This window comes from Dryobates pubescens, chromosome Z, assembly GCF_014839835.1.
Source record: "Dryobates pubescens isolate bDryPub1 chromosome Z, bDryPub1.pri, whole genome shotgun sequence".
NCBI lineage: Eukaryota > Metazoa > Chordata > Aves > Piciformes > Picidae > Dryobates > Dryobates pubescens.
The window spans coordinates 24,038,350-24,326,707 of record NC_071657.1 but is presented as its reverse complement, the minus strand read 5'-3'; the positions used below and the strand labels follow the sequence as shown (position 1 = coordinate 24,326,707).

Below are 288,358 nucleotides of genomic sequence, written 5' to 3'. Positions count from 1 at the left end.
CTTCTTTTTAGCGTTGATATATTTGTAAAATTGCTTTTTATTATCTTTCACAGAGGTGGCCAGTTTCAGTTCCAACTGGGCCTTTGCCTCTCTAATTTTATTCCTACATAGTCTAACCACTTCCTTAAACATACCTCGAGAAGCCTTCCCCTCCTTCCAAAGGTGATACAGCCTCTTTTTTTCCCTTAAATCCTTCAGGAGCTGCTTGTCCATCCAGGCCGGTCGCCTTCCCCACCGGCTCATCTTTCGGCACATGGGGACCGCCAGTTCCTGTGCCTTCAAGAGCTCCTGTTTGAAGTAGGTCCAACCCTCCTGGACCCCTCGGTTCATGAGGGTTGGTACCCAGGGAACTTTACAAATAAGTTTCTTAAAGAGGCTGAAGTTTGCCCTCCGGAAGTCCAAGGTGAAGGTTCTGTTGGTAATGTTTACTGATGAGCTGGATGAGGGGATTGAGTCAATCATCAGTAAATTTGCAGACGACACCAAGCTGGGAGTAGGTGTTAGGGCTGTTAGAGGGTAGGAGAGCTCTGCAGAGGGATCTTGACAGACTGGACAAATGGGCAGAGTCCAACATGATGGCATTCAACAAGTCCAAGTGCCTATTGTTGCACTTTGGTCACAACAACCCCATGCAGTGCTACCGGCTGGGCTCAGGGTGGCTGGAGAGCTGCCAAACAGAAAGGAATCTGGGGGTACTGGTTGACAGCCGCGTAGACATGAGCCAGCAGTGTGCCCAAGTGGCCAAGGAGGCCAATGGCATCCTGGCCTGCATCAGAATTAGTGTGGCCAGCAGGAGCAGGGAAGTCATTGTGCCCCTGTATTCAGCACGGGTTAGTCCACACCTTGAGTCCTGTGTCCAGTTCTGGGTCCCTTAATTTAAGGAGGATATTGAGACTCTTGAATATGTCCAGAGAAGGGCAACGAGGCTGGTGAGAGGTCTTGAGTGCAAGCCCTCTGAGGAGAGGCTGAGGGAGATGGGGTTGTATAGCCTGGAGAAGAGGAGGCTTAGGGGAGACCTTATTGCTCTCTGCAACTACCTGATGGGAGGCTGTAGACAGGTGGGAGCTGGTCTCATCTCCCAGGCTACCAGCACCAGAACAAGAGGACACAGTCTCAAGCTGTGCCAGGCAAGCTTAGACTAGAGGTGAGGAGAAAGTTCTTCACAGAAAGAGTAATTGGCCATTGGAATGTGTTGCTCAGGGAGGTGGTTGAGTCACCATCCCTGGAGGTGTTCAAGAGGTGATTGGATGTGGCACTTGAAGCCATGGTTTAGTTAGTCATGAGATGTTGGGTGATAGGTTGGACTTGATGATCTCTGAGGTCTTTTCCAACCGTATTGATTCTATGAGTCTATGAATTTTATGTAAGACTGTGATGATTAAGCTGATTTGCAGTAGTCCACCTGCTAAGAACAGATTGGTAATGTAGAAGGCTTCACTAGGAGGCACTTTAATATTGAGAGAAAAGTCACTTAATCTGTATGTCCTTTTCTTTTGCAGTTCAGAACAAATAGTCCAGTCATAGCTAGGCATGGACTTAACACATACTCTGCAAAGCATTATGTTGCAGAGGAAGATACTACATCTTTTGTGCAGCCCAACCCAAACATTATTTTGCTGTCCATTGCTAGAAAATAACATTGATGACAATAAAGGTACCTCCTGGGAAAGGAGTACTGATAAGCTACAAGGAGTCTGGATGGAGTGAGAGTCCTCTGCCTAAATACCAGAGCTGAAAGAGGGTAGTTGAAAAGATTTTCGGTTTTATGATACAGCTTTAAGTAGGTTGTTCCCATGTGTTAGGTGTTCAGAATTAGATCCTAGGATCTTCTCTGTCTCTATAAGGAGTTTTGTGAATTCACATTGGTGACAATTTCACTAATTTTCAGATAATTTACTTACACCTGGTGTTCTGCTGCCAGTACTGTGGGTGCAATAAAGATTTCTATTATACTCCATGGTTTTCATGCTCTAAAGTTCAACTAAGAATGTATCTCTTCAGTCAGATGATCATGTCCAGCTCAGTCTATTTCCTTGCGTATGTGTCCTGCAGACCATGGACACTTGAGTATGTGGCAAAATTTCAACCTGTATGAATATTTTTTTAAAAAATGTAAAGCATTTGCAAGCAGAAATAAACTGCACTTAAATGAAGAAGATATTTGTCTGTGCTTTTATAAGCTTAGCCTGACAAGGGCAAAAATATTGCTGACTTTCCTTATGGCATGCTTCTGAAGTCATGAATATGAAGGTGAAGGCTGTGTAGAGAGCAATGAATAACATTTTAACTACTGCATTACAAAATGTGCTCAATTTCTTACTTACACGTAAATAAACAGGCAGCAGGATGTCTTGCAATTGATTTTACAAATTTTACAAATAACTGCACAAATAATTAATAGTGTTAATCCATCTGGTTTCCATCTCATCATGCCCTCTACTTCACAGTTTGGTTTTACGCTCTGAAATCCACAAGGACAGCTAAGTGTTTGAATAGAAAAGAAAAAAAAAAAAAAGGGTTAAACTAAAGTGATGTCAGCATACAAGAGGGATGTGCAACACACCACAAAATCATTTTAATTGTAAATGCAGAGTATTGCAAGCATCTTACAGAACAAAATATGCACTTTTTGAAAGCAATGAGAATGATTTATTGGAACTTGTTTCCAAGTTCTTAATCATAACAGATTATAGAAACTGACTGCCAAAAAGAATGCAACTGTTTTCATCATCATTCACAATACTCCAAAAAATAAGACCACAGCCTAATAAGTCTTACAATTAATTATATTTCTCCATTCCTTTATCTACATGTTAGGTGAAAAGTTACTGCTTCTTTATTATTAAGCAATATTCAACAACTTTGCTTTTATGTTTCTAATGTAACAATTTGGCTTACGTTAGTTTCGAGATATTTAGTTTTTCCTTTTATGTGAGTGGGAACATCTCTTTTTTACATCTTCTGTGATGACAGTTTTTCAGTCTCCTGAGGATATGATATAGAATTTTTATTCATATACTTCCTCTTTTGAAAGAATACACCTGTTTTTATGTTTCTTATCTGTAAGCACTCTGTAAACTATTCCTAATAGACTAGGCTCAGTGTCATGTGTAACAATAGTCCATTATAATGTTCTTGTCCTCATCCACTGGTGCCCTTTTAAAATCACAAATAAAATTTAACTAATCAACGAACAATGTGCTGTTCTGTCCTCCACAGCATTTTTTAAAGGTTTTAATTTAGCACTTTGACTGATACATTCATACATTCTACTTGTTTAGCTGTCCATTTGTATTTGAGCAATTAAGAAACATTATCTTATGGATTGTACCCTGTATACACATTCAAGTGATACTCTTAACTCTGGAGGACAGTAGGAATCCATTGCCTCCTACCAATGTTTGGATGTTTTGGGGGGTAAGTGGGAAAATCAAACCCTGTCAAAAAAATCCCAAATCACTATGTTGGAAATTATGCCACAACTTCCATGCTAGGAAAATGTTAAACCAATGGTCTGGACATTTGTGCTCCTCTGTAATTTTACCAAGTGAAGCTCTTAGAAAGACTGAAATGTATCTAAACATATCCATAGTTACTTCATTATCTGAAAGTGTTTGAAAGTACCATAAATGATGCAATGTTCTCTTTTAGCATGGCTTCTATTTCATTTAACAAAATAAAAAGTGTCTAATTGTGTTATTAGGTCTTGTAGTAGCTTGGCACTACAATTTCTTTTATAGGTACAGAGATGGGATATTACATAATTGCAATGACAGGAAACAAATCCATATTTTATTTGCAAGAAAAAGCTTGATATATCACCTCATCATACAACCAAATCATTACTCCAGTTGACAGGCTTGTCCCAGATTCTCATTCTTTGGTGAACAATTCAAATAAAGTAAACAGGGAGGGAAGTTTGGTTGATATATACCCTCAGCAACACATTTAAGCAAAATCCAGGCAAAACGTCCTTTATATTTAATAAGGGTACATTTTCACATAAAAGAACTACCTAGGAAATTCCCAGTTCTTGTAATTGTTTATTTTGTGACTAGAGTTCACTTTATTAATGGAAATAGGCTTTCACCATGTTTCTGAAACTGTCACATTTTCAATCATTTATACTTCATCACCCAAAGCACTTGATTAGATTGAGATATAACTGTCCTAGATATGGTGCAAGCGTACGTTAAATGAGAATCCCTGACAAAAAGAACTTAATCTGTTATATCACAGTTATAAAAGAGCCTGCAATATTGAATATTTTGAGCTTTGTACAATCTTCAGATAAAGATATCCAATTCTGTGTGGATTATCAGCCCAAAATACTGGAGGTGTCTGCCTTAGTCAAGCAGCTAGGAATGAATTTATTCTGATAAATGCAAAGTTGTTAGCTTTTATGTCTTCAAGCCTATACCACTAATATTTCATTTGGCTTTGATCCAATATAAATGAAAATACCTGTTTGGAGGAATAGTAAATAATTTGTAATTAATTCCCCGATCCCCACCTTTTCCTAAAGGCTGTTAACAAAATATGGGATATTTAAAAAACTTAACATGAAATACGCCAAGTCTTTTTGAAGAAGGACTTGTTCACTTTGAATATACTGAAATACAACTCCTATTTTTTCTAAAAGCATGCAGCCTGTGAGAGGCAGGCTGTCACTGTGACAAGGTTCATATTCACTGTCTACACCAGTAGCAACTGATAGACTACCCAGAATGACAGGAGATGTTCAATATCTTGCAATGTCAGGACATATGGGCCACATTTCAAAAAGGTATCTATACCAAACCAAGTTGTCTGTTATGGCTGGCACAGCCAGAGGTAGAGAAAGGTGGACCAGATCCAGCACCTCCTTTCAAATTCCATTCTGCTGCTGACAGACCTCATTAAACTGTATTTCTTAAACCATGAGAACTTAAGGGTGAACTTCTGCATTTTCTTTTAAAATACTCCCTATTACAGAGATGAGGGTAAGAATCCAGGGCCAAGAGTGATCAGAGAAAAGTTTTCTTGTGCAAGAGTTTCTCTCCTAGCACTTGCATCCTAACTATTACCTCTTTCTGCCAAACTGATGAAAGGTTTCGACCCTACTGGGTTTTTACCCCTTCAAAATAAAAAAGCTCCCATGGAAACAAAGACAGACAAGCATTGTCAGAATATGGAAGATTTGTATTGCTTGTTTTTAGCATAACAAGTGGTATTTTGAGTGGAAAGAAATTACTTGCAATCACAGCACACAAAAAATCTTAATAATAATAATAAAGTTGCCCACAGCATGCAAAACAAAAATGAAAATTATTTTGGTTTACAGCTTTACAGGTATTTCACATACAAGAGCAGCTAAGATGACCTATGATTTCATGCTGACATCACATAAATGCAACAGTTTCCCATGAAGGTGAGAACAGATAAAACTCATCACTGGCAGATTTGACATTCAACATGTCAGATGTGGGAAATTTAATCAATTTCTCCACAAATCAAAGAAAATGTTTGCACCAATTTTTGGGTTGTGAACTTCTGAGTTATGCATACTCTGATTCAAACTCCATTACTTCTTTCATGTCAGCTCTGCTCATGGTTTTGATTCAACACTGCTCTGATGGAGAATATGTCACTCACACATCTTTCCTTTTCAGTCAGCTACTTAAAATAGCATGCAAAATGGGTTTTGAAAAAAACATATTATAACCCAGTTCCAGCAGCAGCCCAGGGCAAGACCACTTAATTTAACAAAATAAGCAAACAAAAGCCCACCTACCCTGTGGCAGTACATTTTGGAAAGCCTGTTTCCAGTACATAAAGTAAAAAAGACTGAACAGTAGTGGGAAATATAAGACAGATTGCTTTATAACCTCTCCCTGCCTTCAACATCTCCTGCCTTGTGAAGCAGGAACAGTCTCTCATTCCACCACCACCTGGAAATCTCTTTGATGATCCCAATCCAGAATTCTGGCAGATAAATTTTCTTGCAGTGGCATGAGTTTTAGCTAGTGGTCCAGAAGAGCCCAAAAGATGAGAGTACCTCTCTGCCACTCCAGTTTTTCAGAGCCAGAAGAATCTTCTATCCACTACTTATTTGTTCTGTGACAGACGTGGTCTCACTCTCTTTTCCACCAGTCAGCTTTCCAGCCATTCTTCCACACGTGTTGCATGCAATTGCTGTGTATATATGGTAATTAGTGACACAGTTTAGTGATCACCTAACAGTGGTGCCTTAATGGGTGGACTTCATGATCTTCAAGGTCACTTACAGCCACAGAACTCTATGATTCTAAAATGTCAGGATTTGAGGTGAGATACTACAGGTCACAAAACTTAGGTAAGCAGTTCTCAAAAGTCCTATTCACATTGAAACAATAAATTAAACTAAATAATGAATGTCCTTTTCATTGATGAATAGCACTATTATTTTGCTGGCTGCATGGAAAATATTTTCAGATCTGATTGTTTTATTCATGTGTTTGACTGTGTAGAGAGTGTAGAACCACCATCTACCTGCTGAAGGTCAGTGAGCAATTTAACTTGCCTCTTCTCAGAGACATACATGCCAAAATATTGAAGCCATATTTTCAAATTCATTTTGATTCTTCAGTATTATAACATGTATCTCATGCTTCACCTGCTGTATTGGGTGATTTTCTAAATTATTGCTTTTATTTGCCCATTAAAACTGAGGATCACACAACACAGAAGATATCTAAAATATAACTGATCAGTTGTATTTTCAGAGTCCATACACATTGAGTAGTATTTTCCTAATTTGAAAGACTGTTCTATAATCCTGCAGAGATTCTACCACATGCTTTTAACACAGTTTCTGTCTGCAATCAAACACAAATAAACCCCATAATTTTCACAGCTCTCATTCATAATTTATAATTAATAAAATGCAAGCTGTTCATATCCGTTTGTCAGACAGATATTTTTTTGGGAATCTTACTTATCTCCAGATCGGCAGGGAAAGACAGAGAGGAAAATATTTATAGTTTATAGCTATGTTTTATTTCTTTTCTACTACTACAGTTACTGATAAGCATAAGTCCATTCAGAAAACTGTTTTGAACAGAGTGAACAATGACTCACAGACCATAACTTCAGCTTCTGTCACAGCTTTGATGTCACCTTGACCTAAAAAAAAAAGAGCATCATTTTAAAAAGGCATTCCTCCTTTGGTAACAGAATCTTGAATCCTATCCTTTGGACTACAACATATTCACATTTCATGCCATTGTGCGGTTTTTAAGTGCTTGGTTTAGAGAATAAGTTATTCATAGTTAAACCCCAACTTTTTTCTGGAACTTGTTCTTGTAATGAAGAGCAACAAGTTCAGACTCCTATGGATTTAAACATAGAATTTGTTTTGTTAAAAGTAATATACCCTTTTTGTGTACAAAACTCAGTCTTAGTAATAATTGCAGTGACAAGACAAGGAGCAATGGTTTTAAACTGGAACAGGATGGATATAGGTTGGACATAAGGAAGAAGTTCTTCACAATTAGAGTAGTAAAATATTGGAACAGGCGTCCCAGGGATGTGGTTGAGGCTCAGTGTCTGGAGACATTCAAGGTCAGACCTGGTGAGGCAGTCTGGTCAAGCCAGAGGTGTCCCTGCTCACTGCAAGATGACCTTTGACTCTTCCAACCCAGTGCAATCTGTGAATCTTTTGAAAGAGTGAAAATTCATATTTTGCATTCAGTAGTTAAAGTTGAATCCATGGCACATATCACCATTTCTCAGGTCTAATTTTCAGTTTTTAAAATTCAGAAATTTGAAGGTGTTGTAGGTTAAGGGAAATTAACAGTTAGTTGGCATAACCACAAATAAAAGTCCTCCAGAGGCTAGAGAGTCCCAGGGTCATGGGAAGCTCACCCAGGATATTGTAATCTGTTACTCTATTCTGTTTCCCTGTATTTCTCTGTTTAAAGGAGTGTACAGCCAAATCTCACCCTCTTCTTGTTCCATCTTGGGAAGCACATATGCTGTTATCTTTTGTGGGGAATAGGTTTTTCTCCTGGCCTTGGCTGGCACGGCATTCCTAGCTATGCAGCTGGGTCTGTTGAAGCCTGTAATAGGCCTGGGCTGGAGTGGGGCAGTTTGCCTGCTCTTGGGCATGCTAATGCTCAGTGGGGTGGAGGTTCCTGGAAGGCTGTGGAAGGTTTTGGCCTGGTAGTCTTGGGTTCATTCCTTTTACCTGAGTGCTTTTTGCTATTTGTAAATAGAATTTCCATTTAAACAGTCAATCCAGTGTGGAGCATTTTATTTACTTTTGTTCTGGGTAGCTCGTGGCTCAAAACTGGGACAGCAGGTCATTCCCATTACTGACAGATCTTCTAGACATTGGGAATGAACAAATTCATAGGTTGTCTGTAAGAGGTTAAGTTTACTCCCTCTCTCTAAAATAGAACACCTGCCTCCAAAGAACATCAGCTCCCTCAGTTCAGAATGAGGTATTTTTTTCTTAAGAGTGGCCTTGTAGAAGTTGAGGATGTAAGGATTACAATAAAACAAAATATAGGTAAACCAAAAAAAGTAATTTAGACTCATACTTACTCAGAAGTCTTTATAAGGCACTAGAAATGAAATGAAATTGTCCACAGGGGGATTTTCTAAGCAAAAGAACAGTACTTCTTTCTACTCAGCTGAAGTGATTAGAATAATATATGCACCTCTGACAATAACAAATTTTAAGTAATGACACTTTACAGTTTAGAAAATAATGAAGATCCCCCAACTTAACAAACCATTCTTCTGAAATGCAAAACACATGACCAGATTATTTCTCTAACATTTAGTCAGTCATGCTGCATAAAAGGAAAAATGTTTCCATTTTAAATAGTATCACTCATTTATTCTCCCTAACTCTCTTCACTAAACTGTCAACTTAGTCTGGAATTATATAAGACTCTATGATGGTTTTAGGTGCAAAGACATAGGTAGGCTAAGTGTTGGTCTGCACAACTCCTATTTCTTATTTTGAAAGAAACAATAAATAAAATGGCAAGAGTAACAAATACATTAACTTCATTGCTGTGCTGTGATACAGAGTTTATAATCTGCTGCAATTAGCATTTGAACATGAAGATCAACAAAAGGAATTTTCTGTCCAGTGTATATTGGATAGCACTTAAAAGTAATATTGATTTTAAATAAGCATAGCAATTCAGTAATTGTAAAAATGCTGCAAGGAAGCTTAGAAAGTGATTCAACAAAGTGACAACCTGTTTGCAAGCAGGCAGAGAAAATTCAACCCTTTTGAAGCTGTAAGAGCAGTTTACAACATTCTTTCTGTATGAGAGGCTTTGGGGGATGTATCAACAAAAGCAGAATAAGCACCCAGCAGAACAAAGCTGCAGAATGTACTGCTCCAAGCTTCATCCTCTACAGGTGGGCTTCAGCTGTGCTTTTGACTATGCATCTCTGAGGCCATCTGCTGTGGAGGCATATGGCTTCTTTCTTGCCCCCTTCACTGCAGCCCTGATGGAGACCAATGGTTTTGCACAAGAGAGAGAGAGACATATATCAGAGATGGAGAGACAACTGTCAGCACTAGGAAATATACACCAGGTCCTGTGTAGTCATATACTGCAAGCCTCTTCTGATTCTACAACCCATATACTAATAGTGCTCCCACTCCACTGACCTACCCTTTATCCAGTGTCCTAGACTCAAAAGAGGACTGGGTCATATATCTCTATCAAGTCTACTGCCAAGAATTTCCAGGACAGCTTTAAAGATTTGTCTCTAAGAGAATTTATGTACAAATATTGTCAAATTGGTCGAACACATACAGCCCCATGGCTGATACAGCATTAACAGCCTGATTAAGGAAAAAAAAAAAAAAAAGGTACACATTGATGTAATTTATTCCTGTTTAAAATTAGGATTATTAATTCCAAAACAAATTAGTCTTTATCTTGCAACAGTTTACTTGCTGTGTATGAAGCAGTGCAGTCATGATGTCTATAATTACAACTAATCCTCTGCTTCAGGATCACCTTTATTTTATACCAGATTCACCAATAACGCCAACTTTTACCAGGTGCAAGTTAAAAGACTGAAAATGTGGCAGCTAACATTGCAAGTTTTCAAAAATTTTGCTGAGATGGAAACCAAATTTTTACAATCAAAAAGCCACAGTACAAGAAAAGGTCCTGTCCTTCCAGAAACAGAATATTTGAGAAAAAGACAAATGTTTAATAGAGGAAACCAAAATGAACAAGGCTTGGTGAGCTACAGAAAAGGAAAACATGAATTTAAAAAGGTTATTTATTAAATAAACATACTAACGGGTATGCACCATGAACTAAATTAAATAAACACTAGAGTACATGTTTAAATTTAAGCACTGATTGCGAATTGTCTAAGGCACATGGTTAAGTGTTAATGTTGAACAGAGATTGTCAAGTGAAGTTATAATTGTCTGCTTTAATGACTTACATCCCATTATATTTTCCATAAAGAACATTAATATCTTACTAATGTTTTGCACTCAGATACTTTTCTCACTGGTATTATTGATTTTTAACAGTGGAAATGAGTGATTACAAAGAAAATGTCCTTGGCATAGATGAAATATTATGCTCCTGCATCCTTTAAAAGCATCCTGTCATTCCAATTGGAAGAAAAACTAAATGAGGATGGCAATGAAACACAGAATCACAGAATCACCAAGGTTGAAAGAGACCTCAAAGATCATCAAGTCCAACCTGTCACCACAGACCCCATGACTAAACCATGGCACCAAGTGCCACGTCCAATTCCCTCTTGAACACCTCCAGGGATGGTGACTCCACCACCTCCCTGGGCAGCCCATTCCAATGGTGAACAATTCTCGGTGAAGAACTTTCTCCTCACCTCGAGCCTAAACTTCCCCTGGTGCAGCTTGAGACTGTGTCCCCTTGTTCTGGTGCTGGTTGCTTGAGAGAAGAGACCAACTCCCTCCTAGCTACAACCCCCTTCAGGTAGTTGTAGACAGCAATAAGGTCTCCCCTGAGTCTCCTCTTCTCCAGGCTAAACAATCCCAGATCCCTCAGCCTCTCCTCATAGGGCTTGTGCTCAAGGCCTCTCACCAGCCTTGTTGCCCTTCTCTGGACACGTTCAAGTGTCTCGATGTCCTTCTTAAACTGAGGGGCCCAGAACTGGACACAGTACTCAAGGTGCAGCCTAACCAATGCAGAGTACAGGGGCACAATGACTTCCCTGCTCCTGCTGGCCACACTCCGACCCCAGCCTGTAGCTCTGCATGGGGTTGTCGTGGCCAAAGTGCAGCACCCGGCACTTGGGCTTGTTAAATGTCATCCCATTGGACTCTGCCCATCTGTCCAGTTGGTCAAGGTCCCTCTGCAGAGCCCTTCTGCCCTCTAATAGATCAATATCTGCTCCCAACTCGGTGTAATCTGCAAACTTGCTGATGACTGACTCAACCCCCTCATCCATATCATCAATGAAGATATTAAAGAGGATAGGGCCCAGCACTGATCCCTGGGGGACACCACTAGTGACTGGCCTCCACCTGGATGTGCCACCAATTCACCACCACTCTCTGGCCTCAGCCCTCCAGCCACTTCCTAACCCAGCACAGAGTGTTGCTGTCCAAGCCACGAGCTGACAGCTTAGCCAGCAGTTTACTGTGGGGGACGGTGTCAAAGGCCTTGCTGAAGTCCATGTAGACTACATCCACAGGCCTCCCCACATCCACCAGAGGGGTCACCTGATCATAGAAGGAGATCAGGTTGGAGAGGCAGGACCTGCCCCTCCTAAATCCATGTTGGCTGGACCTGAGCCCTTGGTCCAGGTGTGCAGTTATTGCCACCAAGATAATCTGCTCCATCATTTTCCCTGGCACTCTAACAACCTTCTAGACTGCCTCCACTCTGCTGTGTTAAGCTCCCAGCAGATATATGACAAGTTACAGTCACCCATAAGAACAAGGTCTGGTGATCTTGAGACAGTCTCTAGCTGCCTATAGAACAATTCATCAACATCTTCATCCCGGTTGGGTGTTCTATAACGGACTCCAACCAGAATGTCTGCCTTCATGGCCTTCCCTCTAATTCTCACCCACAGGCACTCAACATGATCATCCTTTAATCTCTAGTTCCATGGTGCCTAGATCCTCCCTGTGGTACAGGGCTACCCCTCCACCCCTTCTCCCTCACCTGAAAAGCCTGTAACTGTCAATTACAGTGCTCCAGTCATGTGAGTCATCCCACCACCTTTCTGTGATGGCAACTACATCATTACTTTCCTGCTGTAACAAGGCTTCCAGCTCCTCGTTTGTTACCCATGATGCATGCATTAGTGTACATGTACTTCAGCTGGCTGCTGCTGGTTTCACCCCTGACTGCAGCTTACCACTCTCAGACTCCTGTCTGGGGGGACTGGTTTCAGCCCCTTCCCCCTTGAAATCTAGTTTAAAACCCTGTCAATGAGACCTGCCAACTTCCTTCCTAGAACCCTTTTCCCTCTGTGGGATAGGCCATCCTCATGTGCTAAGATCTCTCTCCCACTGTGGGAAGGATCCGGTCAACATATGGGGCCCTCTGTTCCCTCAGGAGGGAATCATCAATAACAATTACCCTTCTCTTTTATTTTTTTAAGGGAACAAGTCCTGATGTGGGGGACATGCTGTTTGGCTTTAGGCAACATCTCAGATGATGTCTCTTCGGTCATCTCATTCATCTCCCCCTCAACTTCCAGTGTCCCATATTTGTTCTACAAAGGCAACTGGGAAGGTGAGGGGAGCCATGAGGGTTTTACTTTGTGTCTCCTAACACGGATCTGAATCCATTTCCCACTGCATCTTGGGTCACCTCCCTCTGCTAGGGGAGCCTGCAGAGCCTGGTTACTCAAATCCAACTCCTAGCTTCTTCCTAGCTTGTCAGGAATTACTGCCTTAGAAGAAATGTAGTAAATATTTAGAAGTCTTCATTGTTAGTAGACTTAGCTTATTAACTGTGAAGGTAACATTAGCAGAAGTATCTTCTAAATAGTACAAATGTCAGTTTCTGGCTGCTCATAAGACCAGGCGAGAGCCAAGATGAGTTTCTCACCACCCATCACTGAGAAAGTACTTGCTCTACATTTTGAAAACCACTTGTTTCCTGTGGCCATGGCTTAGCCCTCTTACCTTCTTCTTTTTTTTTTCCTTTTTTTTTTTTTTTTTCCTGTAGACCTCCCATTTCTGTATGTCTGAAGTCTTACAGCTGTTGCACTTGATGCCAACTAAACAGGGGTCCCCTTTCCTAATAGTACTCCAGCTGCCCCTGGTGGCATGACTCCAAAAAGGAGCCATGCTTCACGTGCACGAGCTTGACAACACAAAGTGCTTTAGCTCCATGCATGATGAGCATTAAAGATGAGCTGAATATCTTCACCATCTGTCTCAAAGCATTATGCACTGTCCAGAATCCCTGGATTTTTTGACAGCTCCTGCAAGCTATAGAGAGCAAATAACAGCAGCACTAGAAGACAGCAGCTGCATGTCATAGTCCAATTTACTAGCTTATGGCATTAATATTATCCTGTGAATTGTTAAGCTGAACTATGAGCTGCATAAAAATACAAAGACTATGAATAAAAATACAGTACACTTCATATCTTTTATAAAATGTACATGTAGACATCTCATTTGTTTTGTTTTTCCTAGGGTGCTAGAATGGGCTAAAACTCTGGAGGGTAAAGGAGCCCAATAAAGTTGGATAATTTTTAAATGTCACTTCCTCCAAACCCAAGATAGGTGTATTCCCTTGAGTGAGAAATCAGGTAGATGTCCCAGGAGACCTGCATGGATGAGCGAGGAGCTTCTGAAGGAAATCTTATGGGAGAAAGATACAGTTCATGGAAGACGGGACTTGTCACTTGGGAGAACTACAAAGTAGTTGCCAGGGCATGTAGGAAGGCAACAAGGAAGGCCAAAGCCCTTTTGGAACTAAAATTGGCAAAGGAAGTAAAAGAGAACAAGAAGGGCTTCTTCAAATGTATCATTAGGAAAAGGAAGACTGGGGAAGGTGTGGCCCCACTGCTGCGGTAGCCCTGATAACCGAGAATGCAGAGAAAGCAGAGCTGCTGAATGCCTTCTTTGCTTTAGTCTTTACACCTAAGACTATGAAGTCCACACCCTGGATGAAGGAGAAGACTGGAGGAGGGAGGACTTTCCACTAGTCAATGAAGAGTGGATTAGGGAACTGAATATTCATAAATCTGTGGGCCCTGATGAGATGGAACCAAGAATGTTGAGACAGCTGGCTGATGATGTTGCTCTAGCACTCTCCATCATTTTTGCAAAATCATGGCAGACAGGAGAGGAGCCTGAGGACTGGAGGAAAGACACTGTTACTCCAGTCTTCAAAAAGGGCAAGAAAGAAGTTCCACGAAACTACAGACCAGTGAGTGTCACATTTCTCCCTGGAGAAATGATGGAGCAGCTAATTCTGGAGGTCATCTCTAGGGACTTGGAAGAGCAGATGATGACCAGGAGCAGTCAGCATGGGCTTACCAAGGGGAAATCACGCTTGACTAATCTGATAGCCTTCTATGATGCTGTAACTGAATGGGTAGATGCAGGGAGATCAGTGGATGTAGTCTACCTTGACCTTGGCCAGACTTTTGACACTGTCTCCCATACCATCCTTGTGAGCAAGCTCAGGAGGTATGGGATAGAAGAACAGACAGTGAGATGGATCAGGAACTGGTTACAAAATAGAGTCCAAAAAGACAATGGTGCAAAGTCCATCTGGAGAGCTGTAACTAGTGGAGTCCCCAGGATCAGTGCTGGGTCCAGTCCTATTCAACATCTTCATCAATGACATTGATGAGGGGACAGAGTGACAGAGTGTCTGCTCAGCAAGTTTGCTGATGATACCAAACTGGGTATGTCAAACTTTCAGGTTTATTCAGCTGATATACCTGAAGGCTGTACAGCCATTCAGAGAGATTTGGACAGACTGAAGAACTGGGCAAAGAGGAACCTAATGAGGTTCAACAAGGACAAATGCAGAGTCCTGCATCTGGGAAGAAAGAATAAACTGTACCAGTACAGTTAGGAGCTGATCTGATAGAGGGCAGCCCCATGGCGAAGGACCTGAGAGTCCTGCCAGACGAGAAGTTATCCATGGGTCAGCAATGTATCCATGTGGCCAAAAGGGCCAATGGGATCCCAGGATGCATTAAGAGGAGTGTGTCCAGCAGATCAAGGGAGGTTCTCCCCCACCTCTACTCTGCCCTGGTGAGAGCTCACCTGAAATATTGCATCCAATTTTGGGCTCCGCAGTTCAAGAGGGACAGGGAACTACTTGAGAGAGTCCAACAGAATGCTACCAGGATGATTAAGGGACTGGAGCATGTGCATTATGAGGAGAGGCTGAGAGACCTGGGGCTGTTTAGTCTGGAGAAGAGAAGACTGCAAGGGGATCTAATAAAAATTTAAAAATATCTGAGGGCTGGGTGTCAAGAGGGAGGGGACAGGCTCTGCTCAGTTGCACCCTGTGATAGGACAAGGGGCATTGGATATAAACTACAACACAGGAGGTTCCACCTCAACATGAGGAGGAACTTTTTCACTGTGAAGTCACAGAGCACTGGAACAGTCTCCCCAGAGGGGCTGTGGAGTCTCCTTCTCTGGAGATTGTCAAGAGCCATCTGGATTTGTTCCTGTGTAACCTCTGCTCTGGCAGGGGGGTTGGACTCGATGATATCTGTAGGTCCTATCCAACCCCCAAAATTCTGTGATCCTGTAATGGAAACCAAAGATATTTCAGAAATTTAGTAGTAGGGTATTTATATTAAGGGACATTTTTTCCTGGGGAAAAGGAAAAAAAGGCTAGGACATTATTTCACTCTTGCATAGTTCTACTCTGTTTTGGCAGTTTAGGCTGGGTGTCTCTTGCTGCTGCCACACAAGATACACCTCCAGTGCCCTGAGTTTCCAGCCCAGTAGGTGGACACAGGAAATAGAGTATTTCATTGCCATAATGTCCTGCTTCCTATAAATCTATCAGCAAGGTCTCACGCTTCTTCTTTCTTCCCTCACTGCTCCCGTGGGAGATGCTCCTTATCTGGTAATGGAAGGGGAGTTATCTCAAAGCCTCTTAGGCCTGGCTAGGCCTATTGGCAGGAGGAGTAGGGGGAAGGGCAATCTCATATTTGGCCAGATGAGATTAGCCTAACAGTGGAGGGGGGGAAGAAAGAGCCCTGGGGGTTTTGGGTGTACCCTCAGGTAGGGAGAAGGGAAACGCTGGGAGGTTTCTGGGTATGCTGTAAGGGACTCTGTGTGCTTTGGGATCTTCTTTGTCACTGTGCTTGTAGCTTCTGTAAAACACTTTACTGCTTTTCCATTTAAATTTTCCATCACTTCTGCAATCCATATGTGTGAGTCCCATTTTTCTGCCCCAGTGAGAGGCAAGAGAGGATCTGCCTCAACCCAGGACATCTGTTTATTTATTTCACATATCTGATCAAGCAAACCAGTGGCTGGAATAGCATAGCACCGAGGAATCAAAATTTCAAGTGTGCTACGTTTTGTGATGCTATCCTACATGCAGGAGAAGGGCTGTAGAATCAAGACTTCAGGTTTATTCAGTGTTTGTGGCTACTGTGCATTTAATTAGCTACATGACTATCCTGTACGTGGAATATGGTTGAAACTAGGGTGTCTTTTACTTGCTCAAAGTGTAGAGTCTTGGAAACATTTAATTTTAGAAGACGTGGCTACTCATTTGGAATTTAAAGAGAACCTTATAATAGTGGCACCATTCACATGAAAGTAACAGTGGGATGAAGTCTCATATGAGGACAAATCTAAATAATGTACTCTGCTCAGGCACATGTGCAGTGCCACTGAATTCAAAACTAGTACCTGATGCATAAAGCACCTTTTCAGAACTGAAGTAACATGGAATGGACTCTCTACAAACCAAAAGCTTCTGCCCTGCATCTGTCCCTGTTTAAGGCTAACCTGAGTAAGTAACGTTGCACAAGGTGAAAAGTAGTAAATCCAAGACAACAAAGTATGTACTTACACTCTCCAGGAGAAGTAGAGGACTGATGGCTAACATGTGTATTCCTACTATTTCAGTTCAAAATACAGCAACTCATTAGCACTAAATGAAAGACAATTCCACCAAGATTAATTTTCAATAGGAAATACACTACTCAAAATGCAACTTCAGGTGAAGATTGTTTGAAATAATTTTCTCACATTTCATGTTTTAAACTGATAAAGTACTGAAGTTTTTCACAGAATTATTTTAAATAATTGATGATTGTTTACCAGTGTCAGCTTACCCTTTGATGCTTGTTGTATTAGTTGTATTTTAGAAAGCACTCAGAGATGCATAATAGGATTGTTTTAACATTAGTAAACTGATACGATGGTTTATTGCATGCAGAGAGTGGCAGTCCTGATTTCACCAGATATTAATGTCTTGGTCCAGAGAGGGAAAGAGACTCAGTTCTTTTGAATATTCCTGTGTCATAAAATTAGAAGCACAAACGAGGCCAAAATGTCAACAGCTAGACTACTTATTATACAAATAAAGTGGTTGGATCAGAAGGGGAGAGAGAGAAAATAGAGAGTGAGAGAGAGAAGAGGGAGAGAGAAGAGAAAAGGAATCATATTACCACACCCCCCCTACCTCCCCCTCCCCATCCCACCCCAAGACAGTTTGGGTCTGTATAGAAAGGATGCTGCAGCTTGAAGCATTTCCCCGGTCTTTTCCTTTTCTCATGTTTTCCTTCTCAGTGACATTCTCCAGGTCTTTTGCTTCTTCTGAGCCAGCAGTTGCTCAGATCTTTTATACAGTTTTTAGGTATGAGTCCAGGTGGTGAATATGCACATTCCAGAGAGTATTGATAGCAGCGGCCTCTGCCCATTATTTCCAGAGTAGCTGCAGTCTGGTAAGCAATCTTTATCTATGCACCTTTCAGAGAGTCATTCCACTAGCATCTACCCAATACACATAAGCTATTGTCTGGGCAAGCAGCGAAGGTGATTTTATCTTTGTTGAGTCACATCAGGAGAGACAAGTTTTAGTCTCTCACACAAGATCAATAGGAAATACCACATTAAATTGAATTGAGATTAAAACTTTCAGTTTCTTCCAACTTTTTGGCCCAAAAGCATACAGGATCACACACAGTCCTGGGAAACTCAAACAATGCATTCTGACTCATAAAACTAACAATATGTCCTCCTACCTCCTATGATAAGCAGAAACCTCAAACTGATAGAAAAACCTTTGCTATGCTATTAATTATACCCATAGCAAAAAGAACCAGAGACTCAGATGTTAGACAATTAATTGCTCTGTGTTTTCACCTTTTCTACCAAAGTTGTACACACAAGAAACTGCTTTGATAATTTGGGGTGGGGGAGGTGGTTTCTATTTCCATTAGATTTGATTTTCCAGTTACCATACCTAAACACCAGTTGCAAGATAAAAACCCACATTAACAAGGCAAATTTCCAGTACATGGAAATATACTTGCCTGCCTTGACCACAAGGACACATTGCTGGCTCAGAGTGCACCAGCACTCCATAGAGCTGCTTTACAGCAGGTCAAGCCCTAACCTGTACTACCTGGACTTCAGGTTACTCAAGGAACTAACTCAGAAGGTTCCTTGGGAAACAGATATTAAAAACAAAGGGGGCCAGGAGGGCTGGACCTACTGCAGGAAAGAACTCTTGAAGGCACAGGAATAGGCTGTGCCAATGTGCCGGAACATGAGCCACAGGGGCGGATGGCCAGCCTGGTTAGGCAATGAGCTTCTAAAGGAACTAAGGGAAAAAGAGGGTGTATCATCTTTGGAAGAAAGGTGAGGGAACCCATAGAATGTTTAAGGATGTTGCTAGGTTGTGTAAGAAAAAAAAAAAAAGAGGCCAAAGCCCATTTAGAGCTTAGACTGGCCTAAGCAGTGAAGGACAACAAAAAAATCTTCCATAAATATATTAATAGCAAAAGGAGGGAAAAGGACAACCTCCACTCTTTAGTGGACACAGATGGGAAACGTGGTAGCAAAATATGAAGAAAAGGAAGAGGTACTTAACACCTTCTTTGCCTCAAATTTTAATAGCAGGACAGATTGTCTTCCAGACAACTGGCCTCCTGAGCTGCTAGGTAGAGGCAGGGAGCAGTATAGTTCCCTTGTGATCTGCGAGGAAGTAGTTAGAGATCTTCTTAGCCACTTGGATCCCCACAGGTCCATGGGACCAGATGGGATCCATCCTAGGGTGCTGAGAGAGCTGGCAGATGGTCAAGCTACTCTCTACCATTTTTCAACAATCCTGGCTCACTGGAGAGGTTCCAGATGACTGGAAGCTGGCCAATGTGACGCCCATCCACAAGAAGGGATGGATGGACGAGCCAGGGAATTACAGGCCTGTCAGCCTGACTTCAGTGCCAGGCAAGATTATGGAACAGGTCATCCTGAGTGCAATCACACAGCACTTACAGGTTGGCCAAGGGATCAGGCCCAGCCAACATGGATTTAGGAAGGGCAGGTCCTGCCTGACCAACCTGATCTCTTTCTATGATCAGGTGACCTGCCTGGTGGTTGTGGGGAAGGCTGTGGATGTAGTCTACCTGGACTTCAGCAAGGCCTTGTCCTCCACAGCAAACTCCTGGCCAAGCTGTCAGCCTGTGGCTTGGACAGCAACACTCTGTGCTGGGTTAAGAACTGGCTGGAGGGCTGAAGCCAGAGAGTGGTGGTGAATGGTGCCACATCCAGCTGGCAGCCAGTCACTAGTTGTGTCCCCCAGGAATCAGTGCTGGGCCCCGTGCTCTTTAACGTCTTTACTGATGATCTGGATGAGGGGATTGAGTTCATCATCAGTAAATTTGCAGATGACACCAAGCTGGGAGCAGGTGTTGATCTGTTAGAGGATAGGAGAGCTCTGCAGAGGGACCTTGACAGGCTGGACAGATGGGCAGAATCCAACGGCATGAGATTTAACACATCTAAGTGCTGGGTTCTGCACATTGGTCACAGGAACCCCATGCAGTGCTACAAGCTGGGGTCAGAGTGGCTGGAGAGCAGCCAGGCAGAAAGGGACCTGGGGTTACTGGTTGATAGTAGGCTGAACATGAGCCAGCAGTGTGCCCAGGTGGCCAAGAGGGCCAATGGCATCCTGGCCTGTATCAGGAATAGTGTGGCCAGCAGGAGCAGGGAGGTCATTCTGCCCCTGTACACTGCACTGGTGTAGCAGTTCGTAGCTGGGTGCCCTCTGCTACAGGGGGTGCTTCCTGTGTCCAGAAGTCCAGCCCAATGGGTAAACACAGGAAACTAGTGTGGTAGGTTGAGAGAGGGCTTAGCTCTCTCTCCTCCACAGAGTAAAAAAAAAAAACACAGCTAACCCAGTTGGAGGAGCAAAGCTATATATTTACAAGCATATATGGAAAGCAGGTTATATATAACACAATATATACAGGTATTTACAATATATACACAGAAATATACAACAAGGAGAAATAACACAACAAAAATCCCTCCCCGAGAAGGGATCCCCTCTCTATAACCCCCTCCCCACCTCCCTTTTTCCCCAAAAAGGGGTTAGAGAGAAAGAAAGGCAAGTTATTAAGGAAAAGAGTTGTTAGTAAGCTTCAAAAGCCCATGCAGGATTAGTTTTTGCTTATCTGAAGGCCAACTCCAGCAGTTCGTGAAGAAGCAGGCAGGGAGAACAGGCTGAAACCCACACTCCCCCAACTCCCAAACCAAACCAAACTGAGAGAAAAAAAAAAAAATTCCAACTGCTCCACAATCTAAAGTTGCATTTTATCCATCCACCAATGAAATTCGTTTAGAATATCAGAATGGTTTGGTTCTAGTACCAAAAACATTCAGCCAGAGTGTCCCAGCACTGTTTTGTCTTAAAGGCACAGCCTCAAATGATCACAACTAGGTATTTCATACCATAATTCTCTGAGCCACTATAAGATGCAGTGTGGGGTCTGGCAGTTTCTCTTTCTTCTCTCGCCATCACCTGGTAACTGGGGGAGATGTCTCCATGCGGGGATGGGCAGTCTCAGATCTGGCCAGCTGAGACTAGCCTAGCAGTGGGGGGGGAAGAAGGAGCCCTGGGAGTCTTGGGTATACCCTCAGGTGGGGATGGGATGTTTCTGGGTCTGCTTTGGGATTTCTTTTGTCACTGCACTTCTGGCTCTCTGTACACACTCACTGCTTTCCATTTAAACTTTCCATCACTTTTGCAATCCATTTGTCTGAGTTGTTATTTTTGCCCGTGGTGGGGAGGGGTTTGCATCAACCCATCACAGCTGGTCAGGACATACCTTGAGTCCTGTGTCCAGTTCTGGGCCACTCAGTTTAGGAAAGATGTGGATGTACTGGGATGTGTCCAGAGAAGGGCAACAAAAGCTGGTGAGGGGTTTAGAGCACAAGCCCTGTGAGGAGAAGCTGAGGGAGCTGGAGCTGCTTAGAGAAGAGAAGAGGCTCAGGGGAGACCTTATTGCTCTCTACAAGTACCTGATGGGAAGTTGTAGCCAGGTGGGGGTTGGTCTCTTCTTCCAGGCAACCAGCACCAGAAGAAGAGGATACAGTCTCAAGCTGCACCAGGGGAGGTTCAGACTGGATGTTAAGAAGAAATTCTTCATAGAGAGAGTGATTGCCCATTGGAACGGGCTGCCTAGGGAGGTGGTGGAGTCACCGTCACTGGAGGTGTTTAGGAGAAGACTTGATGGGGCACTTGGTTGTAGTGAATGATGCTTACGGCCAGGATTGTGTCCCTAATATTTCTAGAACATACTTCTCTGTGTGTTAACCCTCCTTTGTTCCTCCTCCTTTCTGGAGGCAGCAGGGGGGGATCCTGGCACCACTGAGTCCAGGTAAACAGCCTACCTGGGCGTGGTCTCACCCCTGTGGTACACAAGGGCCAGGCTATATGTTTGTTTCCCTGTTTATAGCATATGCTTATGCCATATTTGGTAGATGTCAGCTCATTGGTTAATCTTTGTGTTAGCAACAGATGCTCATTGGACCAGTATTCACTGGGGCAAATGGTAAATAGGGGTTGTTTGGTAAATGAGCCCCCCCTCATTCGTGTTTGAGCCTTCACCTGTGTGCGTGCCAGTGCTGTCATGGTCCACCTTGTCTGGGACTCAAACCAGTGCTTCAAGAGGCCTTGTGGTACTTTGCCACCATCACCCAGCTGCGTGCAGTGCCGTGGACAGTACCCAGTGGGATCAGCCGCTGCATGATCCATTGCCACAGGAGAAAACCTGGTAGCCCGTGTGAACCAGCGTTGCTGAGCTGCCACAGCCCCACCCCCGAGCGGGGAACCTTTGTATCCTGGGAGAAGCAACAGCCACGTGGTGCAGCCATGCAGTCGGTGCCATTTCCTATTTCCTTATTACAGCATATCCGTGCCACATTCTGCGGACTATAAACATATTATTAAGGGAAGATCTCATGAAGTTCTCAGCTTGTGAGTAAGCCAAACCTTTCTTTATAGAATTTCAGTTAGGGTAGCATTTAAATCACTCCGAGTGGAGGGTTGCCGGTCACTGACCAACCCCTCCCCCAACACTTTCCAAATCAGTTTTGATTCTAAGTTCTGCGAATCATCTAATTTAAGTGCCCAAATGTGGTGGTTTGAAAGGAAAGGCTCTGCTTTCCCTCCCCCACCGAGAAAGAAACCGCGGGTAAAACTCAGTCAGAGAAATGAGATTATATTTTACAAGGAAACAGATTATATGTAACACAACAAATACAGGTATTTTACAATATATACAGGAATATACAGCAAATGAACTCAACCAGAAACCAGACCACCCACAGAGGGGGCTTCCCCCTGTGCCCCCTTCACCCCTCTACCTCCCTTCTCCCCCAAAGAGGTAGAAGAAGAGGAAAGAAAGGGAGTTAGTACAGCAGACAGAGGTCTATGCACAGGGAGTTAGTTCTCATCTCTTGGCAAGGAGCCCAGAAGCAGATCCAGCCGAAAGGGACAGCGAAGAAAGGAAGACTGAAAGTTCCAGCTGCGCTGGGACTAACCTCACCTCCCACCTTAACTTGGCCAATGAAATTCGTTTAGAATACCAAAATATTTTATAAATATTTAGCCAGTGTGCCCCTTCCTTAAAGGCACAGCGTCAAATGGTCACACCATACATAAACATTCTGTAAAGGTAGTTCCACTAACTGAATATCGATACCTGTGAAGGGTGACTGTAAATACCCTGTTGTAGAGTTTGTATATACATAGAAATAAACTTAATGTATATATATTCATTGATATATCTGCTTCTCATTTCTGAGGGCATATTCACAACATTGGTGCCATGGTTTAGTTGATTAGATGGTGTTGGATGATGGGCTGGATGCTATGATTTTGAAGGTCTCTTCCAACCTGGTCTATTCTATTCTATTCTATCCCATCCTATCCTATTCTATTCTTCACTATTCTGTTCTATTCTATTCTAATGCAAGTGGTTATTCCTCCCCAGGTGCAGGACTCCACACTTGCCCTTGTTGAACTTCAGGAGGTTCCCTTTCATCCAGCTTTCCAGACTGTCCAGGCCTCAATGAATGGCAGCACAATATTCTGGTGTGTCAGCCACTCCTCCCAGTTTTGTATCACCACCAAATTTTCTGAGAGTACACACTGTTCCTTCAGCCAGGTCATTGATAAATATATTGAAGAAGATTGGACCCAGTACTGACCTCTGGGGAGCACCACCAGCCATAAGACTCCAACTAGATGCTGCACCATTGATCACAATCCTCTTGTGCTCAGTCATTCATCTAACCCACACTTCCTAAATTCAGTATCCATTAGTAATGATACAACACTTCATACTGGATCAGATCCATTTTCAGTCTATATGTGACATACACAAGTGTGGTAGTTTTAGGCTATGCCTTTAAAATTTTTCCATGGATCTTGAACAGAAAGTAGTAGAATGTAAATAAATCATTATTGAATGTAAAAAGAAAAATAATGATAGTTCTAAACAATTCCATTGGATAGGTATCTACCCTAAGATTTAGTTCACAAAACAGTCTCTTACTTCGTTTCTTCAACTCTGGCTGATGCTTCTCCTGGCTTTACTCACCTTGACTGCACTGCTTTTTTGTGACTGGTATTAGCAACAACTTCTCTGCTCTGCCTCTTGTCCCTTTTTGTGTAGCAGCTCCTGTGGCCTTTGGCCAAGGGGGTTCTTGTGCTGTTTATTAATTGTAAATACCTGTACATATTTGTAAATACTTTATATTTTGTACATATTCATTGCATTCCATCATAGGTTGTAGTTTTGCTTGTAAATACAGCTTTCGTTTGCTTCCAACTGAGCTGGTTTGGCAAATTTGATGTTGGGGGGGAAATTTCAACCCACCACAATAAACATGCTCACACATTTGAATACATGACTGCATCTCCATGAAGAAGAATAGCTGAGAGATCTGAAACCTGCATAGACGACATTGTGATAGCATTAGGAACTTCACAAATAACAGTAAATGATGCAAAATGGAACAGGGTACTAGACAGCAGAGAGGCCCAAGACAGTTGGTTAGTATTCAAGGACCTTTTCCTCCAAGCTCAAGATCAGAGCATCCCAAAAGGTAGGAAATTGAGAAAGGGATCCAGGAGACCTGCATGGTTAGGTGGGGAAATGTTAATCAAACTCAGGTGCAAGGAAAGAGTCTACAGTTTATGGAAGGAGGGGCTGGCCACTTGGGAGGAGTATAGGACTGTTAGAAGATGCAAGGAGGCAACTAGGAAGTCTAAGGCCTCATTGAAATTCAACCTTGTAGGAGAGGTCAGGGACAACAGGAAGGGCTTCTTCAAGTAAGTTGCAAGAAAAGCCAACACCAGAGGCAGTGTAGGCCCACTGCTGAATGAGATGGGTGCCTTGGTGATGAAGGACACAGAGAAGGCAGAGTTACTAAATGCTTTCTTTGTCTCTGTCTATTCCTCTGGAAGCTGCCCCTGAGGCCCCAGAGGGAGACAGGACAAAGGAGGTATTTTCCATGTTTGATGAGGACTGAGTTAGGTAACAGTTAAGTAATCTGGACATCCATAAATCCATGGGTCCTGATGAATAGAGGCCCGGGTGCTGAGGGAACTGGCAGAGGTCATTGCCAGACCACTCTCCATATCTTTGGTAGGTCATGGCAGACAGGAGAGGTGCCTGGGGACTAGAGGAAGGCAAATGTCACTCCACTCTTTAAAAAAGGGTAAGAGGGAGGACCCAGGTAACTATAGACTGGTCAGCCTCACCTCCATCTCTGGAAAGGTGATGGAGCAACTTATCCTTGGTGCTGCCCATAGGCATATCAAGGACATGAGGGTCATTAGGAGTAATCATGTTTGGCCAACTTGATAGCCTTTTATAAGAACATAACCAGGTGGATAGATGATGATAGAGTTGTGGATGTGGTCTGTCTTGATTTCAGTAAGGCATTTGACATTATCTCCCACAGCATCCTTGCAATGAAACTGAGGCAGTGTGGTCTCAATGATCAGGTAGTGAGGTGGATTGTGAACTGGTTGAAGGGAAGAAGTCAAAGAGGGTCAATGGGATAGTTTAGTTGGAGGCCTGTGTCTAGTGAAGTCCCTCAGGGGTCAGTACTGAGACCAGTACTGCTCAATATATTTGTTGATGACCTGGATGAGGGCTCAGAGTTCACTGTCAGCAAGTTTGCTGATGACACCAAGCTGGGTGGAGTGGCTGACACACCGGAAGTTTGTGCTGCCATTCAGCAAGACTTGGACAGACTGGAGAGCTGGGCAGGAAGAAATTTGATGAAGTTCAACAAGGACAAGTGTAGAGTCTCTGGGAAGGAACAACACCAGACACCAGTACAGGCTGGGGACAGACCTGCTGGAGAGCAGTGAAGGTGAAAGGGACCTGGGGGTCCTGGTGGAAGGACGACCATGAGCCAGCAATGTGCTCTTGTGGCCAGGAAGGCCAATGACATTCTGGGGTGGATTAGAAGGGGTGTGACCAGTAGATCAAGAGAGGTTCTCCTCCTCCTCTACTCTGCACTGGTGAAGCCTCATCTGGAATGCTGTGTCCAGTTCTGGGTTCCTCAGTTCAAGAAAGACAGTGAGTTACTTGAAAGAGTCCAGCACAGAGCCATGAGGATGATTAGGGGAGTGGTACATCTTCCATGCAAGGTGAGACTGAGGTAGCTGGGGCTCTTTAGCTTAGAGGAGACTGAAAGGTGACCTCATCAATGTTTATAAATGTGTAAAGGGTGAGTCCTGAGCCAGGATGGAGCCAGGCTCTTCTCAGTGGTGCCCAATGACAGGACAAGGGGCAATGAGTGGAAGTTGAGGTTTAGGAAGTTTTGTGTAAATATGAGGAAACTTTTTTTTTCACTGTGAGAGTGACCGAGCACTGGAACAGGGAGGTTGTGGAGTCTCCGTCTCTGGAGACATTAAAAATTCACCTGGCTGCACTCCTGTGTAATGTGGGGTAGGTGATCCTGCTCTGGCAGGGGGTTTGGACTAGATGACCTTTTGAGGTCCTTTCCAGCTGCTGAAATTCTGTGGTTCTGTGAAAATATAGTACATTTGAAGGAATTAAAAGTTATCCCCTCAAAGCTAAATAGTATGTGTATATGTCTGTATATAAGAGGCAACTGTCAGAAAGGCAAAAATTGTGAAGGGGAATAAGCTAAGAACAAGAGCAATTGTCAAAAAAATGTGAACAAAACCAAACTGATGCAGCTGCCAGATCTAAACTAAAATCTAAACTGAAAACATGCAACAGCAATGCCTTGTCAACATTAAACAGATTATGGAGCAAAATACACAGAGGTAATTAGAGGTTTTCAACACCTCTTGCCTGAAGAAGATTTTTAGTTGGCAATACCAAAAAAGGCGGTGGTGATAGCCAACCAGGCCTAAGTATAGATCACCATCTGGAATGCTAAGGCTGGTGGAAAATTTAAGAGCAGATAACTGTACTCACATCTTACAAAGCATCTTTATAAGCTAGAAGCAAGAATGTTATGGACCTTATCTATTATTACCTCAAAAAACCATCAATACCCTTCAAACCAATTCCTGCAAAGAGCCTCAGCTGGAGAAAGAGATAAAGGGTTTATCACAGGGAAGACAGAATGAATGGAAGAAACCAAAGGCTGCCCAGTGTGGTTATGGAGTCTCCTTCTCTGAAGACATTCAAAACCCACCTGGATGTATTCCTGTGTGACCTACTCTAGGTGAACCTGCTTTGGCATGGAGGTTGGACTCAATGATCTTTTGAGGTCTCTTCCAACCAGTAACATTCTGGGACTATGTGAAGGTCTATCTATCCATTCTCCATATCTTCTGAACCCCCACCATTCAGTTTAATCTCCCATTTCAGGCTAAAGGTACAAATAAGAACTCAAATGGAGACTCACATGAAAAACAGATCCTAAACATGGTGTAACTATACATGGTGGTTTGATCCTGGCTGTGGGCCAGATACCCACCAAAGCCACTCTATTACTTCCCTTATTAGATGGACAGGGGTGAGGGAAAATATAAGCAAAGACTTGTGAATCAAGCCTTATAGAAGCAATTTAATAGGATAAAAAGCAAAAGCAAAAGTTGGATATAATTCTCTGCTTCCCATCAGCAGACAGTGTTCAGTTGCTCCCCATCAAACTGGATTCTAATTCATGTAACAACTGCTCCAGAGGACAGATGCTATCAACAAATGTCCCCACACTTCCTTTGTTCACTTAGCTTTTATATCTGAGCTGATGTCATATGTTACAGAATATCCCTTTGGTCAGTTTGGGTCAGCTGGCCTGGCTTTGTCCCCTCCCAACATCTTTCCCACTCCTCACCCTACTATTAGGGGTAGAAATGATGCAAAAGCACATTAGCCCAGCCAAAACTGGTGTGTTACCAACACCCAGCTCCATCACTGCAAGACACAACACTACAAAGGATGCTCTGCGGAGAATTAACTCGAGCTCAGCCAAACCAAATAGATTACAGCAAGGACTGTTTATGTGTCCCATGCTACATTTGGATTTCCTGACTTTTCAGAGCGTAATCAGTATCAGTATAGGCTGGGGGGTGGTGAAACTGAAAGCGGCCCAGCAGAAAACAACTTAGGGGTGCCTGTAGATCAGAAGCTGGGCATGAGCCAACAATGTACATTTGCAGCCCTGGGCTACATTAAAAGAAGAGTGGCTAGCAGGTCAAGTGGGGTGATTCTGCCACTCTACTGAGCTCTGGTGAGACCTCACCTGGAATATTGTGGCCAGCTTTGGGGCCTCCGACACAAGAGCTGGAGCAGGTCCAAAGGAGGGCCACCAAGATGATCAGAAGGCTGGAGCACCTCTACTGTGGAGACAGGTGAAAGAATTGGGGCTGTTCAGCCTGAAGAAGAGAAGGCTCTGGGGAGACAGTTTGGCTCGATAGCCGGTCAGAACAGCTGCCTCGGGACAGCACCACTCGCTTTGTGAGTTTCTGCTCGGCTTTTTGCCTTGCTTTTGGGGTTTAGCAGGTCGGGAGGACTCCTGGGGGGCAGGGATTGAGGCGGGCTCATGCTCTCACGAGCATGCACGGGAGCGAGTGCCTGACGTCAGCCACGGGAGATCTAAATCCCAGCCAGTCTGTGTGGGCGGTGCCAGTTTGGCTTGAGAGCCTTTCGGCTGCTTGCAAAAAAAAAAAAAAAAAAAAATTTTTTTGTTTTCACTCATACGCTGCACCATGGTCATTACTCAGACCAAGGGTAGAAAAACAGCATCTACCCAGACAGAGTTGTTTCTCCAGCATGCTGGAGTCCAGGCTGCCAGCTGCAGAGAGTGCTTAAGCCTGGCAGTTGGAATAGAGGGAGAGGGAGAGGGAGAGGGAGAGGGAGAGGATGCCTGTGTCAGGTGTGAACAGGTGAACTTTCTCCTCAGCCTGGTGGCTGAGCTGAAGGATGAAGTGGCTGAGCTGAAGGAGGAGGTGTCTAGGCTGAGGTCAATAAGGGAAAGTGAAAGGGAGTTAGATTTGTGGGAGAAGGCTCTGCAGATCTCCCCTGCTGAGGGAAGGGCCCCTGAAAACGGAGAGGGATGGACACGGGTCCCTGCCAAGGGTGGCAAGAGAAATCCACCCCGGCCCTCTCCTCCTCCTCCACTGCCCTTGCATAATAAGTATGAGGCCCTGCAGGCTGAGGGCGGTGGGGATGAGAGGGCTGAGGAGCAGCCATCCAGAGGGGAGATCAAGGCCAAGCGGTCCCAGACGGCTGTAACAACCAGCTCCAGGGAGCAGCCTAAGGCCAAGCCTAAGGCCAAGCAGTTCCCACCAGCTATAACGACCGGCTCCACAAAGAAAAGGAGAAGGGTTAGAGTTGTTGGGGACTCTCTCCTGGGGGGTACTGAGGGACCCATATGTCGTCCAGACCCATCCCACAGGGAGGTCTGCTCTCTACCCGGGGCACGGGTAAGGGACATTGCAAGGGGAATCCCCAAGCTCATCAGTCCCTCTGACTATTACCCTCTGCTGGTAATACAGGCTGCGAGTGATGAGATCGACAGGAAGGGCACCAGGGCAATTAAGAAGGAGTTCAGGGCCCTTGGGCAATTGATTGATGGGGCAGGAGCTCAAGTGGTGTTCTGCTCAGTTCCCTCAGTGGCAGGGGAGTACACTGAGAGGAACGGGAGAACCCACACCATCAACAAGTGGCTCAGGGAATGGTGCCAGCAGAGGAACTTTGGTTTCTTTGATCATGGGGCAACTTTTACAGCACCCGACCTGCTGGGTCATGATGGGGTGCATTTATCTAGAAGGGGCAAGAGAGTCCTAGCACTGGAGTTGGCAGGGCTCATTAGGAGGGCTTTAAACTAGGTCTGAAGGGGGTGGGTGAAGACATCGGTCCCTCTGCAGAGGTAAGAGTAGGGCACAAGGTAGGGTCAATTGAGAGGTCGGGAGCCCAGCTGAAGTGCATGTACACCAATGCACGCAGCCTGGGCAATAAGCAAGAGGAGCTGGAGGTCCTAATCCACCAGGGCAACTGTGATATAGTTGCCATCTCAGAAACATGGTGGGACAACAGGCACGATTGGAGTGCTACACTGGGGGGCTACAGGCTCCTTAGGAGAGACAGGCGAGGGAGAAGAGGAAGACGGGTGGCTCTGCTTATTAGGGAGTCACTCTCTGCCACAGAACTTGAGGTGGAGAAAGAAGGGATTGAGAGCCTGTGGGTTAAAATCAGAGGGCAGCCCAACAAATCTGACCTCCTGGTTGGAGTCTGTTACAGACCAGGGATAGGCGAGGGAGAAGAGGTGGAGGGGTGGCTTTGTATATTAGGGAGACATAGAAGACATAGAATACATAGAATAAACCAGGTTGGAAGAGACCTTCAAGATCATCGCGTCCAACCCATCAACCAATCCAACACCACCCAAAACAACTAACCCACGGCACCAAGCACCCCATCAAGTCTTCTCCTGAAAACCTCCAGTGATGGTGACTCCACCACCTCCCCAGGCAGCCCATTCCAATGTGCAATCACTATTTCTGTATAGAACTTTTTCCTAACATCTAGCCTGAACCTCCCCTGGTGCAGCCTGAGACTGTGTCCTCTTGTTCTGGTACTGGCTGCCTGGGAGAAGAGACCAACAGCCGTCTGTCTACAACCTCCCTTCAGGTAGTTGTAGAGAGTAATAAGGTCCCCCCTTAGTCTCCTCTTCTCCAGGCTAAGCAACCCCAGCTCCCTCAGCCTCTCCTCGTAGGGCTTGTGTTCCAAACCCCTCACCAACTTTGTTGCTCTTCTCTGGACTCGTTCCAGCAAGTCAACATCCTTCCTAAACTGAGGGACCCAGAACTAGACACAGTACTCGAGGTGCGGCCTAACCAGTGCAGTGTGCAGGGGCAGAATGACCTCCCTGCTCCTGCTGGCCACACTGTTCCTGATGCACGCCAGGATGCCATTGGCCCTCTTAGCTGCCTGGGCACACTGCAGGCTCATGTTCAGTCTACCGTCAACCAGCACCCACAGGTCCCTCTCAGCCTGACTACTCTCCAGCCACTCTGACCCCAGCTTGTAGCTCTGCATGGGGTTGTTGTGGCCAATGTGCAGAACCCGGCACTAGGATGTGTTAAATCTCATGCCGTTGGACTCTGCCCATCTGCCCAGCCTGTCGACGTTCCTCTTCAGAGCCTCTCTACCCTCCAGCAGATGAAATCCTGCCCCCAGCTTGGTGTCGTCAGCAAATTTACTGATGATGGACTCAATGTCCTCGTCCAGATCATCAATAAAGATGTTAAAGAGCATGGGGCCCAGTACTGATCCCTGGGGCACACCACTAGGGACTGGCTGCCAGCTGGATGTGGCACCATTCACTACCACTCTCTGGGCTCGGCCCTCCAGCCACTTCCTAACCCATCGCAGTGTGCTCCCATCCAAGCCATGGGCTGACATCTTGGCCAGGAGTTTGCTATGGGGAATGGTGTCAAAGGCCTTGCTGAGGTCCAGGTAGACTACATCCACAGGCCTCCCCACATCCACCAGGCGGGTCACCTGATCATAGAAGGAGATCAGGTTGGTCAGGCAGGACCTGCCCTTCCTAAACCCATGTTGGCTGGGTCTGATCCCTTGGCCATCCTCTAAGTGCTGTGTGATTGCACTCAGGATGACCTGTTCCATAATCTTTCCTGGCACTGAGGTCAGGCTGACAGGCCCATAATTCCCTGGCTTATCCAACCGGCCCTTCTTGTGGATGGGTACCACGTTGGCCAGCTTCCAGTCATCTGGGATCTCTCCAGTGAGCCAGGACTGATGAAAAATCATGGAGAGTGGCTTGGCCAGCTCATCTGCCAGCTCTCTCAACACCCTAGGCTGGATCCCATCTGGTCCCATGGACTTGTGGGGGTCTAAGCTGCTGAGGAGAGCTCCTATCACTTGCTCATGGAACACAGGGAAACTATGCAGCTCCCTGGCTCCTTCTGCCAGCTCTGCAGGCCAGCTGTCTGGTAGACGTTCTTTCCCGCTAGTAAAAATTGAGGTAAAGAAGGTGTTAAGTACCTCTGCCTTTTCCTCATCCTGTGATACAACATTTCCCTCCATGTCAACCAAGGAGTGGAGGTTGTCCCTGCCCTTCCTCTTGCTATTAATATATTTATAGAAGGACTTTTTGTTGTCTTTCACATCAGAGGCCAGTTTAAGTTCCAAAAGTGCTTTTGCCTCCCTAATTTTCCTCCTACATGCCCCAGCAACCTCTTTAAACTTGTAATGGGTTGCCTCACCTTTCTCCAAAGATGATATACCCTCTTTTTTTCCCTTAGTTCTGTTAAAAGTTCATTACACAACCAGGCTGGCCGTCTGCCCTGGCGGCTCCTCTTCCGGCACATTGGCACAGCCTGCTCCTGAGCCTTCATCAGTTCTTTCTTGAAGTAGGTCCAGCCCTCCTGGACCCCTTTATTTTTAAGGGCTTTCTCCCAAGGAACCCTCTGAATTATTTCCTTGAGCAACCTGAAGTCCGCCCTCCGGAAGTCCAGAGTGGAGGTCTTCTTGCTGCCCCTCTTCGTTTGACCAAATACCGAAAATTCAATTATTTCATGGTTGCTGGCCCCTAAACAGCCTCCGACCACCACATCACCCACCAGCCCTTCCCTGTTGGTGAAGAGGAGGTCAAGCATAGCCTTACCCCTGGTAGGCTCACGCAGCACCTGGGATAAGAAGCTGTCCTCCATGCAGTCTAAGAACCTCCTGGACTGTCTCCTCTCTGTTGTGTTGAGATCCCAGCAGATGTCAGGCAGGTTGCAGTCACCCATAAGGACAAGGTCAGGAGATCTTGAGACAGCCTTAAGCTGTCTATAGAATGCTTTGTCGACATCATCCTCCTGGTTGGGTGGTCTATAACAGACTCCAACCAGGATGTCTGCCCTACCGGTCTTCCCTCTAATTCTTACCCACAAGCATTCAACCTGATCGTCCCTAATCTCTAGCTCAATGGCATCTAGTGCCTCCCTGATGTACAGGGCCACCCCTCCACCCCTTCTTCCTTGTCTATCTCTCCTGAAGAGCCTGTAGCCATCAATTGCAGCACTCCAGTCATGTGAGTCATCCCACCACGTCTCTGTGATGGCAACTACATCATAACTTTCCTTCTTCAACAAGGCTTCCAGCTCCTCTTGTTTGTTTCCCATGCTTTGTGCATTAGTGTACATGCACCTCAGCTGGGCTGCTGGTTTGGCCTCGGACCCTAGCTTACTGCCCCCAGACTCTTGCCTGAGGGGACTAGTTTCAGCCCCTTCCCCCTTTGAAACTAGTTTAAAGCCCTGTCGATGACAGCTACCAGTTCCCTCCCCAGAATCTTTTTACCTTTGGGGGACAGGCCATTCTCATATACTGTGACCTTTCCCCTTCTTTGGGACAGAAGTACTCCATCTGTTGCCAGGTGGCCTGGTGCAGTAGAAAGTTTACCAAGATCAAAAAACCCAAAATTCTTTTGTCTGCACCAGCCTCTAAGCCACTTGTTGATTATGGCTGCTGTCCTGTTCCTTGTGGTATTCCCTCCTGCAACTAAGGGTATGTGGGAAAAAATTATTTGAGTACCTGATCCCTCAACCAGATCTCCCAGGGCCCTGAAATCATTTTTGATAGCCCTGGGAGTTATGATTGCAACATCATCATTCCCTATTTGCATAAGTAGCAAAGGATAATAGTCAGAAGGCTGTACCAGTCTGGGCAGCCTTCTGGTAACATCATTAATTTGGGCTCCAGGGAGACAACAGAGTTCCCTATGAGATGGGTCTGGCCGACAAATGGGGCCCTCCATTCCCCTCAGAAGTGAATCGCCAATAACAATTACCCTCCTCTTTTTTTTGAGGGAGCCAGTCCTGATGCCAGGGAAGGGTTGTTTAACCTTAGTCTGCTTTGCCTTAGGCCGTTTAACCTTAGGTTGTTTACCCTTAGGCTCTTTAGCCTCAGGGAGAACCCCAGATGGAGTGTCCTCTGGCAACAGGACCGCCTCACCCTCGATCTCCAGTACCCCATACCTGTTTTTCAAGAGCAGCGGGGAAGGTGTGGGAAGGCAAGGAGGTTTAACCTTGTGTCTTTTGAGAGACACTTTCTGCCTCAGAACTTGAGATGGAAGATGAGGGAATTGAGAGCCTGTGGGTTAAAATCAGAGGGCAGCCCAACAAAGCTGACATCCAGCTTGGAGTCTGTTATAGACCACCCAACCAGGATGAGGAGGTTGATGAATTATTCTACAAACAACTGGAGGCTGTTTCAAGATCATCAGATCTTGTCCTCGTGGGGGACTTCAACCTGCCGGATATCTGCTTGGAACTTCATTCAGCAGAGAGAAGGCAGTCCAGAAGATTCCTGGAGCGAATGGAGGACTGCTTCCTGATGCAGCTGTTAAGCGAGCCTACCAGGGGACAGGCTCTGCTTGACCTGCTGCTCTCCAATAGGGAAGGGCTGGTGGGGGATGTGACCATGGGAGGCTGCCTAGGGTGCAGTGACCACAAGATAGTGAAGTTTTCAAAATGCAGGGAGATAGGGAGGAGTACCAACAGAACCTTCACCTTGGACTTCCGGAGGGCAAACTTCAGCCTCTTTAAGAAACTTATTTGTAAAGTTCCCTGGGTACCAACCCTCATGAAATGAGGGGTCCAGGAGGGTTGGACCTACTTCAAAAAGGAGCTCTTGAAGGCACAGGAACTGGCGGTTCCCATGTGCCAAAAGATGAGCCAGTGGGGAAGGCAACTGGCCTGGATGAGCAAGCAGCTCCTGGAGGAATTAAGGGAAAAAAAGAGGCTGTATCACCTCTGGAAGGAGGGGAAGGCTTCTGGAGGTATGTTCAAGGAAGTGGTTAGATTATGTAGGAATAAAATTAGAGAGGCAAAGGCCCAGTTGGAACTGAAACTGGCCACCTCTGTGAAAGACAATAAAAAGCAATTTTACCAATATATCAACGCTAAAAAGAAGGGCAAGAAGAACCTCCACTCCTTACTGGACCTGGAGGGGAACATGGTGACCGAAGATGAGGAAAAGGCTGAGGTCCTGAACGCCTTCTTTGCCTCGATGTTTAACAGCAAGGTAGGAGTCCAGGATGAGTGGCCTCCTGAGCTGGGTAATAGGGTCGGGGAGCAGTGTAATGCCCCAGAAATCCATGAGGAATTAGTTCGGGACCTGCTGAGCCACTTGGACACCCACAAGTCCATGGGACCGGATGGGATCTATCCTCGGGTGCTGAGAGAGCTGGCAGATGAGCTGGCCAAGCCGCTCTCCATCATTTTCCTCCAGTCCTGGCTCACTGGAGAGGTCCCAGATGACTGGAAACTGGCCAGTGTGATCCCCATCCACAAGAAGGGATGGATGGAGGAATCCGGAAACTACAGGCCAGTCAGCTTGACCTCAGTACCAGGGAAAGTGATGGAACAGATTATCCTGGAGGCAATAACTGCGCACCTGAAGGATGGCCAAGGGATCAGGTCCAGCCAACATGGATTTAGGAAGGGCAGGTCCTACCTCACCAACCTGATCTCCTATGATCAGGTGACCCATAGGGTGGACGTGGGGAGGCCTGTGGATGTAGTCTACCTGGACCTCAGCAAGGCCTTTGACACTGTCCCCCACAGTAAACTGCTGTCAGCTCGTGGCTTGGACCACAACACTCTGTGCTGGGTTAGGAACTGGCTGGAGGGCTGAGGCCAGAGAGTGGTGGTGAATGGTGCCACATCCAGCTGGCGGCCAGTCACCAGTGGTGTCCCCCAGGGATCAGTGCTGGGCCCCATCCTCTTCAACATCTTCATTGATGATATGGATGAGGGGGTTGAGTCAGTCATCAGCAAGTTTGCAGATGACACCAAGTTGGGAACAGACGTTAGTCAGTTAGAAGGTAGAAAGGCTCTGCAGAGGGACCTCGACCAACTGGACAGATGGGCAGAGTCTAATGGCATGGCATTTAACAAGTCCAAGTGCTGGGTGCTGCACTTTGGCCATGGCAACCCCATGCAGAGCTACAGGCTGGGGTCAGAGTGGCTGGAGAGTTGCCAAACAGAGAGGGATCTGGGGGTGCTGATTGACACCTGCCTAAACATGAGCCAGCAGTGTGCCCAGGTGGCCAAGAGGGCAAATGGCATCCTGGCCTGTATTAGGAATAGTGTGGCCAGCAGGAGCAGGGAGGTCATTGTGCCCCTGTACTCTGCATTAGTTAGGCCACACCTTGAGTACCGTGTCCAGTTCTGGGCCCCTCAGTTTAAGAAGGACATCGAGATACTTGAACATGTCCAGAGAAGGGCAACAAGGCTGGTGAGAGGCCTTGAGCACAAGCCCTATGAGGAGAGGCTGAGGGAGCTGGGATTGTTTAGCCTGGAGAAGAGAAGGATCAGGGGTGACCTCATTGCCCTCTACAACTACCTGAAAGGTGGTTGTAGCCAGGAAGGGGTTGGTCTCTTCTCCCAGGCAACCAGCACCAGAACAAGGGGACACAGTCTCAAGCTGTGCCAGGGGAGGTTTAGACTCGAGGTGAGGAATAAGTTCTTCACTGAGCGAGTCATTCGTCATTGGAATGGGCTGCCCAGGGAGGTGGTGGAGTCACCGTCCTTGGAGGTGTTCAAGGGGAGATTGGACGTGGCACCTGGTGCCATGGTCTAGTTGTGGGGTCTGTTGGAACAGGTTGGACTTGATGATCCTTGGGGTCTCTTCCAACCTTGGTTATACTGTGATACTGTGATACTGTGACATTTCAGTATCTGAAGGGGACCTACAGGAAGGCAAGGGAAGGACTGTTTAGAAGGGCTTGTAGTGATAGGACAAGTGGCAATGGTTTTAAATTGGAGCAGGGTAGATTTAGGTCAGATATAAGGAGGAAGTTCTTTACAATGAGAGTGGTAAAATATTGGAATGGGTTGCCCAGGCTTGTGCTTGAGGTCCTATGCCTAGAGATATTCAAGATCAGATTACATGTGGCCCTGGGCAGCCTGGTCTACTTGGAGGTGTCTCTGCTCACTGAAGGTGGGTTGGACATGACAACCTTTGAGAGTCCCTTCTAATCCAATGCAATCTGTGAACCTGTGAATTATGTAATCTTACACTGCTCTTAAATGTATTTTCTGTATGAATTGCATTTTTAAATGGTAAAATAGAAAACTAGTAAGACTGAAAATGTAATGCTACTGTCTTGGAAAAGGATTGCAGATTCAATCATGAAAATAAAATTCTAGCATTTCTGACATTTTTATTTTGACTGACTGATAAATAACTTCTATGGCTTTAAAGCAGAAAAATGTATGTATGTGTGGTCGTTTGAGGCTGTGCCTTTAAGAACAAACACTGCTGGAACACACTGGCTAATGTTTTTGGTACTAGAACCAAAACATTCTGATATTCTAAACGAATTTCATTGGTTGATAAACAAAAATTCAGCTTTAGATTGTGAAGCGGTTGGAAAATTTTTTCCTCAGTTCAGTTCGGTTTGGGAGTTGGGGGAGTTTGGTGTTTCAGCCTGTTCTCCCTGCCTGCTTCTTCTGCGAACTGCTGGACTTGGCCTTCAGATAAGCAAACACTAATCCTGCATGGGCTTTTGAAGCTTGCTAACAACTCTTTTCCTTAGTAACTTGCCTTTCTCTCTCTCTAACCCCTTTTTGGGGAAAAAGGGAGGTAAGGGGGGGAGAGAGGGGGTTCCAAAGAGGGGATCCCTCCCTGAGGGAGGGATTTTTGTTGTGTTATTTGTCTTTGCTGTGTATTTCTGTGTATATATTGTAAATACCTGTATATATTGTGTTATATATAACCTGCTTTCCATATATGCTTGTAAATATATAGCTTTTGCTCTTCGACTGAGTTAGCTGTGGTTTCTTACTCTGTGGAGGAGGGAGAGCTAAGCCCTCTCTCAACCTACCACATTTATTGGCGCCCAACGTGGGGCCTGCTGACAAATTAGTTTGATTTATTGCTTGCTTAAGTCGAACGAGCAAACATGAAGGTGTTTTGGCTTTTTGAGCGTCTGTTCTTCTCGGTCTTTGGTGTATTGATCTACAAGTATTGCCTGGGTATGATTATCGATAAGATAGGTAAATATATAATGCAAAAATTATATTTGTGGTTTAAGTACAAGATTCGGCTTCTGTATGATCAGTGCCTGGAATTCTTTTATGTTAAAAAGTACAGGAATGTTACATCTAGCACACTCCCTATTGAGATAAAAGAGTTTAAGATTCCGCTCGGTGAAAGGGTAATTTTAAGTGAGGGCTGGGATCCAAAGCTGATTTTTTTGATGTGTGTAGTCCTGCTGCTGGTGATAAGTAATGTGTATTTGCTAGTGACACTGTACCGGGAGAGAAAAGTTTATAAGGCATGTTTTGTTATTAGACGGAGGACAAAGAGACGAAAACGCCACCCTAGCTCTGTTTCAGGAACATCCAGTGAGGATGATAATGGAGAATCTGTGTCAGTTAAAGATAAAGCTAAAAAGTCAATCGGCAAGGCAGCTCTGAATAGCAATGGTGATGATTCTGGCAAGCAGCCAGGGGCTACAGTAGCCCCAAACATGGCGGCTCCTGTGTCCCAGGCAGCCACCATTAACGAGGCAAAGTCATTTCCTCCTTCTTCCATGGCAGGAGCGGAAGCGTCCTCCAAAGCAACTAATCTGTCTCAAAGCTTATCAGCTTCTGATAATAAGGCAGCTGGAAACCCAAACACAGCTCCAGTAAAGCAAGTAGCAGTTTTAACAACAAGGAAGGGTAAGACTAAAGCTGATTCAGGAGCTGACGGGGATGCACAGCAAGGTTCTTCTGATGGGGAGGAAGAGAAAATCTGTCTTAAAAATATAGCTGAGTTATTGAGATCATCAGAGGATCGAGATGCATCTCTTGGTAGGACAGCAGCTAGTGGTGGTGCCTCTCAGCTTAAAGGGATCCTTGAGAGAGTGACAGAAAGGTTGTTTGGACCACAAGTTGAGGAAGAGGAGGCAGAAGAGCAACAAGATGACATAACCGACTGCTCTTCACCCCGGGAGGAGCTTAGAAATGTAAGAAAAGACTATCTCAGAGCAGATAAGGAGCCAGTTCTCGCTTGGCTTGGTAGATGCTATGATACAGGTGCTCCAGCTCTAATGGTTGGAGACAAGTCAGCAGCCCAGCTAGGAACTCTCTCAAAGGATAATGGAATAGATAGACATCTAGGCAAGGCTCTCGGTAAGGTTAATCTGTGGATACGCCTTCTAATGGTGGTTCTCATGAGATACCCTTCCCGAGATGATCTTCCATGGAATCCTAAGCCCTGGACTACCATAGATGAGGGAATCAAGCGTCTGAGAGAATTTGCTGTTAGAGAGGTACTCTATGGTGAACATGAATCTCTGAATCCTGATGATGTTCCTGTAGGAAATGGTCTTGCTAAAAAGCTCATCAAGCTTGCTCCTTCTAATTATGCAAACATTCTGGCAAGCAGAATTGTAGCAAGAAATTATGGTGGAGCTCCTCTTACGGTTGGCCAATTCACTGATCAATTGAGACAATTGGATGATAGCATGACACGTGTTTCTTTGGTTTCAGCCATTGAAACTCTGTCTGGAAAACTGGAGAATTGCATGAAAGAGCTGAAGGATGAATTTAAAAACACCATCTCCCAATTGGCACAAAGAGATGATTCCAATTCTTCCTCCAGGTGGGTACAGGTTTCATCTGTGAGGAATAGACATCCTCCAAGGAGGTCATTCCAAAACAGATCAAACCAAAACAGACCACCAAGGCAGTCACGTAGGACTATTTGGATTACCCTGCGTGATCAGTTTGGTGAGAACATGAACAGGTGGGATGGTCAACCAACTTCTAATCTTTTCAGGAGACTGAGAGAACTGCAAAGTGGCAGAACCCGAGGTAGCAATACCAGAAGGGTAGCTGTTACTTCTACAGTTCCCCAGGACAACTCTAGTAGCTCCAACAGTGGCTCCAGTTCTAACACTGCACAGTGTGCTCGTTGCACCTGTGGACATGTTCCCCATAACTAGGGGTGCCCTGCCTCCCGCCAGGGGGAGGAGAGGGGTAATACAGATAACAGAATCTATTGGGATGTGTACATCCAGTGGCCTGGCACTTCACACTTTCAGAAGTACAGGGCCTTGGTTGACACAGGAGCTCAGTGCACCATATTGCCATCAAATTATCAGGGATCAGAGTCCATAACTATTCTGGGAGTCACTGGTGGATCTCAAGAGTTAAGTAAAGTGGAGGTTAATATAAGCTTAACTGGTAAACAATGGAAAAAGCATACAGTTGTGACCGGACCTGATGCACCTTGTATTTTGGGAATTGATTTTCTGAGAGAAGGGCGTTTCAAAGACCCTAAAGGTTACAAATGGGCTTTTGGAGTAGCTTCTGTAGAAATTGATGGACAAAAACTGAAGCTGTCTGCTAGACCTGAGCTTTCTGATGAATCTGCAGTTGTGGGACAACACAAGATTCAGGACATTAAGTTGCCGGTTGCTTCTCGGACTGTGCATCACAGACAATACAGAACCAACCGTGACTCTTTGTTGCCCATTCAGAATCTGATTCGTCAGTTGGAGAGTCAGAAAGTCATCAGCAAAACTCATTCACCTTTCAACAGTCCAGTGTGGCCTGTGCGAAAGCCGAATGGAGACTGGCGTCTGACAGTGGACTACCGAGCCCTGAATGAAGTAACACCGCCTATGAGTGCAGCAGTACCAGACATGATGGAACTCCAGTATGAGCTGGAATCCAAAGAGGCCAAATGGTATGCTACCATAGACATTGCTAATGCATTCTTCTCTATTCCCATAGCAGAGGAATGTAGGCCTCAGTTTGCTTTCACCTGGAGAGGAATCCAGTACACTTTCAACAGACTGCCAATGGGCTGGATCCACAGCTCCAGCATCTGTCATGCAGTAATCCATGATGCTCTGGAGGAAGGTGGTGCTCCAGAACACATCCAGTTCATCGATGATATCATCGTCTGGGGTAAAACTGCTGAGGAAGTCTTCGAGAAAGGTAACAAAATCATGGACATTCTCCTGAATGCAGGTTTTGCCATCAAGAGAGACAAAGTGAAAGGTCCTACCACAGAGATCCAGTTTCTGGGAGTGCAGTGGCAGGATGGACGCCGACACATTCCTGTGGATGTGGTAAATAGAGTCTCTACCATGGCAAATCCCACCAACAAGCAAGAAACTCTACGTTTCTTGGGGATAGTGGGATTTTGGAGACTACACATTCCTGGATACAGTCAGATTGTGAAACCTCTGTATGATGTGACTCGAAAGAGGAACAGTTTCCACTGGGGACCTGAACAACAAGCAGCCTTTGACCAGATAAAGCAAGAAGTAGTCCAAGCAGTGGGTCTGGGACCTGTGCGAGATGGTCCAGACATTAAGAACATTTTGTACACGGCTGCAGGTGACAATGGTCCAACCTGGTGCTTGTGGCAAAAAGCTCCAGGTGAGACACGTGGACGACCTCTTGGTTTCTGGAGTCGAGGTTACAGAGGTTCAGAGGCTAATTACACTCCAACAGAGAAAGAGATTCTAGCTGCCTATGAAGGAGTGAAAGCAGCTTCTGAAGTAATTGGAACTGAGTCACAACTTCTCTTAGCTCCCAGATTGCCAGTTTTGAATTGGATGTTCAAAGGCAAAGGTTCCACACCACATCATGCCACAGATTCCACCTGGTCTAAGTGGATGGCCCTGATAACACAGAGAGCTCGAATGGGAAATCTTGAAAGACCTGGTCTGGTGGAGGTGATCTCAAGTTGGCCTGAAGATACCAACTGTGCTAAACCTCCAGAGGAGAGAGTAACTCGTGCTGAGGAAGCTCCTCCTTACAATGACCTTTCTGATGATGAAAAGAAATATGCTTTGTTCACAGACGGTTCCTGTCGTCTCGTCGGGAACAAGCGAAGGTGGAAGTCTGCCGTGTGGAGTCCAACACGCCGAGTTGCAGAGGCGAAGGATGGAGAAGGAGAATCCAGTCAGTTTGCAGAGGTAAAAGCTGTCCAGCTAGCTCTCGACGTGGCTGAACGTGAGAGATGGCCAAAGCTTTATCTCTACACCGACTCATGGATGGTAGCCAATGCTCTATGGGGTTGGCTAAAGAACTGGAAAAAGAATGGCTGGCAGAGGAAAGGAAAACCCATCTGGGCAGCTGAACTGTGGCAAGACATTGCTGATCGAATCGAGAGAATTCCAGTGAAAGTGAGACACATTGATGCTCACATTCCCAAGAGCAAAGCTACTGAGGAACAGCAGCACAACCATCAGGCAGATCTAGCTGCAAGAGTTTCTCAAGTAGACAAGGACTCTGAACTTGATCTCGACTGGAAACACCGAGGTGAGATATTCTTAGCTCGGTGGGCTCACGATTCGTCAGGACATCAAGGCAGAGATGCAACATACCAATGGGCTCGTGACAGATCCATAGACATTTCCATGGATGCCATCACACAAGTCATCCATGACTGTGACATTTGTGCTGCTATTAAGCAGGCAAAGAGAATTAAGCCCTTGTGGTATGGTGACAGATGGTCCAAATACAGGTATGGTGAAGCTTGGCAGATTGACTACATCACTCTACCACGTTCTCGTTCTGGTAAGCAGTACGTGCTTACTATGGTAGAGGCAAACACTGGATGGCTGGAAACTTACGCAGTCCCACATGCAACTGCACGCAACACCATTCTCGGTCTGGAGAGACAGATCCTGTGGAGACACGGAACTCCAGAGAGGATTGAGTCAGACAACGGAACTCACTTCAAGAACAACCTTGTAAAGAGCTGGGCAAAAGAGCACGGTATTGACTGGATTTTCCATATTCCTTACTATGCACCAGCTGCAGGGAAGATTGAACGCTACAACGGTTTGTTGAAGACCACTCTCAAAGCCATGGGAGGTGGATCTTTGAAAAACTGGGAGAAACATTTAGCACAAGCAACCTGGCTGGTGAACAGTAGAGGTTCAGTGAACCGAGCTGGACCTGCACATTCTGATCTGCTACAGAAAGTAGAAGGTGATAGAGTTCCTGTTGTTAGGGAAAAGAATCTGTTAGGTAAAACTGTTTGGGTATTTTCGCCCTCAGGAGAGGCTAAACCTGTCCGAGGGGTGGTTTCAGCAGAAGGTCCGGGTCACACTTATTGGGTAATGCAAGAGAATGGTGAAATTCAGTGTATTCCACAAAGAGATTTAACTTTAGCTGAGAGAGTTTAATTTCAGAATGTTGTACAGCTACAGCGCGTCCAAAGGAAAGAGTCCCTGAGGAATCTACGGTGCACGAACCCTGAGAACCCTGAGAGCCCTGAGTCAACTGAGAGTCCCTGAGTCCCTGTTTCCCTTTTTCTTCGCTTCGTCTGTGGAGAGACAAACTGTTTTCCATTTTCTTGATTTTGGATTTTCTTGGACTTCTGAATCATCTACATCTGAGTATAGCCAGAATGGGCGATGAACTTAACTTACGAACTGTAAATATTGTTCTGGATTGGATGGACAGTACGAACAGCCAATGAAATTGTTTAGAAAGGGGTGGACTGTGGTCGTTTGAGGCTGTGCCTTTAAGAACAAACACTGCTGGAACACACTGGCTAATGTTTTTGGTACTAGAACCAAAACATTCTGATATTCTAAACGAATTTCATTGGTTGATAAACAAAAATTCAGCTTTAGATTGTGAAGCGGTTGGAAAATTTTTTCCTCAGTTCAGTTCGGTTTGGGAGTTGGGGGAGTTTGGTGTTTCAGCCTGTTCTCCCTGCCTGCTTCTTCTGCGAACTGCTGGACTTGGCCTTCAGATAAGCAAACACTAATCCTGCATGGGCTTTTGAAGCTTGCTAACAACTCTTTTCCTTAGTAACTTGCCTTTCTCTCTCTCTAACCCCTTTTTGGGGAAAAAGGGAGGTAAGGGGGGGAGAGAGGGGGTTCCAAAGAGGGGATCCCTCCCTGAGGGAGGGATTTTTGTTGTGTTATTTGTCTTTGCTGTGTATTTCTGTGTATATATTGTAAATACCTGTATATATTGTGTTATATATAACCTGCTTTCCATATATGCTTGTAAATATATAGCTTTTGCTCTTCGACTGAGTTAGCTGTGGTTTCTTACTCTGTGGAGGAGGGAGAGCTAAGCCCTCTCTCAACCTACCACAGTATGCTCTTGAGATATAAAACACCCTGGCTATGTGTTAAAAAATAACAAACATAATTCTGCCAAAATCTCATGTGTCCAATTAGAAGGTGTACTGTGAACAAAAAACACAGTATCACAGTATCACAGTATAACCAAGGTTGGAAGAGACCCCAAGGATCATCAAGTCCAACCTGTCCCAACAGACCTCACGAATAGACCATGGCACCAAGTGCCACATCCAATCTCCCCTTGAACACCTCCAGGGACGGCGACTCCATCACATCCCTGGGCAGCCCATTCCAATGACGAATGACTTGCTCAGTGAAGAACTTTTTCCTCAAGTCTAAACCTCCCCTGGCACAGCTTTAGACTGTGTCCCCTTGGTTCTGGTGATGGTTGCCTGGGAGAAGAGACCAACCCCTTCTTGGCTACAACCACCTTTCAGGAAGTTGTAGAGGGCAATGAGGTCACCCCTGATCCTTCTCTTCTCCAGGCTAAACAATCCCAGCTCCCTCAGTCTCTCCTCATAGGGCTTGTGCGCAAGGCCTCTCCCCAGCCTTGTTGCCCTTCTCTGGACACGTTCAGGTGTTTCAATGTCCTTCTTAAACTGAGGGGCCCAGAACTGGACACAGTACAAAACAAAAACAAAGGAAAAATTATTAATGCAACAACATTGCTCACTCACTTATCTAATAGAAAAGAAGGTAAGAGAGACTATTTTACAGCTGTGCTATTTGAGGATCTCTTTAGAAAGAGCTGTACTATACCTGTATACAAGAGAACTCTGGCTCATAAAACACCATGGCTGTGCCAAGGGAAAATACAACACATCCCTGCTTTAGTACTACATGCTCCCAGATGACACTGCTGCTGCCATCTGACCATCTCATCTGAGCCTAAATTACCCAGCAGTAAAAAACAGGATCAGTAATAGGTCTTTCTGTCATTTGGCTGAAACAGGTTAGAGAATGCTCACCCAAGCATTTCTGCTGAGAAATTTCAGGGAAAAGTTATAAGTGCTAGAGAGCCAGTGATGACAGTTCATAGCTTGAACCAACTGATCAGGCAGAGGAGCATTACAAAGTGGATGCATTTCTACAGAAAGAAAATACTTGTCTTGGAAAGCTGACAATGCAAATGGACCACATAGAAAAAGGGGGATAGAAAAAGGGTCACTGTATTTCCTCTCTTTTTATGCAAGTAGTAGCAGTGGGATTATTCTCTCTGTTCCATAAAACATGCTTTGCAAATGCTGTGACATAAATCTTTGCTCAAGCCTTTTGCCAAAATGTGACCTGAGCAATCTGCTTGAAGTAATTTCTGGCACCAGAAAGAGTAAATGTTGTGTCTTTTATTTCAGACCACTGTCTTACTGGAAACACAAACCTCCTGCCCACTAAAGAAGTAGCTGAGCATGGCGCAGAATGTCTGTTGACTCTCCATACTTGAGCTATTGTTAGCTACTAATAAAGGCAGTGTTTGGCTTTATCACTCATTAGAAATGCTGGCATCCTTTAGACATGTTTTAGAGTGATCTTTGCTTGGAGAAAAGTAGAGGCCTGTCTGTTGTGGGAAAAGCATTGAAGTAGTTAGTGCAGGATATCTCCCTCAGCATTCAGTTTGGAACTGCATTTTTATTTATCTTATACTGAAAATACTAAATTGTTCACAAAGCTGGGACACAGTGTCCACAGGAGGTGCTATTTCCAAAAGATACTGAAGTATTTTGAGGGAAAGTTAAGTGAACATAGACTGAATAAGTAAACCCAGACTATTCAAGAAACATAGCCATCTGAATATACATTAAGAGTTACAAGTCCATTTATTTATCTAAATATTTAACAGTCTTTTCTCAAAATTCAATTCACATCCTTTTCCTTCAGAAATGCCAAATTGTATGTGGGAATTAGAGGTATATTCAGAATTACAGAAATATTTACATAGGGTATATAAATACTGTAATATACTAACAATGAACACATGTAAGAGCCAGGAAAAGAGAGTGTTACATAAAAGGACAACTTTTGTAGGACATATAAAAGCTTCCTTCACATACAAGTATACATTTCGCTTAGACAAAAAAAAAAGACAAAAAAAAAAAAAAATCAAAATACATGCTTGTGAGATTTTCTGAGGCTAAACCTTAAATGGTTCATTAAAAAAAAAAAAAAAGTACAAACTCACATCTACGACAACAGATATACCACCAAAAATATGGTGGGGTTGTTTTCAACAGAATGACATTTCCTCTCTGCTTTATCCAAGATAACAGAAAAGTTGTGACACTTAACAATTCTTGTTAGATCTGACTTTTGTTTTAAGAACTGCAATAGCTTCAAGCTCAGCTGAACTTCAAGTGCTACATCATAGGACATTGATCTTTAAGACACAACTAGTTTCTGAAATGTTTCATTCACTCATTCATTTCTCACCAGGTAGAGCAGGTTGGTTGAACCACAGAACCATGCAAAAGTCCCAGCAAATTAAAAAATGTTAACAGACATTTGAAATACAGACACGCTCACTTTCAGTTAACAATACTGTAATTATATGGTCTTGTACACATTATAGTAATGAAAACTGGGAAGAGTTGTAAAGGAATAGTAATAATATTTGTTGAATAAAACTCACATAAATTAGATCTCCACCAGTCTATGAATGTATCCTGTAATGGCCAGGCGGCCAGTACCAGGACAAGAGGACATAGTCTCAGGCTGCGCCAGGGGAGGTTCAGGCTAGATGTTAGGAAAAAGTTCTATACAGAGAGAGTGATTGCCCATTGGAATGGGCTGCCTGGGGAGGTGGTGGAGTCGCCATCATTGGAGGTTTTCAGGAGAAGACTTGATGGGGTGCTTGGTGCCGTGGGTTAATTGTTTGGGTGGTGTTGGATTGGTTGATGGGTTGGACATGATGATCTTGAAGGTCTCTTCCAACCTGGTTTATTCTATGTATTCTATGTATTCTATTCTAATGGATCCTTTTAAGCTGCTGGGGTGTTTGGATTGTAGTTAGTTTTGAAACTCCACTAGTATTTATTAACTTTGTTTACCATCAGCATTCCCTCCTCTCATCAATGCAACCATTTTGTTATTTCTGCAACATTATAAAACATTAATCAACAAGCCAGAAGTAAATGTCCTTTTATTGTGCTCATAAATGAGAAGATGCTGGAAAAACCCATCACATTTCCAAAGATCCAAAGGCAGAAACGGGATGGAAAAAGTAAAAGGAAAAAAAAACAACCAGTAGTTCCATAAACATTGCCTGTGATTTGTACAGTACACAGGTCTCATAAGACAACACAACTACACCATTGCATACATGAGTTTTATGAACAAGGACAAACAAACAAACAAACCCCAAACAAACACAACCCCCCTAAAACCCCCTAAAACCCCCAAAAAACCCAACAAAACAAACACAACCCAAAACAACAACAAAAAAACCCACAACACAACCCTTTGATGAGTGTTGATACTAGAGAAACCCAACCACCAGAAAAGCTGAAAAACATCTATAAATTGATTGGTTAAAACTGACAGCTAAAACAATCTTTTAGGCAATAAGAGCAAACTGAGAATGTGTGGCATGAGATGTCCCCAAAGCACACATTCTTCTACTCATCTTCAGTCTATTCCTTTGAGATAGCAGTCAGAAGGAACATCACTGCTGTCAAGAATTGAACATAGCTGTATTTATCCACACAGAGACTATATCTGTAATGCATCCTGCCTGACAACCCTTGTTAAATATTTAAAAACACTTGCTAACTTTCATTGAAAATATGGTTTCAGACTACACAACTGCCCTGATACAGTTCAGCTTTCCAAAGAGAGCAGTGTCTTCCATTATTATGCACATGAGTACTAAGTCTTTCAGACTGCAAGAAAAGTTCAACTATGAAATACAGCATATAGATTTGAAAACAAAGCAAAACAAAAACCCCAACCCAAACTCCAACAACAGTTTATATAGAAATCTATTGACCTGAGTAAAGCCAATACCTAAGGCATACAGGAAATTTCTCCAGCCTAGGTCGTTTCAGATCTATAAGGTCCAAAAGCTTTGAAATGCTCAAGCGAAGGCATTCACATTTTCCTTTTTATCCTGGTATTGGAACAAAGAAAGGATGGAGAGAGCCTCAAAGCACAATTTAGTAAGATACCCTAGCTGCCAAATTTTTCATTGTAAAAAAAGGCCAGGTGCCTTTGAATGCATCCTGTCTAATTGCCTTCTTTTAATTAAATCTTAAACTGAGTAATACTTCTTGTGTTTTATAACTGATTAATACTTGTTATAAAACTAGTGAGAATGTAAGCTCAGGCAAAAGAATGTTTTCTTTATTTCACTTCCAGAGTATACTGTACATATTTTTAAACAATGTGAATAGCAAAAGAATATTGCATGACCTACAGTATGTCTGAAGAATCTCATTATTTCATAGTAACCAAAATGAAGTTTTATATGTTGAAATATTAAATTAATCAATGCAAATAAAATAAACCACTTGACGGGTTGAGTGACTGTAATCGGTTTTCCAGAAACCAGGATATACTTTCAGGCACAAGTGTTAGTCTTTCTTATGGTAAAAGACGTTCTTTTGTGGATCTCTTTTTCTGAGCTGCCAAAAACATGTGCTCCTTGGCAGACAGCCGGCACTGATTTTAAGCCCATAGGAGAAGCTATTCTCTAATGTGGTTGCTTTCACTGAGAGGAGCTTTCTCAGCGTTGTCCTGCTGGTTTCTGCAATAGTCAGCACATTCTTGGAAATATGCTTTAGCTCTAAATTAGAGATGAGATGCTGTAATACATTGCTCTAAATTTTGCACACCTGTCAGCAGTAGCTTTTGAAGCTTTCAAAGTGCTGCAAGATGATCCTCCTCAATTGCCTTCCTACAATTCTCCTTTAAAGTGTCAGCAAATGGCATCAGGGTTATGTATCCACTCACTGAGTCCATCTTCTTGCTGGAACAATTTTTTTTCCTGCTCTCACTTTCTCCCCACCAGGAAAACTGGCTGAAAATCAAAATGGCAAGTGATTTTCTCACTGAGAATGCTTTAGTAATACTTCCCCACCCCCACCCCCCTTTTTTTTTTTTTTTATGCAGAAATAAGTGTGAGGCAATAATTAGTTGAGCTGTTGAGCTGGAGAAAACAGATTCTTTGCCTGGTGATTAAGAACAGTTTGCGATAGAAAATACCCTTTGCACTTACTTATTGCTCTTCCAATAGGCAGATTACTACTGCAACACATGACTTAGTGCTTGGCAGCATCTGGAAAGAGTTTTTTATGTTCACAATTCTTGTGATTTTGAGAAGACAGATTGTCAGGATTTCAGTGTGACGTAAAAACCATGCCTCCATATTTTGGTAAGATTGCTCATCATTTCTTCACGACCATTCAAGCTCATCTTATTTTACTAGCAATTGCTAGGTATTTGTTACAAGAAAAGGACAATAAATTTTATTAAATACTCTTTTATTAATAAGCATAGTTGAAGACAGACTCAATTCTCTTAAATTTCAGCTACTTGTGCCACAAGCTTAGGTCTTGATCTTCTACTGTTTCTGTGAATTACTTGATATGACCCAAAAGCATTTTAGATTAACCTTCTTGGTCAGTGCATGCAAAAAAACCCACTGTATCATAATCAATAAGTAGATGTCTGATTGCTGAGAAAAAGACTCCAATTTCTTTGGCAAGAACAAGATCAGATAAGTGGCATTTATCCATTCTTCTGCGAAGAAAATGACACATCTGCAAAAGTCATTAGAGAAGAGTTGTTCACGTTCCTCTTTTTCTTCCCCAGCTTCCATTATCACAGAAAAATAAACTAAAATAACCTATTAAGAAATGACTGTTTACAGTACTGCAAGGGAAACTGACCAAATGACTCCTTCAGTCACAGCAGCATGTTTGCAGCATTTATTTAAAAAAATGGATGTTTAATGAGGAGCTTAAAAACCACATTCACCTGGCAAGTTTTCTTTGGATGTTAGGAAGAGAAGAGCAGATAAATAGAATAATCTTATTATCATCTTGTTTGGCTTAAACAAGAAGCTCCTTCTTTAACTCTGAGTGTCCTATTCTATTCTGTATTTCAAGTGTTTCATGGCGTACAGTTATACAGATCAAACTATCTTGAAGATTGTTAGTCGCCTTACAAGTGGTCCAATTATAATAATAGAAATAATAATTATGTTTCACCTATTTTCCGCAGAGTGCAGACCTAGGTTTTTGTATATGGTAATGTCTCCATGGTTGCCTTTCCAGATATGTATTTACATAACACATGGACTATATTTTTGAGCACTTCTTTCAACAATATTTTTTTAATAAAAGAAGGGGCTTTTATCATCATCTTTCCCACCTGGCCTGTACTTATTTCTACAGAAAACAGACCAAAGCTCAGCTTTCTACAGTTAGTTTGTTTGTTTTTCTCAGTGACAAAAATAGGTTGGGTTGCTGGGTTGTTGTTGGGGTTTTTTGACAGTATGTGTTAGAATTCAAAGAAGGCATTTCTTGAAAGTGTTTTTGTACCTCAAGTACTAGTTGCAGAGCCATACGAGTAAAGTTATTTAAAAGTGCAACCAGAAAGCCTAATTGTACATCCTAATCTTGGTTCTAGACCTAAGGCATTCTCTGTAAGAATAAATATATGCAGGTAAAAGGCAATTTGCCCAAGGCAGACCAGATGAAAATCAAAAGACTGTTCCTTTAAGAAAAAATGTATTATCCTTTATCACTCTGACTGGTTGCATTACAGCTCTGCTACTTTCGTGCTTCAGTTGAGCAAGTTACAGATATTAAACAGAATGGAACATCACAATAGGACATGAAATGAATTATAGCGTAATGAGTGAACTCATCTACTGCATTATTATACATAGTCACCTTTTATGTATTATGTAAAAGAATCCAACTTGAGAGATCTAGCTCATTTTTCATTTCAAAAGAATTTTATAGAGAACAGTTATAGTGTCAGTTACTTTAGTATTAAATAGCATATTTTTTGAAAGCTGTGAGGTGCAGGAGGGCCAAGCAGAGCTAAGTACAGCATCCATCAATTGGGACAGCACGAATCCTAATACAGCAATGAAAAGCAGCAGTAACAAATTTCAACCTTATTTTGCTATCCAGCAGCATAACTGCTCTTCTTGGGATAAATAAAAACACAGTCAGCACTCTGACAAGCTATACAGAGGTCTTACCAGTGTCTGAGGAGGATCTTCACTTTTCTGCAGTGATGAGGAAGTTTTATTCACTAAAACTGTGTGATATAAGGCAAAGCAAAGTAGAACAAAACATTCCTTCCCAGGAAGAAATACCATTCCCAGAAGTAGCTTGTAAATATAAGGCTGCCCACAGCAAAGGCAGCAGCATCTTTAAAAAGAGAGCTCAAATCTATGTCTGTAAAAATTTACTGACGCTTATACCGAAAACAGTATTTGAATTACAATGCCTCATTCAGCCTTCTGATTCTTCAGCTTGGCCTTGGAGTAGAAATGCAAAGACATTCGTGTAAATTAATAGAAGCACTTTCCAATTGCTAGAGCTCAGGACCTTCAGCCATCTGCATTCACAGAAAATGCCACATTTATCCTGAAAGAACAGAAATTATATAGGACTCACACAACAACCAGACTTCTGCAACTATCAACTGTTTTCATACAAGATGAGCAGAGATGAACTCAAAATAAAACAAAAAAAAAAAAAAATCCCAACCCAAACAACAGCAAAAACACAAATCCAAAGACAGCTACTTGCTTGGTTGGTACCCTCTACTCACATAACAATATCTAGGGAAGGCTTTAAACTACAATGTAGACTTTTGATAAAGTTCACCCATCCAGAATCAGGATTCAGAAAAGGAGAGATGCAACTCCAGTTGTGATAATCTACTTATTAGGATGTTTAGACATTCAGAATAAGCTTAGTATTTTAAATTTCTGGTCTGCCTGGCAAACTACTACAAGTCTCCCTGTTACATTAAGTCCTCCCATGAGACTAGTACATTCAAGAGCAACATCACAGTGTGCAGCAAACACCAACTGACAGACATTACAATATCCCTCAGGGAGGTACCTTATTTTATACATGATTCTGTATAACGAGACACAACATGCAAGTGTTCTGGATTCTGGAATATCTATGGATGTGTCAGGTTTTCACGCCAGACTTCTGATCTCAAATTTCATGAATGTTTCTGTCCTTTATGAAATCTTTCACAGAAGGAATAAAAGCTAAGCTAAAGTAGCTTCACAGAAAATTATCCACAGGTTTCAATAGAGGACATTATCAGAATATTTGATTAGAAGCCATTGTGGAATAACTGATCTCTTATGGACATTACAGAAAACAAAGCAAACCAAAACCCAATGACTTACATCAGATTCTAATATCCTATACTCCAACTGAAGTCAGAATTGTAGGTATACATAATACAACAGAAAGCAATATCAAAAATGCTTTTAAGATCTTTTAGATTGGCCTGAAGAGGACTGAAGGAGTTGGTATTATATCTTCTAACCCCCAAGACAGCAAAAAATTATCCAGACCCACCACAATCAATTGATGTGCAAGTTTATTGTAAGTGTAAGACAGATTAAAAAAATCAATTAATTCAGAAGGATCTTTAGGACTATGATTCAGTCTAGTAATCAGGACAAATCTCTGTGTTCTGGTAAAGCATGAAGAGTTCAGATAGGTTCAGGCACTGCACATAGAGAAAAGGCAGCAACTCTCATACACAAAGAGGCTGCAGTCTAGGAAACAAGAGAGGAAAAATACCATAAAACAGAAATAAATATCCAGTGTCTAGGGTCAATAGACTGCAATGCTTGCCATAGCCACCACACAACCCCTTGCTTGGAGTTAGGAAAGCAGGGAACTGAACATGAGCCAATGCACCTCAGCTGGGGTACCCTCATGTGGGGAATTTCAGCAGAAACTGCTCTTAGTCATGAGAAAGCTTCCAGATCAAAATTCGTCTACAACAGAAATGTAAATTTAAAAAGCAAATTTAAAAGCAAATTACTATCAATCATCTATGGTTTCTCATTAAGGATAACACATTTTTTGAGGTGCTTCTAGTTTATTTTGGGGGTTTATTTTTTCAAAGTTTTTATCTTGCGCTAATTTAGAATCAGAGAGACACAGAATACCCCAAATGGCAAGAAACAGAAAAGGATCATCAAGTCCAACTCTTGACTTCACACAGGGAGACCTGGAAGTTTAACATGTTTTTCAAAGTGTTGTCCAAAAACTTCTCAGAGGCTTGGGGCCATGACCACTTTCCCGTGGATCTTGTTCAGGGCTTGCGCAACCACTCAGTGAAAAATCTTTTCCTAATATCCAATCTGAAGTTCCCTGGGTAAAGCTTTAAACCATCTCTTCATGTCCCATCACTAGGCAACAGGGAGGAGATAAGCACATTGCCCTGCTTTGGACATAAAACCTTTCTTTCATTAAGGAAAGGTTGCAAAATGAAGCAAAGTACCAAAACAGGACATTCACTTGTGCTAGTCAATAGGTCTGTGTAGCGCACACACTGTGACTGAGTAGCTTGAACAGCTGATCTGGAACACAAACTCATTTTTTTTCCTAAATAATATGTTGCAACAAACCAGCACTGGGCTAGGGCCACAAAGAGATGTGGGGTAAAAGGCAGGGAACAGATCTATTTTATTCTGCTTTCAACCCCGTACCTTTTGAACAAATTTTGTAACATTCTTGTAAGAATTAATTCTCTCACATTCTCTTGTCAGTTCTTTACAAAAAAATCAATAGAAATATATTATCAGGAAATGATATAAAAGACAGAAGTCCTTTGCTGGAAGACTCACTGAGACTATAGCTCAGAGAAAAGTCATATGTCAGATGAAGTGGGAATAGCCGAGGAAAAAGCCCTTTTAAGGACTCAAAATGTTTCCATTTTAAAACCAGTCTAGGCCACAACAGGTTTAGATTCTTCAGAGCAAAGGCAAACGTTCCTCCCTCTCATGCCACTGCCACAGGGAGAATGTCCCTAAGGTTGCAAGTTGTAGGGCTGTAAGAAAGATACAGTGGGGAGCAGATCACCAGATCATGTGAGGGTGAAAGCCATATAGCATGACTCTGAAGTCAGAGTCTGGTAACCAGACAGCCAGGACTGCCAGGTAAAAAATACTGACACTATGCTCCTCAGGTTTCAAATATTTCAGTGTCACCAAGGTGGGTCAATATTTCAGTAAGAGATAACAAGAGAAGTCTAAATACTCCACAGTCATTCCATGTTCTTCTGCCTGAAGAGTTCTTACTGCCACAATGTGAACAACTGGGTTGGGAAACAGACCACAATCACGAGGGATTATCAAAACCCATTCACACGACCCAGTGCACAGTGGAACGCATCCTTACTAACAAGTAGCAGCTATTCCCTATTTTCACTCATTCTATAGCTATTCTATATTTTTCTCTCATTCCATAGCATGCATGCATTCTCAGCTAAGTAGCTGCCTCCCACCACCCCAGCAATGGCTGCAATACAGCAGTAAATAAGGTTTTCCCTGAACTGTGCCTGTAGGTTGTCAAGTGCCCTGGATAAAGGTGCTATGTAAATGTCACTAGTTATTTCAGGTGATTGTCTAAGAAAAAAGGTGCTCTAAATGATGTGAGGACTAAGTATTACTACTTAGATAGCAGTAGTCCCATTATCCTTTTAGGTTCCTAAAAAGTATTCATCAGTCTCCTCTCATAAACCACTGCAAGAGCGACGAAAAGTTACATAGGAGCAACCACACGCAAGTGTCTGGGTTCTATTATGTACACTCCAGATGCAGGAAATAACAAATCTCTGGTTTCCTGTCTTTTGATTTGTTTTGGGGTTGTTTTTTGTTTGTTTGTTTGGTCACTTGGGTTTGTTTTTTGTTTGTTTGCTGTTGCTGATGTTGATTTTTAATTTTTTTTTCCCTGTGGTAATTACAGTTAGCCTCATGACTGTTCTCTGCATAAGAAAATTCCACTTGTTTCATTTTATCTAGGTGTCACCCTACTGATCTGCTGCATTCTGGCTGGGTACCATTCCTGGTACTTAACTTGAATTGCATCAGACTTTTTTTTAATACTTAAAACTAGTGTGAGGCCACACAAAACTCAGTTCGCTATTTTCTTGTGTTGTTGCCATTGCACACTGGTACATTAAGTTCTTTTAAAATCTGTGTAGGATGGCTGACAATGATTTCTCTGAGGAAGAAAGAAAAGTTAGGTGATATAAAGCTCCCATGGTGATCCATCAAGACTGTACATACATGTTCACATTCTTCTAGCTACAGATTTGCCTAGCCCTAAACAAACAAATACTTGTGCCAGAATCAGAATTTTCCCTTTTGCTAGACACCCAGAAACATCTGACCCAGAACACAAGGCTGGTGTAAGAAGGCTGCCTATTTCACATTCAACAATTTAGCTTTCATTAACGTTTCCCCCTACTCTTCCTCACACGGTAAGTGAAGGGACTCTCAGCAATCCTTGACCTCAAGTCACATCTCTCACAGCAGTGCATGGCAGCAGCCAATAAACTGACTATGGCAAGCTGTGAACATTTTGCCTCCTTCCTGTCCAGCCAAAATTGTCTTCACTCTTCCCTTGCTGCTTACAGTGTACAGCCATCAGTCTGCATAGCTGCACTCTAGGATATTCCACTGAACCCAAGTGTTATGAATGTGACCAGCAAAAAATGTGGAAGAGAAGCATCTGCCATATCTCCAAGCTGAAAAAAATTCAAATACTTTTGACTTATGAAAGAAAGCAGATCACCCATGTGGGCTGGTGAAATATAAACCTGGTGAGTCTAAGCAGGCTGGGATATGCTGCATTAGAGCTTAATACATCATTTTCTTTTTAACTAGTATTTTTGGGTAAGTACTATCATAATAAAAACACTCAGGGAAATGTGCTCATTTTTCAGCTGCAAAGAAACACTCAAGTGTTTTCTGCTTGACAGTCCTTTTCTCCCACTCCCTTCATCTACCTTCTTCCTCTCCCGCTTCATACCAAGTATTTTTTTCAGCTAAACATTCCACCATTCCGTTACTATTATACATTCTTCATATATGCAAGACAAGCACAGAGGAAGGAGTGGAAGAGATCCATGGGCTATGTATGCTAATTCTGTGCTAGCACACTTATCTCTTCCTAAGGGTATTGTGTCCCATCTTAAAAGCAAATCTGCTTTATTTTTGGCTGTCTCTGAATTGCAAACTCATTCCAGAGCCTCCCTTTTTTAGACTGAACCTCTTTCATTTCTCCGTTTTCATTACCTGTATTTATATGCTAGCATTATCTTCAGTTGTAATACCTTTTCAACCTTGATGAATATACCTTTGTATCTGCTCTTGGTCTTCCCCTTCTAGATTAAAAGGATGTAGGCTTTTCCAGCATGACACATTCTCCATCCCCTTGGTTTCTAGTCTTGCCAGTAGGTCCTCACCCCTATCAGTCCCACTTTTTTGAACATGGGTGGCCAGGTTATAGTCACTACTTCAGGTGAGGTATCACCAGTGCCTTGCATAAGGGCAGTGATAGTTTCCTAGTTCCCTCTCTCTGCTGTAAATGTATTTGCCGACACATCCATGAGATCACATTTGTCTTTTTCATGGCTGTGTTCCACTGCCACACTGAGCCCAGCTAGGACTCCCAGATCCTTCTCCTTTATCACTTCCACACGATAAGCACTTGTAGTACATGGTAAAACAGAAAGGTCAGCTACACAGAGGACTGCTCCTACTGCATCTTGTTATTAAAAAAAAAAAAAAAAAAGAAAAAAAAAGAGGTATTAATCGGCCAAATCCTGTGAACACTTTCCATTCTCCTTCACTGAGCAACCTTAGAGATCAAGACCAAGCCACAAGAAAGAGCACATCTTATGCACCAGCTCAGAAAGGTTTTCAGTGGGGGAGGTAAAAGTGAGAAAACAGCAGCAGAGTCATTCACAACCCCCAAAAAAACCCTTCAAATTGATATGATGTAGAGAAGCTATTCTGATTGCTTCTTAAAAGGCTGAATGAACTAATCTAATTTGCAATGAAAGTGGGAATAATTTTTTAATCATACAAAGATGTTTGCATAGGTAAATGGGAGTATGACACTAATGGCACTCTGGGAAAAAATATTTTCATTGAAATATTAACATCGCTGTCCACACTTAGGTGATTATACCACAAGGTAGGCAGGTGTAGTGTTTTAGTATAATAATGGTTCATGCATCAGAGAGGGGAAATCCCAGTAAGTATCCTCATTCTTTCAACAACACTATTTTTTGTAAGATGGCTAGCCATGCCATCATTAATATCACAAGAGGGTTCATACTTTTTAATTCTAAAATTAATGTAAATTGAACTTCATACCTAATATCTTAAAGCTATGCTGAAACACAAGAAAGTCTACAATATTTATAGAGTTTATTTAGGATTTAATTTACTGCCACTGCACCAGAAGACTGACGGTTTATAACAGTGGTGCTACTACGTCATTTGTTAAGGGTTTGAAACACTTGACTCGCTAGAGATTCTTCTTGTTCTTACCCCAAACACACAATGCCTCCATATTCAATACAGCTTTTATATATTTTTTTTCCTAAATTATGGACATATAGCCTTTAAGTAATACCTTTTATGCAGAACAATATAAAAACACTTTATACAGGGCTCACACAAACCATTTCAGTACTCACCAGGCAGCACAGAACAGAAGCCTGGAACAAGAAGGGGAGCAGTCTATTCTATATGGCATCTGCTCATGGCCTTGAGACTTGATTCATCCCTATGCACCACCGGTTACATCAAATACATCCTAAATTACAGTTAAAAAAATTCAAGACATTTGATGATTCCCAAGGTTTCTCTAAGCCATACTAGACTGATATCCAAATGCATTCAAATATACTGACAAAAATCTGTAGTATTTGTCACAGAATCCTTAAGATTGGAAAGGTCTCTAAGATCAACTCAATCCAGTAACACTATGCCCGCTGAATCAAAAAATGCCCAAGGTGGCGTCTTTTGAACATTTCCGTGGGTGGTGACTTCACCAGTTTCCTGGGAAGCTTGTTCCAATGTCTGACCATTCTTTAAGTAAAGAAATTTCTCCTAATAGCCAATCTAAACCTCTGCTGTCATAGTTTCAGGTCATTTCCGCTCATCCTATCACCTGACGATAGGGAAAAGAGCATGACCCTTACCCCTCCTGGTGCAACCTAAGACCATTTCCTCCCATCCTATTGTTAGCTGTTTGAAAGAAGAGATTGAGCCCCACCTCACTATGACTTGCTTTCAGATAGTCTCCCATCAGCTTCTTTTCCAGACTAAACAATCCCAGTTTCCTCAGCCACTCATAAGACTCGTTCTCTAGAACCTTTGCCAGCTTTGCTGCCTTTCTCTGAACACACTACAGCAACTCAGTGTCTTTCTCAATGTCTTTCCTAGAGAGGTGCTCAAAACAGAACACAGTATTCAAGGTGCAGATACTTCTGCTCAGGAAATAAAGTGATACCTTTGATCACTAAGTCACATTGACTTTTTTTTTTATGTCAATAGCACTCTGTGAAATATGGCCATTAACAGCAGCCATTATTACCTATATCCATTTATAGTCTTACTGTGGATTGTGCCATATGTAGCACATTTGTTATAAAATTATTCAAGAATGACAATAAAATGAAGACAATTACTCCTCCAAGTACTACTGTTGCAGTAATTTTTTAAAGAACAGGTTTGATTGAAAGGTAAAAATTAGTTTTAAATTCTTCAAACCCTTCTTTTATCTGAATATGAAAAGAAGGTGTAAAACAGATCCTTACCTTGATATGACATTAAAAGACAGTTTGGGTCAATATAATTACTGTGGAACAGCACCAATTTTAAAAAAAATCCTTAAATATTTGTACTTGCTGATTTTACCCTTCAGTTGCATTTTAGCATTCTGGGGTAACTGGCTAATCCAAACCACAGATGCAGAAGTAACTACTGGATGGTCCCTCCATTAATGTGTATACTATGCAGGCAGCATCAGAGATTAATTTCTCCTAAAACAAACAAACAAAAAGCATTTCTTCAACAGCATTATAAAATACAGCCATGTGAATCAAAGTGACCCCCCAGAAGAGCTTCTTTACACTTGATGATAACTTCCTCGGCATTGTCGTAAATGCCAAACTACACCTTTTTTAATATTAAAACCAAAGACACTATAATACTGTTTCCTTGTAACCAGGACAGAAAATAATTTGGTAAGATTAAGAACATCTATTGGTTTTGACATAAAAATTTCTTGCTGTGAGGTGGAAACACTGTACTCCAAATACTAGAACATGAAATCTCAAGGGTTATGTTCAGCAACTCTTGTTCAAAAGCAGATGTGGCAGGTGCATTACTTAAGGGATTGTCAGAGATGATCTTCTAAAGCACAGTACTCCTGCTTTCATCTTCTAATATGCCTGGGAAGGGGATTCTCATATAAATACATGGCAGAACTGGCAGGCTGTACATCAAGCCCATATTGCCCAACCCTCTTCAATACCACTGGTCACTGCAAAATGTTAATATCAGAAATGGTTTTCAGTGCTGAATGCAACTATTCCACTCACACACCCTACGTAAGAGAAGTTCTTTGGCTGAGCTCTTCAAACTGCATTTGGTCTGAAAAAGTCCAAATTCTCAGTAGCCATACTTGATATTCTAAAATGTATTTTTTATTGCTTTATTTAGTGCTGATTTGATGCCAAAGACGTCTTCATAGATTCACAGAGTCATAGAATGGTTTAGGTTGGAAGGGATCTTAAAGATCATTTAGTTCCAACCCCCCTGCCATGGGCAGGGATATCTTCCACTAGACTAGGTCACTCAAGGCCTCATCTAGCCTGACCTTGAACACCTCCAGGGTGGGGGCATTCATGACCTCCCAGTGCAACCTGTTTCAGTTCACCTCACCACCCTCTCTATAAAGAATTTCTTTCTAATATCACATGGTAAAGACAAAGGGTAATGAGTGCAAGTTGCTACCAGCAGATTCAGGTTGGATGCTAGAAAAATTTTTTTTACTATTCAAACTATTAAACATTGGAACAAACTTGCAAGAAAGATGGCAGATTCCCTTACATTAGACAGTTTCAAGGCTTAGTTTGACAGGGTGCTGGGCCATCAAATTTGAACTATATTCTTACCCTGAAAGGTTGGACTAGATGATCCTTGAGGTCCCTTCCAATCTGGTATTCTACGAATCCATGAGTATGTAGCCTGTATCTGCCCTCCTCAAGCTTAAAGCCACTCCCTCTCATCCTATCACCAAGCCCTTGTACTCAATTCACATGAGATTTAATACACATTAATTCAGTGCATGAGAACCATTTGCAGCCAAAGCTACTGCCTTGAGTGTCCCAATTCCCGCACATATAAAAACTTACACAGATTTTACCATTTTCTTCTCTTTTTCTTTCCACTTTTCATTCTTTAAGAGCCTATATCCTTGACTGGAAGGTAGTCCTATCAGGATTGCAGTATGAATTGTCAGAAATAAGCATGCCAGTAGAAACACAGAAGAGGCTCCAAGGACCAAACTGTTAAAACCAAACTAAAATTAAAGACTCCAATCCAAATGAGTTGTCTCTTCTATGCCTACAGCAGTGACCAGATTTTCAGCTAAGTCATGGGAGCATTGTTGACTTCAGCACACATGAGCTAATTTGTGTAATGGATCTGACGTGGCTTTCTGCTGATTACACTCCAGACACATGTAGATATGCATACCTTCCTGTTTCTCTCACATACCCATCAACATTTCAGGAAGAAGGAATTTCCTATGTGTTTCAGGTGCCAGAACAAAAACAAACACGAAATTGAATTTCAACTACTCCAGTACAGACTTAAAATTCCTCATTCAGGAAAATTGCAGTTGGTAAAATACGCATTTTTCTTTTTTTACATAACTTGAGGAGCTTAAAAAGAAATAGGAAAGAAAAGTCACTTTATGTTAAGAACAGACAGGAGAAATAAAATTGCATATTTTTAGAAAATATTATTTTGAGAGCTCCCCTTAAACATGTCTATACTGGCCAGACAGAAAGCATACAAAGATTAGAAAGAAATTGCTTTCCTAATGTATCATTGCACTGAAGAACATCTGAGAAAAGTACAGAAGAAGCAATGGTTGTGCCTTGAATATGGAGTATGCTGACAACATTTGTGGCACAAAAAAACCTGTAACAAAACATTTTGAACAAAATTGTGCTCTGCAGTACCAAGAGAAACTAAAGAATGAAAAAGAAATGCGTCCCTTTGCATGCTTAACTGAAAAACAGAAAGTAGCTTTGTACCATCTCTTACCTGCATTGAACCCTGACGGGGAAAAAAAATTAGGATGATTACATATTTAACTGAAGTAATCCTGGATTAAAGCATTAAATTCCTAGACTGTTTACAAGGCATCAATACAAACATTAACAAGCAGATGTACAACAGGCTGCTTTAAAAGTGTATTACTTTGCTGTCAGAATTCTGCTAAAAAATCAGGCGTATGGGATGTCTTATTCTTTTTAAAGTAAAGCTTTATTTTAGCAATTTAAAGTAATCTCATGCTTGAACTACTACAGAAAAATGTAACATCCTCTGCAAACATTTAGTATGTGATTTCTCTTCTGTAAGTAAATGGACTATACCCTAGCCTTTTAAATGTTTGAATGCCTTTGAAAATGAACTGTATCTCAAATAAAATATTTATAACAGGCAAATTGTATCTCTTCAAACAAGAGTAACAATAAGCAGAAAACATCTGTACTGTATTCACTTTTATGAAGCATTATTGTACTAAGTAGCAAAGAACCTCAATACAAGTGAAAATTTACATTATTTCTGGGGACATTCAGAAAACTCTTCACCATGTCTAAGGGGAAACTAATAGTTCTGAGGGAAACTAGCCTCTACACTCTCCTCCATCGACATGTATTACCCAGTCATAGAATCATAGAATTGTAGGGTTGGAAGGGACCTCAAGGATTGTCTAGTTCCAACCCCCCTGCCATGGGCAGGGACACCTCACACTACAACACATTGCTCAGAGCCTGGCCTTAAAAAGCTCCAGATACGAGGCCCCCACCACCTCCCTGCACAACCTGTTCCAGTGTCTCACCACCCTCATGGTGAAGAATTTCTTCCTGAAATCCAATCTGAATCCACTCATTTCTCATTTTGCTCCATTTCCCCTAGTCCTATCATTTCCTGACACCCTAGAAAGTCCCTCACCAGTCCCTCAAAATACAGGTAAGTGACCTGATCAGCCTAATTCTGTTTTGGAATTAAAAAAAAAAAAAAAATTCTCAGCCTGGGTTCAAGTACTGGCAGTCACGTGACAGCAGGACAGTTTTACATGCCTGGGGATTCCCAGAATGCATACTGCCACTTTTCAGAAATGGGTTTCAGAGGAAATATTTCATTCCAATTTCCCATTGGATTTTTTTTTCATTTTCCTGTTACAAACACCAGAACTCTTCCTGTTACTCCCATACCCAAGAATGTATGAATTAATTTCCCATAGTTCACATTAACCTACGTCTCAACTCAAGGGAAGGACGGTTAAATTCTTGATGTAAACCCAACTGTATTCAAGACAAACCTTTCCACAGGCATGAACAGGCTTTTAGCTCTCGATGGGGAAATCCAGGTATGGTGATGCCATGCAACACCACTCCCCAAGTCCTGCTGAGCTATGCATACTTCAGCAGACATGGGAGCAGGAATGATCCCAAATTTCATTACCTCCAAGGTATGAGAAAGCATAAAGCTTTGTATCACATGGGAAACTACACAAAAGGGAAGAGGCAAACTCCTACACCATGCAGTTAAAGTGTTGTGCTGATCCCTCCAAATATTCACAATCATTGCAGTCATGCAACTTGGGTAACTGTAATTTCATTGATTTTGCTAGGTTGGAGGAATTTTATTATACTTGTCATGGAATGGATTGAACTGGCCACTGTTACTCATATAATGCTACAGTCATGCCAGCTTCAAAAAGTGTAAGTACTAACTGGAGCAAAGTATTATGGGTCTTGAAGTTCAGATTGCAACATGGGATCTGCTGCTTCTGGGTTCTGGGTTCCTTGGGTGTTGTCTTTTCTGCTGGCATGGTGGTGAGACAAGGAGGGATAGGGATTAAGTTTTTTGGCTTTGGCTCTTGGCTTGCTTGCTTCTGTTTGCTGCTGGTTTTGCGCCATACTTCTTCTGCAAATATGCAAAGGTAATTATGCATTTTTTTTATCATGTTTATCTGGTTTTTGACCAGTAAACTCTATTCTTCTCTCACTTTTTCTTTTTTCTTTTGTCTCAATCCCAAGTTTTTGTGTGTTACCTTTCCCTCAGTTCTGTGTTGGGAAAATAACCAGGTTAACCTGCTGGTTTGGTATGACCTATTCTGTTCTGATTCAAACCATTACATGTATTTTTGGTGCCCAATGTGGATCACAAAAAGCTGCTGTCTTAAAATTAAGACAGGAAGATTTTTGGCAGAAGACAAAAGGATTGAGGTAACAAAAAGATGGATAACAAGAGGATTCAATTAAAAGTTGAAGCTTGTTTTATATAGCTTTTTTTAGCCTGTGGTGTGTTTGCTGTGTTGGGGCATTTGCTTTCTGCTGGCAGCTGGCTCACCTTCTGGTGGCGAGGTTTATCTCAGGGTAATGGCTTTACAGCTCTGTTGCTCCTGTGTTCGATACTAGCAGGCCGGGGGTTTTGCAGAACAATACATGGCTTTCTCAGGAGTATCACAAAGATATCTACTCTAATGCTGAATAATGGCGAGTGGCAGGGTGTACAGGAATGTCTGAATAAATTCTTAGGGCAGTGGAGTCCTCTGGTGGTTTGGAAATTCAACCCTGAGAAAGTGCAAAATCCTGACAAGCTGGTGAAATGTTTGGAAAATTCTGTGGTCAGCATGGGAGATCCCAAGAGAAAGAAATCATCGCAGTGTGTCAGGGATTAGCACATGCATATTGAAATCTTCTCCTGAGTGTTCAGAGTGCCCAAGAGCAAGAGAAGGTCTCTGGGCCAGCAGACATGGCTGCAGCAGAAAAATCAGCCTGTGCCAGTATGAGCTTCCCCTGTATGGAAAAATAAACCTCGAGGGAAAGTAGCTTGTCCTGCAAAAGGTAACAACAAAGACCATCACAGGAACAAGAGAAAGAGCCAGAGCTGCTTGTGCAGTCTTACTTCTGTGTTTAGAAGATGGCCAAGGACAAACAGTGGACAAAGCAAACAGAATGCCTCAATGATGTGAGAGAGAAAATCTCTGCTCCTCTGTTCAGGCCTGAAATTCAGCTGTGAAGAAACTGTCCCAGAAAGTCCAGAAACTCAAGAAGAACATGTTCTACTCCCCACTTGTACAGTCCTGTTTTTCAGCCATGAGGAGCAGATGCTCCCCTGTCCAAGAAAGGGAGAGAATCTGAGAGGTACACACCATGGCATACCCTGTGATTTTACTTGCATGACCATGGGGATGACATGAGGAAGTGGGATGGAAAACCCACTTCAGTCCTAGCTGCATGAGTACGTGAATTACAGGAGAACTCTCCCACAAAGAATGCTGCCTCAGCTTCCAATGGAAAATCACCCAAGAAGAGCAGACAAGCTGATACTACTTCTGATTCTTCTGAAAACACTCCCAAAGCATTTTTAAAAGATACAAGTGATTCCAGTCAGAATTAGAAGGGCCTTTCCTCCAACCAGATGGAGGGGAGGGACAACTGGGTTTATTGGACTGTATGGAATTAACAGTTTGGCAGGTTGAAGATGTCTAACCAGTCTGTAATTCTGGTGCGACAGAGGGATCTCTGCTCCAGCATGCAGTGGAAGTTGAGCATCAAAATGAAGCCACAGTTTGCTTTCACTGGGAGGGGTGGAAGAAGTCACTGGACTCAACTGCCCCACTCAGTGGCTCCAGGGGTGGAAATACAGTCACACCATTTCACCATTTCATGGTGTGACACCAGTCATGGACTGATCCAGACTGTACTGGATCAGAGTAGAGCTCCAGAGCATCTGCAGTGAGTAGTCTTCTGTGTACTGCAAAGAGATTTTGCTGAGTGAGAACAGACAGCGACTGAAGTATGACTTCTATTGCTTGATGTTGCTGCTGTGCATGACACAGATGGTATAGAATAAGGGGTGGAGAATGTAATGGATTGAATTGAACCTGCTGTTGTTATTCATACCGTGCTGCAGTCATGCCTACTTCAGAAAGTGAAAGCACTAACAGGAGCAAAGTATTATGGGGCTTGAAGTTCAATTGCAACATAGGAGGCTTTCTGTTCCAGCTGTTGCTTCTGGGTTCCGGGTCCTTTGAGTGTTGTATTTTCTGCTGGGATGGTAGTGGGACAAGGAGGGATGGGGGAGTAGTTTTCTGGGTTGGGCTTTTTGGCTCGCTTGCTTCTGCTCGCTGCTGCTTTGCATCATGCTTTTTCTGCAAATAGGCTAAAGTAATTGTGCCTTGTACTATGTTTATCTGATTTTTGATCAGTAAACTCTATTTTTATCTTTTTTTTTTTTTTTTTTGGTCTCAATCCCACAGTTTTTGTGTGTTACTTTTCCCTCACTTCTGTGTTGGGAAAATAGCCACATTAACCTGCTAGTTCGGTTTGACCCATTCTGGTCAGATTCAAACCATTACAACACTCTACACTGTCTCTCAGAGACAAAACCACCAAATATTGGTAGTGGTGTGCTCTGCGACTGAATGCCTGTTGTCCTGACAGCATTCTTCATATACAACTGTAATTATCACATACAAAAAGAACAAAGGACAGTAAAAAAAAATATTGAAAAATGCACCTTAGAAGTTACTTATGTTTAATGCTTAAAAGTCTGAATGCACAAACAATAATCTACCATTATAGAAGTACTGGTGGTCAATACAATGCATTAGAACTATGTACAATGACACAGTTTAGTATAAAAACCTTTCTACAATGTAGAGTATTACGAAACTGTTAATGACATCAAACACTAAGTACTTAAGACACCATTTTTTGCTACCACATTTGGAACTTCAATGAACAGTCCATTGTAACTTGCAGCATCAATCCATTTCTAGTATGAAATTAAGTCGTTTTCTACTTATACAATAAGATTTATCTACACGGGTCTTTTGATTTTGATCCATAGCAGCAAAGGCACTGTACATCAGCAGATCCACAGACTTAAAGATTTTTCTTAAAGCATTCAAAAACCAAAAAACCCAAACAAAATAAAAAGATAAAGAAAAAAAGGTCACAGATCATAGTTTAACAGCAACAACAACAACATAAAAAAAAAAAAGATAACATGTTGTCTCTGGCACAATGGCTCAGTTTGTGTCCATCTTAGGGACATCCAATGAAGACTTGGATTGAACTGCTGGCGAACAAAGAAAGTCCTTTTCCCAAGGAGAATCCATTCCTTTTTTTTATGTTGGAATGAGAAACTTGTAAATCCTACCTCGAGGTCATTGCTTTTGTAGTTTGTATATTGGTAGGCATCCACTCTTATTTCAGTGCAGTTTCCAAAGAACATATCAAATATTTTTCATAATCTCTTGTAATTGAAAAATTGCCCAAAGACACATATCCCCATTTTCAAGGAAACATTGCAAAAGTTTCCAGAAGTAACAAAGGTAATTCTTTGAGGCAACTTATTGTACTCTTGACAATATAACAAAGAGAGGTGTTTATATTAAAAAACCTAGCTTGACACCAAACTGCTTCATGTTTATCAACAGAAAAGCATTGAGAACAAATCTGTACACAAGATGCTATATTAACATTGCAAATATATAAATTAGCACATTCTTACTTAAAGTGAATTTTAGATGTGAACTGAATTTGCCATTCATGTAGATTACTGGCTACAGTTTGTTATTTTCTAAGTTTCCAAGACTGTCTAAAATAGTTAAGATACAGTATCTTCCCATCAAATAATTATACTGTAGTAACACTTAAAGAGGTCTCATCCAAGAACAGGACTAAAAAATATAACAAAGTTTATTCTTTTAAATAGAAACTACAGGTCTATTTTGTGTGACTTTCAGCTACATCTTGAACATCCTTCTCCAAGATCCCCAATTCATCCATCTACAAAAACATGAAGTGTACGATGCATCTTTCAAACTAAAGCCGGGCCAGACAGCTTTATTTAGTCAGTTCATTGTTAGAAAGCCTTCTTTAAAGAAAATAAATACATTACAGCTATAATACATAATTAAAGAGTCAAATTCACTGTTAAGTATCCTTATTCTATCTTTTTCCAATAAATATCTGACAATTTGGTATCACATTTTTAATGAGCATTCACAAATCAATAGCAAGTTAAGAGGGTAAAAATAAATTTCACAACTGTTCTTAGTTTAGAAAGACAAGGAATATACAAAGTGCCAGGAGAAGGAGTTCTGTCTGCATTCAGATTTGTCTCTAATAAATAACTTCATAGACTGTAGCTTTCTTGTCCCCAGAGCCAGTGACAATGTATTTGTCATCCACAGAGATATCACAGCTAAGCACAGATGAGGATTCTTTGGACTATGAGAAAGAAAGAGACAAAACAAACAAAAAACAAAACAAAACAAAACAAAACAAATAAAATTGTATCTTTTCATTTCTTCAATCTAGAAGGGTTTGTGGATCAATTGGAAGTGTTTATAGAGAGGGAATAGACTATGAGTGTTTTGTTTGGGTTTTTTGACTCCAAACTTTTTCTGTCTAAAGTTCTATGGCAACAAAAACAAACAGTGGAAAGGGAACTAAACACTATGGACCTTGAGATAAGCTATTAATAAACCAAAAAGAAGCAGTCCTTTCTATACAATTTACATGCAATGAACATTTATTAATATATGTTAGCTTTTGCATAAAAATGAATGAAAAGTCATCTTTCTTCCTCCTCCCTCACTTTTTTGTTGTAACCCAGGAATCTTCATGGAGAAGCACAACAAAGCCCTACCTACCCACAGGTATGAAACAGACTCTGCAGAAGTCTCTGTCTCCTCTCACCATTTCCCTAATGTAGAAGACAGAAGCCTTACACAAAAGAATTTACATTGTCAGGGAGGTGCAAAATATGAAAAGATACTGTGGCAGAATAGGATGTGCAGCAGTGTACAGCAGGTAAATGGGAGACAGGATGCGCCAGGATGCAGTAGCTGTCTCTTCCATTTTTTCTGTCTTTCCTGAGATGGTGTGTATATGCTGTCACCCTTCACTTGTCATTTTAATGTGTTTTTATCACAAAATGTCCCTTTTCTGATTGTCACTGCAAGAGCTGACCACTTCCCAGTCATGCTAAGTTTTTGCCAAGAAACCATTCCTGCACTGCACAGGGAGTTTCTTTCTACCTCTTACTAAGAAAGCTCCACTAGGGTGTTAATATCACTTCTAAGGGAGATGGGTTCTTCTTAGACTGATTTGGGCTTTCTTGAGAGGTGGTTCCAAAGCTGAATAGCCTTGTATTAAGTTTTCTCAGAAGTTCACTTTCTCACATTAAGGCAAATTGAGATGTCCCAAAGGCAGAGACATGTCAGGTAACATTATAGGTGAGACCTGACCATTGAAACTGAAACACTAGTTTGTAATGTCAAAACATTCCCAGCCTAGAGGTACTTTTAGGCAAAGGAAGGACATGACAAAAATCCCACTTTTTCTTTAATGGCATGCCATTATAATTGAACACAACAGGATTAAAAACTATGAAGGGTTACAATTTCTAGTTGTATTCCACAGGTCTCCTCCATAAGGCACATTCTTCCGCTCAAGAGTCTGCCTTCCCAATTCACTGACTTACACATCTCATCCAAGAAAAACACATGTTCAATATCAGTTTCTCTGTATTTGCTACATTTTACGCTTTCAGTGAATGCTCTTCTAACAACATGATTTGGGTACTACATTATCGCAATACATACAAGAAGGTGAAAAAGATGGGTATTAAAAACAATTTCAGATTAAAGGGCTAGCTTATTCTATGAGCTAAAGTACTCAAATGTCAGAAAGGACAAAAGCTTATGTCCTTTTAATTACAGAAAAAGTCTTATAGGAATAAAGTAATTAGCCAAGAATTTATATTTAAAAACTCCTTAAGCTAATGACAGACCCTGAGATGTGCAGCTGTACTGCATTGCAATATATGTGGAAAACAGCTTGTAGGAGATTATTACCTGGAATATACTGGCTCCATAAGGTGTTCTCCAGGCATTAAGAAGATTATCTTTTCCAGTGCTTACAAACCATTTGCCTGCAACAGATTGTTTAAATGTTATCATTCCATTTTGTTTTTAAGCAACGCACCCCAATAAACAGATTCATTATAAAAAACAATGCATTCACACATTAATTGAAAACATATCCAAAGAACAGTCAAATTTTCCTGTTTGTACAACATACATGTTTGACCACAACATAATTACTTCACATAAAAAAGTAGTCATAGAATTAAAAAAATAATTTTAATACTTAAATTTAATGTCTAATTTTTAATAACACCCCTACTTTCATTTAAAAGTAGTGTTAGAACAAATTTCTCATGAGGGAAAACACTGCCATTGAAAGATCTGCTTACCACAGTGTGCAAATTTGAGTGACAACACACAGCTCTCATGAAGATGCAGCTGATACTTGTCTGGCTTAGTAACATGCAGCACCTCTACATTACTGTTCTCCATTCCTACTGCCAGCCACTCACCAGTTGGACAATAGCCCAGTGAGAAGATCTAGAATAAGCACAGCACATACTTGAATCAAAACCAACTCCCAGTACTCTGTTAACACTATGCAAAAACACATTTTGGTCTGCTAGAGTTTTAAAAACATGATAATCCAATATAGTAATCAAGATAAATTAGTTCATGTAAACAAAGCTCAGTTACAACCGTAACAGTAAAGCATACTGAATCAAGCTATGCAAGTAATGTCCCAGCTTATCTGACAACATTTTAAAATATTGTCACAAAATATTTTTGAACAAGAGCCTACAGAAATGGTAACAGATTGCACACAGAACACTTTAATCTGGCAAATACTTTATAAAGAGGATTCTTCACTACTCTCATGGAAGAGCTACTAATCTGCCAAGCAGTCATAATCCAGAAAAATGTTTAACTGTTACATAAAAAAAAAAAAGAGGCTAAGAGAAAAAAAAATCTTTTAAGAGTTTTTATTGAGCCTTTTTTTCTCCTTTACAAAAATAAACAAAACACAAAAATGCTTGGTTCAGAAAACCATTTTTCTCAATGTTGCAAAGGCCTGACATTGAACCTGTGAAGTGAAGTCATGTTGTTGTAGTTGTCTTCCTTCTCTGAGATCCCAGGATCTGACTGTATTGTCCAAGCCTCCTGTCCATAGTTTAGTGCCATCATTAGAAATGTCAATACAGCTTGCTCCATCTGTGTGGCCTTGAAATTGCCTGAAAAGATTGAAGGAAAGTATGCACATTCCCACACCGGAGTTGTTTCAGAGCATATACACAAAATACATCCTTTTTCTTTCAGCCCCTGACATGCAGCCATCAAAGACGGCAGTAATCATAGAATCACAGAATGTCAGGGGCTGGAAGGGACCTTGAGATCATCTAGTCCAGTTGAGCACTAATTTGATTCGAAAAAGCACTTTATGAGTCAGATACTCTGCAGATCTTTGCTGCTGTGTGATACCCATTATTCAACCAAAAATTCCCAAACTTCCCAAAAAAGAATACAGCATGGATTTCAAAATTCATCTAGTTTAAGATGAATCTGCAGGTGACCAACAAAGCTAGGAAAAAAACATCAGTCTAAATGGCAATATAAGGGAGTAAAGGCTGCCTTTATATGCAATACGGGCTCCCGGCTTATGGTACACTAGTCTTGAGCAGCAACTCCTGCTCCTAAGAAACTAAGTCTGCAATATAGTAATTTACACACATCTTCACCCAAGACATAATTGCTGGAGCACTAAATAAAGAGATTGAGTATGAGCAGAGTGTATTGCACAGAAACAAAGAAAACCACGTGTTCAAAGAACCTACAGCAGTGTCAACATCAACTAATCTTAGGAAATTATAGTTAATGACTGCTCAACAGGCCTGGAATTATGAAACTCTTAAAATAAGCAATTATACAGATGTTGCTCAAGGTATTGCCATAGCAATGAAATACTGGAAACAGCTATGCAGACACCATGGAGAAAATAGTGTACATATGTGAAAGAGAATGTAATACTCTAATTAATGCTTCACAGCCTGATGATCCAGTTCTGCTGACCTACCTTACTAAAGTCTGGTTATGCAGATCCCACACCGCAATGTTCCCATCACTACAGCAAGAGAAGCAGACCTTGGAATCAGGGCTGATAGCTAGGGCATAGCAAGCTGGAGCAGAAGATGTCAGCTCTGCTTTGATGCGAGGAGTTGGAGCTGCTAAGTCCCAAATGGATAACGTGCTGGCTTCACCACCAACAATCAGGGTGCGACCATCGGGGAGCAATCTGCAGGAACGGATGTAGTTATCTCTGTTCTGTGGAGACAGAAGCCATCAAGGGATTACTCATGAGGAAAGGAAAACAGCATTAACATGAGAGCAGAAATCCATAAAAGTATTGTATTCCCTCCTGGTTTTAATGAGCCATTTATGACAATGATAAAATGTATTAATGCCAGAAAATTACAAGACATTAGGGAAGTACTTAAATTGATCTACAAAATTCAGCAGTGAGATATATTTAATCTTAATTAGCACCAAAATGTGAAGACCTGAACCTAGCCCTGAACAATTCCAGATAGCTGCACTTTACAGCTTGCGTAGAAAGTTACATTTTCATACCCTGTTTCAGCACATTAACCTCTCGGCATGGGGGAGTACGAAATTCCCTGCACACTCCCCCCACCTCTGTTCCAGTGAGACTTGCTGCCACCATCTAGGAGATGTCAGAGGAAAATATTTGGGCAATTTTGCGCATTTGTGTAGCAACTTGTGTAGCAATTCATTACCTCTCTACATGTGCTGCACAGTTCTACCTTTACTGTCTCCGTAACAAGAAGCAACATCTTACCAAGAACTGGTAAATGACATAAGAAAACCTGCTAACAATGATTTTTTTGTATTAGCACATTCAAATAACTTGTGAATAACACACAGGGATACTTCTAATTGTCACATTAAGACAGCACAATGCATTCAAACGTATACAGACACAAAGTATGTGACACAATCTTCAAATATTCTTGGAGATCACAGCTGCAAGACAGCAATTTTCTACATGATAGGATACCAAGCCAACAAATGTCAAAGTTTATAAACAATATTTGCTGTGCTTTCTTTGATCTTTCCCCCTATCAATACAATTTCAGGACATTAAAGATGCTTTGATTCATTCAGTGGAAAAAAATCAAAAGTACAACAAAGAAAATACTTCAAACTCACTTCTATAAGAAACAGAAAATTTACTAACGAAACTTTGATACCAGTACTGGGTTTTGTACCTTAATGGTATCATTTCAATGTTAACAGAAACTGTTATCTTCTTCCACCATCATACGCAGCTGTTCACTTACCAGGCAGTCCAGCTGAGAGACAGGGCTCTTGTTGCCAGGGTGGCTGATATCCCAAACTTTGACACACCCCTTCCCACCTGTGTACACATGTCTCGTGGGGTTGCTGATGGTAACTGCACATACAACTTCCCCATGATTCAGAGTGTTGATCTGACGGGCATGGCGAGGGATTCCTGGACCGATGAGGGCATCAGGAGGGAAAGGAACAGGCTGCATCTGACCATCTGCACTTACATGAAATGAGTATGCTCTGAGGGAAGGAAAAACAGACAGAGGGTGATTTAAGAAGTTTTTCTTCAAGCTTATTTAAGAAAACATAATTAAAGGTTTGTTTCCACTTCAGGAACTTAAGATTGTGCCCTCAGCTCCTTTCACAATCTTTCTAATTGTGTGAAGAAGAAATAATTTATCTATAGCATGGCACTCAAAGCAAAGTCAAGGACCATCTACCAATCAAATGAGCTTTCACAGTTCATGCAATGATGATTTCTGGCATGAGTGAGGACACATGACACTGCTCCTAAGTTTGGGGCATGGGGAGACCGACACATGCAGGATAAGGAAGGTCAGGTCAGGGCCCCCTGAACACAAAAATAGTTGTCTGGCTGCGACTGAGTGCAGAGGGTAGATGAGTGCCAGAGGACATGTTTGGTTGCTCCCAAATGTGCAAAGTACAGCTGGACTGCTACCAAGCTGCCCTGAATATACTGTGGGCCCACATCCCTCAAGCAAAAATGCCCAGTACTGTACACAAGTGTGCAGTGAAACCTCCACTACCAAAAAGTTAAGTCCTCGAGGCCTGGCTGATGACATGCAAAATGACACATCAGCAAAAATACACTGGAATTTTGTTGCCTTCTTTTGCACTTGCCCTTTTTTTTTCCCCCTTCATTTCTTTTAAGTGGGTCTGATACAACAACTACAAATCCCAATTTCTCTTGCCAAAAAAATCAGGACTCTTACTGAGAAGGAACATGCTGTGTGCTTGTCAGTTACGCTACTTGTGAATAACCTATCAATAGCTTCAAAATATTTTCCAGGAAGAACACTTAGGTTGTGAAATTGTCTTGTTCTGAGATGCTACTTGACACATAACATCTATTTACAGCAGCACAAACTTTTATATAAGAGGGTTCACATACACATACCAAGGTATACTTAAAGGAAGACTTTAATTTTCTTAGACCTAAAAAAATCATCATTATACTGATGAAAAATCTATTGTCACAATTTTGGAAAAGCTCACAAAAAAGCACATTTTATGAGAGTACTTAGGAAGATCCCTTCCTTAATTGTTGCTTCAAAGTCACCAATGAAGGCAGTCTCCTGAATTCAGCTACTGAATTTGTTATTTAAGATTCATAGTGCATTAGCATCAGAATAAAAATTTTCAGTGGGACAATATGCAGTTGTATTTTAATCTTTCTGCTGTGTTTCCAGGGCTTCACATACACTTCTCATTCTGTGCACCGTATTCTGTTCTGGCAGATCTGAGTGACAGATCATATCACCGTTCTCCACCTTCTGCCATTAAAGACACTCAGGAAGTACAGGACAGATTTCTGTGTTTGTCACAAGCAACAAACTGCCTAGATGATTAGAGTTTGGGTCCAATTATCACCACAGAAATCTGATGTATCTTCCTCATTATCACTATAACTCCTGTTTGCTGCAATAAGGTACTGAAAAAGACAGCTGATGGTCACCTGAAATGTTTAACAAAAGAAGTGGAATTTCATTATCATCTCTTTTGATTTCTATATGCAGTCACTCGCTACAGAGCCATATTTAGCACTGAGTGTACAATACTTTGATTATCAAAGTGGGTTTGGCAAGCTTACGAAGTACAGAGGGACTGTATTAAAAAATTTTAAAAATAAAGCTTAGAAATGGAGTGATCTGTGGCTATGTTATTCTCACTCTACTCATTACTCCATACTAGCACATGTGATTAAACTCTTGCTTTGTTGCTTGATTTAGTTTTGTGTGGCTGAGGGTTGTGTGTTTATTTCACTCTGAGAACTAAAACTGCAGAAATATCTTACAAATATCTGGCACTGCATACACCTAGTAGCACTTTCATCTTTATTTCGCATCAGCTACCTTTTCTATTTATATATTTTACAGTCAGTATTTTGATACAGCTCCAAAGTGAATAGAAAATTATGAGAGGCCAGTTCCCTGATATGCCACATGCTGCACACTCCAATTCAACAGACACTAAACAGTGTGGAGACTCTACACAACTTCTGCTGTAAGGAAAAAGGAAGAGTAAATGAGAAAGCAACACACCTGAATGACACCTGTGAAAAGTACTGCACTTAAGATGAAGAAAAATCAACACAATTATGCTAAAGTAACTACAGATTTCAAAGGCTTCAGGCCCTAGGGCAGACAAATCACAGTTATGTTTAAATGTTTAAAACAGCCACTAATATGTCAACACCATTTAAAAGCCCTGGAGAGGGACCAGAACTGAACTGGTTTGACTTGAGAAGTGAGCAGGGATATCTCTGCACCCATGGCGTTCTACTTCTCAGACCACAGCAAGCAAAACCTGGTAGAACTCATTACCCTTCAGGTGACTAACTCCACCAAGGATGAACTTGAACACAGATAACAGTATGACACCTCTAAGTCCCCAGTATATGTGTAGCATGAAGATCTGTGCCCCACAGAATTTTTACAGCTGGTTTGGAAGCTGCTGAAAGTAAATTTCCATATTTGCTTTATGCGGCCACCTAGCAGTGCCTAGAATGGCACAATTAGCAGAAAAGTCAACTTGAGGTGGTAAATAGTGTGTGATTTCTGAGATAGCTGGACATGATTTAAGAATCATTTGACACACATGTATAATGGAAGTTACAGGACCGATGGCTTTTCATGATATAGTATTAATTCTGCATGTCCACAAGCTCACCAGCAGGTAAGTGTGTGCAATTCCTTGCATGCAAGTGTGTGACTACCCAACAACCATTCCCGCATAAGTACATTCATACATATGAGAGAGGAGGAGTGGCACAAATATCCCCTGCTCTTCAAACTCCACAGTTTTCCACAAGTGGCACACAAGAAGTAGAACTGGAGAACCCTTACATAAAAAAAAAATGGATTGATATGGTTTGCATTGCTGTTTTAATTTTCTCTCTTCTCTAACTCAAGAGGAATGTGAGCAGACAGTTCTTCACATCTGTGTAATTCTTTCTCTGAGGCTCAGTGAAGCCTGGTAGAGCAAGTCACCTTCTATGGCCTGTTCTATCAAGGATGAATTTGAACTTTATGATACAGTAATTCTTTCCAGTGTTTTCAATCAAACAAAACATTTCAGTATTCCTTTCTCTGCGCACTGCTATTTATAGCAATTAATAAGTTTGCAAGTAATAGTGAGGCTTTTGTGAGCAAATAAATCTTTTTTTCAAACCAAGAACCTGAATACAATAGAGAGGGAAAGCCATGATTCTGTTCCAGTTTGCATTTCCATGTAATACGAAGCAGTCAGATTCAGCATGTAACACCTCAACATTCAGCTCCTTTGTCCATATATTTCTGTCTCCTTTACTCTATGTTACCCAGTATTTTTTGGCTGCTCTTAGTCTTCAACACAAATTTACAATTGCAACTTCAAGATTGAACAGTGTTTCTCCTCCCCTTGCCAAATAGGTATATTTACTTCTCTTCACACAGTATTTTTCAGTAGCTAAGGGGAATTTGAATTGGCAAGGAAACACAGCTTAGACAGATGATTGACTTTTAGGGTTGAATGTTTGATACTTACGGTTTTCCTCCTGGGATACCTGTGAGATTAGGAGGGATGCCTGGGACTCGCATGTGATGATGTGGATCAAAACCAACCTATAGTTTTCCACAAACAAAACAAAAAGGTGCATGAAATAGGGAGTTAGGTAAAAGAAGACTATTTAATTCATGTTCTCCATAGCATTCTACCAAAATTACAATGACACTGAACTAGATTTAATCCTGCAGGTTTTACACATTAGTAACTGCACTCAACACTGAATAGAATAGAATAGAATAGAATAGAATTAACCAGGTTGGAAGAGACCTTCGAGATCATCATGTCTAACCTATCATCCGACACCACCTAATCAACTAAACCATACAACCAAGCATCCTGTCAAGCCTCGCCCTGAACACCCCCAGCAATGGCGACCCCACCACCTCCTCAGGCAGCCCATTCCAATGGGCAATCACTCTCTCTGTGTAAAACTTCCTCCTAACCTCCAGCCTAAACCTCCCCTGATGCAGCCTGAGACTGTGTCCTCTTGTTCTGGTACTGGTTGCCTGGGAGAAGAGACCAACATCCGTCTGTCTACAACCCCCCTTCAGGTAGTTGTAGAGAGCAATAACGTCATCCCTGAGTCTCCTCTTCTCCAGACTAAGCAACCCCAGCTCCCTCAATCTCTCCTCAAAGGGCTTGTGCTCCAAGCCCCTCACCAACCTTGTTGCCCTTTTCTGGACACGCTCCAGCAAGTCAACATCCTTCCTAAACTGAGGGGCCCAGAACTGGACACAGTACTCAAGGTGCGGCCTAACCAGTGCAGTGTACAGGGGCAGAATGACCTCCCTGCTCCTGCTGGCCACACTGTTCCTGATGCAGGCCAGGATGCCACTGGCCCTCCTGGCTGCCTCGGCGCACTGCAGGCTCATGTTCAGTCTACCATCAACTAGCTAGCAGCAATGCTAGCAGAATGCGCTAACAGCAAGTACTTACCACTGGAGATCTCCCATAAGCTGCTGCTGCCGCTGCTGCTGCAGCTGCTGCACTCATTTGAGGAGAAATATTGTGTAAACCAGCATAGGCAGCTCCAGGGCTGGTCAGCTCCCCATTCATACCAGCATGTGGCACAATCCCAAATGGAGTAGGATAAGGACATGGCACTGCCATAGGTGTCCTTAAACCTGAAGCTATTGAGTGGAGAAAAAAAAGACAGAAGTCACACAGCCAGCCCAGATCCATTTAGGTGAAATATGAGTTTAGCTATACAGATACATATATATATATATATATATATATATATATATATATATATATAAAATGTATTGAGGTGCTAAAGAACCCGTTTAATAACCAGTTTAGGCAGCTGTGATATACTGCCTTGACACTGTAGATTTAAAGGGGACCTGGCTGGGGACATATGGACACTGTTCTGCAACACTGAAATATAAGGACACTAACCTAGTGGGTCCACACCTGGTGCTTTGCCAGGCACTGGCCTCAGTCCGGGAGTGGAGTTGCTGCCTGGAGTTGGGGCATCAGTCCGTGGAGTTGGGGTATTTGATTTAGACACAGGAGTGGTAGATTTCTCATTCTAATAACCAAAAGGTTAAAAAGACAGCTTGTTAGTCATCTTACTTTTTTAGCTAGTGGCTAGAAAGAGAACGGATTATAACCAGAGTGTTTATGTCTAGTGATATTTAGCTTTAGGTTTTGGATTTCAGTAGTTACAGGTAATGAAGAGAAGCTGCAGAGATTGTGAAAAAGACAGAATGGCTTTCTGAATTAATTACACCCTCCTAGTGCTTTCCTTGTCAGGGGTATCTGTACAATTCAGAATGAGGTAAATGACTAAAAACCATTGCCGACTCATTCTGCTCATGGTGGACCTGATCCCATTATGATTATGAAATTCTGTGGGAGACTACTGCCAGGTGAACCAGAAGACCAATAAAAAAGTCCATAACTGACCAACAACTCATGCCTGAACATTGTGCTGGAAACAGAGGACAGAAATAGTGATGGGTATGAAGTCAGGCACTGTGCAGTACCTCCTGCTGTGACAAGCTTGTCCATCAGACAAACCACTAAGTCCTAGGTCAGAACCAATAATTTCACTACCTTTCCTCAGCACTACATTCATTTTAAGCCTTCTTTTTATTCATTTTATTACTTGCATACTCTGACCTGTGAAGAACTGAGAGGGCAGTTACTGTGTAGCTTAGGAAGGTGAATTAACTGTGGTCAGAAAAAGGAAAAAAAAGAACACCCATGCTTTGCATGCAGTTCTTTTTTCTGCATTATGATTTGTGATGCAAGTCAAGGAAGGCTCTTGTAAGTAACAGATTACTTCAGATAGAAAATGAAAATTATTGTTGTTTTATATGGCCCAGTAATTCAAACAAAGCTAACAACCAAATCACGTCCAAGCGTGGAACTGAATTTGATATAAACCACAGCACAAGAAAACAGCTCAAGGAATCCCTGTATATTATTCATTCTCAGAACAACAGTTTTCCGTATAATGGAGGAGCATAGCACATCTATCATCTACCCACATCACCAGTGAAAATAACCTCTTCCTGTCCCAAAACACCCTGTGGACTTTCTCATTATTTAATTAAATTCCCTTGAAGAGATAAATTGTATTTTAAATGGATACTTTGTAAGTGCTTTACTGATAGCTATGGAACTCCAGATTGTGCCCACACAGAAGTACAGTAAGCATGTGATTCAGCCTATGATAATGAGTCAGGAGCATTTTGAAGCACTTACAAGGCTAAGTTCTTTGGATTTGGAGGAAGGAGTACTGCTGGAGGATGCAATAGATGCTGGACTTATTGGTGCATCTTTCTTCAGCAGTCGAGTCTTGTCCAAGCCATTCTCCCGTGGAGAGTGTGCTGGACTCCCCCGGGGAGAGGAAGGATCCTAAATATCAGCAACATAGGTTAGTTTAAAAACTTCATACTAGCTGATAGTACTTATATTGAGCAATTCTCACTTTGGAATGAAAATCTTTCATAAAAAGTGACATATTCCTCCAGTTCTTAATTGATTTAGCTGATAAAATTGTAAAATCAAGATATGTTAATCAAGAAATCAAGAAATGTTAAAGTCTGTAGATATTGAAATGAGCAAGTAAATTTCATTTGTCAGGTGACTGACTGAAAAGGTTTGAGGCACTTGGCAGACTTGATAAATTCACAAATGAAGTTATGGTCAGCTTAAAAGAAAACACAGACACCAATACAAGATGCAACCTATCTGCTGTGCTGGATTCAAATATCTCAAGCAGACATTTGGTTCATACAAGAAACTAAAACATTCTTTGCAGAAGTAAGTGTTACCCATCTAATTTTCACTCTGAAGAAAGACAACCTCACTGGATTCCTTCAGGCATTTCAAGCTCCTTTATTCATATACCAAATACGCACAGAAGCCACAGAAGAGATACCCCCAACCACCCCACTATAACATGCAAAAACCACCATTGTGTATACCTCATTGGAAACATCAACTACCAAGTTGTCATCACTCTTTTCACCATCGCTGTCCTACAATGACAAATCATTATGTGTTAAAACATTTATTTCAGATCTTAACATCTTTTTAAACTCTAAGAAAACATAAGCCAGTGAAATCCAAGGATGCTTACAACTATGCAACACATAATTTACATTAACCAAGTTTTATGTGGTCATACAATTACAATATTTAGGTCACTTATAGGGCTTCTGCTTAGCAGGTTGCCACAGGTATAGCATTCTTACTGATTCTCACACTGGTTAACGTGAACACAGGATGAAAACCCTCATCCAAAGCTGCACAACACTGAGAAGTCCAGATCCACTAAGTCCCAGCCTAACGAATGATCAGTCATCTTGTCACACTCCGTCCAGGTCCTCTGTATTTACATAGTTAAAAATCCTACAGACAGAAACCTTCTACCCATCAAAGATGTTAGAGGCAGGTAGTAAGAACCTGTTTAAAATGTGACCCTTGATTTTACAATCAATTTTGTGACAGGAATCAGGTGAAATTACAGAGGAACACTTAAGTTTGACAATGCATAACATATACCATTTACATCTATCTACTCACATAACGAGCTGCTATTTCCTTCTCTTCTGTTTTCTGTTTTTTACTATCTGAAGAATAATCTGTTGAATTTCTGTGCTTTTCTGCTGTTCTGAAACTGGCTGAGGGAGATACAGAAGAGCTCTGCAGTCAGAAAAGAGATAAAGGAAGTATCATCACACACTCATTGAAAACAGTGGTTTATTTGTTGCTATCCCTCAATACCAGTTAACCTGAGAATATGATTTGGAGCTGTTTTCACATCACAGATTTTAATCAGCAATTGTCTTATATATATATATAATGCATTGTAAGAGACAGATAAAGATCATTAACTGACAACAGATTGTAGTTGTTATCTGCAATGTCAAAGGGATAAATGTAGAGCTACTTTGGACCATTTTATGAATTCTGTTCATTGACCTGATTTTGGCTTGTTTCATCTGCAAGTACACAGGGTTAAATCAATGCTTGAAGAAGAAAGGGGTGGGTGTGCATGTGTGTGCATTTGCCTGTGTAAATCACCAGGAACAAAATGTCTCAAGGTAAGTCATACTTCAGCAGATGTCTGAATGAAGATTTCTAACAAAGAAAACAAGTAAGCTTCTGAACTGCCTCCAAGCACAAAAGAACAGGCTAAACCACCCAAACTCAATTTATTTTGGCACCTTCCCGATCACAGGCTGTGCCTGTGGTAGGCACACACACAACACAGTGGCTCAGACAGTCCTTTCTTTTCTGCAGACCTCACTTAGTAATGATTATTAAAGAGCACCTGTAAAAAACTAGAGAGAACAGAAGATAATATGTAGTTTATGCACTATCATTCAGCAATTCTGCTCTACTCCTTTAAACAGGCAGGGAATATTTATCAAGCCCTAACATATTTCCAAAGCTTGGTGGAGCCTGTACCTTGTTTAAAAAAAAAAAAAAAATTCTCTGGGACTGCTTTTAGCACCAGCAGCAGCTTTTGGATCTCATTCAAGAAAGAATTTAGGATGTACTAACTTCACCTCATACTGAAGTTTATGGCTGAATGGAGGTAAGTAAGGGACGTGTTCAAATATTTTGCAGAACTTGAGATGACAGGAATGAAGAACTGGCTGGAGGACCGGGCCCAGAGAGTGGTGGTGGATGGTGCCACAACCAGTTGGCAGCCAGTCACTAGTGGTGTCCCCCCCAGGGATCAGAGCTGGGTCCCATCCTTTATTGGGCCCCTATCTTTACTGATGATCTGGATGAGGGGATTGAGTCCATCATTAGTAAGTTTGCAGATGACACCAAGTCAGGAGCAGGCGTCATTAGGAGGGCCCTGCAGAGTGACCTTGACAGGCTGGATGGGTGGGCAAAGGCCAGTGGGATGAGATTTAAGAAGGCTAAGTGCAGGGCTGTACACTTTGGCCACAACAACCCCAAACAGCACTGTAGGCTGGGAGCAGAGTGGTTGGAGAGCAGCCAGGCACAAAGGAACCTGGGGGTACTGGTAGACAGTAGGCGAAACATGAGTCAGCAGTGTGCCCAGGTGGTCAGGAGAGTCAATGGCATCCTGGCCTGTATCAGGAATAGTGCGGCCAGCAGGACAAGGGAGGTTATTCTTCCCCTGTACTCAGTACTGGTGAGGTCACACCTTGAGTACTATGTCCAGTTCTGGGCCCTTCAATTCAAGAAAGGTGTTGAGGTATTGGAATGTGTCCAGAGAAGGGCAACAAAGCTGGTGAGGGGCCTGGAACACAAGCCCTATGAGGAGAGGCTGAGGGAGCTGGGGTTATTTAACCTGGGGAAGAGAAGGCTCAGGGGAGACCTCATTGCTGTCTACAACTGACTGAAGGGAGGTTGCAGCCAGGTGGGGGTTGGTCTGTTCTCCAAGGCAGCCAACAACAGAATGAGGGGACACAGTCTCAAGTTGTGGCAGGGAGGTTCAGGCTGGATATTAGGAAGTTCTTCACAGAGAGAGTAATTTGCCATTGGAGTGGGCTGCCCAGGGAGGTGGTGGAGTCACCATCTCTAGAGATCATAGAATCATAGAATCAACAAGGTTGGAAGAGACCTCAAGGATCATCGAGTCCAACCTGTCAACCAAAACCTCATGACTACTAGACCATGGCACCAAGTGCCACAACCAATCCCCTCTTGAACACCTCCAGGGACAGTGACTCCACCACCTCCCTGGGCAGCCCATTCCAATGGCTAACAACTCTCTCTGTGAAGGACTCTCTCCTCACCTTGATCTTCAAGAAAAGACTGGATAAGGCACTTAGTGCCATGGTCTAGGTGATTGGACAGGGCTGGGTGATAGGTTGGACTGGATGATCTTGGAGGTCTCTTCCAACCTGGTTGATTCTATGATGAAAGTAATTCTAAGTTTAATCTCTGATGACTGTTTCCATCTCTCTGTCCACTTTATATAAGGATTTGAGAGGAAGAACAACTAAAGAAGTCCTTACTGATGGGTTTTCTAGATCATCCCATTCATCCAGAAACACGTATTTTGGGGTTCTTCCTCCATGCCCTATGGACAGCTGTTCCTCACAGAACTGCACAATACAGCAGTTTGATTTTGAGGTTTTCAATGCATGCCTCCCTAGGTCTACTTTATAGTTACTACCACAAATGCAAACCAAAAAATTTGCATTTACATTACACGAGTTCTGTTCCATTGGTATTACTGAAATGATATTTTCCTTAACTTATTACACTACAAACTTCTGGTAAGGATTAAGAATACTTAATCACAGAAGTTAAACTGGGGTTGTTGCCCAAATCATATGAGAGAACATTTCTCCCTGCTGGGACACTCTGGTTTTCCATTTCTCCAAAAGTCTCTAGTTCTTGGAAACAGCAGTTTAGATTAATGACTGGTGGAATTCACAAAAAATATTTTTGACTGGTAATTGTCAATTACTCTCTAAGCTCACTGAGTGTAAATGAGAATTTTAAAATGCAGCTAGTGCTGAACAAAGCCTGTGCCTTTTCCACCAACCCGCCTGCCTTCTTCTCCCTCTCTCCTTGATAGTACAAAATGGGTAGACAGTATTTTCCCATGCTGAATTAATACATCTTAAAATATGTTCACTGATTTTGTTTCAAAGCAGATCATTAGCCACCTATTACAGTATAGTAAATGGCACAAACTAACCATTTTATATCTTGCTATGAGTAGACAACACATGTCAGAGACAGTAGTGGCAGTAGGCACAGCAGCCCTTAAAATAAAAGCCAAGTAGAAATGCACCATTAAATGAACTGATGGCTTGAAAAATGTGTTTGCTTACTGCAGCAATATAGCATAGTCCTTTTCAAAGGATTTTTGATACTATGCTCCTACTGCATTTGTATTCATTTACAATTTGGAAGGCAATAGCTTGTAATGTGAATTGAATTAATTATTTTTCAACTTAGAATAGAATAGAATAAACCAGGTTGGAAGAGACCTTCAAGATCATCATGTCCAACTTATCATCCAACACCACCTAATCAACTAAACCATACAACCAAGCATCCTGTCAAGCCTCGCCCTGAACACCCCCAGCAACAGCGGCCCCACCACCTCCTCGGGCAGCCCATTCCAATGGGCAATCACTCTCTCTGGGTAGAACTTCCTCCTAACCTCCAGCCTAAACCTCCCCTGGCGCAGCCTGAGACTGTGTCCTCTTGCTCTGGTACTGGCTGCCTGGGAGAAGAGACTAACCTCTGCCTGACTACAACCCCCCTTCAGGTAGTTGTAGAGAGCAATAAAGTCACCCCTGAGTCTCCTACTCTCCAGGCTAAGCAACCCCAGCTCCCTCAGTCTCTCCTCATAGGGCTTGTGTTCCAAACCCCTCACCAGCCTTGTTGCCCTTCTCTGGACTCATTCCAGCAAGTCAACATCCTTCCTAAACTGAGGAGCCCAGAACTGGGCACAGGACTCGAGGTGTGGCCTAACCAGTGCAGTGTACAGGGGCCCAATGACCTCCTTGCTCCTGCTGGCCACACTGTTCCTGATGCGCGCCAGGATGCCATTGGCCCTCTTGGCTGCCTGGGCACACTGCAGGCTCATGTTCAGCTTACCATCAACCAGCACCCCCAGGTCCCTCTCCACCTGGCTGCTCTCCAGCCACTCTGACCCCAGCCTGTAGCACTGCATGGGGTTGTTGTGGCCAATGTGCAGAACCCGGCACTTGGATGTGTGAAATCTCATGCCGTTGGACTCTGCCCATCTGCCCAGCCTGTTGAGGTCCCTCTGCAGAGCCTCTCTACCCTCCAGCAGATCAACTCCTGCCCCCAGCTTGGTGTCATCAGCAAATTTACTGATGATGGACTCAATGCCCTCATCCAGATCATCAATAAAGATGTTAAAGAGCATGGGGCCCAGCACTGATCCTCGGGGCACACCACCAGTGACTGGCTGCCAGCTGGACATGGCACCATTCACCACCACTCTCTGGGCTCGGCACTTCAGCCAGTTCCTAGCCCAATGCAGTGTGCTTCCATCCAAGCCATGGGCTGACAGCTTGGCCAGGAGTCTGCCGTGGGGGATGGTGTCAAAGGCCTTGCTGAGGTCCAGGTAGACTACATCCACAGCCTGCCCCACATCCACCAGGCGGGTCACCTGATCATAGAAGGAGATCAGGTTGGTCAGGCAGGACCTGCCCTTCCTAAATCCATGCTGGCTGGGCCTGATCCGTCAGCCATCCTGGAAGTGCTGTGTGACTGCACTCAAGATGACCTGTTCCATAATCCTGCCTGGCACTGAGGTCAGGCTGACAGGCCTATAATTCCCTGGCTCATCCAACCGGCCCTTCTTGTGGTTGGCCAGCTTCCAGTCCTTTGGGATGTCTCCAGTGAGCCAGGACTGATGAAAAATGATGGCGAGCAGCTTGGCTAGCACATCTGCCAGCTCTCTCAGCACCCTAGGATGGATCCCATCTGGTCCCATGGACTTGTGGGGATCCAAGTGGCTAAGCAGATCACCAACTACCCCATTCTGGAACAGAGGAAAACTATGCAGCTCCCTGACTCCTTCTGCCAGCTCTGCAGGCCAGCTGTCTGGAAGACATTCTGTCCTGCTAGAAAAAATTGAGGCAAAAGAAAAAATTGAGGCAAAACTTCACCCCACAGAAAGCAATTTACTTGAAAACAAAGAAAAACAACCACCAGTAAACTACAGAGTGGTGTCTAAAGAATTAAACTACTGCACTTATTTAAACAGAAATATTTATTTTTTTAACTTTGAAACTGTTTCATTTTTCACAACCTAGTCAGATATGTGCCATAGATGCCATTTTAATCTCTGGTTTCACTGCTCAATAAAGTAATAAATTAAAGCTCCCTACTAGAATGATAGAGTAGCTAACTTTCACTAGCACATAAAGGATGAGCACTACACTGGGGCAATGCACACTGCTTAGTGATTTTATTGCTTAAAAGATAGATCAGACCTGTGGCATCTCACCTGACATAAGCAGAAAACCAGAGATAACAGCAGGCAGAATCTACCTTTTCAAACTGAAATTTGTCCAGTATTCTACGATTAACACTATTCTGCCTCAAGAGTCAATTACTACAGCACAAATATACTCACTTTAAGTGTTCTATTCCTTAGCTTGCATGGAGCCTGTCAGTCAAAATCCCTATACTACTAGCCTCTTTTCCCATGTGTGATGGGTTACACCCATCCTGAAAGCTGGGCAGGGGAGGGCTTGTGAGAGCATTGCCCTCTCTGCAGGGGGTTTTCCCCCCAGGGGATTGTAATGGGTTACACCCATCCTGAAAGCAGGGCTGTGGGGGCGGTCGGGTAGGGCTTGTGTGGGCATTGCCCTCCCAGGAGCGGGGTTTCCCCCTGGGAAACTGAGTCTGTTCCACTCCCCCTCCCTGCCCAGCAAGCCTATACAAAGGAGGACGCTGAAGTCATTAGCTCTTGGCCCCTGCCTGGACAAGGACTGCTGCTGACTCCCTGCTTCTCTGCCATGTGGTCAGACCTGATCCTTCTCCCTGTTACATCCAGGCTTCTTCAAAGGACTCCAAAGGACTGGGGTTTTGTATATGTACTTTGCTCCATCCATCCTTGTTCCTTACCCTTGTGAACCCTTGCTGTTATTGTTTATATATTTTTATATATATATATATATATATATATATATATATAATTTAAAGAAAATTCTTTACCTCTCTACTTCCAAGATGACTCCAAATTATTTCTTGGTGGATTTGCTCATCCACTTTCTTTTCCTCTCTATTGGGAAAGAAGAGGGGGGAACAGGGGAGGGATTCTCAGCCTTGACCCCATTTGAGCTCTTAAATCCCGGCTAAGGCTCAAACCACCACACCATGTAACATAACAAGTAGGGCTCAATGATCTTAAAGGCCTTTTCCGACATAAATGATTCTATGAATCTGTGATCACTGACTTCCTGAGATTTCTGACACTGGTGCTGACAGATCTAAAACTTATGCTCAGTTACAAAGGTATGTCACAATATACCTAGGCAATGAGCTATGGTCCAGATTGTTCTATGGACCTAAACCCTACTATGTTCAGTGTGTGAAGTACAACATTTGTTACCCACACTGAGTTCTCACTACTGTTTGCAATAGCTTTTCCAGCCTGTAAACACTTTTACTGATGTATCGTCAGTGAGAAATTCTGGGATGTAACTGTCCTGATGTTTTCCACTAACATCAGATTCCTACATATGATCCTATACTCACCTGTATCTTGGCTCCCAAGTGTGCAGGTCTATATGCTCCAAAAGAGTTCCTTGTATTTGCATATTGTGCAAGAAAACCTCCATTGAAGCACACTGTTCAGCTGTTAGGACTCTGCTCTGTTCTTTGACTAAAAGATCAGTGCTCTCCTAACAGCTACCTTTAAGAAATTGGAATAGGATAACTTAAAGAAATTAAGTAATTCAGCACTATCACTTGGTAGGCTACAGCTTAACAGGACAGGGTCCTCATTTTAATAACTCTTACAATTTATAGAGAAATAAAGTCTTTTCACACCACTGGGGTTTTTGTTATAAAATAATCTACTAGAAAGCAGCATTTTTCTACTAACCAACATGGAGCTTGTTCACATAATTAAACGAGACCCGCCTGGTGGATGGGGAGAAGGCTGTGGATGTAGTCTACCTGGACTTCAGCAAGGCCTTTGACAACATTCCCCCCAGCAAACTCCTGGCCAAGCTGTCAGCTCATGGCTTGGACAGCAACACTCTGGACACTTGAACGTGTCCAGAAAAGGGCAACAAGGCTGGTGAGAGGCCTTGAGCACAAGCCCTATGAGGAGAGGCTGAGGGAGCTGGGATTGTTTAGCCTGGAGAAGAGAAGGATCAGGGGTGACCTCATTGCCCTCTACAACTACCTGAAGGGGGGTTTTAGCCAGGAGGGGGTTGGTCTCTTCTCCCAGGCAACCATCACCAGAACAAGAGGACACAGTCTCAAGCTGCACCAGGGGAAATTTAGGCTTGAGGTTGAGGAGAAAGTACTTCACTGACAGAGTTGTTTGTCATTGGAATGGGCTGCCCAGGGAGGTGGTGGATTCACCATCCCTGGAAGTGTTCAAGAGGGGATTGGATGTGGCACTTGGTGCCATGGTTTAGTCATGAGGTCTGTGGTGACAGGTTGGACTTGATGATCTTTAAGGTCTCTTCCAACCTTGGTGATTCGGTGATTCTGTGAGACATAGGGAAAAATACTCTTTGGTGAAAGCAGGTTATATGCAGTTTCTGGTTGAGCGAAATGTACCCAATGCTGCTTGGGTAAGAACAGTTGTTTTTTCTTAAATCCATGTTAAATACACTACAAAATGCTAACAAAACCAACTGAATATATGCCTTCACAGAAAAGCTGAGAACATTGCCTTGTTCAGATAATTTGTATAGTGGCACACTGGTTCCTGGTGCTCCAACTACAGTATCTTTTGCACTAGGCAATAAATTGTGGCCTGCTAAGCTTCAGTCTTTGTTTTGGGTAGTGCAGAGCACAATGCTGAATGAAGCGCTATCACAGAATGCCTTAGGTTGCAAGTGATGATTTATTCAAATCTCCCTGCCATGGGAGGTTGTCCACAGCCACTGTGGACAACCTCACCACCCTCATACTGAAGAGCTTCTTCCTAAGATCAAATTTAAACTTACTCTCCCTCAGCTTAAACCATTCGCTGTTGCTGCATACCCTTATGAAAAGACCCTCTCCAGCTTTCCTGTAGGCTCCTTTCAGTAACTTCAGTAACTTATAGCAAAGCAGCTATAAGATCCCCCAAAGCCTTCTCTTCTCCAGGCTGAACAGCCCTTGCTCCCTCAGCCTATCCTCACAGCAGAGGTTCTCCAGCCTTTCAACCATCCTTGTGGCCCTCTTCTGGACTTGCTCCAACAGTTGTATGTCCTTCCTGTAAAAGGGATACCAGAAGTGGACTCAGTATTTGAGGTGGAGTCTGACAACAGCAGAGTAAAGGGGAAGAACCACATCTCCTTATCAGCTGGCCACACTCCTCTTGATGCACTTCGCAAGGCTGTCAAGATCCTTCTGGATGGCATCCCTTCCCTCCAGCATGTCAATCAGAGCACACAGGCTGTTGTCATCAGCAAACTTGCTGAGGGTGCACCCAATTCCACTGTTCATGTTGCTGACAAAGATGTTAACCAGCACTGGACCCAGAACAGCTCCCTAAGGAACTTCACTAGTCACTGCCCTCCATCTAGACACCCCATCTCATTGTTCTGTTTTCTCTCCAACAATGGCAGGGTGCTGCTACTGGTGCAGTACGAGTGCATACAAGCATAAATTAAATGAACACAAAGAGAGCCACACAAGCCTCTTACACAGCGGTAAAATTCTCAGCAGCAACATGGCAAACATCAGCATGCTTGCTATCTATTTGGGATAATTAACACTTCAAATTGCTAGGAAAACAAAAGCAGTAAATCACTATTTCGCCCAAAAATTCTCCTGAAGTTACTAGCATTAACACAGATCACTTACACTATAACACAGCAAAGAAGAAATCAGTACATTCAAATTGCAAGGCCAATTGCTCTCAAATCCTGCAAGCCCCAGCTCCCCCATACGCTGCTGTCTCCTGCAGATGAAGACCTGGTCTAAGCAGACTAAATCATAATTAAATTACATCAGTGTTAAAAGCAAAGGCTAGAGATGACAGGATGAAAAGTTCTCCCACATGATACAGTTGGTAACTCTTTTAAAGTATTCAAAAATATGATGATTCCCCAGCATACCCTTACTACTATGCCAAAATTATGTATTTGGATTGTAATAATTAAAACAATAATTCTCAACAAACTGGGAATCACAAGATAATTGACCATCTTGAAGCATTAAGCAAACTGCAGTAAAAGCTAAGGATGCTCAAGGCTAAGGTCAATTATGATATAATTACCTGAATGACATTATTGCTGTTAATAAATTCTGTAGAAAGTATAAAAGAAACTATAAAAAGTAATATATGCATCACAGGGAAACAACCAGGCAGCAGTGCTGCTTGGTTTGTAGGTGAGATACTTGAACATGACCAGAGAAGGGCAATGAGGCTGGGGAGAGGTCTCAAGCACAAGCCCTATGAGAAGGCTGAGGGAGCTGGGGTTGCTTAGCCTGGAGAAGAGGAGGCTAAGGGAAGCCCTTACTGCTCTCTACAACTACCTGAAAGGAAGCTGTAGACAGGTGGGAGTTGGTCTCTTCTCCTAGGCAACCAGCACCAGAACAAGAGGACACAGTTTCAAGCTGCACCAAGGGAGGTTTAGACTCAAGGTGAGGTGAAAGTTCTTCACAGAGAGAGTTGTTAGCCATTGGAATGGGCTGCCCAGGGAGGTGGTGGAGTCACCATCCCTGGAGGTGTTCAAGATGAGATTGGATGTGGCACTTGGTGCCATGGTCTAGTCATGAGGTCTGTGGTGACAGGTTGGACTCGATGATCCTTGAGGTCTCTTCCAACTTTGGTGATACTGTGACTTCCAGAGGGCAAACTTCAATTTGTTTAAGCAACTTATTCAGAAATTACCCTGGGTAGCAGTCCTTAAGAACCAAAGGGTCCAGGATGGTTGGACCTACTTCAAACAGGAGCTCTTGAAGGTACAGGAACAGGCTGTGCCCATGTGCTGAAAGATGAGCTGGTGGGGAAGGCGACCAGCCTGGATGAGCAAGCAGCTCTTGAAGGAATTAAGGGGAAAAAAGAGGTTGTATCACCTTTGGCAAGGGGAGGAGGAAACTTGAGATACATTTAGGGATGTTGTTAGATCACGTAGGAGAAAAATCAGAGGGGCAAAAGCCCAGTTAGAACTTAAGCTGGCCACCTCTGTGAAAGATAATAAAAAGCATTATCATAAATATATTAATGCTAAGAAGAGGGGCAAGAAGAACCTCCACTCCTTATTGGACCTGAAGCGTAACATTGTAACTAAAGATAAGGGAAAGGCTGAGGTTCTAATACATGGATTTCGGCAGGGCAGATCCTACCTCACTAATCTGATCTCCTTCTATGATCAGGTGACCCGCCTGGTGGATGGGGGGAAGGCTGTGGATGTGGTCTACCTGGACTTCAGCAAGGCCTTTGACAACATTCCCCCCAGCAAATTCCTGGCCAAGCTGTCAGCTCATGGCTTGGACAGCAACACTCTATGCTGGGTTAGGAACTGGCTGGAGAGCTGAGCCCAGAGAGTGGTGGTGAGTGGTGCCACATCCAGCTGGCAGCCAGTCACTAGTGCTGTCCCCCAGGGATCAGTTCTGGGCCTCATCCTGTTCAATATCTTTACTGATGATCTGGATGAGAGGATTGAGTCAGTCATTAGTAAATTTGCAGATGACACCAAGTTGGGAGCAGATGTTGGTCGGTTAGAGGGCAGAAGGGCTCTCCAGAGTGACCTTGACTGGCTGGACAGATAGGCAGAGTCCAACATGATGGCATTCAACAAGTCCAGGTGCCAGCTGCTGCACTTTGGTCACAACAACTCCATGCAGCGCTACAGGCTGGGGTCAGAGTGGCTGGAAAGTGGCCAGGCAGAAAGGGACCTGGGGGTACTGATTGACAGCAAGCTGAACATGAGCCAGCAGTGTGCCCAGGTGGCCAAGAAGGCCAATGGCATCCTGGCCTGCATCAGAAATAGTGTGGCCCGCAGGAGCAGGGAAGATATTTTGCCGCTGTACTCAGCACTGGTTAGGCCACACCTTGAGTACTGTGTCCAGTTCTGAGCCCCTCAGTTTAAGATGGACATTGAGACTCTTGAATGTGTCCAGAGAAGGACAATGACGCTGGTGAGAGGCATTGAGCACAAGCCCTACGAGGAGAGGCTGAGGGAGCTGAGATAGTTTAGCCTGGAGAAGAGGAGGCTCAGGGGTGACCTTATTGCTGTCTACAAGTACCTGAAGGGGGGTTTTAGCCATGAGGGGGTTGGTTTCTTCTCCCAGGCAACCAGCACCAGAACAAGAGAACACAGTCTCAAACTGCACCAGGGGAAATTTAGGCTCGAGGTGAGGAGAAAGTTCTTCACAGAGAGAGTTGTTAGCCACTGGAATGTGCTGCCCAGGGAGGTGGTGGATTCACCATCCCTGGAAGTGTTCAAGAGGGGACTGGATGTGGTTTAGTAGTCATGAGGTCTGTGGCGACAGGTTGGACTTGATGATCTTTGAGGTCTCTTCCAATCCTATGATTCTGTGATATGTGTGGGTGTGTATTAAATAACTCAAGAAATTACTGTTGTGACATCTTACATGTCATGGATAAGACAAAGACTGCTCTGGTGAGTAGTGAGTGGCATAGGACAGGGCATAAGAAACACCTGGGCAAGAGGAGGGGGCAGTCTAGTGCAGCCCATTAAGACCATACTCCAAGTGACAAAAATGTAACCCAGGTGCTCCCACACAACAAATCTCCTGCATGGCTCTCACTCAAGGCAACAGTCATCTGTCTAGGGGGGTAAATAAATAAAGGTGTTCATCTACATACCTCCATAAGCACTGATACATTCGTTTTAGTAAACTGAGGGAAATGGTGTGAAAATCTGTGGGCTGCTCTATAGACACCCTGGAGTGTTTTCATAGTAGTTGTGCTCCTGAGGTCACTCAAACCTACACTGCTACTACATCTTTATGTTGTTATCCTCATTATTACAATTACTGCACTATTATTATCACAATTACTACATCCCAGAATCTATTCCAGCCTCATGGGTTTTATGCTTTTCACTTCAGTTTTACAACATCCCCACTTTGCTGTCTTTATCTGGGCATACAGGTTTTCTTTCAGACACATGCTATGTGTTGGGATGAGGCTGACAGGCTGTGCAGCCTGTGCAGAGCTCATCTGTTTTGAAATGGCTCACTGAAAGAGGAAAGGGTGGTAGCCCAGTATTGTTCCCACATGTGACATGGAGAGGATTTTTTTTCACGTCTCCCTTGTCCAATTTGTTTCCCTATTTACTAAACAAACTCAACTTCCACTCAGACATATCATGATCAAATTTTATTCTGTTTCCATTTTCAGTTACAGTCTCAGTGACTGTTAGTGAAAAATGTTAACTAGCTAAGAAAGATGGAGAACAAAACTAGTTTTATTATCACATGACCCTGTCTGAGCTAAGTGGAATGAGTTTACTCAAGTGTGTGATAATTATTTTAATACACAGTATGATTAAAATGTAAACTTTGAAGTTTTATATAGAAATTTTACCCACTAATTAGCTTCACTAATTGCAAAATTAATGAAGCTAAGTAGCTGATAAGGGTGTCATAAAAACCATTAAAGTCTAGACATGCAGTGCTGCTGCAAGGACAAGAAGACAGCCATAAAGAAGTCCAGAATAATGAGAATGTGTAGGCTCAGCAGTTAGTCATCAAAACACTAAAGTGTAGATGTGTATGCACATTATGTAAATGTGCATATAAGTTCTCTTAAAATATCCATGTAGCTGTTTATGCTGGTGATCAGCTTGCTCTGGTAGTACCACTGTGATATTTAATCTAACTAATTAAAAGCATGAAAGAGTAGATGCTAGGAAATGGGTGTTAAAAAGAACAAACCACTGTAGTTCTACATGTTACATCCAGTCATATATTTCAACACATGCTTATCAATTTGCAGGACAAGGTAAGTGGACCACACAGCAGAAGCTGCAGATACCTAGCAATTTTGACATATAATCCTATCAGCATGTGCTGTTGTTTCTCTGGCCCCTGCTGGTGTACAGGTGTATGTTGTTCAGAAGAAAAGCAGGTGTTTAAGGCAAGGATGAGGGCAGCTCGCTAGCATTTCACAGATGGATTTTTGCAGTAAATCCTGAAAAATACAGCTTTTCCAGTAATCACTAGCTGAATGACATAACACATGTAAGGCCTAATCACCACTGACACTGTGAGGGTCATAGGATGGGAGAAGAGGCAACGCAGCTTAAGTACAAGCAGTGAAGCAGTAGAGGCACATAGCTGTGAGGCAAAAAGGAAAGACAGGTTTAGGCTGAAGTGTATCATAGCACAGGCACATGAAGGTAGTGAAATCAGATTGTGGCAAAAATAACAAGCATCCTTTGGTAAGCAAGACAGTTGGAACAAAGAACCTGATTTCAGCAGGAGATAAAAGGAAAAGAAACAGTCAGGAAAATGAGTTAAACACTTCTGATAGGTTTATAGAAATTTCAGTTCACAGATTGCATTTACCCTCAAGTCTATTTCAGTCCGCACTGGCCAACTCATAAATATTTAATTGGCAGTAACACAACTCAGGCATTGTCAAACATCCTCCCCTTTAATCCACAGAGCAATTCACCTGATCCATTCTCCATTCACAACCTTATGCCTTAATCTCCTCCACTTTGAACAGACCCCAAAGAAAGACCACATGCTTCAGCACACAGCAGAGCAGATAATTGGGAGGGAATGAAAATATTTTTAAGACAGTATTAAGCCACAAATTGCAATTGGTATGTGCAGTACAGTAGGTGAGTAACAGGGCACATGCAGGCTGCAAAGAAATTCTGTCCCTAATGATCCCAGAAAAGATAAATACACTGAATAGCAATGGCACAAGCTGGAAATGCTACCAGAGAAAACCATACTGCTGACACTTTAGAAAATAAATGCCAAAATTCAGGACAAACCTGCATGTTGTCATCTCACATACAAACCTCTAAGTGTTACTTAAACCAAAATCAGACGCAGTGAAACACAGGTGTCAAAGGCCACCAAATTAGAAAGATTCAGAAGAACCAAGGATAAATCTTTGGAAACCCAAAGAACAGAGCAGTGCCAAGGAAGCATGGAGGTACAGCTCTCTTCTCCTCAGATATTTATTTGGGGTTCTAATTACTGATCTTTCAGGCTATTCCCTTCAGCAAAGATCTGAAACAGTTTGAGCAGTAACAGCAAAACAGAGACAGTGAAGAGTGTATTGGGAATTAACTGGGAAGAATGAGCATGGGAGAGCACACAATCACAGGGTAAGAGAACAAAGCTCAACCAGCCAGAGCTTTCAATGCAGCAGTTTAACTCTGGGCTTACCACCATGAAAGGAAGGAAGTAGGATAAACAACAGACTGCACTATGAGCTTTGATTCACCAGCATGCCACAATGCAAAGAAACGAACATCATCCTGTGACCATTCTTCAACAGCCAATGACAGATGCACACAGAAAATTCTTGACATATATCTCCAAAATATTAACACAACTTTTTCATAGTGACTGAACTGAAACAGAACAAAGTAATTAAATCATTTTTAGAACAGTAAGAAAACACTAAAGAAGGAGTGTTTCATGATAGCCATTGAAGGCCCATATCAGTATGCTTTACACTTTATTAAAAAATATCTCCAAGAATCATGAAATTCCTCTGAAGAATAACCAATTTTTGCTTAGAACCCTCTTTTCAGACTGAGCACCATAGTAAGCTGCTATCCATTCACTCTGCACAATGATTAAAGTGGACTGTATAGCACTGAGCCAAGCTGAACACAAACACTTTCTGGCAGCAGCTCAAGCCACAGGAGTTATGAGAAGTCTTGTCAGTACCAGCAACAGATGTAAAAAAACACACACACCTATGCCTCCCAGATTTTCCATATCAGAGCAGTAACAATCAAGTTTTCAGCACTGACTTCTCCAGGATTAGCTAAGCAGACAGGTCCTACCAAATTTCTAATTCTTCCTTTTGAACAGAAAGATACAACCTAGCACTAATTAGCCTTGTTCAGTTGCTTTAAAACCACAGAGATCACGTCTTATGACAGTCCCACAAAACACCATTTAGCTGCTTTCAATTAGGTAATGAGCCACATTTTTAATTTCGGTTACATCTAACATAGCCTGTATTCATGACAAAAGGATCGGTTTTGAGTTTTCACATTTCTGTTCCCTTCCAATCTATTCACATGTATCAACTTTAAAGAAAAATCACTATTTCTCTTCATCCTGCCTATTTGTCTCTACAGGATTTCATAGCTGTTTTGCTGCAGAGATGACCCGGAAGATAAGCAAGCAAAGCAAATTATTATTTTAACTGAATACTTCATGGGTAGAGCTGATGATCTCTTTCCACACTTGCTGACTTTTCCCCTCCCTTCCCTGGAATTTTAATCCTTTTTGCTCCTGACTTGATCCATACAAAAGTGATGGGTAAAGAGGTTACCATGATACAAAAAGTACCCTCGAATTCAGCAGAAACATTCACTCAGCGGAAACGGGACACACGCTTTTCACAGGTCTTAACTAAGAGACTGGCAATTCACTTATTTCTTCCCGTCAGATCTTGTGAGGCTTCTGAAGACTTGATATATTTCATGCTTTCCTAGTACCTTCCATGATTCAGAAAGCCAGAGCCATTGCTATGTGCCCAGGGAAAACAGAATTCATTATCCAATGAGTCTCCTAACTGCCAGGTGCTAGTAAAGATTTGCAAATTCTAACTCATTCTAATTCTGAAGCAATATATTCTCACAATGTTCTATAAAAATATGCTCCAGAAAGAAATCTTTGAGCACTACTGTTTGCTTTTCTGCCCAAATAACATCCAAGCCTATAACATCTGTATCACTTCATCTGTACTCACTGACATATCTTCCCAAGACCCCTGTTCAGGAAATTATCCCATTTCCTATTCAGGAAAGCAATCAAACAGATGCCAGATTTGAGGTCCACACTTTGATCTCAGGAAAGTCACATGACAGATAAAGAAACCAGAGGAATATATGTATATGCTTAACTTTAGATGCCTATGGTGCACCATCCTGAATCTGGACCTCAGCTTGCTGGAAAAATAATTGTCTTCACTCTCATTCTTCAACAGTAACAGAGGCATGGTGGGAATACAGATCCTGCAGTCAGCCTTAAAATAGTTACATCAGTATGTAGTAGCACATTATATGTAAAACATCTACTTTGAAGACAGAAAAATAAAACACAGTCCTTTCTACTAGATGTGTAGATGCATTACAACTCCTGAGCATCCTAGAGCTTAGACGAAAGAAGCGGCAGTGGCTTTTACTTTTCTGGGTCTTTCATTATTTATATTGGACAGGTCACACTTAATTTTCTAAACATTAAAAGCACAATCAAATACTAACTTCAAACTATCTGGAAATGTTTTGATGTCAGCCATGAGCAGTCAATACATTTTTAATTCAAGCTAGATGAGAGGAAATGCAAAAATGTCCCTCTTGTACTCACCCTACTCTCTGCCAAGTAGTTATGTGTGAAAACTGGTATACATACCCAACCTACTCAAATGAGCTATCTTAAAATAATTTGTGAAGACTATTCTCTCTCATTTAAGTACTTTATAATAAAATGCATCATTCCTTTCACTTTTGTTAAGCAAAGTCTACAGTAACCCTCCTAAAACAGCGTCCTGGCAAATGCTCCTGAGTTACATAATCCAGTAGGTTCAACTCTACTGTTACAATAATTTTCAAGGAAGACAGGCATAATACATTATCATTATAGCTATACAATCCTGAGTTGAGTCTTCCTTGGATGAATTCTTAACACTTTAATGCTGAAATGGATCTGTTTTAAAAGCATCACGTGGAAGACTTTTTAAATACCATACCTCCTCAAGCTCTTTATTTTAAATGGTTTACAAATGAACCAGTGCAAACAGGAGGCGGGAGGGAAAGATTTATGTTCTCTAATCTAGCGTTAGGTACATTTTAAAGAACAACAGGCATGTTCCCAAACAAACTATTGCAGTGTACAAATTGCCCAGTAGGGATGGAGATAGAAATACCTACAGTTTAGATCTAAGGGAGATAACAATACCTACAGTTTAGATCTAAGGGTTTAGATCTAAGAAGTTGACATTTCATCAAGGTTGTCTAGGAAACGATTTTTAATTTTTTTTTATGAAACAAAATGAAAGATGTTTATTTCCATTTGGGATGGCTCTAGAGAAGCTGGCAAATAACAAGTTTATTAAAATGACAGGTTCAAGGTACTTTTCTTGCTGACCGTAAATAGCCTCCCTGTGAGCCAATTAAGACACAGAGGTCAAAGTAGCACTATGAAACCACAAGTGAAAGAGTTAAGTGAAAGCCTCCCCAGGCCTCCTCAGTACAGAAAATATCCTCTAGCCACCATTTACTTGGACAGTGCAACCGCAAAGAGAAGCATTTTTAGACTTGCTTTGGAGTATGTTACAAGCCAATAGCCACATTTTAATGGACACCTAATCACACAGCATGACTTCAAGGGCAGTTGGGAATTATTTTAGTGGTAATGACTGATCAGGATGAGACTGAAGCAGTGAAAAGGTCACCAAATGACTGGGAAGGATGCATGGGATAACTTGTAAAACGTGTTTCTTAGCTGGGAGACTACAGACCACAGAATTTTGTCGGTATATTTCCCCTCCTTAACAGCTGCAAGACAATGACTTTGCAAGGCAGAAGTTAGACAGCTAGCAAAGTATTTACAAATGCAAGGCTTGACTACTATGACAATACCTGCACGCACCATCTTCAAATTTGTCACCAATGTAGGGCATGCTTGACCTGATGAGTGAGTAGGGCAACTTTACATTGAGTACACAAAGCACTGTGAGCCAGTCTCCAGATAGAATTTGAGAGGCTGAGTTTTAAGTCACGCCATTGATGGTTAATAACCAACATCCAGGCTGCTTGAACAACAGCAGAATCAGTTTCTTTGCAATGCCACCTTGCTTACTCTCAATAATGAGCCTAATCCTGCCCTGAGACAGAGAAAACCATGGATTCATTACCATGATGACGGCAGGTTCTGAACCTGCCGAGTTCATCACTCTCCATTTCACTGTTCTTCTTTTGTATTAGAGTGTGCAAAAGGAAAGGCTTCCAGCATTTGATGTGACTAGTAAGACCAACAGACTGTTCATTGTACACAGACTTTAGTTCTGACGGTAAACATAATTTCACATTTAAAGACACATAGAGCACCAGATGGAGCCCTTACAGTGAGACAGTGTAACAAGCTCTTTCACAGCAGGCACAGTTGTATCCAAAGCTTCAGCCCACAGATGGAAATCCTTCTTCCTGGACTACACATGCTCTCCTCACAGGGCACTTTTGACTACTGACAAAAATTCCTATATCCACTTCTGGGGCTGCTCCCTCTGCACCAGCACAGTGGAAACCTGGAATAGTCCTCCAGCTGTGCAGCAGCCCACACTGGGCACCTTGCTAGCTGGCAGCACAGCACTGTGCCAATGATCCTGATACATGGATGAACATTCAGGCCACTCATACAGAAAGTAGCAGAGCTGTGCTAATATGGCCCATGGCCAGAGGTAAAATGATAGGGAACAACTCAGGCACAGTGCTAGTGTATCCAAATCACGCTGCTGGTGGATGGAATGCTACCAAGATGGGTTAGCATTAGCCTCAGATTTTCAGTGGTGTGCTTGGTGGCTGTTTGACCGCTGGCTAGCTAGGGCAGGGGCAGGTGGGGTACATATTGCATGTGTGCTCCACTTGCTGTGATCCTCCCAACAACACAGTGAGCCTCCTGATTCTGCTACGACTCTGAACAGTACTGAAGGATCCATACCACACACAAGGGTAATGTAATGAAACACCAAAGAAGGATAAAGCTTTTCTTCTGAAAAATCACACACAGATCAGAAGGTCAAGGGAAATCATAATTCTTCCAAAAGCATCAAGGTGGCAAACTAGGACACAAAAGCTGCCCATCAGGAAGAGGTACACATGCACTTGCCATGAATGGGTCTCAAATCCATTAAGAGGTTTTTAAAATAAGAATTACATAAAATAGGATGAAAAGGAAACCCTGATGCCTAAGTAAAAACACTGAAACTCAGAAGGATAGAAAACTGGGTTTAAATATGGGAAATCTAGATTCAGGAAGTCTGTATTTTCATCTGATCACGTTAAGTCAGTTAAGGCTCTTCATGCCTCAGTCCATTATCCATAAAATAAGGATAATTTCAGAAGCCTATAGAGTACATCTTTCCCTTACAGGGTTGTGAGAATTAATGTATTGAAGATTTGGAGGCACTCCAATATCAGAGGGATAGATCCATTAAATATGCAAAACTGGAATGATAAAAACAAGAGAGGGACAGGAATCACTTTCTGTTTTATCAGCAAAACCATAACCAGACAACTAAAGCAATCCAGAGTGCCTAGACTGAACTCCAGAAACTAGTATGTCTAAAAATAATTTTAGCCCATTCTTAGACTTCATAAATCTGCAACACAGAGACATGGAAAATGTAAAAGAGGAAGCACTTCTGCATCATTGTTGGAAGTACTAAACAGTGGAAAAGCACACACACAAAAAATTGTTTATAAACACATAGTCACTGAGGCAGATGCAGGGGCTGGCTGGAGATCCAGTGGTCTGTGCTGTCATGTCACTGAGTGGGCTGGGTGGCTTATTTTTCCACTGATCACCTTGTAAAAAATGCTCAAGTGCTTGTGTGATTGATAACGGAACAATGTTTTGACCACAGTTCCAGCCTCCACATTCTACATAATAGTAGATACAAGGTATGACTATTGCTCTGGTTTCCTATATACAGTAAGGACAAGAATTTTGAGGCCAAACAGCAGGTATAGACCAACAGATTTGCTTTCCTCCCCCAGAAGGGACACCTTTTGGGTAAGAGTCATGACACTGAATATGCCCAAATCATTACTTGGTAGAGTTCATGTTTGTAATTAACATTGTATTCTAGAGCTATATAGCTCGTCTGCATCTTACTCTAGTGTATTCTCAAAGAATCTGCATACGATTGATGAAAATAAATCGTATTGTTTGTGCACTCATCAGCTTCTTTTGAATGTGGCCAGACCTACAGCAGGCAGACTGTTCATGCATCTGATGTCAAGTCTATAGCCACAGCAGTAACTGGCATATCTGTTAACAGATAAATCCATCTGCCCCTAGCCCATAGAATAGAATAGCATGGCATAGACTACAATAGAATAGCGAACAGAAAGTAGAATACAGAATAGGGAATAGAGAACAGAAGAGAGAACAGAATATAATAGAATTAACCAGGTTGGAAAAGACCTCTGAGATCACTGAGTCCAACCTACCACCCAACATTATCCAATCATCTAAACCGTGGGGACTGGCCAAAACCCAAGGGGATTTATCTTGTACCAAATGTATCTTTCACTAAATGCAACAATCATATTAAAACTGCCATTAGCTAAACTCACAAGAACTTAAAGTCACAAATGAGATGTAACTTAATACCCCAAAGAAAATTTCAGGAAGAAAACACTGCTAGTGCTTCTTTGCTGGCTTTTTTTTTTTTTTCCTCATTAATTACTCAGTAGTAACAGAAATTAACCAGGAAATGTGCTACTGCAACCTTGCTTTTGAAATGCTATTCCTCAAATTAACTTCATGTATAAGAAAAGTGAACAAAGCCAAACCTCCAGCTGCCTAACAAACTCAAATCTGTACTTTGGAATGTGTAAGGCCTTCTAAAAGATGGCCAGATGTCAGATAAACTTCCTTGATTTCAAAACTCCAGAGTCAGTGTTCTCATTGTCACTCCTTTTACTACAACCCGCTGAGTACACTGTCCATTTTGCTTTGCACTGTGGAGTGTTTTCATTTACAACACAGCAGAAATAAGAAAAACAAACACACTGTACATTTATCTGATTAAAAGGCAACATAAATTATATGCAATACAGATGCAGCCCACTGGTTCATGGCAAGTTGCCAGTAAAGACCTTCTGTGCTGAAGCTCGTGCACCACCAATTTAAGGCATCAGATTTCCGTCATACTTCTACTTTGGTGTCATGATCTTACAGTTTCCTGTGCTACATTATTGAATGCTCTCTCCAGTCGCCACTCCTACTCCTACCTGGCCAGTTTAACACTTCATTCTCACTCTCTGGCACTGGACTCTGGGAAACAATGTTGCACCATGGAGCATAATCACTTTACGATTTGGGTGAGTTCAAGTCTATCTCAGGCTATTGGTACACCACTTCTCTCTTTCCTTCTTGCTCCCATAATAATTCAAAAATGGTCAACACAAATTCTTTCCAGAAGTACTTTCCTATTTCCAGGTCTTGGCTTCCTGAAACTCTGCCTTCTGATGACAAAACACATCTTAGGGCCCTTCTTACAGATCTGCATGCAAAGCAGATTAGCCTAAGGGGTTAAATCTGTGTGACCACAGAGGAAAGTGCATTTCACATGAATCAGAAAACTACCCAAGCTTGGTCAAAAAGCATCCAGGCAATACCACAGAACATTCACAAGTCATTTTTTTCTGAATTCTCATGTAAGTTTGCCAACTGCTGTACAGACATTGCCCTAGATGGGCTTTAAGTCCCTACTTTTCAGAGATTTATTTTCCTTCATTCAGGGTTAGAATTTGCAATAAGAATCTCTTTAGCTCCACATAGCTCAGGGTATTGCCCAAAGAGAGACACAAAACAAATTGGGGGATTCACCATGGGCAAGATGATACCACAGAATGTTAGGGGCTGGAAGGGACCTTGAAAGATCATCCAGTCCAATCACAGAATCACTAAGGTTGGAAGAGACCTCAGAGATCATCAAGTCCAACCTGTCACCACATACCTACATTGAAGTGACCACGAGATAGTGAAGTTTTCAATATGCAGGGAGATAGGGAGGAGAATCAACAGAACCTTCACCTTGGACTTCCGGAGGGCAAACTTCAGCCTTTTTAAGAAACTTATTTGTAAAGTTCCCTGGGTACCAACCCTCATGAACCGAGGGGTCCAGGAGGGTTGGACCTGCTTCAACAAGGAGCTCTTGAAGGCACAGGAACTGGCGGTTCCTACGTGCCGAAAGATGAGCCGACAGGGAAGGCGACCGGCCTGGATGAGCAAGCAGCTCCTGGAGGAATTCAGGGAAAAAAAGAGGCTGTATCACCTTTGGAAGGAGGGGAAGGCTTCTTGAAGTATGTTCAAGGAAGTGGTTTGATTATGTAGGAATAAAATTAGAGAGGCAAAGGCCCAGTTGGAACTGAAACTGGCCACCTCTGTGAAAGAAAATAAAAAGCAATTTTACCAATATATCAATGCTAAAAAGAATGGCAAGAAGAATCTCCACTCCTTATTGGACCTGGAGGGGAACACAGTGACCGAAGATGAGGAAAAGGCTGAGGTCCTGAACGCGTTCTTTGCCTCGATGTTTAACAGCAAGGTGGGAGTCCAGGATGAGTGGCCTCCTGAGCTGGGTAATAGGGTCGGGGAGCAGTGTAATGCCCCAGAAATCCATGAGGAATTAGTTCGGGACCTGCTGAGTCACTTGGACACCCATAAGTCCATGGGACCGGATGGGATCCATCCTCGGGTGCTGAGAGAGCTGGCAGATGAGCTGGCCACGCCGCTATCCATCGTTTTCCTCCAGTCCTGGCTCACTGGAGAGGTCCCAGATGACTGGAAACTGGCCAATGTGATCCCCATCCACAAGAAGGGATGGATGAAGGAACCTGGAAACTCCAGGCCTGTCAGCCTGACCTCAGTGTCAGGGCAAGTGATGGAACAGATTAACCTGGTGGCAATAACTGCACACCTGAAGGATGGCCAAGGGCTCAGGTCCAGCCAACATGGATTTAGGAAGGGCAGGTCCTGCCTCACCAACCTGATCTCCTTCTATGATCAGGTGACCCATAGGGTGGACATGGGGAGGCCTGTGGATGTAGTCTACCTGGACCTCAGCAAGGCCTTTGACACCGTCCCCCACAGCAAACTGCTGGCATCATCTATAACACAAGCTGTCAGCCCGTGGCTTGGACCGCAACACTCTGTGCTGGGTTAGGAACTGGCTGGAGGGCCGAGCCCAGGGAGTGGTGGTGAATGGTGCCACATCTAGCTGGCGGCCAGTCACCAGTGGTGTCCCCCAGGGATCAGTGCTGGGCCCCATCCTCTTCAACATCTTCATTGACGATATGGATGAGGGGGTTGAGTCAGTCATCAGCAAGTTTGCAGATGACACCAAGTTAGGAACAGATGTTAGTCAGTTAGACGGTAGAAAGGCTCTGCAGAGGGACCTTGACCGACTGGACAGATGGGCAGAGTCCAATGGGATGGCATTCAACAAGTCCAAGTGCCAGGTGCTGCACTTTGGCCACGGCAACCCCATGCAGAGCTACAGGCTGGGGTCAGAGTGGCTGGAGAGCTGCCAAACAGAGAGGGACCTGGGGGTGCTGATTGACACCTGCCTAAACATGAGCCAGCAGTGCGCCCAGGTGGCCAAGAGGGCCAATGGCATCCTGGCCTGTATTAGGAATAGTGTGGCCAGCAGGAGCAGGGAGGTCATTGTACCCTTGTACTCTGCATTGGTTAGGGCACACCTTGAGTACTGTGTCCAGTTCTGGGCCCCTCAGTTTAGGAAGGACATCGAGACACTTGAACATGTCCAGAGAAGGGCAACAAGGCTGGTGAGAGGCCTTGAGCACAAGCCCTATGAGGAGAGGCTGAGGGAGCTGGGATTGTTTAGCCTGGAGAAGAGAAGGATCAGGGGTGACCTCATTGCCCTCTACAACTACCTGAAAGGTGGTTGTAGCCAGGAAGGGGTTGGTCTCTTCTCCCAGGCAACCAGCACCAGAACAAGGGGACACAGTCTCAAGCTGTGCCAGGGGAGGTTTAGACTCGAGGTGTGGAAAAAGTTCTTCACTGAGCGAGCCATTCGTCATTGGAATGGGCTGCCCAGGGAGGTGGTGGAGTCGCCGTCCCTGGAGGTGTTCAAGGGGAGATTGGACATGGCACTTGGTGCCATGGTCTAGTTGTGAGGTCTGTTGGGACAGGTTGGACTTGATGATCCTTGGGGTCTCTTCCACCCTTAGTTATACTGTGATACTGTGATACTGTGATACCCCATGACTAAACAATGGCACCAAGTGCCACATCCAGTCCTGTCTTGAACACCTCCAGGGTGTGACTCCACCACCTCCCTGGGCAGCCCATTCCAATGGCGAACGACTCTCATTGAAGAATTTTCTCCTCACCTTGAGCCTAAACTTGCTCTGGTGCTGGTTGCTTGAGAGGAGAGACCAACCGCCTCCTGGCTAAAACCCTGCTTCAGATAGTTGTAGACAGCAATAAGGTCACCCCTGAGCCTCCTCTTCTCCAGGCTAAACAATCCCAGCTCCCGCAGCCTCTCCTCATAGGGCTTCTGTTCAAGGCCTCTCACCTGCCTCATTGCCCTTTTCTGGACACATTCAAGTGTCTTGATGTCCTTCTTAAACTAAGGGGCCCAGAACTGGACAAAGGACTCAAGGTGTGGCCTAACCAGTGCAGAGTGCAGGGGCACAATGATTTCCCTGCTCCTGCTGGCTGCACTATTCTTGATGCAGGCCAGGATGCTATTGGCCTTCTCGGACACCTGCTGGCTCATGTTTAGGCAGCTCTCAGTCAGCACCCCCAGGTCCCTTTCTGTTTGGCAGCTCTCCAGCCACTCTGACCCCAGCCTGTAGCTCTGCATGGGGTTGTTGTGGCTGAAGTGCAGCATGCAGCACTTGGATTTGTTGAATACCATACTGTTGGACTCTGCCCATCTGTCCAGTCAGTCAAGGTCCCTCTCCAAAGCCCTTCTGCCCTCTAACAGATTAACATCTACTCCCAACTTGGTGTCATCTGCAAACTTGCTGATGATGGACTCAATCCCCTCATCCAGATCATCAATGAAGACATTAAAGAGGATGGAGCCCATCACTGATCCCTGGGGGACACCACTAGTGACTGTCTGCCAGCTGGATGGGGCATCATTCACCACCACTCTCTGGCCTCAGCACTTCAGCCAGTTCCTAACCCAGCACAGAGTGCTGCTGTCCAAGCCACGGGCTGACAGCTTGTGTTATAGATGATGCCAGCAGTTTGCTGTGGGGGACGGTGTCAAAGGCCTTGCTGAGGTCCAGGTAGACTACATCCACAGCCTTCCCCACATCCACCAGGCATGTCACCTGATCATAGAAGGAGATCAGGTTGGTGAGGCAGGACCTGCCCTTCCTAAATCCATGCTGGCTGGACCTGAGCCTTTGGCCATCCTTCAGGTGTGCAGTTATTGCTGCCAAGATAACCTGCTCCGTAATTTTCCCCGGCACTGAGGTCAGGCTGACAGGCCTGGAGTTTCCAGGTTCCTCTGTCCAACCCTTCTTATGGATGGGGATCACATTGGCCAGTTTCCAGTCATCAGGGACCTCACTGGTGAGCCAGGACTGGTGGAAAATGATAGAGAGCAGTTTGGCCAGCTCATCTGCCAGCTCTCTCAGCACCCTAGGATGGATCCCATCCGGTCCCATGCACTTGTCAGTATGCAAGTGGCTCAGCAGGTCCTGCACTAATTCCTCATGGATTTCTGGGGCAATACACTGCTCCCTGACCCCATCACCCAGCTCAAGAGGCCACTTGTCCTGAACTCCCCCTGCCAGAGCAGGATCACCGATACCAAATCACACAGGAATGCATCCAGATGGGTCTTGAGTATCTCCAGAGAGGGAGACTCCACAACCCCCTTGGGCAGCCTATTCCAGTGTTCTGTCACCCTCACAGTGAAAAAAAATTTCCTCCTATTTCCATTGGCCCTTGTCCTGCCATTGGGCATCAACAAGAAGAGCCTGACTCCACCCACTTGGCACTCATCCTTTACATGTTTATAAACATTTATGAGGTCACCTCTCAGTTTCCTCTTCTCCAAATTAAAGAGACCCAACTCTCCTCATAAGGAAGATGTTCCACTCCCTTCATCATTTTTGCAGCTCTGTGCTGGCCTAGAAATTTCAAGTAGGTCCCTGTCCTTGAACTGAGGGGCCCACAGCTGGTTATTTATAGTAACACTACTCCCACAAGAAGTTCACTAAAAATAGCTTGGTATTTCTCCACTTTCTTTTAATATTCCTAGGACAGTAACAAATTCAGGCCCTGATCCAATAGTATTTAACATCTGGCCAAAATGTTTCTTACTGATGTCCACAGGGCTGTGGTTTGGCACAAGTAACCCACTGCATGTTTCATAGCAATGAAATCATAGTAATGGCAGCCGTAAAAGGCAATTTCCTTCTGATCCCTTGTTGTTCTTCCCTTCTTTTCTGATTATTAAGGACCAGGAACAATATGAAAACTGTAACAATGGGGCTAAGGAAAATATGGATGATTGCTCAAAGTGGGTCCATGAACACCACAATACTTTGTTAATATGGTGGTTGGTTTTAGGACAACTTAAAGCTGCATGAAAGCAGGTGACAAAAAATACATGCATATGACATCTTTGGTGCTCTGAAACCCAGTGAGTACTTCAGGTACCACCAGACGCACAAATTACAGTAGAAGCAAGGCACACCTTTGTATGTTTTCAGACAGCAGCACAATATCATGTCTTTTTTCATCAGTGGTAGTTTCACACCTGTGAACTCTATTTGCCACTTTCCCACTGACCGTTCTGAGATTACTTGCTACAAGAACACTATAGTTGGAATAACAAACATGAAGCATCTCTCCTGCCAAGTGATAAGACCTTCCAGATACACTACATTGCTACATGACTGTATTTTGGAATACGTTAAATATATTAAGGGTCTGAGCAAACAATGCCCAGTCACAAAACTCCAGGACTAAACTGTGAGTCAGACAGAAGTAACATAGTTAGTCTCTGGGAGCCTGCCATGGTAGGGCCAAATGATCCCCAGCACAAACCCAGACAGACCCTCATGTGTCTAGACCCGGTCCCCCTCTCCCAGCTCCTTTCTAGAGAGCGTAGGGGTAACGCAAGAAAAGGAACAAAGGGGACAGGACCATGCATATCTGGTGAACAACCCTGTATCTGGAGTAAGGGCATGTGTACTGGCCACTGCTCCTCCCTGACCAGGCCTGTATTTTCGCCTTTTATGGCCACAGCCTAGCAGAACGCCTTCTCATTGGGTACCTATGTGCTGGCTTCAGTTTGCCCTATTGGTCCAATCAAATCTCAGGCAAGATTTATATACAGGCTGCTTTCTAGTCACCTTGCCTTGCTCAAGCCTCGCCTTGCTTGAACCTGCTTGGACCTGTCTGGCTTGAAGTTGACAGGAGTTGCATTGCCTCAAGTGCCTGGTCCAGAGCCTGGGATAAAGACAAGAGCCTACACATCACAAGCTACAACAGAAGCCATGAGCTTAGGAGTCAGAGCCAAGCCTGCTTCCCCTTTCAACCAGGATTTTGCTGTGCCTCAGTTTCCCAGGACAAAGCAAGTGCCCGTTGTGAGAAGCATCATAAACAGCCCACCATCTGCTGAAGGTAGACCAGCCATCGAAGACCACATGGCATTCCTGCCAGCAACCTGTTGTGCCTGGCGCATGAGAGCACCCCAAAGCCTCAACAGTTATACACAGCAGCAGCACTCCGCACTTGGGTGGAACCAGCTGTGAGTAATTAATTCATTGCCTCTTTGGCTTAATGATTCTTGTCAAGTCTTCCCCCACTGTGGTCGAGTGCCATTTCACTCCCAGGAATTGAATCTCTATCTGATAGTCCTACCAGTTTGCATTAAATTGTTATATTGTTATAGTTGCCTAAATACTGTACATTCCCATTGTAAATATATATTCTAACCATACATTGAACCCTATTTAATACATTTTGGACAACTTTAATACTAAGTTTACTAATATTTTTACTAATATTTGCCATATTATAAATTTGCCATTTATAAATTAAGGACCTATACTCCTCAACAGAAAACACAAAGATAAGCATCTTAGACATGTATTTTTAAATGTTTTCTTTCTCCTATTTCTCTTCCTGGAAGACTAAATGCATAATGAAATCATCTTACAGAAGGACAGCCACTTCTCCCTCTGTGCTCAATCATTCTAGTCACACTGTGCTGTCCCCTGCACTGATCATTTCTCAGAAATAAAATGCCAACATTATCATCCACAGCTACACTGTTGACATGCTTTTGCTATTTCGCTAAAAATACCATTAATTTTCTGGCTTCACAACAGCTGAGCTACTCCCCATCTGAATATACAAAAGCATATTTTGTTTAAAACAAATTAAAAGTGTTCCAGTAAATGACTTCAATTTTGCTAGCTATACTACTTATTGTATACTATTCTACTTAATCCTCTCTCTTCTCAACCCTATCCCTTCTACCTTACCCTCCTTTTTCTCTTTCTTTCTTCCTTCTGAATTCTTTCCTTCCCTTCCTTTCTCTTTCCTTCCCTTCCTTTTCTTTTTCCTTCCCTTCCTATACTTTTCTAAACGTAGTGCCACGAAATTAGGTGAAGAACATGAAATTAGGACATGAAGTTAGGTGAAATTGTGTCCACTCTGTTTTCATTCATCTGTGCTTACCAAAGCTTACTTAGCAGTAAGGAAACAAAGGAGAAAGGGGAGGGGGAAGCCAATGCCAAACACACCTTCCATTTCTGATTCAGGTAAGTGTTGATATTTCTCATTTAAATGGGAATGAAAATTACCATTAATGCCAAGCCCTCCTGGCATCTCACCACTTTATTTGTTCCCATTTGTATCCAATACTTCTGTCAACAGTTCAAGAAAAGTCAAAGCAAACAACCCACTACGAACACTGAGGTAACAGCAACAAACCTGAATCCCTCACAATCATCCAGCCCAGCTGCTCAGTGTCTGTCCAGGTTGCTTTAATTTACAAGAGTGTCAACAACAGGCTGAAACCCAATAACTAGGTCGTTTAATACTACCACTGCAAACTCTTTGGAGAAGGAAATGTTATTCTCCTGCTTAACTGCTTCAGTAAACAGGTAGTATAATTCAGTTAGATAGATAAGTGCTTGCCTAATCATTTGTTTTGTGAATTATTCAAGGCTTTCCCCCTGAACTGCTAAATGATGGCTCTTCAAATAGGTTCCCAGGAAGCACCAGATGTCCAACAGGGGAAAAAGAAACATTAGGCAAATTCTGACAGCATAATAGACAGTAATGCTAATCAATGGTCTTGGAAATAATTAATGTTCAGGGGATTAATGCCTTCCCACACCTTGCTTCAGGTGTAACTGAATAGAGAACAAACAGCTTTTAACATACAAATAGGTCTGCTACCTGACTGATCTATATGCAGCATAATCAAGAGTGCTACCTACAATTTTTCTTCCCCTTTTTTTATGCAGGTTGTAAAAGAGTTATCTCCTTCAGCCTCCCCCATGCTCATTTGATCGCTTCTAATCACATGCTTTAGCATGTGTTTTTTTCCTCTGCAACCACAAGGTGAATATTTAAGTGCAGTTCTCCAGGGACTTCACAAAGGTTCATGTTTACACTTTCAGAAAGTAAGGCAAGCTACTCATACATCGCAGAACCAAGTACTAGGCATTACATTCTTTAGTTCGGTTACCTCTGTAGTGTGGGAAATAGCCCACCTTCAGATGTCTGCTTCCTCCTTTCTGTTGTGTGTTGTCACAACCATGTCATTAACACATTCTTTTCAAACTTTAAGTAAACTTCAAGAAAATGGGCAGATTAGGTAACAAGTGGTGCTTGTTTGGATTTAATCTTATGATTGGCAAGAACAACCATGGATATAAACAAATATAAACAAATGTTTTTCCTACAACCAGGTTCCATATACTTGGCAGCGCAGCGCTGGGCAGATACATACCTTGAACCAGAACACAGTATCAAACATACTTGGAGGTTTGTTTTTTGTTTTTTTCACATCTACAGTAGAAGTTGTGTGTGCTGAATAACCAGGATCCAGAGAGAATCCCCAAGAGTTTGAAGACAAAACAAAATAGTATCAGAAATCCTGTCAGCATGTTAAATCCAGACACTTTCTTTTTTATTTTTTTTTTTTTGGTAATTATAATCTGTAACATATATTTTGTACAACAATGTCTGGAGTTGACTGTTGTCAACACAAAGAGCCATCTTTAATCAAATTAAGTTTTATTCCTCTTTCTGTCCAAAACAGTTATGAAACACTCGTCTACTAAGTATCTGCTGCTCTGTCACTTTGTGATCACTGCAGCTGTTAGTACCCAGTTTGGCACTACACCACTTTATGGGAAACTTCAGTTAAATTTCCTGTTGAAACTTGGGTTATTCTTATTTGCAATGTGAAGTTTGATTATCAGTACTAGAAGGCATGTTCTAGTCATTAGTGGTATTTGAAGAATGGCTTAGGGTCCAGGGACACCAAAGGCACAACAGAAAAGTATTATAGGACAGAAAAAAAATGACATAAAAAAGACTACAACTTCCACAGATTAACTGGGAAACAAACTGCAGTCTGATTCCAGACACTTTAAAAAAAACAGTAAAGAGCATCAACACCACACAAAAATGTGTCCTCTTCCTTATCCCCTAGAACACAAAGAAGAGTTGAAGAATGGCACCTCCTGCCTTTGCCATGGCTAAGGTTACCAGAAAACCCTCATGAAGCACCTCCTGAGTCCTGCAGAAGGTCTCCTAAATACTTAATTGCTTTCAAATACCTGCAGTGTGATATGAATAGAACAGAATAGAATAGAATAGACCAGACCAGACCAGGTTGGAAAGACCAGGTTGGAAGAGACCTTCAAGATCATCACGTCCAACCTATCAAGCTTCTAAGATACCTAAATGGTGACCTTGAGTGCTTTCCATAAAGGCACCAAACTGAATGAGGACAGTCTGCCTTCGCACAGAATGAAGGGTGCCTTTGCTACCCCAATGCTAACTATACATCCTGATATGACAGATGGAAAGATACTGTGCTTCAGAGGAAAAAATGGAAAATGGAAAAAAACCCAACATACCAAGGCTCATCACAAACTAGTACTTGCAGGTCACTGCACGTTAACTCTTAAAGCATGGGAGAAAAAGCAAAACATTCATTTCTTCGAGGACAAAAATAAATTGCAGTTTGGTATTTTTAAAATAAATAGATAGACAAGACAGAAATACAGTACCAACAGGTATGGTTTCAGCAAATGTATCAGGGAGAGACAAGACACAAACACACAGCTATAATTACTGCAAGCCAAGTACAACGATTTCCTAGTGCCTGGTGTTGTAACATCACAAGGCAAAGCTTTGAGTTACTTAGGTCAGCACTGTTTTTTTGATTCAGTGCAAGCAATGACTTGTATATAGTCAGGCCACTTCATTATTAAAATAAAATGAGTGAAAGACTTAGCTCCGCTGCTATAGCTGTCAAGTTTTGTGTTGTGTGTATTCTGTGCCAAAGTCATGTGACACACTCTAACCCTAACCCTAAGGTGACAAAACTTCTTCTGGGAGTAGCTGCTATTAAGAGACACCTCTCCTTTCCCTTTTTCCACACACCTACACTGTACCTCTGCAGTGTACACCAGTCTGACAAAGTAAGACACCACCAGCAAAGTCAGTGTTATTTTTATTTACTTTGACTTAGCATTATTAATATAACAAAGAAAATACTGTATGCCCTCTTTCAAAAAATATAGTGACATGAAATATGCCAGAGATTATTCACTGTATGAAGAAGATATGGTAGACCACTCAACCTGTTGAATGAAAAAAGTAACAAACCATTTTGAAAATTTTTCCCTTCTCCCTCACCTCCACCCTACTTACTCATAACTAGACATATTCAGGAAACACCCACAGCTGCATTTGCTACCTCTTGAGATGCAGAAAAACAGTGGTACAGCTGTGCCTGCTAATACTTGTATGCAAATAAGTACCATCTGACTGGCTGCACTTAAAAGCACCTCAGTGTTCTTTGATAAGCTTGCAGCTCAGAAAGAAGTAATGCAGAGCAATCTGCTGTTATCTTAGTGCAAGTAGCAGATTAAAGCAGCCTTTCACTTCCAATACTTCATTAAAACACTGATTGCATCCAGCATGCAGTGATAATATGACATACAGTGTTCCCCCTACAGTCCTCCTGGAGACTTGGTGGAGAGCAATGGGGCAAGCCCTGTGCTTGCAGCCAGCATCTGCCACAGCACCCAGAGCCAAACACCAAACATTTCCCAGTGTGCTGTGCAGGGGCCAAGGGGAGCCCCACTGCACACACCTGTACAGCATGGTTGGGATGTTGCTGACTCTTAGGCTGCCACTCAGCCACTGCTTGGAGAGGCTGCTGAAACCACTGACCCCCATGTGTGGCATTTCTCAAACACAGCTGTGGCCAAGCATCCTTCTGGGTTGGCTACCATATAGGTCATTTTTGTTACTTGTCTCCACTTCACAGTTTGTGTTAGACCACCTCCTCCTCAATTTCAATTTCCACTACAGTCTGGTGAGAGAGAACCACAGGAGTCGTGAACTCCAGTAAACTGTGGTGTGGACACCAGCACTTCTTTTAATTTTCCCTTCACATTACTTTTTTCACAGCAGACTGACAAGCCCGATATTTGGGAAGAATATTTTTTAACTTGTTCCCCCATGTAGCCAAAATAAAGCCTGCAGCACCCCAGCATGAGCATTGTCAGGCCCAGTCCCTCTAAAACAGGAAGGGCTGCCCCTCTTCCATGCACCAGGGGCATCCCTGTGGGACCCTCCAGCTCAGACACCACCACTGAGAGCCAGCACAGCCCCACCAGAGCCAGGGGAAGAAGAAACCAAAAAAGATTAATTTGCAGATGTTCATGCATCTCACACACAGGGTGCCCTGTGGTCTGTTGCCAGGGCAACAGGAGACCACCAGTGCGTGCTTTATTTGCTTTATGAAGTGCGTCTTGGGGGCTATAGTCCGAGAAATGCTGCATGATAATCGTCAGGCTTTTCAGAAGCTTTGTTTTGTGTTTATCCACATTTAACCCTCTGAGCATTACTGTGAGCATCACTATGCAAGTTTGGCACACAGAGGAAAGCAAAGACTGGGAGGGGGGGCACACACACAGAGTCTCCACTTGCAGCCTAGAAATCCTGCAAAATGCACCCTCAGTGCCTCCTCCTGACCATCCAGCACTGAAGTTTTCACCCACAGTCTGCAAGTTAACATGTTCACCAAGCCATGGAAGTGCAGGGCTCTACACAGCAGAGTCTGGGGATAAAAGTGACACTGGAAAGTGCAAAGGTATCATAAGTGTCACAGCTACTTATGGCAGGCAAAACACAACGTCTCAGTAATTAAAGAGAATTATTAAAAATAAAAAAGAAATCCATCAACTAGGTCCTAGAAACATAGAAACATTGTGAGATAAATGACACTCCCATTCTGCATCCCAGAATGTGATGCCAGAAATGAAGTCATGCAAACCACCAGCAAGCCCCTCCAAAGGAACAATCCCTGTGATAAAGGAAAATCCCATGTCCAGACAGCACTCAGTCTCACAGTGGCAAGGGCTATAATATCATCTATAAATTCACACAAACAAGATAGACTCAGCTGTTCTGCTTCCCCCATCAGAAGCAACTCACTTCCTCCCCTTCTCCCTATCCTTTTTCACTCCTTGCTCCAGGTTGACATTAGGCATCTCCTTCTGCTGTCCTCTCCCTGATTAAGGCAGGGCCGGAGATGGAGGGATATGAGTTAAAATCACAAATGCCACAACGCCCCAAGCAGCAGCAGCAGCAGCCACTGCCAACATTAAGTGCTAATCCAGTAGGAGAGAAAAAAAGCAAGGGTGGCAGAGGGGATCAATAGCAGGAACGACTTGCATTCAGACTCAGGGGAGAAAGAGCATGCAGAGATAATAATTTCCTGGGAAAAGCTAAAGCCTAACAAGAATTTACTCTGCCTCTTTTAATTCAGACAACCAACCCTTTTGTGGCAGGGGCTTCCTGAGTGACAGGAACCCAGGGCCCCTTAATAGGATTTCCATATTATTTCCAACACCTGCCTAGAAGTTATTTGTTTACATTGAAGGAGGTGAGATTCACAAATCAGACATCTGCTTCTGGTTCAGGCATATCTTAGGAAACCATCTAGAAAGCAGCTTTGTTGCTATGGAGACATTTTTATTTTCTTCCTTTAGTTGGCTGAAAAACATTAACATTTCCAGTTTTTTGTTCTTCAAAAGGCCAAATGCCACTCAAGAAAAGACAGAACTTTTCAAATTGCTATGCAGAATAGGCTAATTGAGCTTTAGATATTTAATTAATTATTTGACTCAATTAGGGCTGTATTGGAGAGAGGCAAGAGCGAGCATAACTTTTCTGCAAATTCCCCTCTATGGCTGATTCCTGCTGGCTGGCCTAATTGCTTTTCTCCTCAAAGCACACCTAAAACTTTGTAATTCACAATACACTTAACAATCTTGCATAATAACTTGGGAATCAGTCAGACTACTCATTTCCTTCTTTGGGTCTAAGGGTTTTAAAGACAACGCAAAATCAAAATGCTGACAACAAAAAAAAAGTGCCAACAGAATCTGTAAGGCACAACAGCTATCTAGTTTGTGTCCCACTTCGACATTAACATGGTTAAGTATTGTTTATTTTCTCTCATGACTTTGACCAACACCTGTTTAATCCAACCCTGCATCATGTTCTTCATTCCAGACACGATCAACATGAGTCAACCGGTGTAAGCCATGAATGCCAGCACCCAAAGTAACCGCACACTTAAAATGAGGCGAACATCAAAAGAGGAGATAAACAAATTCTTCTCCTCCCTTCTTTCCCCCCAGCTATTACATTGTCAAAGCCTTTGCACTGTAGAAGACCTTTCCACCCACCTCACTCCTGCAAACTTCCTCTTCCTACTCTATGACATGAAGTCATACTCCTGTGTTATCAACATCACTGTCTGTTGTCATGGAAATAATTATAATGAGTGCTCAGGTTAGAAATTACAACCCATGTAGAGAGCACCTAGAGGGAGAAAACTGGAGTTACTTTAAATAACTATGCAGCAAAATAGAAGTTTGTCAGTGAGAAGCACTGCAAGAGTTTGTTCAAACATGGGCACACTACTGAGGAAGAGGCACCCTGTGGCAGGGTAAGAGGCCAGTGCACCATTAATACACAGAAGTGGGAAAAAATCTATTTGGTAAAGCAGGTGAAGCCATTACAAGTAGCAGAAGCAGCTAATCCTTTTATACTAGAGTACATGCTGTTACTTTCATACAAATACTCTAATATTCCCAGATGACCTCATTAAAAAGGAAAATGATGTGACACTGAATGAAATGAGTTTAAAACTCAGGATGGGGGCGGGGTGGGGGGTGTGTGTTGAAGAAAACAAAAATGCACCAGGGAGATACAATCATGAAGTTCAGTCTCTTGTTCTAAAAATCTGCTGAAAACCACAAGGCTTGAATGAGATGCTGCAACTCTAGCCATGAAAAGGATATTAATAAAAAAAACCTGCAGTGCCAAAAATATCATCTCCCTAAGATATAATGAGACAACAAACAGGACCCTGCTAATTAATATTTGTTCTGCTTCAGCAGACAGTTACTGGACATGACTGCAACAAACAAGCATGTCTCACCCAATCACATCATTAATCCATTCACGTTCACCACCTGTGGACCAGCTATGCCCCACAGATATTTATTCATCTGTTCCACAAACAAACAATTACAACACATTTTCTAGAATTAGGGCACCTGTTACATTCAGCACAGCTTACACACCCTGAGGCATATATCAATTAACACTGAAAAAAAAACAATGTATCACACGCCAACAGAAATGGCTCATTATATTTTGATAACACTGCTCCCAAAGCACCCACAAAGATCGAAAACACAACTCTCATGGAGCCAATTTTAGTTCAAATATGCTCAGCTTAGAACTACCACTTCATCATTACAGAAGGAAAAATCTATGCAATGCCTTGTTTCCAAAGGGAGAAAGTTAGGAGCAGAATCCATGACATGAATGTGTAACAGTTAGATTTTAACAAGCCTGTGAAGTGCTTGTCAGCTGACTGGTATTAAAGTGGCAAAATAACAAACCAATCAAGAAATAAATTCTGCAGATGCCTTTAGGCATGCAACAGACAACCAGATTTCTTTAGCTTATTAAACACATACTGGATGCAAAGACATTTAAGCAGGACACACCACTGGAAGAAGTATAATTTTAAAAAAGCTAACAAGACAAAGTCCACACTAGTACCTCAGGGTAGTTAATGTTGCGTTCCTCTACCAGCAAAAGAACAAGTTCATCAATGTAATCACATTTGGTAATATCCTGAAGTCTTATAATATATGTTGGGCATTTTGATTGTGAACTATCTTGTTCTTTCCAGAAAAGCATGACACACATACAACTTTCTTTTTTTTTTTTTTTTTAAGTATCAAATTATAGCTGCAGGAGTAAGCAGATTACTCTTAGTTACATGCTAAATGAATAGAGGTCTAAACATTTAATAGTGGCTAACAGCTTGAGAAGCTAAACTGAGAATCACTGGAATACCTGTCACCAAAAGTGTAGAAGGTACACAGCAATCTCACTAGTTCAGTTTCCCTGTATATGACACATGTAATTAATAACCTTCACACAACTTAAGGCAAAAGGAATCTTACTGCTAAACCCACTTCAATATGCCCTGACAAATGTTGCCTAGATCACTAGTGTGCTGAACAGACATTCACCCCTAAACTGCATTTGACACATTAGTTCAGATCTTTTCCTTTAAAACAACTTTTTCATCTCTGGTGGAATCTCACACACACTATTTTATTCCTGCCACAAGACTGTAGCTTTTAATTATTGTCACTTGTTGCTGCTGAAACAGTAACCTCCAGCATCAAAATGAAAAAAAGACTCTATTACATTAGCAAATCCTACTGTGGGTGTAGTATCTGCTCCAAACAATTCAGATGAAAAACAAAACAGAAGAGAAAAAACAAACAAACAACACCACACACACCCCAGAAAAAAAATAAACAAAATAAAAACACAAAAAAACCACCACCACCACCTCCACAACAAAACACCCAACAGAAAACATAAGCAAAAGAATGACAAGAGAGGTAGAAAAAGGTTGCATTACTTGAATCCTGAATAAGGTGGCGAGTCACAAAACTCAAACTTCTGAGTAACTTACTCAGGGACATCCTGGTTAACTCTGAGCAGTCTCACAAGCTACACAACATCTGGGGGTGTTCTTCATTGCAGCTGCAGGTGGTCATTTTACTCACAAAATGCTTCCTTGGCATCTTCACAAGGGCATGTTTTACAGAAGAGAATTTGTGAGGGACCAGAGAAACTTTTGCCACATTTGTCCCAGACATGGTACTAAGCCTGGGAAGAAGAACATGACTTCTTTATCAACAGTTCTTGCAGGAGGTGCAATTAGCATGCAAGAATCCACTGCAGAATAATCCTCAGGGTTTAGTTTGGAATCTTTGCTTATTTGGGGTGTTTCGACCTTTTTTGTTTCTTTGTGTTTTTTTGTTTGTTGGTTTGGTTTTGTTGTTATTGTTGTATTTTTTCAAAAAAGAAGTTTTACTGTTTTGAAAAGCAGACATGTCAAGTCCTCTGTGAAAAGCTACTCAGTTAACTGCAGAGCTGTTTGTCTTTCTGTCTAAATACTCTCTCAGAGCCACTAAGCCAGGGCTGTACTTTAGAGCACAGCCCTGGTGCTTGCCACCTTTCTCTTTGTTGCTTCACAGCCTTGACGATGCACAAAGAGTGCTCTCATGACCCAGTTTACCACAACTAGAGTTTTCCCACACTTCAGACTTTGCAAAGGACTCGTAGGACTGAATCCAACACGATATGAAAGAGCTTCCAAAGCCAGCCTTCTCTACAAAGCTTCCTGAGCTGATACTTATCTATTATTTAGGAATAGCCCCTGGACGATCTTGTGTTATCTGGAAGGTAACTACTCTGTTTCAGCAGTGAATTGCTCACTCCCGGGAGGTGCCGAGGAAGGATATGAGCCTGGTCTAGCTTACCAGGCAGAAAAATTCACATTTAAAAAAGTGATGCAAACTGCCTTTTCCCTGGCCTGAATGAGGAGGAGGGTGAGGACTATCACAGTTAGAGGCAGCAAATTTCACAAAGGTAACTGCCCAGCAGATCTAAGGCACTGGAAAAGATAGCAAGGAACAGGACACTTCAGGCAAACCTCCTCCTTTGCAGAAATGGATACAGTACCTCCATTACATGAGTCATACACCAAAGCATAAATTTTCACTTTATGAGCTCTTCTAAAATCTGCCCTGCTTAATAATCTGTATCAGCAAGAAAACACTTTAAAGTGTCTCTCACAATTAAACCCAGGCACAACCTTGTATAAATCAAAATTTTGCTACCATATCAAAATGTTACACTGGGGCTGTATAACATTGCCCATATCCTCATTACATGCTACACTAATTACTACCACCAGACTCAGAATTTTCTGCACATTAGAGGCTTTTAGAGGAGCTATAAAAAATTTCAGGCACCATTAATTTAAATTTGTATTGAAATTTCCTTTTGACAGATGGCCAAAAATTACTTACTATTTAGAGGAGCAGAGCTGCCTGTTTGCACATTAGAAGAGGAAAGGGAAAAATTTAAAGCAAGAAGGAAATTTATGTCACGTTCATTACCTGTTAAATGTTAAGGAGCATTATCCTGCATGAATAAATTATTTCATAAAAGCATACATACTCCAGCTGCTGGCAACTAGCACGTTCTGGCTGACAAAAACCATCTCAAGTCAAACAGCAGACAACCATAAAAAGCCTCTCTTAACCAGGAGCCACTTAAGGGAGGAGAGATCGATCACACAAGTGACTAACTGCTACTCTGGGCATCACTGAAAACATTTAAGGAAATTAGCAAACTGTTTCACCTTGCAACGCTGGCAGTAAGCCCCATAATGCTGACACACAAGCCAACCCACAACCTGAACATCATGCAAGACAAACATCTACTTATTTCACAGTAAACTGGCACAAAGTAGCAATGCTCTCTTCTCCTTCTCAAAGCAATATGAACAACGGTGCCTTTGAGTAATTCCCAGGCAAAATCAGCCTTTTTGGTATAAACACTCCCTGTAACACCTATGCCAGCATAAACACTGCAACATCCCACACACATTACAGAAACATGACTAATGTATTTTGTTTAAAAACAGTGATTGGCACATTCTAGCAGTTCTCCTCATTCACTTTTTTGAGTGAAATGCTTGTGGTTCCAATTGTACAGGTATGCATACTCACTAAAGAGACTGGGTGGCCTTGTATTCCCATTTTAAGTGGGAATTTAGGTATCTATCTTGTTTGTTTGTGTGCAGGAATACAGAAAATGGACTAATCTGTTCACAAGAAATGGGGCATTCCAGGGAAATCATCATTAATCTGCATCCAGCCTTGTCACACAAAGCAATAATCTCAGTTTCTAGACCTCATGAAAGGAAGCTGAACTGTAATCTGACACATTGTTGTCCTCTGTTGGCAGATAGACAGCTTCAGTTCCTTTGCTGCTCACAGTGAAAACTGACAGGTCCTGTCAACTCCTGATTGTTACGCAGAGCCATACGGGTAACAGCAAAACTGACAACCATCAGCTCAGTTGCACTCGGCTGGGACATACGCAGTTGCCAGTGGTAGAATGGTGCACCAGGGAAGGCTGTGAGACATGTCTTTACCTGGTGCTGCCAGAGAAGCAAAGGCATAGTGCTCTGCATGGCAGCCACAGCAAGACAGGTCTCTGGTGGGGCAAAGCCTGTGCCAGGTGCCTTGCTCTTCCTGATGGCTTCCAGTGGACGCCTTGCAAGTTCCTAGTAATTTTGTCTGATGCATGTGAGAGACATCCTGTAAACACCCCTTCTGCCGTTTGGCCATCCCCAGGAATAAATTACATCTTTGTTAAAAAAGTACCACTGAAAACTTTAAACATTGGATGTCAGTGTTCAATAAGGCATAGGTTTTGCCCTTTGTAAGAGAAGTGTATCTTTGACTTCACACTCACTATCATCTAAAAAGGCTTAAATCCTCTGCTCCTGAAAATTGTGTAAGCCACTCAGGCTCTACTCTGTACCTACACCCAGCTACCCAGAGCTGGGCAGGCAACTACTGCCCAGAGCTGGCAGCAACTAGGTGGGCTACCAGTAGTCAAACCTCCAAGGAAAGTGAGATGAGCAGACAGGAGAGGGTAGAGCCAGACACACCTCCTCACTTGCAGCATGAAAAGCCTTAAGAGACTCTGAGGGATTCTGGTGGCTATCCCGTATGGACAACCATCCAGTCACATGTGCTGAATCAGTCGAATACATCACTGAATGCTCGATGTTACACAAGCTGCAAGGTATGCATTTCTTCAACTCATAAGCACTACTATGTACAGGATGGAGCACATGTGTGCTGCGGAGTCATTCTGAGCCTGAAAACTAAATTTTGGAAAAGGAAGACAGAATCCTCAGTGCCAATACCACCTCTACCAGGGTAGGGAGCAGCAGCTCACTCCTCCAGCTGTTTTGGTAAGGACAAATGGCAGTACCCAAACTCTCTCCTGCAGGCAATAAGGCTCTCCTTCTGTACCTGTATTATTAGTATCTATGAGAACTACAGCTCACAAGCTCCAAACTCCTTAAAACTACTGGTTAATTATTTCTTTCTCATAAGCTGGGGCAGAGACACCAGTCAACTCTTTTCTCAGCCTCAACGCTATCCCACCAAACCCACTGGCCAGCACGCCACCCACAATCCTAGCTGTCTCACTATCAGCCACTTTCGAAGTGTGGTACAAAATGTACACAGGGCTCTGCTAATCAACACAAAGGCCACAATCTGCCTTCTCTTCGTGAGTCTTTCCACTATTCTAGACCATACTTCAGAAAAATTAAGCATGCAGCTCCTTTGAGTCACCCTTATACCTACGAAATGAAGTCCTACCTTGATGGAGTCTCTGTCTGCATGCAGAGCAGCCCCCGTATACAAGGAAGGAAGGAGACAGTGGCAGGAGATGAGGAGGCAGGGGAAGACAGAAAGAGAAAAGGACTGGTTAGTTTACATAAAATTATACATTTATCATACTCAGAAGAAAGAATTCTGATGTCTGTTAAATTATAAATTGCACAGATATGTTTTCTGTACTGTTAATTATTAATACTGTACACCCATTACAGACTTATAAAATTGGATTTCTACACTTGCATACAATTTCCAGCTACTGCTAGGTGATAAATACTGAAGCAGCTAGCTAGGAATGTTGTGATTTTTTCTTTCTTTTTAAAAAGAGTGTTTTAAAACAAGGAAAGAAGAAAAAAAAGAAACAAAATGAAGCCACATACCCATCTGGCAGCACGTACCTCTTTGGTGATCATTATCATGGTGTTTCTTCTCATCTTTAATTGGGAGGTGGGACTGTCCCCCCAGTGCACTGGACAGTGCCAGGAGACCAGCACTGCTGCCAATGGGTGGGATGGCTGGAGGCTGCAAGCCAGAGGGGTGTGGAGTGAGTGGCACAGGAAGACCATGTCCATGTGATAAATGCTGAGCCTGGAGTTGTTGCTGCTGTGAAAAATGACACACAGATATTGAATTTGTTCAGCAAGCTAGGGGTTGTCTGATTGACCCTGCACATCAAATGTGATTGATCAGATCAGACAATGCACTTCATTGATCCAGATATCAACTCTCACAAATAGCTTGGTGTTTAAAAAAATTTTATGTTTGGACACAACACAACTGGTAAAATTCAGGCTGAATTAAAAGACACACACACAAATAAAAATAAAAAGGCAAAACAAAACAAAATAAAACAAACAAACAAAACAACCAACTCACAAACAAAAAAACAACCAACAACAATGGAAAGGAATTTTATACAGTTTTGGTAAAATTTTTATTTCTCTGACCAAGGTATCACATCGTACTCTTTCTATCAGAAATACACCACATGTATAACCAAAACACATAACTATAAAAGCAGTTATATACAGAAAAAAAACCACACAAGAACAAACAGGCTTAAAATTGAGAAAATTAGTGTTAAACAGTTCTCCCAGTGCTGCTGCACAGTATGCAGTGTGAGTTAATTTGAAAGAGAAAATCTGAATTAACAATCCACAAAAGGAAACTGGTTACAGTCACCATTTTAAGCCCTTTAAGTGTCCTCAGCGGTACTTGAGCAAATTACTAAAGAAAATCTAATGTAGCAAGGCTTGGGTCCTCCTGTAGGCTTGCTCAATAATGCTGAAATAATTGGGCACTCAGTGCACGTTTAGTAATGCTCGAATGAAAAGCTAGAAGTCTGCCCTTGTACTCTTCTCTAGCTGCTGACTCTGTGTTGTGACAGGTTTATTTGAGTGGGACTGTGATGCATGCACCAGTAACCGCGCTGACAAGAGTTTAAAGTCATTTTTACCAGTACACTGGCAACACATAGAGAAAGCCCTTGAGAGGTTCAAATTGCAGTGCTTGACCTCAACCAGAGCTCTGTGCTTTACTAACCATTGTGGGGCAGATTGTTTGACGCTACTCAGTGGGAAAGCAGGGGGAAAAAAAACTAAACAAGTGAAAAAGTTACGTTAAATATATCCCAAGTGAGATCTGTAACTAGATTAGCTCTGAAATTTTCTTTTTGTTTTAAAGCAGTCACTGCTCAGGATTCAGGTTAAATAAAATCACAAGTCCTCCAGGATTGTTGCACCCTCTCCACCCCGTCCCCAAACCCCCTCCATCTGCATACAGGACTTTGGAAGAAACACAAATGAAAAACTCACTTCATGTAAAAACATGCCACTTTAAATTCCCAATTGTGACAATTCAAGTCCTGCTTTTGTTTTTCATTTGAACCTAAATTCACTTCCCATCTTACAAGTGAGCTCTTTAATCAATCAAGAGAAAATACACTGTTCACTTGATTTTTCTCTCCCTGCCCTATCATCAACCCTTACATAAAGGTGAGTAAGAAGTAAACAACTACAAGTGACATACAGCATATGCACACACCTCCCTTGACACACCTCTGTGGAAGTACAGGTCCTTCTTGTACTCTTGGAAATACAGCCTGTGCAATGGAATCAGACTGGCAGTGGCACACACTTCATACAACCCAGATCAATGTCAGGAAAAGGATGAGAATGATTGAAAACATAGGTGCGAGGGGGAAAAAAAAACCCCAACCATGAAACAGCTCCCTTTGTAAAAGTGGTGTGTACAGGAAGCATGGAAAAACAGGAAACCAGAAAGAAGACTCTCCCAGGTGGAAAAGGGAAGGTTCAATCCTTTCCCTGCTTGTGAATCAATGTAATTCCAGCAAGTGTTCCTTCTTACTGGAAGTATCCAAACACATTTTGGTTGCTCTCATGGAAGGAAGCTTTGTTTCTCAGCATGTAACTAACTACAATGAAACAAATCAAGAGCAAATAAAGTATTGTTTAGCTTCAGGGTTTGAGTGGGGCTGCCTTGCAGCAAGGGAGCAAGGGCCTGGAGAATGTGACCTATGAGAAGTATCTCAGGGAGCTGAGGTTGTTTAGTCTGGAGAAGAAGAGGCTGAAGGGAGACCTGACCACTCTCTGCAACTACCTGAAGGGAGGTTGAAGCAAGGAGAGGGCCATCCTCTTCTTGATGACAAGCAACAGGACTAGAAGAAATGGTTACAATCTGTGCCAGGTGAGGTTTAGATTGGATATTATAAATACTTCTTCATTGAAAGGGTTATCAAACACTGGCATGGTCTTTCCAGGGCAGTGGTAGACTCACCATCCCTGGGGGTGTTCAAGTGGTATGTGGACCTGGAACTTGGGGACATGGCTTAGTGTTGATCCTTCAGTGTGGGGTCACAGGTTGGACTGGATGGTTTTTGAGGTCTCTTCCAACAAGATATATAGTCTATGATTCTGTAATCTAGGATGCCTGATCTGGGGAGGGAGGAGGGGGCCAAGAGCAAGAAAAAGAATGGGCAAAATAATCTGTGTTCTGGAGTCTCATTTTGAACACAGTAGTTTTTCTTCCTATTTAAGAACATGCTACAAACCACTGTCAGAAGACGTCTGCCTTGAATTCACCAGTAGCTTGAAGCAAAGGCTTTGAGAGGCTTTCACGTTGTAAACTATTTCACTATCAACCAAAGTGTACCAGATGTGGGACACCCATTGCCCAGTACTGTACAATCCATACAGATCTAATTACTGACCTACCCAATCTGCATTGTAGGACCTCCTCTATGGATTCCAAACAGTTTCAAGAAAACTGTAGTGCAAATGCAGTCTTTTTTTTTTTTTTTTTTTCACTGCTCTTTTTTGGGAACCTCTCTACATTGCTCACAAAGACAGCAACACAGATTGCAACATAGATGTACTGCACATCATCAATGAATTCCACACTTAATATGGACATTAAGAGTAGGATGAGTAATGACACCTCAGTGCCTAATGGCTTGAGACCACCCAGAACAGCAGAACTGGCCCACTCCCTCTTGTCCAGGAAACAACATATTATCACTGCAAGCTGAGTTGCAGAGAGCTCTGAAAATAACTGAAGAAAGTAGGAAAAAAGGCCAAACCCACAGCCTTCCTACCATGGAGAACTTTAGCAAGCCAAGCTCTTCCACAAAGAACAATGGAAACATGACATCTAGAAAGAAGATGGTGCCCACAGCTACAAGTGTCAGCGACACAACAGCAATTTGGTGCAATTCAGTTACATTGTAATGGCACAAAAACCCCACTTTCATATGAAAACCACACAATTACATAAATCTAAGACAACACTCAAAATTCCAGTAAAGCCCCACATGCCTGTGCCATACAGACACCAATAGTATTGTATGTAATGTTAGACTGAGCAGGGACTAGAAACTCAGCAACAGGAGGATCATGGAATAGGATTGGTACAGGAAAGGACTACGAGCTCCTTCAGCAGAAGCAACATTGTACAGCAAAAGTGAGGCACTGGTTCAAACCCAGGAATTACAAGAATTCAATGAAACAAGTGAAACACCGTGTAGACTTTTGGTCTCAGAATACAAAAGAGAAAAAGTGAAAAATAAAAAGGTATATAATGGCATAATTAAGTTCTGTTTGCTAACAGACATACTCAAGAAGGTAAAGAAAAAGTGACAGTGCATCTTCATCCCTATCTGCCATTTCCAGATCTTTGAAACATATTACTATATTCAAATGTCCACAAAACTCACTGTTTGGTTTTGTTTTTCCATTGTTTGTGGGTGTCAGTGGTGAGAATATGTTTCCCAGGTGGCCTGTGCACAGCTGCTTGATTACATGGAGGGGCAATTCCTCACACCACTGGGCATCAGCTGACACAAAGTGGTAAGAAGAGGTAGCATACTCTAGTCATCAAATTGACAAGCACACAGAGGAGGAAAACAACTGAATTATATTCTTCCCACACAGAAATATTTCACTACTGAAGACAGTTTACATTTGTTTCGCCTATACTACGAATTTAGATCGCAGAACCTGACACAATTTAAAAACTTGCAAGGAAAGCCTGAAAATTAGCCAACAGAGCAACCACTTTTCTCTTTTTTTTTCTTGCTGTAATGCTTTCACTTCTCACTCCTCCGTCTTCTCTTTAATTTTGTTAAGCCTTAGTCACGTTATTTATGAACTCTTAGCACATGGCTAACTTGAGACAGTCCCAACATAGTTGACTACCGAATGTGTAAAGACAAGCATAGGTAGAAACTTGCAAAGGCAGTACACCAGGCTTCATTATTCTGTAAATCTTCCAGAAATATTTAAAAATAAACCTAGCAACAGTTAATTACCATGATACATGCCCTGCAGAATTGTAGAATAGATTGCAATGATTTTAAGAAACATCCAATACACAAAAAATCAAGAGCAATGGTAAACTGAGTAATCAGAAAAGACAAAAGGGAAAACTGCATTCTTCTTACTAGTAAGTTTAGGAAGATGGATCATTTAATTCATCTCAGTAGTAAAAACAGAAGTACACTTTAAGGGCATATTAACACATCAGATAAAGATAACACCTTGTTACTACTGATCTGGTTTATTTTTTACAATTTTCTTTTTATTCTTCTAGGCAGTTTACAGTAAAAAGTAAAGTAATTCCAAAGCCACGTCTAATCAGATGGGAAAAAAGGCTTTGCAAAAGGTTCTGGTTTGAGTATCACTGATTTTCACAACTGCAAATCTGGATAAAAATACTTATGTTGTCTGTTTGAAATTTGTTAGATGAAGTGATAAATGCTCAGAGTGAATCATAGCAGGATAACACAGAGATAAATCAGTAACCAAGATGAACCAGACGCAGAGGGATGGAGAGCTAGTAAGGGCTCTCAACTTGCTGCCCTGAGGCAAGCCATGAATGGTGCACCAGGACATTCTGTGGAAACCAAGGGGAATTGGCACAAGAGTACGACAGGGCCAGCCCAGCTGAAGTGCTTCTGTGCAAATGCACGCAGCATGGGCAGCAAACAGGATGAATTAAGGGCCACTGTGCTGCTGGGATGCCATGACATAGTGGCTATTACTGAAATTTGGTGGGATGATTCCCATGACTGGAATGTAGGGATAGACAGGTATAAGCTCTTTAGGAAGGATAGGCAGGGAAGGAGAGGAGGAGGTGTTGCCCTCTATGTCAATAACCACCTGAAATCAGTGGAGCTCGAGCTGGGGAGGGATAATGAGTTGGTTGAGTGTGTATGGGTTAAAATTAAAGGCAAGACAGGGGAAGGGGATATTACTGTGGGGGTCTCCTACAGGCCACCTGACCAGCAGAACCAAGCAGATGAGGCCCTCCACAGGCAAATAGAAGCAGCTTCCAGGTCACAAGCCCTGGTCCTCATGGGTGACTTCAACCACCCTGATATCTGCTGGAGGGACAACACAGCAAGGCACCAGCAATCCAGGATGTTCCTGGATTGCATAGAAGACTACTTCCTCCTCCAAATGATAGAGGAACCAACAAGAAAAGGTGCTATGCTGGACCTTGTTTTCACCAACAGGGAAGGGCTGGTAACCAATGTGAGGCTCAGAGACAGCCTTGGCTGCAGTGACCATGAAGCAGTTGAATTTAAGATCCTCAGGGCAATCAGGAGGAAGTATTCTAAGCTTACAACCCTAGACTTTAGGCGTGCAGACTTTGATCACTTCAGGGATCTGGTAGCCAAAGTGTCATGGGACAAAGCCCTGGAGGGAACTGGGACCCAGGACAGCTGGTCAGTATTCAAGGACCACCTCCTCTGCATCCAGAAGCAATGTATACCAACAAAGAGAAAAGCAGGAAAGAATGCTAGGAGGCCTGCCTGGATGAGCAAGGAGCTACTGGACACACTATTACTTAAAAAGAAACTCTACAGGAAGTGGAGGGAAGGACAGCTAGAACAGGGGTATATAAGGAAACTGCCCTAACGTCAAGAGACCTTGTTAGGAAAGCCAAAGCAGAGTTTGAATTGAATCTAGCCAGGGAGGTTAAAGGGAACACTAAGAACTTCTACAGGTATATTAATGGGAAGAAGAAGACTAGGGAAGGTGTGGGCCCCCTCAGAAAGGAAACTGGTGAAATGGTTGCAAGTGATGAGGAGAAGGCTGAGGGACTCAATAACTGCTCTACCTCAGTCTTCACTGCAAGGGCCTCTAGCCACACTCCTGATGTCATGAAAGACAATGCCAGGGGTGGGGAGGAAGAACTGCCCATCGTAAGTGAAGATCAGGTTTGTGATCACCTGAAGAACCTGCAAGTGTTCAAGTCCATGGGATCCGATGGGATACACCCATGGGTACTGAGAGAATTGGCAGATGAGGTTGCTAAACCCCTCTCTATTATATTCCAAAAGTCATGGCAGTCTGGGGAAGTCCCCACAGACTGGAAAAGGGGAAACATTACCCCCATTTTCCAAAAGGGTAAGAAGGAGGAACCAGGGAACTACAGGCCAGTCAGTCTCAACTCTGTGCCCGGAAAAGATCATGGAGTAGATCCTCCTGGAGGCACTACTGACTCAGAAGAATAGTGAAGAGGTGATTTGGAACAGTCAGCATGGCTTCGCCAAGGGCAAATCCTGCCTGACCAACCGGGTAGCCTTCTATGAACACGTTACGTTAGTAGATGAGGGGCGAGCAACTGATGTCATTTACCTGGACCTGAGCAAAGAACTGGTGACGCATGGGTTTGATGGGTGGACCACTAGAGGGATAACGAACTGGCTTGATGTGGTGAAAGCACGTTATGCCCAGATACTGAATCTTGTCCCAGCATGTGGACAAGTTCCTCCTCCTTCAGGAGGAAGACAAAAGCCAAGGCATTAGCCAGGCCAGCACGCACCCAGCACATGCAGTGCTCATGCAAACGCCAAATATGGCAGAATTCTAGCTTCACGCTTTCTATATGCTGAAGCCAGTTGTTTATGAGAGTGCCCATTGGTCAAACCCAGCCTCGAGGTATCTATAAGTGTTACCCCAGTTGGTAAACAAATTGCCCCCTCTTCCACTTTGTCTCTGTGCTTGCTCGAGAGAGTAACTCTCGAGCCGCAGCCTCTACCATTGAGCTTATTGTTGTTAGCTTCTGTTACACATGCACGCATACTGAAAGCCTCTGAATCGTGAGAAGCAGTTGGAGGATCATCTCCGCAGACGAGGACCTTTGCTGTGCCTGAGGAGCCCAGCGTCGCCACAGCCAGGAGAGCCACCGTGCCACCGGAGGACTGGACCAACCCCCGAGGGTAAGACCGTGCCACCGGAGGACTGGACCAACCCCCGAGGGTAAGACCTGCCCAGTTGCCGGGGAGAAGGGACTTGATCAAGACTGAGTCCACATACGCCTAGCCCTGCCGTAGCGGGAGAGGAGCCGCCACGTGTGCCTCTCTGAGCCCTGTGAACCTCAGAGAAAACCAAAGCATTGTTCGTGCCTATAATGCATCGAACCCGGGACCACTCTGAGCGTCCTGCTGTTCCTTTGAGCTCAGCAAACGAGAAGCCGCTGCTTAATGCACCGGCAACTGTCGCCCCACCCTGTTGTGCGAGCCGACTTCCGAGGGCCGACCCTATGGGCTGACCCCGACCAGGACTGATCCCTGTTGTCTGGAGGGAATTGACCGAGTCCTTAAGGGAACCTGCTTCTGAGCTAAGCTCAGGTTCCACTATTCCCTCTCTACTGCTGCGGAGAGAGGAGACAGTTACCCAACATCGCCGTCTAAGTCGTCTAGGAACCAGTCCAGCGACAGTCGTCTGCCGGACCCCCGCTTTGCTACAAATTAACAGCTACAGAGTTATCTTCTAAGTGCTTTCTATCCACTAGCACTCAGTTCAAGGTATCTGTGTCTAGCAGAGTAATTGCTGACATACAGAAAGATTATAATACTGCTGCGCATAGCCAGAAGCCACCCACATCCCGCCGAGTCGCCATCTAGTGGCCAAGCGGCGGAACTGCATCCTTTGTTATATAAATATGGAAATAGTCTGTAACTAGTTCATTAAGTTCTAATCATAACACTAAGCCACTTGTGGAATGTATTTCATGAACGTGCACTAGAACATGTATATAAGTTGGTGATTCATTGGTTATTAATAATTTGATAATAAAAATATTTTCATAATTCATATTTCATATTCATAAATTTAATAACCTCTTCACCACACTTGATGGCCACACCCAAAGAGTGGCTGTCAATGGGTCCATGTTCCAGAGGAGGCCAGTGACAAGCAGAGTCCCTCAGGGATCAGTCCTGGGACCAGTCTTGTTCAACATCTTTGTGGGTGACATGGACAGTGGCATTGAGTGCACCCTCAGCAAGTTTGCTGAGGACACCAAGCTGTGTGGTGCAGCAGACACACTGGAGGGAAGGAATGCCATCCAGAGGGACCTTGACAGGCTGGAGAGGTGGGCACAAACCAACCTCAGGAGGTTCAACAAGACCAAGTGCAGGGTCCTGCATCTGGGTCGAGGCAATCCCAGGCACAAATACAGGCTGGGCAATGACTGGCTGGAAAACAGCCCAGAGGAGAGAGACTTGGGGGTGCTGGTGGACGAGAAGCTCAACATGAGCTCTCAGTGTGCACTTGGAGCCCGGAAAGCCAATCAGATCCTGGGCTGCATCACGAGGTGTTGGAGTCACCATCATTGGAGGGGTTCAGGAGAAGACTTGATGGGGTGCTTGGTGCCATGGTTTAGTTGTTTAGGTGGGTTGGATTGGTTGATGAGTTGGACGCAATGATCTTGAAGGTCTCTTCCAACCTGGTCTATTCTATTCTATTCTAAAGAGAAGTGTGGCCAGCAGGTCAAGGGAGGTGATTCTCCCCCTCTACTCAGCTCTGGTGAGACCCCATCTGGAGTACTGCATCCAGTTCTGGAGCCCGTATTACAAGAGGGATATGGACATGCTGGAGCGTTTCCAGAGAAGGGCCACAAGGATGATCAGAGAGCTGGAGCACCTCTCCTGTGAGGACAGACTGAAGGAGTTGGGGCTGTTCAGTCTGGAGAAGAGAAGGCTCCAAGGTGACCTAATTGTGGCCTTCCAGTATCTGAAGGGGGCCTACAAGAAGGCTGGGGAGGGACTTCTCAGGATCTCAGGTAGTGATAGGACTAGCGGGAATGGAATGAAGCTGTAGGTGGGGAGATTCAGGCTGGATGTGAGGAAGAAGTTCTTCACCATGAGAGTGGTAAAGCCCTGGAATGGGTTGTCCAGGGAGGTGGTTGGGGTGCCATCCCTGGAGGTGTTTAAGACCAGGCTGGATGAGGCTCTGGCCAGCCTGATCTAGTGTGGGGATGTCCCTGCCCATGGCAGGGGGGTTGGAACTGGATGATCCTTGTGATACCTTCCAACCCTGACTGATACTATGATACTATGAAGAGGAAATAACAACATAAAAACAATAGCTCCAGAAAGCAGGAAGAAAGGAAGTCCTTTGGCACACAGTTGTGAATGTGCTCAGGATTATAAGAACATTTAGTTATATCACCTGTTCATACCTCTGACATGATGTGCACTGCTTTTACTTTTTTTGACCAATTCTCTCTCTGCTGGCATACCATCATTTTTTCCTGATGTTAACATATGACACAGCAAAACAGCCTACAAAGACAGTCATGCTGCTGTTCCTCCAATGGCACAGTCCTAGAATTATATAAATATGTATCTTGTGATTGATTTGCCATAAAGAGACTGTGGTGAAGATGTACAGTAAAGCAACCTACTATTTTTGCTCTTTTAAGGGACAGTGATCATTTTGCAAATTAACATGCCCAGTGTGAATCCACAGATTGATGGGAGCTCTTGAACACTTAGACACAGCTGATCTATTGGAAAGTACAGGTATTGTTTCTGTTCAGAAAAGAAAATGAATGCACTGGTTAGACAAAACCTAGGATAAAGAATGAAAAACAGTACGAAAAAGAGTATAAGGAAGACATGAATAATAATAATAATAAAAAGTAACTATATATATATAAAAATCCCCAGCTTCTCATTCTCTGAGAATCAGCAGTTTCTACCTTTAAGGATGCTGATTCTATCAGAGGAAAGCAAGTTTCACTGAAAAGACTGCAGTGTGGAAGGAAAAGAAAATCAATAGCTGTTATTAATCAGAAGGGGAGCATTTAGAACTCCTACACAAATAACAAAGAAACTATCATAATTATATCTCTACAGATTGCCTCAAATATCTTTCAAAGGATCTAGGAAGAAAAAGTTATCTCCTGAATGACATTGCGGGTTGAAAGGCAATATATGCAGAGCACATTTCTGTTCTTAATCTTATACAGAGGAACATCTGTCAGGATACGTTTCATCATTTGTTCTCCTTTCCCATCTTATGGCTATTTTTCACTCTGCATAGACAGAGAGCAAAAATAACAAAAAAACACTAACACAGCCTACTAGCAAAAAACACATTGGTGGTAAAAAAATGTCACCACTTTTAGACAGGAAAATCCTAGTCCCCTGCACAAGGCCAAGTGCACTCTCTCCCAGAATCTTTGAGTTCAAGTAGTTCCTTTTTCTACTTGCAGGACTTCTCTCCATCTCAACTTCACACTTTGGGGGAGGGGAGAAGCTGAGGTTCTTCAAAATTATTTTCTACCATAATTTATTAAAGTGGACAAATTATTGCATAAACCATGCTACTTAAGTTCTCTTCTCCTTCCTTCTCCCTATCAATTACTAAGGAAAAGAAAATCCACAACTCCTGCAAGGGAAGGCAGAAAGCAGTAAATGGAAGCAAGCTCAAGGTCTTGCCATAGAGAGCATCAGCGATGTGAAATGTGCCACACACTAGTACCACGTATCTGCTTCAAAACCTTTTTCACAAAGACCAATGCAGAGAGAACAATAACAGTGGCAATGAGAGGATGTCTTCTGCTACAGATGAACAGATGGCAAAAATTAGTTGTGGTAGGTAAGTGCACACTAGTTGAAGCACCTTATTTACAAAGTACTCCACTCGTTTCCCACAGACAGTGGGAAGAGATTTTCCTCTCCTCTGGACTAACAGTAGGAGGAGCATGTCCCTTTTCTTTATAACTAGAAAATGAGGGTGAAGCCAATGCTTTTCTGAAAGATGTCCTAAAAAACCTTCTTAAAGGGTCTTCACATGAAAAAGTTTCTGAAATCCTGGGCTACAGAAACATAACTGGAAAGTTAAAAAAACAAACAACAAGTACCATTTGAGATGTATAATAAATTAAAACAATAAAAGTTGGAAGAAAAATTAAATAATGCCACTGGTCACAGAGAGACCACAGTTGGTAAATCTGTAAGCAGGTCTATCACCAGAGCTTTTAATGTGGTAACTATAATTCCCTTCTAAGCTTCCTCACAAGGTACAGCATAAGTGCCATGTAGTCTTAGCATAAAAGATATGCATGTTATGCATCTCATACATACACTTCTTCAAAGCACCTTTTGAAGTCAATCCTTAGGAAGTTGTACTTCTGGAGAGCAACTACTGAAAAGCACAGGCTCCATAACCCTGCAAATGCTAACATCATGCTTAGTCATGCCTACCACACACAAACACCTACTGTGTTGGATTTCAGGAAATTGACTTTGCCTAGGATAAAACCGTGTGTGGCTTGGATTGATGTATTCTTTCCAACCCATTCTAGGTCTTTAAAAACTGTCATTTCTGATTCTGCTTTGGTCAGTACCATTGGTCACAATTACATATTAGAACATGTGGATGCCATAAACTCTACAAGCAGACATCATCGAGAGATGTAGTGCTTTATGCAGTACTTAGCACTCATCCCATTTAAGCAGTGAAGCCCTTGCTTTAGCATATGTTTAAGACTGAAGACACCAAAAGAACTACTTATATACCTGAAGAAAAGTGAATGCTTAGCTGATCATCTCTTTGGAGTCCTGTTTGCCTGTGGGCAACTCAGTGTGGTTGGAAAAAAGTCTAGAAGACAAATATACAACCTTGTTTAGGAGTGCTATCAGAACTGTCATGACATCATGACACAGTAATAACTGTCTTTAGGCTAAACTGTAAATGGTAGGTATTTGAATGGCCTGTATCTCCACTGCTGATTCTGCAGTGAGCTGTTTTTGGGAAACCCCTGCCTTCACATTACTTCAAAACCAAACAGACCCTTTATGGACTTTTACTTCTTTTCCTAAGCACCAGTGTAAGGCAATCACTGAAGGTAATATATAGCACATACTGGACTGTGTCTGCTGGAGTACGGCAAATCTGTATTTGGTTAAGAAACAGCTTCCATACACTGGAGTGTATGGAATTGGCAATAGAGTTTTCTCCTTTCTACTGTCTGTGAAGTGAGAGCATACCCAAGTCATAAAGAAAATATTGAGTATTTTCATGCTGTAGAACATAAAGAAGATTCTTTGTAGGACTCCTCACATCTGCACTGGTTAATTCTAGTTAAAAATAAAATACTTTTTTAAAAAAACAATCACATAGCTTTGATGCCAGCGTATGGAAAACCTCAAGAAACATGGAGGCAGAAGTCAGTTCTCCTGCCTGATTGGATAAGAAACAGCAGGTGAGCGGTAAATGTCACGTCATATGCAAGCCCATAAGCATTACAAGCAGGGCCTCTGGCATCAGCATATTGGCAATGAGATGTAGTAAGTGGCCCAAACTTCACACTGGAACATTATTGACTGCTCCTATAGTGAAAGACCAATAGAAGCAGACTCAGTATCCATCACAGCTACTGAAAATAAAAGGAAAAGAGAAAAACAGTGGCAGCCCATTCCAAGTATAGCTATAATGTTTAAAATCCATCCTCAGAGTGTTGGTGCTTGGTTTTTTTCAATAAATATGGAACCTGGAACTGTTTAGATTGTAATTAAATCTCCTGAAAATGCATAAAAAGATCCTGTGCCTCCTTTTCAACTTCTTTAAATCAGGAATAATGCTCTATGCGGAAGCCTGCAAGGCTGTCTCTGGAGGTTGCATTAAAGAGTAAGAGAAGAAAAATCTTTACAAAACACCTTTTTGCCATAAAAAAACCAAAGTGTCTTTAACCTATACAGACCTAGTACATACCCTTTAAGTAAATCTCTCTTCTTTCTACATGTTACAATCTCTGTACAACACAAAGCCAGTAGCCAACTTGTTTTACAGCATGCAAGCTTCAACCAATGTTTAATACAGCTTTAAACCAGCTCCGCTGAAGAGGTGGAGAGACAAATGACTGATGCCCCCAGACTACCCCCCAGACACTTGATGACTGATGCCCCCAGACTACCCCCCAGACACTTGATCATTCTACTGCCCTTCCCCATCCTCCCTGAAGCTCCTGTTTCTGAATGCACTTGGCAGGAATGACTTTGCCACTGAAACCAGAAACAAAACATTTCCTTTAAACTGCACTGGTTCAACCAAACCCCCTTTGCTCTTCTTCAAACTATAACCACACAGAAGAGGCAGAAGCAACCCGCTCTCCACAAAGAATGGGAGATGACTCTGTACGTTAAGCACCAACACAAAAAGGTGTCTTGGTATTTGGTAGCAGGAGCTTTGGACCCACAGCACCACAGCAATGACAGTATGCACTGCTGCCAGGTTTTTGTTAGAACTTGTGTGCACTTATCTGTACCACACTGCTTTCAAAGATTTCCATGCCTGCTATGGCATACTGCTATTTTTTAAAATAGGTATTGTTCTCCACATCTGTAAAATGGATCATGGTCCCCTGAAGGCAACCAAAAATTACACACCTTTTGAAATGGGCCTCAGTCTCAAGCACAGGGCAGAAATTCTAACAAGCAGTGCATTAAAGAAGGAACTTTATAGTTTGATGATTATATGTGACAATACAGAAGAAGTAATTTCTTCCAGTAGCTGCCATTTTGCTTATTTTAAAGATGATAATAAGAGTGAAATAATAAAAAAAAATGCTTAAAAATTAATGCTTTTTTTTCCTTTCATATGGATATATAGAATGGTAAAGGAAAAATCATTTAAATAATTTCCTTAGTAATTCAAGTAATATTTAAATAGATTTAATAGCACTGCTTCAAACCAATGAATTATGAGTTTAAAACTCATTAAAATGTAATGCTTTTTTCCTGAGCTGAGGGAGTGAGATTTAAATCCACTGAATTTTAATATTTCAGCTTGAGCTGCAGGAGGTAGAGAAAGTCCAAATGAACTATTCCATCAGCACCATTCAAGCATGAACATTTTAATCAGTTTTACTTCCTTGGAGTTCTCCAACACAGTTTACGCTGTCATTCTGAAAGCACTTAACACAGAGGGTGTGAAAAACCACCAAGGCTTGTTATTGCCTTCACAATTGATGGCAAATAATTTCACAGACTTCCTATCATTAAAATGTCACTGCTAAAAATTGAGGTTCAGCATTTCTTGTGCTAAACTGCATTTTCTTTGAGCACCATCACATACCTGTTTCTAAGTTTTTTGTACATTTATAACTCTCTGTCTGATAAACAGGCATGAAAGCAGTAGCCTCCATTTCTGCCTTATGACCCAACTACAGCTGAAAACTGGTTATTTTAAACTGAGGGGGGGAAAAAAGACTAACAGAATTTTTATAAAGTTACATGTTAATTCCCTGGCCTCCTCATTAAAATGCAACTACATTCACACAACATGTTCTGGTTATATATGGTATAATGGGTTTTTAAATTAATAAATAAATCAATAAATAATCTAAGAAAAATGAAAGCATCATTCCTAATTCCTATTACTGGTTTAAGGCTACAAATTGTGTGTTGTTGCAATGGTGAGATATTGCAAATTTTAAAAACATAGAAGCTATTACGCATCACAAGATCAACTGGATACACCACACTGCTCATCCCCATACACCTGAGATCAAAAGAAGCTCTGGTTTCTACCACAAATTGCTCCAAGTGAGAATGCAGTACTGTACTGTCCACAGCAAACACCAGATGCAGAGTCTGGATGCCTAAAGATTTATGGTCCTCCCACAGCACACTTATGATACCTAGTTTTAATCTAGTTTTAATCTCTGCATCTCTCCAGAAGAAGATAGGTTATATTTAACTTGTTTCAGCCTGTCAACAGTTTTAAACTGAACATGACCTGTGAAAGAAGTCCTAATAACTGTGTTTCATTCCATTAAACACAACTAGGTTATTGTCAGGAGAACAAGTAGTCCCTCTGGGTTTCAGGCTCACTTCAGTATTTTGCATTTAAACTGCATGGATCAGTGATTTGGTTCAGTTACCAATGAAGATGGAATAATACTGTAAAGTTAAAAGGTGCTTCATCAGATTCCATTATATCAGAACACATTCATACAAAAATATATACATGTAAAACACAAAGAGGGACATGATTTGTGCACAGTCAATTCTTTTCTTATGCCAACCTCCTTTCTGCAAAAGTCCATTTTAAATTCAAACCCAAGGTTCATCTGTTCAAGCTAAAGAGATTTAGCATGAGTGAGGTGAACTGAACAGGGCCCCCCAAGGCACAGAGAAACTTAAGCCACAGTTTTATAGAATGGAATGGAATGGAATGGAATGGAGCAGAGCAAACTGGAAAAGACCTTTGAGATCAATCTATCCTTTGAGTCCAATCTATCATCCAACACCATCTAATCAACTAAACCATGGCAACAAGTGCCCCATCCAGTCTCTTCTTAAACACTTCCAGTGATAACAACACCACCACCTTCCTAGGAAGCCCATTCAAATGGCCAATCACTCCTTCTGTGAAGAACTTCTTCCTAACATCTAACCTAAATGTCCCCTGGTGCAGCTTGAGACTGTGTCCTCTTGTTCTGGAGCTGGTTGCCTGGGAGAAGAGAACAACCCCCTCCTGTCTACAACCTCCCTTTAGGTAGTAGTAGACAGCAATAAGGTCTCCCCTGAGTCTCCTCTTCTCCAGGCTAAGCAACCCCAGCTCCCTCGGCCAGTCCTCAGAGGGCTTGTGCTCCAAACCCCTCACCAACTTTGTTGCCCGTATTTCAAAAGTTCAGAAGTTCCAATACTGCTTCTGTCTGTCTGACACACAGCTCAATGGGTAACTAAAAATTACATTTGTTTTTTTTTTTAGAACTTTAAAGCATGAACTTCAGAAGCTTTTAAAATATCACAGGGTTAAAATAACAAAAATTCTGCCAGAAGTACCAAACAGCAAAACAACCCAAGACAATATGGTTAGAGATACAGAGAAAACATGATTTTTAATTATGTTATTTCTTTCTTTTTTATCAGTATTGACTTTATAAAAGATGCTAAGCCTTTTTTTTAATCCCACGCTACATTTTCAGGCTTTAAGCATAGATGCAGCATTATTGTTGGTATTCACACAGGTAGTATGTCAGCTTTTTGGTAACTTGCTAACCTAGTTAGTCCTTTTTTTTAACAAACCTTTTAAAGATTACACTACTTGTCTTCAAACCTCATGAACATCAAATTTTCAGTTTCTATTGTTCCATTTTCTCTAAAACTGAAGAGAGGACCACAAAACATTTCCCAAGTCAACACAGACAATAAGAGTGAAAAAAGGCAGTACTACAAGTTAAAGTCAAGTCTTGTGAGGGAGGTGAGAGCTGTCCAACTTGAGCGCACAAAAGCAATGTTCAGATATGAAAATCTGAAGCAATAGAATATCAATGGACTTGAAGAGATAAATTCAGAAAAACAAAACAGAAAATTTATTCTGTCTGGTGGATGAAGATCAACAAAAGTTATGGCCAGGCTCCCAGACAAATGTCTATTCTGTTTGTATTAATTTTCTGTGGTTTAATGGTCATGAAAGCAGGAAAAACTTAAACAATGAGTGCAACAGCCAGTATCTACAACATTGGATGTTGTACATCAATCAACTTACTCTTTACTAGAAAGAAAATTGCTTTTTGCAGTCTCTCTAAAACATACAAGGGTTAATGGCCAGAATGTACAGAAGTAGACTTGTGAAGTATTTGTACACATGCAAGTACACAAACAAAACAGCACATGCACATATATGTACATGCTAAGTATGCACATGCAGCACACATAAAAACTTCTTTAACAAAGAAGCCAACCTTTAGCTATTTAATTTATGCAAGGAATGTTAATAGAAGACAATATTTTTGGTTAGGTAATGAAAGCTAATTGGAAAATTATTCATCTCCCACTCTCCCCAATGAAGCATAAAAGACATATAACAAATGTTATTCACGATTCTACACGACTCGTTGCAATTCACCCCCTTCTTTCTAATTGGGCACTTCAGAGGAAATGAAGGCTGCTCTTTTCCATTTATATCTTCTAATTGACTACCAGTGTTTTCTTGTGGTCAGAGGGATACTAAATAAAACTAGAAACAGCCTATTAAAAAGAAGGTACAGTCAGAATGCTGCTCAACACTACTGTTAGCAATGATCAGAGAGCCCTGATTTACTTGTCAAAAGACAGAGGCATAATTGAAGCAATATCTTCACTTCAGATTGATTATTCTGCGACCCTTATCTACATCTTCAACAAGCAATTTGAATTTTAATGAAAGTAAATGTAATAATTAGCATTTCAAAGTGTGTTTGATACACTGAATAAAAAAAGGAAAATACTTTTATGTAAAATCTATACATAAAAGCATTTGGGAGGGCACAGAAGATGGGAAGTATAGTTGTAGTATCTTCATTAGAGTAACTTAAACAACTGCTTGCACTAGCTGCATAATTATACATGTGAATAATGTGCTATTAAGCTCACCTTTCTCACCTTTATTTTATGTAGTGTGAACATACAAGGCTTTCATTGTATTGTTTTTCTTGTCCAGTTGTAAAAGGTAAATATTATGGCTGCCCATACCCACAAAATCTCACAGGACTGCTACACTGGGCTAATACTGCTGGCAGCAAAGCTTTTTACAACAAGGGCTCCACATCCCCATATATTCATATGACTAGGACAGGGTGCCTATGAGCACACCAGTGATGAGTTGTTTTGCCATCAGTTTTAGTTGGTTTGTTTTGTTGTTGCTTTTTGTTTGGTTTTTTTTTAAAGTAACAATTATTCTTTAATGTAAAAAGTGTAGTGAACGTTTGCAGTCTAGAGCCAGAGAAAGGTGGGCATAGCAGGGATGGGAAATCCTCCTAAAGAACAGTGTTATATGAATGCTACCTGTTACTGTGGCTGCAGAAGCTGACTGGCTTGTGGTCAAAGGAAGCAATATTACTTAAAAAGGACAACAAAAAAAGGGATATTGAGCTGGCTTTGGGAAATGGATACAGAACAGACACTAATTACCCCATTAGTCAAGAAAATGTTTTCAGCTTTCATGAAGGTCAAGCTACTGAACTACATCACTGCTCACAACTTTTGCCCACCTGATGGAAATGAGTTCATACAAGAGAGAAAGAGAAAGAAAATCTATTTATAAACACTATCAGAGCTAAAACAGAAAGACCACATACCCCAATGATTGCGTTCAGTTCTGCCATGGTCACTTGCTTGGCACGCTCCACAGCCTGCACCACTTGTTGCTGGTGCTACAAATGAAGATCAGAAACAGAATAAAATTATTTGTTTTCTATACAATTAAGCACAGATTGTTCCTTTTTCTTTTTTTCTTTGCTTTTCAAACAAATGAAGGGCTTGAAATAACTGTTCAGTTATAACAGACAGTCACATTGTGTTGATCTGTAACAGTACTAGAGAAAGGAAGGATATTTAATGCCATTCCTTGTCAAGAATTACACCTTTGCTCCCCACAGAGCTATTTTGCAACACAGCTAAACAGGGAACTGTCTTTCTTTTATTCATCAGCACAGTGTGATTTTGAATTTACATGCTAACTTAAAATGCAAGCCACTCTTCTTACAACCACAGAATGCCTTTTTTTTTTTTTATCTTTTAAAAGCATACTGAAAAAGAAACACATGTATTTTCAATAAGGGCATGGCATCCAAGTCACCAAAGGATATGCAGATTTTCCTTGTAGGTACATTTCAAAGCAACTCAACTGCAATAATGGAATCTAACATACCATTCACATTTCTGTGAAATATGTAAAAGAGAACTAATTATTTCAATCTCCAAAATGTACATTTTAATAGCTTTAAAAAGTCCATCAAAAACACATGGTCTCATTAACAACACAGTTTGTAAGCTTTAGTTGTTATATTGTCTGACTTTGAGTGATATCATACACCTGCAGTCAATTCAAAATTGCTGTATGCTGAAAACTGATTGGTATTTATTTGAAAACATCAATTACAAATAAAATAGGGTCCTCATCTTGCAACCAGATCCATGCCTGTTCAGATCTCCACTACTAGTAAACTCATCTGCAAAGGCAGCCTCACAGGACTGGGATTGCATGTGAATAATTGATGCAAGGGGAAGACAGGGAGAGCTGCGAGTAGGTTGTGTGACCTGTGAGTGAGTCATCTTTCATCTACATGGGTTGAACATGGAGAGGGCTAAACTCTTGCCTACCTCAAGAGATGCCAAAGCTGTAATGAGGAAACATCAGATCTATATCGAAAACAACAATTGTTCTTTTGCACAAAAAGCCCCCAGTTTGCCCATCATGGTTGTGCACACAGGCAGAGCAGAGCCAAGAGCCATGCAGCAACACCTCACATGCATCTTTACTAGGGGTATAAGGTGGGGACTCAAATCCTCCAGACTTCCTCCAACACAGGAGTTGGTGAAGAGCATGAGAAAGACTTCCCAGGCAGCAGTCTAAGCCTCATTGGAAAAAGGAGCCATAAGAAAGGGTTCCATTACCTTGGGGTCTGGGCAGTCTCAGATTTGCTGTCTCAGAGCAACATAAAAACAAAAGTGGTGTTTTTATTGATAAACCCTTTCCCATAAAAGCCCTCAGGGTAAGGAAAAGCAAGACTAAAAATCTACCTGTAACTGTAAGAAATGTTGACCTCAACTACAAAAAATGGATAAATGCAAATAACAAAGGAGGTAATTTAGAAACACTCCTGGAAGGAAGAAAATGGTTTTAAGGTTTGTTTGTTTTTAAGCAAAGGATTAAATTAACCAAATACCAGGAGAGCAAATAACATACTGCTGCAAACAGAATCACAGCAGTCCCATTTAGTTTCCTAAAGCTACAGTGCTAACACAAACCAAATCTGTCCCTTCTAAGCACACAATGTAAGGTCAAGCATAAGCAAATGTGCTCTTGGCATTCAGAAATAAAATAAAATAAATAAAAATTTAGTGATGTTATCACCAAATAGACAATAAAAAGGAAATTACAATACTCAAGCCACAAGTTCTTGATGATGTGTTATCTCCAGGCCATCACAAGTTAAGAGCGGGCACCACTTTCATCAGTTACGTAGCTGAAAGACTGGTGACACAACCAACAGAATAATCATCAAAAAATGACACTACCATCTTCTGGTGGTGGTCAGCCCCACCAAAAATGGGTCGTAGCATTTTTGATCAAGTCATCTAAAAAAAAAAAAAATCCAAAAGGAGGGGTCTAAATATCTTTCATATATTATTAAAAAAACAAAACAAAACCCAAATGAAAACAAAACCCACTTTACTTACTGAGTTCACAGTCATCCTTATTCTCCTACCATTTCCTAGGCAATGTTTTCTGCACTAAAGAAGGAGAACTTGCTCTTGATTTTTACATATAAGCATTCAAGTCCAACACCCAGTTACTTAAATCCTGTTTACAGGGCCAGGGGCAGAAGAAAAAATCTTCTAAGTGACCTATAGAAAGCCTGACTGAAAACATAAAACTTTTTGTAGAAATTACTCCAATTTTTCTAAAACCTGGATGAAAGTAAGTCCACTTTACAAGCACTTGAATTTTTTAACTTCATTTACAGCAAATAGACAAAGAATGGCTCTCAGGAGTATTTAAGAGAAACATTCTTTCATTCCAAGGTGAGGGGAAGAGAAGGTGCAGAGGTAGAGGACCAAAATCTTACCTTAAGATTTCTGCTGGAAAGCACTGTTAAGACAGAAATTCCCTAAGCAGCCACACAAGGCATCTTTCATTGATTCTAACAGGTTTGGGATCAAGCCTTCATAGAGATGGAAAAACCCATGGGCCTTGTAACACTGAACCTAAATTAGGTACAGTAGAGACAATTAAAACTCTCCAACTGCTAGCTGCTTTAACATTGATTTAATCATCAGTGGCATTGTATGCAAAAGACCCAGAAGAGATGGTCTGTAATTAGCCTTTCCATCACTTCCACCTCACTGCAGCAATACAGCGCACTTCTACTCAGCCCCACAAAAACCCAGAGGGGGCTTGCCCTGAATGACCCCAGGGCTACCTCAAGTCACAGGCACAAAACACACACTTGAGTGGATAAAGACCCATGAAAGCAGTCATTCAATGGCACAGCATTGGGCCGTCCAGGTTTTGAAGAGCCTGACAGCTGCCCCACCATTTCTCAGCCCAGGGCAGGTAGGGGCCTCCACATTAGCAGCTGTGGCTCTGGTAACAGCTGGAGAGCTCCACATACAGAGGAGCCCATGTGGGGTTTTGTGACCCACTGCAACCTGAAACCATGGTGTGAAACAATGAGCTCAGGGGACTGTCAAGCTGGGTGACAGCTGGCTAGTGCAGTCCACACAGGTACCTAAGGGTGGACGGCTCCAATGCTTACCATGGGCTTGAACACTTTCCCCAGCCAATGAGACATTAACAAGCAGCACTATATCAAAACCATGCAGTACATGTTTGCCTATCCACCAATTGATCATGTATCAATTTTACATCCAAGTAAAAAAAGCAACAACAAAAAAAGGGTTACCTTTTTCCAACCCAAATATAGACATGGGGTTGTCACTTTCACACACATATAATGGTAGCCTTCCTCTGTGCACACAAGCGAATGACAGACACACTTTTTTCAGTTATAGGAAAACAATATTTTCCATTCAATTTAACAGGTCAGAGCAATTAACTCAATAACTGCCTTGCCTATCTTGCAGACTAGTATGGTTTCTCCTTTTTAACTTCTTTCTCTTCTTTTCACCTGCTTCTGATTTCTGTAATAAGCAGTGTGTCTGCACTTGCATTGTTATGGAAAATCACCTCCTTTCACACTGACAGTGGGTAGCAACAACACAAACCATATGAAGGATGTAGGTTTTTTTCACCAACACTTTATCTTACCAAACTCTCATCACCTAGCCTGGGCTCCTGCACAGGTATTCACAGAGTATAATCGTGTAATTGTTCCATGTGGAAAAGATCTTGAAGATCATCCAGTCCAATAATTTTCTAATTCTGCCAAGTCCAGGGATAAACCATGTCCCTTTGCACCACATGTCTATGGATCTTTGAAACACCTCCAGTCCCCAGGTGGACTCAACCACCATCCTGGGGACACTATTTCAGTGTTTGATAACTCTTATCAGTGAAGAAATTTCTTCTAATATCCAATCTAAGTATCCCCTAGTACAACTTGAGACAACTTCCTCTCATCCTATCACTTGATACTAGGGCAAAGACACTAACACCCACCTCACTACAACCTCCTTTAAGATAGAGAGTGATAAGGTCTCTCCTCAGACTCCTCTACACTAAACAGCAACAGCTCCCTCAGCCACTTCTCCTAAGACCTGTTCTATGGACCCTTCAGCAGCTTCACTGCCCTTCTCTGGACACACTCTAGCACCTCCATGTCTTTCTTGTAGTGACGGGCCCAAAACTGGAAACAGCATTCAAGGTGTGGCCTCAACAGTTCTGAGCACAGGGAGGCAATAGTTTCCCTGGACCTGCTTGTCACACTATTCATGACACAGGCCAGGATGTTGTTGGCCTTCTTGGCCAGCTGCACACACTGCTAGCTTATGTTCAGATGGCTGTCAACCACCACCCGCAGGTCCTTTTATGCTGGGCAGCTTTCCATACACTCCCCCAAGCCTGTAGCATTGCATGGGGTTGTTGTGACCCAAGTGCAAGACCTCACACTTGGCCAGTCATACAACTGACTTCAGCACATTGATGAAGCATGTTCTGATCCCTCTGTAAAGCCTTCCTACCTGCAAGCACAACAACATTCTAGACCTTAATGCCATCTGCAAAGTTACTGAGGCTGCACTCAATTCCCACATTCAGATCATTGATAAAGATAATAAAGAGAACTGGCCCCTCTTCTGAGCCCTGAAGAACACCATTAGTGATCCTCTTTGGGCCTGGCCATTCAGCCAGTTTTCTACTCAACAAAGCATCCACCCATCCAACCATGACCAGTCAATTTCTCCAGAATACTGTGGAACATAGCGTTGAATATGTTACTAAAGTCAAGGTAGATGTAATCCACAGTTTTTCCCTCGTCCACTAACCCTGCTTCTCCTGTCATAGAAGTAGATCAGGACCCGCCCTTCATGAATCCATGCTGACTGGGCCTGATCACTTGGAACCCTGCACATGCTGCATAATGCACTCAAGATGATCTGCTCCATGGCACTGAGATCACTCTGTCAGGTTTGCAATTCCCCAGGCTGTCCTTCTGGCCTTTTCTGTAGATGAGATGAATACTGGTAAAAGTTGGAAAGTGGTTTATTGAGCACTTCCTCCAGGTTTCTCAGTGGCCCTGGGTGCGTGTTATCCAACCATATAGATTTGTGTATGTCTAAGTGGTACAGCAGGTCACTAATCATCTCCTCTTGGACTACAGGGATTTCATTCTGCTTCCCATCCTTGTCTACTGAGCTCAGAGGGCTGGTCACTCATCTTACTACTACAGAGTGAGGCAAAGAAGGCATTGAGTACTTCGGCCTTTTCCTCATCCTTTATTAGAATAGAATAGAATAGAATAGAATAGAATAGAATAGAATAGAATAGAATAGAATAGAATAGAATAGAATAGAATAGAATAGACCAGGTTGGAAAATACCTTTGAGATCATCAAGTCCAACCTATCATTCAACACCATCTAATCAACTAAACCATGCCACCAAGCACTCCATCCAGTCTCTTCCTAAACACCTCCAATGATGGTGACTCTACCACCTCCCCAGGCAGCCCATCCCAATGGCCAATCACTCCTTCTGTGAAGAACTTCTTCCTAACATTCAGCCTAAACCTCCCCTGGTGCAGCTTGAGACTGTGTCCACTTGTTCTGGTGCTGCTTGCCTGGGAAAAGAGACCAACCCCCACCTGTCTACAACCTCCCTTCAGGTAGTTGTAGACAGCAGTAAAGTCTCCTCTGAGCCTCTTCTTCTCCAGGTTTAGCAACCCCAGTTCCCTCAGCCTCTCACAGTATCACCAAGGTTGGAAGAGACCTCAAAGATCATCAAGTCCAACCTGTCGCCACAGACCTCATGACTAGACCACGACTAGACTATGTTCCCCCCCTGCATATAACAAAGGACCCATAATCTCCTCAGTCCTCCTGTTGCTTCTAATATATTTGTAGAAGCATTTCCTGCTCGCTTTAACAGATGTAGCCAGATTAATTTTCAATTGGACTTTGGCTCTTCTTGTTTTCTCCCTGTATAGCTTCACAGCAACTTTGCAGTCATCCTGAGTGACTTGCCCCTTCTCCCAATGACCATAAATTCGCTTTTTCTCCCTAAACAGCAACCAAATTCTTTTATTCAGCCAGGACAACATTCTTCCACACTGACTCATAGTACATGGGGATGACTGTTTCTGTACCATTAAGACTCATTTCTTGAAGATCATCCACCCTTCTTGGATTACTCAGCCCTTCAGAACTGCCTTCCAAAGGCCTCTGTCAACCACACTCTGAAACAGGCCAAAAACTGACTGATGGAAATCCAGCATGGCAATTCTGCTGACTCCCCCTCTTTACTTCTGCAACAACAGAGAATTCTATCACTTTGCAATTGCTGCGCTGAAGACAGCCCCCTGCTGTTACACCACTCATCCACAAGTCCTTCTCTGTAGATAAACAGCAGGTCCAGCAGTGCTCCTTGCTTAGCTGGCTTACTCACCAGCGCTGTCAGGAAGTTATCCTCCAGACAGTTCAAGAACCACCAGGACTGCTCCCTCACCGCTGTGTTACATTTCCAGCAGATGCCAGGGAAGTTGAAGTCCCTCACAAGATCAAGGGCTACCATTCATGAGATATATCATAGAATATTTTATCTGTCTCTTCATGCTGGTTGGGTGGTCTGTAGCATCCCACAATGGTATCTGCCTTGCTGCCTATCCCCCTGATTCTCACCCAAAACACTCCACCATTAAGCTCAAGACAATCAAAACACCCCCTAATATAGAGGCCCAGGCCACACCTCTCATTCCTTGCCTATGCCTTCTGAAGCAGTTGCAGTCACGGATTGTTGCACTCCAGTCATGTGAGACATCCAATCACACTTCTGTGATGACCATTATATCAGTTTTCTTGATGGACAGTGGCTTCTACCTCCTATTTATTGCCATACTGTGTGCATTAGTGTAGATGCACTTCACAGTTAGCCTAATGGTCCCACTACATTTTTGCAGGCAGAAGTCTGAATTCCTACCTGACTGTTCTCATGTGCTCCCATGGTTACTACTCCATCAATGGATTCTTGACATGTGTGTCAAGAAACATCCTTGAATCTTTCCTGCTTCATGGGTCTCCATTCCCTACATCCACTCATACAGCAGACTAAAAGACCTTGCCAACGCACCATCTTTGAAATATTGGTGTGCTGCCCTTGGGCATATTTTTAGCAAGCCCAGTTTTACATTCTACTCCCTTCCAATATAGCTTAAAGCCCTTTTAATGAGCCCTGATAGCTCCTGTGCTTGGATCCTTTTCCCCTTTTAAGACAGGTGTATCCCATCTGTTGCCAGTGGGCCTGGTGTTCTGTAAATCAGCCCATGGTGAAAGAACCCAAAGTCCTGCCAGGGACATGAGGTTTGGAGACTGGCATTGATCTGCAGGCTCCTCATATTTATTCCTGCATCACTCCCCACAAATGGAGGGACAGAGGAGAACATTACTTGTGCTCCTGATCCCTTAACCGGTCATCCCAAGGCTCTTCATTGCCCCTGGACTTCCTGTCACTACTTCATTGCCACCTGAAAGATCAGCAGTGGATAGTAGTAGACTAAGGGCTGTACTAAGGAAGAAACTTTCTCTTTACATCATTAACCTGAGCCCCAGGGAAGCAGCTGACTTCCCTAAAAAAACAGGTTCGGTCCACACAATGAGCCTTTTGCTCCCTCAGAATCAAGTCCTCTATTACAACGACCTGTCTTTTGCTCTTTACAGAGGAGCTTTACACACCTGCTGCAGACCAACTGAATCTTGGCAGCACCTCCAAGACAGGTGAACCATTATCCTTGTCATCATTAACTTCGTCTTGCAGATCATGGTACCTATTTTGCAAGGGTACCTGGATGGGGTAGTCACTGGGAGGCTTGCTTACAATGCCTGTTGCACTGGACAGGAATTTCTTGCCATTTCCCCCTATCTCTAAGTTGCCATATTCAGTCAGGCAGAGAGAGGACAGGAAGCTCTCCACATCACGTGCTCCGTCGGCATGTTGGGATTGTTTCAGGGAAGGCAAAACATTAACTCAAAGAGTCTTCCACTCTCTCATGTTCTCTGATAGTCCTCAACCTACTTACCTCCTCCCAAAGCTCCACCACTAAGAAGTGGAATTCCTCTACCTGGGTACACCTCTCACAGATGTGCTCACTGATGCCATTTGACACAGGCATAAGAGTGGGGCACATCCTGCAGCCTGACATTTCGATGGCAGCGTGCTCCTACCAGAGCTCCACCGGTGAAGCTACATCAGACATGGTGGGTACAAGGCTCAGGGATGCTGTGGTCTTCTGCCAAATGAATACAATTACCCCCCGGTCAAGCTGGCCAAGCTTCAGTGCCCTTTTGTTTTATACACCAGAGATCCCCAGAGCTCCTGATGACAGGACAGCCTCCTGGCACATATGCACAGAGGCTAATGCTAAAAACACCCAATTCCAGTCTGTCTCAAGCACCACCACCAACATCCAAAGCAAAATTCAGTGAACAATTCACTTTTGGGAAGCAAGCAGACTCTGCTATGTTTTATTCCCATTATTTTGTTGCATTGTCAGTTGAAAGAGAGTACAGACTGAGTCTTACTGAACAACTGTAGTAGTGCCACTCTGAAAAGCCAAATCTAGATAGGGGATAATGAGATGATGTTGCACCAAAAACACTAGTGAAAACCAGAGAGTAAACACACATTTACTGTGGGGTATGGCACACACTTAGGAAAGGATCAGTAGGGTTACTGCAACCAAGCCTGTAACTTTAGTTGAGACTTCATGACCACTTCATAAAAATGTAAGAACATTATTAGCAATATATACACAAATTACTAATAAGATTGCCTTCCTTGATAGAAAGATAACAGATATTTGACATCTTCCTTGAACTTACTGTTTCAGCTCTAACTTGGGGCAAGTGTACAATGCAGAAAAGCAATATTGTCTTTTCAGCCCCTCACTTTTCAGAACTACTTCCTTCTGAACAGCATGTAAAGACTCCTGCTCTGTTTCATCCAAATTTACTGAACTTTAAAAGCACCTCTAGGGAATGTATGTACAGAGAAGAGCAGGCACATGACAGACCATAGCTATCTTGTAAAAGGAAAAAAACATCAACTAATATTTAAGTGTTTAAAAGACTGCATCCAGCATTTCCTTTATGTATTTTTGTTGGTGTGTATGCACAGCAATGCTTGACATTTTACTGTACTGTACTGTATATCTGACTACCTTATCATGCACTGAGAACTGAAGATCCCCTATTACAGGACAATCCTTCTAACTTATTATTAGCTAGTTCACTGGCAGTTGGAAGGGAAAATGCACCCTCTGAAAAATTTTATTACAGTCTCCTTCAGCCTAATTAACGCTTGCAGTGTGACAAGAGTGTCATGGAAGATGATGGGGCCAATATCATGAACATTTTTCTGGCTTCTCAAGCAGTTTTTGCACGTTACGCTGAGCATTCGGTTGCCCCAACTACATCATTAGGTGTAAATCAGCCAGCCTGCTTTTGTCTCATCAAGATACACACCATAAATATTTACTCAAAAGAAGGTAATTGTGATATATGAGTATCTCCAGCCATACTGAACAAACACCACTATCCAGTGGATTCATCCAGCACTGGATAGCCAGCAGGGTCCCACAACAGCCACAAGTTGCAGCCAGCAAAACACACTACCTTGACCAGACAGGAAACAGCCCCAACTTGTCACACCACCACAGCTCATCAATTCAGTTGAGAAAAAACATAAATTAGTAGAGGCATGTTCTACAACTTCAGACCTAAAATGCATTGCATCTTACTGGCTAGATCATTCATTTATGTGAGTATCAAACTATCTATACCAGATACAGAAGATCAAAACTAAGTTAATTGCATGCTAACAACCTCCAAATATTTATCTATAACCCTGAAGGAATGCCCTTCACTTTATGCAATAGGAACTAGTTTGAGCACACTGGTATCTCACAGCATCACAGCAAGGTAGAAAATTACTGTTGCAGCACAGGAAGCCTGCAACTGCAGCAGACACTAAACACACACCCTACCCTTGAGGTGCACCTGATACCTGGACCACAAAGCCACTCTCTCATATCAAAATGGGAAGCCCATATTTCTTGGTGCTGCTTTGTACAGTTTGTCTAAGCTGAAGGCAATGTAAAAAGAAGTATCCCTTGACTGTGATTTAGGCAGGTTAGGGATTTTACTTTCTATATATGCTTAGATGATGTAGAGCACAGTAAAATTCACTGAGGCCTGGAGAATTTCCTTAACACTTTAGCAGATTACCCCCTGAAATAAAGCAGACATTAGTACACAGTAGGGTGATGTATTATAATTGCATCCTTTCCACAAAATTTCTAGCAATTTTGGCCATGATTTCTTACTTCTACAGTGACTTATTGCAAGCCATTGAGTCCTTACAAAGTTAACAAGCAATAATACAAGTTAACCTGGTGCTATTATGAGGCAATAATGTTGCCATCAGTGCATGTAACCACTGTATTTTGTTCATTTTTCCCTCAGGCACAATACAAAGGAGTCTGATCACATTTTTCAGCCACCATTCCACAATTAGACTATGCAAAAGGCATAAACAGCAAAAGCATGCTATGATTCAACTGTCTATTAATCTAGATGGTAAAATAAAGACTTCCATTAAGACACAAACTAGATAGAAATCAACACTAGCAGAATAGTAAAAACTAGAGTTCTGGTCTCTTTCGTCTTATCAGCATATGTCAGTATAAACCAATTTAAATAAATCTTTCTACTAAGACAGGTCAAGCAGTTACCAAGTTTTTCTGAACCCCAATTTGAAAGCTGTTACGATCAGTGACACGGACAAACATGTGAAAGGGTTTTTTGTGCTTCCCCTTTCAATCCCCTTATCTAGTAGCACCTACCTCACACAAGGTGAACTGAAAACCCACATTTGCCTCCACAGGAGTATGACAGCTTTTTGGAAGTGCCCCCTTTTTCCTTTGTTAATGCATGCAAAAATGTTGAAAGTTCTGTATTGTTTTTTAATCTCTCCATCTCTACCGTAGTCCAAAGCACTTTGACACCATGCAACATGCACTGAGGAGGAGCTAGAAGACTTGATAAATGACATGTGCAAACAGGTGAAGGAAACATTATTTGACACAATTAAAAAACAGAGGCTCACTAACACAGAAGCCTTACAACTGCTTGCTTTCAGATCTGAAACTGCTTAACTCAAAGCTCTGATCTAGAGCCTAACAACATAAACAGCAGTCACTAAGCACACTGACACTGGTGCGCTTAAGCCCTCACTGGGTGGTACTGTACCCATGACAGAAATGGGGCAATGTAATTTTCTAAATTTACAATCTGGATCACCTGAGTTCTCTGCTTACATAGTTCTTATAACCAATATATTAATAAGAAACTAGTACAATGGCTAAGTTCAGAATTACTTCTAAATTGTTCTCCATGCCTAGCTTGATGGCCAGTAAGTTGTAAACAGATATCAGGCCCCTTAGCTCATAGGTGACAAGCTGCTGCACATCTCACCACATGGGAGATTCTCCTCAGTGGAAGAACAGAACTAAGTGCAATGTGAAGCCTTCACAGTAGCTCTCCCTCTAGGGCAGAAACTTAAAATGTATGAATACCAGCTTTTAGGAGAACAACCCTAAGGCAATTTAGCTCCAGGGACAGGAGCTCCCAATACATAGGGAGCATAGAAACAGGAGAGAATCTATGCTCACTTCAGTGGGATACCACTAATACCAAATCTCAAAAACCTACAGCCTTATTTTCTTTTCCCCCCTCAATTCCACATGACCATGCAGAGGGAGTGGAGGCTGGGCTTTTCAAAATCAAAGGCCAGAAAGCTATCAGTCACTGTCAATCAAACATACCTTTCTTCAAATATACTGTAAAACCATGTAATCCCATGCTGATCCAGTGTCTTTGCCAAGATTACAGCTTTGCCTGCCAAGTACTCCGTCTTTGTTTAAATATCATTCTATTTTAGTGTTCACTGTAGCGCTAGTACTAATCAGGTTTACATCTCATTTTTATATATATATATATATATAAACTTTATATAACTAAAACACTGTAGCTAGATGTATAGAGATTCTATAGTCAAAACAGAGCATCAACAGGTGGCTGTTTTAGGCTGTGCCTAAGAAAATTTTCCACGGCTCTTGAACAGAAAGTGATAGAATGTAAACAAATTACCATTGGATGTAAAAAAAGAAAATAATGATAAGGTCTAAATAATCCCATTGGTCTGATAGCTAACAATGTTAGTTGTGTAAACTAACTCTTTCTCTTTTTTGTTCCTTCGCTATAGCAGACAGCAACTGGTGCTCCTGCGAGCTTGCTAACTTTGGCTGTGTTCCTTTGTTGTGGCTAAGTATTAACAAGCTACTCTTTGCTCTTCTTTCTCTTGTCAGGAGAGAAGGGGGGGAAGAAGGAGGAAGCTGCTAACCCCCTGGTTTTGTCCAGGGGACTTCTTGTTTATAAATTGTAAATATATGTAAATATTGTATATTTTGTACATATTAATTGCATTTCATATTTTGGATTGTAGTTTTGCTTGTAATTATAGTTTCATTTGCTTACATCTAACCTAGTCTGGCTATTTTATGTTGGGGGTAACTTCAACCCACCACAAACAGCTACTCACTTCAGATCCATGCAGCACTTTAATTCTGGTCCTCCAGCAATATAACTAGATCATTACACATCATTTAGTATCCACAAATCCATCATTATAAGCAGCACTCATGTACATTGTCAGGTATTAGTTTTGATAGCATTGTTCTTATTTCAAACACACACAGATGCACACATGTGCACACACGCAGCACGTCAGCTGAACGCCAATATCAAGCGCACAGCTTCTTGTTTGCAGCTGGATGAGAAGGTCTCTTAAAAATCAATGGCATTTCATGGAACCATTGGAAAGGCGTAAGAAAGACTTGCAGTGAGTTCTCAGGCACAATGTTTTACATATGCAATGCACAGATACTTTTCCAGGCTCAACTTCTTGGATACCATTTCTACTGAAATGAAACCATGCATTGCATGGATGCATGCCAGCCTGCACTAGCAGACTCCAGTCTCCGCACCCTTTCCCATAGCAGGGTGTGAAGGGGAATCCACTATTTACGTGAGGTCTCCTCTCATGAACCACACTTTCATTTTATTTCACACATGCCTGAGGCTTCAAAGCTTCCCCAAAACCCAGTGGCCCTTAAAGGTGTCTACAGTGGACTCAAAATAATACAGGGAAATTGTTATTTGGAGAAAATTAGTGCTTGGAGAAATTAGCTCACACCAAGTTTCAATCTTCTGTCTATATCCCCCAAACCCACAGAAAATATTGAAGGATTTAAGGTAGTAAGTAATCTGGGATGCAAAGAGAACAAACAGCACCAAAAAGCTGCATTTGTATGACTACTGTGTTGAATATCACTACTCAGTATATTGAAATGTAAGTTTGCTGCTGAATCTTAATGCCAACTGCCAAGAATGTATTATAAATTATGCCTTTCTAGTATTCTGGCAAGCTCAGCTGTCCTCTGATTTCAAACTGACAAAACGGTAATTGTGAGAAAACCACATTGTATGTGAGAGTAAAACACTTAAATGACTAAAATTTTGCTTAGCACATTACAACATGTTCCATTTCATAAATATATTTAAATTATATTATAACGGACTTGGAAAAGATAATGAAGTTACAGTGATAATAGCACAGTGGAAAGTCATCTACAAGCACCAAGAGATTCATAAGGAAACAGTCTCAACACAAAGTCTCACTTTTGTAATAGATATGATAAGGAAACTGTTTAAATCAGCACCGGTAAAAACAACTACCTACCTCTTGGGACAGGAAGGGAATGACTTGTGCACATATAGCATTCAGCCTCTTGACAATTTCTGCCTGCAAGTGACAGAAATGAAAGTTCAATTATATATATTCTCAGATACAACTGTCACCCATGAACACAGAAGATATATTTTTGTTGTCTAGGTTTTTTTTTCATCTCTAGTCATCCTCTGGCTAGGACAATTATCAAAATTACAGAAGTGTCTGCACATCAATTTAACACTACCTCAAAATCAAGCTATTTGTGGCTAGAAAGGTTTCCTTAGAAAACACTGTTTAAAACTGATACAAAGAAAGTTAATTCTAATTACACAATCAAGAGCATTTGAAGAAAAAAATCTTCAGAAGTTAAAAAAAAAAGAAATACATAAAATATTGTGTATTGAATTAAACTTTCTCCTAAGAGGTAAAGAGAAAGATCATTTCAAATTTATTGATTCTATGATTCTCTGAAATTACAGCAATGCCATTGTAAGTGAAGGCAACAAATTATTTAATTCTATACTAATGCTGCATATCACAACAGTAGTAGCAACACAATACACAACTTCACTGATAATCCTTCTACCACATATTTTAGAAAGAGATACTGCATCTTTTTACACTGTTATCAAACACCAGGTTAATAGTAGTTATTTTCATGCAGCAATTGGGATCAGAAATTAGTAACATTAGTTTTATTTCCACACTGGAGATCAGTTCTTTTTCTGTGTATTGAAGAGACAGGGGAGACTGGGAAATATAACACAAGAATTACAGCTCCAAAACCAGAATATTTAAAGCCATGTGGACTGTCTTGCAATAAATCATAACTCTCTTGTAATAAATTGTAGCCAGGATCAGTTCCTCATTATACTGGAGGACAGAATGCTCTTCCTTTTGCAAAGTTGCTAATTGTATGATGATGACATATGAACTTGCAGAATTTAGGCTTCCTGGCTTTTAACAGTGACCTTTCTGGCCTTCTTGCTATGCTGTCTTTTAAACTAGAAGCACTTAGAAAAGAATCTATAGAACAGATCAGAGCTAGCTGTAAAAAACCTCAGAACCACATATAAAATGAATCTAGGTTCAAGGAGTATTACAGTTACACAGATACATAACCAGAGGGCATGGTACACTAGAGGTATGGGCACATATAAAACTAACTCTGCCCCCTTGTGCATACTGTGATACACTTGACTTAACACATGCTACTTTGCCATAGTTTCTTAAATACATCTAAACTCCCCTAGGTTAATTATACAATAATTTCTATGTTATACTGTCCCAGTATCTTCTCACTGGTCTTCACTGCTTATGTAGGTTCTTATCTCATTGTTATGCATTTAAACATTTTTTTTAACCTTCATCTACTGCACCTTTCCTATTTATTTGGCTGCATAGGTACCTTAAACGATACTTGAGAATATGTTCTGTTCACTACAAAGCTAACTCACCTGCTAACTTCAGAGGTCTGTATGTGCCTATTAAATCAGATATCATGCTATGTAAAACCTAAATAACTTTTTTAATAAACACCATTCATTGTACTACTTGACACAGAGATTTACAAACTGCTTGTTACACAGAGCATTACAGGGAGTGACAAGAGGCATGCATCTAAGCTTCAGCCAGAGAGCCTGTATGATCCCAAACAATATCTGATTAAGGACCATAATATAATGCACAGCTACAAGGTACCTGTGTTGCAGTGGTTCAAGCACCATTAATTTAGTCATTTTGAAATTTTAACATGCAGACACGCTACTGTATTTTTTAAAGGAATCTTCCAAATGTCCTAAAACCAATGAGGAAACTATGTGTCTTGTTCTTTGAGGCTCTTCTGCCATCCTAACATGACCTGAAGCCCCTCTGATCTGCCATTTAAGAGACATGTGCCTTAGTAAAAAACAACAAGCAATGCTTTCCTTCACTGCAAAACAACAGCCATCTTTTAAGATTCATATCACACACTTAACCACCTCCTGTGTAGTTCCGGGACAGGAGCCTTTACCTTGGCTATGCTCAGCTGATCATATTTCCACTATAGCTACATTAACTGGATGCCTCTACTGCACTGCTTATGAACTCAGAATGGCTCTAAGTGCCATACAGGAGCTCAGCATGTAATTTTAAGAACATTGTAGATTCACTGATTTTAAGGCCAGAGTGGACTGTTAAAATTGTCTTATCTGACCTCCTGAGTAACATACACCGTAAAGCTTCACTCACTTCTCCATCAAATCCATAAATTCTAGCTCAGCTAGAATATAACTTAGTCAACAAAAGAAATGTCATTCAGCTCACTTTGAGGCATTTCTTCTCAATTTAGGTAGCCAACCCCAGCTATTTAAAGTTATTTCAGCTAATATGTTTTACTTTTTATTACTTCCCTCCCACCTCCCCAACAGAAATGTGTCTCTCTTTTACTGTTGTTCCGGCCAGAAGGTGTTTGAGATTTATTTTCTCACTACTTATACAAAAATCCACCTCCGGCAGATTCTGAGTCTGGGAGACATTAAGCTAAAATGCATCTTTCACAATGCTCTAAGCAACTGAAAACAGGTGACTGAATACGAATGTTTACACAACTGTAATAAACATTTTGATACCAATCCCAGTCCAGTGCAGAACAGCAAGTCTTTTCATGCTGTATGCAGGAGACTGTGAGCTGATGAAGACAGAAGACAGCTCAACCTACAGAGAAGAAAAAGAGTTCACTAACAGCTTCAAGACATGCTAAGGCTTTCTCCAGTAGCACTTCTCAGCTATGCACAGTGCCCACAGGGCAAGTCACAACAAAGAAGAGATGCCTTTGCTATGCCAAAGAAGGTGCCTACATTATTTGTCCTTACTAAAATGGTCTTCACTTCCCTTAACTACAAGCATGCCCAGTTGTGTGGTTGTGCATATAGCTATAGTTATCATTCTCAACACTTGGGCAGCAAGGAAACTGCCCAAATGAGTGGCAGGGGACCAGAGGCACTGCCTACTCTGGCAGACTACAGCCAGTAGAAAGGCATGAAGTAAAATACCATGTACTTACACAAAGGTAGGAACACATGACATGTTCTGTCCCAAAAAATACCATTTCACAAAATAAATACAAAGTATCCTCTACACTGACAGTGCAACTGTTTCTGAAATTAACTGTACCAATAACAACAGAGCAACAAACTTGACTTTTACCACAAAACACAAAATAGAAGAAATTAGCCACTGATTGCTAACTAGAGTGATTTTCTTGCAACAACACCCTAAAACTTGAAGGTGTAGGTACTGATAATGCTCTGTGGAGCTAATGATACTGACATTGAAGGGGGCCTGGAAACTCGTTCTTCTTTTATATATTGAGGAGAGATTGAGGGAGCTGGGGTTGCTTAGTCTGGAGAAGAGGAGACTCAGAGGTGACCTTATTGCTCTCTACAACTACCTGAAGGGGGGTTGTAGTGAGGCGGAGGTTGGTCTCTTCTCCCAGGCAACCAGTACCAGAACAAGAGGACACAGTCTCAGGCTGCATCAGGGGAGGTTTAGGCTGGAGGTTAGGAGGAAGTTTTACACAGAGAGAGTGATTGCCCATTGGAATGGGCTGCAGGGGAGGTGGTGGGGTCGCCGTCGCTGGGGGTGTTCAGGGCGAGGCTTGACAGGATGCTTGGTTGTATGGTTTAGTTGATTGGGTAGTGTTGGATGATAGGTTGGACATGATGATCTCAAAGGTCTCTTCCAACCTGGTTAATTCTATTCTATTCTATTCTATAAGGTAGAAAGTCGGAAATAGAAAAAAACCACAAGTCCCTGTCACATTTCTATGCTCATACAGATTTTTAAAAGCCTGAGTTTAAAAACCAACTTCTCTTAGATGTCAGGCCAATGGATTTTTCATGATAAACCTAATTGGCAGAAGAAGAAAAAAGTATGATTTCATAAAATGAGGCATCCAATTCTTCACACGGAAAGCTGAACTTGCCTCAGAAACAAAGCTGCTTGCGCGGTCATCTAATTTTGCCTCTTCTGTCTCATGGGACCAGGCTTTAGAGAGGCATCATTTATTTAAAGGCTCTTCCACCGGGCTTCAGTTATCAGCCAATAATACTGTGGACACACACACTTCTAATGGTCTATGTTTTGAAACCAAGTCTAATCTGATGGCACAGTGCCCAAACTCCTTTTCCAGCATAGCTATTAAAGGATGTAGGTTATTGCTGTTGTCACCATTGATATTTGTCATTGTAATGTAATTAGGGCTCTAAAATGATGCATTACAGCCCATGGCACAGCTTCTATTAAAATCTTTCCTTCTGCTCACTGAACTGCGACCTGCTTTCTGATGAATAACAGACAGACAGCTTTAGGGTGAGGAACAGATTTATCAAAGAAGTATTTTTCAGCCCTGGAAACGAAATAAATAAATTACAGAAGACAACCTAAGAAGAAAAGTACAAGGAAGGGGACAAAAAAACCTGAAAAACACAGAGTGCATTTGAATTTCATCTGACCACTTGAAATTCTGATTGCATCTGATGAATCTTTCTTAGGACAATATATTCCTAGCCTGTGAATCACATGGTTAATCAGGGCTCTAATCTGCTATCCATCAGCCTATGCCAGCACTATAACTTCCAATCAAATTTTTAGGTTATGTGGGTCACGCATCCCTGAACAACTACATTAACAGATATCCCATTTAAACCAGCACAGATTCTGAAATGCTGTTGTTTAGGGTTACTGAATGTTATAATACTATTCAAAGCTTTATGAAAGCTCCTGATAAACAGCTGCTAAATTACTGCCTGTGGATATAGCATGATGTTCTGAAATAGCATTAATGACCCAATAAAAGGACAATTGTTCATGCCAAAATACAAAAAGGATAGCTTTTGCTGCCATAGTTTGTCAAATATGTTAACAAACACCGACATTTATATTACTGCATTCCGTACACACAAAAGACATTTGGTTTTGCATAAAAACACACCAGCATGGAACCAGAAAAGATGAGGGGGAGGCAGGCAGGGAAAGCTCAGGCTGAAATAATCTTTTTAGTCATCTAATGGAAGCCTATATTGTTTGTATGCTTTGGGAGACACCTACAGAACACACTAACAGTTTTGAGCTCTTTTCATTACCACTTATTTGGCGACAATTTTTAAAAAGAGAAGATTAAACATTTACTAACTCTGATTTTAAAAACTTTTTCATTTTGGTATGCATATAAAGAGATAATAATAAATCCATGGCATCAGGACTGAATACAAGAAAAGGAATGAAGACCTATAGCAGTTAACAGCCTCTCAGCATTATTGCAGATTTAGAACACAAGAGCAACAGCAGCCAACAAAATCTTTTTGACCAAAGCCCATGGTTAAATGGTACTTAATTGCCTAAATATGCCTAAACCCCTGACCTTAAAGTTCTCAAGTTCCTGAAAAGCATTGAGAAAAGTGTTCAAAGATAAGCCTGTTGGCAAAGCTACACTGCAGGTCTCATGAGGTAACCCAGCTGGTTCTTGGGGTACGACCATGGTCCTGCAGCTACCAGCTGTACAGGAATATGTGATGGACCATTAGATTTCTAAATCTCTTTGAGGATGGCAGTGTAGGGGTTTAATTCAATTTACCGTTGTGCCACACAGCTAAAATGGGACATAAGTACACAGAAAAATATGGAAATGTGTTTAAGTACTTTGATAAAGTATTTTAGCATATGTTTGAACTCTTAGCACAGATGAGGACTAAAAGAAAAGCAAGAGTTATATAAACTCCAAATATTAAACTATTCAGAAATCATCTAATACACAGGGAGTTCAGAATCTATTTGTTGCTTAAAAAAGGTCATTTGCATTCTTTTCCGGGGGGGGGGGGGGGGCGGCGGGTGAAGAGAATTGGGATTTTATTTATAATACGTAAACTTCAGGAAAATATTTTCACTACACTTCAAAGTTCCAGAGTTACTACAATTATTAAAAATAAAATTAAAAAAAAAAAATTGCTGTTAAAGAATTACCACTTAAAGCTGCAGGTTTGTCAATGGAATGGAAACAAAACTACTACATATGTATTGTTGAAATAGAATAATAAAACACTATTAGGAAACCTATTTCAGCAGTCAGTAGGAAAGAGAACATATGCAATTACACTTTCAGAAAAATAATCTGAAACAACTGCTGTTTTGGCTTTAATTTGTTCTACACAATATAGCCTTTGCCAGAAAGATCAATCTAGTTTATTAAGTGCTTACCAAGAACACATGTGCACACCCATAATATCTAAACAAGCACTCCACAAATTAGTGAGACAAAAAATATTATTACACTCTCTGAGACATATCACATTCCTGAATAAAGCAAGCAAAAAAGCTAATCTCAATATTTCACAGAAAATTAACTCTTCTTTCATAAAGAAGAATGTGTTTTGTTTTAATCACAGACCAATGTCTGGAAGTGCTTACTCCAGTTCTACAGAATTTCCTACAGGACTGGAGGAAATACTAGAATAGACTAGAATAAACCAGGTTGGAAGAGACCTTCAAGATCATCACATCCAACCTATCAACTAATTCAACCCACTGAATCAACTAAACCAAGCACTCTATCAAGTCTCCTCCTGAACACCTCCAACAATGGTGACTCCACCACCTCCCCTGCAGCCCGTTCCAATGGCCAATCACGCTGTGTAGAACTTCTTCCTAACATCCAGCCTAAACCTCCCCTAGCACAGCTTGAGACTGTGTCCTCTTTTTCTGGTGATGGCTGCCTGGGAGAAAATACCAACCCCAGCCTGTCTACAACCTCCCTCAAGGTAGTTGTAGAGAGCAATAAGGTCACCCCTGAGTCTCCTCTTCTTCAGGCTAAGCAACCCCAGCTCCCTCAGCCTCTCCTCGTAGGGCTTGTGCTCCAAACCCTCACAAACTTCGTTGCCCTTCTCTGGACAGATACCAGCAAGTCAACATCCTTCCTAAACTGAGGGGCCCAGAACTGGACACAGTACTCCAGGTGTGGCCTAATCAGTGCAGTGTCCAGGGGCACAATGACCTCCCTGCTCCTGCTGGCCACTCTGTTCCTGATACAGGCCAGGATGCCACTGGCCCTCTAGGCTGCCTGGGCACACTGCAGGCTCATGTTCAGCCTACCATCGACCAGCACCCCCAGGTCCCTCTCTGCCTGGCCACCCTCCAGCCACTCTGACTCCAGCCTGTAGCACTGCTTGGGGATGTTGTGGCCAGTGTTCAGAACCCGGCACTTGGACGTGTTAAATCTCATGCCGTTGGATTCTGCCCATCTGTCCAGCCTGTTGAGGTCCCTCTGCAGAGCCTCTCTACCCTCCAGCAGATCAACATCTGACCCAAGATTGGTGTCGTCCGCAAATTTACTGATGATGGACTCAATGCCCTCATCCAGATCATCAATAAAGATGTTAAAAAGCATGGGGCCCAGTACTGATCCTTGGGGCACACCACTAGTGACTGGCTGCCAGCTGGATGTGGCACCATTCACCACCACTCTAGGCTCGGCCCTCCAGCCACTTCCTAACCAAATGCAGTGTGCTCCCATCCAAGCCATGGGCTGATAGCTTGGCCAGGAGTTTGCTGTGGGGGATGGTGTCAAAGGCCTTGCTGAAGTCCAGGCATCCCCACATACACCCTATGGGTCACCTGATCATAGAAGGAGATCAGGTTGGTCAGGCAGGACTTGCCCTTCCTAAATCCATGCTGGCTGGGCCTGATCCCTTGGCCATCCTGGAAGTGCTGTGTGATTGCACTCAAGATGACGTCTTCCATAATCTTGCCTGGCACTGAGGTCAGGCTGACAGGCCTAGAATTCCCTAGCTCATCCAACCAGCCCTTCCTGTAGATGGGCACCACGTTGGCCAGCTTCCAGTCCTCTGGGATGTCTCCAGTGAGCCAGGACTGCTGAAAAATGATGGAGAGTGGCTGGGCCAGCTCATCTGCCAGTTCTCTCAGCACTCTAGGATGGATCCCCTCTGGTCCCATGGCCCTGTGGGGATCCAAATGGCTGAGGAGATCTCTAACTACCTCCTCCCGGAACAGAGGGAAACTGCTGCTCCCTGGATCCTTCTGCCAGCTCTGCAGGCAAGGTGTCTGGAAGACATTCTTTCCTGCTAGTAAAAGTTGAGGCAAAGGTGTTAAGTACCTCTGCCTTCTCCTCATCTTTTGTTACAACATTTCCCTCTGTGTCTACTAAGGAGTGCAGATTGTCCTTGCCTCTCCTCTTTCTATTAATAGATTTATAGAAGAATTTTCTGTTGTCCTTCACAGCAGAGGCCAGTCTGAGCTCTAAATGCACTTTCGCCTCCCTAATTTTCTTCCCAGATGACCTAGCAACATCCTTAAACATTCCATGGGTTGCCTCACCTTTCTTCCAAAGATGATATGCCCTCTTTTTTTCCCTTAGTTCTTTTAGAAGTTCATTACCCATCCAGGCTGGTCGTCTGCCCCGGCAGTTCATCTTCCAGCACATTGGCACAGCCTGTTCCTGCACCTTCAACAGTTCTTCCTTGAAGTAGGCCCAGCTCTCCTGGACCCCTTTGTTTTTAAGGGCTGTTTTCCAAGGAACCTTCTGAGTTAGTTCCTTGAGTAACCTGAAGTCTGCCCTCCGGAAGTCCAGAGTGGAGGTCTTCTTGCTGCCCCTCTTAGATTGAGTGAGTACTGAAAATTCTATTATCCCATTGGTCACTGGCCCCTAAACACCCTCCGACCACCACATCACCCATCAGTCCTTCCCTATTCATAAAGAGGAGGTCAAGCAGAGCCTTACCCTCGGTAGTCTTGCACAACACCTGGGATAAGAAGCTGTCCTCCATGCACTCTAAGAACCTCCTAGACTGCCTCCTCTCTGCTGTGCTGAGATCCCAGCAGATATCAGCAAGTTGAAGTTGCCCATGAGAACAAGGTCAGGCGATCTTGAGACAGCCTTAAGCTGCCTATAGAATGTTTCATCAACATCTTCCTGCTGGTTGGGTGGTCTATAACAGACTCTAACCAGGATGTCTGCCCTGCTGGTCTTCCCTCTAATTCTCACCCACAAGCACTCAACCCAATCGTCCCTGATCTCCAGTGCAATGGCATCTAGTGCCTCCCTGATGTACAGGGCCACCCCTCCCCTCCTTCTTCCTTGCCTGTCTCTCCTGAAGAGCCTGTAGCCGTCAATTGCATTGCTCCAGTCACGTGAATTGTCCCACCATGTCTCTGTGATGGCAACTACATCATAACTTTCCTGCTGCAACAAGGCTTCCAGCTCCTCTTGTTTGTTGCCCATGATTCGTGCATTAGTGCACATGCACTGCAGCCGGGGGCTGCTGGTTTCACCTCTGGCTCTTGCTCATTGCCCCCAGACTCCTGCCTAGGGGGACTGGTTTCAGCCCCTTCCCCCTTCAAATCTAGTTTAAAGCCCTGTCAATGAGACCTGCCAGTTCCCTTCCTAGAATCTTTTTACCTTTGGGGGTTAGGCCCTTCTCGTACACTGTGAACTTTCCCCTCCTCTGGGACAGATGTACTCCATCTGTTGGCAGCTGACCCAGTGCAGTAGAAAGTTTTTCAAGATCAAATAGAAAGTTCTGAATAGAAAATTTGGTGACATACAAATGTGCTTCAGCCCATCACTTGATGAAGTTAAATATTAATGTTTTTTGCTGATATTGACTACCAGCAAGTAGGGGAACAGAAAGGCACAGCCTGGAGAGCCCCACAATCCCTCAGGTTTTACCGATGCCACCAGTAGCAAGCTGCATCCTGCCCTGCTACAAGCAGCTGCAGAGCACCCAGAAAAAAAGGCTACAAGTGGAACATGAAAAGGCAGAGATGGGCTTCCATTTTTGTGGTAGTTTTAAGCTGTACCTTTGAAGTTTTCCAGAGATCTTGAACAGAAAGTGGTAGAATGTAAATTGTAGTTTTGCTTGTAAATACAGCTTCATTTGCTTCCAGCTGTGCTAGTCTGACAATTTAATGTTGGGGGGAAACTTTCAACCAACCCCAATTTTCCTTCCTCAAAGGCAGCAGGAAGCACTTAATGAAAAAGCAGGCAGAAACAGGTAAAAAGAGGACAATGCTACAGGAGATGCTGTGGCCATCAGCAGAGCTTTGAAGTCCTCTTATAATCTACTACACTTACATTAACTGTGGGAACCCAAGGGAGCAGCCAACAAAATGTTTACCTGGCCTTCATATCTATGGGGGGGTGGGCACAAAAGGTGATAAGTGATGTACCTAGGAATCATGTGAGCAAGGATGGAAGGTGGAGATAACAAAATGCTGTATCTTTGAAGCAGACAGGAAAAGCAGTTGGGGAAAATAAAAAGCTTCTGTTACAGTAAGACAAATCTTGAGGATTGGAAGGCTGTGGGAAAATGAAGTAAAGTATGTATGAACCTCTTAACAAATAGCCTCTGGCTTGGCAGACCAGAGCCACTCTGGTCCAGTTGTGGCCATGGTCACCTATCCATAGCTGGTCTATCATCTCCCAATTCAGCTCACCATGGTGGGACAGGCTGGACCAGGCCCACTATATTTTATGATTCTCACCAACAACCCACAACTAACAATCCTCTTCATTTCACAGCAATATTTCTTTGTTCAGCATGGCCTCATAACGTAAGGATGAGAATTTTTCATTATTGTCCACCAGCTGAAGGAATCCATACTTTAAACAAACTGAACTTATTTTCTAAGCTTATAAACCTGTGGCATCATGGTATGGCAGCTTCAGCCCTGAGCTGTCTTTTGTGCCTCTCTCCTAGCTGCGATGAAGTCAGAATTTCTCATTTTAATCTTTTTCATAATAGCTGAAACACAGCAACACATGCACAATCACTAGTCTCTCTTATGCAATTTCTCCTCTCACACATTCCTCCAAAGAGTCTGACCACTGCTCTTCTGCACCTGCTGGATTATGGCACAAGCTGGTTTGAGCCTGTTCTTGCAACTGTATATATGTTCAGCATGCATTTTTTTACTTATTGGATACAGAAAGTTCCCTATTTATGCATATCACAAGTTAATATTCCATTTCTCAGGGGTAGCAGAAAAAGTAGTCAGAAATACTGGAGATCAGCAATTTATATGAAAACATCAAGAAAAACTTTAAACTAACTAACTAACTAAATATGAGAGTCAAAGCCTGTTCTCTGCAGGTTAACATCTAATCTGAGGTATCCTTAACTGCCCTGGAAAAATATTAAGGAGGCAGCATTTCAGAAAAATAAAAATTAAAAAATTAACATTCCTACTAAGTGATACTGAAAGAAAACACACGTTTAAAATTTACACATAGAGTTACTTAGGAAAGGGGGTTCTGATTCTTTTTTTTTTAATATTACCAAAAAACCCCACTAATTTTGTTTTCCCTCTACAAAACAGAACTGTTAGTGCTCACTTCTGACCCCCACCAGCATTTACCTTTCATTTCACATACACATAAAGAACACTCAGAAGCAGCCATCGGCATCCATTATCCTACATCCACTCTCTATATTATGGCTACAGTTATTTCTCTGGAGTAGTATGCTCCAAATGTTAAACAAGAAGCAGCTGATAAACTAGCCTGCCTGAGAACTTTGAAGACTCTGCAAGGCTTCCAGTTACATCTACAAAGTTGTACTTTTCAGTCTTGAACCTTGCAGAAAACACACTGCAAACAGCAGTAATACATAATAGTGGGGAGAAAAAAAAAAAAAAGAGAGAAGTAAATTTAGTTTCTCCAGCAAACAGTGTCTTGTTCCAGGGTTTAAAGAGCTACATAAACCTGATAAATAAACTTACAAAAGCAGCTATCAGAAGTCTCCTATACAAACAGGAAAACCATCACAACTGCTAAAGTCAATCTACTACTTCCACATTCATCCCACAGGAATCAGCCTTTCTGCATCAGAAATAACATTTCTTCTCTTCCACACCTAGTTTCCTTTCCTTACCCACCTCAGCCCAGCTGGTCATGAATGGTAGAGCCCATAGCTTGCCTGATTCATTAATAATCACACTTTACTACGTTTATTTCCTAAAAAAAGATAAGTACTAGGAATTAGAACATTGATCTATTTAGTGGATGTTAGATGTGGTTACAAGAATTCTTACAGTGTTTGAAAACTTTATTATGTTTTGCCTTCAATCCCCCATCTCTTCTTCTCACCCAGCAGCTTCAAACCACATGGTGTACACCTTAAGAAACCCAGCAAAAAAAAAAGCATTTATTTCAAGGAGAAATAGTCTACACAAAGGAAGCAACATTTACCTCCTTTTCCATTGCACCTTCCTGTTGTACTATGAAAATATTCAGATGCAGTTTCCATATACTATGGTAACAGATTTTCATATTTGACATAATACCAAAAAAATATTGTCCCTTTTAAGAAAGTAGACAGAATCAGGATTTCAAAAACACCTTGAAATAGATGAAAGGATAGTGCAGTGGACTTTATAGCAATGCTATAATCAAGCTTCAATTCTGGATCCTTGCAACAATACAAATTCAGATCAGGTATGTTACTATCTCAACCTTTAAACCAAGTGGAAGTATGATACTAGTGATCTCTTGTTGATGATAAATAAATAAATATTTCCTACTCCTTGGTATTATTTATTAGTTTCTGGAAAGAAGTGATCACCTGAGAATCGGATTACATTTTAGACATCTTTTTCACTCCTTTTTTTAACTTTCTTTTCTTTTTAATCAGCACTCAGTAAGTGAAAGTTATCTAAAATATTAAGGGGCACATTTTCTTTCACTCTGAATTTAAATGCAAGTTCCAACTTCAAGATTCATAATTTCCTCATGCTTTGAGATGACAATAACACACACCTACTGAAGCACCAGCCATGAACTTCCATGCTGCAGCACTCTACAGATGGGCAAGCTAGGATGAATTATCACTAAACACCACTTCGTGTTTACACCATGCAGCATATGGTAACACAGTCAGTATCCCAGTTCCTTTTTTCTGGAGCAGGTTGCCATGCAAGTAAGTGGGACAGTACCAAGAAGATGACCAACTATGCAAGGTCATCTTACAAGACAAGACTGAAAGTTCCAGCATTTCGCACATCTGTGCCACCACTCAGAGGATACCAGTTTATATTCTTATTTTTTAAGTAAAATACTTGTTGCAACAACTAGCTCAATGGGAAGGGATCCTTGATGCAGGACACTGCTGCTTTCCTGAAAGCAAGGGGAAAAAAAAAAAAAAGAAGTCTGTAGCTTCAGCTCCTATTGATGAGAAAATATTGATATGAATTTTCATTGGTCATAATTTCAATTGCTTTGGATCATAACTACCTCTGCTGAAAATTACTCTATTTGAATTTCAGCCTTTCTGCAACTGGAATCTCTTGCTATTTTTCTCCTAAGGGATAAAAGACAAGGAAAGAGTAGGTAATTTTATCCTCCGACACATGAATATCTAACGATTGGTAGTTTCACTAGCAAAGTATATCTAAAATAGTAAGGCAGTTTACAATTCTTTTTCTAACCTTCCTAAGAGGACATATTTGATACACAAATGCACAGGCACTTATAAGACACACGCATCCTTAATATGTTCAGGAAATTCACTTGTCCAATATAGTTGGATACACCAATCTCTATGTTCAGATTAATTTGAATGGCATACCCCCAGTAAAACTCCTGCAAGGACAGACTCTGAGTCAAGCAATATTAAATGGCTTTTATCTTTAAATTGCATCAGCATTATTGAAATTCTCAGACACTCTACATCCAAAAGGAATTTCAATGTAAAGTAACTTTCTAACAAAACAAAGTTTAAGAAAATGTCATAAAAAGCAGAACAGGCAAAGAACAGAGCAAAGGAAATGTAGATTTCATGACACTTTTTCCAGTGCTGTGACTCCCTGTGAGATGATACTTTACATTGTAGAGACCTACTATGAACAACATTAAATTCAGACTCAAGATGCACTTTTCATAATTCGGCATCTACAGATTTTAATAAAAACATATAGAATGTGGACAGTAGGTCAACAGTAAGCAAATAAAAGGAGTAGATAATCAACTCTGTAAACAATTAACCATGTGACAATAGTATTAATGTATTTTTCCTTAAATATATTCTTATCAGAAAAGGCATCAGTTAAACAGGATTCCTTCAGAGCTGGTACAATTTTGCAGCCATGACCCCTCGTATAAAGCTGTCTGGGCCAGATTATGAATCCACCAGTTATGCCATATCTGCTCTTAGGATAGAGGACTTCAACTGCAGCTTCACACGTACTTTAAAGTGGCAGAAAATCAGACACAGAAGAGGCTTTTGCCTAATCCAGATACTCCTGCTTGCTCCACCCTTGTGCTGCTAGCACTTTTTTATTCATGTAGCAAATTTAGTGATGAACATATCCAAGTTAAAAACCAGCCCACTCCTCCCAGATTTCTTTTTAATTTTAAATACAAATCTCCCCCCAGCCCAAATCTACCATGGTGTTAACCCAAATGCAGGATCACCTCTTTCATTACCAATGCCATCTTCTCTTGCTTGGAATGCTCAAAAAACTTCAGTCTCTGACACACAAAATCTCTATGCTCAGACTTTCTGTGAACATGTCTCTGAGTCAAAAGCAAACCACACAGCAGTACTCCTGGAAACCTGTTCATCTTGTAACAGAAAATGATAGTTCTCTGGACATGGGAAGGCATTCCATTTCATTTCTTCCACTACCCTGCAACCCAGGTGTAGCACTGTCAACCACATCTCAAACTTGTCACTTCTCAGGCTAGCATCATGATCTGGTTCAGCCACAAATTTTGCCTAGTCTTTAAAGAAACCTACTGGGATCATCTGGTAAACCAAATCACCAATAACAACCTGCACAGTGAATTCAAAACAATAAATAAGAACTATTGTACATTGGCAGGGAATGCACCAGCTCACTAGTGGTCAGATGAAGAAATTAAATGCTGTAGTCAAAACTGGAAAAAACCCACACTCATAAAAAAAAAATTTATGTTCTTTCAGTTACAGTAGACCACAAATTAGACAGTAAAACCACACTTCCATGTCTGTTTCTCGTGTAGTTGTTTTGTTGGTGTGGGGTTTTTATGTTTGAAATTTTTTAATTTTATTTTTTCAAAGGATCTCTGGCTTTCTGCCACGAAGTAGATCTATGGTTTACCAAAATGCAGTCTCTGGGCTTGTTCATTTCTTACTTAGTTTGCTAGGTCTGCAATCTTTCCACCATTTTAATCAAAAGGTTTCAGGCAAGCATTTCTATGAAAAACACTCATTCAAATCCTAACAATTTTAGCCACTGAGATACAAAGATGCTGTATCTGGTTTAGTTCATGAGAATCTGTTTTGCACAACTATTACAATAATTCATTTTCCTAACAGCAGCTTCCCATGGCAATTAAAGACTCAGTTGTGCTATTCTGTTTTCATTAGAAATTTACCAGAATACATGAACAGAAACCTTAAAATCACTGACTGTTTGCCAACCTCTTTGTATATAATCACTACCTGTTTTTCACATAAGACAACATAAAAAACTGGGAGGAGGTATAAAGGAAATATGTTTGATAATGTATAGCTCAAGACCGTTTTTCTGTTATATGAGCTTCAGTGAAGATAAAGGAATAAGTTGGAAAATACTAACCTTATGTATAAAGGGAAGGCATTTCAATATGACTAATTTTTTTTTATTAAGTTAATCTGTTTCCACTAGTATAAGAGATACCATGTTGTACAGGCAAAAGCAAAGGAAAGAGAACAGAGATAAAGTTTAAGTCATAAACAAGGGATACAATGACTTTACCCCTTCCCTCCACCCCGATATAACTTCTGCTCTTGAAAACAAAACTGAAGTTGCCTTTAAGTAGCTGCAGAACTGCACAAGAAGTTGCTGACTCCTCAGTTAGCAGGACATGAGCAAGTCTGTTCAATGGTGGTTAAAACACAACTCTTAAGTAGTTGTCCCCCAGGGAGATGAGAAGCACTGCTAAAATTTATTCCCACATAAAACACAGCAGCAGCAGATCAAAATTTAAGAAGAGAATAAAACAAAGGGATGAGGAACAGGTAGAATTACGTGTAACAGCTTAGTGGTTAAAAAGTCTAATCAGAGCATTACATACATTACTTGAATTCTTTCTTTACTTCTTCCCACATCCTACAAGAACATCTTGTCTAATAGGCTTCTGTGAAATAATTTTTCCACTGAAGAAGCAAAGTCCCCAAGTTCCTTTTTAGTTCCTCCTCAGAATCACTGCACATGAAAAATGACCATGGGCTAAAACATGCAAACTGGTTTGGGGCAGGAACTGGAACCCAGCACCACTCCTTCCTGTTGGCCAGAGCCTTTTCAAGACAACATCACAGCATGCATCTCTCCCTCTTTCAGCTCTCATGAACCACTGAAAAGATCAAGAAAACCAGAGAGCTTCCTTCTGGGAGAAAACATCACTCTCACTACTAAACAGAAAAGTAGCTAAACTAAGATAAACCAAGACTGTTGCTTTCTTTAGGTTTTTGGTTTTTTTCTCTTGTGGGTTTGTTGGTGGGCTTTTTGTGGCTCTGCTGTTGTTGTGTTTGGGGTTTTTGTTGTTGGTTGGATGGGGTTTTTTGTTGGTTTGGGGGGGGGGTTGGTTTGGGGGTTTTTTTGTTGTTTTTTGTTTGTCTGGTTGGTTGGTTCATTTTTTTTAAAGGGGGTTGTTTTGGGTTTGAGTTTTGGCTTAAGAAAAATGCACACTATGCTTAAACTTGAAAAAAAAAAAAATCAGGTGCCACCTTTCAAAGCATGTTTCTGAGACTACCAAGCCAAGGCAGCATGTCCTGGCAGCAACAACTTTGATGTCTCAGCCTTCAAGCAGTCATAGATTTAATACACACCCATGACCTCAACATTTCTCTATGAGTTACGCTCTATATAAGTACTGGATTTCTTCAGCTTTTGGCTAAAACTTGTAACTTGCCACACGCACCACAAACATCACTTTGCCCTCACTCAGATGGCCCTACAGCCCAGTGGCATAGAAGCACCCATAGCCTGGCTCTTGTCTCACTGTAGACAGCAGTCAAAGCAGCTTGTCTGCGGTCTCACAGGAAGCCCTTGACAGCACAGTCCAACAATTTACATGCGAATACTCCCAAGTCCCAGACCTTAGCAGCTTCTCTCATCCTCATCTGTGAGCTTTGTGCTTCACTTCTCATACAGAGAGGTATTTTCAGTGTCTATAGATTTTCAGGTTCGCCAGGTTCTCTTGCAGGCTTAAACAAACCATATGACCCTTAACACAGTGTATACTTACAGCGGCATATATCTTTGGAAATGTATAAACTAGGATTACCCCAGAATTCTTCTCTCTCACACAAAGAGACTTGTTAAAAATCAGTGCTTTAGAAGAAATACGCACCTGATGTTCAGGTAGAAAACACAGCCAAGTAAACAGCAACAAAGGACAAAATATCATAATTTTCTACATCCATACAGCCTATATCTCCCCATGGCTGAAGGGAGATTTAAAAAAAATTGTTGCATATGCAAGAAAGATGAAGGTTTGTACTTGTAAAATGAAGTCTATGTCCTTCTACAGAGGTAAATTTTGAAAATGCCTAATAGCAAGGCTGAAAAGCATCATGCACACAAGTTAGAAAATGTGTCTTCAAGTGGAAAACTACAACCACAGGGCGGGGGGGTGGGAGGGGGAAAGGAGAAGGAAAAACCCCACCCACATGTATGCATACAGGGGCTCTTTTCTTGTACAATCCTCTGGTGCTGTTGCTCTTTACATCTCTATCTACATGATCAAACCAAAGAACAATTGTCATCCTCAGTCAGATGGGGATTTAGAGAAAATGTCAGAAATAAACCATTCCTCAGAAATTTCCAGGATGTTCCAGACACAGAATTCTAAGACTTTTTCTTCAGCTAAGAACAAGTGAAACAGGCATGTTTTGCCATCACAAATCTGTAGAGATAAACCAAAGAACGTTGTGAAGGGGAAAAGAACTAAGTGTCTTTTCACAGAAAATGTCTTTCTCCTCATGTTGTCCCTGCTAAAGAAACATTACTAGCTTAATGATGATGACCTTAACAGCCATCTCCAGATGCACAAGAGAAGCAGATTCAAAGGAAACAGGGATCTCCCTCTTCAATGAATTAAACGAGGAGCTTATAAGCAATTTACTTTTCAAAGTAGCACCTCCATATTTACATATGGACAATTACATAACAAGTAACTGACATAACAAGTCCTTTGACATTTGGAGAAGCTATCTCTTGCATCACTAATGTTTTAGAGTAACAAATTAGCAAGAAACTCATCAATGCTTGGATTTTGTTGCTCAATTATTCAGGGTAAGACCTGTTAAAGAAAACATTCCTTGTTCCCAGAAATTAAGAAATACTGATAAAAACTGTAAATAAACAATGTGCTCAGACTGCAACAGCTTTCTGCAATTAGGACAGAAAGCCTACTGGTTAAATTGAGTCTAATAATACATAATCGTCCCTTGTTAACACATTGACACAAACATATGGGGTGTATTTTATGCACAAAGTCTTCCCAATCTTGTGCTATTCAAACACTATGGATTGGTATTTTAAGAAGAGGCACCTACTTTGTATCTAGTCATATGCTTTATAAAATTACAGATAGCAGACAGTAGTGGCGGTGTTGTAGCTAACTCTCTCTTACACATCAGCATAGCACCATGTTTCAAATGGGGCACTGTTAAAGTGCATGGTTGTCATACAGAGTGAATGGTACTGCAGGGAAATAGGAGACATGAGGGAGAAAAAAACAAGCTTACTCCAATCATTACTCATTCCCTGCCTCTTCCCTCAAATGAAAAATCCAGGCTAAGTATTGCAGGTAGTTTTGACCTTACTCTCTTTGATTTTTATGTCTTTGAATGTTATCACAAGACTAGCCACTCCCTATTTCCAGCTTTTATCTCCAAATGCAATTAACACAGCAACAGGCAGGAGGGCAACTACAGTATCTGTAGTATAATCTCTTGGTAACCTCTAGGACATAAGAACAAAGTAAGTCCCATAACAGTTAAGGCACTGCTGGACCTCGTCGCACAGCAGATACGGGTTGGAAGGCGTTCTCTTCCCTTCACAGCAAATATGTATTCATTCAGTATTCTGTGCTTCTCTTGAGGCTCTCATCTACAAGATTTGAATACCCATGCAGAGTCAACACTGCAACTGGCTACTGAATTGTCAAGTAGTTAGGTGGTGGCTTCTCCACCTCAACTCAAATGAAGGATCTCCCAAGACAGACAGGGAGCTGGTCAGACACCACCAGGGCTACTGACAGAAACCCAGCCCTGCACGACCCCAGAGAAGTGGCCTTCCTGAAAACACAAGGACACTACTGTCGGATTTAAGAATACTCCCTCCTCCAAGCCTTAGCTGGGCTGCACTACAGTTATTTTGTCTCCCTTGCACTCACTGATGGGAAAGCTTAGCAGGAAAACAACACTGTATTTTCAAAAATAGGTCTGTAAGTGTTTCTGCTACAAAGCATGGCCCAAAACTCCGTACTCATCCCTGTGAAAGCACAGAAATGGGAAAAAGCGGTTCTGTAATACACTTCCCTCGGTGATCGCTCCACTTTCCCCATGGTTTTAAAAGGTAAAATTTGAGTCAAACGCAACTGGTTGACCACCAAAAAGAAGTAACAGAGACAGGTAAGTTAATCGGACATTTGAATGTTTTAAACTAGAAGTCCTCAGATACCTGTTTTATAAAGAATGAGTGAAAATGGAGTTTCAACTCTCTACAAGAAGCAAAGAGACATGAGAAAGAAAATAAGGTACAAAAATGCCTTCTCCCTCAACTCCCAGCTAAACACTCACTCTACTTTGCATTATGATTAATTTTAAATAATGCTGTCACATTACTGTGGCAAATGATAGCTTTAGTCGTTGAGCAACTGTCAAGGAGAACATCCTGCAAGCCTGATTTTCCAAACACTGAGGTCCACATACCATTACATAAGCCTCCTCCAGTTGCATCAAGGGGGACCTAAGAATCATTGTGCCATTGAAAGAGCTTCAAGTTACCTCTTCTTCCCACACTGCCTGCTAAACCTGTTGTTGTAACCCCATAATGAGTTTTGAGGAAGTTCTCTGCCTTGAGGACACAACAGACCCAGACCAGACCTTGCTGCTGTTGTTCTTGAGTTTAAAATTGTCAGTGTTAAATATCAACAGCATTTGCTGCCACTACCTACAAATAGCACAATGTTTTATCAAGTATTTGCAGAGAGCATGTGTTGGCTTTGACATGTTTTCATTTGTTGAATTTGGTTTCAAAGCCAGAACAGGCAAAAGGCAACCCTTTGCTTTCCAAAGTACTCTTATACTGTAGTAAATCTGCATCACTGGCTATGCCTGTATATGCAGCATGGGCGATGTTTCAGAGGCAGGCTCACCATGCCCTCTATGAAGTGCTACTCCATCCTAGGGCAATCACTTCTGTCTGGGGTATGCCAGGATGGCAGCAGAGGGCATTTTTTGTGTTTTCAAGTTCTCCAAACAATTGACACTAGGACAAGCCATACACATAAGCAGACAGAGCAAATATAAAAGAAGGGTGAATTTTTGGTGGTGATTGTGGTGGGTTTGGTGGGTTTTTAATTAAGTACTCTTGATGATACACAGTAAGTGCACAGTACACAACCATGAGATATGCCAAACAAAATCTAGCAACAGGAACTATTGTTATGTAGATTCCTCATAGCACAAAAGAGAGATTTTGACTTCTGCTCATCTCCGAGATGCTCTGCTAAGGTTTCCAAGCAAATGCAAAAGAAAAGCGCGTGTTTTTATTGCCAATGTTCCACATTCCAAACATAACAGAGCTAGGTTTTTCTCTTTTGAAGAAGTTAAATCTCATCCAGTAAATGCCAGAAAATTCTGGCAGTATAAGGTCCTGCAGAAAAACCATTTAAAGCACACCGAAAGAGAGAGCCTAAGTTAGAAGACCCCCACTCAAAACTATATACTGTATTCCCTCTCCATCTAACACAGAAAAGGGAATTGTGACCAGCATGTCTGTGCCACATTATGATACTTAAATACACAAAAGCTTAACAAGCAATTGTAGAATGAATATGTATATATTTTAAATTTGGTATTATTTTTAAGACAGTATCACCTCATATATTTTCCAAGGAGAGGAAATTATGAAAGAAGTTGCCAGATGTATCTCATACCCAGCTTCTCTGACTTCATCATGAATGTTGGGACATTTCACTGCTTTCTTGCAAAAAAACTATTATGGAAGAATACTGGAGGAAAAACTAAGAAGCATGAGCCAAGCAGAACTTGACAGCTTAGAACTAGAAGGGAAATTAAAAAAACAAAACAAAAATATATTTATTATTGTTAACTTGTGATTAATTTTAAGCCAATCTCATGGTTTTCTGGGGACTGGCATGATTTAACATTTAGACTTGGCACTACAGTGTACCACAAAAATACATAACCATGAAGAGACCAATTCAAGCTTAATATGGGGACTGTAACTTTTACTTACCTGACATTCGCACATTTAAATGTCTTAACCATAACATCACAGTGTTCAACACCACTGCATTATATCCTGTCCTGGACCAGGAAAGATGATTGTTTATGTCTAAATCCTATCCATGTAGACAAGAAAGCACCAGTTAGAGTTCCATTTACTATTTGTGACATATTTGAGCTTTTTGTTTTGTTTTAAAGTTACAGACACCTGCTTTTGACATCATGCCAAAATGCTTCCAGCTACACTGAACTACAGATACGCATTATCAAGGAAAAAAAGCATACAGAAGTACTCAAAGTACTCTAAGGTACCAGTGGAACTCATGTCTTGAACAAAGACAGAAATTGTTAAAACACACAAATAAGAATACTTCCTTATCCCTCTGTTTAAAACTATTTTGTACTTTTTTATTTTAAAATAAAAAATAATCTTTAATTCAAACATTTAATTTCCCTGACAGAATACCATTTCTTGAGTACAGATAGATTCGGCCTTGAGTATGTTGTCGTCTGCTAATTCATATATCAGTTTATACATCCTGTGCTTCATATTAGCATCTTTGTTCAGCTCCCGCAGTGCCTTGTGGCTACACAGGTTTACTGAAAGTGAGTGGCACCAGAAGCACTCAATCTGCAGACAGCAAAAGAAGTGACTTCTGTGACAATTATAATTACACTGTTCACAAACTGGCCCACACCCAGTTCTCTATTATGCTCAAAAATAGTACATGACATCATTTAAATTTAAAAAAAATAAAAAAATAAAAAAAAATGAAAAAGAAAAGCTAAGACCAAAGAGACAATTCTGAATTGTAAACATTTCACAGCCTTGGTGTTAAGAGTCACAAAATCAGTTTCCCAGCTTTAATGCACCAAGTCCATGGTACAGACTGTGATTTACAGGTGTGAGCATCCACTTCACTTTTTCTAACATAACCCAGAAGCAGAATCCTTGCCGCAAAGACCTTACAGTGGCACTCATTTCACATGCCTAAAGCCTGCTTTATGTTTAAAGTTGTTTCAGTTGTCAAGACAAGCAGCAAAACATTTTCAAACCAGATTTACAATCACCTCTGCAGTCTTAATTCTACTTTCCCAATGTGTATTTTCGGCACTGAAAGAGCTCTTCTAGGAAACTGATAATGAGATGAGTGCACCACAATGCGCATACACGATGGGGCAAGAGCCATGTAAAATTTGAATATCCCAGTATTCTGTACTTCAATTTGAAACCCATCTGCTAATTTTTCCTGCACTGAACAACATCAGCATATCTATTTTGACCCCCAAAAGCAGGCAAATCTCACCATACAAAATCATGCAAAAATTATTAAATAGAAAACTATGACACAGCTTTCCTCTTCACAGTCAGTAGCAAGTTCTGACTGTTCCACAGGAGCCTTATGCTGGAGCTGTATTTCCAGACACAACAGCTGATCCAAAAGAACCAGCGCAGCACCAGGTGGGAGAGAGACCTCTCCCTCTGCCTTTCCTCTCCCTTAATATTGCCTAAAAGGAGCTGGGAGTTCTCATCAGAATTGTGTCCTTTACTGCAATCAGTGCATTTAAAAACAAAACACAACAACAACAGATTTATAGGGTAAGGTGTTAGATAGACCTAACCACATGGTCACACTTGGCCCCTTTCAGAATTACAAGCTGGCCTGTAAATTAATACAATCAGTGAGGCGGCAACACAGCAATTAGCAACTTTCAAATGCTTTTATGTTTAAGGACTGTCTATACTGGCAAAAGGCATGCTCTACAGAGTCTACGGCTTAATTTAAAAATTTGCCTAACAAGTTTTACTACTTCCTGTATCTTAAGCATCTGTCTAAAAGAAGTGGGGAAAAATTGCACTTTGCTTTACTTAAGAACACTGAAACCAGGGTGAACGGAAGTTCTAGTCCTTATGTATGTTATCCTGCAGTTCTGGTGGTAAAACCTCTTTTCAACAGTAATTTGTGGAGAAGTGGCCACAGCGAACTTCCCAGAAAGTAAAAGGACTTCTCCACAGAATGGCTATTATCTGCATCATGAGCAAAAGAAAGCACGCAAAAATTTTTCAGAATATAGCAGTTATTATCAAGTAATAGGATTCTGGTTTAACTGCAGAGCAATATATTTTCTAACTTCCCATAAGCTTTTCTGCTGGCTTTGGAGACTAAATAACCTAACACTGGAACAAACAATCCTCAGTTGTCAAACTGATTTGACAGTCTATTTTTCACATTTTGCAACCCTGATGGAAAAGCCACTGGTTTTTCTCTTTCCCTTTAATAGTCCTATGTGTGCTGCAGTCTTCAAAATTTCACTTCTAATCTCTCTCATTTTGAAGTTTTCCAGTTTGGTTCTGACTACCCACTGTATCTCTATTAAGTCTTTCCTTCTTTTTATAATGGAGAATAAATTCAGCCAGTATAATTTTAGCCGGATCTCCAACTATTCTTCAAATGGAAGATAATACGCAATCAACCACTGAACATATTATAAAAACCTTGTGCACACATGCATGCACACATATTCAAGCACAGCTCAAACCATTGCCAGAAAAGAAAAAGGAAAGAAAGAGTATTCGTCTGATACACAGGTAACAAACCACTTCTCTGTTGTATATGTATTTTATGGCTATGAAGTTGAAAAACATTCAAAAGTCTGCCCTAAATTAAACAAATTGATTCCTATCTTTACCCTTCTACCAAAATAATTTACTAAGGCTTAAAAAGCAAGCAGACTCAAGGCTGGGGTGTCATATAGCCCATATATTAACTCAGTCAGCAATAAATCTCCCCTTACTCTCCATGCTACTTTCTTAAATAGCTTACTATAAAGCCCCAATCTAATTAAAAACAGCTTTCTCGGCAACAGTGGCCTTGATTTCACTTATTTACACATTAACTACAGCCTCCATCTGGCCAAATCAGTCTATTCCCTGTACCACGCAGGGCCTTTTATCTGCCCTGGACAGCATTTTCTCCAGCAGATGAAGTAGATGCCGATTGATTTGCTGTCGAGCATGGTAAATTAATAGCAACAAATTGCTGAGGGCCCCATCTCGCTGCTCTACTATGCTTCGGCAGTTTTGCTTTATTTGCTCCATGATGGGCAGCAGTCAGGCCTCTTCAAGTCAATTTCTTCTTAACAACCTGCAATACTTTTCAATGGTGAAAATAGAGCCGTTCCTTCTAAGTCAGGAATCAATATCCTATTGCCCTTAGAAAATGCTAAACAAGCAGTATTGGCAATCCACTTGGTACTAGAGGGTATCAGATATAATGCAAATCCATACTGCTTCCCTCCTCATAGTTATTACAGTTTGCTAAAAGGTTCCTAATGCCATTTATCATCATTTACCATCGACTACTACAGCTATGACTATGATATCCTATCAGCTAGCAGAGCCCTTTCATTTCTAGCCAATTAATATTTTAGTAGCGCTCAAATGGTTGTTGCCCCAGTCTTGCAATAAAATTTACATGATTGGACTCTGGGTTTTTTTCTTTTACTGTGATCTTTAAAAGTCATTTAATTTATTTTTTAACACCCATCTTCTTCTTAAAAGGTCTGAATTTTCTTTTAAAAAATGCTGAAATCTAAAGCTCTAGCATGTGAACTAGTTCAAAGACAGAGGTCTAACCAAAAAGAGTGACACAGAATATACACATACATTCAAAAAGATACAATCAAAGCAAAAAGTAAATGCTGTATCCTATTCATGCTTTCCATCAGTCCCATTCACAAATATCTGTTTTCCGCAGCCAAATAAAGACATTTATTTTAAGCAGTAATTACAATGCTGAATTAAAACCTTCAGCAAGCATATTTGATTACAGCAATTTGAATAAACTGTTTACCATAACATTAAAACAGCCTAATTTCAGAAATTAAGCCAAATGACCACCACCAAGTACCAACAGTATATTTGAATCACAGAGCAGCATGTCAGCTATTCATTCATAAACTATGAGATGAGCCACTTACAAACAAATATTTAAAAAGCAGCTTATTAAGAAATTAGCATCTTCAGACTGCATTCAAATGTTCATGTTCACATTACTGTTGAAATTAAATACTGCATGGAAGTATCTATTCATATCATGCTACAAAACTCCCCAACTCACTGTCTTTTTTTCCCCCAGAATATGTCTATCTTGAATCTCTATTGTACTAGTACAGAATGTCACAAATTAACTTAGTATTTTAGGCTGTAACACCACATGTCACAACATACCGCACACATGTCTTTAAAAAAAAAAAAAAACAAATTACTAATTCTAACAGCCTAATGCTATTTACTCAGTTACCAAAATTTAAATTAATTATGTTCTCAAACATAATTGTTAAAAATTGGCAACATTATGCAAGCTTAATTAAGATTAAATCCAATTTACTAAATGTACTTTAATTGGTACTAATTACATTAGCTTTCCTTTCAGAATGACGAACTCCCCATAGGTTTCACTTTAATAGTCTTCTATCAAAATCAACACAGGATGACTGATGATGAGCATCACACAAGGGGTGGGAAAAGAGATGCTCTTCCCCTGTTTTCTCCCCCCAGACACACAGGCACATTCACTACCACTGCTCTCTGCACGTTTATCCTTTTATCAATTTGCTAAGTCACAGAGTCATGACTCCATCACAGCCATCATTTTCTGTTCCAGTGAAAAATTTCTCTAAAAATAAATACTGTGCGGCTGGGAGCAGCCAAGAAGAACAGAAGCTTTCACAGAAAAATACACAAAGGTTTCAAATATCAGGGCCACCAATTACTAGTGTACTTCCAAGGACTCCAGGGAGTCCTGCTCTTGAACCCTTTGAGACGCAAATCTAATAAGCGAATAAGCCTAACCTGATCTTGAGAACTAGGCCCAATTATGCCAAAGGGCAACTTCACTGCATTATTGCCTGCTTTCCATTACAAGGGCATCCAGCGAGTACATCTGGAAAAGAACCTGAGAGGAACCAAGGCTGTCTGCCCAGAAAAACAAATAAAGACAGATATGCCTCTGTGCTAAAGTGAAAAAAAGAAAGAAAATATAATAAGTAGGTGGTTTGCAGGGCTGTCTGTATTTCATAATGTGATAAACTGCCCTCAGGATTTTTTATATGATTGAATTTAGAAAGCAGTTGGCAGGGGGGGCAAAGAAGAAGAAAGGGGTGGGGGGGGAGGGGGGAGGGAAAGGGTGAGGGAGGGGGGAGGGAGAATGGGGGGAGGGAGAATGGGGGGAGGGAGAATGGGGGGAGGGAGAATGGGGGGAGGGAGAATGGGGGGAGGGAGAATGGGGGGAGGGAGAATGGGGGGAGGGAGAATGGGGGGAGGGAGAATGGGGGGAGGGAGAATGGGGGGAGGGAGAATGGGGGGAGGGAGAATGGGGGGAGGGAGAATGGGGGGAGGGAGAATGGGGGGAGGGAGAATGGGGGGAGGGAGAATGGGGGGAGGGAGAATGGGGGGAGGGAGAATGGGGGGAGGGAGAATGGGGGGAGGGAGAATGGGGGGAGGGAGAATGGGGGGAGGGAGAATGGGGGGAGGGAGAGGGGGGGTCGGCGGGGGGAGAGAATAACTCAATTCCAGCCAAATTCAAAGATGGGAGAGCAAGAAAAGGGAGTTTAAGGTGGAAGACTAAAGAAAGCTTTGCATGCATCACATGAAATAATCAAGATGGGAAATACTCTGCAGTGGCTGAAGGAAGAACAGTATAGAAAAAAAATAACAACTGTGGCAATAAAAGGGAAGAGATATGAAACTGATACCAGATTTAAGAATTATAGTGAACTTAGCCACAGCTAATTTGAATCAACATCTGACAAACATTTGTCTTTTGCATGAGAGTATGCTACATAAACTACTCATTTGAACACACTGAACAGTAATGTTAAAAAGCTGTTTAATTAAAACCCAGTCATTTGTACTCCCCACAATAAATTGTGACTAAGTATTTCTTTTTTCCACAATATCACTGATGGCTTCATCACCACAAGGTATGTAATTTATGAAGTAAAGCATTTAGAAATTAAAAGACCTATCCCTATGTATTTTTTTCACAATTTATAACAATTTAATTATACATCTTGCAAGCTGACTTTGTCCAACAGAATTTCGTTCAGACAGTTTTAAGTTTACATACAATAAATAGGTGTAAAACTAAAGTACCTAGACATGTAAGTAAATTTGACTGCAATGCTTGCTTTCAAATGCCTGCAAGATTTGCTGCATAGGTGGCCTGTAAGGACTCTGGTCTTTTCAAGTTATTTACACATCCAATATTTGACTGATTTGGGGCAGGTTTTAGCATGTCTTTTGCGGGGTTTTTTTGAAAGGGGGGATGTGTGTTGTTGGGATTCTTTTCCATTTTGTTTTGTTGATTTTTTTAAAAATGGGACCTGAAACCACTTGGTTATTCATTTGAGAACAGATTCAAAGTCTCCTGGAATCAATAACCAGTTTTTCCACCAGCACCCCCAACCTGCATCAGGTCCACATATAGACAACCCAATCAAATGCAATCACAGCCTTTTCCTCTCACTTAATTTATTTAATGCACTTATTGAGTCTTCATGGTACCTGTGAGAAGTACATCTGAATACAACATACCTACATATGTACAATGTCCTGCAAGTTTGAAGATGTTGATGCAAAATGCTTTGAGGTAGGAAATACCACTGCCTTTGTATTTGTATGCCATCTAATGCAAATGGACCTAACCAGTACAGTCTTATTGGGATGCTAATGGAACACAAAAATATAATAAATAATAAATAACATTACAAAAAACATTTGACTTGTATGCCTGCTCTCAACAAGATAAAGAAATCCTATTTCCACAACTCAGGGAAGTTCCAAATCCCTAACTTTGAAGAGAAGTGCATACAAACCAATTTTCAGATGGTCTTTCTTCTCCCATCCAGACGTTTCTTTATTGCTGCAGTTTACACTCCCCAAATTGCTCAACCGTTTGCTAAAATGAGCTGTCAGTATTAAACTCCATCATAAAATAAGTTCCCTCACTGGAAAAGAGGTCAAATGTTTAATTCATTCTCCTCCAGAGAAGGTTAAAAACACACATTACCAAATAAGAAACTCTGATTTGCACTACCATGCTCCATCTGACTAATCTGCTAATCTTGGCCTAAGTGCTAAACTTCAAGGCACAAAACCAAGCATGCTAACATCCTCACAAAAAGCTCATTTACTCTTTCGTGTTTCACATGCTAAGACACTGGTTTTGGAGTAAAGTCCAAGTGACCAACCTGAGGAAAACAGGAACATGGCTGTGCATCAATTGCCTTCATAGCTCCATTTTAAATCGGTCCAGGCTAACTGAAGAGAATAACCTTTTTCCACACATAAATACAAATCCCTCAACACCTAATATGCGTTTGTGATGTAGATATCATCCCAAAAAATAAACCGCAAAGGTTTGACATCAGGCAAATGTGATGGGTACACATACTACACCCACACCTACTCACATACACTCTCTCTGTACAGTATAGGACTGCTCACATGTGTGAAGGTTGCATGTGAAAAAGTCAGCTGACGAATGCACAACTGGTAGGCAAAACCATAACTTAAGTACTGGCCATATACCCTACACAAATGTAAGTTTTGCGGCCCCATTAAGTATGAAAAGATTTCCAATGCGCTCAAGCATGCAATTAAAGCAAGTCAAATGGAAAGCACATCTGTTTTAAGACTGATGGGAGAAATTTCACAGAACATTCTTACACTAAACAAATTAGGTACCTACCTGTTTATGCATCTCTATATTCAGCCCGTAAGACATCTCGTAATACTAAAAGAAAAGATGACTCTATTAGACCTCACAATTGTGAAAAGTGTTCCAAAATTCACTGACTTACACATCATCTGTACACAGACACACAGACCTAAAAACATTTCTTGGGCTTGAAAAGCTCCTGGAATTCCAAAGAGCATTTCACAGCAACCTTTTCTTCTGCTTATTGCTTTACCTACATTGCTTCATGCTTAATTTATAAACACTAGCCATAAACAAGAAATTAAAGAAAAATACCCCCCCAAAAAAGATCATAAAAAGTAATCACACCCAGAGTTAAAGATTAGAAGCAGAAAAAAAGCCAGAGAAAATGCTCCAAATTTTATTCCCTAGCACAAATAAAAGATGACAAAAAAACCCACCCAATGTGCTTGAAGACAGACATACATAGAAATCAGTAATGTCTAACAGACTGGTTATTCAATATTTAAAATTAAAAACACAAAAAGCTGCAACTAAATTGCAAGGAATGAAAAACAAAAAAGGAAATTTTGAGCCAAAGCAGATACACCAATCTAAATATGAACTGCTGTGCTGGAGTATTGTGGGAAGCTTAGTTCAATATGGAACATTAGCATCAAACAATTTCCAAGACTTAGGCATATCAGCCATGAGAAAGACAGCTGAGAATCTTCAGGTTTGCTTGCACTCTTAGTTAAAAATTTTGCATGGCTGTGCGCTCTTCTTGAGAATACAGGACTGTTGTCATGTACATATGGAAAACTGCTAGTTCTTCATAGATGTACAAGAGAAGAGACAGCAAGAGCACCTCTGGAGTTCCTGTGATCCAGTATCATGCAATTATGCATTTAGAGATGTCTTCCTATGTACATCATTTAACCAGGCAGATCACAACCACTGTGGAAATCTCAGCTCAGATCCCTGCCATTCTGAATTTAGTGAAACGATGAACCAGCTGCCCAGGTGCAACAGTTCTAGGAAGGAGGCTTTGGGGTTTTAAGTATACACATATAATTCTGCCCTACTCCCTCACACATAAAAAAAATAATCTCAAACCATTTCAGATTGGGCAAAATTGGCAAAAAATAAAACATCATCCCTAAGTACACTGCAAAAGCTGTACAAGGCTTCCAAGGACTAATAAGTAATCTCTTAGCATTTGGAAGAAGTATCTCAAATTGCTTAAAAGGTTAAAAAGCAGGTTTCACATGGAAATTAACTGCTGCAAACAAGTTACAAACCCCTGCAACTAAGGATTTATAATGGAAATTCTGATGAAACCTCAGTAACAGCAGCATGACTATAATCTTTCTGTTCGCCTCCAGCAATTCAAATGTATTTCAGTACCAGTATACAAACTAATAGATATTTTGAATTCGTTATGCAGCTTGCTTACCATGACATAATGTCGCTGCATCTCTGTCTTCTCACTGGCCAGTTTTTCACACTCTAGCTTTAAACTGTTCAAAACATAAAAAGGAAAAAAGCATGGGTACTTCATAATGCAAAACTGACGTTCTAAGCATAGGTTATTCCCCTTTTCAAGCATTTCTCCAGTACAAAGATAGAAACATGCATTCCAGCTTGTGCTTGGGAGTTCAGGGTGGGGTTTGTACTTTTCCTCTTTCAAGATTCTGTGCAACACCTTTAGCTCATAAGCAAACTGCATACAGTGCAAAAAAGAGTCTTTTTCTCTAATAAGAGAAAACAACACTGAATCACAGAACAAACACACCACCATTCACATCTATAACACTTCAACTTGAGAAGCCACTTAAAAATCTGTAATTTGAGTTTCAGAATTTTTATTTAAAAGAGTTTTAGAAGCATCTCTTGCTTTCACTCAGCCCACACAGGAATCAAATGTGTGTTACCACTTCAAGGAGCCAAAAGCTTATGAATTTTTTTTGTTATTATTATTTTTTGTTACCAAGAACAGAACTGCTAGGGAAATATTGTAGATAATTCAAGGAATACTGTGGTAAACATGAACACCTCTTTCTGTGTTCTCAGAAGCCCACTAAGCAATCCTGTCAGAAGTCACTTGTCACTTTGAGGACGCTGCGCTCTTCCACCTAAGGATAATGAAATAGCTCGCTGCCTCAATTCCAGGTTATCAGCACTTGACATGTCAATGAAAGGCGCGAGGGGGCCGAGCCAAGACGAGATGCGTGTCCTGAGCAGCATTTTGAAGAAACGCAGAGGACGACCGCAGCCAGCCACGTATTTTTTCCATCACCACCCCCTTTCCCCGCCGGCCAGGAGTAAAAAAAAATTCAACAAAATAAAACCCAACAAACACACAACCCAACCTCAAACCGAAGCGTAGGGACAACGAGAACATCCGTTCGCTTCGTTCGGCTCAGGGACCATGTAATCCCCGCTTCTCGAGACTCGGGGGCGGTTGCGGGATGCCGAGGGGCCGCGGTGGAGCTCCCGAATGGGGTGTGTCCGCCCTGCTCCCGGACTTCTCCAGTGGGTCCCCGCGCCCCTGCCCTGCCACCCGCCCAAGGCAGCAGCGGTGGGAAGCGGCGGGGGGCGAGCCTGCGCGGGGCTCGGGGAGAGTAGGCAGCGTTACCTGTGGTACTGAGCCTGCAAAAACTGAAACTCCTCCTTAATCCGATCGCAGGACTCGGAAATCGTGAATTTAAAGGGCTGCGCTGGCTGGTGAGGTGCCTGCAAGCAAGCAACAGCGGGTCTTTTAATAGCCCCCTCTCGCTCGCCCGCCCGCGGCTCCCCCCGCCCAGCCACCACCCTCCACCCGCCGCTGCCTCTCGCCGCAGCCCTCGGACCCGTGCCCAGTGGGCGCGCAGGCCCCCCGCCCTCCAGACCCCTGCCTGCCCGAAGGCAGCGGCGCGATGCCCAAAGCGCCCCGAGCTGCTGTCCCGACGGGGCAGCCGGCGGTGTGGGACCGCTGCACAGGGAGGCGTCGCCCACTCGGACTCTCCGCACCGGCCGTAGCTGCGGGACAAGCGCCGGGATCGCCGCGCACCGGGCGGGAGCAACTCGGAGGAGCCTAGCCAAGCCGGGCCCGGGGCGGCGGCGGACAACAATAAGAAAATGGCTACAACTCCGCGGTGCGCGTGCCGGAACGGTGACCGCGGGGCCGCTGCCGCCACTCACCGGGTGCCGGGTCTGCGGGTACATCTTGCTCAGGTCGCGGATCATCCACGCCGCTTCGCGGGACACAGGTGGCTGGAGTGGCGGAGATCAGGGCTGCAGGCGCGGCGGCGGCAACGGGGAGGTACTCCCCGGCCCCGCCGCCCCGAGGCTGGCGGGGCACCGCCGACAGCAACGAGGCGCGGCGGCGACGGCGGCGTCCGCGGCGCGCGGGGGCCGCTGCCACATCCCCCGGGGGCGGTCAGCGGGCGGCGCCGACCGGCTCTCCCGAGCGCCGCGCTCCACAGGCTCCGGCGGGCAGTGAGGCCCGTGCGGCGGCGGCCGAGAAGGAGGGCGGAGAAATCCGCTCTGTCGACGCCGATGCGGGCTCCGCTAGAGACCCCCGCCGGCAGTTTTCTCCCCTTCTGCAAACTTTTACTGCTACCAGCGGCTCTCCCAGCGCCGAAAGGAACGCTGCGGGGTGCCGCGGTGGGGAAGAGGACTGCCCCGCGCGGTGCTGCTGCCGCGGAGGTACGGTGCGATGCCCTTTTGTGTGGCTGGTTGGTCCTCGCTCCTACCGACCGGACCGCATCTTCCCCCACTAGCGCTGCTCGGCCGCTCTTTTTTCCATGTTTGGTTGGTTGGTTTGTTTGCTTAGTTATTTTTATCTATTAAAAAAAAAAAAAAAAAAAAAAAAAAGCGAGAAAGGTGAAAAAGTATGGTCCGGGCTGCTTTATTTATGGTTGGTTTGTTAGTTTGAGTGGTTTTTCTCTTTTTTTTCCCTCCTCGCCTTTCGCAACTCTGGGTAGCAGCAGTGGCGGCAGCTGCAGCGTCTAGCAGAGCGCTGTGCTGTGCTCGGATCGGCCCGGCCCAGCCCTGCCCTGCCTGGCCCACCGTGCCACCAGTCCGCACCGCTCCCACAGCACGCTCTGGCGAGGTGACTCCTTTGACCAAATTTAGCAGTGGTTCGTCATTAACATTCTGATACATATTCACGACAGCCGGAAGGCCGCCGCCCGCGGGGCACCCTGGGAGCTGCAGTCCTGTCGGCGCCCTCTCTCGCCGCCCTGGCGGCACACCGCCCTACCGGGGACTTCTCCTCCCGTCGGGCATCGCGGCAGTAGCGGCCTCGCCCCAGCCCGCAAGCCCTCTCAGCCGCTCCGCCTATGAAGGGCGTCACCGGCTACCAATCGGTGGCGGCCGCACATTAATCGCCGTTCTGTATTAATGCCCATCACTTCGCCTCTGACAAATAGGCACACGGACCGGGGAGGGAGAAATGGGGGAAGGGGGAGGGCGTACCCAGGCTCAACCCCCACGTGGGGGCCTGACGCCACGCGGGCTCGCAACCAATCAGGCGGTTCCGCCTACCTCTCTGCTGCTGTTTGCCCGCCGCCCGAGGTGGAGCCTCGAGATCGCTGGTGTTCCGCGGCGCCGGCGTTCGAACAGGGGAAACATTTGTTCTGCCGTCAATCAAAGTAACGTGGGGCTGGTGTCGTCTGTCGCTGCTGCGCCGCTGCTGCTCCCGCCACCTCCTCCGCGCAGGGCGGTGGTGCCGGGGGGTGCCTGCCCCCGCCTCCCGCCCCTCCCGTGGCCACCGCCAGCCGCTTACGCCGCGCGGGAGCCGAGCTAATTAGGGGGAAACGACTCCTTAAAGAGGCAGGCGCAGCGTGCTGCTACCCTTTCTGGCAGAGGCCCCGGACTCGCCTTTCCTATCCCATCGTAACGGCTCGTCGGGTAGAGCGGCGCTGCCGTTTGGGCCAGGCGGGGGTGGTACCCCTAGGCTGTCTGCCTAATCGTGATCCCCGAGAACCGCTGTCGGAGCGGGCGTGCGCCCTCCTGCCCTCGCTTCATCCGCCCAGGCTGCGCCGTGTCAGGCCTTCCCTCCCAGAGACACGTACAGCCTGGAGGCACCGATGGCGAGGCGGAGGAGCTGTGGCGACTGCCAACGCGGCGGCTTCTAGCCATTTGAAGTCACCGGCAGCATTCTTTCCCCGTGCCCACTGCCGCCGGGTCTTGTAGCATCGTCTGGGCGGGTGGAGCCGTGCCGTGTTATAGTTGCTGAATACGATGTGATTTAAGGCTTTCTTCCCTGATGGCTTTACTTGAGAGACTCAGTCTTTGGGAAGCGGCTACAGAGAAGGTATTAGCTGCTTTCAAGAGTAAGACTCCCAGACCTGACCTTTAAATGATACATTGTAAAGGTACGTTGGCTTTCGACGATGCATTTTTCTGCCAGCGTCAGGTGGGAGGAGGGTGGATAGGGCCCGGTTGCTGAAGGTTCAATATATGAACCTGGAATTCAGCTGTGGAAAGAGAAGGACAGGTAACTACCGCTGTATCTCGTAGGCAGCTTGGCTGTGGCTGCAACCATATGCGTGCTCTGCAGATTGGGGGGGCAGACTTCAGAAAGTGTCTTCTTAGGCCTTCACATCTCATGTCTGTTTCACTTCTGCCACTGTCAGGCTGTAATGTGAGCTCCTGATTTCCCTCCACCAAACACCTAATTCTGCACCTAGTGGTACTGTGTCCTGAAAAGACCCCAAAGCAATTTTTTCCGAGTCCCTCTGCAGATAATGCCATGCAAGTGACGCACATGAGGGATAGGCTTAAACTGAGTTTTTTCTTTCTGTGCCTGTGATGCCTAGATGTGCCTTCAAGCAGTTTGTATTCCTGATTAGGTGCAGTATAAACCTGCATGCAAAATAGATGCTGCAGTTCAGTCACATAATTTTTTATGTCTGTATTCCAAATCTATAGTCTCAAAAGTTGCACTTGGCAATTAATGCCAGAATTATGGAAGTTAAATTATATATGCTTAGATTTTTGGTCTTAAATTCTCTTTGCTCCCCACACATTTTTGGCTAAAGCCTGCATCTCCTGAACAACTTGAGACCTTGATGGGACATGCCACACAAGTTTTTGTCACTGAGGTTTTGCATTGCTTATATGACCTCCAAGAACAGGTCCAGTATTCAGGAGCTCAGGAGTCTGAAAGAGTCTAGCAGTGGTAGTGGTGAAAATGACAATGGTATCCATCTTCCACCACTGTCTAGGTCTGCAGGAGACAGTATGGAAATTCCTTCTCTTTCTGAAGCAGAGTTTTTAGAAAATCTGTGATCAGTGCTATAACTACTAGCATCTGGAGTAGCTTGTGGCAAATGATTCTGAATCCTTCTGAATTTTTTTTTGGGGGGGGCCTAAAATGGCAAGTGATCCACCAGGAAATGGACCAAAACATGTCTGTCTTACCTTCTGTTTTAATGCCACCAGAAATGTCTGCATGTCAGGTATTGCAATACTCAGCCTTCAGCCTACTTACATATTTCATTTCAGCTGGAATTTTTGTATTTACTAAGTTCACAATCAGTGTTCTAGTGGGATTTGGAGAGCTAAATATTGTTTAAAGACTTGGAGATAAAACACCTGCCTAATTCGAAAACGCTACTTCTCATATGTTCCAGCTTTTAGAAGACTGGTCATGAGCATCCTTAACTAAGGAGTGGAGCACTTCCAAATACTCTGAAAGAGAGGACATTTACCGTGTGCCAGGATCAAGTCTTGACATTCAGAAGTATGGCTGCCAAATGTGCAAATGCTTAAATGCCTGTCACCCAAATGCCTGAAAGCTTTGCAAGAACAGAACAGAACTACTCACTCTGCAGAGCCACACGCATGTCTGGAAACATTATGGGTGAGCTCAGCAGATTTTACTGTTAAATCTGCAACCTGGAGAAGGATAAGTCCACTCATAAAGTAGACACTATGTCTGAAGAAATTGAGTTCTAGAAATAACTTCAGGATTAATTGTTTCTTGCCTTGTCGGAGTTTGGCATGAGGTACAGACCTCCAAATGGAAAGATACTCAATATCTTAGAAAGCAAATGCATACAGCTTTTTCATCAAAACAGTCCCTCGTCATCCTTTGGAGGGCAATTTACCAGTGATACTCACTGAAGTTCAATACTGTTCACTCTTGCTTGCCCATTAATTTTCAGTGACTGTGATGGTAGATTAGGGCAGAGTTTGGTGTGCTATTCTTCAGATAGATGGATGTATGGTATATATTTAACTCTTTACGTAACTGATCAATGTGTGGTTTTGCAGAATTCTGGCAAAAACCATGAAGCACAGGAATTTAGGAGAAGGTGTGCTGTAGCTTGCCATTTTTAAATTATGTGAGTTAAGATCAAAATGTCTATGGCATTCTGGTTTTGTATCTTTTATCACTTCTAACACAGCCTTGATGGGTCTTTAAATATAGGTTCTTTTGTATTTAAAGTTCCTTGTTTTTTCCTTCTGTTATGGAAAATCTTTTATACTAGGTTATACTGTTATCTAGCAAGTGGAGAAGGTAGTTTTAAATGTTTTACAGCTCATACTAGAGATATCTCATAAGGGAATCAACTGCAAGAAATATGTAGGCAGTCTTATATGTGCAGTAACTATACTGAGTTTTGACTGGTATGAAAAAACTCTTCTGAAAAATCAGAGGAGCTGGGGGTTGCAAAACATCACATCCATTCTTTCTCGTCTGTTATCATGAAAAGTGAGTGGTTGTATCTCAGGCCTATTAATTCAGAACTGGTCTGGGGTTTTTATATTCAAAGCCTAAGGTCTGAAATTAACAGAACAAAGTATGCTTATATATATGTATTTTACAGGATAGGTGGAAAAGAAACTCAGTTAATATTTTCTAACTGACTCTGATTATTATTTTTTTTAATAGTTGAATTGTAACCTTAATCCAGAGATTTATCAGTGTCAGAGGACCTTCAACACAGGGTCCAATCCTGAGGCTATTTTATAGGTAACGCAACAGATTTCCTGTCTGAGGACTATCACTAAAGACCAAGAGAGTTGTTCCTTCAACTTACTATGATTTATTTTGGGAACAAGTTACTAGGTCACCATGCTTTGTCAGCTATGTACTCATACACTTACAAAAATAAAGTGTTAAAATGATAACTCTATCCTTTCAAAATGCCTCAGAGTAAATCTTACACAGTATACGTATTTAAGTGCACTGTGTAACAAGTGTTCTTATCTTTCAAAAAGATAAACTCAGTGAGGTTTTCTGTTGAATTGGCACCAAGTTCTCTCTGCTTAAAAATTTAATTATGGTGTTGAGCCAGGTTTTAGTGGTAGAGGAATGTAACAGAATGACACATGGTTTATGTTCTTGTATTTCACAAGTGCTGTCAAGTGACCCTGTCTCAGTACGTTTTTAAAACACTCCCTGCCTACAACTTTCTAAATTGTTCATTAGTGACCTCAGAGATCTGTTGTAGCTAGTAAGCACATTAAGAGAATTTATGGCACAATGATTTATATGTCAGTCTTTTATATATCTCCCTCACAAAACTGTATTCCAATAAGGTATTTACATTCATCTTTAACATTGATAAAGTCATGGTTTATTTCATTATTTTATAGATGTTGGTGATTTGTATTCACAATCTTTCTTTATTTCTCTTGTTTCATTATATGCAAAATTCTTACAATGACACAGTCCTACTTACAAAATCTTACTTGGGATGTGGCAGGAAAGCCTCTCTTGAAGTCCACAGAAATATATTTCCTTCAGGAAGGATAACACTTTAGTACCTATCATATATTTGGCCCTAAAGTGGAAGGACACAGTTTGAAAATCTGCACAGTGTAGAACAGCTTGGGCAGATAACTGAAAATAATTTTTCTTCAACAATGCTCCCTTTCTCATTAAAATCTATGGAAATTCCTTGTAAGTTTTTTTTTTGTTTGGTGTGTTTTTAAATTATTTTATTTTTTAAAAATTCTTTAAAAAATATTTTTAATTTTTTAATTTAATTTTTTTTTTTTTAATTTGGGAAGAAACCTTATTTGGGTAGAAACCTTAACTCCTTTGGAGAAGTCTCACAAAGTCCTATGGCATCATTAAGTTGTGGTTACATCTTTTTAGCATGCTTGAGATGTGAGTGCTACTTAATCCCTCCTCACTTTGAGTGGAAGCAACAGTCATGAGGCCTACTTGCAAGATTTGCTAAATGGATGTAGCCATAAAGCTGTTCATTCCCCATTTTCTGGCAACATCGTGCTAGCGTTTAGTAAACATGGAATGAGTATGATAAAATTTGAAGTGACAAAGCTACACCTCAACAAAGCATTTTCACACAACTTATTTCATGTGTCAGCTATATAACAAGTTATACTCCTGTTATAACTATGCAAGATTTTTAGTGCATTGCATGCGTAGGAACCATGATAATCTCAGTAACTTGAAGTTCACCATTTGCAGCAGATCCAAAACTGTTTTAGCTTCCAAAAAACCAATCAAATGCTTTTATAGGAGGATGTATGAGCTGAAAGACGGAATTATAATGAGGAGGAAGTCACCGACTTGCACAGCAGAGCCTGTTTTGTTCACCCACAATACAGGAAGAACAAGGATTTCCCTCTCCAGAGTGATGACAGCATGCAAAAACATGACTTACCATTTTACCCCATCTTTCAACTTTTCTAACCATTCTTTACTACTTACCAAAATGTTAGGAGTCTGCTAGCAATATAAGGAGGAGAACAGACTTATCATGACGCTGTCCCTAAAGGTAAAAGAATGCTTTCCCATCATTTGCAATGTCATTAATGAAAGTCACTATTTAGCATCTGATGCATAGTAATTATTGAGTAAGTCTAATTGTTTAAGTCTTTGAATCCAGATTTCTTATGTGCAATAAATACTATTCCAAGATTCCATGATTTTTAAAAATTCCACTTTTCAAAAGGTGAAAAGGAGATTTTTGTCACATAATTTTGGTAAAAAAGTATCACTTCATGGAAATTGACTTTTGTTTTGTAATGCAAGAAAATTATATACCCCAATTTAATTGTGTGAGTTCAAGGTATGCTAAGTGTAAAAGAGACATACTAAAGGTTTAGAGGTCAAAAGGAAGAAAAATTATTTTGAATTAGAATAGAATAGAATTAACCAGGTTGGAAAAGATGTTTGAGATCATTGAATCCAACCTATCAGCCACCACTATCTAATCAACTAAACCATGGCACAAAGTGCCCCATTCAGTCTCTTCTTAAACACCTCCAGTGATGGTAACTCCACCACCTCCCTGGGCAGTCCATTCCAATGGCCAATCACTCTTTCTGTGAAGAACTTCCTAACATCCAGCCTAAACCTCCCCTGGTGCAGCTTGAGGCTGTGTCCTCTTGTTCTGGTGCTGCTTGCCTGGGAGAAGAGACCAACATCCACCTGGCTAAAACCTCCCTTCAGGTAGTTGTAGATGGCAATAGGGTCTCCCCTGAGCCTCCTCTTCTCCAGGCTAAGCAACCCCAGCCCCGTCAGCTTCTCCTCATAGGGCTTGTGTTCCAAACCACTCACCAGCTTTGTTGCCCTTCTCTGGACACATTCCAGCAAGTCAACATTTTTCCTAAACTGAGGGGCCCGGCACTGGACCAGTGCTGAGTACAGGGGTAGAATGATTTCCCTGCTCCAGCTGGCCACACTATTTTTGATGCAGGTCAGGATGCCATTGGCCTTCTTGGCTGCCTGGGCACACTGCAGGCTCCTGTTCAGCCTACTATCAACCAGTACCCCCAGGTCCCTCTCTGCCAGGCCACTGTCCAGCCACTTTGACCCCAGCCTGTAGCACTGCATGGGGATGTTGTGATCAATGTGCAGAACCCGGCACTTGGATGTGTTAAATCTCATGCCATTGGACTCTGCCCATCTGTCCAATCTGTCAAGGTCCCTCTGCAGAGCCCTCCTACCCTCCAGCAGATCAAGACCTGCCCACAGCATGGTGTCATCTGCAAATTTACTGATGATGGTCTCAATCCCCTCGTCCAGATCATCAGTAAAGATATTGAACAGGATTGGGCCTAGCACTGATCCCTGGGGGACAACACTAGTGCCTGGCTGCCAGCTGGATGTGGCACCATTCACCACCACTCTCTGGGCTCAGCCCTCCAGACAGTTCCTAACCCAGTGCAGAGTGCTGCTGTCCAAGCCACAGGCTGACAGCTTGACCAGGAGTTTACTGTGGGGGACAGTGTTAAAGGCCTTGCTGAAGTGCAGGTAGACTACATCCACAGGCTTCCCCACATCCACCAGGCATGTCACCTGATCATAGAAGGAGATCAGGTTGGTGAGGCAGGACCTGCCCTTCCTAAATCCATGTTGGCTGGGCCTGATCCCTTGGCCATCCTGTAAATGCTGTGTGATTGCACTCAAGATGACCTGTTCCATAATCTGGCACTGAGGTCAGGCTGACAGGCCTATAATTCCTTGGCTCATCCAACTGGCCCTTCTTGTGGTTGGGCACCATGTTGGCCAGCTTCCAGTCATCTGGGACCTCTCTGGTGAGGCAGAACTGTTGAAAAATGATGGAGAGTGGCCTGGTGTAATATGTCTTTAATTTAATGTTCTTTATATTGACCCTATTGATGTTTCTGTATCTTACCAAAGTGAATAAACTGAGCAGCACAAAAACACTATGTCAAGAATGCAACCAAAAAAAAAGAAAGAAGTATTTACCTTATTTTCAGAGTGCCAGAGTTTGAGCATCTCCTTTTCACATAATAGTCTGCAATTTTCCATGTTCCTGCTTTGAAAGAGTAAAGACACCATTTATCTTTTAATCAAAATTTTAATTGTGTATTGAAGTTGACTTCTCATTGTGCTGCACACTCAGAAAGCAATGGAAATTGGAAGCTTAGACACTGAGTATTGTGAAATATCGTAAGATGTACATACTATTTTTTAGTAGTTATGGAACTAGTGTAGATTAATGTGGTTGGCAGAGAATGATTTTAACAAATAGCTACTGTATATATATTCTTACAAAAAGAAAAATCTAATTTGATGCCATTGTGTTTTTATCTGATGAACAATCAGGGTTGCTCTTTATATGCACTTTTCTTTCCTACAGAATGGAAAGAGTAATTCCTCTCTGGTTATTATTCAGAATGCAAATAGTCAAGATGATGTGTTTCACTAAATTTAGTAGTTGCAGTGTGAGCTTGCTGCTGTCTTAGAGGGGTCAAAACCATTTTTAACTTTAAGTGTTTTTCAAAAATAAATTAATTTTGAGAGCAATGGAATGCATTCTACTTCTGTTAAACTGAGCTTAGTAGGTTAACATGCAATCCTCTATATGGCCATATACATATCTATGGAGTCAGCAATCCTTTCTTTAGCAAATGGCCAACATTAGACTATTGTGCCTATTTTGGGATGGTTTGAAAAATACTGCCAAATCATTGTATTATGTCAAAGCACTCTGTGATATTTGTTACCCATATTCAACTGTGCCTGAACATGCTCACCTAACATCAATTACACCATCCTGTTGCAGCCTTGCTTTTCTTAGCCTCAACACATTGTTCTTTCCTGCCTCCAGTACTGCAGAGGAGCCCATTAGGGAGTCCAGAATCTCTTCCGTGGTATGGAGAGCTGCTGCCAGCCTCCCGGAGTGGATTCTGGAAGTGGTGATGTTCTGTCCCATGTTCTGATTGTATTTCATAGTATAGGTTAGAGTCTGCTCTTCATGAAAATGGAGTGCAAATTCAGTCAGATGATGGTTATTGGACCTTCACAGGCCAACAGTTAAAGAAAGTAAAGAGGAAATGATTGTTGTTTGAAGGACTTTTTCTGTCTGTGTAACAAACACTTGTAGTGATCCTTACTCCAAGTACCCAGGGAGCAGCCAGTCTTTCAAGCCAAACCTATCTCAAATGTAAACAGTGATGCTTAGTTCTAGATAACCAATCCTTTTGATGAGGCCATGTCACAAACCTCTGTGAAGTTTACTTAAGGAAATAGTGACTGGGTATAACTCCCTAATTGCTTGTAACTCTAGTGACTCCATCAGGTTTAATGGTACTGCTTTCAATGAACAATGGTATGAAAGAGACAAGGGGTATAACCCACGAGATCTAACTAGTTGTGAAATGAACTTGAGAGGCAATCAAATCAATAGTTTTCTGAAGAACCTGCAAATTATATTGGATTGAACTTGATGTGAGGTGGCTGAAAACAAAACAGGAGTACTTAACTTTGCTTTGAAGTATTGAAAGGGTGCATGCCATAACAGAATCCCTATCTGGGAAAGGATTGATGGAGTAAAGCTGATGATACCAAAGGAATAGTAACACCTTACAATGGTCAGTTACTTCCTGCAATTAAAAACATGCTAGCATATGGCCTGTTCAAACAAAAATTTAACTAGACTAGTGCCACACACAAGAAAAAAGTGATTGATAATGTGGTATTTCTGAACTCACCCATATCAAACATATAATAGGACCACTGAGAATTGAAAAGAACTTAAGATCACTGAGGCAAACTGTAACTCAACTACCACTAAATCATATCCTGAAGTGCCACATCTACATGCTCCTTGAACTCCTCCAAGGATGTCAACTCCACCACCTCGCTGGGCAGTCTCTTCCATTGCTTCACCAATCTCTCAGTAAAGAAGTTTCTCCTAAAGTCCAGTCTAAACCTCTTCTGGCACAATTTAAATCCATTTCCTCTCATCCTATCACTATTTACTTGGAAGAAGAGACCAATTCCTCCATAATAGTTTATTGCCTCTTCTGAAAAAAGATGCTTAAAATCCATTATGTTCACTTAAAAACAAAGTCTCTCTGTCCTGGTTTATAATGATTCTCTGTTAGTTTTGGGTTTGTTTTGTTATGTAATTATCTTCTTTTCTATCTTGTATTTTTGTACAGATTGTTGCTGGATATTTCTACTGTTCTGGAACAAAGAATCTTTTGAGCTGTATCAACCTGCATTTTCCTTGGATTGTTTGTTCTGGTGTCATTTCACTGACTTCAGCACTAGAGTATTGCAGTCATATCTTCACTAAATAGACTGTAACAAACAGATCCTTTGTCTCTTTTTCTGTGCTGCATCTTATTAACCAAGCTGTGGGAAATGTTCTTTACATTGCTAAGGCATATGCACTACTACAGACAATAAATTAACCTTAACTGGAGGAAGCTTTGAAACATGTAATACAGAAACCTAGCTGAAAACAGATCATTTCATGGCTTTTTTTTTTTTTTTAATGTGCTGTACCTATTTTCTAAACCAAACTTTTACTGTTGCCTTTACCAAACATGGTATGAATAATGTTCTGTAATTTCTTAATATGAGATAGTAAGGGAAAGAGAAATACTAGATTCAATCAACTGAATTGATGTATTTCTTTTCCCCACAGTTAAAGAACAATGAACACAATTGTAGGAAGATTGTTACTTTGAATTAGAAGGCAATGCTCACAGATCGGTTGTACTAGTTTTATAGGGGCTGCTAATGATAAATCCCAAATTACACACCATTATCTAGATCAGATACTAAATCAAAGTAGGGAGCAAACAAATTGGTATTAGAAGTGTGTTACCAGCTCTGCCACTCAGAGCCTGGCTTTGAACAATGTATTTTCAGTTTTGGTGAGGAGGTGTGATAAGACTTGCTCTAATTAATATTTGTACAGTGCTGTGGAATCTGTGAATTATTTATTATATTTCAGGAAGAGGCTCCAAGGTTAGTATTATGTAAATCCAGGATCCCCTGAAGAGACATAAAATTTGTGTGCCCCTTTGCTTTCACAGAATTGCAGGAGTTTCCTTGACATCAACATTTGTTCTGCTAACTACAAATCTGGCAGTGTCTGAAAAGCAGCTCCATGAAGCTCTGATCTAATAGTTGTAACTGAATCAGTAAAATGCTTCATGCATTTGCTAAACTTCAAGATCATGAATTGTGCTATTAATTCAATGGAGCTAGTCACTAGATTAAAATTATGCCTAAATGCCTTGCTAGACTTTTGCCAGATTGTTAGGTTTATGGTTTTGATATCTTTTCTAAACTTTCTGGGAGCAGACCTCCTGATTTAAGAATTTATGGTCCAGATGAGTGTGGTGGTGGACTTATATTTCTATTAAAGTAAGTTTATGTCAAGAAATCTGTCAATATTCACGGGTACTCCTACTAAGTAGAAGTAAACATTTAATAGTTTCTGTTTAGTTATCTAAACTTTCCAAATGCTGCTGTGACTTGGCTTATACTCTTGCAGCTGATATTTAGCAATTTTATTTCTCTCAATACAAAGCTAAAATCTATAGTATTGTAAACTACCTTGCCTCAGGCAACTGCAATAAGGTTGCTGCAGTTTACATGTTTGAAGATCTGGCTTCTGTGCAATACCACTTTTGATATCAGTGTTACCATTTATAGTACAGTACATTAAGTAGTGCAAGTAGAAATACAGCTGCATCTTCCATTTATGGAGCAGCCTCAGTTCATTACAAGGACCCGATTGCATGTATCAGGCAGTATTGAACAGTGCATATTGTCTTACAGTATCAGGCTTGTAATTTGTGTTTTAAAGATTAAGGCTTTTACTTTAAGGTAGGTATTTGGGAGTTTATCTCCATGAAAATGAATCTCAGTAAAATTCCAGAGATGTAACTTAAAGCAATATAAGGTAATAAGTAGCAATAAGTGTTTTAGGTAAAAACAACCAACCAACCAAACCAAACCAACAAAACCAATAAAAAACCCCAAACCTCTGAGTGTTTTACATAGCAATGTTCCAAACAGTGGTCTGAAATTTACTATCATGGGTCCAGATCTGAAAAATGAGTGATTTGTTTGCTTTGTGTCCTAGTCAACAGGTAAAGGTGTAGACAACTGAACATCTGTGACATAGAAATATTTGTGCTGGAAAGGTGCTGTTTCTTTTAATTACCACATAAAAAACCTGATCACCCAGTGTGCTGCAGGCAATTTCTACTACTCTCTGATTAGCTTAAGGGAATACACTATTTGCATTTGATATGAAAATTTAGTTTTTAAGAAATTTGCATTAGGCAACAATGAAAAAAAATTGTTTCGGTCTCTTGGGATAAAAAGTTTTATTATTATCCTAAACAATAAAACATAGTTTAAAAGCAGTTTTTCCAGCAATAATCTCATTTGAATGTTTTGATTTATCAGAGCATTTCATTTTTGCTTTAATACACATTTTCTGGTCCCTGGAGAAGACCATAATGCACTCAGTAAAGATTCAGCATCAGAAAAAATGTATTGAAATGACAGAGTAGCATTCAGGTAAAATCGTACCCGTTTTGCTTTGGTAGATATGCATGGGTTTGAACATCAGTGATGCATATTTTATGCATATGTTAGACCTTCCTTTTATGGTTATCTGAATAATGTATCTTCTTTTATTCAAAGTGTACCATGTATTCTCTGTCATTCAAAGATACTACTGCTGTGCACAGTAATACTAAAATTTCAGCTTTTTTCAGCTGAAGAGAAGCATGACTTTGGAGAGCCACAATTCTTTTCACTAGTGAAGTGACCTGAGAAAGTACATGTTACTAAACTGGAATTAGGCAAATTATAGAGGGAATTTAGAGAGACAAAGTGCAATTGTTAGGACTGGAACATATCCAAGATCCTTGTGGTAACTTCCTTTTCTTATTAGAAGCTATATATCACATCCCACCTCCTGTCCGTATTTGCTGTGCAATTGCTGCATATTTTTTTTCTAAATTCTGAGGTTCTTTTTTTTTTTTTTTCTTTTTTCTTTTCTCTCTTTTAGTTTAAAGAGAATACCAGTTTCAGTGTCTGGACAGAAATGTCTAGAAATATATAGGTATGCTTGGTCTTTAGCAGTTAAGAAATCTGTATATAAACTGGGGTGCAATTTTAGGAGTCTGGGGGTTATAAGCTAGAGGCAGAGGTGAAACCAGCAGCCCAGGTGAAGTGCATGTACACTAATGCACGAAGTATGGGCAACAAACAAGAGGAGCTGGAAGCCTTGCTGCAGCAGGAAAGTTATGATGTAGCTGCCATCACAGAGACGTGGTGGGACAACTCACGTGACTGGAGCGCTGCAATTGATGGCTACAGGCTCTTCAGGAGAGACAGGCAAGGAAGAAGGGGTGGAGGGGTGGTCCTGTACATCAGGGAGGCACTAGATGCCATTGAGCTGGAGATCAGGGACCATCAGGTAGAGTGCCTGTGGGTGAGAATTAGAGGGAAGACCAGCAGGGCAGACATCCTGGTTGGAGTCTGTTATAGACCACCCAACCAGCAGGAAGATATTGATGAGTGATTCTATAGGCAGCTCAAGGCTGTCTCAAGATCGCCTGACCTTGTTCTCATGGGTGACTTCATCTTGCTGATATCTGCTGAGATCTTAACATAGCAGAGAGGAGGCAGTCTAGGAGGTTCTTAGAGTGCATGGAGGACAGCTTCTTATCCCAGGTGTTTTGCGAGCCTACCAGGGGTAAGGCTATGCTTGACCTCCTCTTCACCAATGGGGAAGGGCTGGTGGGTGATGTGGTGGTCGGAGGGCGTTTAGGGGCCAGCGACCATGAGATAATTGAATTTTCAGTATTCATTCAAGCTAAGAGGGGCAGCAAGAAGACCTCCACTCTGGACTTCCAGAGGGCAGACTTCGGGTTACTCAAGGAACTACCTCAGAAGGTTCCTTGGAAAACAGCCCTATAAAACAAAGGGGTCCAGGAGAGCTGGGCCTTCTTCAAGGAAGAACTGTTGAAGGCACAGGAACAGGCTGTCCCAATGTGCCGGAAGATGAGCTGCCGGGGCAGACGGCCAGCCTGGATGGGTAATGAACTTCTAAAAGAACTAAGGGAAAAAAAGAGGGTGCATCATCTTTGGAAGAAAGGTGAGGCAACCCTTGAAAAGTTTAAGGATGCTAGGGCTTGTAGGAAGAAAATTAGGGTGGCAAAAGCACACTTGGAGCTTAGACTGGCCTCTGCTGTGAAGGACAAAAAAAAAGTCCTTCTATAAATACATTAATAGCAAGAGGAGAGGCAAGGACAACCTCCACTCCTTGGTGGACACGGAGGGGAATGTTGTAACAAAGGATGAGGAAAAGGCAGAGTTACTTAACACCTTCTTTGCCTCATTTTTTTCTAGCAGGACAGAATGTCTTCCAGACAGCTGGCCTGCAGAGCTGGCAGAATGGGGTAGTTGGTGATCTGCTTAGCCGCTTGGATCCCAACAAGTCCATGGGACCAGATGGGATCCATCCTAGGGTGCTGACAGAGCTGGCAGACAAGCTGGGCAAGCCACTATCCATCATTTTTCAGCAGTCCTGGCTCACTGGAGATGTCCCAGAGGACTGGAAGCTCGCCAACGTGGTGCCCATCCACAAGAAGGGCCGGTGGGATGAGCCAGGGAATTCTAGGCCTGTCAGCCTGACTTCAGTGCCAGGCAAGATTATGGAAGAGGTCATCCTGAGTGCAATCATGCAGCACTTACAGGATGGACAAGTGTGGTCGTTTGAGGCTGTGCCTTTAAGAACAAACACTGCTGGAACACACTGGCTAATGTTTTTGGTACTAGAACCAAAACATTCTGATATTCTAAACGAATTTCATTGGTGGATAAACAAAAATTCAGCTTTAGATTGTGAAGCAGTTGGAAATTTTTTTTTCCTCAGTTCAGTTTGGTTTGGGAGTTGGGGGAGTTGGAGTTTCAGTCTGTTCTCCCTGCCTGCTTCTTCTGCGAACTGCTGGAGTTGGCCTTCAGATAAGCAAAAACTAATCCTGCATGGACTTTTGAAGCTTACTAACAACTCTTTTCCTTAGTAACTTACCTTTCTCTCTCTCTAACCCCTTTTTGGGGAAAAAGGGAGGTAGGGGGGGAGAGAGGGGGTTCAAAGGAGGGGATCCCTCCCTCGGGGAGGGATTTTTGTCGTGTTATTTCTCTTTGCTGTGTATTTCTGTATATATATTGTAAATACCTGTATATATTGTGTTATATATAACCTGCTTTCCATATATGCTTGTAAATATATAGCTTTTGCTCTTTGACTGAGTTAGCTGTGGTTTCTTACTCTGTGGAGAAGGGAGAGCTAAGCCCTGCCTATGAGTGCAGCAGTACCAGACATGATGGAACTCCAGTATGAGCTGGAATCCAAAGAGGCCAAATGGTATGCTACCATAGACATTGCTAATGCCTTCTTCTCTATTCCCATAGCAGAGGAATGCAGGCCTCAGTTTGCTTTCACCTGGAGAGGAATCCAGTACACTTTCAACAGACTGCCAATGGGCTGGATCCACAGCTCCAGCATCTGTCATGCAGTAATCCACGATGCTCTGGAGGAAGGTGGTGCTCCAGAACACATCCAGTTCATCGATGATATCATCGTCTGGGGTAAAACTGCTGAGGAAGTCTTCGAGAAAGGTAACAAAATCATGGACATTCTTCTGAATGCAGGTTTTGCCATCAAGAGAGACAAAGTGAAAGGTCCTACCACAGAGATCCAGATTCTGGGAGTGCGGTGGCAGGATGGACGCCGACACATTCCAGTGGATGTGGTAAATAGAGTCTCTACCATGGCAAATCCCACGAACAAGCAAGAAACTCTACGTTTCCTGGGGATAGTGGGATTTTGGAGACTACACATTCCTGGATACAGTCAGATTGTGAAACCTCTCTATGATGTGACTCAAAAGAGGAACACTTTCCACTGGGGACCTGAACAACAAGCAGCCTTTGACCAGATAAAGCAAGAAGTGGTTCAAGCAGTGGGTCTGGGACCTGTCCGAGATGGTCCAGACATTAAGAACATTTTGTACACGCCTGCAGGTGACAATGGTCCAACCTGGTGCTTGTGGCAAAAAGCTCCAGGTGAGACACGTGGACGACCTCTTGGTTTCTGGAGTCGAGGTTACAGAGGTTCAGAGGCAAATTATACTCCAACAGAGAAAAAGATTTTAGCTGCCTATGAAGGAGTAAAAGCAGCTTCTGAAGTAATTGGAACTGAATCACAACTTCTCTTAGCTCCCAGATTGCCAGTTTTGAATTGGATGTTCAAAGGCAAGGTTTCCACACCACATCATTCCACAGATTCCACCTGGTCTAAGTGGATGGCTCTGATAACACAGAGAGCTGGAATGGGAAATCTTGAAAGACCTGGTCTGGTGGAGGTGATCTCAAGTTGGCCTGAAGATACCAACTGCACTAAACCTCCAGAGGAGAGAGTAACTCATGCTGAGGAAGCTCCTCCTTACAATGACCTTTCAGATGATGAAAAGAAATATGCTTTGTTCACAGACGGTTCCTGTCGTCTCATCGGGAACAAGCGAAGGTGGAAGTCTGCAGTGTGGAGTCCAACACGCCAAGTTGCAGAGGCAAAGGATGGAGAAGGAGAATCCAGTCAGTTTGCAGAGGTAAAAGCTGTCCAGCTAGCTCTCGACGTAGCTGAACGTGAGAGATGGCCAAAGCTTTATCTCTACACCGACTCCTGGATGGTAGCCAATGCTCTATGGGGTTGGCTAAAGAACTGGAAAAAGAATGGCTGGCAGAGGAAAGGAAAACCCATCTGGGCAGCCGACCTGTGGCAAGACATTGCCGATCGAGTCGAGAGAATTCCAGTGAAAGTGAGACACATTGATGCTCACATTCCTAAGAGCAAAGCTACTGAGGAACAGCAGCACAACCATCAGGCAGATTTAGCTGCAAGAATTTCTCAAGTAGATAAGGACTCTGATCTTGATCTCGGCTGGAAACACCGAGGCGAGATATTCTTAGCTCGGTGGGCTCACCGATAGTCCAAGTACAGGTATGGTGAAGCTTGGCAGATTGACTACATCACTCTACCATGTTCTCGTTCTGGTAAGCAATATGTGCTTACTATGGTAGAGGCAAACACTGGATGGCTGGAAACTTATGCAGTTCCACATGCAACTGCACGCAGCACCATTCTCGGTCTGGAGAGACAGATCCTGTGGAGACACGGAACTCCAGAGAGGATTGAGTCAGACAACAGAACTCATTTCAAGAACAACCTTGTAAAGAGCTGGGCAAAAGAGCACGTATTGAGTGGATTTTCCATATTCCTTACTATGCACCAGCTGCAGGGAAGATGGAACGCTACAACGGTTTGTTGAATACCACTCTCAAAGCCATGGGAGGTGGATCTTTGAAAAACTGGGAAAAGCATTTAGCACAAGCAACCTGGCTGGTGAATAGTAGAGGTTTGGTGAACCGAGCTGGACCGACACATTCAGATCTGCTACAGAAAGTAGAAGGCGATAGAGTTCCTGTTGTTAGGGAAAAGAACCTGTTAGGTAAAACTGTTTGGGTATTTTCACCCTCAGGAGAGGCTAAACCTGTCTGAGGTTTCAGCAGAAGGTCCGGGTCACACTTATTGGGTAATGCAGGAGAATGGTGAGATTCAGTGTATTCCACAAAGAGATTTAACTTTAGCTGAGAGAGTTTAATTTCAGACTGTTGTACCGCTACATCGCGTCCAAAGGAAGAGTCCCTGAGGAACCTACGGTGCACGAACCCTGAGAACCCTGATAGCCCTGAGTCAACTGAGAGTCCCTGAGTCCCTGTTTCCCTTTTCTTCTCTTCGTCGGCAGAGAGACAAACTGTTTTCCATTTTCTTGATTTTGGATTTTCTTGGACTTCTGAATCATCGACATCTGAGTATAGCCGGAATGGATTATGAACTTGACTTACAAACTGTAAATATTGTTCTGGATTGGATGGACAGTACGAACAGCCAATGAAATTGTTTATAAAGGGGTGGACTGTGGTCGTTTGAGGCTGTGCCTTTAAGAACAAACACTGCTGGAACACACTGGCTAATGTTTTCGGTACTAGAACCAAAACATTCTGATATTCTAAACAAATTTCATTGGTGGATAAACAAAAATTCAGCTTTAGATTGTGAAGCAGTTGGGAATTTTTTTTTCCTCAGTTCAGTTTGGTTTGGGAGTTGGGGGAGTTGGAGGTTTCAGTCTGTTCTCCCTGCCTGCTTCTTCTGCGAACTGCTGGAGTTGGCCTTCAGATAAGCAAAAACTAATCCTGCATGGACTTTTGAAGCTTACTAACAACTCTTTTCCTTAGTAACTTACCTTTCTCTCTCTCTAACCCCTTTTTGGGGAAAAAGGGAGGTAGGGGGGGAGAGAGGGGGTTCCAAGGAGGGGATCCCTCCCTCGGGGAGGGATTTTTGTCGTGTTATTTCTCTTTGCTGTGTATTTCTGTATATATATTGTAAATACCTGTATATATTGTGTTATATATAACCTGCTTTCCATATATGCTTGTAAATATATAGCTTTTGCTCTTCGACTGAGTTAGCTGTGGTTTCTTACTCTGTGGAGAAGGGAGAGCTAAGCCCTCTTTCAACCTACCGCACCAAGGGATCAGGCCCAGCCAGCATGGATTTAGGAAGGGCAGGTCCTTCCTGACCAACCTGATCTCCTTCTATGATCAGGTGACCCGCCTGGTGGATGAGGGGAAGCCTGTGGATGTAGTCTACCTGGACCTCAGCAAGGCCTTTGACACCATTCCCCATAGCAAACTCCTGGCCAAGATGTTAGCCCATGGCTTGAATGGGAGCACACTGTGATGGGTTAGGAAGTGGCTGGACAGCCGAACCCAGAGACTCGTGGTGAATGGTGCCACATCCAGCTGGTGGCCAGTCAGTAGTGGAGTCCCCCAGGGATGGTGCTGGGCCCTGTGTTCTTTAACATCTTTATTGATAATCTGGATGAGGGCATTGAGTCCATCATCAGTAAATTTGCAGATGACACCAAGCTGGGGGCAGGAGTTGATCTGCTGGAGGGTAGGAGGGCTCTGCAGAGGGACCTTGATGGACTGGACAGATGGACAGAATCCAACGGCATGAGATTTAACACATCCAAGTGCCAGGTTCTGCATGTTGGCCACATCAACCCCATGCAGTGCTACAGGCTGGGGTCAGAGTGGCTGGAGAGCGGCCAGGCAGAGAGGGACCTAAGGGTGGTGGTCGATGGTAGGCTGAACATGAGCCTGCAGTGTGCCCAGGCAGCCAAGAAGGCCAGTGGAATCCTAGCCTGCATCAAGAACAGTGTGGCCAGCAGGAGCAGGGAGGTCATTCTGCCCCTGGACACTGCACTGGTTAGGCTGCACCTTGAGTCCTGTGCCCAGTTCTGGGCTCCTTAGTTTAGGAAGGATGTTGACTTGCTGGAGCATGTCCAGAGAAGGGCAACAAAGTTGTTGAGGGGCTTGGAACACAAGCCTTATGAGGAGAGACTGAGGGATCTAGGGTTGCCTATCCTGGAGAAGAGGAGACTCAGGGGTGACCTTATTGCTCTCTACAGCTACCTGAAGGGGGATTGTAGAGAGGCAGAGGTTGGTCTCTTCTCCCAGGCAACCAGTACCAGAACAAGAGGACACAATCTCAGACTGCACCAGCAGAGGTTTAGGCTGGAGGTTAGGAGGAAGTTTTACACAGAGAGAGTGATTGCCCATTGGAATGGGCTGCAGGGGAGGTGGTGGAGTCACCATCATTGGAGGTGTTTTCAAGGAGACTTGACAGGGTGCTTGGTTGCATGGTTTAGTTGGTTGGGTGGTGTTGGATGATAGGTTGGACACAATGATCTTGAAGGTCTCTTCCAACCTGGTCTATTCTATTATATTCTACTCTACTCTAAAAACAATATCACGGAGAAGTTTCCAGGACTCTGCACGACAGGGTGAAATGAGTAGATAAGGTCAATATTTACATGATTTTATATTGTCTATAAAAATATAGAATGAAAGCAGTTCCTCGGTGAAGGGAGGATTTCGGTATGACACTATTGGTGCAATTTTAGCACCAGTCTTGCAGTACTTGATATTTTCATCATATTCTCAGTTCCAAGTCTTGTTTGTCATGAAATACTCAATTTTTAAGAAGTCTGTGCTAGGGCCAACATAATGTTGATCCCAGATTCAACTTTAAAGATTTGGTGCCCTGGTGAATATGTTTGTGGATCTCAATTTTAGACAACCACACCTTGTATCTTTCTCCCCTGCTAGTCTCTAACTCCACACTTGCAATTACCTAAGCACTTTTACAGCTATAAAGCAGAAAGTGCCTCAGGTCACTTTTGCCATAGTATGCACACTCTCCGTCTTCTAATAGTTTTGGCCCAAATGCACAAAGTAATACCCCTGTAATGGCAGATCTGTACAAGCTGACATGCTCTGTCCACCTCGACTTAAAAAGTTCTAAGTTAGCTATAACTGTAGACTACCAGGAGAAATAATATTTTGGCCACTTTGGGCACTTCGCACTAGTTTTTTGTTATACTGGCTATTGTGAACCTGACTGTGGCCAAAACACATCTCTGCTGTAGGCAAAGAAACAGCTACCAAGCCAGAATGAGAAAGCTCACAGGGCATCTGAAAATAACCTAAATTGTGCATTTAAACAAAGGAAAAAAAATCCTTATTATTTTAAAAATAAGTAGACGATTTTGGGGTTTTTTTGCCCTGAGTCATTTCTCAATGCTTAGTATGCAAAATATTGAAGTTAGTTATTTCCATGATACTTTTCCTTCCTTCTCCCAGCACAGAAAGTAGTGGCGTTACAGTGCAAACTGAGTATAATTAATATCGTCAGCAGTTAGCACCCCTTAAGTTTTCCATCTTAGTACAAATCATGAAATTTGATAGGATTGTGAAAACGTTGTTACAATATGTTTTATAGCTGTAGGTTTATTGCATCAAACTCTACTTTTGGCACTTGTGAACACTAGGAGAATTTACACCATTAAATCAAGTCCTTTAAAAAAATTATAGTTCAGCCACACAGCATCACAAGCATAGATAGTAATATGTACCACTAGCCACTAATCAAAGACAAGAAAATGTGCAAGAATTACTTTACAGGCTCATTTTACTATGTGAGAATTAGTTCCTTTGATTTAATCCAATTATCTGTATGTGTATTTTTTCCTATACCAATCACTAGAGTGCTAAGTCTTAAGTGTTCAAGTGATTATTGAGAGTATCTAGTATGAGGTGTCCCTGCCCATGGCAGGGGGGTTGGAACTAAATGATCATTGAGGTCCCTTCCAACCCTGACAATTCAATGAATCTATTATACTGTGACCATTTGAGGCTGTGCCTTTAAGAAAGGGACAGTGCTGGAACACTCTGGCGGCTGAATATTTTGAAAAACAAAGATAGGTCTAAACAAATTTCATTGGTAGATTGGTAGAATGCAGCTTTAAGTTTTAGTGCAGTTGGAATCTTGTTCAGTTCCTCTCTGTTCTCCCTTTCCAGCCTGTCTGCTTCTGAGCAACTAGTCGGAGTTCTGACCTTGAATACCAGATAAGCATTAATCCTGCATGCGCTTGGAGGCCTAATAAGAATTCTCTTCCTTAATAACTGCCTTTTCTCTCTCTAACCCTTTTTGGGAAAAAAGGGAGGTAGGGGGAGAGAGGGGTGTACAGGGGGGGAACCCTCCTCTGTCCAGAGGAGGGAATTTTGTTGTGGGTTTTTTTTTTTTTTTCTGTATATTTCTGTATATATATTGTAAATACTGTATATATGGTGAATATATAACCTGCATTCCATATTGCTTGTAAATATAGCTGTGCTTCTCCAACTGAGCTAGCGGTGGTTTCTTTTCTCTGTGGGGGAGGGAGAGCTGGGCCTTCTCTCTTAACCCACCACAATCTCACTGGAGTGCAATCAGATTGTCACCATTGATGGGTCTGTCTGAAATGTCTTGAAGTTTTTAGCTTTCTTGTTGTTAGTTCACTTTTAATTCATACACATCTTAGCCATGAGAACACTTAAGGTTTCTTGTTTAAAGAACAGGCAAAAATAGAAGCACAGATTTATGTATACCTTACTTGAGTGAATGTGTATGGTTCTTTGATCATATCACAAGAAAACTGTTGATGACATGCTGAATAATAAAGCAATGTAACATATGGCAGAAGGCAAATCAGTATAGTACTTCTGGGTTTACACCAATTTACTGAATTATGCTGAAGCAGGTTTGCTAATATTTTACAAAATATATTGAACTGTTCTTTTTTCACTGCTTACTGCTATGACAGGTTTTGTCTAATGTTGTCACATAACAACCCCTCCAAGCCCACAACCAGACCAGTGGAAAAGAGCAACACCCCAAAACAGGAAACTGGAAGCATCAGCCTCTCTGCTGCTTCCAGCAGGAGGCCTCTCATGTTACAATGCAAACCACAAGCCCCATGATGCTTTGCTCCAGTCAGCACTTTCATTTTAATGCTGACGTGATGTCAGCATAGTATTGAATACACACCAGCAGATTAAACTGGCTAAACCCATGACAGGGGTGTTTCACTTTGTGATGCTGGAGGTACTACTTCTTATGCCAGTGAAAAGTAGACCATTACCAGTCACTATGGTTAAAGACATCTTTAGCCATTTGTCTTGGAAGACATAGCAGGAATTTCCAAACTCAATTTATAATAGTCTGATCTGTAATTCTTTCAAAGGCTACAGTTTTGGGTTTTTTTCAGTTTTTATATTGTTCTCACTAGTTCAAAGACCTCAATAACAGTGTGCAGGTTGAAGTTCACAAACATACTATATTAACAGGAACATTCTAGAATCTATCATGACACTATCATTGCAAAGATGTGTAGCTTTCAAAAACAGGAGCAAGTTTACATGATGAGTTTGTTTGGCTTTATTGTTAACTTTAAATAAACATATAGTGTGAGTCATTTAAGGGGAAATTTTGATCTAAATAAATTGTACATAATTATCTGCATTTAAATTCTTATTAGCAGTGATATTTATTATTGTGAATTATCTTCCAGCAGGGGTACTCTTGTGGATTTCAATCTTGTATTTCAGAATCAGCCTGTTTTTAACAGGTAAATCCAAGTTTATTTGCTCAGAAGATTTTAAAACATGGGCAAGTGTTGTTGTTGCTATTTATATATCAGGGAACCATCAGTAGCCAAATGGAATGAGCTGCTTGTGGCTACATGGGGAGCTAATAGCATAGCCTGGAAAAGAAATGGAGCATCTCAAAGATCCATATCCAACCCTGTAGACTCTGATGCCTTTCATTGTTTTATCGTCCATCTATGAAAACTTTTTTTTATCTGATTGTTGGGTTAAGTAGTAGTCAGAAGCTATTAAAAAACAAAGGAGACTAAAAGGAGGGAGAGTTTAAATTTTACAATGGTTGTGCTTAAAGGCTATGTGTGGAGGAAACACTTCTATTTCATACTCTGCAGTTTAAGAAGCCACTATACAATGACAGCTTGTACCTTTCTGCAATGTGAAAAAAACTAATAATTGAAAACCTCGAAAGGGCTCATGTCATGTTTTTAATGCATTCCTTTTCAGTGTTCTGAGTAGTTTTGTTATTGCTATGGGTAAGAAAGAGATTGAACTGATTACATACTGTGTTATAAGTAAGTGTATTTTGTATCTTGAGAAATTATTCTTCCTTCAATAATATGAAAAAATAAACAAAAGGAAAAGGGTATTTTTAAGGTTGCTGTCTCATCTTGGCTATTCCTAGACTTTCAGATTTCTGTTCTCAGCTACAACATTCTGACTACAGAATATTTTCCTTTTGGTTTTAAATCCAATTTCTAATGGTTTAAAAGACCTCTTCAAGTTAACCTGCAGGTATACAATTGCTGGGTAAGCCTTTGTCTGCCCCAAGTGCAAGGAAAGATGGGGACAATGCACCTTGAATCTGTGTTTATGCTGCTGTGATACTGGCTCTGGCAAGAGCCAGACTGGGTTTGGCATATATGAGAGCCATCTAACACTGTTCTATCATTGCTGACTACTGGAGACTCTGTGGGATCATTCATAATTGAAGGTCAGGTTTTGGACGACGGAGGTTATTGGAATCAATACAGCTGACCAATATGATCGGGTATTGATCCTTTATTGTTCCAGTATTGCAGGCCTATGGCTGTTGTAGTTTGAGCTGGGTGCCCCCCTGGTGCATTCACTTCCTGTGTCCAGAAGTCCAGCCCAGAGGGATGGACACAGGAAATTGTGTATTTCCTACCATAATTCTTTGCACCACTATAAGATCCAGTGCGGAGTCTGGCACTTCCTCTTTCCTTCCCTCTCCAAGACTTGGTAACTGGGGGAGAGATCTCCCGGCCATGGGCCTGATTGGGCCCAAGGCCACAGGGGGATGGGCAGTCTCAGGCCTGGCCAGCTGAGACTAGCCCAGCAGAGGGAGGGGGAAGAAGGAGCCCTGGGGGTTTTGGATGCACCCTCAGGTGGGGATGGGATCTTTCTTTGTCACTGCGCTTTGGGTTTTCTGTAACATTCACTGCTTTCTATTTAAACTTTCATCACTTTTGCAATCCGTTTGTCTGAGTCGTTATTTCTGCCTGTGGTGGGGAGGGGACCTGCCCCAACCCATTACAATGGCGCAGGCCTAAGGTGAGAGTATAGCACAGTAAAGTAAAGCATGGAAGGAGAAGAGATAGGACAGGCAGAAGTACGTAGCAAGGGAACTGCTACAACTTATATAAACTCAGAGTGCCTTGTTGGCATGGACCCATTGGTTCCCTGTGAGTGACCACACATCACACTATTATAGATTATTGGTCCAATACTGATGACACACAAGGTTTGTTGATGCAGGTGCATGTCCTGTTGTCCCAAGATAACTTGCTATGTTTATAGCTACCAGTGCCTTGTTTTAGTTACAGTGCTGCAGGACAGCACTGTTTGGTACACTGATAGCTGGCTCTGCACTTATGCTGAGCATGGCCTACCACCATGTCAGGCTCTAGGCCTGCACTGCCAGATTGCTCACACTGCTCCTCGCTGGCATTGCCACAGTCAGGTATATGCTTTGAAAACGTGCTTTAACAAACGGGAAATCCTCAGCAAGCCAGCAAGATTAGTTTTCCAGATGGTTATATCATTTGAACAGAGGCAAAGAATTTCACACTCCAGGTATGGCAGTGGCATTTGTAGAAATGCAAGTTTCTGCTTTGAATAGACTTGCTTAAGGGAAAAATTAGTGTTGCAGTGGCTATATGGATTTTAGTGTGAGGTGCTAACCACAGGCAAATGAGTTGAAATTTATGTGATGTAGCTCAACTGTCATTTTGATCAGAGTTAATTTAAATATACCTTAACCACTTTTACAGAAATTGACGCCATATTTTGTCCTGCAGTGGTCACGCACTGGTTATGCAATATCCTCTGCCTATATGTATATGTTTATAATTATATTTTTTTTGGTTGTTCTTTCTACTTCTTTTTGCTAGACTGTTTCTTTCAGTTGAAATGAGCAATTGATGTTGTTATCTATCCTGCCACAAGATGCATCACAACTTGAACAGTGGCTAGTACTGCCTATATCAACTAAACCTTCCAGTTAAATCATAGCAATAGTGATCACTAACCAAATGAATTAGAATAGAATAGAATAGAATAGAATAGAATAGAATAGAATAGAATAGAATAGAATAGAATAGAATAGAATAGAATAGAATAGAATAGAATAGAATAGAATGGAATAGAATGGAATAGAACAGAATGGAATAGACCAGGTAGGAAGAGACCTTCAAGATCATCGCATCCAACTTATCAACTAATTCAACCCACCTAACCAACTAAACCATGGCACCAAGCACCCCATCAAGTCTCTTCCTGAACAACTCCAATGATGGTGACTCCACCACCTCCCCGGGCAGCCCATTCCAATGGGCAATCACTCTCTCTGTGTAGAGCTTCCTCCTAACCTCCAGCCTAAACCTGCCCTGGTGCAGCCTGAGACTGTGTTCTTGTTCTGGTGATGGCTGCCTGGGAGAAGAGACCAACATCCACCTGGTGACAACCACCCTTCGGGTAGAGAGCAATAAGGTCATCCCTGAGTCTCCTCTTCTCCAGGCTAAGCAACCCCAGCTCCCTCAGTCTCTCCTCATAGGGCTTGTGTTCCAAGCCCCTCACCAACCTTGTCGCACTTCTCTGGACATGCTCCAGCAAGTCAACATCCTTCCTAAACTGAGGAGCCCAGAACTGGGCGCAGGACTCAAGGTGTGGCCTAACCAGTGCAGTGTACAGGGGCAGAATGACCTCCCTATTCCTTCTGGCCATACTGTTCTTGATGCAGGCTAAGATTCCACTGGCCCTCTTGGCTGCCTGGGGACACTGCAGGCTCATGTTCAGCCTACCATCGACCAGCACCCCCAGGTCCCTCTCTGCCTGGCCACTCTCCAGCCACTCTGACCCCAGCCTGTAGCACTGCATGGGGTTGATGTGGCCAACATGCAGAACCTGGCACTTGGATGTGTTAAATCTCATGCCGTTGGATTCTGCCCATCCATCCAGCCTGTTGAGATCCCTCTGCAGAACCTCTCTACCCTCCAGCAGATCAACTTCTGCCCCCAGCTTGGTGTTGTCCACAAATTTACTGATGATGGACTCAATGCCCTCATCCAGATTATCAATAAAGATGTTAAACAGCATGGGGTCCAGTACTGATTCTTGGGGCACACCACTACTGCCTGGCTGCCAGCTGGACGTGGCACTATTCACCACCACTCTCTGGGTTTGGCCCTCCAGCCAGTTCCTAACCCATCGCAGTGTGCTCCCATCCATTCCAGGGGCTGATAGCCTGGCCAGGAGTCTGCCATGGGGGACAGTGTCAAAGGCCTTGCTGAGGTCCAGGTAGACCACATCCACAGGCCTCCCCACATCCACCAGGTGGGTCACCTGATCATAGAAGGAGATCAGGTTGGTCACGGAGGACCTGCCCTTCCTAAATCCATGCTGGCTGGGCCTGATCCCTTGGCTGTCCTGTAAGTGCTGTGTTATTGCACTCAAGATAACCTCTTCCACAGTCTTGCCTGGCACTGAGGTCAGGCTGACAGGCCTAGAATTCCCTGGCTCATTCAACCTGCCCTTCTTGTGGATGGTCACCACACTAGCCATTTTCCAGTCTTCTGGGATCTCTCCAGTGAGCCAGGCCTGCTGAAAAATGATGGATAGTGGCTTGGCCAGCTTATCTGGCAGCTCTGTCAGCACCCTAGGATGCATCCCCTCTGGTCCCATGGACTTGTGAGGATCCAAGTGTGTCCACTAAGGAGTGGAGGTTGTCCTTGCCTCTCCTCTTGATATTAATACATTTATAAAAGGATTTTTAGATGTCCTTCACAGCAGAGGCCAGTCTAAGCTCTAAATGCGCTTTTGCCTCCCTAATTTTCTTCCTACACGACCTAGCAACATCCTTAAACATTCCATGGGTTGCCTCACTTTTCTTCCAAAGATCATACGCCCTATTTTTTTGCCTTATGTGAACGTTTGACGCTGTGCCTTTAAGAAAGGGGCACACTGGCTAAATGTTTATAAAATATTTTGGTATTCTAAACGAATTTCATTGGTAGGATTGTGGGAGGTGAGGTTAGTCCCAGCGCGGCTGGAACTTTCTCTCAGTCTTCCTTTCTTCGCTGTCCCTTTCGGCTGGATCTGCTTCTGGGCTTCTTGCCAAGAGATAAGAACTAACTAACTCCCTGTGCATAGGCCTCTGTCTGCTGTATTAACTCCCCTTTTTTCTCTTCTTCTACCTCTTTGGGGGAGAAGGGAGGTAGGGGGGTGAAGGGGGCACAGGGGGAAGCCCCCTCTGTTGGGGGTCTGGTTTCTGACTGTGTTTATTTGCTGTATATTTCTGTATATATTGTAAAATATCTGTATTTGTTGTGTTACATATAATCTGTTTCCTTGCAAAATATAATCTCATTTCTCCGACTGGGTTTAGCCGTGGTCTCTTTCTCAGTGGGGGAGGGAAAGCAGAGCCTTTCCTTTCAAACCACCACACCTTAGTTCTATTAGAAGTTCATTATCCATCCAGGTTGGCCATCTGCCCCAGCGGCTCATCTTCCAGCACATTGGCACAACCTGTTCCTACGCCTTCAACAGTTCTTCCTTGAAGCAGGTCCAGCTCTCCTGGACCCCTTTATTTTTAAGGGCTGTTTCCCAACGAACCTTCTGAGTTAGTTCCTTGAGTAACCTGAAGTCTGCCCTCCGGAAGTCCAGAGTGGAGGTCTTCTTGCTGCACCTCTTAGCTTGACTGAATACTGAAAATTCAATTATCTTGTGGTCACTGGAAACTAAACACCCTCCGACCACCACATCACCCACCAGTCCTTCCCTATTCGTAAAGAGGAGGTCAAGCAGAGCCTTATCCCTGGTAGGCTCGCAAAACACCTGGGATAAGAAGCTGTCCTCCATGCACTCTAAGAACCTCCTAGACTGCCTCCTCTCTGCTGTGTTGAGATCCCAGCAGATATCAGGCAGGTTGAAGTCACCCATGAGAACAAGGTCAGGCGATCTTGAGACAGCCTTAAGCTGCCTATAGAATGCTTCATCCACATCTTCCTCCTAGTTGGGTGGCCTATAACAGACTCCAACAGGATGTCTGCCCTGCTGGTCTTCCCTGTAATTCTCACCCACAAGCACTCAACCCAATCGACCCTGATCTCCAGCTCAATGGCATCTAGTGCCTCCCTGATTTACAGGGCCACCCCTCCACCCCTTCTTCCTTGCCTGTCTCTCCTGAAGAGCCTGTAGCCGTCAATTGCAGCGTGCCAGTCATGTGAGTCATCCCACCACGTCTCTGTGATGGCAACTACATCATAACTTTCCTGCTGTAACGAGGCTTCCAGCTCCTCTTGTTTATTACCCATGCTTCGTGCATTACTGTACATTCACTTCACCTGGGCTGCCGGTTTCACCTCTGGCTCTAGTTCATTGGCCCCAGACTCCTGCCTGGGGGGACTGGTTTCAGCCCCTTCCCCCTACAAATCTTGTTTAAAGCCCTGTCAATGAGACCTGCCAGTTCCCTTCCTAGAATCTTTTTACCTTTGGGGGTTAGGCCCTTCTCGTACACTGTGAACTTTCCCCTCCTCTGGTACAGATGTACTCCATCTGTTGGCAGCTGACCTGGTGCAGTAGAAAGTTATCCAAGATCAAAAAAACCAAAGTTCTTTTGATTGCACCAGCCTCTAAGCCACTTGTTGACTATGGCTGCTGACCTGTTCCTTACGGTATTCCCTCCTGCAACTAAGGGTATTGATGAAAAAATTATTTGTGCACCTGACCCCTCAACCAGATCTCCCAGGGCCCTGAAGTAATTTTTGACAGCCCTGGAAGTTCTGGTTGCAACATCATCATTCCTGAACTGTGTAACTATTAAGGCATAGTTGTCAGAGGTCTGCACCAGACTAGGCAGCCTTCCGGTAACATCTCTAATTTGAGCTCCTGGGAAGCAACAAACTTCCCTGTGAGTAGGGTCTGGATGACATATGGGGCCCTCTGTTCCCCTCAGGAGGGAATCACCAATAACAATTACCCTCCTCTTTTTTTTGAGGGAGCAAGTCCTGATGCCGGGGGAAGGCTCTTTAACCTTAGACTGTTTTGCCTTAGGCTGTTTAACCTTAGGCTGTTTAGCCCCAGGGAAAACGCCAGATGGTGTGTCCTCTGGTATCAGAATCATCTCAACCTCCAGTGCCCTATACTTGTTTTCCAAGGACAGTGGGGAAGGTGTTGGGAGGCAAGGAGGTTTAACCTTGCGTCTTTTGAGAGGAACCTGAGTCCATTCCCCTCTGCTTTTTGGAGAACCAGCCTCTGCTGGGGCAAGCTGCAGAGCCTGCTTACTCTTGTTCATCTCTTTCCTACTCTGGTTCATCTCTTTCCTACAATCCCTTACGTCTCTAAATCTAGCAACCTTGTCCTTCAGTCTGGCCACCAGGTTAAGCAGATAGTTGATCTGCTCACACCTGATGCAGGAGTTGTCCCCATTACTCTGCATCTCAAGAGCCAGGTGTGGTGGTTTGAAAGGAAAGGCTCTGCTTTCCCTCCCCCACTGAGAAAGAGACCACGGCTAAACCCAGTCAGAGAAATGAGATTATATTTTACAAGGAAATAGATTATATGTAACACAACAAATACAGGTATTTTACAATATATACAGGAATATACAGCAAATGAACTCAACCAGAAACCAGACCCCCCACAGAGGGGGCTTCCCCCTGTGCCCCCTTCACCCCCCTACCTCCCTTCTCCCCCAAGAGAGGTAGAAAAGAGATGTGGACGGTTAACAGGTCAGGAAAGGAAGAAAGGCCTGGCACAGGGAGTTAGTATCTTATCTTAGTTGGCCAGAATCCCAGAAGCAGATCCAGCTGAGAGGGGCAGCGAAGGAAGGAAGACTGAGAGAAAGTTCCCAACTCCCCTGGGTCCAATCTCTCCTCCCACAATTCTACCAATGAAATTTGTTTAGAATACCAGAATATTTTATAAACATTTAGCCAGTATGCCCCTTCCCTAAAGGCACAGTGTTAAACGGTCGCACCAGGCTCCAGCACTCTCTGCAGCCAGATACCTGGAGAGCTACCTGTTTGTGTTCCACCTCAGTCTGGGTCAACACTGATATTTTGAAGGAGTTTTTGCTGTGAGTCACAACTATCCTTATACCTAGCCACAGCACCTACTGGACAAAAAAAAAAATTAGAAAAAGTAATTATTAGCAAAAAACTCTTGGGTGTCTTTTATTCAGAAATTTTAACCTTCCTTTCTATGTAACAACATCTTTGTGTTGCCAGTGATGATAATAAGAAAGAAAAAGTTGAATTTTTTTAGCCTGTTACCTCAGTGACTTTTAAAGGTGCACAGCACTTATGGAAAAAGCAAACCAAAACAAACACAAAACCACCCAAAAAAACACCCCAAAGAACAAACAAATTTATTACCACAACAAAACAAAAATACCTAACCAAACCAAAATAAATAAAATAAAATATTCTTTAGGCATAGTTTCATAGTTGCTAGTCCATGTTCATTTGGAGGAATTCAACTTCCCTGATGTCTGCTGGAAATAGAACACAGCAGAGAGGGAGCAGTCCTGGAGGTTCCTGGGGTGCCAGTCTGGTTAAACAGAGGGATTTGGTTGCTGCTTAGGAAGAAGGCCATTCAGGGGGACTACAAAGTTGCTGTGAATCTATTCAGGGAGAAAATGAGAAGGGCCAAATCCTGTCTGGAAGTAATTTGGCTTCAGTTGTTAAAGAGAACAGGAAATGCTTGTACAAACATAGTAACAACAACAGGAGCCCTGGGGAGAATCTCTGTCCTTTGTTATGCCGTGGAGAACATAATGATGAGGAAAAGGATAAGGTATTCAGTACCTTGTTTGTCTGTTTTTAGTCGTAACATCAGTTGTTCTCTGGGTGCCCAGCCCTCTGAGCTGGAAGACAGGGATGGGAAGCAGAATAAAGTGCTCAAAATCCAAAACGAGTCTGCTAGTGACCTGCTGCACCACTTAGACATACACAAGTCTATGTGGCCAGATGGCATACAGCCGAGGGCACTAAGAGAGCTGGTGGAAGTGCTCACCAAGACACTTCCTATCATTTACCAGCAGTCCTGGCTAACTAAGGAAATCTCAGCTGACTGGAAAGTGGCAAGCATGATGCCCAGATAAGGGCTAGAAGGAGGATGAAGGGAAGTACAGACCTGTCAGTGTGACCTTGGTGCCACGAATATCGTGGAGCGAGTCATCTTCAGTGCCACTATGCAGCACGTGCAGTGGGATCATGTCATCAAGCCTTGTCAGCATGGATTCATGAAGGACAGGTGCTTCTTGACAAACTTGATCTCCTTCTATGACAAGGTGACCCATTTGTTGGATGAGGGAAAGCCTGTGAATGTTGTTTCCTTGAACTTCAGTAAAACAATTGACACCATGTCCCACAGCATTCTGCTGGAGAAACCATCTACTCATGGCTTGAATGGGTAAAAATCTGGCTTGATGGCCAGGCCCAAAGAATGGTGGTGGAAGGAGTTAAATCCTGCTGGAGGCTGGTCAAAAGTGCGTTTTGGCCAGGCTCTGTATTTGGGGCCAATACTCTTCAACACATACATAGAATACATACAGAGAATAAACCAGGTTGGAAGAGACCTTCAAGATCATCGTGTCCAACCCATCAACCAATCCAATACCACCCAAGCAACTAACCCACGGCACCAAGCACCCCATCAAGTCTTCTCCTGAAAACCTCCAGTGATGGCGACTCTACCACCTCCCCAGGCAGCCCATTCCAATGGGCAATCACTCTTTCTGTATAGAACTTTTTCCTAACATCCAGCCTGAACCTCCCCTGGTGCAGCCTGAGACTGTGTCCTCTTGTTCTGGTACTGGCCACCTGGGAGAAGAGACCAACATCCGTCTGTCTACAACCTCCCTTCAGGTAGTTGTAGAGAGTAATAAGGTCACCCCTGAGTCTCCTCTTCTCCAGCCTAAGCAACCCCAGCTCCCTCAGCCTCTCCTCGTAGGGCTTATGTTCCAAACCCCTCACCAACTTTGTTGCTCTTCTCTGGACTCGTTCCAGCAAGTCAACATCCTTCCTTTATCAATGATCTGAATTAGGGAATTGTGTGCATCCTCAGTGAATTTGCAGAAGATGCTAAATGGGGTGGGAGTGTTTTAATCTCCTGAAGGGTAGGAAGTATCTGCAGAGAGATCTAGGGAGGCTGGGTCATTGGACTGAGGCCAATTGTATGAGGCTTAATAAGGTTGAGTACCAGGTCCTGCACAAGCTACAGGCTTGGGGAAGAGTGTATGGAAAGCTGCCCGGCATAAAAGGACCTGGGGGTGGTGGCTGACAGCCACATGAGCCAGCAGTGTGTCCAGTTGCCCAAGAAAGTCAACATCATCTTGGTCTGTATCAGGAATAGTGTGGCCAACAGGTAGAGGGAAGTGATTCTCTTCTTGTACTGGACATTGATGAGACTGCACCTCAAATATTGTGCTCCATTTGGGGCCTTTCACTACAAGAAGGACATCGAGGTGCTGGCATGTGTCCAGAGAAGGGCAAAAAAGGTAGTGAAGCCTTAGAGAACAAGGCTTATAAGGAGTGACTGTGGAGGCTGGAGTTGTTTAGCCTGAATAAGAGAAGGCTGAGGGGAGATCTTATTGCTCTCTACAACTTCTTAAGAGGAGGATGCAGTGAAGTAGGTCTTGGTCTCTTCTCTCTAGTAAAAAGTGATAGCACAAGAGGAAATGGCCTCAAATTGTGCCAGGAGAGGTTTAGATTTTTTACTGAGAGGGTAATCAGGCATTTAAATAGGTTGTACATGAAGGTGGTAAAATCACCATTGCTCAAAGCATTAAGAAAAAATGTGTAGACATGGCATTCTGGGACATGGTTAGGTTGATGGCTCGACTCGATCATCTTAGAAATCTTTTTGAACCTACACAATTCTGTGATTCTAAGAAGTAGCTTGTCCAGAGAAGGACAACAAAGCTGACAAAGGGTCTGGACAAGTCTTATGAGGAGTGGCTGAGGGAACTGGGCTTTTTTATGTTATGGTTCTGATTCAGTCAGCAGTTGAGTTCCAATGCAATCTCTCACACAAAACTTCCTCGCACTTGCCTCCAGGTGGGACAAGAAGGAGGACTGGAAGCAAAAAAAAAAAAAAAAGAAAGCTCTATGGGTAGAAGTAAGGAGACTTTAATGAAATAATACCAAAAAGTATTGGATTTTTTACTTTTTTTTTTTTTTTTTTTTTTTAGAAAGAGACTGAAGCAAAGCAAAGCAAGGTGAACTTGGAGAGGCAGGGGGGGATGCAAAATCTGGAAGGAGAAGAGTGAATCCTGGAAACAGGAAGCATCTCATGTCAAAGTCCAAACTCCAAGACCCATTGTCCTTTGCCCTGGCCAGTCCTTTCTGTATATAGTGGGCATAATGTCAACATGGTTTTGAATACCTATTAGCTGGTTCATCTGGCTGTCTTGGTTGGTGGTTCTGCCCAGCTGAAACATGGGCATTTATTCTGGGGAAAAGGAGGTTGAAGAGAGACCTTCTTGCTGTCTACACCTATCTCAAAGAAATTTGTAGTGAGGTAGATGTTGGTCTCTTCTCCCTATTAACACGTAATAGGACAACAGCAAATGCTTAAGTTGCACCAGGGGAGGTTTGGGTTAGATGTTAGAAGAAGCTTCTCCACTGAAAACTTTATTAAACACTGGAATAGGTTTCCCAAGGAGGTGGTTGAATCACCGTCCCTGTCGGTGTTAAAAAGACATGTAGATGTGGTGCTAAGGTATATGGTTTGGCACCAGACTTGGTAGAATTATGTAACAGCAACACTCATTGATCTTAAAGATCTTTTCCAACCAGAATGTTTCTATGATTCTATTCTGTAATTCTGAAACTAAAAGACATGGAGGGGTATTATTAATCTCTAATTTTTCCACTGAGCCACATATAGCACAAGACAAAATGTGATAACTATTAGGACACAAAGAGCTGCACTACGTGGCTGTTCAGGAGAGAAAAGGAACTCTGCAACAGCATCAGGCAAACCACATGGGGAAGTTTAAGTAGACCTCAATACCCAAGCTGCAATTTACTCATGACACCAAGTTTCACAAATATCTCCTTTGAAAGTGCCATCATCTCTTAAATGACCACAAATCCATACATATTTTCTCTCAGCTAAAAGGCATTGCACCCAAAACAACTGTAAAGTTGAACAAGGAATTGTTTACATGACCAGTTACACTATTTCCTGTAGCATTTCAGTGTCTATTGATAGCTCCTTAAAGGGATATATGTATCTAGATGAAAAATGGTAGTTACATTATTTCATTATGAAGAGGTAAATTTCTGTATCTGAGCTCATATTATCACATTCCTGTAAGAAGAGAGATGCCACTTATTCTCTGATATATATTTGTTACTGTAATAAAAATGTTTATTTTAATTTATTTTATAATTACTATTTCCTGGCAGTGGTATCTTCAACCACCACTGTAACTTATTTATGAAATACATTCACAGGTTTGATTATTCGGTTGTGGGTTTTACACTGCACATATATAGACAGTTAAATGATTTAAGCACAGATCTAACACTTCCAATGCAGCAATTCAAACTGTAAATCTGTGGTTTTCCCACAAATGGGATTCCATGGTAGATTAGCTGGGTACTCATGACTTGCTCCTCTGTCTAGTATCTTCCCAGATGCTGTGGCTATAATTCAAGCAGTCTGTGGTGCTTTAAGCTTTAACTGGGAGTTAGGAGCCCAGATGGGGGCAAGACTGAGAATCTCTCCCCTACTCCCCCCCTCTTCCCTCCCAACTGAGAGGGAAAAACAAAAAGGGAAGGAGCAAATCCACCAAACAATTATATATATATATATGTATGTATGTATGTATGTATGTATATGTATATAACAGTAACAGGTAAGATTCACAAGGGCAAGGAACAAGGATTGATGGGAGGGAGACAAAGAAGAAGAATACAAAACCAGTCTCTCTCTGAAGAGGCGTGGAGGCAGCAGGGAGAAGGAACAGGCCTGACCATACAGCAGAGGAGCAGGAAGGCACCCGCAGTAGCTCTCATCCAGGAGAGGCAGGAGCCAAAAGGAGGCCTAATGGCTGCAATGTCCTGCTTTTTATACCCTAGCTGGGCAGGGAGGGGGGAGTGGAACAGACTCAGTTTCCTGGGGGAAAATGCCCTGCAGGGAGGGCAAAGCACATGCAAGCCCTCCACCCTGTTTTGCTTTTTTTCAGGATGGGCATTAACCCACCACAATCCACCCCTCTGTTCCACTTCCACTCTCCTGTCACAGCCCCTTCATCCAATCTTGACACATGGTATACAAATCCTTGATGCAAGGCCCTTGTTATCCCATCTCTCTCTCTCTCTCTCTCTGGTGCTGGTCGATGTAGTTGGTGCAGGGATGTGGAGAAAAAATCAGGAATCAGTCTGTCTTTGAAAGGGAAATTAAAATCAGGAACAGTCCATTGCTGCAGGGACATCAGGAACAGCCCATTGCTGCAGGGAAGCAGGAACAGGTGCAGGTGACATGAACCAGGAGCTGTCTGGATTGGTGTGTGGTGTGTATGTTGAGTCCTAGATGCTAGGCTGGTATTAAGCTAGGAGGCAGAAACTTAGAACGTTCTAACTTATAACTATTCACACAGTGACTATACTACATTGATGTTTGTTGCCCCCTCTGAGTTCATCCCCTCTCAGCCAGAGTCACGTTCTGCTGCGGGTTGCACTGAATGTTGTGTGGTGGTTAGGCTGGGTGCTGCCACACATGCCACACCTGTGATGTCCCAAAAGAGGGCCCAGACCAGTGGGTGGTCACAGGAAACCACGTATTTCATCCCATAATGCTCCCCTATAAAACATCAGCAAGGGGTCCTCACTTCCTCTTTCTTCCCTCCCCGCTGCCTAGATAATAGTGTGAGCTGCCTCCCTTGGGCCTGGTTAGGCCCAAGACTGAGTTGGGGCAGGGAGAAAGAGCCCTTGGGGTGGGTGTGGGACGTTCTTGGGTATGTTTTGGGATGTCTCTCTCTTTTGTCATGGTGCTTGTAGGTTTCTGTAAAACTTTTCATTGTTTTTTCCATTTAAACTTTCCACCATTTTTGCAATCCATTTGTCTGAGTGTTTCATTTGCTGGTGGTGGGAGAAATGGTCTCTAAACCTACCACATGTCCCTAGTTTCTAACATGACCCAGTACTTGTGACCAGGCCCCTCAGCCGAGACCACCCCTCAGGTTGGTTTGCCCCCACCAGCAGCAGGAAAAACCCACACTGACGTCCCCAGCAGGTTTTTCTCAGGAATTACAGGAACTCCATTTCCATCCACTGTTTGCAGCAGGTCGGACCGGGCAGGACCAGCTTGGTTCACAGATCCTCTGCTGTTCACTAACCAAGTGGCCTGAGATACGTGTTTTTCCCAGTTCCTAAAGGTTCCACCCGCCATGGCTTTTAAGGTGGTCTTTAGCAAGCCATTGTAGTGCTCGACCTTCCCCACAGCATGGTATGGGATGTGGTAAATCCACTCAATGCCATGTTCCTTTGCCCAGTCCCTTATGAGATGGTTCTTGAAGTGGGTTCCATTGTCTGACTCAATCCTCCCAGGGGTGCTGTGTCTCTACAGGATGTGTCTCTCTAGGCCCAGGATGGTGTTGCAAGCAGTGGCATGATGTACTGGGTAGGTTTCCAGCCACCCTGTGCTTGCCTCCGCCATGGTCAGTACGTACTGCTTGCCACTGTGAGACTGAGGAAGGGCGATGTAGTCGATCTGCCACGTCTCTCTGTACTTCTATTTCAACCATCTCCCCCCATACCACAGAGGCTTCATGCACTTGGCCTGCTTGATGGCAGCACGGATGTCACACTCACAGATAACTTGTGAGATGGCCTCCATAGAGATGTCCACTGATCTGTCCCGAGCCCACCGGTATGTGACATCTCTCCCTTGGTGTCCAGAAGTGTCATGGGCCCAGCGAGCTCAGAACAGCTCACCCTTGTGTTCCCAGTCCAAGTCTACTTGGGAGATTTTAGCAGCCAGATCTGCTTGGTGGTTGTGCTTGTGCTCCTCTGTGGCTCTGCTCTTGGAGATGTGTGCATCAATGTGCTGTACCTTTGTTGGCAGCCTGTCCAGGTTGGCAGCGATGTCTTGTCACAGGTCAGCAGCCCAAACAGACTTCCCTTTTCTCTGCCACCCATTCCTCCTTCATTCCTTCAGCCACCCCTACAAGGCATTGGCCACCATCCAGGAGTCAGTGTAGAGGTACAGCACTGGCCAATTCTCTCACTCTGCTATATCCAGGGCCAGCTAGACTGCTTTTACCTCTGTGTTCTGACTGGATTCACCTTCTCCATCCTTTACTTCTGCCACTTGCCTTGTTGGGCTCCAGACAGCTGCCTTCCATCTCTGCTTGCTTCCTACAAGATGGCAGGACCCATCTGTAAATAGAGCATAGCCCTTCTCATTGTCAGGGAGGTCATTGTATGGGGGAGCCTCCTCAGCACGGGTCACTGTCTGCTCTGGTGGCATTCTGAAGTCAGCACCCTCTGGCCAGTTGGTGATCACTTCCACTACGCCAGGGCATTCGAAGCTCCCCATCCAAGCTTGCTGATTTATCAGGGCCATCCACTTACTCCAGGTGGCATCTGTGGCATGATGTGGGGTTGAGCCTCTCCCTTTGAACATCCAGGTCAGGACTGGAAGCCTTGGAGCTAGAAATAGAGGTGACTCAGTCCCAATTACCTAGGAGGCAGCCCAGACACCCTCATAAGCAGCTAGGATTTCCTTCTCTGTTGTGGTGTAGTTGGCCTCAGAGCCTTTGTACCACTTACTCCAGAAACCTAGGGACCTGCCCCTGGTTTCACCAGAAGCCTTCTACCACAAGCTCCACATAGGACCATTCTCACGGGCTGCAGTGTACAGCACATTCTTGATCTCTGGTCCAATTTGAACAGGTCCCAGAGCCATAGCATGGACCACCTCTTGTTATATGTGGTCAAATGCTATCTGCTGCTCAGGTCCCCACACAAAATCATTTTTCTTCCTTGTTACATGGAAGAGAGGTTTCACGATTTGACTGTACCCAGGAATGTGCATTTTCCAGAAGCCCACAAGCCCCAAAAAGGACTGTGTCTCTTTCTTGTTCATGGGTTGCCCCAGAGTGGATACCCTGTTCACCACCTCCTGAGGGATGTGGCAACGGCCATCTTGCCATTTCACATCCAGGAACTGGATCTCCCTGGCAGGCCCTTTTACCTTGCTTCTCTTTATCACAGAATCACCGAATCACAGAATCACCAAGGTTGGAAGAGACCTCAAAGATCATCAAGTCCAACACATCACCACAGACCCCATGACTAAACCATGGCACCAAGTGTCATGTCCAATCCCCTTTTGAACACCTCCAGGGGTGGTGACTCCACCACCTCCCTGGGCAGCCCATTCCAATGGTGAATGACTTGGTCAGTGAAGAACTTTTTCCTCACCTCAAGCCTAAACTTCCCCTGGCACAGCTTGAGACTGTGTCCTCTTGATCTCTTGCTGGTTGCTTGAGAGAAGAGACCAACTCCCCCCTGGCTACAACGACCCTTCAGGTATTTGCAGACAGCAATAAGGTCTCCCTCTTCTCCAGGCTAAAATATCCCAGCTCCCTCAGCCTCTCCTCATAGGGTGTTATAGATAACTCCAGGTAAAAGTTTCTGGTCACAATTTTACTGGCAATAAAAGACCATAAAAAGGCAATAAAAAGCAATACAAGCAAGTGAAGCAACCAGTTGGGCATATGAAGGTACCAAACTTCACCTCCACAGCAGCTTTACAATAGCTTTCTTCATCTTATATAGTTACATCATCTAAATAAACAAACTTATGCTAAACAGAAGGCAGGCATATGATAATGAGTCTTCAAATAGGTGCGCAGATCCCTGCTCATGCACACTCTGCATGGTAAGGGTCCCCCCGAAGGTCGAAAGATGAAGTAAATGAATCATCCTCAAAGCTGTCCACTTTCACACATGCTCAGTTGTCCAGGCTTCTTACCTAAAGAAAACAAATCCCCAGTTCTGAATAGAACTTGAGTGTTTATCTTAATACAGCTTCTCCTCAGCTTGGTGTCTCCAATTAGCCAAACACACTGTCTCTGTTTAAGTCTGTAAAATATGCAGCTCCCTCTTTGTCTTCAAAACAGGCTCGTGCAAGCTCCTGACCCCCAATCCCAGTGCACTCTGAATTTTCTACCTTTAACACAAATCACAGAATCACCAGTGTATTCATAACATAGGGGTTGTGCTCAAGGCCTCTCACCAGCCTTGTTGCCCTTCTCTGGACACATTCACGTGTCTCAATGTCCTCCTTAAACTGAGGGGCCCTTTATGGCAAAGCCAGCTGCCAACAGGTTATCAGTTATCCTCTTAACCTTCTGGTAAACTTCCTCTGCTGTCTCACCCCATACAGTGATGTCATCAATGAACTGCAGATGCTCAGGGGCTCCACCTTTTTCTAAGGCAGTCTGGATCACCTCATGGCAGATGGTTGAGCTATGGACCCAGCCCTGAGGCAACCGATTCCATTGGTACTGTACTCTCCTCCAGGTGAAAGAAAACTGTGGCCTGCATTCTTCTGCAATGGGAATGGAGAAAAAGGGATTAGCAATGTCAATTGTGGCATACCACTTGGCCACCTTTGATTCCAGCTCGTACTGGAGCTCCAGCATGTCTGGCACAGCAGCGCTGATCGGAGGAGTCACTTCATTCAAGCCATGGTAGTCCACGGTCAGCCTCCATCCCCCATTTGCCTTCCGCACTGGCCATATCGGGCTCTTGAAGGGGGAGTGAGCCTTGCTGATCTGACGCACTGGATTTAGGGAGTAGAACCTCAAGCAATGCTCAGCTGATAGAAGGAAATGTTTTAGCTCTTATGGGCCACAAACCCTGTGAACAAACTGCAGCTATGTAGAGAGAAAAAAGCATTTAGCTGATTACCAATGGCCATTGTGACTCAGGAAGCCACACAATGACCTGAGAATAAGAGCTGGTAAACATTGCAAGAGAGTCTTTTGTCTTCTCTCTGAACTTAGATAAGAGATGCTTTATCGTTTGCCTTTTGTCTAACACCTGTCTGGGCCTTGCCTGGCGATGTGTGTTCCCTGGCATATTCTCGGCAGCCAATCATAAGTCTGTAACAGTCACATGGACACATCTAATTACCAATCACAAGTTGCTTTTCATTATGTTAGCCTATATAAAGAAAAGACTTTGTACAATAAAGTAGACACTTTGCTTGCATCAAGCTTTGTCTCCATCTCTCACTTGTGGTACTGATCACCTTCTGGCTCTCCAGTCATCAAATCAGTTGATGTATGGGGTGCTCTGTTGGTCCTGTATTGCCTGCAATGTACTATATGATAGGCAATAGGTAACTTCAAATCCTGCACCTTATGGCTGCCCACTACAGAGGGGTCATCTGACATCTCAGGCATGGTAGACAGCTATTCTTTGCCTGCAGTCTCTACAGCTGCTACCCCAAATGCCCACTTGTGCCCCCTAGGGTTCTTGAAGCATCCCTCCTGCAGAAAGCCAATGCCAAGAATGCAAGGTGCATCTGGACCAGTCATTATGTTGTGCTTTCCCCATTCATTCCCAGTCAGGCTTATCTCAGCCTGCAGTACAGTCAGGTCTTGTGAGACCCCTGTGACTCCCTGAATGCTTATGGGCTCAGCCGCTTTGTACCTCGATAGTATCTGGGTGCATTGGGCCCCTGTGTCCACCAGAGCTCGGTACTTCAGGGCTTCTAAAGTGCCAGGGCATTTCACATAAACATCCCAGTATACTCTGTTGTCCCTGGCCTCCACCTGGCTGGAGGTAGGGCACCTCTAATGCTGGCTGCAATGCCCACACTTGTCACAGGCTCCTGTGTTACTAGGAGAAGGGTCTCTTGAGTGAGAGGGGACCACTCTGGGAAACTGGGGCAGCCCTTCTCCTGGATGAGTTATCCCTGTTGTGGCCACCTTGCAGTTCCCGCACTCTGTTCCAGAGGGCAGAGGTGGGTTGGCGATGCCAGGTGTCCATGTCCTCTCCATGGTCACAGAGGAGCCTCCACAGAGCCCCCCTTGACATGCCCTGATTGTCTTGGGGTGATCTCCTAGGGGAAGGTCTCCTGTTTCTCATTGCTGAAACCTGGACCCATTCTGAAGGAGAAGGGGAAAAAGAGGCATTGCTCCCCTTTTTCAGTTCAGACATGGAGGTCTCGATCTTTTTGAAAATGCCTTTAGCCATAGTTTCTATGGCTGAGATCAGGGGGTTCTGATTTACGCTGTCCTCATATTCCCTTAAATCACTGGCAAACTCACAGAGAGTTTTAGGACTTCCATCCTGTCCAGTCAGGAGTATCCCTCCTCATGTGGGAGCATATTTCTGAGGAGCACCCTGGGTGAGTATCTTTACAAAGGGCTGTTTCGTGGGCACCTCATCTGGGTCCAAAGGGAGATGGCCATCCCCACAAATTATTTCCAGCATGGCCATCTGTCTCAGATACCGAATGCCCTGTTCCATAGTTGTCCATCTAACTGGGGCCCAGGGCAGGTCGTCTCTTGAGTGGTACAGGCTCTTGATGACATTGAGAATCTGGGCCCAGAGAGTGTGTATTCCATCGAGTTTGGCTAACTCTTTGTCCAGACCAGCATCATGAGTCAGGGAGCCTAAAAGCTTCACCTCCTTCTTATCCAGGTCCACTGTGTCCACCCCCTCGTCCCAGCATTTCAGGGCCCAGCTTAGTATTGGCTCACCCTCTTTCCTTGCATAATCCAGAGGAGTTTGCCATAGCTCCTTTCTGGGTAGAGATGTAATAGTGTTAGTTCTGTGAAGGGCTGGGCCCTGCTGATGTAACATTGTCATCATCTGTGCCTGGAGATGATTTTTGGCTTCTTTTCCTGCATGTGGTGACCAGTGCTTGAGAAACTGCATTGGCAGGAGCATCAGGGGTTAAGTGTGGAACTGCTGGTGGTGGGGCAAACCCTTGTGCCTGGGGCTCAGGCTGAGATCTGGCACACTCATTACAATCTGACCCCTCCCTCTTTGTGTTTACAGAGTGCTCACCATGCCCACAGCAGACACAACCCCAGTCGTTAAAGAGTACAAAGGAGTGTGTTATCACCCTCCAAACAACTCTTAATGGGTTAGCTCTTCCCCCACCCAACATAGTCACAGCAAATACCCCCATAAGGATTATACTTAAGCATATGGAGCATATTGCAATGTAAGGCAATTTTCCATCACAGACATTTTTATCTACATCATTGGTTTCATAGTTTGCTTCAGGAAAATTTCCTGTGTTAGATAAGTTATCACTGCCGGTAAAATTTAAAGAATTCAAGAGATACATGCCCAACTTCATTGGTAAAGGTTTTATCCAGTTGAGCAGCATCTCTATCATTAACCACACCACATGGTAAGTTTTTAATTTGTAGATATGGGTCCAAAAGATCCAGCCAAACACCCATGCAAAAGCTTGGACCATCAGATTCTTCAAAATCAACATCTCTACTTCCAGTCCCTTTCTTTCAGAAAAAGTATTGCTTTCCAAATACAGTATTAATTTCCAAGCCCCACATTGGAGGTGCCAAAATTTGTGGTGGTTTAAGCCTTAACTGGGAGTTTAGAGCCCAGATGGGGGCAAGACTGAGAATCTCTCCCCTGCTCCCCCCTCCTCTCTCCCAACAGAGACGGAAAAAAAAAAAAAGGGAAGGAACAAATCCACCAAACAATAATTTGGAGTTGGCTTGGAAGTAGAGAGGTAAAGAGTTTTCTTTTTATATATATATATGTATGTATGTATGTATGTATGTATGTATGTATGTATAACAATAACAGGTAAGGTTCACAAGGGCAAGGAACAAGGATGGATGGGAGGGGGACAAAGAAGAAGAATACAAAACCAGTCTCTCTCTGAAGAGGTGTGGAGGCAGCAGGGAGAAGGATCAGGCCCGACCATATGGCAGAGGAGCAGGAAGGCACCCGCAGTAGCTCTCATCCAGGAGAGGCAGGAGCCAAAAGGAGGCCTAATGGCTGCAATGTCCTGCTTTTTATACCCTAGCTGGGCAGGGAGGGGGGAGTGGAACAGACTCAGTTTCCCGGGGGAAAATGGCCTGCAGGGAGGGAAAAGCCCTCCACCCTGTTTTGCTTTTTTTCAGGATGGGCGTTAACCCACTACACAGTCCTTGGCTCAGAGAGGGCTAAGGGGCCTCTCTTGTGCAGAGTTCACGATCTGGAGCTTGCCCTTGGCTTGGAGATGGCTAGGGGCCTCTCTCTCATGTGCTCTGTTGCTGAGCTTCAGCCTCTTCTGGGATTCAGTTCCCTTGGAGCTTTTCCCCTTTCAGCCTTGGTCTGGGTGCAAGGCCTGGGTCATGTTGTTGGTGTGCTAGAACAGGTTCTTCAGCTGCTACTGAGGCAGCATTTGGCTCTTGTTGCTGTCTGTCTGAGGACAAGGCAAGTTGCTTGACTGCTTGGCTGGTTTAAATACTTTCCCAAGACAATTAATGTCCTTTGGTAACACAGAACCCTGATAAATGGAATGATAGAATAGGGCATATCCAAACATGGCCGGGGCACACATATTTCTCAGCTGTGTTACAAAGCTTATTACACATGGTACACGTTTATCTGGACCCCAGGAAGTGTTGCACATTCACACGTGCTTACAAGGTTAATCACATGTGCTATATACGGGGCAGCGAGACCACCAGCGGCACCTCGGCACTAGGTGAGATTTGGCGCTGCAGTTCTCCACATGGTTGCTGCTCAGGTCCGCCTGGGATAGCTACGTTACCAGCAGTGGCAATTTTAAAGCCGCTGACTGCTCGCAGTGGGGATCCATCTCAGCCCAGGTTCTTGCTCAGACACGCGCGCTGCCGCACTTTTTCTAAAACTTTGTCCAATAGGTCTCATGGGCAGGGCTAATCATGGTGGTAACTCGGCACAATAGCTCCTTTAAAAAATCAGTCTCAACTCAGACTGAGGGGGAATATATGCAGGTAGGTAGGTGTCATAAGCAAGAGGTAGGAGTCCAGGCATCTGGCTGCAGAGAGTGCTGGAGCCTGGCACTTGAGATGCAGGGTAGTGGGGGCAACTCTTTCATAATGGTGAGCAGATTGACTATCTGCTTAACCTGGTAGCCAGACTGAAGAATGAGGTTGCTAGTCTTAGAGATGAAAGGGAATGTAAGAAAGAGATGAACCAGAGGAGGAAAGGGATGAACCAGAGGAGTAAAGAGATGAACCAGAGTAAGCAGGCCCTGCAGGCTCCCCCAGCAGAGGCTGGTTATCCAAAAAGCAGAGGGGAATGGGCGTCTCAAAAGATGCAAGGTTAAACCTTCTTGCCTCCTAACACCTTCCCCGCTGCTCTTGGAAAATAGGTATGGGGCACTGGAGATCGAGGGTGAGGTGATCATGATGCCAGAGGACACACCATCTGGGGTTCTCCCTGAGGCTAAACAGCCTAAGGTTAAACAGCCTAAGGCAAAGCAGCCTAAGGTTAAGCAGCCTTCCCCTGGCATCAGGACCTGCTCCCTCAAAAAAAAAGAGGAGGGTAATTGTTATTGGTGATTCCCTTCTGAGGGGAATGGAGGGCCCCATATGTTGGCCAAACCCATCTCATAGGGAAATCTGTTGTCTGCAGGGAGCCCAAGTTAATGATGTTACCTGGTGCAACCCTCTAACTACTACCCCTTACTAGTTATGCAGTTAGGGAATGATGATGGTGCAACCAGAACTCCCAGGGCTATCAAAAATGACTTCAGGGCCCTGGGAGATCTGGTTGAGGGGTCAGGTGCTCAAATAATTTTTTCATCAATACCCTTAGTTGCAGGAGGGAATACCGTAAGAAACAGGTCAGCAGCCATAGTCAACAAGTGGCTTAGAGGCTGGTGCAGTCAAAAGAATTTTGAGTTTTTTGATCTTGGTAAACTTTCTACTGCACCAGGTCAGCTGGCAACAGAGGCAGTACATCTGTCTCAGAGAAGGGGAAAGGTCACAGTATATGAGAATAGCCTGTGCCCCAAAGGTAAAAAGATTCAGGGAAGGGAATTGGCAGGTCTCATCGACAGGGCTTTAAACTAGTTTTGAAGGCGGAAGGGCCTGAAACTAGTTCCCTCAGGCAAGAGTCTGGGGGCAATAAGCTAGTGTCAGAGGTGAAACCAGCAGCCCAGCTGAGGTGCGTGTACACTAATGCACGAAGCATGGGTAACAAACAAGAGGAGCTGGAAGCCTTGTTGCAGCAGGAAAGTTATGACGTAGTTGCCATCACAGAGACGTGGTGGGACGACTCACATGGCTGAAGCGCTGCAGTTGATGGCTATAGGCTCTTCAGGAGAGACAGGCAAGGAAGAAGGGGTGGAGGGGTGGCCCTATACATCAGGGAGGCACTAGATGCCATTGAGCTGGAGATAAGGGACAATCGGGTTGAGTGCTTGTGGGTAAGAATTACAGGGAAGACCAGCAGGGCAGATATCCTGGTTGGAGTCTGTTATAGACCACCCAACCAGGAGGAAGATGTTGATGAAGCATTCTATAAGCAGCTTAAGGCTGTCTCAAGATCTCTGGACCTTGTTCTCATGGGCGACTTCAACCTGCCTGACATCTGCTGGGATCTCAACACAGCAGAGAGGAATACAGTCTAGGAGGTTCTTAGAGTGCATGGAGGACAGCTTCTTATCCCAGGTGTTTTGCGAGCCTACCAGGGATAAGGCTATGCTTGACCTCCTCTTCATCAACAGGGAAGGGCTGGTGGGTGATGTAGTGGTTGGAGGGCGTTTAGGGGCCAGTGATCATGAAATTATTGAATTTTCGGTATTCGGTCAAGCTAAGAGGGGCAGCAAGAAGACCTCCACTCTGGACTTCTGGAGGGCAGACTTCAGGTTACTCAAGGAACTAATTCAGAGCGTTCCTTGGGATAAAACCCTTAAAAATAAAGGGGTCCAGGAGGGCTGGACCTGCTTCAAGGAAGAATTGCTGAAGGCGCAGGGGCAGGCTGTGCCAATGTCCCGGAAGATGAGCTGCCGGGGCAGATGGCCAGCCTGGATGGGTAATGAACTTTTAATAGAACTAAGAGAAAAAAAGAGGGTGTATCACCTTTGGAAGAAAGGTGAGGCAACCCACGGAATGTTTAAGGATGTAGCCAAATCTTGCAGGAAGAAAATTAGGGAGGCAAAAGCACAATTGGAGCTTAAACTGGCCTCTGCTGTGAAGGACAACAAAAAGTCCTTCTATAAATATATTAATAGCAAGAGAAAGGGCAAGGACAACCTCCACTCCTTGGTTGACATGGAGGGAAATGTTGTATCAATGGATGAGGAAAAGGCAGAGGTACTTAAACACCTTCTTTTCCTCAAGTTTTACTAGAAGGACAGAATGTCTTACAGACAGCTGGCCTGCAGAGCTGGCAGAAGGAGCCAGGGAGCTGCACAGTTTCCCTATGTTCCATGAGCAGGTGCTTGGACCTCTCCTCAGCAGCTTGCATCCCAACAAGTCCATGGGACAAGACAGGATCCATCCTAGCGTGCTGAGAGAGCTGGCAGATGAGCTGGACAAGCCACTATCCATTGTTTTCCGGCAGTCCTGGCTCACTGGAGAGGTCCCAGAAGACTGGAAGCTGGCCAACGGGGTGCCCATCCACAAGAAGGGCCGGTTGGATGAGCCAGGGAATTCTAGGCCTGTCAGCCTGACCTCAGTGCCAGGCAAGATTATGGAACAGGTCATCTTGAGTGCAATCACACAGCACTCCCAGGATAGCCAAGGGATCAGGCCTAGCCAGCATGGATTTAGGAAGGGCAGGTCCTGCCTGACCAACCTGATCTCCTTCTATGATCAGGTGACCTGCCTGGTCAATGTGGGGAGGCCTGTGGATGTAGTCTACCTGGACCTCAGCAAGGCCTTTGACACTGTCCCCCATGGCAGACTTCTGGCCAAGCTGTCAGCCCATGGCTTGGATGGGAGCACACTGTGTTGGGTTAGGAACTGGCTGGAGGGCCAAGCCCAGAGAGTGGTGGTGAATGGTGCCACATGCAGCTGGCAGCCAGTCAGTAGTGCTGTGCCCCGAGGATCAGTACTGGGCCCCATGCTCTTTAACATCTTTATTGATGATCTGGATGAGGGCATTGAGTCCATCATCAGTAAATTTGCTGACAACACCAAGCTGGGGGCAGGAGCTGATCTGCTGGAGGGTAGAGGGGCTCTGCAGAGGGTCCTCAACAGGCTGGACAGATGGGCAGAGTCCAGCAGCAAGAGATTTAACACATCCAAGTGCCGGGTTCTGCACATTGGCCACAACAACCCCATGCAGAGCTACAGGCTGGGGTCAGAGTGGCTGGAGAGCAGCCAGGTAGAGAGGGAGCTGGGGTGCTGGTCGATGGTAGGCTGAACATGAGCCTGCAGTGTGCCCAGGCAGCCAGGAGGGCCAATGGCATCCTGGCCTGCATCAGGAACAGTGTGGCCATCAGGAGCAGGGAGGTAATTCTGCCCCTGCACACCTCACTGGTAAGGCCACACCTCGAGTACTGTGTCCAGTTCTGGGCCCCTCAGTTTAGGAAGGATGTTGACTTGCTGGAACGAGTCCAGAGAATGTCAATGAAGTTGGTGAGGAGTTTGGAACACAAGCCTTACGAGGAGAGACTGAGAGATCTGTGGTTGCTTTGCCTGGAGAGAAGAAGACTCGGGGTGACCTTATCACTCTCTACAACTACCTGAAGGGAGGTTGTAGACAGGCCGATGATGGTCTCTTCTCCCAGGCAGCCAGTACCAGAAGAAGAAGACACAGTCTCAGGCTGCGCCTGATGGGGTGCTTGGTGCCAAGGGTTAGTTGTTTGGGTGGTGTTGGTTTGGTTGATGGGTTGAACGCAATGATCTTGAAGGTCTCTTCCAACCCGGTCTATTCTGTTCTATTCTACTCTATTCTATTCTATTCTATTCTATTAATTTTCCTTGGCCATCTGGACCCCAGGACCTGTCCAGGTTACCATATTTGCAGGTGTGCAACATTCACAGACTGCAGGAAACAAAATGCTAAATTTTCAATCATTAAGGCATTCGCATCATAGTGTTTTCTTTATGTGGCATTAATATGTTGGGTTCGCTGCCCATGTCTTTTCCTCTTGTTTAAATGTTCTGTACTTTCTTTGGTGCTCTGCAAAATTTGCTTAGTTCTAACACACATACTTTGCTTCTACACTTGTTAGTTTGTCCACTTTGGCCTAATGTTAGTAAACATCCTTTAAAGACAATCACTTTTAATCTTGTCAGAGATGCCTTTGTTGTGCGGGTGAAAATTAGTTATTGGCTTAGTGTTTGATCCATGCATAATAGGATGTTAGAATGAGAGAAGTTTGCTTGAGGCCATGGGAAGCATTCTACTCTGGGCTTACAAGTTCTAAATTTATAAAATGCAACATATTTAAAATAAACAAGCAAAAGGCAAATACTAGTTTAAAATGAGAAAAAGCTTGTTTTGTGTATATTAGTCTTTATGTGAGGAGTTTAAGGCATCTACTTGGCTGCAATAAAAGAAGAAAACTATGCTGAATCTTTACTGATACTTATCCCTTCCTCAGCCTTTATTATGATAGCTGATCAACAAACAACTACAAAAAGCCATACTGTTCTTATTGTGAAGACTCTGCCCCTGAATGGGATTGTTATTGGTGAGGTCCTTAAAGCATCAAACATCCTCAGTCCTCATGCCGTACCTTAGCAAATTAAGCCACGGGAACTAACTGCACCGAGACAAAGTCAGCCTGAAAAAAAAAAACAAACCAGATGAAATCTGTCCTTCAAAAATAGTGGAGAAGCCTCAATTTGCACATGAATTGCAAGGTAAAGCAGGTGTCATAACAGAAGATAGAATGTAAAGGGCATTCCCTTTCTTCTGCAGTGGAGAGCTGGACAGGGAGCCAGGATTTTGCAAATATCCACAGAGCATGGACAGCTTCCCATTTTCATTTGCTCTTATTCCACTGTAGTTAAATCAGCCAGAGCTAAGGATGTAGAGTAGGTGATAGTTCCCTTGGGAATATGTATATTAGAATTGTGGTAATTGGCAATGAAAGCAATCTATGAGTTCAGACACTTTCAGAGAGACCTCTGAATGTCTCAGCACTCTCCTTTGTTATCCTTGGTACATGCATAATAAAAATGGCTACTGAAGAAACACAGGTAGGCATGCTGACTCTAAATGTGTGTATAATATAACATACCAAGTTGTACACCAGCCTGCTCAATGACAAGCTTGAGTATTTGTATTGCCTAGCAAGCGCTGATGAAAAGCCACATAGATTCTTTATTCAGAAACTCCAATTTTGCCTCTGTTCCTGTGTTCATTTTCTTTATCAGCAGGGGATGACTTACACTTTCAAAAGTGATTAACATTTTAAAACTAGTGGGAGCATGTTGCATGGCATTTCATATTATTTAACCCTTTAGCTCTTTGCTGAAACAATTTGTTTTCTCTCTTTGGAATACAGGTCATGCTGGCATGTCAGCACATCCAGAAAATAAGCATTTTACACTATGCAAAACGCACTGGAGAAATAGTTACATGAACTATGTTTTAGCTGTACAAAGAAGTGGAGGTTTACCAGCTTTTACCTTGTGGTCTAACCTACCCACATGATTAAAGGAAACAGCCCAAGTTTACTTAATCCTTTCAGACATCCAGTTTGTCCTCAAAATAATATCTCTGATATGGCTGTTTAAAGTCACTAGTACTTAGCCATTTTTTGCATGTTTTTCTCTCAATCTCTTTTTTGTGTTATACCTTGTCTCACAGACTTGAACATACTGATGTATGGGCAAAACAGGAACTCACCAGGTACCCAAAGATCCATCTTCCAACTGTGCTTATTTTTTCTCTCAGACAGTTAGAGATCATTGTAAAGCATGGCTGAGGACTATTATTCACTTAAAAATACAGGACTTGAAGGCATTTTTTCCATATCTGTGTATAGCTACACTGTACATAGGTCCATATTAAGCAATGTCTACAGATGTGCCTTTAGTCCACTCTCAAGTACCTCTACCTGTGAATTTAAAAGCTCAACATCTCTTCAAGTCCATTAATTGGGTAGATAGTATGGTTGAAGATATGTAGAAAGGATCCAAGTTCAATATTAAAGAAGAAACAACCAACACTGTAAGTATTAGTTTATCTAGCTTATTTGTGTCTGTAAGCAAGTCCAGTAATAGGAGATCTTTCCTCCTCTGTTAGGAGGAACAAAACTACATTTCTGTTTTTCTGCAAGGTAATGTGATAAAAAGGTAGACGCAAATGTACTCTTTTCTAGATTATCAGTTTTAGGAATTCAGAAGACTTGTACATATTCTGGTTCTCTTGGGGAACTTCCCTGGTGTCTGTTGTAAATATAATACATCAGAGATAGAACAGTCCTGACGGTTTTACTAAAGTGTCTGGAGGATGACTTCCTGACACAGTTGGTGAGGGAGCAAATCAAGAAAGGCACCCTGCTGGGCCTTCTATTTGTCAATAGAGAAGGACTTCTGGGTGACATAATAGTTGGGGGCTATCTGGGCAAAGTGATCACAACATGAGAAAGTTCTCAGTTGTTGGAGAAGTAAATAGAGCAGTCAGCAGAAATGTCGCCTTGGACTTCTAGTGGGCAGATTTTGATCTGTTTTGGAGACTGCTTGATAAAAGACTCTTAGGAGGCAGTCATGAAGGGCCAAGGAATCAAGGAAGGGTGGACATTCTTCAAGAAGGAAGTCTTAAAGGCACAGGAACAGGCCATTCCCATGTGCCACAGGATGAGTAAGCATGTAAGAAGGCTGGCCTGTGCGAATACAGAGATTTGGTCGCTACTTATGGAGAAAAAGGGAATTCATGGTCATTGGAAGAAGGGGCAGGCAACTCAGGATGACTACAAAGCTGTCATGAGGCTATGTAAGGAGAAAATGAGAAGAACCAAAGCCCATCTGGAAATAATCTGGCTTTACAGAATCATAGAATCACAGGATATTAGGGTTTGGAGGGGACCTCTGAAGATCATCGATTCCAACCTCCCCTGCCAGAAATCTAGCACAGGCCACACAGGAACACATCCAGATGGGTCTTGGAAAGTCTCCAGAGAAGGAGACTCCACACCCACTCTGGGGAGCGTGTTCCAGTGCTCTGTGATCTCACAGTGAAGAAGTTCCTCCTCATGCTGAGGTGGAACCTCCTGTGTTGTAGTTTATATCCAATGCCCCTTGTCCTATCACAGGGTCCAACTGAGCAGAGCCTGTCCCCTCCCTCTTGACATCCAGCCCTCAGATATTTATAAATTTTTATTAAATCCCCTTGCAGTCTTCTCATCTCCAGACTAAACAGCCCCAGGGCTCTCAGCCTCTCCTCATAGAGCATGTGCTCCTGTCCCTTAATCATCCTGGTAGCTCACTATTGGACTCTCTTGTGTAGATCTCTGTCCCTCTTGAACCGAGGAGCCCCAAACTGGATGCAATATTACAGGTGAGGTCTCAGCAGGGCAGAGTAGAGTGGAAGGAGAACCTCCCTCAATCTGCTGAACACAAACCTCTTAATGCATTCCAGGATCCTATTGGCCTTCTTGGCCACAAGAGCACATTGCTACCTGGACTTCAGCAAGGCCTTTGACACCGTCCCCCACAGTAAACTGCTGGCTAAGCTGTCAGCTCGTGGATTGGACAGCAGCACTCTGTGCTGGGTTAGGAACTGGCTGGAGAGCCGAGCCCAGAGAGTGGTGGTGAATGGTGCCACATCCAGCTGGTGGCCGGTCACCAGTGGCGTCCCCCAGGGATCAGTGCTGGGCCCCATCCTCTTTAACATCTTCATTGATGATATGGATGAGGGGGTTGAGTCAGTCATCAGCAAGTTTGCAGATGACACCAAGTTAGGAAGAGATGTTAGTCAGTTAGAGGGTAGAAAGGCTCTGCAGAGGAACCTCGACCGACTGGGCAGATGGGCAGAGTCTAATGGTATGGCATTTAACAAGTCCAAGTGCCGGGTGCTGCACTTTGGCCACGGCAACCCCATGCAGAGCTACAGGCTGGGGTCAGAGTGGCTGGAGAGCTGCCAGACAGAGAGGGACCTTGGAGTGCTGATTGACAGCAGGCTGAACATGAGCCAGCAGTGTGCCCAGCAGGAGCAGGGAGGTCATTGTGCCCCTGTACTCTGCATTGGTTAGGCTGCACCTTGAGTACTGTGTCCAGTTCAGGGCCCTTCAGTTTAAGAAGGACATAGAGACACTTGAGCGTGTCCAGAGAAGGGCAACAAGGCTGGTGAGAGGCCTTGAGCATAGGACCTATGAGGAGAGGCTGAGGGAGCTGGGATTGTTAACCTGGAGAAGAGAAGGATCAAGGGTGACCTCATTGCCCTCTACAACTACCTGAAAGGTGATTGTAGTCAGGAAGGGGTTGGTCTCTTCTCCCAGGCAACCAGCACCAGAACAAGGGGACACAGTCTCAAGCTGCACCAGTGGAGGTTTAGACTCGAAGTGAGGAGAAAGTTCTTCACTGAGCGAGTCATTCGTCATTGGAATGGGCTGCCCAGGGAGGTGGTGGAGTCGCCGTCCCTGGAGGTGTTCAAGAGGAGATTGGACGTGGCACTTGGTGCCATGGTCTAGTTGTGAGGTCTGTTGGGACAGGTTGGACTTGATGATCCTTGGAGTCTCTTCCAACCTTAGTTATACTGTGATACTGTGATACTGTGACCCACGGATAACTTGGGTCACCTTGTTGTCCACCAGGACTCACAGGGCTTGCTCTCTTACAGCTCTCCTAACCAGTACTGGTGCAGTTTATTATTTCTTCCCAGATGCAGGACTCTGCACTTACCCTTGTTGAGTCTCATTAGGTTCCACTCTGCCCAGCTCTTCAGTCTGTCCAAATATCACTAAATGGCTACATAGCCTTCAGGTGTCTCAGCAAAGCCTTCCAGTTTGGGATTGCCATCTAACTTGCTGAGCAGACACTCTGTCACTCTGTCCCATTTGCCTCAAATTTTAATAGCAGGACAGAATGTCTTCCAGACAGCTGGCCTCCTGAGCTGGCAGATGGAGCCAGGGAGCAGTATAGTTCCCATATGTTCCAGGAGGAAGTAGTTAGAGATCTCCTCAACTGCTTGGATCCCCACAAGTCCATGGGACCAGATAGGATCCATCCTAGGGTGCTGAGAGAGCTGGCAGATGAGCTGGCCAAGCCACTATCCATAATTTTTCAGCAGTCCTGGCTCACTGGAGAGGTCCCAGATGACTGGAATCTGGCCAATGTGATACCCATCAACAAGAAGGGCCAGTTGGATGAACCAGGGAATTATAGACCTGTCAGCCTGACCTCAGTGCCAGGCAAGATTATGGAAGAGGTCATCTTGAGTGCAATCACACAGCACTTAGAGGATGGCCAAGGGGTCAGGCCCAGCCAGCATGGATTTAGGAAGGGCAGGTCCTGCCTGACCAACCTGATCTTCTATGATCAGGTGACCTGCCTGGTGGATGTGGGGAAGACTATGGATGTAGTCTACCTGGACCTCAGCAAGGCTTCTGACACCGTTCCCCATATCAAACTCCTGGCCAGGCTGTCAGCCCATGGTTTGGATGGGAGCACACTGCATTGGGTTAGGAACTGGCTGGAGAGTTGAGCCCAGAGAGTGGTGAATGGTTCCATGTCGAGCTGGCAGCCAGTCACTAGACGTGGCCCCCAGGAATCGGTACTGGGCCCCATGCTCTTTAATATATTTATTGATAATCGGGATGAGGGCATTGAGTCCATCATCAGTAAATTTGCTGACGACACCAAGCTGGGGGCAGGTGCTGATCTGCTAGAGTGTAGAGGGGCTTTGCAGAGGGACCTCGGCAGGCTGGACAGATGGGCAGAATCCAACAGCATGAGATTTAACACATCCAAGTGCCGGGTTCTGGCCACAACAATCCCATGCAGTGCTACAGGCTGGGGTCAGATTGCCTGAAGAGTGGCCAGGCAGAGAAGGACCTAAGGGTACTGGTCCATGGTAGGCTGAACATGAACCTGCAGTGTGCACAGGTGGCCAAGAAGGCCAATGGCATCCTGGCCTGTATCAGGTACAGTGTGGCCAGCAGGAGCAGGGAGGTCATTCTGCCCCTGTACACTGCACTGGTTAGGCCACACCTTGAGTCCTGTGTCCAGTTCTGTGCCCCTCAGTTTAGGAAAGATCTTGACTTGCTGGAAGGTGTCCAGGGAAGGGCAACAAAGTTGGTGAGGGGTTTGGAACACAAGCCAGACCTTATTGCTCTCTACAACTACCTTAAGGGAGGTTGTAGCAAGGTGGGGCCTGGTCTCTTCTCCCAGGCAACCAGCACCAGAACAAGCGGACACAGTCTCAAGCTGTACCAGGGGAGGTTCAGACTGGATATTAGGAAGAAATTCTACACAGAGAGAGTGATTAGCCATTGGAATGTGCTGCCCAGGGTGGTGTTGGAGTCACCATCATTGGAGGTGTTTAGGAGGAGCCTTGATAGGGTGCTTGGTTGCATGGTTTAGTTGATCAGGTGGTGTTGGATGATGGGTTGGACGTGGTGATCCTGAAGGTCTCTTCCAACCTGATCTATTCTATTCTATTCTATTCTATTCTATTCTATTCTATTCTATTCTATTCTATTCTATTCTATTCTATTCTATTCTATTCTATTCTCATCAATGTCATTGATAAAGATGTTGAACAGGACCGGAGCCAGCACTGATCCCTGGAGGACTCCACTAGTTACAGCTCTCCAGCTGAACTCTATTTTGTAACCATTTCCTAATCCATCTCACTGTCTGTTCTATCCCATACTTCCTGAGCTTGCTCACAAGAATGGTATGGGAGACATTGTCAAAAGCCTGGCTAAGGTCAAGGCAGACTACATTCACTGGTCTTCCTGCATCTACCCATTCTGTTACAACATCATAGAAAGCTATCAGATTAGTCAAACATGATTTCCTCTTGTAAATCCATGCTGACTGCTCCTGGTCATTTTATTCTCTTCCAAATATCTAGAGATGACCTCCAGAATGTGCTGATCCATCATTTTTCCAGGGAGAGAGGTGAGACTCACTGGTCTATAGTTTCCTGGAACTTCTTTCTTGCCCTTTTTTAAGACTGGAGTAATGTTGGCTTTCCTCCAAACCTCAGGCACCTCTTCTCTCTGCCACCATTTTGCAAAAATGATGGGAAGTGGTAGAGCAACATCAGCCAGCTCTCTCAACATTCTTGGATACATCTAATCAGGGCCCATGGACTTAGAATCATAGAATTGTTAGGGTTAGAAGGGACGTCAAGAATCATCTAGTTTCAACCTCACTGCCATGGGCTTGTGAATATTCAATCTTCAATCAGGACTTGTGAATATTCAATCTGTATAACTGATCCCTAACCCAGTCTTCACTGACTAGTGGAAAGTCTTCCCTCCTCCAGTTTTCTCCTTCATCCAGGGTCTGGACTTCATAGGGGAGTTCAGTCTTAGGAATAAAGACTGAAACAAGGCATTCAGCAACTCTGCCTTCTCTGCATCCTTAGTTATCAGGGCTGCCTCCTCGTTTGGCAGTGGGGCCACACCTTCCCTATTCTTCCTTTTCCTAATGATAAATTTGAAGAAGCCCTTCTTGTTCTCTTTTACTTCCTTTGATAGTTTTAGTACCAAGAGGGCTTTGGCCTTCCTTATTGCCTTCCTACATTCCCTAATAACTAGTCTATAGCTCTCCCAATTGATAAGTCCCTTCTTCCATGAACTGTAAGTATCTTTCTTCCATGACATTTCCTTCAGAAGCTCCTTGTTTGTCCATGCAAGTCTCCTGGCACGCCTACCCCATTTTTCACTCAAGGGAACAGGCTTGGAAGAAGTGACATTTGAAAATTGTCCAACTTTCTTGGGCTCCTTTACCCTCCAGAATCTTAGCCCATGGGATTCCTGAAAGTATATCTCTGAGGAGTACAAAGTAAGCCCTGCAGAAGTCCAGGGTTGTAATCCTACTTACTGCCCTGCTTCTACCCTGTATAATACTAAACTCCACCATGTCATGATCACTGTTGCCCTTAATGTCCTCAACCAGTCCTTCTCTATTAGTTAATATTAGGTTTAGCAGTGCAACTCTCCTTGTTGGCTTCTCCACTACCTGCATCAAGAAGTTATCCTCAGCACACTGCAAGAGCCTTTTGGACTGGATGTGTCTAGATGTGTGGGCTTTCCAGCCAATATCAGGGTGTAGAAGGCCTCATCAGCATCTTCTGCTTGATTTGGTGGTCTATAGTAGACACCCACAACAGTTTCACCTACCTTTCCACATCTCTTATTTCTTACCCACAAGCTTTCCACCTGTTCTACCTCACTCCTGGGATGGAACTCAACACATTCCAGTTGCTCTTGCATGTAGAGAGCAAAACCACTACCTTGCCTTGTTAGCCTATTTTTCCTGAACAGCACATAGCCATCCATGAGAGCACTCCAGCTGTGGGAGCTGTCCCACCGTGTTTCAATGATTCCAATTATATCATATTCATGCAGCCTAATGCAGATCTCCAACTCCTCCTGCTTATTCCCCATGCTCCATGCATTGTTGTATAAGCATTTCAGAGAGGGAGTTAATCCATTAGTTTTCACTCCTGCTGTCTGATCAAACTTCCAGTGAGCCCTTGTTGCAGTTTGAGCTGGGTGCCCCCTGATGTGTTCACTTCCTGTGTCTAGAAGTCCAGCCCAGAGGGGTGGACACAGGAAATTGTGTGTATTTCCTACCATAATTCTTTGCACCACTATAAGATCCAGTGCGGGGTCTAGCACTGTCTCTTTTTTTCTTCCTCCTCCGTCAGCCGGTAACTGGGGGAGATGTCTCCTGGCTTTGGGCCTGCTAGGCCCAAGGCCATGGGGGGGATGGGCAGTCTCAGACCTGGCCAGCTGAGACTAGCCCAGCAGAGGGAGGGGGAAGAAGGAGCCCTGGGGGTCTTGGGTGTACCCTGAGGTGGGAATGGGATGTCTCTGGGTTTGCTTTGGGATCTTTCTTTGTCACTGCACTTCAGGTTGTCTGTAAACATTCACTGCTTTCTATTTAAACTTTCATCACTTTTGCAATCCGTTTGTCTTGAGTGTTTATTCCTGCCCGTGGTGTGGGGAGGGGGCTGCCTCAACGCAGCACAGCCCTGCATGTGCTGATGTTTCCTTGTTGGCTCTTGCATCTTCCCCAACACATGGCTTATTATTCCGTGCCTTCTCTGAAGTAGTAGTGGAGCTGGAACACCACCTCACACACATCCCAGGCTTCTTTTCAGTCAGTCTGGTTTCTTCCCTTCCCCTCCTTCAAATCTAGTTTAAAGATTGATTAATGAGCCCAGCCAACCACTGTGATATAAACCTTCTCCTACTTTGAGAGAGATGCACCCAATCTGCTACCAGCTGATCTGACATCATGTGAGGTGACTCATGGTCAAAAACCCAGTCGTGTTGGAGGAACCAGGCTCAAAGCCAAGAACTGATCTGGTGAGTCCTTCTCAGTCTTTCTGTGTGGGTCCTTCCAATTGGGAGGATAGAAGAGAACACTACCTTACCTCCTGCTCCCTTGACCAGTTGACCCAAGGCCCTTAGGTCTCTTTTGATAGCTCTCAGCTTTAGCTGAGAATGCTTCTACAAACAGTAGCAACTACAAACAGTAACAACTGTTGGGATCCATCCTAGGGTACTGAGAGAGCTGGCAGATGTGCTGGACAAGCCGCTCTCCATCATTTTTCAGCAGTCCTGGCGCACTGGAGACATCCCAGAGGACAGGAAGCAGGCCATCTTGGTGCCCATCCACAAGAAGGGCAGGTTGGATAAGCCAGGGAATTCTAGGCCTGTCAGCCTGACCTCAGTGCCAGGCAAGATTATGGAACAGGTCATCTTGAGTGCAATCACACAGCACTCCCAGGATGGCCAAGGGGTCAGGCCCAGCCAGCATGGATTTAGGAAGGGCAGGTCCTGCCTCACCAACCTGATCACCTTCTATGATCAGGTGACCCGCCTGGTGGATGTGGGGCCTGTGGATGTAGTCTACCTGGACCTCAGCAAGGCCTTTGACACTGTCCCCCATGGCAGACTCCTGGCCAAGCTGTCAGCCCATGGCATGGATGGGAGCACACTGTGATGGGTTAGGAAGTGGCTGGAGGGCTGAGCCCAGAGAGTGGTGGTGAATGGTGCCACATGCAGCTGGCAGCCAGGCACTAGTGGTGTGCCCCAAGGATCAGTGCTGGGCCCCATGCTCTTTAACATCTTTATTGATGATCTAGATGAGGGCATAGAGTCCATCATCAGTAGATTTGCTGACGACACCAAGCTGGGGGCAGGAGTTGATCTGCTGGAGGGTAGAGAGGCTCTGCAGAGGGACCTCGACAGGCTGGACAGATGGGCAGAGTCCAACAGCATGAGATTTAACACATCCAAGTGCCGGGTTCTGCACATTGGCCACAACAACCCCATGCAGTGCTACAGGCTGGGGTCAGAGTGGCTGGAGAGCAGCCAGGTAGAGAGGGAGCTGGGGGTGCTGGTCGATGGTAGGCTGAACATGAGCCTGCAGTGTGCCCAGGCAACCAGGAGGGCCAATGGCATCCTGGCCTGCATCAGGAACAGTGTGGCCAGCAGGAGCAGGGAGGTCATCCTGCCCCTGTACACTTCACTGGTTAGGCCGCACCTTGAGTACTGTGTCCAGTTCTGGGCCCCTCAGTTTAGGAAGGATGCTGACTTGCTGGAGCATGTCCAGAGAAGGGCGACAAGGTTGGTGAGGGACTTGGAATACAAGCCCTATGAGGAGAGACTGAGGCAGCTGGGGTTGCTTAGCCTGGAAAGGAGGAGACTCAGGAATGACCTTATTGCTCTCTACAGCTACCTGAAGGGAGGTTGTAGTCAGGCAGAGGTTGGTCTCTTCTCCCAGGCAGCCAGTACCAGAGCAAGAGGACACAGTCTCAGGCTGTGCCAGGGGAAGTTTAGGCTGGAGGTTAGGAGGAAGTTTTACACAGAGAGAGTGATTGCCCATTGGAATGGGCTGCCTGGGGAGGTGATGGAGTCAACGTTGCTGGGGGTGTTCAGGGCGAGGCTTGACGGGATGCTTGGTGCCATGGTTTAGTTGATTAGGTGATGTTGGATTATAGGTTGGACATGATGGTCTTGAAGGTCTCTTCCAGCCTTGTTTATCCTATCCTATCCTATCCTATCCTATCCTATCCTATCCTATCCTATCCTATCCTATCCTATCCTATTCTATTAACAACAGGAGGACTAAGGAGAATCTCTGTCCTTTGTTGCATGCAGGGGGGAACACAGTGATAGAGGATGAGGAAAAAGCTGAGGTACTCAATACTTTCTTTGTCTGTCTTCATCAGTAAGACCAGTTATTTTCTGGATGCCCAGCCCTCTGAGCTGGACCTAGATGGGGTGAATCATCTAGAAAGGGCAAGAGGACTCTGGCATAGGAATTGGCGGAAGTCATTGAGAGGGCTTTAAACTAAGTTTGAAGGGGGTAGGTAATTAAACCAGTCTGTCCAGAGAGAAGACAGATAGAGGTAAACTAGAGTCAGTGGTGAAATCAGCAGCCCAGCTGAAGTGCATGTACACCAATGCACACAGTATAGGTAAGAAGCAGGAGGAACTGGAAGCCTTTGTACACCAGGAAAACTACAATGTAGTTGTCACTACATGTGGTGGGATGATTCACATGACTGGAGCACTGCACTAGATGGTTACAAGGTCTTTAGGTGAAACAGGAGAGGGAGAAGAGAAGGGGTAGCCCTGTATATTAGGGAAACTCTTGATGCCACAGAACTTGAGGTTGAGGATGAGAGGACTAAATGCCTGTGGGTTAAAATCAGAGGGAGGACTAACAAAACTGACATCTTGGTTGGAGTCTGCTATAGACCACCCAGCCAGGACAAAGAGGTAGATAATTATTCTACAAGCAGCCGGAGGTTGTCTCAAGATCACCAGCCTTTGTTTTTGTGGGTGACTTTAACCTGCTAGATATCTGCTGGGAACTTAGTGCAGCAGAGAGAAGGCAGTCCAGAAGGTTCTCAGAGTGTATGGAGGACAGCTCCTTGATGCAGCTGGTAAGTGAGCCTACCAGGGGGTCAGGCCCTGCTTGACCTGCAGTTCTCAAATAGTGAAGGGCTGGTGGGAGATGTGATGGTAGGATGCTGTCTAGGGTGCAGTAATCATCAAATAGTGGAGTTTTCAACATGCAGGGAAACAAGGAAGAGCAACAATAAAACTCTTACCTTGGAGTTCCAGAGGGCAGACTTAAGCTTATTTAAGCAACTAATTTGGAGAGTACCTTGGGAAGCAGCCCTTAAGAACCAAGGGATCCAGGACAGTTGGACCTACTTCAAACAGGAACTCTTGAAGGCACAGGAACAGGCTGTGCCCATGTGCTGAAAGATGATCTGCCTGTGAAGGTGACCAGGATGGATGGGCAAGCAGCTTTTGAAGGAATTAAGGGGGAAAATGTGGATGTATCACCTCTGGAAAGTGGGGGAGGAAAATAGTGATACGTTTAAGGATGTTGTTAGATCATGTTGGAGAAAAATTAGAGAGGCAAAAGCCCAGTAAGAACTCAAGCTGGCCACTTCTGTGAAGGACAATAAAAAACATTTTAATAAATATATTAATGCTGAAAAGAGGGGCAAGAAGAATCTCCACTCTTTATTGGACTTGGAGTGGAACGGAATAGAATAGAATAGAATTAACCAGGTTGGAAAAGACCTTTGAGATCATCGAGTCCAGCCTATCACCCAACACTATCTAATCAACTAAACTATGGCACCAAGTACCCCATCCAGTTTCTTTTTAAACACCTCCAGTGATGGTGACTCCACCGCCTCCCTGGGCAGCACATTCCAATGGCAAATCACTCTTTCTGTGAAGAACTTCTTTCTAACGTCCAGCCTAAACTTCCCCTGGTACAGCTTGAGACTGTGTCCTCTTGTTCTGGTGCTGGTTGCCTGGGAGAAGAGACCAACCCCACCTTGCTACAACCTCCCTTAAGGTAGTTGTAGATGGCAATAAAGTCTTCCCTGAGCCTCCTCCAGGCTAAGCAACCCCAGCCCCCTCAGCCTCTCCTCATAGGGCTTGTGTTCTAAACCCCTCACCAGCTTTGTTGCCCTTCTCTGGACACCTTCCAACAAGTCAAGATCTTTCCTAAACTGAGGGGCCCAGAACTGGACACAGGACTCAAGGTGTGGCCTAACCAGTGCTGAGTACAGGGGCAGAGTGAACTCCCTGCTCCTGCTGGCCACGCTGTTCTTGATGCAGGCCAGGATGCCATTGGCCTTCTTGGCTACCTGAGCACACTGCTGGCTCATGTTCAGCCTACTATCAACCAGTACCCCCAGGTCCCTTTCTGCCTGACTGCTCTCCAGCCACTCTGACCCCAGCCTGTAGCACTGCATGGGGTTGTTGTGGCTGATGTGCAGAACCCGGCACTTGGATGTGTTAAATCTCATGCTGTTGGATTCTGTCCATCTCTCCAGCCTGTCGAGGTCCCTCTGCAGAGATCTCCCATCCTCTAACAGATCAGCACCTGCCCCCAGCTTGGTGTCATCTGCAAATTTACTGATGATGGACTCAATACCCTCATCCTGATCATCAGTAAAGATATTGACCAGGATCAGGCCCTAGGGGCCACGTCTAGTGACTGGCTGCCAGCTGGATGTGGCACCATTCACCATCACTCTCTAGGCTCAGCCCTCCAGCCACTTCCTAACCCAGCACAGAGTGCTGCTTTCCAAGCCACGGGCTGACAGCTTGGCCAGGAGTTTGCTGTGGGGGATGGTGTCAAAGGCCTTGCTGAAATCCAGATAGACTACATCCACAGCCTTCCCCACATCCATCAGGCAGGTCACCTAATCATAGAAGGAGATCAGGTTGGTGAGGCAGGACCTGCCCTTCCTAAATCCATGCTGGCTGGGCCTGATCCCTTGGCCATCCTGTAAGTGCTGAGTGATTGCACTCAAGATGACCTGTTCTATAATCTGGCACTGAGGTCAGGCTGACAGGCCTATAATTCCCTGGCTCATCCTTCCGGCCCTTCTTGTGGATGGGTATCATGGTGGCCAGATTCCAGTCATCTGGGGCCTCTCCAGTGTTTCAAGTCTTTTGAAAAATGATGGAGTGGAGGTTGTCATTGCCTCTCCTATTGCTGTTAATATGTTTGTAAAAGGAGTTTTGTTTTCCTTCACAGCAGTGGGCAGTCTAAGCTCTAAATGGGCTTTTGCCTCTCTAATTTTTTTTCCTGCATGGACTAGAAGTCCAGAGTGGAGGTTTTGTCACTGCCCCTCTTAGCTTGACTGCATATTGAAAACTCAATTATCTCATGGTCAACGGACTCCAGACAACCTCCAAACACCACATGTCCCACCAGCCCTTCTTTATATGTCAAAAGAAGGTCAAGCAATGAGTCACCTGTGGTAGGCTCATTCAGCAGCTGTGGTAAGAAGCTATCCTCCACACACTATAAGAACCTTCTGGACTGCCTCGTCTCTGCTGTGTTTCTAGTGATATCAGGCAGGTTGAAGTCACCTATGAGAACAAGGTCAGGCGATCTTGAGACATCCTCTAGCTGCCTATAGAATAATTCATCAACTTCTTCATCCTAGTTTGGTGGTCTATAACAGACTCCAACCAGGATGTCTGCCTTGCTGGTCTTCTCCCTAATTCTCACCCACAGGCACACAACCTGATCGTCCCTGATCTCTAGTTCCATGGCATCTAGTGCTTCCCTGATGTACAGGGCCACACGTCCACCCCTTCTCCCTTTCCCGTCTCTCCTGAAGATCCTGTAGCCATCAATTAGAGTGCTCTAGTCATGTGAGTCATCCCACCAGTTTTCTGGGATGGCAGCTACATCATAACTTTCCTGCTGTAACAAGGCTTCCAGCTCCTCTTGTTTGTTACCCATGCTGTGTGCATTAGTGCACATGCACTTTAGCTGGGCTGCTGGTTTCACCCCTCACTCCAGCTTACCACCCCTAGGCACCTCTCTGGGGAGATTGGTTTCAGCCTCTTCCCCCTTTGAATCTAGTTTAAACCCCTAATATTTAAACTACAGATGAGAAAAAGGCAGAGGTACTAAATATTCTTTGCTTCCATTTTCAACAGTAAGGCAGGAGGACTTCAAGAAAACTGGCCTCCTGAACGGGTAGATGGGGTCATGGAGCAGTATAGGTCCCCTGAAATCCATGAGGAAGCAATTAGGGACTTTCTGAGCCACTTGGATACTCTCAAGTCCATGGGATCCCTCCTAGGGTACTGAAAGGACTGGCAGATGAGTTTGTTAATCCACTGTCCATCATTTGCCACCAGTCCTAGCTCACTGGAGAAGTCCCAGATGACTGGAAAAATGGTCAATGTGGTGCCCATCCACAAGAAGGGCTGGCTGGATGTGCCAGGGATTTATAGGCCTGTCAGCCTGACCTCAGTGACAGGCAAGATTATGGAGCAGATAATTTTGAGTGCAATCACACAGCACTTACAGGATGGCCAAGGGATCAGTCCCAACCAGCATGGATAAGAAGGACATTGAAACACTTGAATGTGTCCAGAGAAGGGCAACAAGGTGGGTGAGAGGCCTTGAGTACAAGTCCTATGAGGAGAGGCTGAGGGAGCTGGGATTGTTTAGCCTGGAGAAGAGGAGGCTCAGGGGTGACCTCATTGCTCTCTACAACTACCTGAAAGGGGATTGTAGCCAGGAGGGACTTGGTCTCTTCTCGCAGGCAGCCAGCACCACAATGAGAGGACACAGTCTTAGGCTGCCCCAGGGCAAGTTTAGGCTCGAGGTGAGGAGAACGTTCTTCACAGAAAAAGTTATTTGTTATTGGGATGGGCTGCCCAGGGAGGTGGTGGAGTCACCGTTCTTGGAGGTAGAATACATAGAATACATAGAATAAACCAGGTTGGAAGAGACCTTCAAGATCATCGCGTCCAACCCATCAACCAATCCAACACCGCCCAAGCAACTAACCCACAAGAATTGGGTGTGCTACTTGGAGCCATGTTTTTGTTGTCATGAGGCATTAGGTATTAAGTAATAGGTTGGACTTGATGATTTCTGAGGTCTTTTCCAACCTGGTTGATTCTGTGATTCTGTGATAGGAATGGGAAGTGGAATGAAGTGCTCAAAATCCAAAATGAGTTTGTTAATAACCTACTGTAACAGTTACATACACACAAGTCTGGGTGCCAGATGGCATACAGCCAAGGGCATTGAGAGAGTTGGTAGAAGTGCTCACCATGACACTTCCCATCACTTACCAGCAATCCTGGCTAACCAGAGAAGTCCCAGGCTTCTAGTTAAGAAAGGCTGAAAGGAGGACCCAGGGAACTTCCAAGTTCCTTGGTGCCAAGGAAGGCCATGGAGACATCTTGAGTGCCATTATATAGCATATGCAAGGCAACCAAATGATCAGGCCCTGTCAGCATGGAATCATGCATAACCTGATACCCTTCTGCTACACGGTGACCCACTTAGTGGATGAGGGAAAGGCTATGCATGTTATTTATTTGGACTTTAGTATGGCATTTCACTTTGTTTCCCGTAGTATCCTCCTGGAGAAAATGGCTGCTCTTGGCTTGAGTGGGTGAATGCTTTTCTGGGTACAAATCTGACTGGATGGTCAGGTCCAAAAAGTGGTGGTGAAGACGGTTTCAACCACTTGAAGTCCAGTCACTGGTGCTGTTCCCTAGGGGTCTGTATCTGGGACCTGTTCTCTTTAAAATCTCTATCAACAATCTGGATGAGGGAATTGAGTACATCCTCAGTAAGTTTGCAGGCAACTCTAAATAACGTGGGAGGGCAGGAAGACTCTGCAGAGAGATCTGGATAGGCTGGATTGATGGGACTGTTGATCAGCTTATTGAATGAAAGGAAACAAGAGGAAAGTAAAATAGGAATGCTTATCTAAATTTCTTCCCCCTTTCTTTGAAAGGTTTCATGTTAATACTCATGAACAATTTCCTTTTTCTACCATTCTTCCAGTAGTTGTACCTCAGTTAATTATCTTTGTTGTCTATTGAAAGTAAAGAGTAAGAAATTTGGCACTTCCCTTTGATCAAGGTTCTGTTCTTTCCCCCGGAAAAACTCTTTTTTTTTTTCCTTTTCCTCATCTTCAGAAGTGAAAAGCATTCCTCATTAGGAAGAGCAGATGCATCCTATCATAGAGGGTGGGGGGTTATAGATTCTTTGAAGCAGTTTCCTTTCTGGGTACAAATTGTTTAATTCCCGAGCACTCTCAATGTTCCAAGTATTCATGTATGTAGAATACAGTATCACTGGAAGCTCAAGGCAAACATCGTGTAAGAATAAAAGAAAATATTAAGTCATAAAACCCAGGAAGGACATAGTGCAAATACTCCTCATAACAATTGCCCAGCCAACTTCCTCAGTGAGGTTAGACTAAAGTAGTTGGAGTAAAAATATAAGCATACTACAAATAGGTGCCAGTATTCTACCTTTGTCCCTGAATAAAATGGTCAAGAAGAGAAATATAAAACGCAAAGAAAATTCTTCCTACAACTTTTGGATAATTTTGATTTATTTTAAAGGAGATATGAACCTACACTCCTTGTCATGCTCATTTGTATTTTGAAAATTTGTTCTAAAGTACTTTTAATCTTCAGATTAAACACAATTTCCTGTGGACATGCATACCAAGTATTTTGTACCTCTTCAGAAGCTAACAGTAAAAATATTGCAGGCATTTAATAAACACAGGACTGAAATAATATACTGAACTTACTTGTCATACTAGATCTTGAAATTAGATATTTTTATTCAGAAAACACTCTCTTGAAGTTTGCATATATCCCCTTTTATTTCCTTGTGAAGTTTTAAAGTTACACATGCACACACATACACTTGCTTGGAGCCTCATGAAACTGAAATGTCAAGTGAGAGTTGCTTTTTATCATGTTCTGTCAATCAAAGTAAGCAAGGCTTTGTGCATCTGTTGCTGGTATATTGGCACTTTTTGAAGAGTGTTTCGGAGGGAGCAAGAATAAATAAAGATCCTTCAGGCACTTTCTCATTTATGGATGAGGAATCAAAGCAGTCTGAAACTTCATTTTCAGCCTGATACCCTGAAGATTGTTGGCTGATAATTCTGGATGGAACAGCTTATCTGAGAGGATTAGGGAGAATATGGGCTTGCTATATCTGCTGGCTTCAGCCTATTCAGCGGGGCAGACTCTGCCACACATTATCTGTGCCTTTACATATGTCACTAATCTTATCTATATCTTTTCAGCTCCTTCTTCAGCTCCCTGTGTTAGAGCTATGGTTTCCTATACCTAAACCTCACATTTCTTCATTACACCAGATGTATAGGCGTTAGCCATCTCTAACAGCCTTTCTGTACTGTGTTGTTCAGTAATGGATAGTATGAGAAGGTAATGGTAGTGCTTTATCTCAGATCTTACAGGCCTCACATCAATGTATTAAATGCTTACCTTCCTTCCCACTAGCATACTCCATCCTCCCCTCACCATTTTTGTCCAAATCTTCTTAACAAAATAAAATCTCAACAATAGAGTACCACTGCAATCATTAAAAATCATGGAAGCTGATGATTTAGGGGGAGGTATATATGCCAGAAGGGTCAAAATAGTTTGTAACCAACCAAACAAAACCAGAACCAACCTGGAACTTTTGCCATTCTCTCCTTGATTACTAATTGATGTTACAAATTTAGTAATGGTAGCCACTCAGACAAAGTGGCTTAGAAGGAAGAAAGATTAAATCCTCTGAGAGTCCCTGTCCTTTTTTCAAATTTTAAAGGGAAGCTCCTTCCCCATATCTACTCAAAACTACTTCCCTAGCTCCAGCTATCTCCCTGCCTGTTGAGCTAAGCTCCATCGTTTCTCTCCAGTTCTGCCTTTGCTTTCCATTACATCTGCCATGCTGCCACTCTGCTGCCCTCTTTCTTTCCTAATTTTCTGCTCTTTATTCACCTCCTTCAGCCATTTTAAACTTACTTCATTACCTGTTACAGTAGCAAAAATTATAATAAATGATTTTTTTAAGCAAAGGAAATGAAACCAATGGGATTCCACTTTGCCTATTTATTTTGGTGGTTTTGATTTCAAGGACTTTTGGGTAGGGGCTGCTCTTCCTGTGTGTTTTCATTGTGCCTAGTACAATACACATCAGGGGAAAAAAAAAGAATAATTGCTCAGTCTTTGTCTTAGTGGTTTTGTTTCTGGTTAACAGCAGAACTCAAATTAGAAAAATTTCTGACTAATTTCTGGTTTCTGACTAATAGCTTACTCAATAGTACTATCTTATGCTTTATTTGTTATTAATAATTCAGCCATCCATTTTATATATGATTAATTTGAATTACCTTTGAATACAATTTAAATAATTTCAAAACACATAAATTTTGCTTCCTGTTTTTACTGCCTTCACAGTGTGTTTTATTTTAAATTGCTAAGTTGTTGGGAATCTGTATCTTGTTTGTTCTCTCAAGATTGAAACCACACAAACCCAGTCAAGGCTATGTCATTTAACATAGACTCATTTTTTTATTCTGTAACAAGCAGAAGCAACAAAAAGTGTAACCTATATCCCAACGTTATACAAATACTGCTGAATTAGGCAAGACAGCCACAGAGCATTGTATTTGATCCAGCTGTGCTGGGAGCTGTAGGAAATAAATCTGTTGGAGCAATGGAAGATTTCCTTGACTACTCGCAGTCTTTAAGAGATTTGGAAAAGCTTCTCACTGTCACTGCAGACCCCAAAAGAACTGCTGCTTTTTGATGCTCACAGTCTGTAATGGGGGATTAGCTGAAGGCTGTGTGGCCATTCAGTGAGACCTGGATGGACTGGAATGCTGGGCAAAGTGGACTAATGAATTTGATGAATATAAGCATACAGTCCTGCACCTGCAGGAACAACACCATGCAATAGTACAGATTAGGGGTTGATTTGCTGGAAAACAGCTCTATGGAGAAGGACGTTGCAGTCCTCATAGACAATAAGTTGTACATGGAACAGCAATGTGCCCTGGTAGCCGAGAAGGCCAATGGTATCCTGGTGTCTATTAAGAAGAGTGTGGCCAGCAGGTCAAGGGAAGTTCTTCTCCCCCTCTATTCTGCCCTGGTGAGACCACATCTGAAGTATTGTGTCCACTCCTGTGCTACCCAGTTCAAGAGGGACAGGGAACTACTGGACAGAGTCTAATGGAGGGCTACAAGGGTGATTAAGGGACTGCAACATCTGTCTTGAGAGGAAAAGCTGAGAGATCTGGGGCTGTTTGTTCTGGAAAAGAGGTGACTGAGAATTGATCTTACTAATGTTAATAGATATTTGAGGGGTGGGTATCAAGAAGAACATACTAGTCTTTTTTTCAGTGATAGGATAAGGCGCAGTAGATACAAACTGGAGCACATGAAAAGTTCCACCTCAACATGAGGAAAACCTTCTCCACTGTATGGTGATAGAGCACTGGAACCTGAGATGTTCTGGAGTGTCCTTCTCTAAAGACTTTTAAGATGTTAAGACTTTTAAGATGCCGGTTGGATGACCCAGGGAATTATAGGCCTGTCAGCCTGACCTCAGTGCCAGGCAAGATTATGGAAGAGGTCATCTTGAGTGCAGTCACACAGCACTTACAGGATGGCCAAGGGATCAGGCCCAGCCAGCATGGATTTAGGAAGGGCAGGTCCTGCCTGACCAACCTGATCTCCTTCTATGATCAGGTGACCCGCCTGGTCAATATGGGGAGGCCTGTGGATGTGGTCTACCTGGACCTCAGCAAGGCCTTTGACACCATCCCCCATAACAAACTCCTGCCCAAGCTGTCAGCCCATGGCTTGGATGGGAGCACACTGCGATGGGTTAGGAACTGGCTGGAGGGCCGAGCCCAGAGAGTGGTGGTGAATGGTGCCATGTCCAGCTGGCAGCCAGTCAGTAGTGGTGTGCCCCAAGGATCAGTGCTGGGCCCCATGCTCTTTAACATCTTTATTGATGATCTGGATGAGGGCATCGAGTCCATCATCAGTAAATTTGCTGATGACACCAAGCAGGGGGCAGGAGTTGATCTGCTGGAGGGTAGAGAGGCTCTGCAGAGGGACCTCGACAGGCTGGGCAGATGGGCAGAGTCCAACGGCATGAGATTGAACACATGCAAGTGCCGGGTTCTGCACATTGGCCACAACAACCCCATGCAGAGCTACAGGCTGGGGTCAGAGTGGCTGGAGAGCAGCCAGGTAGAGAGGGAGCTGGGGGTGCTGGTCGATGGTGGGCTGAACATGAGCCTGCAGAGGGCCAATGGCATCCTGGCCTGCATCAGGAACAGTGTGGCCAGCAGGAGCAGGGAGGTCACTCTGCCCCTGTACACTTCACTGGTTAGGCCACACTAGTCCTGTGTCCAGTTCTGGGCCCCTCAGTTTAGGAAGGATGTTGACTTGCTGGAATGAGTCCAGAGAATGGCAACGAAGTTGGTGAGGGGTTTGGAACACAAGCCCTATGAAGAAAGACTGAGGGAGCTGGGGTTGCTTAGCCTGGAGAGAAGGAGACTCAGGGGTGACCTTATCACTCTCTACAACTACCTGAAGGGAGGTTGTAGACAGACGGATGTTGGTCTCTTCTCCCAGGCAGCCAGTACCAGAACAAGAGGACAGAGTCTTAGGCTGCACCAGGGGAGGTTTAGGTTGGATGTTGGGAGGAAGTTCTACACAGAGAGAGTGATTGCCCATTGGAATGGGCTGCCTGGGGAGGTGGTGAAGTCGCCGTCATTGGAGGTTTTCAGGAGGAGACTTGATGGGGTGCTTGGTGCCAAGGGTTAGTTGTTTAGGTGGGTTGGATTGGTTGATGGGTTGGACGTGATGATCTTGAAGGTCTCTTCCAACCTGGTCTATTCTATTCTATTCTATTCTATTCTATTCTATTCTATTCTATTCTATTCTATTCTATTCTATGTCTGGATGTGTTTCTGTGTAACCTGCCTAAGGTGATCCTGCTTTGTCAGGGGGATTGGACTCGATCTTCAGAAGTCCCTTCCAACCCCTACTAGTCTATTATTCTAGGGACTCTCAAGGATATAAGGAAGAACTTAATTTCAGATGGTCCCATAATTTTTTTTTTCACCCTTCTACTCCAGTTGAAATATTCTTCCCTATACTCTTGCAAATGGACTTTTTCAAGAAGAGCTGAGATTAACTGAGCATTACGGGCTGCCCAGAGAGGTTGTGAAGTCTTCTCTGGACACACCCAAAACCCCTCTGGATGCATTCCTGTGCAGACTACCCTAGGTGATCCTGCTTTGGCAGGGAGTTTGGACTCAATGATCTCTGGAGGTCCCTTCCAACCTCTAATGTACTGTGATACCATGACAGTGTGATTTGATGCAGAGCTCACTTTGCCTGTGCAGTTAGCCCAGCGGTGTTTGTCATCAACTGAGAAGAACAGACCTAAACATAGCAAGGCTGCTTCTCAATACTAGAACACAATCCAGTGTTTCATCAAGTGCCCCTGAACCCCTTTATGATCCATACAGAATGAAGAGATATACAGAATCTCTTAAATATTTAATTTATAGTCAAGCCTTGTCTAAGTATGTGTCATTTATGAAAGGGTAACATGTGGCATGTGGACTCATCATTAGCCCAGGGTAACAGAGACTATGACTTTTACTTCTGTTCTCAGCCCTGCTATACAGTTACTATATGACCTTGCACAAATCAGTTAATCTTTATGTGACTAATTTTATCTATCTGTAAAATGAGGATAATAAAAGTTTCAACTACACACAGCAGGATGATGAGAATTAATTAATGCTGTAAAACTCCCTAAGAAAAAAGGCTTAATATACAGGACCTAATTGTACTAGTATTCACTCTTTGTCTCAAACATTTACTTCTAGCTGAGCATAATTACTTCAAGAAGCTACCATCTAGATTTATTAGCATTGTTTAGATTTACTGCACTCAGATATGATGCTCACATGAAAGACTCTAGAAATCAACCCAAGAGAAAACTCAAATGATTTGTTAGTAATATTAGTTGTATATCCATTTTCACAGATTACAATCAATAATACTTGGGCATGCAGAATTTGGCAGTGAAGGCTATTAGCATATGTGAAAACCAACACCTGATTGAAAGCACCCCTCTGTGTTACTAAGGTTGAAAGCACCAATTGGGTGGCTATAGGCCCCTGTGCATATGGCAGAATGTTTGCATTGTTTATGTGGCTCCTCAACTTCTGTTTTTTAAAATTTGCCCTACAACTTCACATTCTTAGTATAGTGTTCAACAAAAAATATAGGCTGGAAATGTATCATATCACCTGCTAATACATTGGAGTTTTATGGGATATGACTACTATAAAATATATAGCATGAGAAGGTATCTACTATCTATATCTAGTAGTTAGAAGGAGGTAATAGCAAAGAGAAGATGGCCATGCTCTCTTTGCTCTGCTACTGGCATACTGTTTTACCATGGGCAGCTGAAATAAATCCTAATCCAGCTGTTGTTGATGAATACTGAGACAGGAAGAAATCCCTATGTATACAGAATAATTAGTGTTCAATATCCTTATCTATAGTTTCACCTAAAATATACACAGATTTATGCTCAAAGCAATCACTTTATTTCTTTCTACTGTGAGGCTGATTTTTCAAGTTACTGTGATTGTAACAAACTCCATCAAATTAACAGTATATTTGTACTCGAAACAGAAGGTCAGTCTGAAGTTGTAAAACTGCCAAGAAAGCAGAAAACACCAGTTTAGTCTACAAGTAACAGTAGTACAACTGCCTTATCATGGACTAAGATTCTATTTTATTCTAACAATACAAATACTTGAATGTCATGTTTACTGACAACATTCATTGAGGATAATGATGTGAAAGTATCAAGAGATTTAGAGAAAAGCAGGTAAATAGAAAGTAAAACCAGCTTGATGTCTAAGTTAAGGTGTGTGGGTGAGGGAGGTTGATGGTGATGTTTTTATCTTTTGAGTTTTATTAAGCTTAAGAAATTTAGGGCACAGGGACCTTTTCTTGTAAGTTTTCTACTTAGAAGGGCTGGCTTGATATTATGAAAATCTGAGGGCTAGATTAGTTGTGATTGTACAAATCTTTATTGTGAGCCAAGAAAACTTTACTTGTATACTATTAAAATCCTTTTACAGCTTATATACTTATGTTAATATCAGCAGAGCAGAAGGATGTAACAGAAAGGGCTAAACATTGCCAGAATACCTTAGTTCTAAGCATACTTTCCCCTGGGTGAGACAAAATTAATGTACTGTTCCCAGGGAAAAAAAAAATCATACAAATAACAATGCAGCACAGGTTATTTCTACATGAAACAAAGAAAGCTAACACAAAAAGAATTAAATATAAGGTATTTTTAGGATGTGTTGGGTTTGTATATTTATTTTGATATAATCAAGGCATATAATTGCACTGAAAAATTAAAAACGGGCTTTTCCTTTTGTTCTCTCTGACATCCTTTATTTCCTGTATACCTTGATCTATTTCAAGAGAGAATTTAGAGAAGTGCCAATTACTAAAGCATCTTAATTTTCTATATAAAACATACATAAAATATTTTCTGATGAGAGGGCATATCATCTGTGAGACCACACCAAGGAGGCACCCATGAGCTGGCCTTGCATTGAATTCTCTTGCTGCCACAGTCTAAGCCAGTCTTCTCAGTTGTACTCATCCCTTCGGGCTCCATGAAGTGGCTGCTTTCAGGTCTTTGGCTAACACCTACGAACCGTACTGCCTCCATGCAGAGTCCTTCAGATCTAGAAAGTCCCCTTTCTCAAAAATACAGAGAAAGCCGTCCATCTCTTCCTACCCTTACTCAGGCTGGATTGCAGTTCCAACCACTTCATTAACCAGACTTCTACAATGTGGCCTTGAAAGTGCCAGGGAACTCAACAGCTTTGTGTGCCATGTCATGCACCCTATAGCATGCACATAGTTTATTTGTCCTTGGGTCAGGTTAATTTTTAAAACCTTTTATTTGTTTCACTGCCATTTTCCAGTTCTCTTTGGTTCTGATACAGTTTTAGCATCAGGTCTTTTGTAGTACTCTGAGATACAGTTCATGGGAAGACAGGTTGTTTACAATGCCCTGAGATGCATTCCAAGGTGCTTGCCCCTATATCCGGTGATCCAGAGAATAGAGGTAGTGCTGAGTGTGCCATTCAGGTTTTAAATTTTATCCTAAACCAACATTTTCTTAGTCAACCTTAGTGAAATTAGTCTGTCTGAAATGATAACTCTTATAGGTCTATATGCCTTGAATCCAGAATTAGTAAGATCTATCTCTTTATTATCAGGTGACTGTTTTCAAATACCTCATTTTCACAATAGGGGCTTATTTTTCTTATCATGTATCAAATAATAGAATCACTAAAGGTGGAACAAGGTAAAGTCAACTCATCCTACCTGAAGTCTCTACACACACTTGGTAAGCACTTGGATTTAATAGATGACAGTAATAACATAAATACATCTAAATGTGTGTGTGAATGAAAGACAAATCCACTCTACTCAGGTGCCTGGAAACACTGTGGCTCTCACTGGCACTAAACTATGATGGCTAGGAAGGATGCCTTTTCACCAGTTAGAGATCCTGGATGTATCTAGGAATGTGGCCTGCATCAATCCTAGTAAGTGCAAACATTATGGGAGCAGAGGTACTGGAATGTTGTCATTAAAAGGTTAATACATCTTCCACAGACAAAAACATAGGCAGTAAAAAACACACTCAACAGAGTAGCTGAAGCCTCAGAAACCCTCTTTTAGTAACCCAGTCTAGTAAATTACCATTGCTTTAGGATTTCAGTACACACTATTAGTGTCTTTCCAAAATGTAGGTAGAGCTTTCTTTCCTGCCTCTTCTTAATAGGTAAATTTCAGCAGTCACAATTCTGAACTAGGAGGAGGAGTAGGTTCTGAAAGACTATGGATATTCCTGATGGGTTACTTATAAGAAACAGTATATTTCCATAGTTTATATGACATTTTATTTACTATTCTCTGATACTGAAGGACAAACAGTACAATTCTTTCTGTGTTTTAGAAAAAAGGGTGAACGTATTCTGTTGAATCCATGCTGTATTTGCTATTAGTGTTTCACCAGGTGCAGGATTTCTTATAAAGAAGAAATCCTTAAAGCAATCTGGAGGACTTATTTTCTAAAGAAACCCTTGTAAGGAAGCTATCTAGCCCCCATAAACCCTTCTCTAGCCTGTCATAAACTACAATCAGTTTCTATAAGGAGATCAAGAAATTATGTAGCCAGACCTTTTGTGTTGAAATTTCTGTTGCAGAAAACAATCTGAGTGCTGTTTTAGATCTGAAATGTCAACAATAGATATTGAGGGGAAAAAAATCACACACAGAGAAAAAAAACCAAACAAACCAAAATAGGTACTGTACTCATTAAAATGTACCAAATCTGTCTGCAGTAGGGGTTGTCTGAGTAGTTGTGTTTTACACTATTAGATTCCATATGGAGGTTCCCAGCTATGTTTACATATTTCAGTCATAGCAGCTTGGGTAAAGTTTTGCCTGCAGCAAATATGCTGTATGGCTACAGTGCATACCCTGAAATCAGGACTTAGTAGAGGGAACAACGCTTCAACATGTGCCATGAAACTTTTCTGTCAAAGAGCAAATTCATTCTAAACATTAAAAGCAGCAACTGAAATACATTAATACCTATATTTTTTATTTTTTTTTGTTAAGCTGATATCAAGGGGTAGGTCTAGGTCAGCTACTAAATGAGGGATAGATGCTCAAAATTAACCCCTGTCCCCTTCCTAAACGGGAAGAGAAAGGGAAGAGGAACAGAGTTTGGAAAAGAAACAGTTTTAATGAAAATAATGACAATAAAATTAAGTAGATATATACAAATATATACAAACCTGATATTCATAGAATTGTAGAATAAATAAGGTTGAAAAAGACCTCAAAGATCATCATGTCCAACCTGTCACCCAACACCTCATGACTACTAAACCATGGCTTCAAGTGCCATGTACAATCCCTTTATGAACACCTCCAGGGATGGTAACTACCACCTCTCTGGGCAGCCATTTCCAATGGCCAACAACTCTGTAGAGCTTTCTCCTCACCTCAAGCCTAAACCTCCCCTGGCACAGTTTGAGACTGTGTCCTCTTGTTTTGGTGCTGGTTGCCTGGGAGAGGAGACCAACTCCCTCCTGGCTACAACAACCTTTCAGGTAGTTGTAGACAGCAGTGAGGTCTCCCCTGAGCCTCCTCTTCTCCGGTCTAAACAATCCCAGCTCCCTTATCCTCTCTTCACAGGGCTTGTGCTTGAGGTCTCTCCCCAGCCTCGTTGCCCTTCTCTGGACACGTTCAAGAGTCTCCATATCCTTCTTCAGTTGAGAGACACAGAACTGGACACAGTACTCAAGGTGTGGCCTAATCAGTGTGTTATGATCGTAAGGAGGCTATTGATATTCAATAGGTGGAACAATTAATAAAAATATTAGTGACTTTATTAATAAAAAAATCCTGCAGAAAATGTTAATAAAACCTATTTACTGGTTCAAAATATTCACTTGTGGAACAGATACCTCATTAGCAGGAACAAGTAACAATTTAAACAATATGAGCAAAAATCCAGAAACAGCAAACAACAATTTAAACTGTAAAGAAAAAAGGGAACATCAGCAATGGAGCCAGAGATTGCCCACAAGGCAGGGGGCGAATCTCCAGAACTCTGTAGGACAACAGACCTTTAATAGATGCTTACAAAAATCAGATTTTGTAATTACTCACTGATCATGGTATCACGTCACACATGTGGGGATTTAAACAAAACCAAAATGTGTTGACCATGTGAATGATGCAGGAACACAGTTTCACTTTCTGTTGACGCCTGCAGCTTGTCGCTAAGGCACATACAGGATTTATCTCCAAATGCTTTGTAGCTGAAAGCCTTGTAGAAGAGAAGTTGCTGCTGAAGCGTGCAGAACTTGTTGACTTTGTAGCTTTGCCTATTTGGAGAGGTTCTTCTGCTGCAGTTCTTTGCAGCGGTGCTTTTTGCTTCTTCCAATAAAACAAAACTGTCCTGGGGATTCAGCTCCTCCTGGTGTTCGTCTCTCAGCCTAGCGAGACACATCTGTCTGCTCCTGGACAATGATGGCAGTGACAACAAATATTGAGAGATAAAAACCTGACACTGTAACCTATAGAATGAGTTTTCTCCAAACATGGCCAAAGGTACACACACCTGGGCCACTTGGACTCCAGGGCATGTTCAGACAAGCCTTGGCAGTGTGGGCATTTTCCTGAAAAACCAGACCTGCTTTTTGTCCCTTCAGGACACAGTGCTGAGTACAGGGGCAGAATGACTTCCCTGTTCCTGCTGGCCACACTATTTCTGATGCAGGCCAGGATGCAATTGGCCTTCTTGGCCACCTGGGCACGCTGATGGCTCATGTTCTGCCAGCTATCAATCTTTATCTCTAGGTCCCTTTCTGCCTGGCTGCTCTCCAGCCACTCTGACCCCAGCCTGTAGAGCTGCACAGGGTTGTTGTGATCAAAATGCAGCACCCAGCACCTCCCTGGTGGCACTTGCATCACCATCCCCACTGATGCTGTGGCCTGGTACTGCAAAGGTCCCATACTGAACTCACTGGGAGGCTGGAAGCAGAATTAGGAGCTGGATTCTGGAATTGGATTCAGGAACTATGGATTGGGATTGAAGGCAGAATGGACAGAATCCTCCTCAGATACCATCCATTGAAGAGGGGAGCTTGACCCTTTAATTCTTCCATTTTATACTGAATATAACATATATGGAATAGAATACCTTGTTGGTTAGTTAAAGCTCACCTGTCTTGTCTCCTTCTCCGTGAAGGTCCACCTCCAGTGTGGTATACAAGATTTGTCAGTGACCTTGGTCTACACACCAGTCCACGTTACTATTAACATCAAATGTTATCACTGATAGAAGCAGACATTGCAAATATATGCCATTAACTTCAGAAAATACAGTTACTGAGATGAGACTCAGCTGAAAAGTAAAATCACAGAACTGATTTAGTTCTGTTCTAACTCAAAGTTTGCTATTGGAATGATATGCATTGGGAAGAAATTAAGCTACATGTTCTGGGAGTTGTTGAACTACATGCAACACTAATATGTCTTTGAAGCGAAGCAATGAAACAGAAGAACATAGATCTATTGGTAACATAGAATTATGCTAACTGCTGAATGATTATGAATTCTGAAAGTAAACACAAACTGTGTAGACTCTTTCAAATTCATGAATAAATTTTCATAGACAGAAATGCCATGACCAAAAAAAGGATATGCCAGGCTTGTTAAATTTTACTGAATGCTTGTTCAGTTTACAAATCTTTTAACACTTACTACAATTTTAGACTGGTGAATGATTTCATCAGACACTTGTTGCCTTCTTTTTGCAAACAGGACACGTACAAACATAGTTTTCTGGATTCATTTGTTGGGTGTGTTTTGGGTTTTTTTTGTTAATAACCATATAGATTGCTATGAAACCAATATCTGCAAATATTGGACAGCCTGATTGGGTGTGCATGTTAGTTGTGATGAGTCATAAGGTACTTTTTTCCTATTCATGCACTGGAAAAACAAGAATATCATTCTGAAAGAAATATTTACATATTTGAATACGACATTTAATTTTAGTAAATGATACTGCGTGTGGTTGCAGAGCACGGGTTGTATGAGCATTTGTGCCAGTAAAAAGCAATCATTCAGTTGTCTGTAGAAAGCAAACACAAAACATGATTGTGATTATCACTCAGCCAACACAAAATATAATCTTGTTTTTAAATAGGAATGAATTGATAATGTGCTCTTGGTAGGGCAGTTAAGTGACACTGAGGACACAAAAACAATTCCAGTGGCAGATATTTGCATACTATTTGTCCATATCCCTCATTGTAATTGACATTCTCAGGTACTTTTTGTTAAGATGAAAAATAGTTCCTAAGCAGTAACAAATTAGGCCAATGACAGTAGCAATAGATATCCAATAGTTGTCTTCAAAAACTGATATTTTTTCCATTCTGTTCTGGCTAACACCTGTCCTTAGGGTTGCTTGAAGGCTGAAATCACTTCTCACTTTGCAATATACTTCTATAACAAAGGTTAAAAAGAGCTGGGTCAGAAAAGCTGTTGTAGGGGCCTTAAATAAGCAGAGGATCCTTCTTACCATCGCAATCTCCCATGGCTGGATCAAATCTCTTTATAACTATTTAACCTATTAGGTGCAAAATGTGATGTAATCCATCTTAGAAGATGGCATCTGTTTTCATAGAACAATAACACACTGAAACCTGTATAAGATCAGGTATTTGTCCCTGCCTGCCACACATGCTTTTTCCGAGTTATTGATTCAAAATGAGCAATTCCCATTGTCTTCTCTTTATGCAGACTGTCTTCTTAATCAGTCACCCATAGCACCTAAGAGCCAGTGTGTTTTGTCTGTGATGGAAATGGTGAAACCCCCAGAGTATGAAATACTGTGCCAACTGTGCATAAGCAGAGATTAGGACAACAGAGATACCACAATGAGATGTGCCTAAGTTTTATCTAGTGACTGGTCAGAACTGGTTTTGATATTGCTACTTTCCCCCACATTACACTAAAAACATGTGACTGTCACATGTTCAGACAGAGAATAAAGATATAATAATAGCATTGTGAAAATCTGTTGTTGACAGAACTGCAAGCATTTTTATTTACAGAAGTATTTGGAGTACTGTCAGTCACTCTGTGGGAATTAAGTATCTGACGTGTTTAGACATTCAGGTAAATCTTACTAAACACCCATATGCACCTCTAGGCAGCTAAATACCTCTGCTGATTTACAGCATTTAAAAGAGGTTGCTGAGGCTTAAACTCAATGCTGCCATCATGTTAAAGACAGATCCTAGCCTGAATAAGATTCTTCAAAATAGTTAAGAATTATTAGCTAACATGAGATATGACCCTAAATCTTTCCTCCAAGGACTCTTGGAAAGAAAAAGAATTAGCTTGCACAATAGTGGTGGCAAACCCATACTTCAGATTGTCCAGGAGAAAGAAAACAGAGACCACAAAACCTTTTCCCAGCTACACCAAAACTCGTGATTCTCTTCTCTGTAACTAAATTCCACTATAATGTGGTTTAACAAACCTCAGCCAAACTTGAACTTACCTGGGGATTCCTCCTTAATTGCTATTGTGCAGACCACCCAGCTGCATGGACAAAATGTGCAGATCTGAAAATATTCTGAGTATAATACCAGTCATTAAGATCACAAGAGAGTACCATTTCCCTCATTCTGCCTACACTCCCAGTGAGTTTCTTATTCCCCTGGCAGAGAGAATGGCTTTCAAAGAATTCATCAAAAAGAAGAAGAGAAAAACCACAATTAAAAAAGCAGCTGCAGTGCAGTGTGCACATGGCATAAGCAATTTGTCAAAGCATTACGGTACAGTGTGTTGTGGTCTATAAAAAGGATATTTTAATATTCAATAAGTGGAGCTATTAATAAAAATAGTAATAATTAACTAATATAGTTATATAATAAATATATAACTTATAATTAATTAATAATTCGTTTTATTAGTTTTATTAATTAATAAAAACATTAATAATTTTATTAATCACAAAAATCCCACCAAAAATATCAAATAAAACCTATTTACAGGTTTGGGATGTTTGGTCATGGAACAGATACCTCAGCAGCAGGAACAAGTAGCAATTTAAACAATATGTACAAAAATCCATAAACAACAAACAGCACTTTAAACTGTAAGGAAAAGGAACCTTGGCAATGAAGCCAGCGATTGCCCACAACAGGGTGGGGGGGAACTCCAGAATTCCCTAGGGCAACAGACCTTCAATAGATGTTTACAAAAATCAGATACTGTAATTACTCACTGATCCTGATACCTTGTGGCACATTTTAAGATCTAGACAAACCAAAATGGCGTCGACCACGTGGTGGCTGCAGGAGCACCGTTTCACTTTCTGTTGGTGTCTGCAGCTTATTGCTGAGGCAGGATTTGCTCCCAAAGGATTTGTAGCTGAAAGCTTTGTAGAGAGGTGGTTTCTTGGCTATAATCCTTTTGTAGCAGCACTCACTCCTTGCTCCAGTCAAACGAAACTGTCCCGGGCACTCAGCTCCTCTGGGGTTTCACCTCTCGGCCCAGCAAGAAGCGTGTCTGTTCCCCGGGCTTTACAACTGTCTTGTCTGGGTAAACTGAAACACAGTTCAGCTTCCAAGCAAAGCTTATGTTTCCTTCCAGAGCACAGACAATTGCAAGACAAATGCTCTGGCTCTTTGGGATGGTACTTATAGATTTCCTGAGACAATAATGGCCAGTAGCAACACAGATCTAGGGATAAAACCCTGATATTGCAACCTATAGAAAGCCTTCTTTCCAACTGTGGTCAAAAGCATGCCCACCTGGCTCATTCTGGCTCTGAAACATGTTCAAGCAAGCCTAAAGAACCAGATCTACTAGCTTCTGGCTCATTGTCTGGTTCAGAGCAACTTTGAGGCTTTTCTGTCCATTCAGGACACAGTATCATGCAGACTGTTAAAGAAAATCTGGTGTTGTGGTGATGTGTATATTCATTCAATATAAATGACTACGTTCAAAAAAATTGTACAGTGAATCATGGTTGCAAAACCAGACTTGCTTGGTATAATGAAATCCAACAGAGCAATCACTGAAACATTTAGTTCCAATGTAAATCTTCTTGAATTTTGAAAAAAAGCATGTTAGCCAATGAGAGGTAGTATATAATACAGCCATATTTCATATAATGAATGTGGGTTGGAAGCAGTTGTAAAGAAAAGGGAATGTTTAAAAGTTGTTATGCTGTATTTGGCAAGAATGAGTCATTCTGAATGTGTCAATCATGGTAATCTAACATATTTTAAATCTAAAGGTCAATAGAAGCAGTTTCTGTGGTGGTACAATAGTTATGCCAAATATGAAAGTAAGCACTTATAAGACAATTTAAAGTATTAATACAGTATCATAGTCTGTCTTAGAGAATTAATTTCACTTTTAAATTGAAGGGCATGGATTGATCAAGGTATGAAAATTGTATTATAAATGTACTGATATAATCCATGATACTTTAATTCCAACTAGACTGCTGTGTTGGATTCCCATATCTCAAGTATTATTAACTACAGAAGAATAGTGTCTTTTCTACCAAGAAGCAGATCTTGCTGTGTCTGGGTGAAACCTGGGATCTACTGTGCATAATAGCACATAAGCATTTCCTAATGCAGTTACTGGTCATGCAAAGGTAAGTATTTTTTTTTTCCTAGGAAGTACATCTGCCTAAAAGCCATCAATGCTCATGAAGATTACTTGCATCATATGAAATGTAGGAATCCTTTTAATTACACACATCAATGGATTACAGCACTTTATACAACAAGCCACAACTGTCACAGTTTCATGAAGACTGTGAGTGAGTCAGTTAATTTGAAGGTGGATGTGTATATGAGTTTGTAAGATTCAACAGCCTTCTGTTGGCCTGAAGGCTATCAACACAGGGCTTCACACACTAAGTAAAGCAAGCAGGATGTAAGTTGGGACAGAGTGAAAATTGCAAATACCTTCAGTACGTAGGAGGGGATAAGAAGAAACATTTTTTTTTTTCTTTAGGATTATTGTAACACTAAATCTTATTTTTGCAATGAAATATCACAATGGATTCAAGGCACAAAGAATATGTGTAAACACATGGCCACTCGAACCCATATTTCAACACTAAGATAAATATCCTGATCAGAGTTCCTTATTCACTGTTTCTATGAATTTCTTTCAAAACAATGAGAAGCAATGAAAACATGACACGTAGTGCTGTTAGAATGTTTTCTATTATGTCTGTAAGTTTCTCAGTGATTTTTTTCTTCTCATCAGGGTTTTCAATCTTGGGGAACTTTCTATGGCACCAGATCCTCTAGCAACAGATGGAGAACATCCATCCCAGAGGGGAGAAAAATCCTAGCATGTGAGAACAGCTTATCTCACAGAGGGAAAAGAGTCCTAGGAAGGGATTTGTCAGGTCTCATTGATAGGGCTTTAAACTAGATTTGAAGGGGAAAGGGGCTGAAACCAGTCTCCACAGACAGGAGTCTGAGGGTGGTAAGCTGGAGTCAGGGGTGAAACAAGCAGCCCAGCTGAAGTGTGTGTACACTAATGCACACAGTACAGGTAACAAACAAGAGGAGCTGGAAGCCTTGTTACAGCAGGAAAGTTATGATGTAGTTGCCATCCCAGAAACCTGGTGGGATGACTCACATGACTGGAATACTGTAATTAGAATAGAATAGAATAGAATAGAATAGAATAGAATAAACCAGGTTGGAAGAGACCTTCGAGATCATCATGTCCAACCCATCATCCAACACTACCCAATCAACTAAACCATGGAACCAAGCATCCTGTCAAGCCTCGCCTTGAACACCCCCAGTGATGGCGACCCTACCACCTCCTTGAGCAGCCCATTCCAATGGGCAATCATTCTCTCTGTGTAAAACTTCCTCCTAACCTCCAGCCTAAACCTCCCCTGATGCAGCCTGAGACTGTGCCCTCTTGTTCTGGTGCTGGTTGCCTGGGAGAAGAGGCCAACCTCTGCCTGACTACAACCCCCCTTCAGGTAGTTGTAGAGAGCAATAAGGTCACCCCTGAGTCTCCTCCTCTCCAGGCTAAGCAACCCCAGCTCCTTCAATCTCTCCTCATAGGGCTTGTGCTCTAAACCCCTCACCATGATGGCTACTGGCTGTTCAGGAGAGACAGGTGAGGGAGAAGGGGTGGAGGGGTGGCCCTGTACCTCAGGGAGGCTCAGTGAGAACTAGACGGAAGGCCAGCAAGGCTGACATCAGGTTTGCAGTCTGTTATAGACCACCCAACCAGGATGTAGAGGCTGATTAATTATTTTATAGGCAGCTACAGGCTGTCTCAAGACTGCCAGATCTTGTTCTTATGGGCGATTTTAACCTGCCAGATATCTGCTGGGAACTCAGCAGAGAGGATGCAGTCCAGAAGGTTCTTAGAGTGTATGGAGGATAGCTTCTTATCCCAGATGCTGAATGAGCCTACCAGGGGTAAGGCCTTGCTTGACTTTCTTTTCATCAATGGAGAAGGGCTGGTGGAAGATGTGGTGGCTGGAGGCTGTCTGGGGTCCAGTGACCATGAGATAATTGAGTTTTCAATATGCAGTCAAGCTAAGAGGGGCAGCAACAAAACCTCCATTCTGTACTTCCAGAGGGCAGATTTCAGATTACTTAAGGAGCTAACTCAGAAGGTACCTTGGGAAACAGTCCTTGAAAACAAAGGGGTCCAAGAGGGCTGGACCTACTTCAAGAAAGAACTCTTGAAGGCAGAGGAACAGGCTGTGCCAATGTGCTGGAAGATGAGCCGCCGGGGCAGACAGCCAGCCTGAATGGGCAATGAGCTTCTGGATGTATTAAGGGGAAAAAAGCGGGTGTATCTATCATCTTTGGAAGGAAGGAGAGGTAACCCATAAAATGTTTAAGGATGTTGCTAGGTCATGCAGGAAAAAAAATTAGGGAGGCAAAAGCCCATTTAGAGCTTAGAGTGGCCACTGCTCGGAAGAACAAAAAATCCTACTACAAATATAATAGCAAGAGGAGGGGCAAGGACAACCTCCACTCTTAGGGGACATGGAAAGGAGTATTTTAACTAAAGATGAGGAAAAGGCAGAGGTACTTAACACCTTCTTTGCCTCAAATTTTAATAGCAGGATAGGTTGTCTTCCAGGCAGCTGGCCTCCTGAGCTGGCAGATAGAGTCAGGGAGCAGCATAGTTAGCCTGTGATCCAGGAGGAAGTAATTAGAGATCTTCTCAGCCACTTGGATCCCCACAAGTTCATGAGACCATATGGGATCCATCCTAGGGTGTTGAGAGAGCTGGCAGATAAGCTGGCCAAGCCTCTCTCCATCAGTTTTCAACAGTCTTAACACACTGGAGAGGTCCCAGATGACTGGAAGCTGGCCAACATGATGCCCATCCACAAGAAGGGCCAGAAGGATGAACCAGGGAATTACAGGCCTGTCAGCCTGACCTCAGTGCCAGATTATGGAACAGGTCATCTTGAGTGCAATCACTCAGCACTTACAGGATGGCCAAGGGATCAGGCCCAGCCAGTATGAATTAAGGAAGGGCAGATCCTGCCTCACCCACCTGATCTTCTGTGATCCCTCCTGGTGGATGCGGGGAAGGCTGTGGATGTAGTCTACCTGGACCTCAGCAAGGCCTTTGACACCATCCCCCACAGCAAACTCCTGGACAAGCTGTCAGCCCATGGCTTGGATGGGAGCACACTGCATTGGGTTAGGAAGTGGCTGGAGGGCTGAGCCCATGAGGGAGTGGTGGTGAATGGTGTCACATCCAGCTGGCAGCCAGTCACTAGTGGTGTCCCCCAGGGATCAGTGCTGGTCTGGATCCTGGTCAATATCTTTATTGATGATCTGGATGAGGGCATTGAGTCCATCATCAGTAAATTTGCAGATGACACCAAGCTGGGGACAGGTGTTGATCTGTTAGAGGATGGGGAGCTCTGCAGAGGGACCTTGACATGCTGGATAGATGGGCAGAGTTCCATGGCATGAGATTTAACACATCTAAGTTCCAGGTTCTGCACATAGGCCACAATAACCCCATGCAGTGCTACAGGCTGGGGTCAGAGTGGCTGGAGAGCGGCCAGGCAGAAAGGGACCTGGGGATACTGGTTGATTGTCATGAGCCATCACTGTGCCCAGGTGGCCAAGAAGGCCAATGGCATCCTGGTCTGTATCAGGAACAGTGTGGCCAGCGGGAGCAGGGAGGCCATTCTGCCCCTGTACACTTCACTGGTTAGGCCACAGCTTGAGTACTGTGTCCATTTTGGGGCCCCTGAATTTAAGAAAGATGTTGAGTTCCTGGAACATATCCAGTGAAGGGCAAAAAAGCTGGTGAGGGGTTTGGAGCACAAGCCCTATGAGGAGAGGCTGAGGGAGGTGGGGTTGCTTAGCCTGGAGAAGAGGAGGCTCAGGGGAGACCTTATTGCTCTCTATAACTACCTTAAGGGAGGTTGTAGCAAAGTGGGGGCTGGTCTCTTCTCCCAGGCAACCAGCACCAAAACAAGAAGACTCAGCCTCAAGCTGCACCCGGGGAGGTTTAGGCTGGATGTTAGGAAGAAATTCTTCACAGAAAGAGAGATTTGCCATTAGAATGGGCTGCCCAGGGAGGTGGCGGAGTCATCATCACTGGAGGTGTTCAAAAAGAGACTGCATGAGGCACTTGGTGCCATGGTTTAGTTGATTAGATAGTGTTAGGTGGTAGGTTGGGCTTGGTGATCTCAAAGGTCTTTTTTCAACCTGGCTAATTCTCTCCTCTCCTCTCCTCTCCTCTCCTCTCCTCTCCTCTCCTCTCCTCTCCTCTCCTCTCCTCTCCTCTCCTCTCCTCTCCTCTCCTCTCCTCTCCTCTCCTCTCCTCTCCTCTCCTCTCCTCTCCTCTCCTCTCCTCTCCTCTCCTCGAGTCTCCTCGAGTCTCCTCGAGTCTCCTCTCCTCGAGTCTCCTCGAGTCTCCTCTCCTCTCCTCGAGTCTCCTCTCCTCTCCTCGAGTCTCCTCTCCTCTCCTCTCCTCGAGTCTCCTCTCCTCGAGTCTCCTCTCCTCTCCTCGAGTCTCCTCTCCTCTCCTCGAGTCTCCTCTCCTCTCCTCGAGTCTCCTCTCCTCTCCTCTCCTCGAGTCTCCTCTCCTCTTCTCCTCACCAATAGGGAGCTTGAGACTGAAGAACCTAAACAGCTCTTTTATTTCCTCATCTCCTAAGCTTTTGCACACAACAAACAACCCCACAAGCTTCATTTGGAAGTATCTGTTCTTTAAAAATTTTCTGTAAAATATCTCTGGCTTCAAAATTATCTGTATCTATATGCAAAATTCAACTTTGTTACCAATTGCAAAACACTATGGAAAATTAAACAGGTACAGGTTTGCTGCATACTTTGAAGACCAGGTTATTATATATCATATGGAGTCTGTGGCTTTAGAGAGTATACACTCTACACTCTACTTCACTCTAGAGAGTGTATACTCTAGAGAGTATACACTCTACTCCACTCACAAGACACAAGTTTCCTTGACACCCCACAAAACACCTGACTTGTGGTAGTGCTGTGTGCACGAGGAGCCTTCTCATGAGCAGGGAAATAGCTGAGGCAGATTCCCCAAGACTCTAAAAATATGACAATCAAGGAATCCTCCTTACAGAGGCTGAATGATGCCCAGGTCTGCTCAATAAAATATAGGCATGCATATAAATGAGACACTAAAACAGGAGTAAGTGCCCTTCAAAATTAGTAAATGCGATGAATGCGGAACCTAGGAAGATGTACTTCTTTTTGTTTCACTCAACTGCTTCTTGGGGCTCATAATTGTTATTTACTGGAAATGAAGCAAACCAACTCAATCAGCCTGTCTTTAAAACTTGATCGGTCAGTTTCTAAACACTAAAGGATTTCTTCACCTGCCTCTAGTTTGCATAAATGGTAGCATGTGATGCAGCTGAGCTACCTACAAGTTGGAGTTATTTGGAACATAAATCACAGGCATGCTATGCTTTTTGTCCCTTGGGTAGCACAGTGAAGGCTAGTATGACACGAAGGGAGTCTGTCCTGCATCTCCTCCTGTGGTGAGTGCTGCAGAAACCTAGAGACCTCTCCTGGCAGAGAATAGGAAGTTGTGCATAGCTTTGCCATGACGAGCCTTTACAAACTCTTATGCTTCTGGAAAAAAACTTTTTTTTTCTTTCTTTCTTTCCTCCAGCCCCCCCTTTTCTTGGTTTGTTGTAGTCCTCTTTCCCTGGCTCTCTTGTAGAGCTATTTCTATAAAATACCAACGGCTGCTTTAGTTGTGATGGCAGTTCCTGATAATGGACATGTCTTGTTGGCAAGTTTTTATAAATCATCTGCTGTGGTGTGGGGTATATGCCTGTTATACATTGTTTGACATGTACCTCGATTAGTGAGGAGTGAAAATGTGTCAACATTTGAAAATTAAAAGAAGCACATTAAGAAGTTTAGATCAGAGGACTGCAGCACAGTCAAATGAATTACAGCTTTGCTGTTTTATAGTGACAGCAGATTAAAGCTGTGTGGGGAAAAAAAATCCCATTAGAATAATGTATCTGTGAGAAACCTTCAAAAGCCCCATTGGTGGAATAATCTCAGACACCAATTTATGGGGTAAGTTTGAGAAATCTTAGAATTTGTGATGGGGGAAAATATGACATAAGAAAGACTTAAGTAGGTAGCACTGTCTTCTGCCAATATTACTGCTGTGTGTATGTCCCCCAGGTCCCTTGAATGATTATGCCAATATCTGCAAAATTAGGATAGGACACCTATTAATCAGGATGATTAATTAACCTTCATATCTCTTCTGTGAACAATCATGAACTAGGGGACTAACTACTGGCAAACAGATCCAGTAACTTTATCCTCACAGCACAGTGACATAAGCAAATATAAATCCCACTAGTGTTATTATAATGTCTGCTAAACTAATTGAGAACATATGTCTGTCTCCAACTAAATAAATTACTGTTACAATTACATGACCCCAAGGTCACCTCCGTTAGGATATGCCTAGCACTTGAATTAACTGTTCAGCTCTTCACAGTAAGTGGCCTCAGTCAGTCAATGCCAAATAAATACTGCTAAAATATGTATTAATTACTCTAGTACTTTAGCATCTAACCCTTTTCTTTGTCAGTAGTTTTATTGTTGTTTTTTGTTCATTTATTTGTTTTGGTTTTATGGTTTTGTTTGGTTGTGTTTTGTTGCTAATTTGTTCTGGAAGGATGAGAGATTTCTGATCTAGTCTGATCGTAGTCTTTGTAGACTCTGATCCTGAAAGATGTAACACAGACAAAACTGTTTACAAACAGATAATTTCTTCTATATGAGGAATATTTTTTTAAAAAAATCTACATTATTTACTTGATTGAAAGGAGCAGACATAGCTGTGTAACTTCTATGGAGTTTCATGAATGTGCCCTTCCAAACTGCTTTGCCAGATTAGCTAAGGATAAAATGCCTCCTCTAATGAAGAATCCAAGAATCTAATGAAGAATGTTTTGCCAAAGTCAGTTACTACTGCTGAATTAAAACTGACATGCAAAATGTCAATGAGCTCACTATAGATTACTTTGTTTTAGAAATGTTGTGATTCAGTTTATACAGCAAGTAAAGCTTGTTATAAAACCATTAAAATACAAGTTCTGCTAAAAGATGCTTTCCATTCTCCTGACTTGCTAGAATTAATTTTAATGAAACTAGGTATTTTAAAGCCTAAGCCCCATACGTGTAAATCCTAAGCCCTGTGCACAGGCACTGCATGGGTCTCCTGCACTGGAACATATGTTGCCTTGAGGAATACACAATAAGTTATCATTTAGGCTATTCACATTATGTATTAGCCCCTAGAACTAAGAAAGGTCGCAGCCACTCTGCTGTAGATTGTCATAGAATTAAATTTGCTTTCTAACTGGACCAATGTAAATAAGAGCACAAGCTGGTTCTGCACACCAAATAATTTCTGCATTACTAAAATGCCTGTATTTTATTCTTGTACCACCTTCTTCTTTTTGTGTGTGTGTGTGTTTTTCTATGTAAAAAAATAAACATTTCCAAACCACAGTGTATATATATATAAAGAACCTCTAATTTTGCAATTATTTGGAATCTAATTTTCATTAGAATTAATTCTTTTAAAGAGGAAAATAAAAGTGATGACACCCTGTGGAACAGTAGACTTCATACCTTCAGAAAGAAGAATCATAGAATCATTAATTTTTAAACAAGAGACATTCATTATTGTGCTTTCTGTGACAAGGCTGTTTCTTTTTTTTTTAAATTTTCTGTAAATGATGACCATAATTGGGCCTCTCATAATGAATATTGTTATTACTAAACAGTACAATTTATATGATGTCTCCACTCTAGAAGACTTAGCTTTTTATATTGAGGAGAAAAAATCAGATGACTGAGATTATAATATAATGCTATTATTTTAAAGGTTATTGTGCAAAAAATTTAGACCATAATAATCTTTAAGCAAACTTAGTCAGACTGTGGTGGTTGAGCCAGAAAAAGAACTGAAGGATTTGCCATGACTCTGATGCAATGTTGACATTTCTCTGAGTTCCAGAGAAATGTATAAATTAAGTTATACACAAATGACATTTTTACACAATGTAAAACATTCCCATGTCATTCATGTATGTATACTAGACCTGGCAGAACTCTGTTTAGACAAAATTACTTGACTCTGCCACTAGCCAAAAAAGGATTGTCTTTAAAATTACTTGTAGTTCTATGAAGTCTTTTATTCAACTGCAAATACAAACTATTTTCAGCTTTGCCTGTGGAGATCTTTGGAGACGGCCTGGCCTGGCAGTCAAAGACACATCTATCATCAAAGAGAGGTATTTAATCAGTATACACTTTTGTTTTTCCAAGTAGAGGGGAAAAAAAAGAAATATAATATAGATCACTTCTTTTAAAACTGCAATTCTCAACACCAAATACTTGAATCTTAATGGCAAAAGGTACCTGGAGAATGCCTATAAGTATATGTTATATATAGAATGCTATGACTGTAGTATTTCTTGAATATTTTCGGCTGAGTTCAGAAGTGCATCCTAAAACAGGGGCAAATTTTGCGGAGTTTAAATGCTGCTCAGCCATTGACAGTTCTTATTAAAATGTTGATTTAGCCACAATTCACACATGTGCCAAGTTGTCTTGCTGTTTCTCTGATTAAATATGTGGCTGTATATTCCTATTTATATTGTTAAATGTGCTGAAGAATTACATAAATTTATAGAGTTTTGTAGTGCCTAAGTGACTTTGAAACAGAAGGGTTCCTCATATTGCAAGGAATCTCTCCTCCTAAGTTATCTTAAGGGTAGTCGGGATTTTGGAAATCCTGCTGAAAATGTTATACTGCAGCTTTATGATTTTTTTCCTACTGCAGTTTTAGTGAAGAGCAACATAAATATCAGCCTTCCTTTGAAGAATAAAGCAGCATGATTTCAGGAGGACCTTCTGGTACAAAGATTTGATTCAAAGTGGCATTATAAAGTTATACCCCAGGCCTACTGAACTTTTTGGTCAATATGTACAGGTCAGATTATGTTCTGTGGTATCAGGAAATCAGAGAGCACAGAGGAGAGGTCACTCCATCCTCTCAGAAGGCTTTCCACCATATGCAGTCTAAACATATGTCTTATGATGACATTAGTCAAAGATTTTAACAATTAAAAACTGGAGGTGGCCAAGTATTTTTTTTTTTAATCTAACAGACTCTTCACAGTGATAGAAAACAGGTTCAATAGATGTCTTTAGCAAGAAGGCCCAGAAGTTGCCATGGAAGAAGACAAGACTGGTCTTGAATGACAAGAATTAGAACAGAATGTTTTGTTTCAGGGTCAGCTCAGCCCAAATCAAAGTCATGATCTGACAAACTGAAAAGAAGCTTTTCAGTTCACATCAGTTTGACATTAGCTGATGTCTGTCTGAAGCATTGTTACACACCATGAGACTTGTGGTGTTTTGTGATGGGGACCTGAAAGCATGTTTCAGCTGCCAAATCCCAGTACATGTCCTAATCTTGTCCTAATAAAGCTTGGCTGTATATCATCCACCTCCCACTTTTTCCCCCCCTCTTCTTTGTTGTGCTTTCTGTAGGAAAGAAATTGAGCTCACACAGAGAAAACTGTGACACAAAACCATCAGTCCTCTAATCTTGCCAGCTGTGGGAACAGGACTGCAGACTATGTTGTGGAGAAAATGTGCACTTTGGTCAGAGCCTTATCAACTGGCTTTATTTTGCCTATCTCTGTTAAACCAAAAGGATATTTTTGGGAAACAGGATCATTTTCAATGCATCAAAATATAGGATGACCTACTTGTTTATAAAGAATCATATACTAATGTTCTTTTTTAAAACTGTAATTTACTTTCAAATAGTTTGTGCTGTGGGACAGGAAGTTCACAAACTGTGTTATAACACAAAATAGTCTTTGCCATCTCCTAATTTAACTGTAAAAGCAGGTAAAATGCAACAAATGCAGAAAATTTGTGTGTTGGTGCATGGCTTTCACAGAAAAAAGTTAGATGACCAAGAAGTTCTATGCAATTATGAAGCAGTGGAGTGGAGAGGAGAAAAGCCCCTCTGAGGTTACCTTTTCCCAAGGAATGGGTACGAAGTGTTGACAGGACTTCAACATCAGCAGTTTTGTCTGGGCTGGGCCTGCATGAATAGTGTGCTTGGTGCACAGTGCCTACCCCGAACTGATAAGAAAAAAATGAAACATAAAGTGACGTCAGTCTGCAATGTCCCCTGTTCAGGGCAAAGTCACAGTTTTTTTTCTTTGGGCTCCCTAGCACTGTGGGTACTGCTTCTTCACAATTGTTCTAGGAAGCTGAAGGTGGTTCATTTGAAAAGACAGAGGGTGCAATAGAGGTAAGAATGTGCTGCCATATTCAGAGAAATGTTGGCAAAGGTGGGGGTTTTTTTGGTGTTTTTTTGTTTGGTTGGTTGTTGTTTTTTTTTCTTTTTTTTTATTTTATGTATGGGAGGATGAAACCTTGTAATTTGCAGAATAGGATGTTCTGGAGGTAATTCAGAGGGGTGGGGTAGCAGAAGAGGTTAAAATTTGGCTCAATTGATTAAAAACTAAATAAAAGTTATACGGACATAAGAACCAAAATCAAAAAGCTTGTATTCAACCACAAGCTCTCAGCAACTGCTTCTGCACCTATTGGGCATGACTGGCACATTAACAACAACTCAAGTAAAACATTTAGAATGAAATAAAAAACAAGCAAAGCCTTCATCATATAGTCTCATTATGAATGGCACACTCAGGAACAGCATAAAAGACTCTTTAACATCTTTATTGATGATCTGGACGAGGACATTGAGTCCATCATCAGTAAATTTGCTGATGACACCAAGCTGGGGGCAGGAGTTGATCTGCTGGAGGTTAGAGAGGCTCTGCAGAGGGACCTCGACAGGCTGGACAGATGGGCAGAGTCCAACGGCATGAGATTTAACACATCCAAGTGCCAGGTTCTGCACATTGGCCACGACAACCCCATGCAGAGCTACAAGCTGGGGTCAGAGTGGCTGGAGAGCAGTCAGGCTGAGAGGGACCTGGGGGTGCTGGTTGACGGTAGACTGAACATGAGCCTGCAGTGTGCCCAGGCAGCCAAGAGGGCCAATGGCATCCTGGCCTGCATCAGGAACAGTGTGGCCAGCAGGAGCAGGGAGGTCATTCTGCCCCTGTACACTGCACTGGTTAGGCCGCACCTCGAGTACTATGTCCAGTTCTGGGCCCCTCAGTTTAGGAAGGATGTTGACTTGCTGGAACGAGCAACAAATTTGGTGAGGGGTTTGGAACATAAGCCCTATGAGGAGAGGCTGAGGGAGCTGGGGTTGCTTAGCCTGGAGAAGAGGAGACTCAGGGGGGACCTTATTACTCTCTACAACTACCTGAAGGGAGGTTGTAGACAGACGGATGTTGGTCTCTTCTCCCAGGCGGCCAGTACCAGAGCAAGAGGACACAGTCTCAAGCTGCACCAGGGGAGGTTCAGGGCGGATGTTAGGAAAAAGTTCTATACAGGAAGAGTGATTGCCCATTGGAATGGGCTGCCTGGGGAGGTGGTGGAGTCGCCATCACTGGAGGTTTTCAGGAGAAGACTTGATGGGGTGCTTGGTGCCCTGGGTTAGTTGTTTGGGTGGTGTTGGATTGGTTGATGGGCGATGATCTAGAAGGTCTCTTCCAACCTGGTTTATTCTATGTATTCTGTGTATACTCTTTGAACCACAATTATTCATGACTTGAAATCCAAGATAACATATGCCTGCAACACTCTCCCTATTTTTATGGAACAAAGGTTTAGATGTGTCCTAGTCTCAGATGTCTTTTACTATATTTTTTTTCTGGTAATATCACAACCATTCACTCTGCATTAAATCTAGGGTAAAGTAGCTGTTGCTGAAATTCCAATATTTGGGGGATTCTGCAATATATTTCTTTGGCTATGGAAGAACAATGAGATTTTGATTGCATGTAGTTGCTGAAACCCACTAATATTCTTTTATCTGAGTATAGATACATAGATTATATTGTTCTATACCAAAAGAACCATCTGTTTCACTTTAAAATAGACTTGCACTAACATTTCAATATAGAAATAGCAGAGTCATGTTTGGTGCTGCAACGTTACAAAGACTGAGTGGAAGCATCCAAAAATGAATGAAGACTCTCATGGCCAAGAGCCTGAAAATACTGTTTATCATAGCAGATGATCTGACTTGAATGCCATTATTTTGAAAAAACTTCACAGATTCAACTACATTTTACAGTTGATAATGTTAACATGGTTATGGCAGCCCATCATGAATGGAACAACAAACTGGTATTAAAAAAACAAATAGTTCTAGGAAAGAATGTCAAATTTCTCAACTTACTTTTGTAAGGGAGAATTACAACACTCTCAATTTATACCATCAGTGTAGCCAGGCTTTTTCCTTTTTTCTATTGTTGTTGTTGGTTTGTTGTTGTTGTTTTCTTGTTTCTGAGGGACTAATGCAATTTCTGACTCTGTAAGGTTCTGTATAAATGTTCTCCTGAAATAGCTCCAAACAATTTGTTCAAGACCTTGGGCACACTGACAAAAAACTACTATCCTCTTTACCTTTCCTATTTCTTGTTGTTACCCTCAAATCTTTCTACAAAATTAGGTTTTAGGATATCAACCTAGCATCAAATATGGTGAAACAAAATTAAGAAAGGAGTTTTTCAATAGAACAATAGCCAGTACTCACAGGATTATCCTTCAAAGACTGTAGTAGTTGTTTCAGCTGTACTTTCCACCAAATAAGTTGCCCATATTTGATACAGAAATTCTGATTAAAACAAAATAAAACAAAACAAGACCACAAACCAAACCAACCACAAAACCCCAAAACAAACAAGAACACAAACAAACCCACAAACCAACCAACCAACTAAAAAAACCACAAAACAAACAAACAAAAAAACCCCAACAAACCACAAACCACCAACCCAAAAAGAACCCTGAAACCAAAAACCAGGGAGCTAGGCATATGTCAATGTACATCTCCAAATCCAAGAGAGAAGGGATTTATAGCTACTGATAAACACACTGTAATGTGGTGGGTTGAAATTCTCCCCCCAGCATTAACTTTGCCAGACCAACACAGAAGCAAATGCAAGCTGTATTTACAAGCAAAACCTATACTCTACAATGGAATGTAATGAATATGTACAAAATATGCAGTATTTACAGTATTATACAGATATTTACAATTAGCAAACACAAAAATCTCCATGGTCAGAGACCAGGGAAGCTGTTACACTGCTCCCCCGCCTCCTGTCCCACAAGACAGAAAGGAACAGAGAGAAAGTGGTGGGTTAGACTTAACTAAGCAATGCAGTCAAGACAAGGTCTGCCAAGAAGCAGGTTAATCTCCCAAGCAAAGCAAGCAGAGAGATCAGAAAATAAATATTTTGGTACAGCCCATTATATAGCAGATATTCCTCCAATGAATTAGTTTAGAATAATCTTTAGTTTTCCTTTTTACACCCACCAGTGATTAATTTATAATTTTCTACTTTTCTGCTCAAAATCTGTAACTAATTTTGAAGGCACAGACTAAAACTACCACAATACACCCCTTCTAAACAAGTTCATTGGCTGATAATATTATCCAACTAACCTAAAAAAATATCTATAATAATGAGTAAATAAAGTTCATAGTCCATTCTGGCTATCTCAGATGTAGATGATTCAAAAGTTCAAAATAAAAGAGAAAACCAAAACCAGTTTGTTTCTTTGAAGATGAGGCAAAGAAAAGGAACAGGGACTCTCAGGTGACTCAGGGCTCACAGGGTTCTTAGGGTTTGTGCACTGTAGACTCCTCATGGATTCTTCCTTTGGGAGCAATGTTGTATCTGCTCACCACTCTGAATTTCTATGTGGAACACACTGAATTTCACCATTCTCTTGCATTACCCAGTAAGTGTGACGAGGACCTTCAGCAGAAACCACCCCATGGACAGGTTTACCCTCTCCTGAAGGAGAAGATACCTAAACAGTTTTGCCTAACAGATTCTTTTCTCTAGTAACAGGATTTCTATCACCTTCTACCTTTCATAGCAAATCTGAGTGTGCAGGTCCAGCTTGATTCACTGAATCTCTACTATTTACCAGCCAGGTTGCTTGTGCTAGATGTTTCTCCCAGTTTTTCAAAGATCCACCCCCCATGGCTTTGAGAGAGGTCTTTAGCAAACCATTGTAGCATTCAATCTTCCCTGCAGCTGGTGCATAGTAGGGAATGCTTGATGCTGTGCTCTTTGGCCCAGTTTTTCACCAGATTGTTTTTGAAGTGAGTTTTGTTGTCTGACTCAATCGTCTCTGGAGTTTCGTGTCTCCACAGGATTTGCCTCTCCAGACCAAGAATAGTGTTGCGTGCAGTTGCTTGTGGAACTGGGTAAGTTTCCAACAATCCAGTGTTTGGCTCTACCATAGTCAGCACATACTGCTTACCAGATAGAGAACAAGGTAGAGTGATGTAGTCAATATGCCAGGCCTCACCATACTTGTACCCTAATTATGTCCCCCCTAATTATGGGGAACATGCCCACATGTGCAATGAGCACAGTGTGCATTTTTAGAACCGGAGCCACTGTTGGAGCTATTATAGCTGTTCTGGGGAACTGTGGAAGCGACAGCTACTCTTCTGGTATTGCTACCTCAGGTTCTGCCACTTTGCAGTTTCCTCAGTCTCCTGAAAAGATTAGAAGTTGGTTGACCATCCCATCTGTTCATGTTCTCACCAAACTGATCATGCAGAGTGTGGTAGTTAGAGGCTGTGCCTTTAAGAACAAGCAGCGCTGGGACACACTGGCTAAATGTTTTCAGTACTAGAACCAAAAAATTCTGATATTCTAAACAAATTTCATTGGTTGATAGACAAAAATGCAGCTTTAGATTGTGAAGCAGTTGGAATTTTTTTTTTTTTTTCCTGAGTTCAGTTTCCTTTGGGAGTTGGGGGAGTTTGGGTGATCAGCCTGTTCTCCCTGCCTGCTTCTCTGCGAACTGCTGGAGTTGGCCTTCAGATAAGCAAAAACTAATCCTGCATGGGCTTTTTAAGTTTACTAACAACTCCTTTCCTTAGTAACTTGCCTTTCTCTCTCTCTAACCCATTTTTTGGGGAAAAAGGGAGGTAAGGGGGAGAGAGAGAGGGGGTTCCAAGGAGGGGATCCCTCCCCCGGGGAGGGATTTTTGTTGTGTTATTTCTCTTTGCTGTGTATTTCTGCGTATATATTATAAATACCTGTATATATTGTGTTATATATAACCTGCTTTCCATATATGCTTGTAAATATATAGCTTTTGCTCTTCGACTGGGCTAGTTGTGGTTCCTTACTCTGTGGAGGAGGGAGAGCTAAGCCCTCTCTCAACCTACCACACAGAGTTATCCAAATAGTCCTATATGATTGCCTTGGTGGTCTGTTTTGATTTGGTTTGGTTTGGAATGACCTCCTTTGAGGACGTCTATTCCTCACAGATGAAACTTGTATCCACCTGGAGGAAGAACTGGAATTATCTTTCTGTGCCAATTGGGATATGGAATCTTTCAGCTCTTTCATGCGATTCTCAATTTTTCCAGACAGAGTTTCAATGGCTGAAACCAAAGAAACACATGTGATGCTATCCTCCAATTGTCTCATTTGATCAGTGAATTGGATCTCCACCATAATTTCTTGCTACAATTCTACTTGCCAAAATATTTGCATAATTGGAAGGAGCAAACTTGATGAGCTTTTTAGCAAGACCAGTTCCTACAGGAACATCATCAGGATTCAGAGTTTCATGTTCACCATAGAGTATCTCTCTAACAGCAAATTCTCTCAGATGCTTAATTCCCTCATCTATGGTAGTCCAGGGTTTAGGATTCCAGGGAAGATCATCTCGGGAAGGGTATCTCAGGAAAACCACAAATAAAAGGCATATCCACAGATTAACCTTACCAAGAGCCTTGCCTAGATGTCTACCTGTTCCATTATCCTTCGAGAGAGTTCCTAGCTGAGCTGCTGACTTGTCTCCAACTATTAGAGCTGGAGCACCTGTATCATAACATCTACTAAGCCAAGCTAGAACTGGCTCCTTATCTGCTCTGATGTAATCCTTACGCACATTTCGAACCTCTTTGCGGGGTGAAGAACATCCCTGAAGATCATCTTCTCCCCCATCGATCACATCTTTCTCTACTTGTTGTCCCCATAATTCTGCTGTTGCTCTCCTAAGGATCTCTTTAAGATGAGAAGCACCACTGCTGGCTGCTGTCCTAGCTGCATCTCCATCCTGTGATGATCTCAATAACTCAGCTATATCTTTAAAACAAACCTTCTCTTCCTCCTCAGCAGGCCCTTTTCTAGCAGAGGTTCCCTCACCAGGATCAGTATCCATCTGTTCTCCCCCATTAGCTCCTGGATCAGCTTTGGCCTTTCCACTTCCAGTCTTTAAAAGTGTTAGCAGCTTATGTTTCATTTACTTTCAAAATCATGTAGAATAGAATGTTATTGGTTTGGTTTAACAAGTAGAAGACAAACCTCTCTGAAGTGGTTACTACTGTTGTGTGATACAGATCAATAAAAAGCATATTAGTCTGAGAAATCTAATTTGATTTCTCTCAACGATTGACTTATAAAAAAGTAAAGAATAGAATACATAGAATACATAGAATAAACCAGGTTGGAAGAGACCTTCAAGATCATCGCATCCAACCCATCAACCAATCCAACCCTCCTAAACAACTAACCCTTGGCACCAAGCACCCCATTAAGTCTTCTCCTGAAAAACTCCAATGACGGCGACTCCACCACCTCCCCTGGCAGCCCATTCCAATGGGCAATCACTCTCTCTGTATAGAACTTCTTCCTAACATCCAACCTAAACTTCCCCTGGTGCAGCTTGAGACTGTGTCCTCTTGTTCTGGTGCTGGCTGCCTGGGAGAAGAGACCAACATCCGTCTGTCTACAACCTCCCTTCAGGTAGTTGTAGAGAGCAATAAGGTCACCCCTGAGTCTCCTCTTCTCCAGGCTAAGCAACCCCAGCTCCCTCAGCCTCTCCTCGTAGGGCTTGTGTTCCAAACCCCTCACCAACTTTGTTGCTCTTCTCTGGACTCGTTCCAGCAAGTCAACATCCTTCCTAAACTGAGAAGCCCAGAACTGGACATAGTACTCGAGGTGCGGCCTAACCAGTGCAGTGTACAGGGTTACTTGCTTAATTGAAGCTATGTTTTAATTTACAGCCGCCTTAACAGAAGTTGACAGGCTTTGAGACAGATCAGCTGCCGTGAAGGACACTTCCGGTCCTGTCGAGACAGACGGAAATGACCTTTCCTCATTAATGGCTGCCGCTGAGGAAGGGGGAGCCACCATGTTGGGATCTGCCACCACCCCTGGCTGCTTGCCAGAATCAGCAACAGCACCGTTCAAAGCAGCCTTTCTAATAGACGTTTTAGGTTTATCTTTAACTGACACAGATTTTCCACTCTCCTCATCACTAGAAGTCTCTGGGGCTGAGCCAGAGGTGTGCCTCCTCTTCTTTGATCTATGCTTAACAATGAAGCAGGCCTTAGACACCTTCCTTTCCCGGCGTAAAACATACAGCAAATATGCAATCATTATCATCATCATCAGATTCACACACATCAAATAAATCACCTTTGGATCCCAGCCATCACTTAAAATTACTCTTTCACCTACTGGAATCTTAAACTCCCTTATCTCAATTGGCAAAGTACTCAAAGTTACATTCCTGTATCTTGTAAGCCAAAAAAAACCCAGACAGAGGTCATACAGAAGCTGGATCTTATGCATAAACCATAAATAAATTTTACGCATTAGTTATTTACCTATGTGATCGAGAATTAAGCCTAAACAATATTTGTAGACCAGAACCCCAAAAACTGAGAAGAACAGATGCTCTAAAATCCAAAACACCTTCATGTTTGCTTCTCTGACTCAGGCAAGCAATAAATCAAGTTAATTACTCTCAAGCCCCTAGTTGGGCAGCCAAAAAAGGAATGTGGTGGGTTGAGAGAGAAGGCCCAGCTTCCTCAGCCGGAAAACAAAAGGGAACACTGTATTTTAACAAGCAATGGGAAAATGCAGGATATGTATACAATATATACAGTATTTACAATATACATACAGAAATATACAGCAAAGAAGGATATAGGAACAAGATCCCCACCTCCAGAAAGAGGGGGGTTCCCCCCTGTACCCCCTTCTCTCCCCCTACCTCCCTTTCTTCCCAAAGAGGGTTAGAGAGAGAAAAAGATAGTTATTAAGAAAGAAGAATTTTAGTATGCCTTCAATATTAGTGCAGGATTAATGCTTATCTGTTCCAAGGTCGTTCTGGCTAGGAGCCCAGAAGCAGGCAAGCTGGAAAGGGAAGAACAAAGAGGAACACACACACCCACTGAACAAGATTCTAACTGCACTAAAACTTAAAGTTGTATTCTACCAATCAACCAATGAAATTTGTTTAGAATATCAATATTTACAAAATATTCAGCCAGAGTGTCCCAGCACTGGCCGTTTCTTAAAGGCACAGCCTCAAATGGTCACATAATGTTTCTTTGGTCTGTTCTTTCTGGTTTTAATCTTCTGAGAGATAAAAGACAGCAAAGGAAGGATATTTTGTGCAAAATACTCACTATTATTCCTCTTGACCTCCAACAACTTGCTTGTAAGGGTGAAGGAGAAAGCTACAATTTTACATCTGCTTCCTTTTCCTCTTTACCCCAGTTATTCTAGTTCTCCAGCTATCACAGTTTATTTTATTTTTAAAATAGTTTTTCTCTCTCTCTCTTTAATACTAATTTCCTCTGGTCTAGTCCAAAGCCTGTCCCCCACTCCCTCTTCAATATACCTGTTCCCACTTGGAATAAACCTAGCTGCAGCAAAGGTGACCTCAGAGTCCTTCCCAAATCCTAGATTTCATCATGGTAACCCAAATTTCCTCACTGCCTCCCCTTGCATCTTAGATCTTTTGGTTAACCCTCTGCTTCTAAAACCCTCCCCTGACCTAGACCAAGTCTTTATCTCTGATATCCACTTCACTGATGTAACTGCTTCTCCATCTGAGCAGAGGCTCCTGTGGAAGGGAAAGCACATCCTTGCCTGCATTATCTTCTTCCCCCATTTTCCACCTCACATCAGTTCTTGTATGCTGCTGCACAGGAGACAGAAGGCAATGTTGGTCTATAGAGCCAAGTCTGTTGCACACACACAGCACACCATGAGCCGCTTCTGAGCCTGTGATGGTTTACATGCTATATCCCTTGGTTTAAATTTCATAAAATACTTCTATTTGTGCCTACTTGGAAAA

General features: G+C 42.8%; 1 protein-coding gene across 2 annotated transcripts; it reads right to left on the bottom strand.

Annotated features, from left to right (window-relative positions):
• Positions 1-65,896: 65,896 nt before the first annotated feature.
• On the bottom strand, positions 65,897-187,353 carry TLE4 (TLE family member 4, transcriptional corepressor). 2 transcript variants are annotated; one of them, XM_054179085.1, is made up of 20 exons: positions 186,719-187,353; positions 186,174-186,271; positions 184,992-185,055; positions 183,587-183,631; positions 154,348-154,410; positions 140,454-140,528; positions 121,967-122,171; positions 121,551-121,567; positions 80,449-80,568; positions 79,848-79,901; positions 79,123-79,275; positions 77,809-77,941; positions 77,344-77,537; positions 76,387-76,463; positions 72,612-72,861; positions 71,327-71,574; positions 70,340-70,487; positions 69,645-69,795; positions 69,244-69,320; positions 65,897-67,612 (listed from the first exon to the last, which is right to left on the bottom strand). In XM_054179085.1, the coding sequence occupies exons 1-20, from the start codon at positions 186,761-186,763 to the stop codon at positions 67,505-67,507; spliced, it is 2,325 nt and encodes a 774-aa protein (XP_054035060.1). In that variant the 5' UTR covers positions 186,764-187,353; the 3' UTR covers positions 65,897-67,504. The 2 variants fall into 2 exon arrangements, with proteins under 2 accessions (XP_054035060.1, XP_054035061.1); XM_054179086.1 differs by having other exon boundaries at positions 121,967-122,168.
• Between the last annotated feature and the right edge of the window lie 101,005 nt (positions 187,354-288,358).

What these genes read in the sequence shown, in the direction of transcription:
- TLE4 (XM_054179085.1), bottom strand. Translation starts at nt 186,763, where the DNA reads ATGATCCGCGACCTGAGCAAGATGTACCCGCAGACCCGGCACCCG. An exon ending in AACTGAACGCAATCATTGGG is followed by an intron (nt 122,172 to 140,453) that starts GTATGTGGTCTT and finishes CATTTTTCACAG; the next exon opens with CAGCAACAACTCCAGGCTCA. An exon ending in TCTCTCAGCTGGACTGCCTG is followed by an intron (nt 71,575 to 72,611) that starts GTAAGTGAACAG and finishes CTGTCTCCACAG; the next exon opens with AACAGAGATAACTACATCCG.